The 288358-nt window shown below is 43.5% G+C and overlaps 4 protein-coding genes across 7 annotated transcripts in view; 2 read left to right on the forward strand and 2 right to left on the reverse strand.

Annotated features, from left to right (window-relative positions):
- LOC106606226 (medium-chain acyl-CoA ligase ACSF2, mitochondrial) overlaps positions 1–38061 on the reverse strand; it is a 94866-nt gene extending 56805 nt beyond the window's left edge. For 2 of the 4 annotated variants that reach the window (XR_006770123.1, XM_045719721.1), the window contains exons 1-7: positions 37833–38008; positions 36659–36836; positions 35002–35197; positions 32172–32300; positions 32021–32074; positions 31088–31206; positions 29159–29321 (exon numbers count right to left, since the gene is read on the reverse strand). Coding sequence is in view for 2 of the 4 variants with exons in the window: in XM_045719721.1 (XP_045575677.1) it covers positions 29159–29321; positions 31088–31206; positions 32021–32074; positions 32172–32300; positions 35002–35197; positions 36659–36822 (825 nt within the window). In the remaining 2 variants the exon portion in view is untranslated. Of the gene's footprint in view, positions 1–29158; positions 29322–31087; positions 31207–32020; positions 32075–32171; positions 32301–35001; positions 35198–36658; positions 36837–37832 lie in introns of all 4 variants that reach the window. The other 2 variants (XR_006770124.1, XM_045719720.1) reach the window with 2 other exon arrangements.
- Positions 38062–40138: 2077 nt separating this feature from the next.
- Positions 40139–57816, reverse strand: LOC106606306 (nuclear distribution protein nudE-like 1-B). The gene is made up of 9 exons (XM_014202463.2): positions 57677–57816; positions 53168–53264; positions 46952–47105; positions 45175–45323; positions 44747–44883; positions 44078–44251; positions 43680–43777; positions 43264–43430; positions 40139–43012 (listed from the first exon to the last, which is right to left on the reverse strand). Exons 2-9 carry the CDS (start codon positions 53251–53253, stop codon positions 42922–42924), a joined length of 1056 nt encoding a protein of 351 aa, XP_014057938.1. The 5' UTR covers positions 53254–53264; positions 57677–57816; the 3' UTR covers positions 40139–42921.
- An 810-nt stretch (positions 57817–58626) lies between these two features.
- Positions 58627–59940, forward strand: LOC123743381 (RING finger protein 222). The gene has a single exon (XM_045719722.1). It carries the CDS (start codon positions 58911–58913, stop codon positions 59604–59606), a length of 696 nt encoding a protein of 231 aa, XP_045575678.1. The 5' UTR covers positions 58627–58910; the 3' UTR covers positions 59607–59940.
- A 12748-nt stretch (positions 59941–72688) lies between these two features.
- On the forward strand, positions 72689–184635 carry LOC106606243 (rho GTPase-activating protein 44). The gene is given in 22 exon segments (XM_045719723.1): positions 72689–72974; positions 129231–129270; positions 129377–129499; positions 129688–129764; positions 130197–130308; positions 145349–145425; positions 145698–145815; positions 146719–146787; positions 147655–147736; positions 147905–148032; positions 148967–149078; positions 153291–153372; positions 153887–153967; positions 156608–156727; positions 157004–157095; positions 157531–157714; positions 163117–163134; positions 163680–163877; positions 173250–173395; positions 174742–174881; positions 174883–175171; positions 179214–184635. Coding segments are annotated over 22 exon segments (2532 nt in total). The 5' UTR covers positions 72689–72921; the 3' UTR covers positions 179405–184635.
- The last annotated feature ends 103723 nt before the right edge of the window (positions 184636–288358 follow it).

Genomic DNA, 288358 nt, shown 5'->3' on the forward strand with positions numbered 1-288358 from the left:
ACCAGTAGACATCAGACAGACACTAATACTGTTGTTCCCTACAGACCAGTAGACATCAGACAGACAGACTAATACTGTTGTTCCCTACAGACCAGTAGACATCAGACAGACAGACTAATACTGTTGTTCCCTACAGACCAGTAGACATCAGACAGACTAATACTGTTGTTCCCTACAGACCAGTAGACATCAGACAGACTAATACTGTTGTTCCCTACAGACCAGTAGACATCAGACAGACTAATACTGTTGTTCCCTACAGACCAGTAGACATCAGACAGACTAATACTGTTGTTCCCTACAGACCAGTAGACATCAGACAGACTAATACTGTTGTTCCCTACAGACCAGTAGACATCAGACACAGACTAATACTGTTGTTCCCTACAGACCAGTAGACATCAGACAGACATAATACTGTTGTTCCCTACAGACCAGTAGACATCAGACAGACGTAATACTGTTGTTCCCTACAGACCAGTAGACATCAGACGACAGACTAATACTGTTGTTCCCTACAGACCAGTAGACATCAGACAGACGCTAATACTGTTGTTCCCTACAGACCAGTAGACATCAGACAGACTAATACTGTTGTTCCCTACAGACCAGTAGACATCAGACAGACTAATACTGTTGTTCCCTACAGACCAGTAGACATCAGACAGACGTAATACTGTTGTTCCCTACAGACCAGTAGACATCAGACAGACAGACTAATACTGTTGTTCCCTACAGACCAGTAGACATCAGACAGACAGACTAATACTGTTGTTCCCTACAGACCAGTAGACATCAGACAGACAGACTAATACTGTTGTTCCCTACAGACCAGTAGACATCAGACAGACTAATACTGTTGTTCCCTACAGACCAGTAGACATCAGACAGACCTAATACTGTTGTTCCCTACAGACCAGTAGACATCAGACAGACCTAATACTGTTGTTCCCTACAGACCAGTAGACATCAGACAGACAGCTAATACTGTTGTTCCCTACAGACCAGTAGACATCAGACAGACAGACTAATACTGTTGTTCCCTACAGACCAGTAGACATCAGGACAGACTAATACTGTTGTTCCCTACAGACCAGTAGACATCAGACAGACAGACTAATACTGTTGTTCCCTACAGACCAGTAGACATCAGACACAGACTAATACTGTTGTTCCCTACAGACCAGTAGACATCAGACAGACTAATACTGTTGTTCCCTACAGACCAGTAGACATCAGACAGACTAATACTGTTGTTCCCTACAGACCAGTAGACATCAGACAGACTAATACTGTTGTTCCCTACAGACCAGTAGACATCAGACAGACGCTAATACTGTTGTTCCCTACAGACCAGTAGACATCAGACAGACCTAATACTGTTGTTCCCTACAGACCAGTAGACATCAGACAGACAGACTAATACTGTTGTTCCCTACAGACCAGTAGACATCAGACAGACTAATACTGTTGTTCCCTACAGACCAGTAGACATCAGACAGACTAATACTGTTGTTCCCTACAGACCAGTAGACATCAGACAGACTAATACTGTTGTTCCCTACAGACCAGTAGACATCAGACAGACTAATACTGTTGTTCCCTACAGACCAGTAGACATCAGACAGACGACTAATACTGTTGTTCCCTACAGACCAGTAGACATCAGACAGACCTAATACTGTTGTTCCCTACAGACCAGTAGACATCAGACGACAGACTAATACTGTTGTTCCCTACAGACCAGTAGACATCAGACAGACTAATACTGTTGTTCCCTACAGACCAGTAGACATCAGACAGACTAATACTGTTGTTCCCTACAGACCAGTAGACATCAGACAGACTAATACTGTTGTTCCCTACAGACCAGTAGACATCAGACAGACTAATACTGTTGTTCCCTACAGACCAGTAGACATCAGACAGACGACTAATACTGTTGTTCCCCTACAGACCAGTAGACATCAGACAGACGACTAATACTGTTGTTCCCTACAGACCAGTAGACATCAGACAGACCTAATACTGTTGTTCCCTACAGACCAGTAGACATCAGACAGACGTAATACTGTTGTTCCCTACAGACCAGTAGACATCAGACAGACTAATACTGTTGTTCCCTACAGACCAGTAGACATCAGACAGACTAATACTGTTGTTCCCTACAGACCAGTAGACATCAGACAGACAGTAATACTGTTGTTCCCTACAGACCAGTAGACATCAGACAGACATAATACTGTTGTTCCCTACAGACCAGTAGACATCAGACAGACAGACTAATACTGTTGTTCCCTACAGACCAGTAGACATCAGACAGACGACTAATACTGTTGTTCCCTACAGACCAGTAGACATCAGACAGACGATAATACTGTTGTTCCCTACAGACCAGTAGACATCAGAACAGACTAATACTGTTGTTCCCTACAGACCAGTAGACATCAGACAGACTAATACTGTTGTTCCCTACAGACCAGTAGACATCAGACAGACTAATACTGTTGTTCCCTACAGACCAGTAGACATCAGACAGACTAATACTGTTGTTCCCTACAGACCAGTAGACATCAGACAGACTAATACTGTTGTTCCCTACAGACCAGTAGACATCAGACAGACGTAATACTGTTGTTCCCTACAGACCAGTAGACATCAGACAGACTAATACTGTTGTTCCCTACAGACCAGTAGACATCAGACAGACGACTAATACTGTTGTTCCCTACAGACCAGTAGACATCAGACAGACGTAATACTGTTGTTCCCTACAGACCAGTAGACATCAGACAGACAGATAATACTGTTGTTCCCTACAGACCAGTAGACATCAGACAGACTAATACTGTTGTTCCCTACAGACCAGTAGACATCAGACAGACTAATACTGTTGTTCCCTACAGACCAGTAGACATCAGACAGACGACTAATACTGTTGTTCCCTACAGACCAGTAGACATCAGACAGACATAATACTGTTGTTCCCTACAGACCAGTAGACATCAGACAGACTAATACTGTTGTTCCCTACAGACCAGTAGACATCAGACAGACTAATACTGTTGTTCCCTACAGACCAGTAGACATCAGACAGACTAATACTGTTGTTCCCTACAGACCAGTAGACATCAGACAGACTAATACTGTTGTTCCCTACAGACCAGTAGACATCAGACAGACTAATACTGTTGTTCCCTACAGACCAGTAGACATCAGACAGACTAATACTGTTGTTCCCTACAGACCAGTAGACATCAGACAGACAGACTAATACTGTTGTTCCCTACAGACCAGTAGACATCACAGACAGACTAATACTGTTGTTCCCTACAGACCAGTAGACATCAGACAGACTAATACTGTTGTTCCCTACAGACCAGTAGACATCAGACAGACACTAATACTGTTGTTCCCCTACAGACCAGTAGACATCAGACGACAGACTAATACTGTTGTTCCCTACAGACCAGTAGACATCAGACAGACAGACTAATACTGTTGTTCCCTACAGACCAGTAGACATCAGACAGACAGACTAATACTGTTGTTCCCTACAGACCAGTAGACATCAGACAGACTAATACTGTTGTTCCCTACAGACCAGTAGACATCAGACAGACTAATACTGTTGTTCCCTACAGACCAGTAGACATCAGACAGACTAATACTGTTGTTCCCTACAGACCAGTAGACATCAGACAGACTAATACTGTTGTTCCCTACAGACCAGTAGACATCAGACAGACTAATACTGTTGTTCCCTACAGACCAGTAGACATCAGACAGACACTAATACTGTTGTTCCCTACAGACCAGTAGACATCAGACAGACAGACTAATACTGTTGTTCCCTACAGACCAGTAGACATCAGACAGACTAATACTGTTGTTCCCTACAGACCAGTAGACATCAGAACAGACTAATACTGTTGTTCCCTACAGACCAGTAGACATCAGACAGACTAATACTGTTGTTCCCTACAGACCAGTAGACATCAGACAGACTAATACTGTTGTTCCCTACAGACCAGTAGACATCAGACAGACTAATACTGTTGTTCCCTACAGACCAGTAGACATCAGACAGACTAATACTGTTGTTCCCTACAGACCAGTAGACATCAGACAGACTAATACTGTTGTTCCCTACAGACCAGTAGACATCAGACAGACTAATACTGTTGTTCCCTACAGACCAGTAGACATCAGACAGACTAATACTGTTGTTCCCTACAGACCAGTAGACATCAGACAGACAACTAATACTGTTGTTCCCTACAGACCAGTAGACATCAGACAGACAGACTAATACTGTTGTTCCCTACAGACCAGTAGACATCAGACAGACAACTAATACTGTTGTTCCCTACAGACCAGTAGACATCAGACAGACTAATACTGTTGTTCCCTACAGACCAGTAGACATCAGACAGACATAATACTGTTGTTCCCTACAGACCAGTAGACATCAGACAGACTAATACTGTTGTTCCCTACAGACCAGTAGACATCAGACAGACAGACTAATACTGTTGTTCCCTACAGACCAGTAGACATCAGACAGACAGACTAATACTGTTGTTCCCTACAGACCAGTAGACATCAGACAGACCTAATACTGTTGTTCCCTACAGACCAGTAGACATCAGACAGACGTAATACTGTTGTTCCCTACAGACCAGTAGACATCAGACAGACGATAATACTGTTGTTCCCTACAGACCAGTAGACATCAGACAGACTAATACTGTTGTTCCCTACAGACCAGTAGACATCAGACAGACAACTAATACTGTTGTTCCCTACAGACCAGTAGACATCAGACAGACAGACTAATACTGTTGTTCCCTACAGACCAGTAGACATCAGACAGACAACTAATACTGTTGTTCCCTACAGACCAGTAGACATCAGACAGACAACTAATACTGTTGTTCCCTACAGACCAGTAGACATCAGACAGACTAATACTGTTGTTCCCTACAGACCAGTAGACATCAGACAGACTAATACTGTTGTTCCCTACAGACCAGTAGACATCAGAACAGACTAATACTGTTGTTCCCTACAGACCAGTAGACATCAGACAGACTAATACTGTTGTTCCCTACAGACCAGTAGACATCAGACAGACTAATACTGTTGTTCCCTACAGACCAGTAGACATCAGACAGACTAATACTGTTGTTCCCTACAGACCAGTAGACATCAGACAGACTAATACTGTTGTTCCCTACAGACCAGTAGACATCAGACAGACTAATACTGTTGTTCCCTACAGACCAGTAGACATCAGAACAGACTAATACTGTTGTTCCCTACAGACCAGTAGACATCAGACAGACTAATACTGTTGTTCCCTACAGACCAGTAGACATCAGACAGACAACTAATACTGTTGTTCCCTACAGACCAGTAGACATCAGACAGACAGACTAATACTGTTGTTCCCTACAGACCAGTAGACATCAGACAGACACTAATACTGTTGTTCCCTACAGACCAGTAGACATCAGACAGACATAATACTGTTGTTCCCTACAGACCAGTAGACATCAGACAGACTAATACTGTTGTTCCCTACAGACCAGTAGACATCAGACAGACTAATACTGTTGTTCCCTACAGACCAGTAGACATCAGACAGACTAATACTGTTGTTCCCTACAGACCAGTAGACATCAGACAGACAACTAATACTGTTGTTCCCTACAGACCAGTAGACATCAGACAGACTAATACTGTTGTTCCCTACAGACCAGTAGACATCAGACAGACAGACTAATACTGTTGTTCCCTACAGACCAGTAGACATCAGACAGACTAATACTGTTGTTCCCTACAGACCAGTAGACATCAGACAGACTAATACTGTTGTTCCCTACAGACCAGTAGACATCAGACAGACTAATACTGTTGTTCCCTACAGACCAGTAGACATCAGACAGACTAATACTGTTGTTCCCTACAGACCAGTAGACATCAGACAGACTAATACTGTTGTTCCCTACAGACCAGTAGACATCAGACAGACAGACTAATACTGTTGTTCCCTACAGACCAGTAGACATCAGACAGACAGACTAATACTGTTGTTCCCTACAGACCAGTAGACATCAGACAGACTAATACTGTTGTTCCCTACAGACCAGTAGACATCAGACAGACTAATACTGTTGTTCCCCTACAGACCAGTAGACATCAGACAGACTAATACTGTTGTTCCCTACAGACCAGTAGACATCAGACAGACTAATACTGTTGTTCCCTACAGACCAGTAGACATCAGACAGACTAATACTGTTGTTCCCTACAGACCAGTAGACATCAGACAGACTAATACTGTTGTTCCCTACAGACCAGTAGACATCAGACAGACTAATACTGTTGTTCCCTACAGACCAGTAGACATCAGACAGACTAATACTGTTGTTCCCTACAGACCAGTAGACATCAGACAGACTAATACTGTTGTTCCCTACAGACCAGTAGACATCAGACAGACTAATACTGTTGTTCCCCTACAGACCAGTAGACATCAGACAGACTAATACTGTTGTTCCCTACAGACCAGTAGACATCAGACAGACTAATACTGTTGTTCCCTACAGACCAGTAGACATCAGACAGACTAATACTGTTGTTCCCTACAGACCAGTAGACATCAGACAGACTAATACTGTTGTTCCCCTACAGACCAGTAGACATCAGACAGACAGACTAATACTGTTGTTCCCTACAGACCAGTAGACATCAGACAGACTAATACTGTTGTTCCCTACAGACCAGTAGACATCAGAAGACAGACTAATACTGTTGTTCCCTACAGACCAGTAGACATCAGACAGACAGACTAATACTGTTGTTCCCTACAGACCAGTAGACATCAGACAGACTAATACTGTTGTTCCCTACAGACCAGTAGACATCAGACAGACTAATACTGTTGTTCCCTACAGACCAGTAGACATCAGACAGACAACTAATACTGTTGTTCCCTACAGACCAGTAGACATCAGACAGACAGACTAATACTGTTGTTCCCTACAGACCAGTAGACATCAGACAGACAGACTAATACTGTTGTTCCCTACAGACCAGTAGACATCAGACAGACAGACTAATACTGTTGTTCCCTACAGACCAGTAGACATCAGACAGACTAATACTGTTGTTCCCTACAGACCAGTAGACATCAGACAGACTAATACTGTTGTTCCCTACAGACCAGTAGACATCAGACAGACTAATACTGTTGTTCCCTACAGACCAGTAGACATCAGACAGACTAATACTGTTGTTCCCTACAGACCAGTAGACATCAGACAGACTAATACTGTTGTTCCCTACAGACCAGTAGACATCAGACAGACTAATACTGTTGTTCCCTACAGACCAGTAGACATCAGACAGACTAATACTGTTGTTCCCTACAGACCAGTAGACATCAGACAGACTAATACTGTTGTTCCCTACAGACCAGTAGACATCAGACAGACTAATACTGTTGTTCCCTACAGACCAGTAGACATCAGACAGACTAATACTGTTGTTCCCTACAGACCAGTAGACATCAGACAGACTAATACTGTTGTTCCCTACAGACCAGTAGACATCAGACAGACTAATACTGTTGTTCCCTACAGACCAGTAGACATCAGACAGACACTAATACTGTTGTTCCCTACAGACCAGTAGACATCAGACAGACAGACTAATACTGTTGTTCCCTACAGACCAGTAGACATCAGACAGACAGACTAATACTGTTGTTCCCTACAGACCAGTAGACATCAGACAGACAACTAATACTGTTGTTCCCTACAGACCAGTAGACATCAGACAGACTAATACTGTTGTTCCCTACAGACCAGTAGACATCAGACAGACTAATACTGTTGTTCCCTACAGACCAGTAGACATCAGACAGACAACTAATACTGTTGTTCCCCTACAGACCAGTAGACATCAGACAGACAACTAATACTGTTGTTCCCTACAGACCAGTAGACATCAGACAGACAGACTAATACTGTTGTTCCCTACAGACCAGTAGACATCAGACAGACAGACTAATACTGTTGTTCCCTACAGACCAGTAGACATCAGACAGACTAATACTGTTGTTCCCTACAGACCAGTAGACATCAGACAGACTAATACTGTTGTTCCCTACAGACCAGTAGACATCAGACAGACAACTAATACTGTTGTTCCCTACAGACCAGTAGACATCAGACAGACTAATACTGTTGTTCCCTACAGACCAGTAGACATCAGACAGACTAATACTGTTGTTCCCTACAGACCAGTAGACATCAGACGAAGACTAATACTGTTGTTCCCTACAGACCAGTAGACATCAGACAGACATAATACTGTTGTTCCCTACAGACCAGTAGACATCAGACAGACAACTAATACTGTTGTTCCCTACAGACCAGTAGACATCAGACAGACAACTAATACTGTTGTTCCCTACAGACCAGTAGACATCAGACAGACTAATACTGTTGTTCCCTACAGACCAGTAGACATCAGACAGACTAATACTGTTGTTCCCTACAGACCAGTAGACATCAGACAGACTAATACTGTTGTTCCCTACAGACCAGTAGACATCAGACAGACTAATACTGTTGTTCCCTACAGACCAGTAGACATCAGACAGACTAATACTGTTGTTCCCTACAGACCAGTAGACATCAGACAGACAGACTAATACTGTTGTTCCCCTACAGACCAGTAGACATCAGACAGACTAATACTGTTGTTCCCTACAGACCAGTAGACATCAGACAGACTAATACTGTTGTTCCCTACAGACCAGTAGACATCAGACAGACTAATACTGTTGTTCCCTACAGACCAGTAGACATCAGACAGACTAATACTGTTGTTCCCCTACAGACCAGTAGACATCAGACAGACTAATACTGTTGTTCCCTACAGACCAGTAGACATCAGACAGACTAATACTGTTGTTCCCTACAGACCAGTAGACATCAGACAGACTAATACTGTTGTTCCCTACAGACCAGTAGACATCAGACAGACAGACTAATACTGTTGTTCCCTACAGACCAGTAGACATCAGACAGACACTAATACTGTTGTTCCCTACAGACCAGTAGACATCAGACAGACAGACTAATACTGTTGTTCCCTACAGACCAGTAGACATCAGACAGACAGACTAATACTGTTGTTCCCTACAGACCAGTAGACATCAGACAGACTAATACTGTTGTTCCCTACAGACCAGTAGACATCAGACAGACTAATACTGTTGTTCCCTACAGACCAGTAGACATCAGACAGACTAATACTGTTGTTCCCTACAGACCAGTAGACATCAGACAGACTAATACTGTTGTTCCCTACAGACCAGTAGACATCAGACAGACTAATACTGTTGTTCCCTACAGACCAGTAGACATCAGACAGACTAATACTGTTGTTCCCTACAGACCAGTAGACATCAGACAGACTAATACTGTTGTTCCCTACAGACCAGTAGACATCAGACAGACTAATACTGTTGTTCCCTACAGACCAGTAGACATCAGACAGACTAATACTGTTGTTCCCTACAGACCAGTAGACATCAGACAGACTAATACTGTTGTTCCCTACAGACCAGTAGACATCAGACAGACTAATACTGTTGTTCCCTACAGACCAGTAGACATCAGACAGACAGACTAATACTGTTGTTCCCTACAGACCAGTAGACATCAGACAGACAGACTAATACTGTTGTTCCCTACAGACCAGTAGACATCAGACAGACTAATACTGTTGTTCCCTACAGACCAGTAGACATCAGACAGACTAATACTGTTGTTCCCTACAGACCAGTAGACATCAGACAGACTAATACTGTTGTTCCCTACAGACCAGTAGACATCAGACAGACAGACTAATACTGTTGTTCCCTACAGACCAGTAGACATCAGACAGACAGACTAATACTGTTGTTCCCTACAGACCAGTAGACATCAGACAGACTAATACTGTTGTTCCCTAGAGACCAGTAGACATCAGACAGACTAATACTGTTGTTCCCTAGAGACCAGTAGACATCAGACAGACTAATACTGTTGTTCCCTACAGACCAGTAGACATCAGACAGACTAATACTGTTGTTCCCTACAGACCAGTAGACATCAGACAGACTAATACTGTTGTTCCCTACAGACCAGTAGACATCAGACAGACTAATACTGTTGTTCCCTACAGACCAGCAGACATCAGACAGACTAATACTGTTGTTCCCTACAGACCAGTAGACATCAGACAAACTAATACTGTTGTTCCCTACAGACCAGTAGACATCAGACAGACTAATACTGTTGTTCCCTACAGACCAGTAGACATCAGACAGACTAATACTGTTGTTCCCTACAGACCAGTAGACATCAGACAGACTAATACTGTTGTTCCCTACAGACCAGTAGACATCAGACAGACTAATACTGTTGTTCCCTACAGACCAGTAGACATCAGACAGACTAATACTGTTGTTCCCTACAGACCAGTAGACATCAGACAGACAACTAATACTGTTGTTCCCTACAGACCAGTAGACATCAGACAGACAGACTAATACTGTTGTTCCCTACAGACCAGTAGACATCAGACAGACAGACTAATACTGTTGTTCCCTACAGACCAGTAGACATCAGACAGACTAATACTGTTGTTCCCTACAGACCAGTAGACATCAGACAGACTAATACTGTTGTTCCCTACAGACCAGTAGACATCAGACAGACTAATACTGTTGTTCCCTACAGACCAGTAGACATCAGACAGACTAATACTGTTGTTCCCTACAGACCAGTAGACATCAGACAGACTAATACTGTTGTTCCCTACAGACCAGTAGACATCAGACAGACTAATACTGTTGTTCCCTACAGACCAGTAGACATCAGACAGACAGACATAATACTGTTGTTCCCTACAGACCAGTAGACATCAGACAGACTAATACTGTTGTTCCCTACAGACCAGTAGACATCAGACAGACAGACTAATACTGTTGTTCCCTACAGACCAGTAGACATCAGACAGACAGACTAATACTGTTGTTCCCTACAGACCAGTAGACATCAGACAGACAGACTAATACTGTTGTTCCCTACAGACCAGTAGACATCAGACAGACAGACTAATACTGTTGTTCCCTACAGACCAGTAGACATCAGACAGACTAATACTGTTGTTCCCTACAGACCAGTAGACATCAGACAGACTAATACTGTTGTTCCCTACAGACCAGTAGACATCAGACAGACTAATACTGTTGTTCCCTACAGACCAGTAGACATCAGACAGACAGACTAATACTGTTGTTCCCTACAGACCAGTAGACATCAGACAGACAACTAATACTGTTGTTCCCTACAGACCAGTAGACATCAGACAGACTAATACTGTTGTTCCCTACAGACCAGTAGACATCAGACAGACTAATACTGTTGTTCCCTACAGACCAGTAGACATCAGACAGACTAATACTGTTGTTCCCTACAGACCAGTAGACATCAGACAGACTAATACTGTTGTTCCCTACAGACCAGTAGACATCAGACAGACTAATACTGTTGTTCCCTACAGACCAGTAGACATCAGACAGACTAATACTGTTGTTCCCTACAGACCAGTAGACATCAGACAGACTAATACTGTTGTTCCCTACAGACCAGTAGACATCAGACAGACTAATACTGTTGTTCCCTACAGACCAGTAGACATCAGACAAACTAATACTGTTGTTCCCTACAGACCAGTAGACATCAGACAGACTAATACTGTTGTTCCCTACAGACCAGTAGACATCAGACAGACTAATACTGTTGTTCCCTACAGACCAGTAGACATCAGACAGACTAATACTGTTGTTCCCTACAGACCAGTAGACATCAGACAGACTAATACTGTTGTTCCCTACAGACCAGTAGACATCAGACAGACTAATACTGTTGTTCCCTACAGACCAGTAGACATCAGACAGACTAATACTGTTGTTCCCTACAGACCAGTAGACATCAGACAGACTAATACTGTTGTTCCCTACAGACCAGTAGACATCAGACAGACAGACTAATACTGTTGTTCCCTACAGACCAGTAGACATCAGACAGACAGACTAATACTGTTGTTCCCTACAGACCAGTAGACATCAGACAGACAGACTAATACTGTTGTTCCCTACAGACCAGTAGACATCAGACAGACTAATACTGTTGTTCCCTACAGACCAGTAGACATCAGACAGACTAATACTGTTGTTCCCTACAGACCAGTAGACATCAGACAGACTAATACTGTTGTTCCCTACAGACCAGTAGACATCAGACAGACTAATACTGTTGTTCCCTACAGACCAGTAGACATCAGACAGACTAATACTGTTGTTCCCTACAGACCAGTAGACATCAGACAGACAGACTAATACTGTTGTTCCCTACAGACCAGTAGACATCAGACAGACAGACTAATACTGTTGTTCCCTACAGACCAGTAGACATCAGACAGACAGTAATACTGTTGTTCCCTACAGACCAGTAGACATCAGAACAGACTAATACTGTTGTTCCCTACAGACCAGTAGACATCAGACAGACTAATACTGTTGTTCCCTACAGACCAGTAGACATCAGACAGACTAATACTGTTGTTCCCTACAGACCAGTAGACATCAGACAGACTAATACTGTTGTTCCCTACAGACCAGTAGACATCAGACAGACAGACTAATACTGTTGTTCCCTACAGACCAGTAGACATCAGACAGACTAATACTGTTGTTCCCTACAGACCAGTAGACATCAGACAGACAACTAATACTGTTGTTCCCTACAGACCAGTAGACATCAGACAGACTAATACTGTTGTTCCCTACAGACCAGTAGACATCAGACAGACTAATACTGTTGTTCCCTACAGACCAGTAGACATCAGACAGACAGACTAATACTGTTGTTCCCTACAGACCAGTAGACATCAGACAGCGACTAATACTGTTGTTCCCTACAGACCAGTAGACATCAGACAGACAACTAATACTGTTGTTCCCTACAGACCAGTAGACATCAGACAGACAACTAATACTGTTGTTCCCTACAGACCAGTAGACATCAGACAGACCTAATACTGTTGTTCCCTACAGACCAGTAGACATCAGACAGACTAATACTGTTGTTCCCTACAGACCAGTAGACATCAGACAGACTAATACTGTTGTTCCCTACAGACCAGTAGACATCAGACAGACTAATACTGTTGTTCCCTACAGACCAGTAGACATCAGACAGACAACTAATACTGTTGTTTCCTACAGACCAGTAGACATCAGACAGACAACTAATACTGTTGTTCCCTACAGACCAGTAGACATCAGACAGACAACTAATACTGTTGTTCCCTACAGACCAGTAGACATCAGACAGACTAATACTGTTGTTCCCTACAGACCAGTAGACATCAGAACAGACTAATACTGTTGTTCCCTACAGACCAGTAGACATCAGACAGACTAATACTGTTGTTCCCTACAGACCAGTAGACATCAGACAGACACTAATACTGTTGTTCCCTACAGACCAGTAGACATCAGACAGACAACTAATACTGTTGTTCCCTACAGACCAGTAGACATCAGACAGACTAATACTGTTGTTCCCTACAGACCAGTAGACATCAGACAGACTAATACTGTTGTTCCCTACAGACCAGTAGACATCAGACAGACTAATACTGTTGTTCCCTACAGACCAGTAGACATCAGACAGACTAATACTGTTGTTCCCTACAGACCAGTAGACATCAGACAGACTAATACTGTTGTTCCCTACAGACCAGTAGACATCAGACAGACTAATACTGTTGTTCCCTACAGACCAGTAGACATCAGACAGACAACTAATACTGTTGTTCCCTACAGACCAGTAGACATCAGACAGACAACTAATACTGTTGTTCCCTACAGACCAGTAGACATCAGACAGACTAATACTGTTGTTCCCTACAGACCAGTAGACATCAGAACAGACTAATACTGTTGTTCCCTACAGACCAGTAGACATCAGACAGACGTAATACTGTTGTTCCCTACAGACCAGTAGACATCAGACAGACTAATACTGTTGTTCCCTACAGACCAGTAGACATCAGACAGACTAATACTGTTGTTCCCTACAGACCAGTAGACATCAGACAGACAGACTAATACTGTTGTTCCCTACAGACCAGTAGACATCAGACAGACTAATACTGTTGTTCCCTACAGACCAGTAGACATCAGACAGACAGACTAATACTGTTGTTCCCTACAGACCAGTAGACATCAGACAGACTAATACTGTTGTTCCCTACAGACCAGTAGACATCAGACAGACAACTAATACTGTTGTTCCCTACAGACCAGTAGACATCAGACAGACTAATACTGTTGTTCCCTACAGACCAGTAGACATCAGACAGACTAATACTGTTGTTCCCTACAGACCAGTAGACATCACAGACAGACTAATACTGTTGTTCCCTACAGACCAGTAGACATCAGACAGACAGACTAATACTGTTGTTCCCTACAGACCAGTAGACATCAGACAGACACTAATACTGTTGTTCCCTACAGACCAGTAGACATCAGACAGACTAATACTGTTGTTCCCTACAGACCAGTAGACATCAGACAGACTAATACTGTTGTTCCCTACAGACCAGTAGACATCAGACAGACTAATACTGTTGTTCCCTACAGACCAGTAGACATCAGACAGACTAATACTGTTGTTCCCTACAGACCAGTAGACATCAGACAGACTAATACTGTTGTTCCCTACAGACCAGTAGACATCAGACAGACAGACTAATACTGTTGTTCCCTACAGACCAGTAGACATCAGACAGACCTAATACTGTTGTTCCCTACAGACCAGTAGACATCAGACAGACACTAATACTGTTGTTCCCTACAGACCAGTAGACATCAGACAGACTAATACTGTTGTTCCCTACAGACCAGTAGACATCAGAACAGACTAATACTGTTGTTCCCTACAGACCAGTAGACATCAGACAGACTAATACTGTTGTTCCCTACAGACCAGTAGACATCAGACAGACAGACTAATACTGTTGTTCCCTACAGACCAGTAGACATCAGACAGACAGACTAATACTGTTGTTCCCTACAGACCAGTAGACATCAGACAGACTAATACTGTTGTTCCCTACAGACCAGTAGACATCAGACAGACTAATACTGTTGTTCCCTACAGACCAGTAGACATCAGACAGACTAATACTGTTGTTCCCTACAGACCAGTAGACATCAGACAGACAGCTAATACTGTTGTTCCCTACAGACCAGTAGACATCAGACAGACAGCTAATACTGTTGTTCCCTACAGACCAGTAGACATCAGACAGACGACTAATACTGTTGTTCCCTACAGACCAGTAGAAATCAGACAGACAGACTAATACTGTTGTTCCCTACAGACCAGTAGACATCAGACAGACAGACTAATACTGTTGTTCCCTACAGACCAGTAGACATCAGACAGACTAATACTGTTGTTCCCTACAGACCAGTAGACATCAGACAGACAGACTAATACTGTTGTTCCCTACAGACCAGTAGACATCAGGACAGACTAATACTGTTGTTCCCTACAGACCAGTAGACATCAGACAGACAGACTAATACTGTTGTTCCCTACAGACCAGTAGACATCAGACAGACAGACTAATACTGTTGTTCCCTACAGACCAGTAGACATCAGACAGACGACTAATACTGTTGTTCCCTACAGACCAGTAGACATCAGACAGACTAATACTGTTGTTCCCTACAGACCAGTAGACATCAGACAGACTAATACTGTTGTTCCCTACAGACCAGTAGACATCAGACAAGACTAATACTGTTGTTCCCTACAGACCAGTAGACATCAGACAGACTAATACTGTTGTTCCCTACAGACCAGTAGACATCAGACAGACTAATACTGTTGTTCCCTACAGACCAGTAGACATCAGACAGACAGACTAATACTGTTGTTCCCTACAGACCAGTAGACATCAGACAGACGAATACTGTTGTTCCCTACAGACCAGTAGACATCAGAGACAGACTAATACTGTTGTTCCCCTACAGACCAGTAGACATCAGACAGACTAATACTGTTGTTCCCTACAGACCAGTAGACATCAGACAGACAACTAATACTGTTGTTCCCTACAGACCAGTAGACATCAGACAGACACTAATACTGTTGTTCCCTACAGACCAGTAGACATCAGAACAGACTAATACTGTTGTTCCCTACAGACCAGTAGACATCAGACAGACTAATACTGTTGTTCCCTACAGACCAGTAGACATCAGACAGACTAATACTGTTGTTCCCTACAGACCAGTAGACATCAGACAGACTAATACTGTTGTTCCCTACAGACCAGTAGACATCAGACAGACTAATACTGTTGTTCCCTACAGACCAGTAGACATCAGACAGACTAATACTGTTGTTCCCTACAGACCAGTAGACATCAGACAGACTAATACTGTTGTTCCCTACAGACCAGTAGACATCAGACAGACTAATACTGTTGTTCCCTACAGACCAGTAGACATCAGAACAGACTAATACTGTTGTTCCCTACAGACCAGTAGACATCAGACAGACTAATACTGTTGTTCCCTACAGACCAGTAGACATCAGACAGACTAATACTGTTGTTCCCTACAGACCAGTAGACATCAGACAGACTAATACTGTTGTTCCCTACAGACCAGTAGACATCAGACAGACCTAATACTGTTGTTCCCTACAGACCAGTAGACATCAGACAGACAGACTAATACTGTTGTTCCCTACAGACCAGTAGACATCAGACAGACTAATACTGTTGTTCCCTACAGACCAGTAGACATCAGACAGACTAATACTGTTGTTCCCTACAGACCAGTAGACATCAGACAGACTAATACTGTTGTTCCCTACAGACCAGTAGACATCAGACAGACTAATACTGTTGTTCCCTACAGACCAGTAGACATCAGACAGACAACTAATACTGTTGTTCCCTACAGACCAGTAGACATCAGACAGACAGACTAATACTGTTGTTCCCTACAGACCAGTAGACATCAGACAGACTAATACTGTTGTTCCCTACAGACCAGTAGACATCAGACAGACTAATACTGTTGTTCCCTACAGACCAGTAGACATCAGACAGACTAATACTGTTGTTCCCTACAGACCAGTAGACATCAGACAGACTAATACTGTTGTTCCCTACAGACCAGTAGACATCAGAGACAGACTAATACTGTTGTTCCCTACAGACCAGTAGACATCAGACAGACTAATACTGTTGTTCCCTACAGACCAGTAGACATCAGACAGACTAATACTGTTGTTCCCTACAGACCAGTAGACATCAGACAGACAGATAATACTGTTGTTCCCTACAGACCAGTAGACATCAGCGACAGACTAATACTGTTGTTCCCTACAGACCAGTAGACATCAGACAGACAGACTAATACTGTTGTTCCCTACAGACCAGTAGACATCAGACAGACTAATACTGTTGTTCCCTACAGACCAGTAGACATCAGACAGACTAATACTGTTGTTCCCTACAGACCAGTAGACATCAGACAGACTAATACTGTTGTTCCCTACAGACCAGTAGACATCAGACAGACGTAATACTGTTGTTCCCTACAGACCAGTAGACATCAGACAGACAGACTAATACTGTTGTTCCCTACAGACCAGTAGACATCAGACAGACTAATACTGTTGTTCCCTACAGACCAGTAGACATCAGACAGACTAATACTGTTGTTCCCTACAGACCAGTAGACATCAGACAGACTAATACTGTTGTTCCCTACAGACCAGTAGACATCAGACAGACTAATACTGTTGTTCCCTACAGACCAGTAGACATCAGACAGACAGTAATACTGTTGTTCCCTACAGACCAGTAGACATCAGACAGACTAATACTGTTGTTCCCTACAGACCAGTAGACATCAGACAGACTAATACTGTTGTTCCCTACAGACCAGTAGACATCAGCAGACAGACTAATACTGTTGTTCCCTACAGACCAGTAGACATCAGACAGACAGACTAATACTGTTGTTCCCTACAGACCAGTAGACATCAGACAGACTAATACTGTTGTTCCCTACAGACCAGTAGACATCAGACAGACTAATACTGTTGTTCCCTACAGACCAGTAGACATCAGACAGACTAATACTGTTGTTCCCTACAGACCAGTAGACATCAGACAGACTAATACTGTTGTTCCCTACAGACCAGTAGACATCAGACAGACTAATACTGTTGTTCCCTACAGACCAGTAGACATCAGACAGACTAATACTGTTGTTCCCTACAGACCAGTAGACATCAGACAGACGTAATACTGTTGTTCCCTACAGACCAGTAGACATCAGACAGACTAATACTGTTGTTCCCTACAGACCAGTAGACATCAGACAGACTAATACTGTTGTTCCCTACAGACCAGTAGACATCAGACAGACAACTAATACTGTTGTTCCCTACAGACCAGTAGACATCAGACAGACACTAATACTGTTGTTCCCTACAGACCAGTAGACATCAGACAGACTAATACTGTTGTTCCCTACAGACCAGTAGACATCAGACAGACTAATACTGTTGTTCCCTACAGACCAGTAGACATCAGACAGACTAATACTGTTGTTCCCCTACAGACCAGTAGACATCAGACAGACTAATACTGTTGTTCCCTACAGACCAGTAGACATCAGACAGACTAATACTGTTGTTCCCTACAGACCAGTAGACATCAGACAGACAGTAATACTGTTGTTCCCTACAGACCAGTAGACATCAGACAGACTAATACTGTTGTTCCCTACAGACCAGTAGACATCAGACAGACGAATACTGTTGTTCCCTACAGACCAGTAGACATCAGAGACAGACTAATACTGTTGTTCCCTACAGACCAGTAGACATCAGACAGACTAATACTGTTGTTCCCTACAGACCAGTAGACATCAGACAGACTAATACTGTTGTTCCCTACAGACCAGTAGACATCAGACAGACTAATACTGTTGTTCCCTACAGACCAGTAGACATCAGACAGACAGACTAATACTGTTGTTCCCTACAGACCAGTAGACATCAGACAGACTAATACTGTTGTTCCCTACAGACCAGTAGACATCAGACAGACTAATACTGTTGTTCCCTATAGACCAGTAGACATCAGACAGACTAATACTGTTGTTCCCTACAAACCAGTAGACATCAGACAGACTAATACTGTTGTTCCCTATAGACCAGTAGACATCAGGCAGACAGACTAATACTGTTGTTCCCTACAGACCAGTAGACATCAGACAGACTAATACTGTTGTTCCCTACAGACCAGTAGACATCAGACAGACTAATACTGTTGTTCCCTACAGACCAGTAGACATCAGACAGACAGACTAATACTGTTGTTCCCTACAGACCAGTAGACATCGACAGACAGACTAATACTGTTGTTCCCTACAGACCAGTAGACATCAGACAGACTAATACTGTTGTTCCCTACAGACCAGTAGACATCAGACAGACTAATACTGTTGTTCCCTACAGACCAGTAGACATCAGACAGACTAATACTGTTGTTCCCTACAGACCAGTAGACATCAGACAGACTAATACTGTTGTTCCCTACAGACCAGTAGACATCAGACAGACAGCTAATACTGTTGTTCCCTACAGACCAGTAGACATCAGACAGACAACTAATACTGTTGTTCCCTACAGACCAGTAGACATCAGACAGACTAATACTGTTGTTCCCCTACAGACCAGTAGACATCAGACAGACTAATACTGTTGTTCCCTACAGACCAGTAGACATCAGACAGACTAATACTGTTGTTCCCTACAGACCAGTAGACATCAGACAGACTAATACTGTTGTTCCCTACAGACCAGTAGACATCAGACAGACAGACTAATACTGTTGTTCCCTACAGACCAGTAGACATCAGACAGACTAATACTGTTGTTCCCTACAGACCAGTAGACATCAGACAGACAACTAATACTGTTGTTCCCTACAGACCAGTAGACATCAGACAGACAACTAATACTGTTGTTCCCTACAGACCAGTAGACATCAGACAGACAACTAATACTGTTGTTCCCTAGAGACCAGTAGACATCAGACAGACTAATACTGTTGTTCCCTACAGACCAGTAGACATCAGACAGACTAATACTGTTGTTCCCTACAGACCAGTAGACATCAGACAGACTAATACTGTTGTTCCCCTACAGACCAGTAGACATCAGACAGACTAATACTGTTGTTCCCTACAGACCAGTAGACATCAGACAGACTAATACTGTTGTTCCCTACAGACCAGTAGACATCAGACAGACTAATACTGTTGTTCCCTACAGACCAGTAGACATCAGACAGACTAATACTGTTGTTCCCTACAGACCAGTAGACATCAGACAGACTAATACTGTTGTTCCCTACAGACCAGTAGACATCAGACAGACTAATACTGTTGTTCCCTACAGACCAGTAGACATCAGACAGACAACTAATACTGTTGTTCCCTACAGACCAGTAGACATCAGACAGACAGACTAATACTGTTGTTCCCTACAGACCAGTAGACATCAGACAGACTAATACTGTTGTTCCCTACAGACCAGTAGACATCAGACAGACCTAATACTGTTGTTCCCTACAGACCAGTAGACATCAGACAGACTAATACTGTTGTTCCCTACAGACCAGTAGACATCAGACAGACTAATACTGTTGTTCCCTACAGACCAGTAGACATCAGACAGACTAATACTGTTGTTCCCTACAGACCAGTAGACATCAGACAGACTAATACTGTTGTTCCCTACAGACCAGTAGACATCAGACAGACTAATACTGTTGTTCCCTACAGACCAGTAGACATCAGACAGACTAATACTGTTGTTCCCTACAGACCAGTAGACATCAGACAGACAGACTAATACTGTTGTTCCCTACAGACCAGTAGACATCAGACAGACTAATACTGTTGTTCCCTACAGACCAGTAGACATCAGACAGACTAATACTGTTGTTCCCTACAGACCAGTAGACATCAGACAGACTAATACTGTTGTTCCCTACAGACCAGTAGACATCAGACAGACAGACTAATACTGTTGTTCCCTACAGACCAGTAGACATCAGACAGACTAATACTGTTGTTCCCTACAGACCAGTAGACATCAGACAGACTAATACTGTTGTTCCCTATAGACCAGTAGACATCAGACAGACTAATACTGTTGTTCCCTACAAACCAGTAGACATCAGACAGACTAATACTGTTGTTCCCTATAGACCAGTAGACATCAGGCAGACAGACTAATACTGTTGTTCCCTACAGACCAGTAGACATCAGACAGACTAATACTGTTGTTCCCTACAGACCAGTAGACATCAGACAGACAGACTAATACTGTTGTTCCCTACAGACCAGTAGACATCAGACAGACAGACTAATACTGTTGTTCCCTACAGACCAGTAGACATCAGACAGACAGACTAATACTGTTGTTCCCTACAGACCAGTAGACATCAGACAGACTAATACTGTTGTTCCCTACAGACCAGTAGACATCAGACAGACTAATACTGTTGTTCCCTACAGACCAGTAGACATCAGACAGACTAATACTGTTGTTCCCTACAGACCAGTAGACATCAGACAGACTAATACTGTTGTTCCCTACAGACCAGTAGACATCAGACAGACTAATACTGTTGTTCCCTACAGACCAGTAGACATCAGACAGACTAATACTGTTGTTCCCTACAGACCAGTAGACATCAGACAGACTAATACTGTTGTTCCCTACAGACCAGTAGACATCAGACAGACTAATACTGTTGTTCCCCTACAGACCAGTAGACATCAGACAGACTAATACTGTTGTTCCCTACAGACCAGTAGACATCAGACAGACAACTAATACTGTTGTTCCCTACAGACCAGTAGACATCAGACAGACTAATACTGTTGTTCCCTACAGACCAGTAGACATCAGACAGACTAATACTGTTGTTCCCTACAGACCAGTAGACATCAGACAGACTAATACTGTTGTTCCCTACAGACCAGTAGACATCAGACAGACTAATACTGTTGTTCCCTACAGACCAGTAGACATCAGACAGACTAATACTGTTGTTCCCTACAGACCAGTAGACATCAGACAGACTAATACTGTTGTTCCCTACAGACCAGTAGACATCAGACAGACTAATACTGTTGTTCCCTACAGACCAGTAGACATCAGACAGACAGACTAATACTGTTGTTCCCTACAGACCAGTAGACATCAGACAGACAGACTAATACTGTTGTTCCCTACAGACCAGTAGACATCAGACAGACAACTAATACTGTTGTTCCCTACAGACCAGTAGACATCAGACAGACTAATACTGTTGTTCCCTACAGACCAGTAGACATCAGACAGACTAATACTGTTGTTCCCTACAGACCAGTAGACATCAGACAGACTAATACTGTTGTTCCCTACAGACCAGTAGACATCAGACAGACTAATACTGTTGTTCCCTACAGACCAGTAGACATCAGACAGACTAATACTGTTGTTCCCTACAGACCAGTAGACATCAGACAGACTAATACTGTTGTTCCCTACAGACCAGTAGACATCAGACAGACCTAATACTGTTGTTCCCTACAGACCAGTAGACATCAGACAGACAGCTAATACTGTTGTTCCCTACAGACCAGTAGACATCAGACAGACCTAATACTGTTGTTCCCTACAGACCAGTAGACATCAGACAGACTAATACTGTTGTTCCCTACAGACCAGTAGACATCAGACAGACTAATACTGTTGTTCCCTACAGACCAGTAGACATCAGACAGACTAATACTGTTGTTCCCTACAGACCAGTAGACATCGAAGACAGACTAATACTGTTGTTCCCTACAGACCAGTAGACATCAGACAGACTAATACTGTTGTTCCCTACAGACCAGTAGACATCAGACAGACCTAATACTGTTGTTCCCTACAGACCAGTAGACATCAGACAGACATAATACTGTTGTTCCCTACAGACCAGTAGACATCAGACAGACTAATACTGTTGTTCCCTACAGACCAGTAGACATCAGACAGACAGATAATACTGTTGTTCCCTACAGACCAGTAGACATCAGACAGACTAATACTGTTGTTCCCTACAGACCAGTAGACATCAGACAGACCTAATACTGTTGTTCCCTACAGACCAGTAGACATCAGACAGACAGACTAATACTGTTGTTCCCTACAGACCAGTAGACATCAGACAGACAGACTAATACTGTTGTTCCCTACAGACCAGTAGACATCAGACAGACACTAATACTGTTGTTCCCTACAGACCAGTAGACATCAGACAGACTAATACTGTTGTTCCCTACAGACCAGTAGACATCAGACAGACTAATACTGTTGTTCCCTACAGACCAGTAGACATCAGACAGACTAATACTGTTGTTCCCTACAGACCAGTAGACATCAGACAGACTAATACTGTTGTTCCCTACAGACCAGTAGACATCAGACAGACTAATACTGTTGTTCCCTACAGACCAGTAGACATCAGACAGACTAATACTGTTGTTCCCTACAGACCAGTAGACATCAGACAGACTAATACTGTTGTTCCCTACAGACCAGTAGACATCAGACAGACTAATACTGTTGTTCCCTACAGACCAGTAGACATCAGACAGACAGACTAATACTGTTGTTCCCTACAGACCAGTAGACATCAGACAGACTAATACTGTTGTTCCCTACAGACCAGTAGACATCAGACAGACTAATACTGTTGTTCCCTACAGACCAGTAGACATCAGACAGACTAATACTGTTGTTCCCTACAGACCAGTAGACATCAGACAGACTAATACTGTTGTTCCCTACAGACCAGTAGACATCAGACAGACCTAATACTGTTGTTCCCTACAGACCAGTAGACATCAGACAGACTAATACTGTTGTTCCCTACAGACCAGTAGACATCAGACAGACAACTAATACTGTTGTTCCCTACAGACCAGTAGACATCAGACAGACAGACTAATACTGTTGTTCCCTACAGACCAGTAGACATCAGACAGACTAATACTGTTGTTCCCTACAGACCAGTAGACATCAGACAGACTAATACTGTTGTTCCCTACAGACCAGTAGACATCAGACAGGACTAATACTGTTGTTCCCTACAGACCAGTAGACATCAGACAGACTAATACTGTTGTTCCCTACAGACCAGTAGACATCAGACAGACTAATACTGTTGTTCCCTACAGACCAGTAGACATCAGACAGACTAATACTGTTGTTCCCTACAGACCAGTAGACATCAGACAGACTAATACTGTTGTTCCCTACAGACCAGTAGACATCAGACAGACTAATACTGTTGTTCCCTACAGACCAGTAGACATCAGACAGACTAATACTGTTGTTCCCTACAGACCAGTAGACATCAGACAGACAGACTAATACTGTTGTTCCCTACAGACCAGTAGACATCAGACAGACAGACTAATACTGTTGTTCCCTACAGACCAGTAGACATCAGACAGACTAATACTGTTGTTCCCTACAGACCAGTAGACATCAGACAGACTAATACTGTTGTTCCCTACAGACCAGTAGACATCAGACAGACAGTAATACTGTTGTTCCCTACAGACCAGTAGACATCAGACAGACTAATACTGTTGTTCCCTACAGACCAGTAGACATCAGACAGACCTAATACTGTTGTTCCCTACAGACCAGTAGACATCAGACAGGACTAATACTGTTGTTCCCTACAGACCAGTAGACATCAGACAGACGCTAATACTGTTGTTCCCTACAGACCAGTAGACATCAGACAGACTAATACTGTTGTTCCCTACAGACCAGTAGACATCAGACAGACTAATACTGTTGTTCCCTACAGACCAGTAGACATCAGACAGACGACTAATACTGTTGTTCCCTACAGACCAGTAGACATCAGACAGACACTAATACTGTTGTTCCCTACAGACCAGTAGACATCAGACAGACCTAATACTGTTGTTCCCTACAGACCAGTAGACATCAGACAGACCTAATACTGTTGTTCCCTACAGACCAGTAGACATCAGACAGACTAATACTGTTGTTCCCTACAGACCAGTAGACATCAGACAGACGCTAATACTGTTGTTCCCTACAGACCAGTAGACATCAGACAGACAGACTAATACTGTTGTTCCCTACAGACCAGTAGACATCAGACAGACTAATACTGTTGTTCCCTACAGACCAGTAGACATCAGACAGACTAATACTGTTGTTCCCTACAGACCAGTAGACATCAGACAGACTAATACTGTTGTTCCCTACAGACCAGTAGACATCAGACAGACAGACTAATACTGTTGTTCCCTACAGACCAGTAGACATCAGACAGACACTAATACTGTTGTTCCCTACAGACCAGTAGACATCAGACAGACTAATACTGTTGTTCCCCTACAGACCAGTAGACATCAGACAGACTAATACTGTTGTTCCCTACAGACCAGTAGACATCAGACAGACAGACTAATACTGTTGTTCCCTACAGACCAGTAGACATCAGACAGACAGACTAATACTGTTGTTCCCTACAGACCAGTAGACATCAGACAGACAGACTAATACTGTTGTTCCCTACAGACCAGTAGACATCAGACAGACAGACTAATACTGTTGTTCCCTACAGACCAGTAGACATCAGACAGACTAATAATGTTGTTCCCTACAGACCAGTAGACATCAGACAGACTAATACTGTTGTTCCCTACAGACCAGTAGACATCAGACAGACAGACTAATACTGTTGTTCCCTACAGACCAGTAGACATCAGACAGACAGACTAATACTGTTGTTCCCTACAGACCAGTAGACATCAGACAGACTAATACTGTTGTTCCCTACAGACCAGTAGACATCAGACAGACGCTAATACTGTTGTTCCCTACAGACCAGTAGACATCAGACAGACTAATACTGTTGTTCCCTACAGACCAGTAGACATCAGACAGACTAATACTGTTGTTCCCTACAGACCAGTAGACATCAGACAGACTAATACTGTTGTTCCCTACAGACCAGTAGACATCAGACAGACTAATACTGTTGTTCCCTACAGACCAGTAGACATCAGACAGACTAATACTGTTGTTCCCTACAGACCAGTAGACATCAGGCAGACAGACTAATACTGTTGTTCCCTACAGACCAGTAGACATCAGGCAGACAGACTAATACTGTTGTTCCCTACAGACCAGTAGACATCAGACAGACTAATACTGTTGTTCCCTACAGACCAGTAGACATCAGACAGACTAATACTGTTGTTCCCTACAGACCAGTAGACATCAGACAGACTAATACTGTTGTTCCCTACAGACCAGTAGACATCAGACAGACTAATACTGTTGTTCCCTACAGACCAGTAGACATCAGACAGACTAATACTGTTGTTCCCTACAGACCAGTAGACATCAGACAGACTAATACTGTTGTTCCCTACAGACCAGTAGACATCAGACAGACAGACTAATACTGTTGTTCCCTACAGACCAGTAGACATCAGACAGACAGACTAATACTGTTGTTCCCTACAGACCTGTAGACATCAGACAGACAGACTAATACTGTTGTTCCCTACAGACCAGTAGACATCAGACAGACAGACTAATACTGTTGTTCCCTACAGACCAGTAGACATCAGACAGACTAATACTGTTGTTCCCTACAGACCAGTAGACATCAGACAGACTAATACTGTTGTTCCCTACAGACCAGTAGACATCAGACAGACTAATACTGTTGTTCCCTACAGACCAGTAGACATCAGACAGACAGACTAATACTGTTGTTCCCTACAGACCAGTAGACATCAGACAGACTAATACTGTTGTTCCCTACAGACCAGTAGACATCAGACAGACAGACTAATACTGTTGTTCCCTACAGACCAGTAGACATCAGACAGACAGACTAATACTGTTGTTCCCTACAGACCAGTAGATATCAGACAGACCTAATACTGTTGTTCCCTACAGACCAGTAGACATCAGACAGACTACTATACTGTTGTTCCCTACAGACCAGTAGACATCAGACAGACAGACTAATACTGTTGTTCCCTACAGACCAGTAGACATCAGACAGACAGACTAATACTGTTGTTCCCTACAGACCAGTAGACATCAGACAGACTAATACTGTTGTTCCCTACAGACCAGTAGACATCAGAGACAGACTAATACTGTTGTTCCCTACAGACCAGTAGACATCAGACAGACAGTAATACTGTTGTTCCCTAGAGACCAGTAGACATCAGACAGACCTAATACTGTTGTTCCCTACAGACCTGTAGACATCAGACAGACTAATACTGTTGTTCCCTACAGACCAGTAGACATCAGACAGACTAATACTGTTGTTCCCCTACAGACCAGTAGACATCAGACGACTAATACTGTTGTTCCCTACAGACCAGTAGACATCAGACAGACAGACTAATACTGTTGTTCCCTACAGACCAGTAGACATCAGACAGACAGACTAATACTGTTGTTCCCTACAGACCAGTAGACATCAGACAGACAGACTAATACTGTTGTTCCCTACAGACCAGTAGACATCAGACAGACAGATAATACTGTTGTTCCCTAGAGACCAGTAGACATCAGACAGACTAATACTGTTGTTCCCTACAGACCAGTAGACATCAGACAGACTAATACTGTTGTTCCCTACAGACCAGTAGACATCAGACAGACTAATACTGTTGTTCCCTACAGACCAGTAGACATCAGACAGACTAATACTGTTGTTCCCTACAGACCAGTAGACATCAGACAGACTAATACTGTTGTTCCCTACAGACCAGTAGACATCAGACAGACTAATACTGTTGTTCCCTACAGACCAGTAGACATCAGACAGACTAATACTGTTGTTCCCTACAGACCAGTAGACATCAGACAGACAGACTAATACTGTTGTTCCCTACAGACCAGTAGACATCAGACAGACTAATACTGTTGTTCCCTACAGACCAGTAGACATCAGACAGACTAATACTGTTGTTCCCTACAGACCAGTAGACATCAGACAGACTAATACTGTTGTTCCCTATAGACCAGTAGACATCAGACAGACTAATACTGTTGTTCCCTACAGACCAGTAGACATCAGACAGACAGACTAATACTGTTGTTCCCTACAGACCAGTAGACATCAGACAGACAGACTAATACTGTTGTTCCCTACAGACCAGTAGACATCAGACAGACAGACTAATACTGTTGTTCCCTACAGACCAGTAGACATCAGACAGACTAATACTGTTGTTCCCTACAGACCAGTAGACATCAGACAGACTAATACTGTTGTTCCCTACAGACCAGTAGACATCAGACAGACTAATACTGTTGTTCCCTACAGACCAGTAGACATCAGACAGACAGACTAATACTGTTGTTCCCTACAGACCAGTAGACATCAGACAGACTAATACTGTTGTTCCCTACAGACCAGTAGACATCAGACAGACAGACTAATACTGTTGTTCCCTACAGACCAGTAGACATCAGACAGACTAATACTGTTGTTCCCTACAGACCAGTAGACATCAGACAGACTAATACTGTTGTTCCCTACAGACCAGTAGACATCAGAGACAGACTAATACTGTTGTTCCCTAGAGACAAAAAGACATCAGTGAGACCAGGAAGAAACAATGAGTAGCTGTTGATGGTTTATCTGTGTAGGTCAGTCTGTGGTCTGTCTACGTAGGTGGTTCATCTGTGTAGGTCAGTCTGTGGTCTGTCTACGTAGAGCTACAGGGGTGCTGTACTGCAACCAACCACTCGGGGGGTATGTGTTTCTGTGTGTTGGGTTCCAAGACAAAAGACACAATTCCATTCCAAATGGACAGTATTCTTCTTCTTTTCAACAGGATACCCACGGATGTGAACTGTATGTTGATGGGGTCGTCGAAGGACAGTTTGGTCTGAAGGTCTTGCAGCTCCTGGTGGTTTTGTCTGCTTCCAGCCTGCATCACATCTTCTACATGTACAGTCCCTGTCTGTCTGCTGTCTGTCACAATCACCATACACAGGTCTGGTAGTCTGGCAGGAGGAACACAGGTTAACATTACAGTAACACAATGACTGTTACATTACATTAACATTATAGTAACACAATGACAGGTACATTACAGTAACACAATGACAGGTACATTACAGTAACACAATGTCCGTTATTACAGTAACATTACAGTAACACAATGACAGGTACATTACAGTAACACAATGACAGGTACATTACAGTAACACAATGTCCGTTATTACAGTAACATTACAGTAACACAATGACAGGTACATTACAGTAACACAATGACAGGTACATTACAGTAACACAATGACAGGTACATTACAGTAACAGCCTTCATTAGGTCCTCTACTGTCCCTGTCTGTCACCATCACCATACACAGATAATGAGGTTCCATTTACAGTTACAGGTAAATAGACATCCTCCAGTGGTAATATTTATTATTCAGTCAATCCAGCATAGTTCCTGTGTAGCCCTTTTACTGTGTTTGCTTGCTCACGGGAACATCGTTCGATTTTTCACCTTGTTGGCTCAGGTATTCAAACGTGACCTTTCAGTGACTGACCCAACACTAACTGCTAGTCTACCTGACCATACCAGTTACTGACCCACCACTCTAACCACTAGTCTACCTGACCATACCAGTTACTGACCCACCACTCTAACCACTAGTCTACCTGACCATACCAGTTACTGACCCACCACTCTAACCACTAGTCTACCTGACCATACCAGTTACTGACCCACCACTCTAACCACTAGTCTATCTGACCATACCAGTTACTGACCCACCACTCTAACCACTAGTCTACCTGACCATACCAGTTACTGACCCACCACTCTAACCACTAGTCTACCTGACCATACCAGTTACTGACCCACCACTCTAACCACTAGTCTATCTGACTATACCAGTTACTGACCCAACACTCTAACCACTAGTCTACCTGACCATACCAGTTACTGACCCACCACTCTAACCACTAGTCTATCTGACCATACCAGTTGCTGACCCAACACTCTAACCACTAGTCTACCTGACCATACCAGTTACTGACCCACCACTCTAACCACTAGTCTACCTGACCATACCAGTTACTGACCCACCACTCTAACCACTAGTCCATCTGACCATACCAGTTACTGACCCACCACTCTAACCACTAGTCTATCTGACCATACTAGTTACTGACCCAACACTCTAACCACTAGTCTCTGACCATACCAGTTACTGACCCACCACTCTAACCACTAGTCTATCTGACCAGACCAGTTACTGACCCACCACTCTAACCACTAGTCTATCTGACCATACCAGTTACTGACCCACCACTCTAACCACTAGTCTATCTGACCATACCAGTTACTGACCCAACACTCTAACCACTAGTCTCTGACCATACCAGTTACTGACCCACCACTCTAACCACTAGTCTATCTGACCAGACCAGTTACTGACCCACCACTCTAACCACTAGTCTATCTGACCATACCAGTTACTGACCCACCACTCTAACCACTAGTCTATCTGACCATACCAGTTACTGACCCACCACACTAACCACTAGTCTATCTGACCAGACCAGTTACTGACCCAACACTCTAAACACTAGTCTACCTGCTGCCATTATACAGTAACTATTTGTAGTAACTATCTGTAGACCTATGCTATATCTTAGTATATTACTGGTTTATCCTGCTAGTTACTGGTTTACTTCATGGTGCAGTAATACAATATGTCTGTTGATTCACTTATGGTCCAATAGTACAGAATTAACATACCTGGAGCTCCTAAAGACCCCTGACTCTGCTGTTTCCATCTCTGGGCAGATCTGTCTCAGCATGTCACAGAACCTCTGGGTCTTAAACTGGGTGGGACACACCACTGCTTTACACTGCACCTACAGAGACAGAGAGAATAGAACCTCTGGGTCTTAATAAACTGGGTGGGACACAACACAGCTTTACACTGCACCTACAGAGACAGAGAGAATAGAACCTCTGGGTCTTAATAAACTGGGTGGGACACACCGCTGCTTTACACTGCACCTACAGAGACAGAGAGAACAGAACATCTGGGTCTTAAACTGGGTGGGACACACCGCTGCTTTACACTGCACCTACAGAGACAGACAGAACAGAACATCTGGATCTTAAACTGGGTGGGACACACCGCTGCTTTACACTGCACCTACAGAGACAGACAGAACAGAACATCTGGGTCTTAAACTGGGAAGGACACAGACAGCACCAGGGTCAGGATCAGTTCAGCTTTTCATTCAGTCAAACCAGGAAGTGTAAAACAACATGGTACTGTCACAGCTGTCGTCGTCAGACGAAACAGAGAAATCATCGTCTGATAAAGTTGACCAATACGCAGCGGATTGCGTGCTCATCATGATATTTATTAAACTGTGAACACCAAAACAATAACCATGAACGACTCCAGACAGGCTAACAGGCTAGTTACAAAATAATAGCAGTGTTAACACAACCATGCACAAACCCAAGTGACAAACATACTCCTAAATATATGACTCCCAATCAGGAACAACAATAACCAGCTGTCCCTGATCGGGAGCCACACAGACCAACATAGAAACACAACACCCAGAACAAACATACACAGACATCTTCTGCCACGTCCTGACCAAAATACTACACAACTACACCCTCTGCTGGTCAGGACGTGACAGGTACTGGATAAGAACAAACCTTCCCCAGGGTGTACTCCAGCTCCTTCAGCTGATAGGCTGGGTTTATTGACACCTGTAGAGGTTAGAACAATACTTTAATATTAGGAACAATAGATCCTAACAGATAATACATATTCATTTTAGAATCTAATCTAATAGCTCATCTTCACCAGTATGATGCCAGCCTTGGCTGTGGCGAACTGAAACAAGATCCAGTGGTATGTGTTGGGCCCCCAGACTCCTAGTCTGTCCCCTCTCTTCAGACCCAGGGCCAGGAGACCTGCAGCGGCCTGGTCAACCTGGGGAGGAGGGAGACCATGACCCAGGTAATAATAGATAGGATGATATCCCTACATGCAAAGGCGTTCTGCAGTTTGTGTTTATGAGTATGTGTATAAATGTAATGGAATATATTATTACAAAGCTGTTTGTGTATCTGTTTCACCATGGATGACCTAGTTAGCAGGCCTCAGGGTGTTTCACCATGGATGACCTAGTTAGCAGGCCTCAGGGTGTTTCACCATGGATGACCTAGTTAGCAGGCCTCAGGGTGTTTCACCATGGATGACCTAGTTAGCAGGCCTCAGGGTGTTTCACCATGGATGACCTAGTTAACTGGCCTCAGGGTGTTTCACCATGGATGACCTAGTTAGCAGGCCTCAGGGTGTTTCACCATGGATGACCTAGTTAGCAGGCCTCAGGGTGTTTCACCATGGATGACCTAGTTAGCAGGCATCAGGGTGTTTCACCATGGATGACCTAGTTAGCAGACCTCAGGGTGTTTCACCATGGATGACCTAGTTAGCAGGCCTCAGGGTGTTTCACCATGGATGACCTAGTTAGCAGGCCTCAGGGTGTTTCACCATGGATGACCTAGTTAGCAGGCCTCAGGGTGTTTCACCATGGATGACCTAGTTAGCAGGACTCAGGGTGTTTCACCATGGATGACCTAGTTAGCAGACCTCAGGGTGTTTCACCATGGATGACCTAGTTAGCAGGCCTCAGGGTGTTTCACCATGGATGACCTAGTTAGCAGGCCTCGGGGTGTTTCACCATGGATGACCTAGTTAGCAGGCCTCAGGGTGTTTCACCATGGATGACCTAGTTAGCAGGCCTCGGGGTGTTTCACCATGGATGACCTAGTTAGCAGGACTCAGGGTGTTTCACCATGGATGACCTAGTTAGCAGGCCTCAGGGTGTTTCACCATGGATGACCTAGTTAACTGGCCTCAGGGTGTTTCACCATGGATGACCTAGTTAGCAGACCTCAGGGTGTTTCACCATGGATGACCTAGTTAGCAGACCTCAGGGCGTTTCACCATGGATGACCTAGTTAGCAGGCCTCAGGGTGTTTCACCATGGATGACCTAGTTAGCAGACCTCAGGTGTTTCACCATGGATGACCTAGTTAACTGGCCTCAGGGTGTTTCACCATGGATGACCTAGTTAGCAGGCCTCGGGGTGTTTCACCATGGATGACCTAGTTAGCACGCCTCGGGGTGTTTCACCATGGATGACCTAGTTAGCAGACCTCAGGGTGTTTCACCATGGATGACCTAGTTAGCAGACCTCGGGGTGTTTTACCATGGATGACCTAGTTAACTGGCCTCAGGGTGTTTCACCATGGATGACCTAGTTAGCAGGCCTCGGGGTGTTTCACCATGGATGACCTAGTTAGCAGGCCTCGGGGTGTTTCACCATGGATGACCTAGTTAGCAGACCTCAGGGTGTTTCACCATGGATGACCTAGTTAGCAGGCCTCGGGGTGTTTCACCATGGATGACCTAGTTAGCAGGCCTCAGGGTGTTTCACCATGGATGACCTAGTTAGCAGGCCTCGGGGTGTTTCACCATGGATGACCTAGTTAGCAGACCTCAGGGTGTTTCACCATGGATGACCTAGTTAGCAGACCTCGGGGTGTTTCACCATGGATGACCTAGTTAACTGGCCTCAGGGTGTTTCACCATGGATGACCTAGTTAGCAGGCCTCGGGGTGTTTCACCATGGATGACCTAGTTAGCAGGCCTCGGGGTGTTTCACCATGGATGACCTAGTTAGCAGACCTCAGGGTGTTTCACCATGGATGACCTAGTTAGCAGGCCTCGGGGTGTTTCACCATGGATGACCTAGTTAGCAGGCCTCAGGGTGTTTCACCATGGATGACCTAGTTAGCAGACCTCAGGGTGTTTCACCATGGATGACCTAGTTAGCAGGCCTCAGGGTGTTTCACCATGGATGTCCTAGTTGCCTCAGGGACAGATTTTCCCTATTTCCTCCATGTTACTAGCTGTCTGCTTTGATGTTTAACTAGTAGTAATCAATAGTTTCCCAACGATATACTGACTTTGATGTTTAACCAGTGGTAATCAATAGTTTCCCAACCATATACTGACTTTGATGTTTAACTAGTAGTAATCAATAGTTTCCCAACCATATACTGACTTTGATGTTTAACTAGTAGTAATCAATAGTTTCCCAACCATATACTGACTTTGATGTTTAACCAGTGGTAATCAATAGTTTCCCAACCATATACTGACGTTGATGTTTAACTAGTGGTAATCAATAGTTTCCCAACCATATACTGACTTTGATGTTTAACCAGTGGTAATCAATAGTTTCCCAACCATATACTGACTTTGATGTTTAACTAGTGGTAATCAATAGTTTCCCAACCATATACTGACTTTGATGTTTAACTAGGGGTAATCAATAGTTTCCCAACCATATACTGACTTTGATGTTTAACTAGTGGTAATCAATAGTTTCCCAACAATATACTGACTTTGATGTTTAACTAGGGGTAATCAATAGGGGTTTCCCAACCATATACTGACACATAATAGTTGTTATGTTACTATTTGGTAAACCACCAATCAAATGCACTGACAGATAGGACTGCTGTATGTGCTTTGAGTGGGAACAGAGTTAATGGCCTAACAGTAATGATCTCTAGATATGATTAAATAGATTAGAAGAGAGGGTGGATGAAAGACCTACGTCCTCCTGAAACTGGGAGAAGGTCTTACGGACTCCATCCTGCAGGAAGACCAGGGCCTCTCTGTGGGGCCAGCGGTCGGCTGCAGCCTGAAGACTCTGACCCACCGTCTGGCCCAGCAGGGACACTGAGGAGGCCCCATGGACGTAGCTGAAGCTCTGCCCTGGGACCATGGGGGGACTGTCCACATGGAGGGATCTGTTGAGGGAGAGACGTAAACAGTATACAGAGTAGACCTGGGTCAAATACATGTGGGAAATACTTGGAAGTTGTTTTTAGGTGCACTTGATAACACCTTGGAGTTTGGACTTAGGGGACTATTTAATTGGTTCCATTGTACCAGGCAAACTACAATAGACACAACCAAATCAATTCAGCTCATGTATTTGACATATGTACTGTAGTTGCCCAAAGTTTATCTCTCTCTGATACAGAGAGAGATAAACAGAGAGTAAACACAGAGAGATGGGTTGGTACAGAAAGAGATGGGTTGGTACAGAGAAGGAGTTAAAAGAGAGGGATAGGTTTGGTTCACAGACAATAGAGTTCACTGTGAGGGTGTTCTTTAATCCATGACAGTAGTCTCTTTTGAAACACAAGAAGGTTCTGGATGAAAACCCCCTTCATCTCAGACCCAACCTCCTGTAGTGTTCCCTGACTGTGGTTTCATAGTGGACCCCTCTCCACTGTTCTCTCCCCTCTCCACTGTTCTCTTAGGAGCCGTTGGGAAAACAGCACAGATACGGCCCACCTCACTCACTCACTATTCTCCCATCAGGTCACAGGACATGTGAAGTCTTCAGAGGGGAAACTGGACTTAATAGCTACGTGAAAAAAATAAGTTCACAGCCAAGACAACCACACTGAACCCCGTTCCTTACAGCCAAGACAACCACGCTGAACCCTGTTCCTTACAGCCAAGACAACCACGCTGAACCCTGTTCCTTACAGCCAAGACAACAACGCTGAACCCCGTTCCTTACAGCCAAGACAACCACGCTGAACCCCGTTCCGTACAGCCAAGACAACAACGCTGAACCCCGTTCCTTACAGCCAAGACAACCACTCTGAACCCCGTTCCTTACAGCCAAGACAACCACGCTGAACCCCGTTCCTTACAGCCAAGACAACCACGCTGAACCCCGTTCCTTACAGCCAAGACAACCACACTGAACCCCGTTCCTTACAGCCAAGACAACCACGCTGAACCCCGTTCCTTACAGCCAAGACAACCACGCTGAACCCCGTTCCTTACAGCCAAGAAAAAGCAGAATCTTGGCTGGACAATCCAAGTAAAAACATATTTTAAAAACATGTTTCTGAAAAGGATTGTTTCTGTAGTATTCAGTGTCTTGAGCATGGCTCAGCAGACATTGAAAGACATTACCCTCAGTCTGAATACTAGTCAAGACACATACAGGCCATCAGGTCCATACTCTACAGTTGACAGATCATAGTGATCAATGCAACAGTAATTGACTACATTGAAATGGGATTGACCCCAACTGGTGGTGTGCTCTATAGGTCTGAATGATGAAATGTCATCTACAATCTATGTCAAAGGTGGGCTTTAGAAAGGAAACAAAACTTGCAAAATGACAGACAGAGAAATAATCCAGCTAGTCTGTTTATGTATGACAATGTCAAGAGTTAACCTACCTACAGCACCAGATCCTGGTTGGGTTCCCAGGTGTCCATGTCTTCTGTAGTGAGGAGACCACCTGTAGAGGTTGTAACACAGCCCTTCTAGAGAACACACTGAGCTGTCTGAGGTGAGCTGCCCTGGACCTCAGTAGCGAGGAGCTGATCCACACCGCTGACATGGCCTCAGTCAGCTCTGAAAATAAGACCCAATTTATTATGTTCTGCATCCATTTAGACCCTTGTTAAAAAATGATGGCTTAACATCTTCCTAGAAGTCAGAAAAACATGAGAAGGGTCATGTACAAATGCAGATTTTTGGCATTTTATTCATATTTATAAATCTGATTTATTAAATTTTTCCATGTGGTTTCTATTAAAAGAGGCACTTTATTTAATAGTTTTTTTTAAATTCAATATTGGTGCACAATTCATATGTAAAATATCAAAGGAAAGCAAAAGGCACTCAATTCGTGGAATGACCCATCTAGAATCTAGAAAGTCGATGGCCAATGAAATGCATTGGGCTTGAAGCTAATATTGTTGCAGTACAAAAAGTATGAATAGTATCAAACCGGAACCTGCACATTCTTAAGTTGGATAACTTTTGTGCTTTCAGCATGCACATGACAAATACGTGTCAGATTTCCCGCAAGCACATTAATAAGAAGTATGTCGGGTTTCTAAAGCCGTTCTTGTTTGGGTAGGCTATAGCTAGGTCGTTACACAACTTCCATGCTGGTTTGAAAACTCTTGTTAGACTGCAGAACAGACAACAAACTAAAACTTTTCACTAGGCCCAATTAAGGTGTCACTGGGGAATAATCGTTAGATAATCAACATTTTGTGTTTGTTATTTTAGCCATCTGGCTGCAGGCCTGATTGTTGGCTCGACATCTTACTGTAACATGAGGAGTTATTACACAGTACTGGCACGGGCTTATATGATTACTCCATTAACGCTCTCAAAACGTTTCTGTTACATCAAATATCTGTTACGCTTCATCATCATGTCCCATCACGAACGATAAACAAAAAATGAAACAAAGGATTGATCATCTCTGACCGAGGCGAATTACAGGCCTCAAGAAATCAATCAATTTGGAATTCTAGATATTTTAATAATACCACTGTCTGCGCCTTATCATCTTTGCATGATAAACTATTGTAACTGTTCTGAACACATCCTTACAGTAAATGACAAAATGTGCTCTAAATTCAGAAAACTTTTCTCCGATCTTTTCAAGGCCCAGTGAGTTTCAGAAAACACGCGATAACGTAAAGTGTTGTGTATTCGCGCACAGAAATTCAGGAAGAAACTGAAGAACGGATGGCTGAACAATGTTTTCGGCTTGACCGCGTTTTGTAAGTGTCCGCTCACTTGCCCGCAGTGACTTTCCTGGTACAACCTGTTACGAAACACGACGTGCGCAACCTCTTGCGCATGTCCAACATAAAAGCCCAGCTGTCATGGCGGCGGGTAAATCTAAATGTCTTTATTTTCTGGCTAGGTAGCAAGCTATTTTCTTCTTTGGAATACGTTTTTGGAAGCTATTGTCCAAATCACTGTTATTAAGAGTTTTCTACAACTCTAACTTTTTAGTCTGATGCTATTTACTTAAATCGACTACGCTAAGTTATTTTGCAAGCTATTTTTAAGTTAACTCGATTCTTCTGTAAAGCCATAGCTAGCTGGCATAATCATTAGACAAGGAATCATTCACCTGCTAAGACCTAGCAACTGACATAAATCCCATGATTTATTGATCACCCAGTTATATCTGTAGTTTTTGCAGAAGCACGACTTTAGTAGAAAACAATTTGTTTAGCTTTTACATTGCCTGCATTCTGTGAATCTGAACTGCACTTTGATTAAAGTAAAGCCCCGTCTAAACCATTTACAATTGTCTGTCCAGTTAGACGGGGTACCGACGAGCGTCATTCAGCTTCACAATGCCCCGGGGTACGTAAAGTAGTGATTCTACGTCACGCTGTAACACATACATACACACACATACGCTCACTTTGTTTGACACTTTTGAATGAATTGTTTTTAATAAAATATATTTGTATTTCATTGTCACGTATTCATTATCTTTAACTAGCTAAATGTTTGTAGTTTGCATGTTTCAGCAGTGATTAACATGGTTAAATAGTCGTAAATCTCTGCTTGATTTGGCTTTCGGTATATTTGCCATTTTTATACATTCTATTTTTCCACGGAAGAAAGCAATAATTAATTAACACAATTACTATAAATAAATGGACACTAACTGTTATTAAATGGAAATTGCTCTCTGTAAATATAATTGGTGAGAAGTGCTCAGTCTGAAGCCATTCGGCTATGGGTTTCAGCTCCCTACCATAACAATGCAAGTCAGACCAACCTTTAAAGATTTTATTTACAACCTCTGGGGTATAACATGTTGGGAATAGTGGTATAGGAGAGGCTGCCATGAAATATAACCTCTAACCCCTAACTTGAGTGGAGTCTTCACCAATGCCAAGAGGGGCCTATCTTCGTGCCTGCCTCCACTGAGTGAGAACGGCTGCAATTTGTACCACTAGGCCCCCTGCACCACGTACTTCCCCGATACAGTAGTGGTCGGCAGTGAGGTGCACAGCTGCAGCTTTCTGTCCTTCATTACTGGGAAAGGCCTAGATTCCAGGTTGGAGAAGATCCTACATCCATCTCATTAGATCAGAACAGGATGGACGCAAAATATATATAGTTTTGCTGCATACCACACATTTTTCTACCCATATGATGTGGATCATTATCAGGTTAATTGATTTATAAGCTTCTGTAAAAACAATAACACCATGGTTGCAATAACACTTTAAACAAGTAGTTTGTAAATGTGTATGTTTTGGGTCAACACTGGTAAGTTAACCAACCTTATGTAAATTAGACTCTGTCCCCTAGGATTTTCTTCTGAATAATTTGTCAGGGCATAGCATTTTCCAATCAGCTTCAGGCAACTTTGACGTAAGGCTTGATCACACCTGTAGTGACTACTTCTATCCGTCACGCCCATTGTTGTTGATCACTTTTTCACTAGATCATGAATATGCATAGCCATCTCGCGACAACTCCAATAGTGTTTTTTCTCAAATTTGCCGGATGTCACATTTCCTAATTATTTCCGTACACTTAACCTAAGCATTACGCAACAAGTATTTGATAAAAATAAACCTCATGTAGCAAATAATCAATTCAAATGTATGTTTACCAAATTCGACACTCATTGACCTTTATACAAAATCTCCTCACTTAGTGAGCTAAAGAAAGGCAACAACGCCACCTGCTGGAGAAGACTGATCCCTCTCGCTTCCTCTGGTTATGCATCAATCTTTTAACTGCGTCTCTCCTCGGCTTGTAAAACCCCCCCAGTTATTTCACCAAAGACAGTACAAATTTCAACATGACAGCAAGAGGAGCCTACAGCAACCAGAGAGAGAGAGCGAGACTGCACGCAAACACAGAATGCCAATAGCCTGTTTTCAAGAACATTTTATTTGACAACTGTGACAAGAGTATTCTGGACATTTCCCTTTATATTTTTGGGTTACAGTTGTCCCACTGTGTTTAGCAGATCTGTACAGTGTGTGTGTGTTGGGTGTGTCCATCTGGAAAGAGACAGCATTGTGTGTTTGTAGCCAATAACAGTGGGAGGCTAACTCCTATAATACGGGTCTTTCTATCCTCTCAAACCAACAAGTCAGGAAAACATTACCTTTAGGTTCACTTTTTCATCAGACTTATAAGCTGCATCATGAGTGATGTACAACAAAGTTTCAGTACTTATTTTTCAATATCTTTATTTCATTTTATCGAACAGACTGGACAACCAATTGTACATCATGATATGTGATCTTGGACTGATGTACAATAGTAAAACTCAGGTTCTTCATTTTAAACATGCCATAAAGACATCTGAAATAAATAGAACTGTAATAATGCCAAACGTTGGTATGTACAAATGTGTTAGACAGAGTTACAATGCTTAGTTCCAAACCTGTATACATGGGGACATAGCAACAGGCTGACATAGAGCTCAGAGTGATGTGGTAAAGGTGGGTGACATCATAGACCATGGGAGTAAGCAAGCACTCCAAATGATAGTCCTGGAATAGGTGGAATAGTTTTAGGACCAGTTTCTCAGACACAGATTAAGCCTAGTGCTGGATTCTAAATCATTCTGAATGGAGAATCTCCATTGAAAGTGTTAAGTCCAAGACTAGGCTTAAAGATGCACTATGCAGAAATCGCACCGCCATTTCCTGGTTGCTAGAATTAGAATTTCAACTTGTGAGAAAACAAGCAAGTATAGTGTAGAGAATCATTGTAGCATCTAAACCGCTGTGAAATATATTTTCCATAACCAAAAACATTGTATTTTCAGCTGATTTGAAGCTGGTGTACAAAACAGAAAGTAAAAGACCCAAAAACAAAACTATAAAACAGGAAGCATAGACAAATAACAGATCTACCACCTTCTTAGACTTGCTTTCAATGAAAAGAACAGATCTATAACATTTCTATGTAAATTTGGTCAGGTCACCCAAAAAGCTATATATTGCAGCTTTAATCTGTGTCCAGGAAACTGGCCTTAAGGCTTTTCATTTAAGGCTGTGATAGGAGGGAGCACTATTAACCCCAGATGAAGATACAGGCAGAATGGGGGATGTAAAATAAATCATAAGTGAATATCAACGACAGAGACCAGGAAGAGGCATGTCATTCTGAGATGAGGTTCTCTATTACAAACGTTTCATCGACAGGACAGGAGCCAACGTGACAAAATGGTCACCAATAGCCTGATTAAAACTAGACTGAGCACTCCCCTCATGGTGAACACAGCATTCAGTCTGGTTTAACCAGGCTAGGATCTAGTCCAGAAAAAGGGATGAGCGTGACCCACTGTTAGATAGCTCTAGGGTGAGGTTTCCCCTAGGTACAGATCTAGGATCAGCTTCCCCTCCCCAATCCTAACCATTAGTGGGGTAAAGGGAAAAACTGACCCAGGGTCAGCATCTAAGGCAACTTCACCCTATACCTGTTAGATGGTTGGACTGCTGGGTTATTGTTGCTGGATATTCTGTTCTGCAGGTCAAAAGGAGTGCACTACATAGGGAATATGCCCCATGGTCAAAAGGAGTGCACTAGATAGTGAGGGTGCCATTAGGACAGTACAGTCTGTGGTGAAGCAGACCTAACTTCATTAATGAAGAGGACAGCAGCTGATGTTTCCAGGCTATTTAACATGGAGGTCCATCCCTCCCTACCAGACTACAGATGGTCCACCAGCTGACCGGTCTGTTCTGTCTGGTCAGCCCACATCCAGGACAATAGGGACTTGGGGGTGCATCTCAATAGTATAAAGTGGTTTCCTCATCTTCTCTCCTTTCCCTCCTCTGCACTGATGGGAAGGAAATTACAGGTGAAAGCTCATTTCTGGTAGAGATAGATCATCCACATTGCTTTTACCGGTCCTGTTGTTTTCTCATTCTCTCCAAGACTAACTGGACTATTGAGAGGAAGGAGAGGAGATGAGGCTATTAACTGGACTATTGAGATGCAGCCCAATAAGAGAACATGGTTCTGATCACAGGCTGAACACAATAAACATTAATTCAGTCATTCTTCTGAACATGGGGGTTAAGGGTCATCAACTCCATCTGACCCCATAACATACAAACAAACAAACAGGAAATATTGCATCTTAAAGCATACATACAGTAATGATGAAATCATCTAACTTTGCAAAAAGTCCCTTTTCATTTTTAAATACAACATTGTAAATATAAATTATTTGTAATTGTGCAATTCATCCAGAGAAGAAAATAAAAGGTTAAGAGGAAGGACGCTGCAGTCCATTGGGGACATTTGTTATATAGCTGTTATAGAGTGAAACTGATAAACTGATGGAGCTAAAATGGAGACACTCCAGAGCACAGAGGTCACCAGCACATCATCCACATGAGCAAAGCTCAGGCATGTGCCTGTATGTTAAATACACACAAACACACTCAGCATCCAACCCCACCCCACTCATAGGTGAGTGAGGCCTTTTCAATCATTCAGTCAAGTGTCTCTCCCACACACACACACACACACACACACACACACAGTAACGGTTCTTCAAGTGTTCTCTCCTCTCAGTGTTCTGCGGGGCATACAGGAGTTGTACAGAGATTTGACGGAGGATGTGAGGTTGGGGTGAAGGATGAGGGGTACCCTTGTTCTGCGGGGAGCTTGTACAGAGGTTGGGGCCATGCTAAACGGTGAGAGGCAGCATGCCAGGAGGGGAGACAGTCCGGGGCGACGCCAGGGCAGTCAGGGTGCTGGGGTCCAGTCCATTCACAGCCCTGTGGGGGACAACACCAGACAGAGACAAACCAAGAAGACAGAAGTTAGTTCATTGACAATATCAAATAGAAAGCTGTTTGGGTATTCTCAACATACTCTGGTTAGACCAACTCTGATTAAAAATGGGATGGAGTCCATTCAGCCTGTCACTTCTTCTACTGTCTCGGAGCGAGTCACACGAACACTGCAGACAGGAAGTCAAGCAGAGAGATGGACCAGTAGGAATACTCCTGAGAGAGACAGAACTCACGTTTTGTCGTAGTAGGTGGTGTGTAGTGAGTGGGAGAACTTGGTGGCGTTGCTGTTGATGAGGTTTCCGTTCCCAGTGATCATGTTGGTGGACGACGTGGAGTAGGTTTTCCTCACGGCCTGGTCCTTGGCAAAGTTCCTACATGCAGCTAGCTTGGACTCCAGCGCCTAAGGACAGACACACATGGCCTACATTAGACTAATCACAAGCTGTGGATTCTGTTGTAACCTTTAATTCAGGTCACAGACAACTTTCCAATATACTCTGCTGTCAAGAGAGGAGACGGAAGCCAAACTGTTGGGTTCACTCAAGAAGAGTGTTCATAATGTTTTGTCATCAACATTAGCTTCATAGAGGATGGATACATAGCAATGGCAATGGAAAACATTGCTACAAGAAACAAGTCTGATATTTACCCCCACTTTTCTAAGAAGGTCCCCAACAATATTAAGAGCAGAGATTCTTGCTGATGGGGTCAGAGGTGAGCCACCAGGCCCACAGCCATTTGTTAACACTGTAGAGAGAGAGAGGAGATAAAGAGGAGACAGTGTTTAGCACATGACAGATACCTAGAAACTGTTTAACATGGAGGTACAGCTCCAAAAGTGAAGGAACTAAATAAGACCTGGGTTCAAATAGTATTTATATACTTTCAAAACACTTTGAGCATTTAATTGGGACTGCCTGGAGGGACTTTTGAGACTCTTCCATGGATTCCATTGCACCTGGCAAACTCAATAAAGCACATGTAAAGTATTAGAGAGAAAACACTATTTCCACCCAGGTCTGTTAGAAGACACGGCTGTTGACCTACCTGATGATTTAGGGTTGATGAACGGGTGTTCCATACCCTTCCCTACAGGGGTGACGGGCAGGGACAGGGAGGCCTGGACAGCAGAGTCCATCTTGTCCATGTCCAGGGTAGGAGAGCTGGGGGCTGACATTCTGTCTGCAGTCCTTTCCCTCACCACCATCTCCTGTCTCAGGTCTGGGGGGGGGCAGATAGACAGACATGAGATAAGCACCAATACAGACATGATAACAGACATGACATTCTGTCTGCAGTTTTCTCCCTCACCACCATCTCCTGTCTCATGTCTGAGGCATCTGTCACACCAATACAGATTCTACCAAATGGATAGAGCAGTGTTTCACAACCCTCTCCTCAAGTACCAGCCAGACAACCATTTCATATACTCCAGTACTATCACTACATCTGATTACACTGGTCTACTATCATCAAGCCCATGATTAGTGGGGGGCAGGGAGCTTAGGGGGACAGGGAGCTTAGGGGGACAGGGAGCTTAGGGGGACAGGGAGCTTAGGGGTTATCCCCGTCCATACCGCTGGCTTCATCCTTCAGTCTCTGTACTGAGACCACTAGACTCCTTCTCATCCAGCTGACTTTAATACAGCCGTATTAGACATAACAGAAAGGGTAGGTCTGAGATAGAGGTAGGCTAGGTGTTTCATGTCTTCATACCTCTGGCTTCATCCTTCAGTCTCTGTACTGAGACCAGTAGAGACTCCTTCTCATCCAGCTCACTCTCCAGGAAGGCATTCCTCTCTATGGCCTGGTTCAGACGACCCTCAAAGTCCTCCAGAGATACGATGGTCGCCCTGAGGGAGGGAGGAGGAGAGGAGTTGGGGTGGACAACGGTTAGTAGCAGAGCAGGTGAAAAATGTACAGTATCTGTGTGGGTTGGATAACTGGGTTAACACCTTTACAAGTATTTCACTACACCCACAATGACATCTGCTAAATATGTGTATGTGACCAATACATGTGATACTGAGGCACAGCTACCAGCCAGCATCCACTTAGCCTACAACCTAGGCCTGAACTCAACTAAAACATTTGAATGGCTGCGTTAGTAACGTTAGTTTAGTTCTACTGTGGTATATAGTGACCTCTTGGCTCTCTCCAGGTCATCGTTGGCCTGCTCCAGTTCTCTGACGTATTTATGAAGCTGTTCCTTGATTCCTCTGGTCTGTCCCAGGTCATCCTCTAACATGGAGACCTGCTTATAGCTCTGAGCATACTGCTGCTCCAACTTCTCCTACAGGGGAGAGAGGAGGGAGAGAGAACAACGTTCAGACAACATGGAGAACGAATGAGTGTGTGGAGATGGTTGCATTGATGACTGAGGTGAGCGGTGGAAGGGAGTGTTGACATGCCAACTTTCTTAATGTTAACATTCTCAGTGTTCATAGACTCCAGAACTCCTTCGTTCTCTGGCGAGGGGTGAAGAATGGCTCATAGGTGTCAGAATCAAGTAAGCCTAAGGTCTGGGTCAACAGCAAGGATAGCCCCAGCTCTACGGCCCCAAGCTCTACGCCCTCACATGAATCATAGTCCTCCATGGCCCGATCATAGAACTCTAGCTTCTCTAGTCTACTGCACACTCACATGTTGCGGCCATATGTAGTCCAACAGACTGTCTAACACACATCAACATGGTTATCCCACGGACAGAAGGAAATGGTCATGAAAGACAGCACCTCATCATAAAGAAGCAGGTGTTATTTTATCTCAGTGCTCTACATCCTGGTTAGCATCATGTTCTATTATCCCATTGATCTACATCCTGGTTAGCATCATGTTCTATTATCCCAGAGCTCGACATCCTGGTTAGCATCATGTTCTATTATCCCATTGATCTACATCCTGGTTAGCATCATGTTCTATTATCCCAGTGCTCTACATCCTGGTTAGCATCATGTTCTATTATCCCAGTGCTCTACATCCTGGTTAGCATCATGTTCTATTATCCCAGTGCTCTACATCCTGGTTAGCTTCATGTTCTATTATCCCAGTGCTCTACATCCTGGTTAGCATCATGTTCTATTATCCCAGTGCTCTACATCCTGGTTAGCATCATGTTCTATTATCCCATTGATCTACATCCTGGTTAGCATCATGTTCTATTATTCCAGTGCTCTACATCCTGGTTAGCATCATGTTCTATTATCCCAGTGCTCTACATCCTGGTTAGCATCATGTTCTATTATCCCAGTGCTCTTCATCCTGGTTAGCATCATGTTCTATTATCCCAGTGCTCTTCATCCTGGTTAGCATCATGTTATATTATCCCAGTGCTCTACATCCTGGTTAGCATCATGTTCTATTATCCCAGTGCTCTACATCCTGGTTAGCATCATGTTCTATTATCCCAGTGCTCTACATCCTGGTTAGCATCATGTTCTATTATCCCAGTGATTGACATCCTAGTTAGCGTCATGTTCTATTATCTCAGTGATCTACATCCTGGTCAGTGATATACCTTGCCAGCACTAGTGATCTAACCAGTGATATGCTGGTCAGCCAGCCAACACATGCATCTCTCTCTCTGGCAGGCAGCAGGGGCATCCAGGAGTGTGGCTTTACTCTGAGATCCAGATGTAGTTGTTGAGCCCTGTTTCCAGTCCCTGGTGAATGGGTGATGTTAACTGATGTTCCGGAACTGTAATCCAGTGTTTGCCGGAACCGAATCCCCAGGAACAGCGTTTGCCGAAACCGAATCCCCAACCGTTTCACATATTTGTTCAATTCTAACACAAAGAGGTACAACATTTACCTTGAGGTTGTCCAGCTCACACTTCAGTGTTTGGTTCTAACCCCTCTGTCTGTGGGTGTGTGTGTGTGTGTATATATATGCATGCATGTGTCCGTTCCTGCGTATGTTACCTTGAGGTTGTCCAACTCGCTCTTCAGTCTTTGGTTCTCTGTGTGCAGGTCTCTGAGGCGGTGTTCAGCCTGTCCTAGCTGGGCCTCTAACTCCGCCTCCAGCTCTCTGCTCCCTTCCTGGAACTCCACCAGCTCCTCCTGGGCCTCATGGTAGCTGGAGGACACACGGGAGGGACTGTTATTTAATGATCAATTGTGGTACTAATGAGTGGTAGTCACATCCCCTGGACAGTCAGACCTAGACCTATCCTGTGGTCAGTGGAACATGTCTGAACACACCCGGTCTCTTCACTCATAATATCCTGTCTCCAGACCCCTTGACCCCTCACCCCTCTCAGAACACACTGAACAGCAGCAGGCATATAGGAGCCATCTGTATCCTCTAATGACAAACCCCTGCTGAGGTCTCAAAGCTCCATCAGACCCGAGGTACTGTCTCAAAGCTCCATCAGACCTGCTGAGGTACTGTCTCAAAGCTCCATCAGACCCGAGGTACTGTCTCAAAGCTCCATCAGACCCGAGGTACTGTCTCAAAGCTCCATCAGACCCGAGGTACTGTCTCAAAGCTCCATCAGACCCGAGGTACTGTCTCAAAGCTCCATCAGACCCGAGGTACTGTCTCAAAGCTCCATCAGACCCGAGGTACTGTCTCAAAGCTCCATCAGACCCGAGGTACTGTCTCAAAGCTCCATCAGACCCGAGGTACTGTCTCAAAGCTCCATCAGACCCGAGGTACTGTCTCAAAGCTCCATCAGACCCGAGGTACTGTCTCAAAGCTCCATCAGACCCGAGGTACTGTCTCAAAGCTCCATCAGACCCGAGGTACTGTCTCTGTCTCAAAGCTCTATCAGACCTCAGTCCAGTCTGTATTCAGTCTATATTCAGACTCACTGGACTGTGTCCAGACTTACTGACCCACACAGTATGTGCTAGATACAACCTAGTAATACAGTCCAGTAATATCTACAGATAGACCTAGCTGATTGTAGCATAGCACCTTCTCTTGTCCCATGTGGCTGTATATCAGTCTATCATCTGTCTGTCCATAGACGTAAAGCTACTAGAACTTAACGTCTGTCTGGTCATAGATGTAATGCAACTAGAATGGTTCTTCATGGCCCCTGACTCATCTGTCATGACAAAGGCCAATGCCATGCTAGAGCTGAATGAATGCAGACTTTCCATGCCCTTCATTCAGTCAGGTGGCTCCACTGAATTGAATTAGAAGGGTTGGTTCATGTGTGAGAACCTAAGGCATGGTATACTAACCTGGTAGCCAGATATGTTAGCCTGTACCAGGATCTGTTTGTGCTGTAAAATAATAACATGCCATTTAGCAGACAATTATGTTAAAGTGACTTACAGTCATGCGTTCATATATTTTACATATGGGTAGTCCCAGGAATCGAACCCACTACCCTGGCATTACAACTGAGATACAAAGGACCACTGTTTGGCATGACAAGGAGTTGAGATGATCGTACAAACAGATCTGGGACCAGGCTACAGATACATAGTTCCACTGACCAGGGATGACCCTTGGAACAGAAAAGGTCTGAGTGACACACACATTAACAGGGTTCGACAGCTCTGGGGTCAGTTTAACTGGCAGCCACTGCTCCATCCTTGGCCTTACTGGGTTTCCATGCTCATTCCACACACACGGTTACCGTACCAGAAGCACACATGGCCAGTTTGGCCGCAGAACAGCCCTGTTCAACTATGGCTCTGACTGGAATGACTTCGGTTACCTTCCCTCTGACAACATCACTGTTTTCAGACATTTTTACATTTACATTTTAGTCATTTAGCAGACACTCTTATCCAGAGCGACTTACAGTAGTGAATGCATACAATTCATACATTTTTTTCTCCGTACTGGTCCCCCGTGGGAATCGAACCCACAACCCTGGCGTTGCAAACACCATGCTCTACCTACTGAGCCACACGGGACCAATATACATCATAACATATCAGACAATACGACCAAAATACCACTGTGTACAAACAAGTATTTGTATTTATTATGGATCCCCATTAGTTCCTGTCAAGGCAGCAGGTACTCTTCCTGGGGTTTATTATGGATCCCCATTCATTCCTGCCAAGGCAGCAGGTACTCTTCCTGGGGTTTATTATGGATCCCCATTCATTCCTGCCAAGGCAGCAGGTACTCTTCCTGGGGTTTATTATGGATCCCCATTCATTCCTGCCAAGGCAGCAGGTACTCTTCCTGGGGTTTATTATGGATCCCCATTCATTCCTGCCAAGGCTGCAGGTACTCTTCCTGGGGTTTATTATGGATCCCCATTCATTCCTGCCAAGGCAGCAGGTACTCTTCCTGGGGTTTATTATGGATCCCCATTCATTCCTGCCAAGGCAGCAGGTACTCTTCCTGGGGTCCAGCAACATTATGGCGGTTATATACAATAGAAAACATCACATTACACACCAGATTTCGCAACACATTAAGTGTGTTCACTCAGGTCACTAGTCTACAATACAAAATCCATGTATACGTGTGTGTGCATAGTGCACATGTTTGTGTGTGTGTGTGTTAAATAGGCGTAAATTAGAATATCAAATTATTTGTGTGTGTGTAGCGCAGCCATCTGGGACCTCCTCATGAACACACACACTAGGCCTATACTCTAGAATGTGTTGTGTCAACACTGACAGGGTAAGGCTCTACAGAGCCTGGGAAAACAGAACCACTTGAACATGTGCAGGACTGTAGGACTACATCATTCTGAACTAGTAACAGTTAATACTGTAGACCTGTATCATTCTGAACTAGTATCATAGTTAATACTGTAGACCTGTATCATTCTGAACTAGTATCATAGTTAATACTGTAGACCTGTATCATTCTGAACTAGTATCATAGTTAATACTGTAGACCTGTATCATTCTGAACTAGTATCATAGTTAATACTGTAGACCTGTATCATTCTGAACTAGTATCACAGTTAATACTGTAGACCAGTATCATAGTTAATACTGTAGACCAGTATCATAGTTAATACTGTAGACCAGTATCATGTTGAACTAGTAACATAGTTAATACTGTAGACCTGTATCATTCTGAACTAGTAACATAGTTAATACTGTAGACCTGTATCATTATGAACTAGTATCATAGTTAATACTGTAGACCTGTATCATTCTGAACTAGTATCATAGTTAATACTGTAGACCTGTATCATAGTTAATACTGTAGACCTGTATCATTCTGAACTAGTATCATAATACTGTAGACCTGTATCATTCTGAACTAGTATCATAGTTAATACTGTAGACCTGTATCATGTTGAACTAGTAACATAGTTAATACTGTAGACCCGTATCATTCTGAACTAGTAACATAGTTAATACTGTAGACCTGTATCATTCTGAACTAGTAACATAGTTAATACTGTAGACCTGTATCATAGTTAATACTGTAGACCTGTATCATTCTGAACTAGTATCATAATACTGTAGACCTGTATCATTCTGAACTAGTATCATAGTTAATACTGTAGACCTGTATCATGCTGAACTAGTAACATAGTTAATACTGTAGACCTGTATCATTCTGAACTAGTATCATAGTTAATACTGTAGACCTGTATCATTCTGAACTAGTATCATAGTTAATACTGTAGACCTGTATCATAGTTAATACTGTAGACCTGTATCATTCTGAACTAGTATCATAGTTAATACTGTAGACCTGTATCATGCTGAACTAGTAACATAGTTAATACTGTAGACCTGTATCATTCTGAACTAGTAACATAGTTAATACTTTAGACCTGTAACATTCTGAACTAGTATCATAGTTAATACTGTAGACCTGTATCATAGTTAATACTGTAGACCTGTATCATTCTGAACTAGTATCATAGTTAATACTGTAGACCTGTATCATAGTTAATACTGTAGACCTGTATCATGTTGAACTAGTAACATAGTTAATACTGTAGACCTGTATCATTCTGAACTAGTATCATAGTTAATACTGTAGACCTGTATCATTCTGAACTAGTATCATAGTTAATACTGTAGACCTGTATCATTCTGAACTAGTATCATAGTTAATACTGTAGGACTAAATCATTCTGAACTAGTATCATAGTTAATACTGTAGACCTGTATCAATCTGAACTAGTATCATAGTTAATACTGTAGACCTGTATCATGTTGAACTAGTAACATAGTTAATACTGTAGACCTGTATTATTCTGAACTAGTAACATGCTGGATATAGGATATCTGTTCTAGAACACCCTGCTGGATATAGGCTATATCTGTTCTAGTACACCCTGCTGGATATAGGCTATATCTGTTCTAGAACACCCTGCTGGATATAGGCTATATCTGTTCTAGAACACCCTGCTGGATATAGGCTATATCTGTTCTAGAACACCCTGCTGGATATAGGCTATATCTGTTCTAGTACACCCTGCTGGATATAGACTATATCTGTTCTAGAACACCCTGCAGGATATAGGCTATATCTGTTCTAGAACACCCTGCTGGATATAGACTATATCTGTTCTAGAACACCCTGCTGGATATAGGCTATATCTGTTCTAGAACACCCTGCTGGATATAGGCTATATCTGTTCTAGAACACCCTGCTGGATATAGACTATATCTGTTCTAGAACACCCTGCTGGATATAGGCTATATCTGTTCTAGAACACCCTGCTGGATATAGGCTATATCTGTTCTAGAACACCCTGCTGGATATAGGCTATATCTGTTCTAGTACACCCTGCTGGATATAGGCTATATCTGTTCTAGAACACCCTGCTGGATATAGGCTATATCTGTTCTAGAACACCCGGCTGGATATAGACTATATCTGTTCTAGAACACCCTGCTGGATATAGACTATATCTGTTCTAGAACACCCTGCTGGATATAGGCTATATCTGTTCTAGAACACCCTGCTGGATATAGACTATATCTGTTCTAGAACACCCTGCTGGATATAGGCTATATCTGTTCTAGAACACCCTGCTGGATATAGGCTATATCTGTTCTAGAACACCCTGCTGGATATAGACTATATCTGTTCTAGAACACCCTGCTGGATATAGGCTATATCTGTTCTAGAACACCCTGCTGGATATAGGCTATATCTGTTCTAGAACACCCTGCTGGATATAGACTATATCTGTTCTAGAACACCCTGCTGGATATAGGCTATATCTGTTCTAGTACACCCTGCTGGATATAGACTATATCTGTTCTAGAACACCCTGCTGGATATAGACTATATCTGTTCTAGAACACCCTGCTGGATATAGGCTATATCTGTTCTAGAACACCCTGCTGGATATAGACTATATCTGTTCTAGAACACCCTGCTGGATATAGGCTATATCTGTTCTAGAACACCCTGCTGGATATAGGCTATATCTGTTCTAGAACACCCTGCTGGATATAGACTATATCTGTTCTAGAACACCCTGCTGGATATAGGCTATATCTGTTCTAGAACACCCTGCTGGATATAGGCTGTGTGTGTTCTAGTACACCCTGCTGGATATAGACTATATCTGTTCTAGAACACCCTGCTGGATATAGGATATCTGTAAAAGTGACACCAGAGTCATATTCAATAGAAACCAAACGGAAGAAAAGGGACTGAAACGGGGAGGTAGGCTACTACCTGAACCAGTACAATAAGAAATGCTCATTTTCCTTCCAAATGTTTTCCATTACAACACATTTTGCTACGGTGTGCACTAATGATGACTCCCCAGCACTAAGAACAACTAGACCTAAACTTACTCGGCCTAATTTAAGCCAATGAGTCCATTGCTTCCTGTGTCGATGGTAACTTTAACAAAGGCCTATAGAGGAACAGGCCATGTGCCAGATGATCACATGACTGTTACGACATAACCTTGTTATTCATCTTCCAGTGTTATGAGCAAACATAAAAGCATAAAAAGCATAAAAGCTTATGTAACAGAGTCGAGAACAAGCCATGTGGTTTTCTGGTCATGTATAATTATATTACTGAGAAGACGTCAAAGTGAAAGACTGTGCCTAGCTTGAGTTTCAATTTGGAACATGTATGTAGAGGAGAGTAGTTCAACAGATACAATGACAAACTGCTGAGTCTAATCTTCTGAAACTCAATGTTTGACCATGTATAAATCAATGAATGATTTTGTTAAATGAGCTATGAGTAGCCTAGATCAGTTGACATGAACATACCTGTTGTTATACTTGAGGGATAAGGCCTTCCAGTAGTCAATCTCCTGGTCCTTTGAAGTGAATGTTGGTATCATGTCTGTGTCCATGGTAGAACAACCTGAAGAGGAGAACATCATGATCACCTGAAGCTTGTTAAAGACAGACGTATCCTGAATGTAGGCCTAAACATTTGAATGGCAGAAAACCAAACAGGGTTTATTCTTACCCAAGAAAAGTAGCAGACTAATTCATTGCAAAAATATTAAAAAAGTACTTAATCTTATGCTCAGGCTGGCCTGTCAGGAGTCTGGCTGGCCTGTCAGGAGTCTGGCTGGCCTGTCAGGAGTCTGGCTGGCCTGTCAGGAGTCTGGCTGGCCTGTCAGGAGTCTGGCTGTCATCACAGTTATTCAAGACCCACTGACTTCAATTCAGCCTCCCTCCACCTCTCTTCTAACAACAAGGGCCTGACACACTGACCCAGCAGCAACACCTGGGTGACAACCAGCCATTTGGTAGGCCAACTCCTCAGTAAGGAGATGTAGGATTCCCCCAGTAGGACCCACAGAGCCCCTTCATACAGACCAGGGCCTCCTCATTAAAACTTCTAGCCCTGTTTGTTTGACATGGGCAACAGCGGACTGGACATGTTTTCAAAAAGCTTCATTCACTTCTATTCATGGCCATTTTGTGTGTTGAATGCCAATCATAAACACATGGAACAGAAGTAGTATGGAAACCCTGAGCAGCAGTGTTATGAATGAAGCTGTGGTTGGGCCAAAGCCACCTCAGAGGGAGGATGTGATTAAACGCCCACACGTCTGTTTGGTCCAGTGTGTGTGTGCTGTGTGAGGTTGAACAGCAGGGAGTCCCAAGCCCTCCCAGTAGCTCCAGGAATAGGCAAGGCTACTAGTGATCATCTCTGGTTAGAGGGATTTCCAGCATGCATGGGTCAGTCGCTTCAAACTGTCCCAACACAAGCACTCTAAAGTTACACTGTGCAGAAATCGCTCCTCCACTTCCTGGTTGCTAAAATTCTAATAGTTTGCCTAATTTCAGTTTGTGACAAAACAAGCAGTCATTGTGTAGAGAATCATTGTAGCATCTAAACCGCTGTGAAATATATTTTCTGTAAGCAAAAATATAGTATATTTGGCTGTTTGAAACTGGTGTACAAAACCGAAAGTAGAAGACGCAGAAACAAAAATTCAGAACGGGAAGCACAGAAATAGAACAGACCTACCGCTTCTTAGACTTGCTTTCAACGGGAATGACAGATCTATAACTCACATTTCTATGTGAATTTGGTCAGGTCGCCCAAAAAAGTGTTGTAGCTTTGTGACATGTTGTAGCTTTAACAGACGGATGAGTCAGCACAGCGGTCAGCCACCCCAACACCAACAGCAGGCCAGCATTCTAACAGACGGATGGGTCAGCAGCCTGGTCAGCCACCCCAACACCAGCACCATCCTCTATACTGCACTCTGCTTAACAGAATGTCAAATGGCTTTTAATTCAGTTAACAAGGGAGAGTCATCTGTCAGTTAGACAGGTCCCAGGGGTCATGGGGTCAAAGGGAGAATAGCTGTTCTCTCTCACATTACTCTAGGTGTATGTATGGTATGCAGAGCGTGCGTGTGTGTTATGCAGCTCAGGAAATTGTGTCGTCACACCACTACTACTACTGGGACTCGCTCAGGAAACTGTGTCGTCACACCACTACTACTACTGGGACTGGCTCAGGAAACTGTGTCGTCACACCACTACTACTACTGGGACTCGCTCAGGAAACTGTGTCGTCACACCACTACTACTACTGGGACTCGCTCAGGAAACTGTGTCGTCACACCACTACCACTGGGACTCGCTCAGGAAACTGTGTCGTCACACCACTACTACTACTTGGACTCGCTCAGGAAACTGTGTCGTCACACCACTACTACTACTGGGACTCGCTCAGGAAACTGTGTCGTCACACCACTACTACTGGGACTGGCTCAGGAAACTGTGGTTACACCACTACTACTGGGACTGGCTCAGGAAACTGTGTCGTCACACCACTACTACTGGGACTCGCTCAGGAAACTGTGTCGTCACACCACTACTACTGGGACTCATTCAGGAAACTGAGGGGGCCTGAGGAGAGTGTCAACAACACCAAGGTGGAGACTGAAGCATGGTGATGCAATAACTGGATTGTTTACTAAAGACTGGTTTTGATACTGTCAACATAGCATAGTCTAAGATACTAGCTGAACTAGGATTGGTTTTGATACTGTCAACATAGCATAGTGTAAGATACTAGCTGACCTAGGATTGGTTTTGATACTGTCAACATAGCATAGTCTAAGATACTAGCTGAACTAGGATTGGTTTTGATACTGTCAACATAGCATAGTCTAAGATACTAGCTGAACTAGGATTGGTTTTGATACTGTCAACATAGCATAGTCTAAGATACTAGCTGAACTAGGATTGGTTTTGATACTGTCAACATAGCATAGTCTAAGATACTAGCTGAACTAGGCTAATGATAGTATAGCTAACATGATGACCTTAGCTGAACTAGGCTAATGATAGATCATCATGTTAGTTATACAATCATTAGCATGGTTCATCAAAGATCATCGTGTTAGCTATACTTAGCTGAACTGGGCTAGTGATAGATCATCATGTTAGCTATACAATCATTAGCATGGTTCATCAAGGATCATCATGTTAGCTATACTTAGCTGAACTGGGCTAATGATAGATCATGTTAGCTATACTTAGCTGAACTGGGCTAATGATCGTATAGCCAACATGATGTAATGTTATTAGGCTACCACGTGAACAACACGTCCATTGAGGTGAAATCACAGTCAGAGCTATGAGAGAAGAAGGTTCGAAAACTTACGTCTCTCCATTCATCCCTTTATCACAGAGAAGCAAAAGACTTGAATGTGAGTCTCAATAACAGACTAGCTGTTGTTTCCTTGGTGATAAATAAGACCAATCTTTAGGTTACACTCAGCTGACAGTAGTGTGTTGTGTTCAATTACAAACAACAAACCAGGATATGAAAGACAACACCAGGTTCACTCACTGACAGTGATTTTCAGCACAGAAGACTCAGCTTCAGGAAAAAGTAGACAGATGTTTTTCTCTGTTTTTGTACCCATTCCAGTGCAGGCATGTTGGGTGGCATCTTGGTGTGCAGAACACATGGGCTCATTTCCCAAATGGCAACCTACTCACTATTAAGTGCACTACTTTAGACCAGAGCAGTGAGCCCTGGTCAAAAGAAGCACACTATATAGGGAATAGGGTACAATTTGGGTCACAGTATGTAGATTCTACTACCAAGCCAACAGCAGAGGAACCATCTGGTTATATTTACCCATGGCTTAGAGCAGGGCAGGCTAACTAGCCAACAGAGGAAGGTAGTGGAGTCTGTGGTTTTCCTGTCCACTCACCTTTTGGCTTCCTCTTTTCCTCTGATGCAGATGACATCTCTCTGTCTGGCTGTTTAATAAAGAGTGAGTGGGTGACGCACTACGCGGGCTCACACCAAATTCTCTGTGAGTTACGTTATTTCCAGGAAACTAAAATCCTCCCACTTCCACCAGAGGTCTGGGATAGGCTATTTGAGGGTGTAGGGTTCCGCTGTGTGTAGCAGTGTGTATAGGTAGGATGTGCAGCCGACCAGGCATACTCCCTGTTGTGACGTCCAGTCTCGGAGGAACGGTGGTGGTGAGACCCTGGAGAATGCCCTATTTGGTAGAGATCTTAGACCGTTTTTATACTAGCTAACTGCATGTGGCTACCGGCTAGCACCATTACATTGGCTTTCAGAGCAGCAGGTTAGACTCCAAGGAACAAAGCTGTAGCTACAGTTTAGGTGAAATTCTTACTGTATGTAGAATTAAGATATCCACCCCTATGATGATAAACAACATTTACATTCCCTGAATATTTGGTGGCAAGAAACATTCTAGGCTAAATGCCACATTATTACATTAGCTAAGATCAACTGTATTTAGTTTACAGTAGTCGGCTGACCATGTACGGTCAGTGAAGGACAAGGTGAGGCAGAATAAATAAGACGTGGTATCCACAGGCAACGAGACCGGTAATCACTCAGTCCTAACGTTAATCACCTCTAACTGGTTCCAGGGCTGAGACCGGCTAGTAACGTTAGTAGTAACCGGCTTTTTGCTTGTCATACGAAACCACCACCAGACAACATAAAATGTCAACACTTTCTGATACTGACTGTTTCCACACAGTAAAACATGTGTAACTAGTAAGCCAGAAAGGAAACAATTAGCTCGTCAATATCACAGTGTCGCCAAATCAAATACATAATTATTAGCTAGCAAGACTAGCATGGCACCAAACGGCAAGCTCAACAACCTATTTTCAGCTGTCACTGGTTTGGTGAGCCGCTGGCTGCTCGTCGTTCAAAGCTCGCTAAAGTCGAAAACACAGGTTAACCAGCTAGCTAGCTTTTGGTAAAGTACCCAACGTAAATATGTAAATCAATGTCCTTACCTGGGCATGTCCAATCCGTGTATCTGTCTCCAGATTCAGTTACAGTCGCCACATCTTCTGACCTGGACTGTCTTCATCGAAATGACTGTCTGTGTTTAGAAAACGCCAACGCGACTCTCGGAAGTAACGTAGCTTCCGAGGCGGTGGCACGTAATGAAATCATACGTACGTCAAATGTGACACGCCAGGGTTGGACCTCTAATTTGCCTCGTCCTGACCACAAGGTAGCGCTATTATGCTAAGAAATTAGTAATGCAGTGCAGTCAGATGATGTGTAGGCAGTAGCCTCCATAGAGCAGCATAAGGCCTTTCAAATCCTCATTCACAGGCAGCCTAGAAATGAATTTAATAGGCTAATAGTTGTAGCAATACTGCACTTCCCATAGTAGCCTGTTGCGAGTATTTCGTATTTGAGTGGATATAGCCAAAATGTTGTTGTATTCAGTGGGCCAGTATTTCTTCTATGTTTAGCTTATAGGCTATGCCTTTACAAAAAAGGGTTGTAGTTTTGAAGCTGCAGTAAACATGTATTTGGCTCTGGTATTTTGGACGCAGTAATTGCAGAATAACTGCAGTGAGTTATACTGCACTGTAACTAACTGCAGTTGCACTGGAAAAATTACTGCAGTAGAAGAACTGTGTTATTTTGTACACAGTATTTGCAGCATACTGCAATTATACTCACTCTAACGGCAGTTATACTGCAGACTGACTGCAATCTTTTTCGCAAGGGTGTGCACCAATATCAAATGAATTACAAAGCATTTCTATGAAGTCAACCTCAATAACACATAGCTTATCTGTTCTGTGGGTCAGACTTCATGGTTTGGAGAATGGTGGGACATGACTGTCACTGGAATTACATCTGCAGTGTTCTTTCTCAAACATTCCAAATCCTGTTTGGCTGATTTTGTCACTCAGGGGAAACTGAACGCACCAGAAGAGCAGCGAGTCACACAGGTGTAGCCTATGGGTATAGATGACAGCCATCCCTGAGAGGGAGACACTGCCCTGTATGGGAGGAGTGGCACGTGTTTTGGTTTCACTCAGCCAGTGCAACAGACCTTCAGGCAGGTAGGTTCGGGATCCTAGCCTGTTGAAATCAGCTTTATTCTCGCTGTTGGAACTATAGTCAAATCCCGAGGCACCAACAGTTGTTATTAGGATTATTGGTGATTCCATGGTGCACCACCGGTGTGGATAGCACTGCCAGGCAGCGCGTAAAGGCTCCAGGATGACACCATTCGACGGACATCAAGAGGAGGAACGGGACTCGCAGAGCCAGGAGGACTCTGAGTGTCCCGTGTGTTATGATAGTCTCTCCGGCACGGAGAGGACCCTGAGCTGCGGACACGTTTTCTGCCACGACTGTCTGGTAAAAACCTTAGTCAGTATCAACAGGGACGGCGTCATCAGAGACACCATCATCTGTCCCGTCTGCCGACACCTGACTTTCATCAAGAAACAACAGGAGGTTGGGGTTCCTCTCGCCCCAGGGAAAGAGGCCGAGGAAGGAGGCAGGCAGACCTTGAAGGTCCCTGTCCCTCCACCAGCACCTGGTAACCCACAGCATCACCATGAAACACGACGCGCGTCAGGGCATAGTAGCTCACCGTCTGATTCAAGTGGACTGAGCTGGATTGGGAGACACTTTAGGTGGATTTCAGAGAGATGCAGGAGTCGACGGATACTATCACTGATCAGTCCCGACCACAGAAAGTCTCAGATTTTCATCATCAGTGCCCAGGGCCGACCCATGGCTGATGAAGATGCGGTTAGCCTGGACACTATGCCTGTTGTTCCCCAACCCAACCGCAGGAGACGGCGAATCAGGATTTGCACAACGGCACGTTGCTTGGTCGTTCTGCTTGTGATATTCACATTGATGGCAATGGTAGCTGCCACACTTCCTTGGATTATATTGGCATAGCCCACAAAGCCAGAGCCATATGGCTCTAGCATATGCATGGTGCGTCATTACGCACTACTTGATAGATGACCCATTTCTTGTTATTGTATGGTCTAATTTTCTCTTCTTCACTCATGCTCTCATGAAGACAATTTATTGCACTTAATTAATTGAAACATGTCATTTTGTTCATTCTGTCAATATATATTGTAGTGCCATATAGTTTGAACTTGCACAGTGTGTTTCTTGTATGCCTGTTTGTCCTCAATGACCTGGAAAGGATCTAATTAAGTCACTGAATGAAACAGCGCTGGTTCAGTCACTCTGGTTTCTGCAATAAAGTGAGTTTATGGAATGACTTAGAGGAAAAGGCATTGTCTTATTTCCTAAATTTATACACTTTATGATGGTGATTTGATTAATAATGGTTGAAATATTGGTCCTAAGATCAAAAGAAAAGGAGGCCCCTGTGAACATGCCTCCATATTCACCCATTACCATAGGTCTATAACTACCCCTGCTCACCATATAACTGCCCCATATGTTGTTGGCAACAAGTCCTCAATATAGAATGGTGAGGGTTGCAATCCCAGCACCTCTCATGGAGACCATTGTTGTGCGTTTCTGGTTGTAAGTTGTTTTACCTGTTTAATGAGAACTTCAGTGACATTTAAAAGTACAGGCTACAGTTACTTTATTAGAAGGACTAGATAACCATCGCATCATGTGCCAAAGTATCTTTATGTCCTACTGGCACATGGTATATTCTGACAATGTGAACAGAGAAAGGGAGACAGAAACAGACACAGAGACACATGAGAGGCACCGAGACAGAATGAGACACCGAGACACAGAGAGAAAGTGCGCTCTCAAATGCCTTCAGTATCCTCAGCAAATAATTCATGTGAGTCCCTGGCAGGTTGAAGGAGCAAGACCGACTTGCAGGTAAAGATGAGCATGGGTCGGGGATTGATTGCTGTAAAGAGAGACTTGGGGCATGGGAACACTGAGGTGTTGTCTTACCACTGACACTACTTAGAGGCCCTGCTATACCAACACCAGGGAGAGTTAGCTCTGCTTTCTCTTTTGTGAAGGGAACAATGTGTACAGTTTATAATGGACAAGGAATGTACAGTATTGGAGGATCTGATACAGGGCCTACATAGTTGTGTAGGCTACATGGTGAACATAACAGGTGTTGCATAGTCATATAACCTGTATATATATATATATATATATATATATATATATATATATATATATATATATATATATATATATATATATATATGTGTGTGTGTGTGTGTGTTGTGTTTCTAGAGTTCTAGTGTGTATATTGGGTCACTAAGTGAATGTACGTGAGTACATGAGTTGTAGTTATTACTAGTTTACTACCACTGTATGAGAGCAACTTACCGTAAAGTGTTACATAGCAACTTAATGGAACATGTTACAGAGCAACTTAATGGAACATGTTACAGAGCAACTTAATGGAACATGTTACAGAGCAACTTAATGGAACATGTTACAGAGCAACTTAATGGAAAATGTTACAGAGCAACTTAATGGGTTGGGTTGGCGCCCCCCCTTGGGTTGTGCCATGGCGGAGATCGTTGTGGGCTATACTCGGCCTTGTCTTAGGACGGTAAGTTGGTGGTTGGAGACATCCCTCTAGTGGTGTGGGGGCTGTGCTTTGGCAAAGTGGGTGGGGTTATATCCTGCCTGTTTGGCCCTGTCCGGGGGTATCATCGGATGGGGCCACAGTGTCTTCTGATCCCTCCTGTCTCAGCCTCCAGTATTTATGCTGCAGTAGTTTATGTGTCGGGGGGCTAGGGTCAGTCTGTTACATCTGGAGTATTTCTCTTGTCTTATCCGGTGTCCTGTGTGTATTTAAATATGCTCTCTCTAATTCTCTCTTTCTCTCTTTCTGTCTTTCTCTTGGAGGACCTGAGCCCTAGGACCATGCCTCAGGACTACCTGGTATGATGACTCCTTGCTGTCCCCAGTCCACCTGGCCGTGCTGCTGCTCCAGTTTCAACTGTTCTGCCTGCGGCTATGGAACCCTGACCTGTTCACCGGACGTGCTTGTTGCACCCTCGACAACTACTATGATTATTATTATTTGACCATGCTGGTCATTTATGAACATTTTAACATTTTAACATTTTGACCATGTTCTGTTATAATATCCACCCTGCACAGCCAGAAGAGGACTGGCCACCCCTCATAGCCTGGTTCCTCTCTAGGTTTCTTCCTAGGTTTTTGGCCTTTCTAGGGAGTTTTTCCTAGGGAGTTTTTCCTAGCCACCGTGCTTCTTTCACATGCTTTGCTTGCTGTTTGGGGTTTTAGGCTGGGTTTCTGTACAGCACTTTGAGAATATCAGCTGATGTACGAAGGGCTATATAAAAATAAATTTGATTTGATTTGATTTAATGGAAAGTGTTACAGAGCAACTTAATGGAACATGTTACAGAGCAACTTAATGGAACATGTTACAGAGCAACTTAATGGAAAGTGTTACAGAGCAACTTAATGGAACATGTTACAGAGCAACTTACTGTAAAGTGTTACAGAGCAACTTACTGTAAAGTGTTACAGAGCAACTTACAGTAAAGTGTTACAGAGCAACTTAATGGAACATGTTACAGAGCAACTTAATGGAACATGTTACAGAGCAACTTAATGGAAAGTGTTACAGAGCAACTTAATGGAACATGTTACAGAGCAACTTACAGTAAAGTGTTACAGAGAAACTTACTGTAAAGTGTTACAGAGCAACTTACTGTAAAGGATTACAGAGCAACTTACAGTAAAGTGTTACAGAGAAACTTACTGTAAAGGATTACAGAGCAACTTAATGGAACATGTTACAGAGCAACTTACTGTAAAGTGTTACAGAGCAACTTACAGTAAAGTGTTACAGAGCAACTTACTGTAAAGTGTTACAGAGCAACTTACTGTAAAGGATTACAGAGCAACTTACAGTAAAGTGTTACAGAGAAACTTACTGTAAAGGATTACAGAGCAACTTAATGGAACATGTTACAGAGCAACTTACTGTAAAGTGTTACAGAGCAACTTACAGTAAAGTGTTACAGAGCAACTTACTGTAAAGTGTTACAGAGCAACTTAATGGAACATGTTACAGAGCAACTTACTGTAAAGTGTTACAGAGCAACTTACTGTAAAGTGTTACAGAGTAACTTACAGTGAAGTGATAACTAGTTTATTATGTAAGGAGCAAGGTTCCTGAAATGTGCTTTATCAATGTCTCCATCCTCCATGTGTACTCTCTTTCCTCTGCTTGTCTAGTTGTTCCTGTTTTACTGGTTGGTTAGCAACCAGTAAAGAAGTGGGTAGAGAAGTGTAATAATGAATTTCAGTTAATGACTCAGCATAATTGAGTAATAAAACCTACTCTTACTGTGGGAGTGGATGGTGACATTCTATTACAGAGACTTAATGTTCTTGTGTGAGAAATTCAATTATGTGGCATATCAAAATCAACTCTTAAAGTAAAGTTCTACCATAAATCCACAATGAATTAATGAGCATAAAACTATAAAACATATTTTTAAACATTTTGAACATGGAAAACAAGTTGTATTAAATATGCGTTGTTGGTGAGATCAACAGAATGATAACATCAGATAGGGATCTGCCGATTACCTTTGAATCACTACTCAAGGTCATTACCGAAGAACGATTTGGGGATTAAATACTGTAATAAACAATGCCTCTGCCTGGCACTTTTTATGTGGAGTCAAACGTTCCAGTGACGTATAAACTTTAGGAACAGCATGACACCGATACCACTGGTTATACTGGTGGAAAGTCTCTCTCAGATACCACTGGTTATACTGGTGGAAAGTCTCTCTCTGATACCACTGGTTATACTGGTGGAAAGTCTCTCTCTGATACCACTGGTTATACTGGTGGAAAGTCTCTCTCTGATACCACTGGTTATACTGGTGGAAAGTCTCTCTCAGATACCACTGGTTATACTGGTGGAAAGTCTCTCTCTGATACCACTGGTTATACTGGTGGAAAGTCTCTCTCAGATACCACTGGTTATACTGGTGGAAAGTCTCTCTCTGATACCACTGGTTATACTGGTGGAAAGTCTCTCTCAGATACCACTGGTTATACTGGTGGAAAGTCTCTCTCAGATACCACTGGTTATACTGGTGGAAAGTCTCTCTCAGATACCACTGGTTATACTGGTGGAAAGTCTCTCTCTGATACCACTGGTTATACTGGTGGAAAGTCTCTCTCAGATACCACTGGTTATACTGGTGGAAAGTCTCTCTCAGATACCACTGGTTATACTGGTGGAAAGTCTCTCTCAGATACCACTGGTTATACTGGTGGAAAGTCTCTCTCTGATACCACTGGTTATACTGGTGGAAAGTCTCTCTCTGATACCACTGGTTATACTGGTGGAAAGTCTCTCTCTGATACCACTGGTTATACTGGTGGAAAGTCTCTCTCTGATACCACTGGTTATACTGGTGGAAAGTCTCTCTCTGATACCACTGGTTATACTGGTGGAAAGTCTCTCTCAGATACCACTGGTTATACTGGTGGAAAGTCTCTCTCAGATACCACTGGTTATACTGGTGGAAAGTCTCTCTCAGATACCACTGGTTATACTGGTGGAAAGTCTCTCTCTGATACCACTGGTTATACTGGTGGAAAGTCTCTCTCAGATACCACTGGTTATACTAGTGGAAAGTCTCTCTCTCTGATACCACTGGTTATACTGGTGGAAAGTCTCTCTCTGATACCACTGGTTATACTGGTGGAAAGTCTCTCTCTGATACCACTGGTTATACTGGTGGAAAGTCTCTCTCTGATACCACTGGTTATACTGGTGGAAAGTCTCTCTCTGATACCACTGGTTATACTGGTGGAAAGTCTCTCTCTCTGATACCACTGGTTATACTGGTGGAAAGTCTCTCTCTGATACCACTGGTTATACTGGTGGAAAGTCTCTCTCAGATACCACTGGTTATACTGGTGGAAAGTCTCTCTCTGATACCACTGGTTGTACTGGTGGAAAGTCTCTCTCTGATACCACTGGTTATACTGGTGGAAAGTCTCTCTCTGATACCACTGGTTATACTGGTGGAAAGTCTCTCTCTGATACCACTGGTTATACTGGTGGAAAGTCTCTCTCTGATACCACTGGTTATACTGGTGGAAAGTCTCTCTCTGATACTACTGGTTATACTGGTGGAAAGGCTCTCTCTGATACCACTGGTTATACTGGTGGAAAGTCTCTCTCAGATACCACTGGTTATACTGGTGGAAATTATCTCTCTGATTCCACTGGTTAGACTGGTGGAAAGTCTCTCTCAGATACCACTGGTTATACTGGTGGAAAGTCTCTTTCTGATACCACTGGTTATACTGGTGGAAAGTCTCTCTCAGATACCACTTGTTATACTGGTAGAAAGTCTCTTTCTGACACCACTGGTTATACTGGTGGACAGTCTATACTGGTGGAAAGTCTCTCTCAGATACCACTGGTTATACTGGTGGAAAGTCTCTCTCTGATACCACTGGTTATACTGGTGGAAAGTCTCTCTCAGATACCACTGGTTATACTGGTGGAAAGTCTCTCTCTGATACCACTGGTTATACTGGTGGAAAGTCTCTCTCAGATACCACTGGTTATACTGGTGGAAAGTCTCTCTCTGATACCACTGGTTATACTGGTGGAAAGTCTCTCTCAGATACCACTGGCTATACTGGTGGAAAGTCTCTCTCTGATACCACTGGTTATACTGGTGGAAAGTCTCTCTCTGATACCACTGGTTATACTGGTGGAAAGTCTCTCTCTGATACCACTGGTTATACTGGTGGAAAGTCTCTCTCAGATACCACTGGTTATACTGGTGGAAAGTCTCTCTCAGATACCACTGGTTATACTGGTGGAAAGTCTCTCTCTGATACCACTGGCTATACTGGTGGAAAGTCTCTCTCAGATACCACTGGTTATACTGGTGGAAAGTCTCTCTCTGATACCACTGGTTATACTGGTGGAAAGTTTCTCTCAGTATTTACTCAGGCACCCCCTCTTGAGAAACTGGTTACCTGTAATCTCATTCACCAGCCGGCTCTTTATCTGGAGCCTGGGGACCAGGTTACCTGTAATCTCATTAAACCTTTATTTAACTAGGCAAGTCAGTTACGAACAAATTCTTATTTACAATGACGGCCTACCCTAGGCCAAACCCGGACAACGCTGGGCCAATTGTGCACCGCCCTATGGGACTCCCAATCACGCCCAGATATGACGCAGCCTGGAAAAGATCAGGGTCCTTTTCTAAATAGTCTCTCAGGGTGCTGATCTAGGATCAGTTTTGCTTTATACCATAACTAATAAGATTGCGTGGACAAGGAGGATCTGATCCTAGATCAGCACTCCTACTCTAAGTACGGTTCCTCGAAATCAGTTGTTAGGAAGAATAGGTGTACTGACACATAGAAACCACATGATGGTAATGTACTGACACATAGAAACCACATGATGGTAGTGTATTGACACATAGAAACCACATGATGGTAGTGTAATCTGACACATAGAAACCACATGATGGTAGTGTATTGACACATAGAAACCACATGATGGTAGTGTAATCTGAAACATAGAAACCACATGATGGTAGTGTAATCTGACACATAGAAACCACATGATGGTAGTGTATTGACACATAGAAACCACATGATGGTAGTGTAATCTGAAACATAGAAACCACATGATGGTAGTGTATTGACACATAGAAACCACATGATGGTAGTGTAATCTGATACATAGAAACCACATGATGGTAGTGTATTGACACATAGAAACCACATGATGGTAGTGTAATCTGACACATAGAAACCACATGATGGTAGTGTATTGACACATAGAAACCACATGATGGTAGTGTAATCTGATACATAGAAACCACATGATGGTAGTGTATTGACACATAGAAACCACATGTTGGTAGTGTACTGACACATAGAAACCACATGATGGTAGTCTATTGACACATTGAAACCGCATGATGGTAGTGTAATCTGATACATAGAAACCACATGATGGTAGTGTAATCTGATACATAGAAACCACATGATGGTAGTGTAATCTGATACATAGAAACCACATGATGGTAGTGTAATCTGATACATAGAAACCACATGATGGTAGTGTAATCTGAAACATAGAAACCACATGATGGTAGTGTATTGACACATAGAAACCACATGATGGTAGTGTAATCTGATACATAGAAACCACATGATGGTAGTGTAATCTGACACATAGAAACCACATGATGGTAGTGTAATCTGACACATAGAAACCACATGATGGTAGTGTAATCTGACACATAGAAACCACATGATGGTAGTGTACTGACACATAGAAACCACATGATGGTAGTGTACTGACACATAGAAACCACATGATGGTAGTGTAATCTGACACATAGAAACCACATGATGGTAGTGTACTGACACATAGAAACCACATAATGGTAGTGTAATCTGATACATAGAAACCACATGATGGTAGTGTAATCTGATACATAGAAACCACATGATGGTAGTGTACTGACACATAGAAACCACATGATGGTAGTGTAATCTGATACATAGAAACCACATGATGGTAGTGTAATCTGACACATAGAAACCACATGATGGTAGTGTAATCTGACACATAGAAACCACATGATGGTAGTGTAATCTGATACATAGAAACCACATGATGGTAGTGTACTGACACATAGAAACCACATGATGGTAGTGTAATCTGATACATAGAAACCACATGTTGGTAGTGTACTGATACATAGAAACCACATGATGGTAGTGTACTGACACATAGAAACCACATGATGGTAGTGTAATCTGACACATAGAAACCACATGTTGGTAGTGTACTGACACATAGAAACCACATGATGGTAGTGTATTGACACATAGAAACCACATGATGGTAGTGTAATCTGATACATAGAAACCACATGATGGTAGTGTAATCCGACACATAGAAACCACATGATGGTAGTGTAATCTGACACATAGAAACCACATGATGGTAGTGTAATCTGATACATAGAAACCACATGATGGTAGTGTAATCTGACACATAGAAACCACATGATGGTAGTGTAATCTGACACATAGAAACCACATGATGGTAGTGTAATCTGATACATAGAAACCACATGATGGTAGTGTAATCTGACACATAGAAACCACATGATGGTAGTGTAATCTGACACATAGAAACCACATGATGGTAGTGTATTGACACATAGAAACCACATGATGGTAGTGTATTGACACATAGAAACCACATGATGGTAGTGTAATCTGAAACATAGAAACCACATGATGGTAGTGTAATCTGACACATAGAAACCACATGATGGTAGTGTATTGACACATAGAAACCACATGATGGTAGTGTAATCTGAAACATAGAAACCACATGATGGTAGTGTATTGACACATAGAAACCACATGATGGTAGTGTAATCTGATACATAGAAACCACATGATGGTAGTGTATTGACACATAGAAACCACATGATGGTAGTGTAATCTGACACATAGAAACCACATGATGGTAGTGTAATCTGATACATAGAAACCACATGATGGTAGTGTAATCTGACACATAGAAACCACATGATGGTAGTGTATTGACACATAGAAACCACATGATGGTAGTGTAATCTGATACATAGAAACCACATGATGGTAGTGTATTGACACATAGAAACCACATGTTGGTAGTGTACTGACACATAGAAACCACATGATGGTAGTCTATTGACACATTGAAACCGCATGATGGTAGTGTAATCTGATACATAGAAACCACATGATGGTAGTGTAATCTGATACATAGAAACCACATGATGGTAGTGTAATCTGATACATAGAAACCACATGATGGTAGTCTATTGACACATTGAAACCGCATGATGGTAGTGTAATCTGATACATAGAAACCACATGATGGTAGTGTAATCTGATACATAGAAACCACATGATGGTAGTGTAATCTGATACATAGAAACCACATGATGGTAGTGTAATCTGATACATAGAAACCACATGATGGTAGTGTAATCTGACACATAGAAACCACATGATGGTAGTGTACTGACACATAGAAACCACATGATGGTAGTGTAATCTGACACATAGAAACCACATGATGGTAGTGTAATCTGACACATAGAAACCACATGATGGTAGTGTACTGACACATAGAAACCACATGATGGTAGTGTACTGACACATAGAAACCACATGATGGTAGTGTAATCTGACACATAGAAACCACATGATGGTAGTGTACTGACACATAGAAACCACATAATGGTAGTGTAATCTGATACATAGAAACCACATGATGGTAGTGTAATCTGACACATAGAAACCACATGATGGTAGTGTACTGACACATAGAAACCACATGATGGTAGTGTAATCTGATACATAGAAACCACATGATGGTAGTGTAATCTGACACATAGAAACCACATGATGGTAGTGTAATCTGACACATAGAAACCACATGATGGTAGTGTAATCTGATACATAGAAACCACATGATGGTAGTGTACTGACACATAGAAACCACATGATGGTAGTGTAATCTGATACATAGAAACCACATGTTGGTAGTGTACTGATACATAGAAACCACATGATGGTAGTGTACTGACACATAGAAACCACATGATGGTAGTGTAATCTGACACATAGAAACCACATGATGGTAGTGTACTGACACATAGAAACCACATGATGGTAGTGTATTGACACATAGAAACCACATGATGGTAGTGTAATCTGATACATAGAAACCACATGATGGTAGTGTAATCTGACACATAGAAACCACATGATGGTAGTGTAATCTGACACATAGAAACCACATGATGGTAGTGTAATCTGATACATAGAAACCACATGATGGTAGTGTAATCTGACACATAGAAACCACATGATGGTAGTGTAATCTGACACATAGAAACCACATGATGGTAGTGTAATCTGATACATAGAAACCACATGATGGTAGTGTAATCTGACACATAGAAACCACATGATGGTAGTGTATTGACACATAGAAACCACATGATGGTAGTGTATTGACACATAGAAACCACATGATGGTAGTGTAATCTGAAACATAGAAACCACATGATGGTAGTGTAATCTGACACATAGAAACCACATGATGGTAGTGTATTGACACATAGAAACCACATGATGGTAGTGTAATCTGAAACATAGAAACCACATGATGGTAGTGTATTGACACATAGAAACCACATGATGGTAGTGTAATCTGATACATAGAAACCACATGATGGTAGTGTATTGACACATAGAAACCACATGATGGTAGTGTAATCTGACACATAGAAACCACATGATGGTAGTGTATTGACACATAGAAACCACATGATGGTAGTGTAATCTGATACATAGAAACCACATGATGGTAGTGTATTGACACATAGAAACCACATGTTGGTAGTGTACTGACACATAGAAACCACATGATGGTAGTCTATTGACACATTGAAACCGCATGATGGTAGTGTAATCTGATACATAGAAACCACATGATGGTAGTGTAATCTGATACATAGAAACCACATGATGGTAGTGTAATCTGATACATAGAAACCACATGATGGTAGTGTACTGACACATAGAAACCACATGATGGTAGTGTACTGACACATAGAAACCACATGATGGTAGTGTAATCTGATACATAGAAACCACATGATGGTAGTCTATTGACACATTGAAACCGCATGATGGTAGTGTAATCTGACACATAGAAACCACATGATGGTAGTGTAATCTGACACATAGAAACCACATGATGGTAGTGTAATCTGACACATAGAAACCACATGATGGTAGTGTACTGACACATAGAAACCACATGATGGTAGTGTATTGACACATAGAAACCACATGATGGTAGTGTATTGACACATAGAAACCACATGATGGTAGTGTAATCTGATACATAGAAACCACATGATGGTAGTGTAATCTGATACATAGAAACCACATGATGGTAGTGTACTGACACATAGAAACCACATGATGGTAGTGTAATCTGATACATAGAAACCACATGATGGTAGTCTATTGACACATTGAAACCGCATGATGGTAGTGTAATCTGACACATAGAAACCACATGATGGTAGTGTAATCTGACACATAGAAACCACATGATGGTAGTGTAATCTGACACATAGAAACCACATGATGGTAGTGTAATCTGATACATAGAAACCACATGATGGTAGTGTACTGACACATAGAAACCACATGATGGTAGTGTAATCTGACACATAGAAACCACATGATGGTAGTGTACTGACACATAGAAACCACATAATGGTAGTGTAATCTGATACATAGAAACCACATGTTGGTAGTGTAATCTGATACATAGAAACCACATGATGGTAGTGTACTGACACATAGAAACCACATGATGGTAGTGTAATCTGATACATAGAAACCACATGATGGTAGTGTAATCTGACACATAGAAACCACATGATGGTAGTGTAATCTGACACATAGAAACCACATGATGGTAGTGTAATCTGATACATAGAAACCACATGATGGTGGTGTACTGACACATAGAAACCACATGATGGTAGTGTAATCTGATACATAGAAACCACATGTTGGTAGTGTACTGATACATAGAAACCACATGATGGTAGTGTACTGACACATAGAAACCACATGATGGTAGTGTAATCTGACACATAGAAACCACATGTTGGTAGTGTACTGACACATAGAAACCACATGATGGTAGTGTATTGACACATAGAAACCACATGATGGTAGTGTAATCTGATACATAGAAACCACATGATGGTAGTGTAATCTGACACATAGAAACCACATGATGGTAGTGTAATCTGACACATAGAAACCACATGATGGTAGTGTAATCTGATACATAGAAACCACATGATGGTAGTGTAATCTGACACATAGAAACCACATGATGGTAGTGTAATCTGACACATAGAAACCACATGATGGTAGTGTAATCTGATACATAGAATCCACATGATGGTAGTGTAATCTGACACATAGAAACCACATGATGGTAGTGTAATCTGATACATAGAAACCACATGATGGTAGTGTAATCTGACACATAGAAACCACATGTTGGTAGTGTACTGACACATAGAAACCACATGATGGTAGTGTACTGACACATAGAAACCACATGATGGTAGTGTAATCTGACACATAGAAACCACATGATGGTAGTGTACTGACACATAGAAACCACATGATGGTAGTGTAATCTGGATAACATCCTGATTCAGTTCTATTTCTACATTTTAAATGTAACCTTTATTAAACCTTTATTTAACCTTTATTTAAAGGGGCAAGTCAGTTAAGAAAAAATCTTATTTACAATGACGGCCTACACTAGCCAAACCCAGACGACGCTGGGCCAATTGTGTGCCGCACTATGGGACTCCCAATCACAGCTGGTAGTGATACAGCCTGGAATCAAACCAGGGTGTCTGTAGTAACATTTACATTACATTTTAGTCATTTAGCGACTTACAGTAGTGAATGCAAGCACTGAGATGGAGTGCCTAAGACCACTGTGCCACTCGGGAACCACTCTGAGTTTCTTGTCATGCATGGCAACAAGAATGTTACATTACAAGTTTGACACAAACAGCCATGTCAATAGGACACTTGTTGTCAGGCCTTTACTGTTACCTGTTGGCCATTGATTTTTGCCCCCCTTGATGTAGGCTAAACATTGGAAAAGTTGGCCCTATGACATTTATCATAACCTACCGACCCATGTCCTATCTACAACATAACTGTAAGCATGTCATTTATTGATAATTCAATTGGAAACACTATTAATTCCCTTGGTCATCCATAATAATTGATGCTGAGTGGGATGTGTTGGAACAGTTCACGATTTACTACACTACCCACAGTGCTTTGCCGCGTAGCGTGTCATGACACTGTCACTCTCTGCTGCCCATAGCGGCGAATTGATCCAGCATCTCTGCACTGGGTGTATAGGGCGAATGGATACGGGAAAATGCAGTGAAAATATGTAATTCAGCGCATTTTCAATGTTTTAACAATTGCGATGAGGGAAAGAAAGTATGAGAGGGTGGATTTTCTCTTGTGCCTCTGCGGAGTACGGGCCATTATTTTAAGAGAAATGCGGAGTCTTTTTCCCCATAGGTGTTAACGCAGAAAATACAAGATGAAGAAGCAATTCAATCGAATGCGACAGCTCGCCAACCAAACGGTGGGCAGGTAAGCAAAACGGGAAACCGGTTTACAGCCTCCTTTTCCATACCTTGTTATGCATGTGAGAGTGAGTGAGAGTTTGCAGGAAACGTAGCGTAGCCTGCAAATCTGCTTGAGCAGCGCTTGGTCCCATTCCAATGGGAAGGGAATAGGTAATGGGACCAAGCAGATAATATTCATAATCATATAGGGATTATTGTCATACAGATTCACTGCAACGAATTGATATAGCCAACAGGGATAATGCATAGGATGCATTTATTTCACATTGCTGGTGGTCTCCTTTTGCGTAATGGCCATTTGGAATACCGCAGAGCGTGTAGGCGCATTGCCCTTCTCCCAGCCCACTGGATATAATAATATTTATATCCTCAGTTCAGCAGCGTCACAATATATGGGGTCATTATTGGGCAGAGGAGGAAGGGGGGGGGGCATGTAAATTGGGGCTAAACGCTGTAATTTCATATCAGGGGTAAAATGATGCCTGTCACCCACCTTCTGAAGGCTAGATACTGCTGATGCGGACAGATGTCTCTGCGACACGAGGGGGAATGGGGATATTCGCAATGCTTTCAATACGCAGTTATCTGAGCTGTGGTTCCTGTCAGAAATGAGAAACATTGCAGGTGCAGCATCATGATCGTCTCCTATGCCCCCGGAAAGGTCGTTTAGCACTGCATCAGGTACCTTCAATCCTATGGATGTAGCCTGTGTCATATTCCTCCACAATCCACATAGTTTACCTAGCAACTACACTTGGCCCCACTCAATTAGCAAAGGCGTTCTAGAGTCACAGGAATGTGTTTATTATCACCTATGGTAAAGCTTTTTAATTTGGGAATTATTTATATTGATATGCCGTTCGGCCATCACTCATTTATTTATTTATTTTTACATTTTAGTCATTTAGCAGACGCTCTTATCCAGAGCGACTTACAGTAGTGAACGCATACATTTCATACATTTTTTTTCTTTCTCTGCTGGCCCCCCGTGGGAATCGAACCCATAACCCTGGCGTTGCAAACACCATGCTCTACCAACTGAGCTACAGGGAAGGCTGTTTATGTTCATATTCGGATTCATTCCTTTACACTTGTGTGTACAAGGTAGTTGTGGAATTGGTAGATTACTTGTTAGATATTACTGCATGGTTGGAACTAGAAGCACAAGCATTTTGCTACACTTGCATTAACACCTGCTAACCATGCGTATGTGACAAATACATTTGGTTTGATTTGAACAACATATGTCCTTATTACTCCCATGCTGGGATACCTGTAATCAAACCAAATCAAATGTCAGGTACATCATGTTGTTTATCCACCTGTAATATCAGGTACATCATGTTGTTTATCCACCTGTAATATCAGGTACATAATGTTGTTTATCCACCTGTAATATCAGGTACATCATGTTGTTTATCCACCTGTAATGTCAGGTACATCATGTTGTTTATCCACCTGTAATATCAGGTACATCATGTTGTTTATCCACCTGTAATATCAGGTACATCATGTTGTTTATCCACCTGTAATATCAGGTACATCATGTTGTTTATCCACCTGTAATATCAGGTACATCATGTTGTTTATCCACCTGTAATATCAGGTACATAATGTTGTTTATCCACCTGTAATATCAGGTACATCATGTTGTTTATCCACCTGTAATATCAGGTACATCATGTTGTTTATCCACCTGTAATATCAGGTACATCATGTTGTTTATCCACCTGTAATATCAGGTACATCATGTTGTTTATCCACCTGTAATATCAGGTACATCATGTTGTTTATCCACCTGTAATGTCAGGTACATCATGTTGTTTATCCACCTGTAATATCAGGTACATCATGTTGTTTATCCACCTGTAATATCAGGTACATCATGTTGTTTATCCACCTGTAATATCAGGTACATCATGTTGTTTATCCACCTGTAATATCAGGTACATCATGTTGTTTATCCACCTGTAATATCAGGTACATCATGTTGTTTATCCACCTGTAATATCAGGTACATCATGTTGTTTATCCACCTGTAATATCAGGTACATCATGTTGTTTATCCACCTGTAATATCAGGTACATCATGTTGTTTATCCACCTGTAATATCAGGTACATCATGTTGTTTATCCACCTGTAATATCAGGTACATCATGTTGTTTATCCACCTGTAATATCAGGTACATCATGTTGTTTATCCACCTGTAATATCAGGTACATAATGTTGTTTATCCACCTGTAATATCAGGTACATCATGTTGTTTATCCACCTGTAATATCAGGTACATCATGTTGTTTATCCACCTGTAATATCAGGTACATAATGTTGTTTATCCACCTGTAATATCAGGTACATCATGTTGTTTATCCACCTGTAATATCAGGTACATCATGTTGTTTATCCACCTGTAATATCAGGTACGTCATGTTGTTTATCCACCTGTAATGTCAGGTACATAATGTTGTTTATCCACCTGTAATATCAGGTACATCATGTTGTTTATCCACCTGTAATGTCAGGTACATCATGTTGTTTATCCACCTGTAATATCAGGTACATCATGTTGTTTATCCACCTGTAATATCAGGTACATCATGTTGTTTATCCACCTGTAATGTCAGGTACATCATGTTGTTTATCCACCTGTAATATCAGGTACATAATGTTGTTTATCCACCTGTAATATCAGGTACATCATGTTGTTTATCCACCTGTAATATCAGGTACATAATGTTGTTTATCCACCTGTAATATCAGGTACATCATGTTGTTTATCCACCTGTAATATCAGGTACATCATGTTGTTTATCCACCTGTAATATCAGGTACATAATGTTGTTTATCCACCTGTAATATCAGGTACATCATGTTGTTTATCCACCTGTAATATCAGGTACATCATGTTGTTTATCCACCTGTAATATCAGGTACATCATGTTGTTTATCCACCTGTAATATCAGGTACATCATGTTGTTTATCCACCTGTAATATCAGGTACATCATGTTGTTTATCCACCTGTAATATCAGGTACATCATGTTGTTTATCCACCTGTAATATCAGGTACATCATGTTGTTTATCCACCTGTAATATCAGGTACATAATGTTGTTTATCCACCTGTAATATCAGGTACATCATGTTGTTTATCCACCTGTAATATCAGGTACATCATGTTGTTTATCCACCTGTAATATCAGGTACATAATGTTGTTTATCCACCTGTAATATCAGGTACATCATGTTGTTTATCCACCTGTAATATCAGGTACATAATGTTGTTTATCCACCTGTAATATCAGGTACATCATGTTGTTTATCCACCTGTAATATCAGGTACATCATGTTGTTTATCCACCTGTAATATCAGGTACATCATGTTGTTTATCCACCTGTAATGTCAGGTACATCATGTTGTTTATCCACCTGTAATATCAGGTACATCATGTTGTTTATCCACCTGTAATGTCAGGTACATCATGTTGTTTATCCACCTGTAATATCAGGTACATAATGTTGTTTATCCACCTGTAATGTCAGGTACATCATGTTGTTTATCCACCTGTAATGTCAGGTACATAATGTTGTTTATCCACCTGTAATATCAGGTACATCATGTTGTTTATCCACCTGTAATATCAGGTACATAATGTTGTTTATCCACCTGTAATATCAGGTACATCATGTTGTTTATCCACCTGTAATATCAGGTACATCATGTTGTTTATCCACCTGTAATATCAGGTACATCATGTTGTTTATCCACCTGTAATGTCAGGTACATCATGTTGTTTATCCACCTGTAATATCAGGTACATAATGTTGTTTATCCACCTGTAATGTCAGGTACATAATGTTGTTTATCCACCTGTAATGTCAGGTACATCATGTTGTTTATTACATGGCCTATCCACCTGTAATTAAAACAACATTAGCATGATTCTCACGTCCCCCTCCTTATGCTGTTAGTTTATGTGGTGTGGCCTTCACCCCCCCCCCCCCCCCCCCCACAGACAGCCTAGTATTACAGGAATATGTTACATTTGACCTTTAACATCTCTGCTATGTGTTTATCACTCCTCCCATTGCCCTATCTCTCTCTCTTCCCTCTCTCACCTGTCTCCCGCTCTCTCGCATCTCTCTCTCTCCCTCTCTCTCTATCCTTCTCCCACTCTCTCTCTATATATCTCCCTCCCTCCCTCCCTCCCTCGCATTCTCACACTCTCTGTCTTTATTTCTCTCTCCCCCGCTCTCTCTCTCTCTCTCTCTCTCTCTCGCCCTGTTTTCTTCCCCTCCTCCTGGGAGAGCAGAGCAGAGCAGCTTGTCTTGCAGAAGGCATCGCATCAATCGGGCCAGAAGGCGCTCTTCCCTGCTCCTCCTCTCCTCCTCATCGCCTCCTCCTCCTCCTCTTCATCCTCCTCCCAGGTCCATGCTGGTCCTTACTGGGGGATTATAACACAGGGTAGTGGTCATCATATCACGTCCTATGCTGTTCAGCACGCCACTAAGGGGGTAGCCTACATTACCTTACAGACGCTGTTGTTATCACCCCCTGCTCGGTGACCAGCGTTAGTGCAGTATCTGAAAAGATGTCCATCACCTACATACTGCTGGGTCCTAGCTGACCTTGTCTCTTCAGTGTTCATCATTTAGTGTGTGTGTGTGTGTGTGTGTGTGTGTGTGTGTGTGTGTGTGTGTGTGTGTGTGTGTGTGTGTGTGTGTGTGTGTGTGTGTGTGTGTGTGTGTGTGTGTGTGTGTGTGTGTGTGTGTGTGTGTGTTTTAAATCTCCCTATCTGTGTGTAGGTGTGTGAGTGTGTAGGTGTGTGGGTGTGTTTGTGCATATTGGCATGTTTTGAATCTGCACATCTGTGTGTGTGTACTAGTCTAGTATTCTCTTCACAGTGTACTGCTGTTCAGAGGGAGGCTGGGCAGGGAGTGGTGGCAGCAACCCGCTGTGTCTCTCTCTGTTCTGTCCGCTGCACCACAGTCATAATGAGCTACAACATGTTTCCTAAACAGCCCAGTCGTCTGGTCATTAATAATACTACAGGACGAGGGCTGAATGTCAAACCCAACACTTGGCCCCTAAGCCCTTTATTGAGTGGCCACTTGCTGTTGTGTTCGATAGTGATCACTCCAGTCTAACAGTGTTTTGACCAAAATGAGCATTGAGACAATGTGCATACAATGTCCCAACTGTCACTTATCAATATTCCTAAATTCGCGAGCATTGTCTCCCATGACCTGTCTTGTAGCATGACTCACTTGCTATGAAGCACAGGTACTGGGGACCTGCAGCAGACACAGACACATACTCCCATTGACAGTGAAAACAAAATTACATCTCTCTAACGTGATTCCATCAGCTGGTGTTGGCTTGTTGTAGCATGCCTGCTGCTAGCTAGCTTCACTGTTAAACACAGGGATGTAATGTTAGCTAGCTCGCTAAGAATGTTGGGCACTGCACTGTTAAACATAGGGATCTAATGTTAGCTAGCTAGCTAAGAATGTTGGGCACTGCACTGTTAAACATAGGGATCTAATGTTAGCTAGCTAGCTAAGAATGTTGGGCACTGCACTGTTAAACATAGGGATCTAATGTTAGCTAGCTAGCTAAGGATGTTGGGCACTGCACTGATAAACAGCATGTAGCTTATCACTTATTTAGGATAGTTTGACAGCTTTCTGATGAAGTTGTAGACATGTTCCCAGCAGTCAGTCCGTGCTTCAGCATATTTCCAAAGCACCAATCGCTAAGTTGTAACGTTGGGGCAGCAGCAGCTAACTCAATACTGTTCTGATTCGGGGTAGAACAGGCAGTTGCTGCATCATTAAAACATGTTCATTGTGATAAAAACATTTTTACTACAGTAGCTAGCTAACTAGCTAACTTGTAAAATCACACGACTAAGACCTCGAAATTAAACTTCAAAATGAATTACAGATTCCTTGATATATCTTGATTTATTCCGACTTTTTTTGAGGGTGATGTAGTAGGGACTGTTGTTGCTAGGTAACATGATAAGATTCATCGGAAGAAGTTGCTGCCAAGGGCACTGAGTTGGCATAGGATGCCCAGTCAATAAAGAAGCTTCCGAAGGGCACAGTGGAGCCCTCAATGACTCGACAACTAGCCTTTGAGATTAACTCGATTGACTTGTGAACGCATATATCGAGTGATCAAGGGCTCGAAGTGCTCAAAGTGTTCAGTTTGAGATTCAGCCAAGGTCTATAGGCCAGGTGACAGAGGGAAGACTCTGGTACTGTCTACAGGACAAGGTCTATAGGCCAGGGGACAGAGGACAGACTCTGGTACTGTCTACAGGACAAGGTCTCTAGGCCAGGTGACAGAGGACAGACTCTGGTACTGTCTACAGGACAAGGTCTATAGGCCAGGTAACAGAGGACAGACTCTGGTACTGTCTACAGACAAGGTCTATAGGCCAGGTGATAGAGGGAAGACTCTGGTACTGTCTACAGGACAAGGTCTATAGGCCAGGTAACAGAGGACAGACTCTGGTACTGTCTACAGGACAAGGTCTATAGGCCAGGTAGCAGAGGACAGACTCTGGTACTGTCTACAGGACAAGGTCTATAGGCCAGGTAACAGAGGGCAGACTCTGGTACTGTCTACAGGACAAGGTCTATAGGCCAGGTAACAGAGGACAGACACTGGTACTGTCTACAGGACAAGGTCTATAGGCCAGGTAACAGAGGACAGACTCTGGTACTGTCTACAGGACAAGGTCTATAGGCCAGGTAACAGAGGACAGACTCTGGTACTGTCTACAGGACAAGGTCTATAGGCCAGGTGACAGAGGACAGACTCTGGTAGTGTCTACAGGACAAGGTCTATAGGCCAGGTGACAGAGGACAGACTCTGGTAGTGTCTACAGGACAAGGTCTATAGGCCAGAGGACAGAGCGGAGACTCTGACTGGCACTCCTGCCTGGGAGTTTAAGGTGTGGGACATAGGTGGGACATACATGAGGGACAGGGGTTTACATACAGGGATGGAACAGGGAGGGACAGGGATGGAATAGGGGTCAGAAAGGGATGGAACAGGGAGGAACAGGGTCAGACAGGGAAAGCACAGGGAGGGGACAGGGAAGGGACTGCCAGCGGTGAGGGTAGTGTCCTACCGATTTTTGGATCATCACTTGATCATCTTTGTTAGTGTCCTATTGAGTGGAGGTCTCTGGTAGTAGTGTCCTATTGAGTGGAGAGAGGGAGAGAGCAGAGGTCAAAGTGCTGTCACACTGTCACACGCCCTCTAGTCCTCTATTGACACTCCACGTTTCTCACACTATCGCCTAATGATTTCTTAGTGGGATTAGGAGACACACTCCTAAACTTAATTTAGACTAGGACCAGGTACTATAATAAGAATCATATGGGGGGTGCTTATATTTGTCCTGTTGGACCTCCCGAGTGGCGCAGCGGTGTAAGGCATTGCATCGCAGTGCTTGAGGTGTCACTACAGACCTGGGTTAGATCCCAGGCTGTGTCGCAGCGGACCTCAACCAGGAGACCCACGAGGCGGCGCACAATTGGCCCAGCGTTGTCCAGGTTAGGGGAGGGTTTGGCCGGCTGGGATGTCCTTGTCCCATTACGCTCTAGCGACTCCTTGTGGCAGGCCTGGCGCATGCATGCTGACTTCGGTCGCCAGTTGTACTGTGTTTCCTCCGACACATTGGTGTGGCTGGCTTCCGTGTTAAGCAGGCAGTGTGTCAAGAAGCAGTGCTGCTTGGCAAGGTCGTGTTTGGAGGACGCATGGCTCTTGACCTTCGCCTCTCCCGAGTCCGTACGGGAGTTGCAGTGATGGGACAAGACTGTAACTACCAATTGGATATTGTGGGTAAAAAGTAAAAATATATATGTGTCCTGTTACACACAAGTCTGAAATGGAAATGTGTTTTTTTGCATATAAGGAGAAGGGGAGGAGGAGGAGGAGGAGAGGGAGGAAGGTCCACCCTCAGTAGTGGGGGAGGGGGCTAGTCCATGTGTGCTGTGTCAGCATTTCTCTAGATCACTGGAGCAGGCCTGTCCTATGCTGACTGGCTGGCTTTCTGGCTGGCTGACTGGCTGACTGGGTGACTGGCTGCCTGGCTGGTTGGCTGGTTTGTTGGCTGACTGACTGGCTGGCTGACTGCCTGGTTGCTTTGCTGACTGGCTGGCTGACTGGATGACTGGCTTGCTGGCTGTCTGGCTGGCTGGTTGGTTGGCTGGTTTGTTGGCTGACTGACTGGCTGGCTGACTGCCTGGTTGCTTTGCTGACTGGCTGGCTGACTGGATGACTGGCTTGCTGGCTGTCTGGCTGGCTGGTTGGTTGGTTGGCTGACTGGCTGGTTGGCTGACTGGCTGGCTGACTGGCTGGTTGCTTTGCTGACTGGCTGGCTGACTGACTGACTGACTGACTGACTGACTAACTGCCTGACTGGCTGGTTGGTTGGTTGGCTGGTTGGCTGACTGACTGACTGACTGGTTGGTTGGCTGGTTGGCTGACTGACTGGTTGGTTGGCTGGTTGGCTGACTGACTGGTTGCTTTGCTGACTGGCTGGCTGACTTGCTGGTTGCTTGGTTGGCTGGTTGGCTGACTGACTGGTTGGTTGGCTGGTTGGCTGATTGACTGACTGACTGGCTGGTTGGCTGACTGGCTGGCTGACTGGCTGGTTGCTTTGCTGACTGGCTAACTGACTGGCTGGTTGGTGTGACACTTTGTTGGGGTCCCGAGTGGTGCAGTGTTCTAAGGCACTGCATTTCATTGCAAGAGGCGTCACTTCAGTCAATGGTTCGAATCCAGGCTGAATCACATCCGGCCATGATTGGGAGTCCCATAGGGCAGAGCACAATTGGCCCAGTGTCGTCAGGGTTTGGTTGGGGTAGGCCGTCATTGTAAATAAGAATTTGTTCTTAAATGACTCTCCTAGTTAAATAAAGGTTAAATAATATAAAAATAAACATGTGACCAGATGACTCACTGGCTGGACAAGGTATGCACTCTCTGCAGTAGGTCTCTATAGGAGGATGTGTATGGTCTCTATAGGGGGATGTGTATGTTCTGCCATGGTCTCTATAGGGGGATGTGTATGTTCTGTCATGGTCTCTATAGGAGGATGTGTATGTTCTGCCATGGTCTCTATAGGAGGATGTGTATGTTCTGCCATGGTCTCTATAGGAGGATGTGTATGTTCTGCCATGGTCTCTATAGGAGGATGTGTATGTTCTGCCATGGTCTCTATAGGGGGATGTGTATGTTCTACCATGGTCTCTATAGGGGGATGTGTATGTTCTGCCATGGTCTCTATAGGAGGATGTGTATGGTCTCTATAGCAGGATGTGTATGTTCTGCCATGGTCTCTATAGGAGGATGTGTATGTTCTGCCATGGTCTCTATAGGAGGATGTGTATGTTCTGCCATGGTCTCTATAGGAGGATGTGTATGTTCTGCCATGGTCTCTATAGGAGGATGTGTATGTTCTGCCATGGTGTCTATAGGAGGATGTGTATGTTCTGCCATGGTCTCTATAGGAGGATGTGTATGTTCTGCCATGGTGTCTATAGGAGGATGTGTATGTTCTGCCATGGTCTCTATAGGAGGATGTGTATGTTCTGCCATGGTCTCTATAGGAGGATGTGTATGTTCTGCCATGGTCTCTATAGGAGGATGTGTATGTTCTGCCATGGTCTCTATAGGAGAATGTGTATGGCCTTATAGGAGTATGTTCTGCCATGGTCTCTATAGGGGGATGTGTATGTTCTGCCATGGTCTCTATAGGGGGATGTGTATGTTCTGCCATGGTCTCTATAGGAGGATGTGTATGTTCTGCCATGGTCTCTATAGGGGGATGTGTATGTTCTGCCATGGTCTCTATAGGGGGATGTGTATGTTCTACCATGGTCTCTATAGGAGGATGTGTATGTTCTGCCATGGTCTCTATAGGAGGATGTGTATGTTCTGCCATGGTCTCTATAGGAGGATGTGTATGTTCTACCATGGTCTCTATAGGAGGATGTGTATGTTCTGCCATGGTCTCTATAGGAGGATGTGTATGTTCTGCCATGGTCTCTATAGGAGGATGTGTATGTTCTGCCATGGTCTCTATAGGGGGATGTGTATGTTCTGCCATGGTCTCTATAGGGGGATGTGTATGTTCTACCATGGTCTCTATAGGAGGATGTGTATGTTCTGCCATGGTCTCTATAGGAGGATGTGTATGGTCTCTATAGGAGGATGTGTATGTTCTGCCATGGTCTCTATAGGAGGATGTGTATGTTCTGCCATGGTCTGTATAGGGGGATGTGTATGTTCTGCCATGGTCTCTATAGGGGGATGTGTATGTTCTGCCATGGTCTCTATAGGAGGATGTGTATGGTCTCTATAGGAGGATGTGTATGTTCTGCCATGGTCTCTATAGGGGGATGTGTATGTTCTGCCATGGTCTCTATAGGAGGATGTGTATGTTCTGCCATGGTCTCTATAGGAGGATGTGTATGTTCTGCCATGGTCTCTATAGGAGGTTGTGTATGTTCTGCCATGGTCTCTATAGGAGGATTTGTATGGTCTCTATAGGAGGATGTGTATGTTCTGCCATGGTCTCTATAGGGGGATGTGTATGTTCTGCCATGGTCTCTATAAGGGGATGTGTATGTTCTGCCATGGTCTCTATAGGAGGATGTGTATGTTCTGCCATGGTCTCTATAGGGGGATGTGTATGTTCTGCCATGGTCTGTATAGGAGGATGTGTATGTTCTGCCATGGTCTCTATAGGAGGATGTGTATGTTCTGCCATGGTCTCTATAGGAGGATGTGTATGTTCTGCCATGGTGTCTATAGGAGGATGTGTATGTTCTGCCATGGTCTCTATAGGAGGATGTGTATGTTCTGCCATGGTCTCTATAGGGGGATGTGTATGTTCTGCCATGGTCTCTATAGGGGGATGTGTATGTTCTGCCATGGTCTCTATAGGGGGATGTGTATGTTCTGCCATGGTCTCTATAGGGGGATGTGTATGTTCTGCCATGGTCTCTATAGGAGGATGTGTATGTTCTGCCATGGTCTCTATAGGAGGATGTGTATGTTCTGCCATGGTCTCTATAGGGGGATGTGTATGTTCTGCCATGGTCTCTATAGGAGGATGTGTATGTTCTGCCATGGTCTCTATAGGAGGATGTGTATGTTCTGTCATGATCTCTATAGGGGATGTGTATGTTCTGCCATGGTCTCTATAGGGGGATGTGTATGTTCTGCCATGGTCTGTATAGGGGGATGTGTATGTTCTGCCATGGTCTCTATAGGAGGATGTGTATGTTCTGTCATGATCTCTATAGGAGGATGTGTATGTTCTGCCATGGTCTGTATAGGGGGATGTGTATGTTCTGCCATGGTCTCTATAGGAGGATGTGTATGTTCTGCCATGGTCTCTATAGGAGGATGTGTATGTTCTGCCATGGTCTCTATAGGAGGATGTGTATGTTCTGCCATGGTCTCTATAGGAGGATGTGTATGTTCTGCCATGGTCTCTATAGGAGCATGTGTATGTTCTGCCATGGTCTCTATAGGGGGATGTGTATGTTCTGCCATGGTCTCTATAGGGGGATGTGTATGTTCTGCCATGGTCTCTATAGGAGGATGTGTATGTTCTACCATGGTCTCTATAGGAGGATGTGTATGTTCTGTCATGATCTCTATAGGAGGATGTGTATGTTCTGCCATGGTCTGTATAGGGGGATGTGTATGTTCTGCCATGGTCTGTATAGGGGGATGTGTATGTTCTGCCATGGTCTCTATAGGGGGATGTGTATGTTCTGCCATGGTCTCTATAGGGGGATGTGTATGTTCTGCCATACATATTTGTAGAGAAGGAGAGGCAAGCAGTTCAGCTCAGTGAAATGGATTGTTTCCAGGCTACTGTAAGCTCAAACTGTTCTATAAGTATAGTGATGCTTCTACCACAGGAGGTTGGTGGCACCTTAATTGGGGAGGACGGGCTTGTGGTAATGGCTGGAGCGGCATGAGTGGAAAGGTATCAAATACATCAAACACATGGTTTGATGACATTCCATTTGTTCCGTTCCAGCCATTAGTATGAGCCGTCCTCCCCTCAGCAGCCTCCACTGGCTTCTACCTATATGTCTTGTTGGAATTAGTGGTCTTCTGTGGGAATATCTATCGGTTTGATCATGGCTTTAACCAGATAGTTCTATTGGTCTGTTGTCTTCACATACAGGTCCAGTTGTTTTTTCACTGCTGATCGTTGATCATTTACCATCTAAATGTTCTTTCTTGCTATTCATAACCTTGACTGATATACTGCAGGCTACAGATCTCATGGGAAAAATATTAATTTGTTCCATCTCACTCTCCATCCTTCAATCTTCTCAATTCCCCATCTCTCTGCTTGTCTTATCTGGGTCTAGGACAGTCTTTTAAAAGATACCATGATATAAACCCAAGCAGTATCCTTCATTCTGCCGTCTGTAGCTATAGTAGTAGTAGTAGTAGTAGTAGTAGTAGTAGTAGTAGTAGTAGTAGTAGTAGTAGTAGTAGTAGCGGTAGTATGGTATGTTGACATTAGCCTCTGTCTATAGATGATTGAGCTATTTATATTTCAGTTTCATGATCTACTCCTGTATATTACTGAACACCTCATGTCCTGGTAATATAGAGTGGTGGAGGAAACTGGCGTCGATGGCTATGCTGTTATCACAGGAATCTTGCTGCATGCTCATCAAGGGCACAATCCCACCTCTCGCTCTCTCTCTCTCTCTCTCTCTCTCTCTCTCTCTCTCTCCTCGCTCTCTCTCGCTGTCTCTCTCCTCTCTCTCTCCCCCTCTCCTCTCTCTCTCTCTCTCTCTCTCTCTCTCTCTCTCTCTCTCTCTCTCTCTCTCCCCCACACACATACACGCGCACACACACACGCACACTTCAATGCCGCACCAATCACTGACACTCTACTCCCAGATAATGGTGGTGATTGTGTGGTAATAGGTTTCCTTCCCAGTCCCTAACGGGACGGCTGCCTCTCAGCTCCTCTCTGCTCCAGTGCAATTATGAGTGAATAGAGATATTGCAGCTATTGCAGCCTCTCTCTCTCTCTCTCTCTCTCTCTCTCTCTCTCTCTCTATTGCTCTCCCTCATTCACATCTCTCCTTCTCTCCCTCCTTTCCTTTCTCTCTCTCTGTCTCTATCTCTCTCTGTCCTTCTCTCCTTCCTCACTCTCTCTCTCTCTCTCTCTCTCTCTCTCTCTCTCTCTCTCTCTCTCTCTCTCACACAATCTCTCTCTCTTTATACCTTCCCTCTTTCTCTTCTCCTACTCTCCCTTCTTCTCTCTCTCCACTCCTCTCCTCCCTCCCTTTTCGTTCTGACATACTCAGGGCGTAACCTCCTACAGCTGAGCTGGCACGCTGGCCTCTTCATGACGTCTCAGAGACCGCAGGCAGTAGTCCACAGGGAGAGAAATAGATTGACTGTGATAACAGAGTAGAGGAGAAGAGAGAGATCCAGACTGACTGGCATAACACCCCAGTGTGTGGGTGTGTGCCCATGTGTGCACTTTGAGTGAGTCCCACTGGGCAAAAACTCATTGAATCAATGTTGTTTCCTCATCATTTCAACAACAAAAATTCAATGTGATGACGTTGAATCAAAAAGTCATCAACATAAGGGGATTTCAATGACATGGTGAAATGTTTTGTTGATTTCACGTTGAATTCACATTCTTTGACAACTCAATCAAATGTAAATGAAAACTAGACATTGAGCTGACGTCTGTGCCCAGTGGGCTGTTAACTTTAGCTGCTGTTATGTTGCTGATAAAGATACCAATGACATTCTCACAACCAGCCACAGCACCATAGAGATCTACAGTATATCAATGTCTTTAATATCCAGTATGGCTGGTTTACTGTATCCAGTATGGCTGATGGTCTACTGTATCCAGTATCAATCAATCAATCAATCAATCAATCAATCAATCAATCAATCAATCAATCAATCAATCAATCAATCAAATGTATTTATAAAGCCCTTTTAACATCAGCCAATGTCACAAAGTGCAATACAGAAACCCAGCCTAAAACCGTAGACAGCAAGCAATGCAGATGTAGATGCACTGTGGCTAGGAAAAACTCCCTAGAAAGGCCGGAACCTAGGAAGAAACCCAGGCTCTGAGGGGTGGCCAGTTCTCTTCTGGCTATGCCGGGTAGAGATTATAACAGTATATGGCCAAGATGTTCAAACGTTCATAGATGACCAACAGGGTCAAATAATAATAATCACAGTGGTTGTAGGCACCTCAGGTCAGCACCTCAGGAGCAGGTCAGCACCTCAGGAGCAAATGTCAGTTGGCTTTTCATAGCCCAGCATTCAGTGTTCGAGACAGCAGGAGCGGTAGAGAGAGAGAGTGACAAAGACGTCAGGTCCGGGACATGGTACTGTAGCACGTCCGGTGAACAGGTCAGGGTTCCATAGCCGCAGGCAGAACAGTTGAAACTGGAGCAGCAGCATGACCAGGTGGACTGGGGACGACAAGGAGTCATCAGGCCAGGTAGTTCTGAGGCTTGGTCCCACGGCTCATGTCCCCTGGGAGGGGAGGGGGAGAGAGAATTAGAGGGAGCATACTTAAATTCACACAGGACACCGGATAAGAGAGGAAAATTACACCAGATATAACAGACAGGCCCTAGCCCCCCGACACATAAACTATTGCAGCATAGATACTGGAGGCTGAGACATGAGGGGTCGGGAGACACTGTGGCCCCATCCGACGATACCCCTGGACAGGGCCAACCAGGCAGGATATAACACCACCCACTTTGGCAAAGTACAGCCCCCACAACCACTAGAGAGATATGCTTAAACCACCAACTTACTACCCTGAGACAAGGCTGAGTATAGCCCACGAAGATCTCCTCCACCGCACAAGCCCGAGGGGGCGCCAACCCGGACAGGAAGATCACGTCAGTGACTCAACCCACTCAAGTGACGCACCCCTCCTAGGGACGGCATGGAAGAGCGCTAGTAAGCCAGTGACTCAGCCCCTGTAATAGATTCAGAGGCAGATAATCCCAGTGGAGAGAGGGGAACCGACCAGGCAGAAACAGCAAGGGTGGTTCGTCGCTCCAGTGCCTTCCCGTTCATCTTCACACCCCTGGGCCAGACTACACTCAATCATAGGACCTACTGAAGAGATGAGTCTTCAATAAAGACTTAAAAGGTCACGACTGAGTCTGCGTCTCTCACATGGATAGGCAGACCATTCCATAAAAATTGAGTTCTACAGGAGAAAGCCCTGCCTCCAGCTGTTTGCTTAGCAATTCTAGGGACAATAAGGAGGCCTGCGTCTTGTGACCCGTAGCATATGTGTAGGTATGCACGGCAGGACCATATCAGAGAGGTAGGAGGAAGCCCATGTAATGCTTTGTAGCTTAGCAATAAAACCTTGAAATCAGCCCTAGCCTTAACAGGAAGCCAGTGTAGAGAGGCTAGCACTGGAGTAATTTGATCAAATGTTTTGGTTCTAGTCAACTGTTTATTTTGGTGTTTTATCCGGGTAGCAGGAGAATAGAGCATTGCACTAGTCTAATCTAGAAGTGACAAAAGCATGGATTAGCTTTTCTGCATTATTCTTTTCAAAACGTTTTTGATTTTTGCAATGTTACGAAGATGGAAAAAAGCTGTCCTTGAAATAGTCTCGATATGTTAGTCAAAAGAGAGATCAGGATCCAGAGTAATACAAAGGTCCTTCACAGTTTTATTTGAGACGACTGTACAACCATCAAGATTAATGTCAGATCCAACAGAAGATCTCTTTGTTTCTTGGGACCTAGAACTAGCATCTCTGTTTTGTCCGAGTTTAAAAGTAAAACATTTCCCGCCATCCACTTCCTTATGCTTGAAACACAGGCTTCCAGGGAGGGCAATTTTGGGGCTTCTGTCACGACTTCCACCGAAGGTGGCTCCTCTCCCTGTTCGGGCGGCGCTCGGCGGTCGTCGTCACCGGTCTACTAGCTGCCACCGATCCCTTTTCCTTTTCGTTTGGTTTTGTCTGTCTTGTGTTTCACCTGTGTAGAGTTTAGGTTCATTAGTGGGGTATTTAATCTCGCCCTACCAGTGTGGTTTCGTGTCGGATTGTTTGTGTACCTGTCGTTGGTTTGGGTGCGTTTTATTTTGTTCGTTTAGACTGGTGTATTTTTCTGGACTGTGTTCCGGATCATTTAGTGGGCTGCTGTATTTGCTCCTGTGCCTGTGCTAAATATGGACTCTTGAATAAACGCCTTCTCTACATTATTTACTCTCCTGCGCCTGACTTCACACCCACCTCTCCTAGGGAGCTTTGACAGCTTCACCATGTTTCTTTGAAATGTACAGCTGTGTATTGTCCGCATAGCAGTGAAAGTTAACATTATGTTTCCGAATGACATCACCAAGAGGTAAAATATGTAGTTAAAACAATAGTGGTCTTAAAACGGATCCTTGAAGAACACCGAAACATCCACAGAGAGAAACTGATATCTTTCCTACAGATAAGATCTAAACCAGGCCAGAACTTGTCCGTGTAGACCAATTAGGGTTTCCAATCTCTCCAAAAGAATGTGGTGATCGATGGTGTCAAAAGTAGCACTAAGGTCTAGGAGCACGAGGACAGATGAGAGCCTTGGTCTGACGCCATTAAAAGGTAATTTACCACCTTCACGAGTGCATGGTCTGCTGTATTCAGTATGGCTGATAGTCTACTGTATCCAGTATGGCTGATGGTCTACTGTATCCGGTATGGCTGATGGTCTACTGTATCCGGTATGGCTGATGGTCTACTGTATCTGGTATGGCTGATGGTCTACTATATCCAGTATGGCAGATGATCTACTGTACCCGTTATGGCTGATGGTCTACTGTATCCGGTATGGCTTATGGTCTACTATATCCAGTATGGCTGATGGTCTACTGTATCCAGTATGGCTGATGGTCTACTATATCCAGTATGGCTGATGGTCTACTATATCCAGTATGGCTGATGGGTCTACTATATCCAGTACTATTGGTCTTTCTCATTACATTGTTCAGGCCAAATATCCCTTAGCAGTAATGATATGTTTATGATCACTTTCATTTGTCCCAGACACTGGAGGTTGGTGGCACCTTAACTGGGGAGGATGGGCTCGTGGTAATGGCTGGAGTGGAATCAGTGGAATAGCTTCAGATACATCAAACACATTTCCATGGGTTTGATGCCATTCCATTCCAAACCACAAATTTGAACTCTTAAGTATATAATGAATGTGTGTAAACATACCATAAAAATTACAATAATTTAAATTGGCAGAGTAAACATTCATATATATTTAAGAATTACTCATATTTGCAAATATCATATAAAAAATAATCTAGTACAGAGCAGAGCAGGGGCAGAGCAGAGCAGAGCAGAGCAGGGGCAGGGCAGAGCAGAGCAGAGCAGGGGCAGGGCAGGGCAGAGCAGAGCAGGGGCAGGGCAGGGGCAGGGCAGAGCAGGGGCAGGGCAGAGCAGAGCAGGGGCAGGGCAGGGCAGAGCAGGGCAGAGCAGAGCAGGGGCAGGGCAGAGCAGAGCAGGGGCAGGGCAGGGCAGAGCAGAGCAGGGGCAGGACAGAGCAGGGGCAGGGCAGAGCAGGGGCAGGGCAGAGCAGAGCAGGGGCAGGGCAGAGCAGAGCAGGGGCTGGGCAGAGCAGGGGCAGGGCAGAGCAGAGCAAGGGCAGAGCAGGGGCAGGGCAGAGCAGAGCAGAGCGAGCAGGGGCAGGGCAGGGCAGAGCAGAGCAGAGCAAGGGCAGAGCAGGGGCAGAGCAGGGGCAGGGCAGGGCAGAGCAGAGCAGAGCAGGGGCAGAGCAGAGCCGAGCAAGGGCAGAGCAGGGGCAGAGCAGGGGCAGGGCAGAGGCAGAGCAGGGTCAGGGCAGGAAAGAGCAGGGTCAGGGCAGGAGCAGAGCAGGAAAAAGCAGGGGCAGGGCAGAGCAGGAGCAGAGCAGGGGCAGGGCAGGTCAAGGCAAGGCAGAGCAGAGCAGGGGCAGAGCAGGGCAGGGCAGGACAGGGCAGAGCAGGGCAGAGCAGGGGCAGAGCAGAGTAGGGGCAGAGCTGAGGCAGGGGCAGAGCAGAGCAGGGTCAGGGCAGGAAAGAGCAGGGGCAGGGCAGGGGCAGGGCAGGAAAAAGCAGGGGCAGGGCAGAGCAGGAGCAGAGCAGAGCAGGGCAGGGCAGGGCAGGACAGGACAGGACAGGGCAGAGCAGGGGCAGAGCAGAGTAGGGGCAGAGCTGGGGCAGGGGCAGAGCAGGGCAGAGCAGAGCAGGGACAGAGCAGAGCAAGGGCAGGGGCAGATCAGGGCAGGGCAGGGGCCTGGATGGTTACAATGAGGCTTTGTGAATGAGTGCTCTCTCTTTTTGGACTGATCGAAAGAGGGATGATGTAATGGTGGACATTATGACTGGTTGGGGGACGGGCCAGGCTGGTTGGGGGCCGTCCCTCCCCATCGTTATCACTCTGATTTCTTCAACAGAGAAAGCCTCATTTGGAACCGCGACTCACTGCCAGTTTACTCTGAGTGAAGTACTGTCTCTATAAAACCAGTTTACTCTGAGTGAAGTACTGTATCTATAAAGCCAGTTTACTCTGAGTGAAGTACTGTATCTATAAAGCCAGTTTACTCTGAGTGAAGTACTGTCTCTATAAAGCCAGTTTACTCTGAGTGAAGTACTGTCTCTATAAAACCAGTTTACTCTGAGTGAAGTACTGTATCTATAAAGCCAGTTTACTCTGAGTGAAGCACTGTCTCTATAAAGCCAGTTTACTCTGAGTGAAGTACTGTTTCTATAAAGCCAGTTTACTCTGAGTGAAGTACTGTCTCTATAAAGCCAGTTTACTCTGAGTGAAGTACTGTATCTATAAAACCAGTTTACTCTGAGTGAAGCACTGTCTCTATAAAACCAGTTTACTCTGAGTGAAGTACTGTCTCTATAAAACCAGTTTACTCTGAGTGAAGTACTGTTTCTATAAAGCCAGTTTACTCTGTGTGATGTACTGTATCTATAAAGCCAGTTTACTCTGAGTGAAGTACTGTCTCTATAAAGCCAGTTTACTCTGAGTGAAGTACTGTAAAGCCAGTTTACTCTAAGGAGAGTACTGTACATGAAAGTTAAAGGGGAAATTATGGTATGATTATGAACGTAAAATGTGGATCTAGTGCGAGGCGACCATATCATGGGGACATTTCTCAACTGGGGACAAGTCTGTCCTTTCCTCCTCAGTGACCCAGAAACCGATAAGTGGTCGAGTGGTCAAGGACAGTGTCAGTTCGTTAGTTGGAAAATGGAGGAGTGTGCTCTCCTTCTCAGTGACCTACTTCAGTAGAGGATGAACAAGAGTATCCTCCTAGCGGCTAGCGTCCGCCACACCTCCTTTTAATCAGTTGTTTTCTCGAAGAAAAGCATGCACGCGTTTACAAACAATACACTACTTATCATTGTATCTGTAAAAAGTCTTGCACAACCAGCTAAATTAGTGTTTATCACTTTACACATTTATTTCGGGATTCCACCTGGTAAACGTAATTTTCCTGAAGATGCGCGAGTGGAGAAGGAAAGTAATTTCACGGTGAACGGTATTACCGGAAGTGCATTCTAGGGGCGTTATAAAAAATGAAATAAAATAAAATGTAGGTAACAGGGATCTTGACCCAGGAGGGTTTCGAATGTCTCTTGTCTGGGTACCAGTCTTTTTAGCTAACATTCCACTCCTTACCATTCCATGTCATTGCCAAAGAGACAGCATATTTTCCATGACAGCATGTGGAGCCTCCAAAATGTAAATAGAATTATAGCAGTCAAAAACAAACATTTAGCTGTTAGCTAGGCAAGTTGTTGTATTTTGAGGCTTAAAAACAAAGCAAAGAGGTTTTGTGGTTGGAAATGCAGTATATATTTAGTTTGAGAATTGAGAGGTGAGCTAGCAACTTTTGACAGAATGGTCTGGACAAACGGAAAACGGTTGCTTAGCAACCAGATACCAACGTGTTCTGTGGAGAGAAAAAAGTGAGAGAGTTCCAATATTTGGATAATCGTTGTGATTGGAGGATAGCTGTGAGGGTTATCGAATCAGGATCAACTCCTCTGTTCTCGTGCTCATTCATTCTATAATTATACTTATAGTTATACTCAACTTAAAGTTATAAGCAGTGACATAGCACACACATGTCACTGCTTATATAAATATTTTTTAAACGGTATTTAAAATCATACAGTCGGTATTTGGAAATACCCCGGTATACAGTAAACAGTATATCTCCCAAGCCTACTACTCTCCTTCTCTCCTCTTTTTCTCTTTTCCCCCCAGGATGAGGCAGCAAGGTCTCATTTGTTTAGACCACACATTCTCTTTCAATCTCATTCCCATGGACTTGCTGCTGTTATTTAAACTGGGTTTAACCGTTCAGTTGGTCGGTTACCAAGCATGGCGTCATAGTCACCTTGTCTGCTGCACATGATCTCAGCTCCACAGGAAGTGACCTCAGGGCCTTACGGAGCCTCCCTCCCTCTCTACCAACACACTCCCTCTCCACTTCCTACCATTGAGGAATGACAAACTCTCCAGTCTCCTCCACTACAGCACATGTACCTGGTTTGTTGACGTCTCGTTATCCACATCTCTCCTCACTGCTGTGTTCTTGTCATGTACAGTAAAGGCTTGTTTTTGCTGTTTCACTAAACGAAGAGGAAAATAGCACCGCTCAGATCTCTGACTGTCACTAGGATAAGGATGAAGACAGGAATATGTCTCTTGGTTGCCTACGGGGTAACACTGTTGTGTGTTTTTACACTTCATCATATTCGTACTAACATCCTGCTCATCTCCCTCTCTCTGCCCACGGGTTATTAATAAATAGATGTTTTTGTTGTCACATACACCAGGTAGGTGCAGTGCAGACAATGCATTAGATTAGGTCCTGGTGTTAGGCTCTGCTCACTGCCAGACCAGGCATCAATATAGCTAGGCAGTGAGCTTGATATGCTATACCAATCCCCCTGACAGAAACAAAAAGAGAGCCAGACAGGTGGAGGCTGGGGTGCTGGTGGGCTAGCAGAAAGCAGACGAAGCATATCAAGTAACGCATGTTACGGCAACATCATAGTAGCAAGAAACCCCACGTCATAGTTAGCACGCGGCAGCCAGCGGAGGATGAGTATGCAGAAATGGTCAACTTAAATAGACCACCATGCAGAATGAGGAATCTAATTGGTCAACTTAAATAGACCGCCAGGCAGAGTGATGAATCTAATTGGTCAACTTAAAAAGACAGGTTATTTATCATAGATATATGGTGACAGATGGACAGGTTGTTTATCATAGATAAATGATGACAGATGGACAGGTTGTTTATCATAGATATATGATGATAGATGGATAGGTTATTTATCATAGATATATGGTGACAGATGGACAGATTATTTATCATAGATATATGGTGACAGATTATTTATCATAGATATATGGTGACAGATGGACAGGTTGTTTATCATAGATAAATGATGACAGATGGATAGGTTATTTATCATAGATATATGGTGACAGATGGACAGATAATTTATCATAGATATATGGTGACAGATGGACAGATTATTTATCATAGATATATGGTGACAGATGGACAGATTATTTATCATAGATATATGGTGACAGATGGACAGGCTTTTTATCATAGATATATGGTGACAGATGGACAGATCATTTATCATAGATATATGATGACAGATAGACAGGCTATTTATCTTAGATATACTGTATATGGTGACAGATGGACAGGTTATTTATCATAGATATATGATGACAGATGGACAGGTTATTTATCATAGATATACAGTGAGGGAAAAAAGTATTTGATCCCCTGCTGATTTTGTATGTTTGCCCACTGACAAAGAAATGATCAGTCTATAATTTTAATGGTAGGTTTATTTGAACAGTGAGAGACAGAATAACAACAACAAAATCCAGAAAAACGCATGTCAAAAATGTTATAAAATGATTTGCATTTTAATGAGGGAAATAAGTATTAGACCCCTCTGCAAAACATGACTTAGTACAAAACCCCAATCACAGAGGTCAGACGTTTCTTGTAGTTGGCCACCAGGTTTGCACACATCTCAGGAGGGATTTTGTCCCACTCCTCTTTGCAGATCTTCTCCAAGTCATTAAGGTTTCGAGGCTGACGTTTGGCAACTCGAACCTTCAGCTCCCTCCACAGATTTTCTATGGGATTAAGGTCTGGAGACTGACTAGGCCACTCCAGGACCTTAATGTGCTTCTTCTTGAGCCACTCCTTTGTTGCCTTGGCCGTGTGTTTTGGGTCATTGTCATGCTGGAATACCCATCCACGACCCATTTTCAATGCCCTGGCTGAGGGAAAGAGGTTCTCACCCAAGATTTGATGGTACATGGCCCCGTCCATCGTCCCTTTGATGCGGTGAAGTTGTCCTGTCCCCTTAGCAGAAAAACACCCCAAAAGCATAATGTTTCCACCTCCATGTTTGACGGTGGGGATGGTGTTCTTGGGGTCATAGTCAGTATTCCTCCACCTCCAAACACGGCGAGTTGAGTTGATGCCAAAGAGCTCCATTTTGGTCTCATCTGACCACAACACTTTCACCCAGTTGTCCTCTGAATCATTCAGATGTTCATTGGCAAACTTCAGACGGGCATGTGTATGTGCTTTCTTGAGCAGGGGGACCTTGCGGGCGCTGCAGGATTTAAATCCTTCATGGCGTAGTGTGTTACCAATTCTTTTCTTGGTGACTATGTTCCCAGCTACCTTGAGATCATTGACAAGATCCTCCCATGTAGTTCTGGGCTGATTCCTCACCATTCTCATGATCACTGCAACTCCACGAGGTGAGATCTTGCATGGAGCCCCAGGCCGAGGGAGATTGATAGTTCTTTTGTGTTTCTTCCATTTGCGAATAATCTCACCAACTGTTGTCACCTTCTCACCAAGCTGCTTGGCGATGGTCTTGTAGCCCATTCCAGCCTTGTGTAGGTCTACAATCTTGTCCCTGACATCCTTGGAGAGCTCTTTGGTCTTGGCCATGGTAGAGAGTTTGGAATCTGATTGATTGCTTCTGTTGACAGGTGTCTTTTATACAGGTAAAAAGCGGAGATTAGGAGCCCTCCCTTTAAGAGTGTGCTCCTAATCTCAGCTCGTTACCTGTATAAAAGACACCTGGGAGCCAGAAATCTTTCTGATAGAGAGGGGGTCAAATACTTATTTCCCTCATTAAAATGCAAATCAATTTATAACATTTTTGACATGCGTTTTTCTGGATTATTTTGTTTGTTATTCTCTCTCAAACTGTTCAATTAAACCTACCATTAAAATTATAGACTGATCATTTCTTTGTCAGTAGGCAAACGTACAAAATCAGCAGGGGATCAAATACTTTTTTCCCTCACTGTATGGTGACAGATGGACACGTTATTTGTCATAAATATATGGTGCCAGATGGACAGATCATTTATCATAGATATACTGTATATGATGACAGATGGACAAGTTATTTATCATAGATATGATGACAGATGGACAGGTTATTTATCATAGATATATGGTGACAAATGGACAGATTATTTATCATAGATATATGGTGACAGATGGACAGGTTGTTTATCATAGATATATGATGATAGATGGATAGGTTATTTATTATAGATATATGGTGACAGATGGACAGGTTATTTATCATAGATATATGGTGACAAATGGACAGATTATTTATCATAGATATATGGTGACAGATGGACAGGTTGTTTATCATAGATATATGATGATAGATGGATAGGTTATTTATTATAGATATATGGTGACAGATGGACAGGTTATTTATCATAGATATATGGTGACAGATGGACAGGTTATTTATCGTAGATATATGGTGACAGATGGACAGGTTATTTATCGTAGATATATGGTGACAGATAATTTATCATAGATATATGGTGACAGATGTTGTCTTGAAAATATTCAGTCAATAATATTTCTCAAATACCAGAGCCTGTGAGTTCAAATAGACTTTTACAAAGTAACAAGAGCCGAGTTAGTTCATGAAACAACTGTCTTTCCAATCTCATCTTTTATACTAGTTTCAAGTGCACACACCTCCTATAGCTCATCCCCTTATGTTAATGATCACATCTTGTTGGCCTCGCGCCACTACTGTTTCCCACCCTGAGTTCCTTACTTGGGGTGTGCTTTCTCACACCCCATGCCTTGTGTAGGTAAAACACTTTGGAAATTGCTGGACAGTTTGGTGAAAGAATAGCAGGGCCCCTTCTAGTTCAATGTCTCCAGTACACTCAGTATTGTGAAGTTTTTCAGCACCCACCGAACCATAGTCATACATGCCTTCATTATATTGATTGTGACATTTCCTTTCCAGGCATGCATCTGGATTACAACATGTGTCTACTTCTTTTATATATGGGCCTTTCTCATACTATACACGTGTGATTATAGGTTCCTTTAAAGCGTTTAATGATTCTGTTCCATTACATCATTATTTCACAATATGCTACTAAAAATCACTATAATTGACAGGTTATTTATCATATATGATGACAAGTGCTCAATATGTTGAGGGACACTAGAACCTAAAAGGGTTCTTTGGCTGTCCCAATAGGAGAACCCTTTGAAGAACCCTTGTTGGTTCCAGGTAGAACCCTTTTGGTTCCAAGTAGAACCTTTTTGGGTTCTATGTAGAACCTTTTCCACAGAAGGCGCAACATGGACCCCAGAATGGTTATACCTGGAACTAAAAAGGGTTCTTCTATGGAAACAGCCGAAGAACTCTTTTGAAATCCTTTTTTCTACGAGTATATTGGATACTAAGGTCAGATCAGATAGTTTTTCCAACCCAAATGGCACTCTATCCCCTATAAAGTGCACTACTTTTTACCAGATTCCTAGGGGTCCTGGTCAAAAGTAGTGCACTACAAAGGGAATAGGGTGCCATTAGGACAGAGACAGGGTTTCATGTGGATTATCTAGCATGAATGAAGTTATTAGAGATAACTGACTGCTTGTCTTTGTGTTACTGACTGAGCCATGCTGCAGGCTCTCTCTCTGTCTCTGTCTCTGTCTCTCTCCCTCCCTCCCTCCCTCTGGATGATTGTGTGTGTGCTCGGTCTTCACACAGTTATTCTTCACAGTTTAACCAACCTGTGACCTAGTTAGCTGGACAACTACAGTAAGTGTGTTGCCATGGCAGAACTCTGGGGGAAATGGGGGATACTCAGAGGCATCTCTAGGATGAAAACAGCTGTGTGTGTTAGAGGTCGACAGATTAATCGGAATGGCCGATTAATTAGGGTCGATTTCAAGTTTTCATAGCAATCGGTAATCGGTATTTTTGCCCACCGATTTGCCGATTATTGTTATTTTTATTTTTTTAAACCTTTATTTAACTAGGCAAGTCAGTTAAAGAACACATTCTTATTTTCAATGACGGCCTAGGAACGGTGGGTTAACTGCCTTGTTCAGGGGCAGAATGACAGATTTGTACCTTGTCAGCTTGGGGATGCAACCTTACGTTAACTAGCCCAACGCTCTAACCACCTGCTTTACGTTGCCAAGGTAAGTTGCTAGCTAGCATTAAACTTATCTTAGAAAAAAACAATCAATCAATCATAAACACTAGTTAACTACACATGGTTGATGATATTACTAGTTTATCTAGCCTGTCCTGCTTTGCATATAATCGATGTGGTGCGCATTCGCGAAAAAGGACTGTCTTTGCTCCGAGGTGTACCTAACCATAAACATCAATGTCTTTCTTAAAATCAATACACAAGTATATATTTTTAAACCTGCATATTTAGTTAATATTGCCTGCTAACATGAATTTCTTTTAACTAGGGAAAATGTGTCACTTCTCTTGCAAACAGAGTCAGGGTATATGCAGCAGTTTGGGCCACCTGGCTTGCTGCGAACTGTGAAGACTATTTCTTCCTAATAAAGACAGCAGACTTCACCAAACGGGGATGATTTAACAAAAGCGCATTTGCGAAAAAAGCACAATCGTTGCACGACTGTACCTAACCATAAACATCAATGCCTTTCTTAAAATCAATACACAGAAGTATATATTTTTAAACGTGCATATTTAGCTAAAAGAAATCCAGGTTAGCAGGCAATATTAACCAGGTGAAATTGTGTCAGTTCTCTTGCGTTCGTTGCACGCAGAATCATGGTATACAGAATCTGGCTTGTTGCGAACTAATTTGCCAGAATTTTACAGAACTATGAAATAACATTGTAGGTTGTGCGATGTAACAGGAATATTTAGACTTATGGATGCCACCCGTTAGATAAAACACGGAACGGTTCCGTATGTCACTGAAAGAATAATGTTTTCGAGATGATAGTTTCCGGATTTGACCATATTAATGACCTAAGGTTTATTATATTATAGTTAAGTCTATGATTTGATATTTGATAGAGCAGTCTGACTGAGCGGTGGTAGGCAGCAGCAGGCTCGTAATAGTCAAAGGTATATGGTTTAGAGAGAAATAGTCGACGCCTCATAATTCCTGTAATAACTTGCGGATGAACTTGAAAGGGGTTCCTTCGTTATTTTACCGTTCATGTCTTCCATAGAGAATGTCTTGATCTACTTCAAATAAGGTCTGTGTTTTGTGCTTAAACCGCCTCGGTGTTTTGATACCCATGTAAATCTCACTAGGTAACGTTTGTCAACATATTTTCATAAATCCACTCTACAAATTTTTTTATCTTCGCTTATATTGATCAGAGTTATATCCTATGGATATCTACACAGTTATACAATTGGCAAGGTGGTGTAAGCCTAAACCAAACACAGACCTTATTTTAAGTTAATCTAAAAATATTCTATGGAATAAATGAAGGAACCGCTTTTCAGATTTTGCTAGAAGGTGTCATGGGAATTATGACTCGCACTTTGGTAGTCAATTCTTACCATGCCCATTATTAAAATAGGATTTCCTGCATATAGAAATTAAAGTTTTTGTTTTCAGCATTCATCACAGCTAACTTAAACTCTATTTTTATTATTCAAACAGTTGAGAGTATTTGTCTCCTAAGCAGGCTCTTCAGAATCGTTGTCACTTCAGAGCTGTGTGTGTGTGTGTGTATATATATATATATAAATAAAATCAAAATAGTAATCGGCTGATTAATTGGCGTCTGCTTTTTTTGGCCCTCCAATAATCGGTATCGGTATCGGCGTTGAAAAGACTATGGGTCGGTTGGTCTCACGCCAACACTTCAGGCCCCTCCCTGTCCCTCTCTGTTCATCCTCCAAGACAGTGTTCTGCTCTACTCCTCTCCCAACTCATGATTTAACATCCAATAGCAGCCAGTCTAGAGTTGTAGGTGGACCAGTGTTTCTCCTATCATTGTATTGTCTGGGTGGGCTCCCCAACCTTCCTGGCTTGTCACCCGCCTAAAGGACTTGGCTAGTGCAGTATTCTTCCATTCACAATTTAGGAGCAAGAACTGGATATTGCTCTGGTGACCTTTGCCTCCCGTCTGGAGAATCAATTCAAATTCAATTAAATTCAAGGGGCTTTATTGGCATGGGAAACATATGTTGACATTGCCAAAGCGAGTGAGGTAGATAATATACAAAAGTGAAATAAACAATAAAAATGAACAGTAAACATTTAACATACAGACGTTTCAAAAGAATAAAGACATTACAAATGTCATATTATGTATATATACAGTGTTGTAACGATGTACAAATGGTTAATCTACAAAAGGGAAAATAAATAAGCATAAATATGGGTTGTATTTACAATGGTGTTTGTTCTTCACTGGTTGACCTTTTCTTGTGGCAACAGGTCACAAATCTTGCTGCGGTGATGGCACACTGTGGTATTTCCCCCAGTAGATAAGGGAGTTTATCAAAATCGGGTTTGTTTTCAAATTCTTTGTGGATCTGTGTAATCTGAGGGAAATATGTGTCTCTAATATGGTCATACATTGGGCAGGAGGTTAGGAAGTGCAGCTCAGTTTCCACCTCATTTTGTGGGCAGTGTGCTCAAGAGACTGTCTTCTCTTGAGAGCCATGTCTGCCTACGACGGCCTTTCTCAATAGCAAGGCAATGCTCACTGAGTCTGTACATAGTCAAAGCTTTCCTTAAGTTTGGGTCAGTCATAGTGGTCAGGTATTCTGCCACTGTGTACTCTCTGTTTAGGGCCAAATAGCATTCTAGTTTGCTCAGTTTTTTAGTTAATTCTTTTCAATGTGTCAAGTAATTATCTTTTTGTTTTCTCATGATTTGGTTGGGTCTAATTGTGTTGCTGTCCTGGGGCTGTGTGGGGTGTGTTTGTGTTTGTGAACAGAGCTCCAGGACCAGCTTGCTTAGGGGACTCTTCTCCAGGTTCATCTCTTTGTAGGTGATGGCTTTGTTATGGAAGGTTTGGGAATCGCTTCCTTTTAGGTGGTTGAAGAATTTAACGGCTCTTTTCTGGATTTTGATAATTAGTGGGTATCGGCCTAATTCTGCTCTGCATGCATTATTTGGTGTTCTACGTTGTACACGGAGGATATTTTTGCAGAATTCTGCATGGAGAGTCTCAAATTGGTGTTTGTCCCATTTTGTGAATTCTTGGTTGGTGAGCAGACCCCAGACCTCACAACCATAAAGGGCAATGGGTTCTATAACTGATTCAAGTATTTTTAGCCAGATCCTAATTGGTATGTTGAATTTGATGTTCCTTTTGATGGCGTAGAAGGCCCTTCTTGCCTTGTCTCTCAGATCGTTCACAGCTTTGTGGAAGTTACCTGTGTTGCTGATGTTTAGGCCAAGGTATGTATAGTTTGTGTGCTCTAGGGCAACGGAGTCTAGATGGAATTTGTATTTGTGGTCCTGGCGACTGGACCTTTTTTGGAACACCATTATTTTGGTCTTACTGAGATTTACTGTCAGGGCCCAGGTCTGGCAGAATCTGTGCAGAATATCTAGGTGCTGCTGTAGGCCCTCCTTGGTTGGTGACAGAAGCACCAGATCATCAGCAAACAGTAGACATTTGACTTCAGATTCTAGTAGGGTGAGGCCAGGTGCTGCAGACTGTTCTAGTGCCCTCGCCAATTCATTGATATATGTTTTATTTTTATTTATTTTATTTTACATTTATTTCACCCTTATTTAACCAGGTAGGCAAGTTGAGAACAAGTTCTCATTTACAACTGCGACCTGGCCAAGATAAAGCAAAGCATTTCGACACATATAACAACACAGAGTTACACATGGAGTAAAACAAACATACAGTCAATAATACAGTAGAAAAATAAGACTATATACAATGTGAGCAAATGAGGTGAGATAAGGGAGGTAAAGGCAATAAATAGGCCATGGTGGCGAAGTAAATACAATATAGCAATTAAAACACTGGAATGGTAGATTTGACAGTAGATGAGTGTGCAAAGTAGAAATACTGGGGTGCAAAGGAGCAAAATAAATAAATAAATACAGTAGAGGAAGAGGTAGTTGTTTGGGATATTTATAGATGGGCTATGTACAGGTGCAGTGATCTGTGAGCTGCTCTGACAGCTGGGGCTTAAAGCTAGTGAGGGAGATAAGTGTTTCCAGTTTCAGAGATTTTTGTAGTTCGTTCCAGTCATTGGCAGCAGAGAACTGGAAGGAGAGGCGGCCAAAATATGTTATGTTGAATATGTTGAAGAGGGTGGGGCTTAAGCTGCATCCCTGTCTCACCCCACGGCCCTGTGGGAAGAAATGTGTGTGTTTTTTGCCTATTTTAACCACACACTTGTTGTTTGTGTACATGGATTTTATAATGTCTTATGTTTTACCCCCAACACCACTTTCCATCAATTTGAATAGCAGACCCTCATGCCAAATTGAGTTGAAGGCTTTTTTGAAATCAACAAAGCATGAGATGCCTTTGTTTTGGTTTGTTTGTCAATTAGGGTGTGCAGGGTGAATACATGGTCTGTTGTACGGTAATTTGGTAAAAAGCCAATTTGACATTTGCTCAGTACATTGTTTTCACTGTTAATGATAATGTAGAGGATTTTCCCAAGGTTGCTGTTGACGCATATCCCACGGTAGTTATTGGGGTTGAATTTGTCTCCACTTTTGTGGATTGGGGTGATCAGTCCTTGGTTCCAAATATTGGGGAAGATGCCAGAGCTAAGGATGATGTTAAAGAGTTTTAGTATAGCCAATTGGAATTTGTCGTCTGTATATTTGATAATTTCATTGAGAATACCATCAACACCACATGCCTTTTTGGGTTAGAGGGTTTTTATTTTGTCCTGTAGCTCATTCAAGGTAATTGGAGAATCCAGTGGGTTCTGGTAGTCTTTAATAGTTGATTCTAATTTTTGTATTTGATCATGTATATGTTTTTGTTCATCTAGAATAATCTAGAACAATGAAAGACTGGGGTGGACTAGTGGGGACAAGGCAAGACTGCCATCTCTGGACCTCAGCAAGTCCAGTACAGAGTCATATGAATGGTCTCCTGGTGGCTTGTGTGTGTGTGTGTGTGTGTGTGTGTGTGTGTGTGTGTGTGTGTGTGTGTGTGTGTGTGTGTGTGTGTGTGTGTGTGTGTGTGTGTGTGTGTGTGTGTGTGTGTGTGTGTGTGCGTGCGTGCGTGACATCTGGCCAGACAGTTGGCTGTGCACCAACCAAGCCAATATGTTCACCACCACTGTGGATGATATTTTATTCACCTTTGATTATGTTCTTATTCATTATTCAAGAGTCCTAACCACGTATGCACTATGCTGGAGGGCCGGGACCCAGGCTGCCCCACATTAACATATCTGTAGATATTAAACCATCTATTATAACTGATAGTATTATTACCATATGGAATATTCAGTCTGTTTGGCTTAATAGTCTGTGAGTTGACTGCCTGTATGGAACATCAATGAGTTGGTTTGTCTGGTTTCATGTTGTGAGATCACAAGTCCTGTAATGATGGACTGATCTTTCTATACGCTCTTATGGAACATCAATGAGTTGGCGAAATATAAATTTTCTGAAATGTTGGTAAATGTATGTGAATTAAAAACACATCTTGTAAAGAGATCGAGCTATACTTGGGCTAGTGAAAAGACACACATGATTTTGTATGACATATATTGCAAGGTAATTTTATTTTAGAGAGAGAAATAATCATGTTTTGTGGCAAAATGCTATATATCCATCCACCTCAAAACGCTATATATCATCCACCTCAAAACGCTATATATCCATCCACCTCAAAACGCTATATATCCATCCACCTCAAAACGCTATATATCCATCCACCTCAAAACGCTATATATCCATCCACCTCAAAACGCTATATATCCATCCACCTCAAAACGCTATATATCCATCCACCTCAAAGAACAGAACTCCAATAGAAAAAGTATCCCTGTTGGCTTTTAAACAGTCTACATGTAATAAAGTATCTGTGCATAAATAAATATTAAAATAGTCCATTTGTTTCAACTATATTGTGCAAATATCACATAGACGATTAATTGTATCCAGAGAACAATGAACAGTGTATAATTGTGTTTCTTTTAATTGTATGGGGTTTTCACAGGTTTTTTCGTTAGGATAAATCAAGGGGAGATTTTTGAGTTGGATTATATACACTCCAGGGAAGGATTTAAGGACTAATAAGGACATTGAAAGTCTTAAAGAATGAATTTTCCAGCCAAGGATGGGTTGATTCTTATAGTCGTAGTGACACAGCCCTCTGTTTGCAGCCTCTGTATTTGTTAGCAGCCATATTATTCTTCCCTTTACCTGGGTGGCGCTGGATCTTGGCTCTCTCCTTTTAAGGAGCTTGTTCAGAAAGTTTCCTCTTTGGGCCAATAGCAACAGATATCACAGGCTCCAAATTAACTGTTGAAGGGATCCATAATCCAAAGATCCAAGACACTCAAGCGCTCACATGTGGACAGCAAGAGCTCAAAGCTAACGTAACGCTAGGTAGCCAGCATGGGGACATCAAGAGCTCAAAGCTAACGTAACACTAGGTAGCCAGCATGCAGACATCAAGAGCTCAAAGCTAACGTAACACTAGGTAGCCAGCATGCAGACAGCAAGAGCTCAAAGCTAACGTAACGCTAGGTAGCCGGCATGCGGACAGCAAGAGCTCAAAGCTAACGTAACACTAGGTAGCCAGCATGCGGACAGCAAGAGCTCAAAACTAACGTAACACTAGGTAGCCAGCATGCGGACAGCAAGAGCTCAAAACTAACGTAACGCTAGGTAGCCAGCATGCGGACAGCAAGAGCTCAAAAGCTAACGTAACACTAGGTAGCCAGCATGCGGACAGCAAGAGCTCAAAGCTAATGCAACACTAGGTAGCCAGCATGCAGACAGCAAGAGCTCAAAACTAACGTAACACTAGGTAGCCAGCATGCGGACAGCAAGAGCTCAAAACTAACGTAACGCTAGGTAGCCGGCATGCGGACAGCAAGAGCTCAAAGCTAATGCAACACTAGGTAGCCGGCATGCGGACAGCAAGAGCTCAAAGCTAACGTAACACTAGGTAGCCAGCATGCGGACAGCAAGAGCTCAAAACTAACGTAACACTAGGTAGCCAGCATGCAGACAGCAAGAGCTCAAAACTAACGTAACAGCTAGGTAGCCAGCATGCAGACAGCAAGAGCTCAAAGCTAACGTAACACTAGGTAGCCAGCATGCGGACAGCTGAGAGTGACAGCTGTCTATCTCCACATCTGGCTGACTAAGCCATGGGTTAGAATAAATTAATAAGATAAATGTGGCAAAAATATTTTATGGCTGAACTTACGACTGAACAGACAAATATAATGGAAACAATTCGCTAAATGACTCACTTTCGAACCAGCGGCAAAAACCATATGGAACGTTCCATCCATTTGGACAGTGGATATAGCCATTTAGAGAGTTGGGACAACTTTTAGATTTTTTTTCCCCCCAGAATTCTAGACGTTAAGTTAGACAGTATTGTTTAAATATTGCCTATGTGATATTAATAGGGAGTTAACATGGCTGTCATAGAATGTTGTAGAGTCATGTAAATGAAGAGTTAACATGGCTGTATAGAATGTTGTAGTGTCATGTAAATGAAGATCTAACATGGCTGTCATAGAATGTTGTAGTGTCATGTAAATGAAGAGTTAACATGGCTGTATAGAATGTTTTAGTGTCATGTAAATGAAGATCTAACATGGCTGTATAGAATGTTGTAGTGTCATGTAAATGAAGAGTTAACATGGCTGTATAGAATGTTGTAGAGTCATGTAAATGAAGATCTAACATGGCTGTATAGAATGTTGTAGAGTCATGTAAATGAAGCTCTAACATGGCTGTATAGAATGTTGTAGTGTCATGTAAATGAAGAGTTAACATGAATGTCATAGAATGTTGTAGAGTCATGTAAATGAAGAGTTAACATGAATGTCATAGAATGTTGTAGTGTCATGTAAATGAAGAGTTAACATGGCTGTATAGAATGTTGTAGTGTCATGTAAATGAAGAGTTAACATGGCTGTATAGAATGTTGTAGTGTCATGTAAATGAAGAGCTAACATGGCTGTATAGAATGTTGTAGTGTCATGTAAATGAAGAGCTAACATGGCTGTATAGAATGTTGTAGTGTCATGTAAATGAAGATCTAACATGGCTGTATAGAATGTTGTAGTGTCATGTAAATGAAGAGTTAACATGGCTGTATAGAATGTTGTAGTGTCATGTAAATGAAGAGATAACATGGCTGTATAGAATGTTGTAGTGTCATGTAAATGAAGAGTTAACATGGCTGTATAGAATGTTGTAGTGTCATGTAAATGAAGAGTTAACATGGCTGTATAGAATGTTGTAGTGTCATGTAAATGAAGAGTTAACATGGCTGTATAGAATGTTGTAGAGTCATGTAAATGAAGAGTTAACATGGCTGTATAGAATGTTGTAGTGTCATGTAAATGAAGAGTTAACATGGCTGTATAGAATGTTGTAGTGTCATGTAAATGAAGAGTTAACATGGCTGTATAGAATGTTGTAGTGTCATGTAAATGAAGAGTTAACATGGCTGTATAGAATGTTGTAGTGTCATGTAAATGAAGATCTAACAACGGCTGTATAGAATGTTGTAGTGTCATGTAAATGAAGATCTAACATGGCTGTATAGAATGTTGTAGTGTCATGTAAATGAAGAGTTAACATGGCTGTATAGAATGTTGTAGTGTCATGTAAATGAAGAGCTAACATGGCTGTATAGAATGTTGTAGTGTCATGTAAATGAAGAGTTAACATGGCTGTCATAGAATGTTGTAGTGTCATGTAAATGAAGATCTAACATGGCTGTATAGAATGTTTTAGTGTCATGTAAATGAAGATCTAACATGGCTGTATAGAATGTTGTAGTGTCATGTAAATGAAGAGCTAACATGGCTGTATAGAATGTTGTAGTGTCATGTAAATGAAGAGTTAACATGGCTGTATAGAATGTTGTAGTGTCATGTAAATGAAGATCTAACATGGCTGTATAGAATGTTGTAGTGTCATGTAAATGAAGAGTTAACATGGCTGTATAGAATGTTGTAGTGTCATGTAAATGAAGATCTAACATGGCTGTCATAGAATGTTGTAGTGTCATGTAAATGAAGAGTTAACATGGCTGTATAGAATGTTTTAGTGTCATGTAAATGAAGATCTAACATGGCTGTATAGAATGTTGTAGTGTCATGTAAATGAAGATCTAACATGGCTGTCATAGAATGTTGTAGTGTCATGTAAATGAAGAGTTAACATGGCTGTATAGAATGTTGTAGTGTCATGTAAATTAAGAGTTAACATGGCTGTATAGAATGTTGTAGTGTCATGTAAATTAAGAGTTAACATGGCTGTATAGAATGTTGTAGTGTCATGTAAATGAAGATCTAACATGGCTGTATAGAATGTTGTAGTGTCATGTAAATGAAGAGCTAACATGGCTGTCATAGAATGTTGTAGTGTCATGTAAATACATGATAATGCAGAAACCTCAATGTCCCAACTCTCTGAATAGTGCGTTTTGGTATGAAACAAGTATATCAGATATAGCGTTTTGTAAAAAACACATCTAAAGTAAAGGTTTTAAAAGCATGATAACAGCCACAATTCATACACACTGTTACTCATGAGCATTCATTTCAGATGAAAAAATGCTCATGTGAAAGTTTTGGGTTTATCACGTTTTGGAAACAAACCATTCACTCCTTTCAAGCCTTCACTTCACCAATCAGTTGTGACTGTGTATCTGTTTTAATGTTACCAACCAGCTGAGAGTATCAGTTATAATGTAACCAACCAGCTGAGAGTATCAGTTATAATGTAACCAACCAGCTGAGAGTATCAGTTATAATGTAACCAACCAGCTGAGAGTATCAGTTATAATGTAACCAACCAGCCGAGAGTATCAGTTATAATGTAACCAACCAGCTGAGAGTATCAGTTATAATGTAACCAACCAGCTGAGAGGCTGCAGGCTGAGGGGGAGTTGGTGTTGAAGTCCTGGGATATATCTCTCTCTCTCTGTAAATATTGTCTTTATTAATTAATTTAGACATTTAATCTGTTTGCGTAGCACTGAATGATACATGACTGTTGCCCTTCTAGTCTGTTGTGAATTAAAATAAAAGAGGGTAAATCCACTGGCAGCCAGTTGCTGAAATGACAGTTTATATCCTACATTAGACACATCAGGTATTCAACCCTTTAATGACAGTGTCACGTCCTGACCAGTAAAAGGGGTTATTTGTCATTGTAGTTTGGTCAGGGCGTATATCTAGTTTTCTATTTCTATGTTGGGTTTTTGGCAATGACCTCCAATTAGAGGCAGCTGGTTGTCGTTGTCTCTAATTGGAGGCCATATTTAGTTGTGTTTGTTTCACTTGTGTTTTGGGAGAAACTCCCCAAATACAGGTATGCCAAGCTTGTAGCGTCATACCCAAGAAGACTTGAGGCTGTAATCGCAGCCAAAGGTGCTTCAACAAAGTACTGAGTAAAGGGTCTGAATACTTATGTAAATGTGATATTAAAAAAAAAATGGATACATTTACAACATTTCTAAAAACTTGTTTCTGCTTTGTCATTATGGGGTATTGTGATGTCATTATGGGGTATTGTGATGTCGTTATGGGGTATTTTGTTTGGAGATTGATGAGGGGAAAAAACTATTTAATCCATTTTAGAATAAGGCTGTAATGTAACAAAATGTAGAAAAAGTCAAGGGGTCTGAATACTTTAAGAATGCACTGTATGTAATTTCATAGATGTATTTCCATAGATAGAGGATGTGTAATCTATATTGAGTCATCAGTCGGCCCAGGTAGAGCAGTGAACAGATGGTACAGTAGAGATTAGACCTGGACACACACACACACACACACACACACACACACACACACACACACACACACACACACACACACACACACACACACACACACACACACACACACACACACACACACACACACACACAGCATGGTATAGTAGCAGTAAGACCTGCATAGACCTGCATGGTTTCATCATGTGCCCTCTCCTCTCCTCTCCCTCAGCACAGCTCAGCCCTTAGGACTGCCAACATTAACCCTACTAGGTTGTGTCCTTAATTGCAAGCTGATTAACATGATGATCCATAGTCCTATACGTCCAAGCAGTTCCATCACTTCCTGCTTTCCAGGCATGTTGTTTCATCGCTGGTCCATGATAAGCTGATTAAGTGTACCAAAATTGATATCCTGAGAGGAAATGTGTCTGTGGTAAACAAAGCACTTCAAAGAGCAGCATGGACATCTGACTGTCCCAGAACAGATCTGGGCTGATAGGCTGTCTTCCCTTTGATCCCAGCTGGAAGGAGCCTGAGTGGCTGTGTTCACTGGAAGTGCTAAGCTAGCTGTTCATGGTGCTGCTGTCCCCTGTGTTGATATACTCTCCATTCTAGGAATGGAATGTTACTGTAGCTCTCACACTGGATTTTGTCTCCTGCTTGCCGTGTTCAATTAATAAACCCAGCTCCTCCACATAGCCCAGAGGGGAAGTACTAACACCTGCTGTATACACAAACCCTCCCTCCTCTAGACTGTAACATGCTGCTGTTAATACAGACCCTCCCTCCTCTAGACTGTAACATGCTGCTGTTAACACAAACCCTCCCTCCTCTAGACTGTAACATGCTGCTGTTAACACAGACCCTCCCTCATCTAGACTGTAACATGCTGCTGTTAACACAAACCCTCCCTCCTCTAGACTGTACATGCTGCTGTTCAGACCCTCCCTCATCTAGACTGTAACATGCTGCTGTTAATACAGACCCTCCCTCCTCTAGACTGTAACATGCTGCTGTTAACACAGACCCTCCCTCATCTAGACTGTAACATGCTGCTGTTAACACAGACCCTCCCTCCTCTAGACTGTAACATATGCTGCTGTTAACACAGACCCTCCCTCCTCTAGACTGTAACATGCTGCTGTTAATACAGACCCTCCCTCCTCTAGACTGTAACATGCTGCTGTTAACACAGACCCTCCCTCCTCTAGACTGTAACATGCTGCTGTTAACACAGACCCTCCCTCCTCTAGACTGTAACATGCTGCTGTTATTACAGACCCTCCCTCCTCTAGACTGTAACATGCTGCTGTTAACACAGACCCTCCCTCCTCTAGACTGTAACATGCTGCTGTTAACACAGACCCTCCTCCTCTGGATGCTGCTGTCATCTTGTGATTTCTTGTCTCATCTGAGACCTTGATACAGTCCAACGAGACTGACGGCCTGTCCATCTTTGTTGCCCGATGACAAACAGCTCTACTGGCTTATCAGAAACGGGAGGGCGATGAGGAGCTGTTACACTGGCCTATCAGAGACAGGAGGGCGATGACGAACAGCTCCAGTGGCCTATCAGAGACAGAGGAGTGATGACAAGCTCCTACACTCTTATAAAAAAGGGTTCCAAAAGGGTTCTTCTGCTGTCCCCGTAGGATAACCCTTTCTGCTTCCGGGTAGAACTACTTTGGGTTCCATGTAGAACCCTCTGTGGAAAGTGTTCTACTTGGAACCAAAAGGGTTCTAACTGGAACCAAAAAGGGTTCTTCAAAGGGTTCTCCTATGGGAACACCTGAAGAACTGTTTTGAGGTCTAGATAGCATCTTTTTTTCTGAAAGTGTAGCTGTTCAGTCGACCTGCAAGTATCATACTGAGGCACTGAGGCACTGAGGTACTGAGGTACTGAGGTACTGGGGCACTGAGGTACTGGGGCACTGAGGTACTGGGGCACTGAGGTACTGAGGTACTGAGGCACTGAGGTACTGGGGCACTGAGGTACTGGGGCACTGAGGTACTGGGGCACTGAGGTACTGAGGCTGAGCATGTAATATCATCATAAACTGGCCTGCAGAGGCTGGCACTTTGTGTTCATACTGTACAGTATATTAGTTGTAGTCACTTTGTGTTCATACAGTACAGTACAGTATATTAGTTGTTGTCACTTTGTGTTGATACAGTACAGTACAGTATATTAGTTGTAGTCACTATTTGTTCATACAGTACAGTATATTAGTTGTTGTCACTTTGTGTTCATTCAGTACAGTACAGTATATTAGTTGTTGTCACTTTGTGGTCATACAGTTCAGTATATTAGTTGTAGTCACTATGTGTTCATACAGTTCAGTACAGTATATTAGTTGTAGTCAATCAAATCAATCAAATGTATTTCTAAAGCCCTTCTTACATCAGCTGATGTCACAAAGTGCTGTACAGAAATCTAGCCTAAAACCCCAAACAGCAAGCAATGCAGGTGTAGAAGCACGGTGGCTAGGAAAAACTCCATAGTAAGGCCGGAATCTAGGAAGAAACCTAGAGAGAAACCAGGCTATGAGGGGTGGCCAGTCCTCTTCTGGCTGTGCCGGGTGGAGATTATAACAGAACATGGCCAAGATGTTCAAATGTTCATAGATGACCAGCAGGGTCAGATAATAATAATCACAGTGGTTGTAGAGGTGGCAACAGGTCAGCACCTCAGGAGTAAATGTCAGTTGGCTTTTCATAGCCGATCATTGAGAGTATCTCTACCGCTCCTGCTGTCTCTAGAGAGTTGAAAACAGCAGGTCTGGGACACGGTAGCATGTCCGGTGAACAGGTCAGGTTTCCATAGCCGCAGGCAGAACAGTTGAAACTGGAGCAGTAGCACGTCCAGGTGGACTGGGGACAGCAAGGAATCATCAGGCCAGGTAGTCCTGAGGCATGGTCCTAGGGCTCAGGTCCTCCGAAAGAGAGAGAGAGAGAGAGAGAGAGAAAGAGAGAGAGAGAATTAGAGAGAGCATACTTAAATTCACACAGGACACCGGATAAGACAAGAGAAATACTCCAAATATAACAGACTGACCCTAGCCCCCCGACACATAAACTATTGCAGCATAAATACTGGAGGTTGAGACAGGAGGGGTTGGGAGACACTGTGGCACCGTCTGACGATACCCCTGGACAGGGCCAAACAGGCAGGATATAACCCCACCCACTTTGCCAAAGCACAGCCCCCACACCACTAGAGGGATACCTTCAACCACCAACTTACTGTCCTGAGACAAGGCCGAGTATAGCCCATGAAGATCTCCCCCACGGCATAAACCCGAGGGGGGCGCCAACCCGAGCAGGAAGATCACGTCAGTGACTCAACCCACTCAAGTGACGCACCCCTCCTAGGGACGGCATGTAATAGGGTTTGAGGCTGAGAATCCTAGTGGAGAGAGGGGAACCGGCTAGGCAGAGACAGCAAGGGTGGTTCGTTGCTCCAGTGCCTTTCCGTTCACCTTCGCACTCCTGGACCACACTACACTCAATCATAGGACCTACTGAAGAGATGAGTCTTCAATAAAGACTTAAAGGTCGAGACCGAGTCTGCGTCTCTCACATGGATAGTCAGACCATTCCATAAAAATGTAGCTCTATTTGAGAAATCCCTGTCTCCAGCTGTTTGCTCAGAAATTTTATGGACAGTAAGGAGGCCTGCGTCTTGTGACCATAGCGTACGTGTATGTATGTTCGGCAGGACCAATTCGGAAAGATAGGTAGGAGCAAGCCCATGTAATGCTTTGTAGGTTAGCAGTAAAACCTTGAAATCAGCCATAGCCTTAACAAGAAGCCAGTGTAGAGAGGCTAGCACTGGAGTAATATGATACAATGTTTTGGTTCTAGTCAAGATTCTAGCAGCCATGTTTAGCACTAATTTAAGTTAATTTAGTGCTTTATCTGGGTAGCCGGAAAGTAGAGCATTGCAGTAGTCTAACTTAGAAGTGACAAAAGCATGGATTAGCTTTTCTGCATCCTTTTTAGACAGAAAGTTTCAGATTTTTGCAATGTTATGAAGATGGAAAAAAGCTGTCCTTGAAACAGTCTTGATATGTTATTCAAAAGAGAGATCAGGGTCCAGAGTAACGCTGATGTAACGGTTGTCGTCAGGAATGGAGGACCAAAACGCAGCAGGAATGTGGATGCTCATCTTGTATTTATTTTCAACCAAGAGAACACCAAAATAACAAACAAAGAACTCACGAACAACAAAACAGTCTTGTCATGCTCACACATGCAAAACAAGAAACAATCTCCCACAAACACTACACCAAACAATTACCCATATATAGGACTCTCAATCAGAGGCAACGAGAAACACCTGCCTCCAATTGAGAGTCCAGCACCCAAACCTAAACATAGAAAACCTAAACTAGACAGAATGCAGAAATACAACCTAGAACATACTAACCTAGAACATACACCCAAAACCCAGGAACACATAAATCAAACACCCCTCTACAACACACACAAAACCCCCACCATACAAAACAAACATCCCTCTGCCACGTCCTGACCAAAATACTAAACAACTACTCCCTCTGCTGGTCAGGACGTGACAGCTGAGGTCCTTCACAGTTTTATTTGAGATGACTCTACAACCATCAAGATTAATTGTCAGATTCAACAGAAGATCTCTTTTTTCTTGGGACCTAGAACAAGCATCTTTGTTTTGTCCGAGTTTAAGAGTAGAACGTTTGCAGCCATCCACTTCCTTATGTCTGAGACACAGGCTTCTAGCGAGGGCAATTTTGGGGCTTCACCATGTTTCATCGAAATGTACAGCAGCGTGTCATCCGCATAGCAGTGAAAGTTAACGTTATGTTTCTCGGATGACATCACCAAGAGGTAAAATGTATAGTTAAAACAATAGTGGTCCTAAAACGGAGCCTTGAGGAACACCGAAATTTACAGTTGATTTGTCAGAGGACAAACCATCTACAGAGACAAACTGATATCTTTCCGACAGATAAGATCTAAACCAGGCCAGAACTTGTCCGTGTAGACCAATTTGGGTTTCCAATCTCTCCAAAAGAATGTGGTGATCGATGGTGTCACAGGATCCAACGAAAGTGGCGCCCCTCCTCGGTCGGGCGGCGCTCGGCGGTCGTCGTCGCCGGCCTATTAGCTGCCACCGATCGTTGTTTCTGTGTCTTTTGGTTTTGTCTGTCTGTCCTGCACCTGTTTTGTGTCTGTCATTAGTGGGGGCTTATTTAGTGTGTGTTTTCAGTTGGGGTTTTGTGCGGGATTGTTTCTTGTCCACTCAGGACGGTGGGACGTGATTTGTACATTTTCACTGACAGTTTTGTCAGAAGATTTACCGGGCTGCGCCCCTTGCTTTTTGTGCCGTGTGATAATATTTTTCGTGTTTTATGGGAATGTGTTTTTCCCAGGCAGACTGTATGTAGCGCCCTGTGCCTTACGGCCTTTTGTGTGTGTCGATTTATTAAAAGACACTCACCTCCAGCACCTCTGTCTCCTGCATCTGATTCCGCCTCTACACTAGTCCAAGTCAGTCGTGACAGATGGTATCAAAAGCAACACTAAGGTCTAGGAGCACGAGGACAGATGCAGAGCCTTGGTCTGACGCCATTAAAAGGTTATTTACCACCTTCACAAGTGCAGTCTCTGTGTTATGATGGGGTCTAAAACCAGACTGAAGCATTTCATATACATTGTTTGTCTTCAGGAAGGCAGTGAGTTGCTGCGCAACAGCTTTTTCTAACATTTTTGAGAGGAATGGGAGATTCGATATAGGCCGATAGTTTTTTATATTTTCTGGGTCAAGGTTTGGCTTTTTCAAGAGAGGCTTTATTACTGCCACTTTTAGTGAGTTTTGTACACATCCGGTGGATAGAGAGCTGTTTATTATGTTCAACATAGGAGGGCCAAGCACAGGAAGCAGCTCTTTCAGTAGTTTAGTTGGAATAGGGTCCAGTATGCAGCTTGAAGGTTTAGAGGCCATGATTATTTTCATCAATGTGTCAAGAGATATAGTACTAAAACACTTGAGTGTCTCCCTTGATCCTAGGTCCTGGCAGTGTTGTGCAGACTCAGGACAACTGAGCTTTGGAGGAATACGCAGATTTAAAGAGGAGTCCGTAATTTGTTTTCTAATGACCCTTTTCATCAAAGAAGTTCATGAATTTATCATTGTTGAAGTGAAAGCCATCCTCTCTTGGGCGTTGCTGCTTTTTCGTTAGATTTGCAACAGTATCAAAAATACATTTTGGATTGTTCTTATTTTACTCAATTAAGTTGGAAAAATAGGATGATCGAGCAGTAGTGAGGACTTCGATACTGCACGGTACTGTCTTTCCAAGCTAGTTGGAAGACTTCCAGTTTGGTGTAGCGCCATTTCTGTTCCAATTTTCTGGAAGCTTGCTTCAGAGCTCAGGTATTTTATGTATACCAGTGAGCTAGTTTCTTATGACAAATATTTTTGGTTTTTAGGGGTGTGACTGCATCTATGGTATTGCGCAAGGTTAAATTGAGTTCCTCAGTTAGTTGGTTAACTGATGTTTGTACTCTGACGTCCTTTGGAGAGGTGGGGGGAGTCTGGAAGGGCATCTAGGAATCTTTGGGTTGTCCGAGAATTTATAGCACGGCTTTTGATGGTTGGGGTCTGAGCAGATTATTTGTTGCGATTGCAAACGTAATAAAATGGTGGTCTGATAGTCCAGGGTTATGAGGAAAAACATTAAGATCCAGAACATTTATTCCACGGGACAAAACTAGGTCCAGAGTATGACTGTGGCAGTGAGTAGGTCCAGAGACATGTTGGACAAAACCCACTGAGTCGATGATGGCTCCGAAGGCCTTTTGGAGTGGGTCTGTGGACTTTTCCATGTGAATATTAAAGTCACCAAAAATGTGAATATTATCTGCCATGACTACAAGGTCCGACAGGAATTCAGGGAACTCAGTGAGGAACGCTGCATATAGCCCAGGAGGCCTGTAAACAGTAGCTATAAAAAGTGATTGAGTAGGCTGCATAGATTTCATGACTAGAAGCTCAAAAGACGAAAACGCAGTCGTTTTTTTTTTTTTGTAAATTGAAATTTGCTATCGTAAATGTTAGCAACACCTCCGCCTTTGCCGGATGCACGGGGGATATGGTCACTAGTGTAACCAGGGGGTGAGGCCTCATTTAACACAGTAAATTCATCAGGCTTAAGCCATGTTTCAGTCAGGCCAATCACATCAAGATTATGATCAGTGATTAGTGCATTGACTATAACTGCCTTTGAAGTGAGGGATCTAAAATTAAGTAGGCCTATTTTCAGATGTGAGGTATCACAATCTCTTTCAATAATGGCAGGAATGGTGGAGGTCTTTATTCCAGTGAGATTGCTAAGGCGAACACCGCCATGTTTAGTTTTGCCCAACCTAGATCGAGGCACAGACACGGTCTCAATGGGGATAGCGGAGCTAACTACACTGACTGTGCTAGTGGCAGACTCACTAAGCTGCCAGGCTGGCGAACAGCCTGCTGCCTGGCCTGCACCCTATCTCATTGTGGATCTAGGGGAGTTAGAGCTCTGTCTATGTTCGTAGATAAGATGAGAGCACCCCTCCAGCTATGATGGAGTCCGTCACTCCTCAGCAGGCCAGGCTTGGTCCGGTTTGTGGGTGAGTCCCAGAAAGAGGGCCAATTATCTACAAATTCTATCTTTTGGGAGGGGTAGAAAACAGTTTTCAAACAGCGATTGAGTTGTGAGACTCTGCTGTAGAGCTCATCACTCCCCCTAACTGGGAGAGGGCCAGAGACAATTACTCGATGCCGACACATCTTTCTAGCTGATTGACACGCTGAAGCTATGTTGCGCTTGGTGACCTCTGACTGTTTCATCCTAACATCATTGGTGCCGACGTGGATAACAATATCCCTATACTCTCTACACTCGCCAGTTTTAGCTTTAGCCAGCACCATCTTCAGATTAGCCTTAACGTCGGTAGCCCTGCCCCCTGGTAAACAGTGTATGATTGCTGGATGATTCGTTTTAAGTCTAATACTGCGGGTAATGGAGTCACCAATGACTAGGGTTTTCAATTTGTCAGAGCTAATGGTGAGAGGCTTCGGCGTCTCAGACCCCGTAACGGGAGGAGCAGAGACCAGAGAAGGCTCGGCCTCTGACTCGCTGCTTAATGGGGAGAACCGGTTGAAAGTTTCTGTCGGCTGAATGAGCGACACCAGTTGAGCATTCCTACAGAATTTCCCTCCAGAAGCCATGAGAAAATTGTCTGGCTGCGGGGACCATGCGAGGTATTTATACTACTATCTGTACTTACTGGTGGCACAGATGCTGTTTCATCCTTTCCTACACTGAAATTACCCTTGCCTAATGATTGCGTCTGAAGCTGGGCTTGCAGCACAGCTATCCTTGCCATAAGGCAATCGTTCTCCTGTATATTATGAGTACAGCGACTGTACTGTACTAATTGCAGTATATTAGTTGTGTTGATACAGTACAGTACAGTGTATTAGTTGTGTTGATACAGTAGAGTACAGCATGTTAGTTGTGTTGATACAGTACAGTATATTAGTTGTGTTAATACAGTACAGTATATTAGTTGTGTTGATACAGTACAGTACAGTATATTAGTTGTGTTGATACAGTACAGTACAGTATATTAGTTGTGTTGATACAGTACAGTACAGTATATTAGTTGTGTTGATACAGTATAGTACAGTATATTAGTTGTGTTGATACAGTACAGTACAGTATATTAGTTGTGTTGATACAGTATAGCAGTATATTAGTTGTGTTGATACAGTACATTGTATTAGTTGTGTTGATACAGTACAGTACAGTATATTAGTTGTGTTGATACAGTACAGTACAGTATATTAGTTGTGTTGATACAGTACAGTACAGCATATTAGTTGTGTTGATACAGTACAGTATATTAGTTGTGTTGATACAGTACAGTACAGTATATTAGTTGTGTTGATACAGTACAGTATATTAGTTGTGTTGATACAGTACAGTACAGTGTATTAATTGTGTTGATACAGTACAGCATATTAGTTGTGTTGATACAGTACAGTGTATTAGTTGTGTTGATACAGTATAGTACAGTATATTAGTTGTGTTGATACAGTACAGTACATTGTATTAGTTGTGTTGATACAGTACAGTACAGTGTATTAGTTGTGTTGATACAGTACAGTACAGTGTATTAGTTGTGTTGATACAGTACAGTACAGTGTATTAGTTGTGTTGATACAGTACAGTACATTGTATTAGTTGTGTTGATACAGTACATTGTATTAGTTGTGTTGATACAGTACAGTACTGTATATTAGTTGTGTTGATAAAGTACAGTACAGTATATTAGTTGTGTTGATACAGTATAGTACAGTATATTAGTTGTGTTGATACAGTACAGTATATTAGTTGTGTTGATACAGTACAGTACAGTATATTAGTTGTGTTGATACAGTACAGTACAGCATATTAGTTGTGTTGATACAGTACAGTATATTAGTTGTGTTGATACAGTACAGTACAGTGTATTAATTGTGTTGATACAGTACAGCATATTAGTTGTGTTGATACAGTACAGTGTATTAGTTGTGTTGATACAGTACAGTACAGTGTATTAATTGTGTTGATACAGTGCAGCATATTAGTTGTGTTGATACAGTACAGTGTATTAGTTGTGTTGATACAGTACATTGTATTAGTTGTGTTGATACAGTACAGTATATTAGTTGTGTTGATACAGTGCAGTACAGTATATTAGTTGTGTTGATACAGTACAGTATATTAGTTGTGTTGATACAGTACAGTACAGTGTATTAATTGTGTTGATACAGTACAGCATATTAGTTGTGTTGATACAGTACAGTATATTAGTTGTGTTGATACAGTACAGTACAGTGTATTAGTTGTGTTGATACAGTACAGCATATTAGTTGTGTTGATACAGTACAGTACAGTGTATTAGTTGTGTTGATACAGTACAGTACATTGTATTAGTTGTGTTGATACAGTACAGTGTATTAGTTGTGTTGATACAGTACATTGTATTAGTTGTGTTGATACAGTACAGTACAATGTATTAGTTGTGTTGATACAGTACAGTACAGTATATTAGTTGTGTTGATACAGTACAGTACAGTGTATTAATTGTGTTGATACAGTACAGCATATTAGTTGTGTTGATACAGTACAGTGTATTAGTTGTGTTGATACAGTACAGTACAGTGTATTAGTTGTGTTGATACAGTACATTGTATTAGTTGTGTTGATACAGTACAGTACAGTGTATTAGTTGTGTTGATACAGTACATTGTATTAGTTGTGTTGATACAGTACAGTACATTGTATTAGTTGTGTTGATACAGTACAGTGTATTAGTTGTGTTGATACAGTACATTGTATTAGTTGTGTTGATACAGTACAGTACAGTGTATTAGTTGTGTTGATACAGTACATTGTATTAGTTGTGTTGATACAGTACATTGTATTAGTTGTGTTGATACAGTACAGTACAGTGTATTAGTTGGGTTGATACAGTACATTGTATTAGTTGTGTTGATACAGTACATTGTATTAGTTGTGTTGATACAGTACAGTACAGTGTATTATTTGGGTTGATACAGTACAGTGTATTAGTTGTGTTGATACAGTACAGTACAGTGTATTAGTTGGGTTGATACAGTACAGTGTATTAGTTGTGTTGATACAGTACATTGTATTAGTTGTGTTGATACAGTACAGTACAGTGTATTATTTGGGTTGATACAGTACATTGTATTAGTTGTGTTGATACAGTACAGTACAGTGTATTAGTTGGGTTGATACAGTACAGTGTATTAGTTGTGTTGATACAGTACATTGTATTAGTTGTGTTGATACAGTACAGTACAGTGTATTAGTTGTGTTGATACAGTACATTGTATTAGTTATGTTGATACAGTACAGTACAGTGTATTAGTTGGGTTGATACAGTACAGTACACTGTATTAGTTATGTTGATACAGTACAGTACAGTGTATTAGTTGGGTTGATACAGTACAGTGTATTAGTTGTGTTGATACAGTACAGTATATTAGTTGTGTTGAATATGAATAGGGATACTGAACATACATTATGAGGCTGTGTTCATGTCATCTTCATGTAGGAAGATACCAGTGGAAGTAGAAGTGTCTTTATTTGATTTAGGAAATGATCTGCAATCTGAGTCTCTACAATCACACATCCAGCATTGTACACCATAATCAATCTTACCCTCCCACCCTCTCTCTCTCTCTCTCTCTCTCTGTCTCTCAGCACAGCTCCAGCTAACAGAGTAGTTTTCCAACAGGCTGGTTCTGATTAGAGTTATTGGTATATTCTGGAATGACCCAGTTCCCATGCCTCTCTGCTCTCTGTGTTCTGTGTTCTGTGCTCTGTGTTCTGTGTTCTGTGTCCAAAAAGGGTTTTACCTGGAACATAAAAGGCTTCTTCTATGTTGACAGCCGAAGAACTATTTTGGAACCCTTTCTTCTAAGAGTGTAGTGTTCAGTGTCAGTGTTCTCCTCTTGACCCTGGAACTGTAGGACTAATCAGTGTTCTCCTCTTGACCCTGGAACTGTAGGACTAATCAGTGTTCTCCTCTTGACCCTGGAACTGTAGGACTAATCATTGTTCTCCTCTTGACCCTGGAACTGTAGGACTAATCAGTGTTCTCCTCTTGACCCTGGAACTGTAGGACTAATCAGTGTTCTCCTCTTGACCCTGGAACTGTAGGACTAATCAGTGTTCTCCTCTTGACCCTGGAACTGTAGGACTAATCAGTGTTCTCCTCTTGACCCTGGAACTGTAGGACTAATCAGTGTTCTCCTCTTGACCCTGGAACTGTAGGACTAATCAGTGTTCTCCTCTTGACCCTGGAACTGTAGGACTAATCAGTGTTCTCCTCTTGACCCTGGAACTGTAGGACTAATCAGTGTTCTTCTCTTGACCCTGGAACTGTAGGACTAATCAGTGTTCTTGTCACATCTGCTCCCGCACTTCCCTTCCCCTGGCGCTTGAGGGCGCCAGATTACCCAGCATCACACATTCCTGCCATCATCACTCACACCTGCCCTCCCTCATCACTCGCATCAGTGTTATTGGACTCACCTGGACTCACTTATCACATGTTCATTTCCTTGCTATGTTCCCTGCTGCTGCATTGATTCTTGTCTTAGTTTCTGTTTGCTGACGCTGTGCCTGTCTCGTTATATGTCCGTCATTTATTAAATGTTACTCCCCGTAGCTGCTTTGTCATTCCACGTGACAGTTCTCCTCTTGACCCTGGAACTGTAGGACTAATCAGTAGCTTCATTATACTTTTATTTTATTTAACTAGGCAAGTCAGTTAAGAACAAATTCTTATTTTCAATGACAGCCTTGTTCAGGGGAAGAACGACAGATTTGTACCTTGTCAGCTCTGGGATTTGAACTTGCAACCTTTCGGTTACTAGTCCAACGCTCTAACCACTAGGCTACCCTGCCACCCATTAAAGGTCCATCGTCTGCTTCTCCACTACATATGCAATATGCATGACCAACACTCTGTCAGCATTAAATGGATGTTTATAAGGGGTTTGTTCCCTGTCAGTGTTCTACATGCAGAGTGCCTTCAGAACAAAACTGTAGGAGGAGACAGCTTGTTAGATGCAGGACTGTTCCTGGTATAAGAAGGTGCAAAGTGCAACGTCCCTGTAGTCAAGCATAGTGGTGTGGTGATATGATAGTATCTATGGTCACAGTAGGGTAAAGGTCAGATAAACATGAATTATCTTCTGATTCATAAGAAATACAGTACAGCTGTTTTAAAGACAGTAAATACCACAGTGTTCCTTTTGTGTCAAACCCACACAGGGTTTGATGGGGCTATGGGCCGACCAGGGGTTCTGTATCGGGTGTCAAACCCACACAGGGTTTGATGGGGCTATGGGCCGACCAGGGGTTCTGTATCGGGAATCAAACCAACACAGGGTTTGATGGGGCTATGGGCCGACCAGGGGTTCTGTATCGGGTATCAAACCAACACAGGGTTTGATGGGGCTATGGGCCGACCAGGGGTTCTGTATCGGGTATCAAACCAACACAGGGTTTGATGGGGCTATGGGCCGACCAGGGGTTCTGTATCGGGTATCAAACCAACACAGGGTTTGATGGGGCTTTGGGCCGACCAGGGGTTCTGTATCGGGTATCAAACCAACACAGGGTTTGATGGGGCTATGGGCCGACCAGGGGTTCTGTATCGGGTATCAAACCAACACAGGGTTTGATGGGGCTATGGGCCGACCAGGGGTTCTGTATCGGGTATCAAACCAACACAGGGTTTGATGGGGCTTTGGGCCGACCAGGGGTTCTGTATCGGGTATCAAACCAACACAGGGTTTGATGGGGCTATGGGCCGACCAGGGGTTCTGTATCGGGTATCAAACCAACACAGGGTTTGATGGGGCTATGGGCCGACCAGGGGTTCTGTATCGGGTATCAAACCAACACAGGGTTTGATGGGGCTTTGGGCCGGCCAGGGCTTCTAGTTGGTAACATATTTGGCCTTTTGTTGTCCATGTATTTTTGACTTATTGTTGAATACTAAAACAGAAACAGTATTATAATCTTACTCTAAACTCATTCTCTGTTTTACCGACAAGATAAAGTCTCATTTTGTTCTTAAATAACTGAGACATAATGGCTATGATGCTGATTGGCCTGTAGCTGGCACAGGGGTCTGGCTGGGACACAATACAAGGAAGTGGCTGTGCAGACTGAGACAGAGACAGGGATAGGGAGGAGTAGTAGTGTAGTAGTGCAGAAAGAAGGAGAAGGAGAGAGAGGGAGGGAGAGACAGAGAGAGAGAGAGAAAGAGAGAGAGGGAGGGGGAAGTACTGTAGTGTGGAGAGAGAGAGAGACATTGTAAATACAACCCATATATATGTTTATTTATTTTCCCTTTTGTTCTTAACTATTTGCACATAATTATGACATTTGAAATGTCTTTATTCTTTTGTAACTTTTGTGAGTGTAATGTTTTTATTGTTTATTTCACTTTTGTTTATTATCTATTTCAGTTGCTTTGGAAATGTTAACATATGTTACTGTCTCAGTGGTGGGACACAAGGCTTGACTGGGAAGCCAACCTACACTCAGTATACAGTAGTCTGGTCCACCCATCACAGAATGTGATGGGTTGAACATAAGTCTATGTTCTACAGGGCATTCTAGTAATTATAATTCTATGTTCTACAGGGCATTCTAGTCATCTGTGTTCTACAGGGCATTCTATTCATTCTAATTGTATGTTCTACAGGGCATTCTAGTAATTCTAATTCTATGTTCTACAGGGCATTCTAGTCATCCTAATTCTATGTTCTACAGGGCATTCTAGTCATCCTAATTGTATGTTCTACAGGGCATTCTAGTCATTCTAATTCTATAGTCTACTACAGGCCTAGATTATTGGCCGTGTCCACTGGTCAGACGGGCCGGCCGCCGTGGTGCTTCCTGCTGTGTCAGACAGCAGCCCATACACACAGAAAGTACCCTTGTCCCCCTTAGCTCTGATTGGACAGTTTGGTCTGGCTGCCTGAGGCAGATTGTGGTGTGTGTGAACTCCTTATAGAACGGAATGGAGAGAGAGTTTTCATTCATCCTGTTCCCCGAGCTTTGTTAAGAACACACAGCCTGTGTTCCAAATGGAACCCTGTTCCCTATATAGTGCACTGCTTTTGACCAGGACCCAGAGATTCCCTATATAGTGCACTACATTTGACCAGGACCCAGAGATTCCCTACATAGTGCACTACTTTAGACCAGCACCTGTCCATGGGCAGTACGGCTCATACAAGGCTACTTAGAAAGGGACTAGGGTTCCGTTTATGATGCAGACATAGTGAAGCATCATGGACCAGCACACATTGTGCCCTCAATACTTCTGGAACAGATGACTCTATTTATCATAGCATTCATAGGCCTAAATTAAGGTTTTGTTGTATTATGTATTATGTCATTGTGAACATGATGAACAAGCCGTTTCTTCAGTAAATGTGCTCTCAGTGTAGAGCCCCTCTCATCCGACATGCATCTGTGAAAAAAACTTCATGGAGTTCCAAACCGAACATCCTCAGAGATCAGTCCTACTTCATGGTCATCATGTTTCATAGCAACCTAGTGGTGGGTGCTGTTCTAAGCTGATGGGCCATTCAGTGTTCTGGCTCACTGCTTTCATCTGACTGATGCACTAGCCTTCAGTCATGGGGTCTATCTCAATACTCTAGAAGTGGCTTCCTCTTCTCATCTCCTTTCCCCAATCTACTCTGATGAGCTCAACGTGGACTGAATCGTATTTTAGTAGGCTGTGTAATAGGCAGCCATCATTCATATTGCTTTGACACATCCTGTGTTTTCAGATCAGTAGAACCCTCAGTGGAAAAGGTTCTACCTGGATCCAAAAGGGTTATAACTGGATCCAAAAGGGTTATAACTGGATCCAAAAGGGTTCTAATTGGATCCAAAAGGGTTCTAACTGGATCCAAAAGAGGTATAACTGGATCCAAAAGGGTTCTAACTGGAACCAAAAGGGTTCTAACTGGAACCAAAAAGGGTTCTAACTGGAACCACAAGGTTATAACTGGATCCAAAAGGGTTATAACTGGAACCAAAAGGGTTCTAACTGGAACCAAAAAGGGTTCTTCAAAGTGTAGATGGAAAGTTGATGAAGGATGGAAGCCACATAAGACTATTGAGATGAAGCCCTGGCCCAGGCTCTCATCCAACCTTCACACAGCAGAACAGAGAGCAGAGGTCTAATCAGCAGGGGTCTAATCAGCAGGGGTCTAATCAGCAGGGTGTATAATCAGCGGGGTCCTAATCAGCAGGGGTCTAATCAGCAGTGGTCTAATCAGCAGTGGTCTAATCAGCAGGGTTCTAATCAGCAGGGTTAAAATCAGCAGGGGTCTAATCAGCAGGGTTCTAATCAGCAGGGTTAAAATCAGCAGTGTTCTAATCAGCAGGGTTAAAATCAGCAGGGTTCTAATCAGCAGGGGTCTAATCAGCAGGGTTAAAATCAGCAGTGTTCTAATCAGCAAGGGTTAAAATCAGCAGGGTTCTAATCAGCAAGGGTCTAATCAGCAGGGTTAAAATCAGCAGTGTTCTAATCAGCAGGGTTAAAATCAGCAGTGTTCTAATCAGCAGGGTTAAAATCAGCAGGGTTCTAATCAGCAGGGTTCTAATCAGCAGGGTTAAAATCAGCAGTGTTCTAATCAGCAGGGTTAAAATCAGCAGGGATGTAATCAGCAGGGGTCTAATCAGCAGAGGTCTAACCAGCAGGGATCTAATCAGCAGGGTTCTAATCAGCAGGGTTCTAATCAGCAGGGTTCTAATCAGCAGGGGTCTAATCAGCAGGGTTAAAATCAGCAGGGTTCTAATCAGCAGGGTTAAAATCAGCAGGGTTCTAATCACCATGGGTCTAATCAACAGGGATCTAATCAGCAGGGTTCTAATCAGCAGGGTCCTAATCAGCAGGAGTCTAATCAGCAGGGTTCTAATCAGCAGGGTTCCAATCAGCATGGTTCTAATCAGCAGGGGTCTAATCAGCAGGGTTCTAATCAACAGGGTTCTAATCATCAGGGTTCTAATCAGCAGGGTTAAAATCAGCAGGGTGTCTAATCAGCAGGGTTCTAATCAGCAGGGCTCTAATCAACAGGGTGTCTAGTCAGCAGTGGTCTAATTAGCAGGGGTCTAATCAGCAGGGTTCTAATCAGCAGGGGTCTAATCAGCAGGGTTAAAATCAGCAGGGTTTTAATCAGCAGGGTTAAAATCAGCAGGGTTCTAATCACCATGGGTCTAATCAACAGGGATCTAATCAGCAGGGTTCTAATCACCATGGGTCTAATCAACAGGGATCTAATCAGCAGGGTCCTAATCAGCAGGAGTCTAATCAGCAGGGTTCTAATCAGCAGGGTTCCAATCAGCATGGTTCTAATCAGCAGGGGTCTAATCAGCAGGGTTCTAATCAACAGGGTTCTAATCAGCAGGGGTCTAATAATCAGCAGGGTTCTAATCATCAGGGTTCTAATCAGCAGGGTTAAAATCAGCAGGATGTCTAATCAGCAGGGTTCTAATCAGCAGGGCTCTAATCAACAGGGTGTCTAGTCAGCAGTGGTCTAATTAGCAGGGGTCTAATCAGCAGGGTTCTAATCAGCAGGGGTCTAATCAACAGGGTTCTAATCAACAGGGTGTCTAGTCAGCAGTGGTCTAATCAGAAGTGGTCTAATCAGAAGTGGTCTAATCAGCAGGGTTCTAATTATCAGGGTTCTAATCAGCAGGGTTCTAATCAACAGGGATCTAATCAGCAGGGTTCTAATCAGCAGGGGTCTAATCTACAGGGGTCTAATCTAAAGGGTTCTAATCGGCAGGGTTCTAATCGGCAGTGGTCTAATCAGCAGGGTTCTAATCAGCAGGGTTCTAATCAGCAGGGATCTAATCAGCAGTGGTCTAATCAGCAGGGTTCTAATCAGCAGGGTTCTAATCAGCAGGGATCTAATCAGCAGTGGTGTAATCAGCAGTGGTCTAATCAGCAGGGATCTAATCAGCAGGGTTCTAATCAGCAGGGATCTAATCAGCAGTGGTCTAATCAGCAGTGGTCTAATCAGCAGGGATCTAATCAGCAGGGATCTAATCAGCAGGGTTCTAATCAGCAGGGATCTAATCAGCAGTGGTCTAATCAGCAGGGTTCTAATCAGCAGGGATATAAACAGCAGGGTTATAATCAGCAGTGATCTGGTTATTGACATCAGTAGACTGAATTCACTGCTCTGTTCGACCGTCCTGTTTGTTTCTCTGCTGCCATTGGACTTGAAGCATCTGCTGTTTGCAGCTTGTCAAATTAATTCATTATTTTGTTTATTTATTAACTTGAAGCATGAGGCAGAGCCATTGCCTGAGGGGATGTTCATGGGCACAGTCGTCCCGTCCCGTCCCCCCCCCCCATCCTCCCCACACACACACCATCCAAACACTTGCCTTCTGAGATTAGAGACCTAGATTGTGTTCAGTAGGGCGCACTATAACTACATTTATTAACTACATTTATTAAGTGTGTGGTTCAAATCTTCTTTGACAACTTCAGGTAGTATCTCCCCGTTTCAAAATGTTTCAACACAGGACACGACGCTGATTGCTCAAATATGGAAACCTTTGTTCTCTATCCTGCTCAGCCTCGTCAATAATACCCTTTCAGTTTGATACTGATACACACAGAGAAATAAATCATTCAAAACAGCTGGCCTTGCTTCCATTTAACTGGATAGAACTGCTCAGTTTTTCATTAGAGTTGGCAGTGATCACTCTTACCACTCCAATACTCTGAGACACATGAGCCCCAGAGAGCTATAGAGCTCTTATAGACATATATATCTCCCCATATAGCTCTTATAGACATATATATCTCCCCATATAGCTCTTATAGACATATATATCTCCCCATATAGCTCTTATAGACATATATATCTCCCCATATAGCTCTTATAGACATATATATCTCCCCATATAGCCCTTATAGACATATATATCTCCCCATATAGCTCAATTTTGAATTGAGGTTGTAACACAACAAAATGTGGAGTAAGTCAAGGAGTATGAATACTTTCTGAAGGCCCTGCAACTTGATTAAAATAACTACATAAAGTACTTAAGGAGATTCCCCAGAGGCTTGTTGAGTGTGTTCTTGTTAAATCATTCAAACCCTCTCCAACCTAACCCAATCCTGACTGGTATGTTTTCTCCTTCTACCCTCTCCACCCTAACCCAATCCTGACTGGTATGTTTTCTCCTTCTACCCTCTCCACCCTAACCCAATCCTGACTGGTATGTTTTCTCCTTCTACCCTCTCCACCCTAACCCAATGCTGACTGGTATGTTTTCTCCTTCTACCCTCTCCACCCTAACCCAATCCTGACTGGTATGTTTTCTCCTTCTACCCTCTCCACCCTAACCCAATGCTGACTGGTATGTTTTCTCCTTCTACCCTCTCCACCCTAACCCAATCCTGACTGGTATGTTTTCTCCTTCTACCCTCTCCACCCTAACCCAATCCTGACTGGTATGTTTTCTCCTTCTACCCTCTCCACCCTAACCCAATGCTGACTGGTATGTTTTCTCCTTCTACCCTCTCCACCCTAACCCAATCCTGACTGGTATGTTTTCTCCTTCTACCCTCTCCACCCTAACCCAATCCTGACTGGTATGTTTTCTCCTTCTACCCTCTCCACCCTAACCCAATGCTGACTGGTATGTTTTCTCCTTCTACCCTCTCCACCCTAACCCAATCCTGACTGGTATGTTTTCTCCTTCTACCCTCTCCACCCTAACCCAATCCTGACTGGTATGTTTTCTCCTTCTACCCTCTCCACCCTAACCCAATCCTGACTGGTATGTTTTCTCCTTCTACCCTCTCCACCCTAACCCAATCCTGACTGGTATGTTTTCTCCTTCTACCCTTTCCACCCTAACCCAATCCTGACTGGTATGTTTTCTCCTTCTACCCTCTCCACCCTAACCCAATCCTGACTGGTATGTTTTCTCCTTCTACCCTCTCTACCCTAACCCAATCCTGACTGGTATGTTTTCTCCTTCTACCCTCTCCACCCTAACCCAATCCTGACTGGTATGTTTTCTCCTTCTACCCTCTCCACCCTAACCCAATCCTGACTGGTATGTTTTCTCCTTCTACCCTCTCCACCCTAACCCAATCCTGACTGGTATGTTTTCTCCTTCTACCCTCTCCACCCTAACCCAATCCTGACTGGTATGTTTTCTCCTTCTACCCTCTCCACCCTAACCCAATCCTGACTGGTATGTTTACTCTTTCTAGGGCAGAAAAAACTGAAGTGTTAAGCGATGATCTTCTGCAGGTAAATAAGTGTGTGTGTGGGTGTGTGTGTGTGTGTGAGCCTGTGTGTGTGATTTCTGGCCTACCTGTTAGCGTGGTGTCTGATACGTGTTGCTGTGCTGGTCTAGGTGGAGAAGCGGTTGGACCTGGTCAAACAGGTGACCCACAGCACTCACAAGAAGCTGACCGCCTGCCTGCAGGGCCAACAAGGGGCTGAAGAGAGAGAGAAGAAATCAGTCAAGTCTCCCTCGGTAAGCACCTATCAGATTCTTGTTTATTCAATGTGTCATTGAGTTTCTATCTGTCCTATTCAAATAAACCAGGAATAAATACCAGTCCATAATATCCCCATTCACAGTGACAGAGGAACATGTTCTGCTACCTTGTGAGGTGATATGATATGAAATACAGTATGTTAATACTTTCTGTCTTGTGTCAGAAAAAGCTACCACTAACCATCCTGGCACAATGTATGGTAGAAGGAGCTGCTGTGCTGGGGGACGACTCTCTACTAGGGTGAGTCCATGTATATGCACTCTCACTCTCTCACTCACTCACTCACTCACTCACTCACTCACTCACTCACTCACTCACTCACTCACTCACTCACTCACTCACTCACTCACTCACTCACTCACTCACTCACTCACTCACGCACACACCTTTTTTTATGTTGATTCTGCCATAATTCCACCTTGTCCTCTTTGACTTTTTTCTCTAGCCGATGCATTCTGATTAGCTGAAGCCGGGTCCTAGCTGACGTTGTGATTGGCTATGGCTGCGTCCTATCTGATATTGTGATTGCTTGTGGCCGGGTCCTAGCTGACGTTGTGATTGACTGGGACCTAGCTGACATTGTGATTGGCTGTGGCAGGGACCTAGCTGACGTTGTGTCTGGCTGTGGATGGGACCCATCTGATGTTTTGATTGGCTCTGTTCCCCTAACAGGAAGATGCTGAACCTGTGTGGGGAGACAGAGGAGAAGCTGGCCCAGGAACTGATTCAGTTTGAGTTCCAGATAGAGAAAGATGTGGTGGAGCCTCTCTATGAGCTGGCTGAGGTGAGTCCTACTGTCTCTATGATGAGGTGAGTCCTACTGTCTCTATGATGAGGTGAGTCCTACTATCTCTATGATGAGGTGAGTCCTACTGTCACTATGATGAGGTGAGTCCTACTGTCACTATGATGAGGTGAGTCCTACTGTCTCTATGATGAGGTGAGTCCTACTGTCTCTATGATGAGGTGAGTCCTACTGTCACTATAATGAGGTGAGTCCTACTGTCACTATGATGAGGTGAGTCCTACTGTCACTATGATGAGGTGAGTCCTACTGTCTCTATGATGAGGTGAGTCCTACTGTCTCTATGATGAGGTGAGTCCTACTGTCACTATGATGAGGTGAGTCCTACTGTCTCTATGATGAGGTGAGTCCTACTCTCCCTATGATGAGGTGAGTCCTACTGTCACTATGATGAGGTGAGTCCTACTGTCCCTATGATGAGGTGAGTCCTACTGTCACTATGATGAGGTGAGTCCTACTGTCTCTATGATGAGGTGAGTCCTACTGTCTCTATGATGAGGTGAGTCCTACTGTCACTATGATGAGTTGAGTCCTACTGTCCCTATGATGAGGTGAGTCCTACTGTCCCTATGATGAGGTGAGTCCTACTTTCACTATGATGAGGTGAGTCCTACTTTCACTATGATGAGGTGAGTCCTACTTTCACCATGATTAGGTGAGTCCTACTTTCATGAGTCCTACTGTCACTATGATGAGTTGAGTTCTACTTTCACTATGATGAGGTGAGTCCTACTGTCCCTATGATGAGTTGAGTCCTACTGCCCCTATGATGAGTTGAGTCCTACTGTCACTATGATGAGGTGAGTCCCACTGTCCCTATGATGAGGTGAGTCCTACTGTCCCTATGATGAGGTGAGTCCTACTGTCCCTATGATGAGTTGAGTCCTACTGTCCCTATGATGAGGTGAGTCCTACTTTCACTATGATGAGGTGAGTCCTACTGTCCCTATGATGAGTTGAGTCCTACTGTCCCTATGATGAGTTGAGTCCTACTGTCCCTATGATGAGGTGAGTCCTACTGTCCCTATGATGAGTTGAGTCCTACTTTCACTATGATGAGGTGAGTCCTACTTTCACTATGATGAGGTGAGTCCTACTTTCATGAGTCCTACTGTCACTATGATGAGTTGAGTCCTACTTTCACTATGATGAGGTGAGTCCTACTGTCCCTATGATGAGTTGAGTCCTACTGTCCCTATGATGAGGTGAGTCCTACTTTCACTATGATGAGGTGAGTCCTACTGTCCCTATGATGAGTTGAGTCCTACTGTCACTATGATGAGTTGAGTCCTACTGTCCCTATGATGAGGTGAGTCCTACTGTCCCTATGATGAGTTGAGTCCTACTTTCACTATGATGAGGTGAGTCCTACTTTCATGAGTCCTACTGTCCCTATGATGAGTTGATATCTACTGTCCCTATGATGAGTTGAGTCCTACTGTCTCTATGATGAGGTGAGTCCTACTGTCCCTATGATGAGGTGAGTCCTACTTTCATGAGTCCTACTGTCCCTATGATGAGTTGAGTCCTACTGTCCCTATGATGAGTTGAGTCCTACTGTCCCTATGATGAGGTGAGTCCTACTGTCCCTATGATGAGGTGAGTCCTACTGTCCCTATGATGAGGTGAGTCCTACTGTCACTATGATGAGGTGAGTCCTACTGTCCCTATGATGAGGTGAGTCCTACTGTCCCTATGATGAGGTGAGTCCTACTGTCACTATGATGAGGTGAGTCCTACTTTCACTATGATGAGGTGAGTCCTACTTTCACTATGATGAGGTGAGTCCTACTTTCACTATGATGAGGTGAGTCCTACTTTCATGAGTCCTACTGTCACTATGATGAGTTGAGTCCTACTTTCACTATGATGAGGTGAGTCCTACTTTCACCATGATGAGGTGAGTCCTACTTTCATGAGTCCTACTGTCACTATGATGAGTTGAGTCCTACTTTCACTATGATGAGGTGAGTCCTACTGTCCCTATGATGAGTTGAGTCCTACTGCCCCTATGATGAGTTGAGTCCTACTGTCACTATGATGAGGTGAGTCCTACTGTCCCTATGATGAGTCGAGTTCTACTGTCCCTATGATGAGGTGAGTCCTACTGTCCCTATGACGAGGTGAGTCCTACTGTCACTATGATGAGTTGAGTCCTACTTTCACTAGGATGAGGTGAGTCCTACTTTCACTATGATGAGGTGAGTCCTACTTTCACTATGATGAGGTGAGTCCTACTGTCCCTATGATGAGTTGAGTCCTACTGTCCCTATGATGAGGTGAGTCCTACTGTCACTATGATGAGGTGAGTCCTACTGTCACTATGATGAGGTGAGTCCTACTGCCCCTATGATGAGGTGAGTCCTACTGCCCCTATGATGAGTTGAGTCCTACTGTCACTATGATGAGGTGAGTCCTACTGTCCCTATGATGAGGTGAGTCCTACTGTCCCTATGATGAGGTGAGTCCTACTGTCCCTATGATGAGTTGAGTCCTACTGTCCCTATGATGAGGTGAGTCCTACTTTCACTATGATGAGGTGAGTCCTACTGTCCCTATGATGAGTTGAGTCCTACTGTCCCTATGATGAGTTGAGTCCTACAGTCCCTATGATGAGTTGAGTCCTACTGTCACTATGATGAATGAGTCCTACTGTCCCTATGATGAGTTGAGTCCTACTGTCCCTATGATGAGTTGAGTCCTACTGTCCCTATGATGAGGTGAGTCCTACTTTCACTATGATGAGGTGAGTCCTACTGTCCCTATGGTGAGTTGAGTCCTACTGTCCCTATGGTGAGTTGAGTCCTACTGTCCCTATGATGAGGTGAGTCCTACTGTCCCTATGATGAGTTGAGTCCTACTTTCACTATGATGAGGTGAGTCCTACTTTCACTATGATGAGGTGAGTCCTACTTTCATGAGTCCTACTGTCACTATGATGAGTTGAGTCCTACTTTCACTATGATGAGGTGAGTCCTACTGTCCCTATGATGAGTTGAGTCCTACTGTCCCTATGATGAGGTGAGTCCTACTTTCACTATGATGAGGTGAGTCCTACTGTCCCTATGATGAGTTGAGTCCTACTGTCCCTATGATGAGTTGAGTCCTACTGTCCCTATGATGAGGTGAGTCCTACTGTCCCTATGATGAGTTGAGTCCTACTTTCACTATGATGAGGTGAGTCCTACTTTCATGAGTCCTACTGTCCCTATGATGAGTTGATATCTACTGTCCCTATGATGAGTTGAGTCCTACTGTCTCTATGATGAGGTGAGTCCTACTGTCCCTATGATGAGGTGAGTCCTACTGTCCCTATGACGAGGTGAGTCCTACTGTCCCTATGATGAGGTGAGTCCTACTTTCACTATGATGAGGTGAGTCCTACTGTCCCTATGATGAGTTGAGTCCTACTGTCCCTATGATGAGTTGAGTCCTACTGTCCCTATGATGAGGTGAGTCCTACTGTCCCTATGATGAGTTGAGTCCTACTTTCACTATGATGAGGTAAGTCCTACTTTCATGAGTCCTACTGTCCCTATGATGAGTTGATATCTACTGTCCCTATGATGAGTTGAGTCCTACTGTCTCTATGATGAGGTGAGTCCTACTGTCCCTATGATGAGGTGAGTCCTACTGTCCCTATGATGAGGTGAGTCCTACTGTCCCTATGATGAGGTGAGTCCTACTTTCACTATGATGAGGTGAGTCCTACTTTCACTATGATGAGGTGAGTCCTACTTTCATGAGTCCTACTGTCACTATGATGAGTTGAGTCCTACTTTCACTATGATGAGGTGAGTCCTACTTTCACCATGATGAGGTGAGTCCTACTTTCATGAGTCCTACTGTCACTATGATGAGTTGAGTCCTACTTTCACTATGATGAGGTGAGTCCTACTGTCCCTATGATGAGTTGAGTCCTACTGCCCCTATGATGAGTTGAGTCCTACTGTCACTATGATGAGGTGAGTCCTACTGTCCCTATGATGAGTCGAGTTCTACTGTCCCTATGATGAGGTGAGTCCTACTGTCCCTATGACGAGGTGAGTCCTACTGTCACTATGATGAGTTGAGTCCTACTTTCACTAGGATGAGGTGAGTCCTACTTTCACTATGATGAGGTGAGTCCTACTTTCACTATGATGAGGTGAGTCCTACTGTCCCTATGATGAGTTGAGTCCTACTGTCCCTATGATGAGGTGAGTCCTACTGTCACTATGATGAGGTGAGTCCTACTGTCACTATGATGAGGTGAGTCCTACTGCCCCTATGATGAGGTGAGTCCTACTGCCCCTATGATGAGTTGAGTCCTACTGTCACTATGATGAGGTGAGTCCTACTGTCCCTATGATGAGGTGAGTCCTACTGTCCCTATGATGAGGTGAGTCCTACTGTCCCTATGATGAGTTGAGTCCTACTGTCCCTATGATGAGGTGAGTCCTACTTTCACTATGATGAGGTGAGTCCTACTGTCCCTATGATGAGTTGAGTCCTACTGTCCCTATGATGAGTTGAGTCCTACAGTCCCTATGATGAGTTGAGTCCTACTGTCACTATGATGAGGTGAGTCCTACTGTCCCTATGATGAGTTGAGTCCTACTGTCCCTATGATGAGTTGAGTCCTACTGTCCCTATGATGAGGTGAGTCCTACTTTCACTATGATGAGGTGAGTCCTACTGTCCCTATGGTGAGTTGAGTCCTACTGTCCCTATGGTGAGTTGAGTCCTACTGTCCCTATGATGAGGTGAGTCCTACTGTCCCTATGATGAGTTGAGTCCTACTTTCACTATGATGAGGTGAGTCCTACTTTCACTATGATGAGGTGAGTCCTACTTTCATGAGTCCTACTGTCACTATGATGAGTTGAGTCCTACTTTCACTATGATGAGGTGAGTCCTACTGTCCCTATGATGAGTTGAGTCCTACTGTCCCTATGATGAGGTGAGTCCTACTTTCACTATGATGAGGTGAGTCCTACTGTCCCTATGATGAGTTGAGTCCTACTGTCCCTATGATGAGTTGAGTCCTACTGTCCCTATGATGAGGTGAGTCCTACTGTCCCTATGATGAGTTGAGTCCTACTTTCACTATGATGAGGTAAGTCCTACTTTCATGAGTCCTACTGTCCCTATGATGAGTTGATATCTACTGTCCCTATGATGAGTTGAGTCCTACTGTCTCTATGATGAGGTGAGTCCTACTTTCATGAGTCCTACTGTCCCTATGATGAGTTGAGTCCTACTGTCCCTATGATGAGTTGAGTCCTACTGTCCCTATGATGAGGTGAGTCCTACTGTCCCTATGATGAGGTGAGTCCTACTGTCCCTATGATGAGTTGAGTCCTACTGTCACTATGATGAGGTGAGTCCTACTGTCCCTATGATGAGGTGAGTCCTACTGTCCCTATGATGAGGTGAGTCCTACTGTCCCTATGACGAGGTGAGTCCCACTGTCCCTATGATGAGGTGAGTCCTACTTTCACTATGATGAGGTGAGTCCTACTTTCACCATGATGAGGTGAGTCCTACTTTCATGAGTCCTACTGTCACTATGATGAGTTGAGTCCTACTTTCACTATGATGAGGTGAGTCCTACTGTCCCTATGATTAGTTGAGTCCTACTGCCCCTATGATGAGTTGAGTCCTACTGTCCCTATGATGAGGTGAGTCCTACTGTCCCTATGATGAGGTGAGTCCTACTGTCACTATGATGAGTTGAGTCCTACTTTCACTATGATGAGGTGAGTCCTACTTTCACCATGATGAGGTGAGTCCTACTTTCATGAGTCCTACTGTCACTATGATGAGTTGAGTCCTACTTTCACTATGATGAGGTGAGTCCTACTGTCCCTATGATTAGTTGAGTCCTACTGCCCCTATGATGAGTTGAGTCCTACTGTCACTATGATGAGGTGAGTCCTACTGTCCCTATGATGAGGTGAGTTCTACTGTCCCTATGATGAGGTGAGTCCTACTGTCCCTATGATGAGGTGAGTCCTACTGTCACTATGATGAGTTGAGTCCTACTTTCACTAGGATGAGGTGAGTCCTACTTTCACTATGATGAGGTGAGTCCTACTTTCACTATGATGAGGTGAGTCCTACTGTCCCTATGATGAGTTGAGTCCTACTGTCCCTATGATGAGGTGAGTCCTACTTTCACTATGATGAGGTGAGTCCTACTGTCCCTATGATGAGTTTAGTCCTACTGTCCCTATGATGAGTTGAGTCCTACAGTCCCTATGATGAGTTGAGTCCTACTGTCACTATGATGAGGTGAGTCCTACTGTCCCTATGATGAGGTGAGTCCTACTGTCCCTATGATGAGTTGAGTCCTACTGTCTCTATGATGAGGTGAGTCCTACTGTCCCTATGATGAGGTGAGTCCTACTTTCATGAGTCCTACTGTCCCTATGATGAGTTGAGTCCTACTGTCCCTATGATGAGTTGAGTCCTACTGTCCCTATGATGAGGTGAGTCCTACTGTCCCTATGATGAGGTGAGTCCTACTGTCACTATGATTAGGTGAGTCCTACTGTCCCTATGATGAGGTGAGTCCTACTGTCCCTATGATGAGGTGAGTCCTACTGTCCCTATGATGAGGTGAGTCCTACTGTCCCTATGATGAGGTGAGTCCTACTTTCACTATGATGAGGTGAGTCCTACTTTCACTATGATGAGGTGAGTCCTACTTTCATGAGTCCTACTGTCACTATGATGAGTTGAGTCCTACTTTCACTATGATGAGGTGAGTCCTACTGTCCCTATGATTAGTTGAGTCCTACTGCCCCTATGATGAGTTGAGTCCTACTGTCACTATGATGAGGTGAGTCCTACTGTCCCTATGATGAGGTGAGTCCTACTATCCCTATGATGAGGTGAGTCCTACTGTCACTATGATGAGTTGAGTCCTACTTTCACTAGGATGAGGTGAGTCCTACTTTCACTATGATGAGGTGAGTCCTACTTTCACTATGATGAGGTGAGTCCTACTGTCCCTATGATGAGTTGAGTCCTACTGTCCCTATGATGAGGTGAGTCCTACTGTCCCTATGATGAGGTGAGTCCTACTGTCCCTATGACGAGGTGAGTCCCACTGTCCCTATGATGAGGTGAGTCCTACTTTCACTATGATGAGGTGAGTCCTACTTTCACCATGATGAGGTGAGTCCTACTTTCATGAGTCCTACTGTCACTATGATGAGTTGAGTCCTACTTTCACTATGATGAGGTGAGTCCTACTGTCCCTATGATTAGTTGAGTCCTACTGCCCCTATGATGAGTTGAGTCCTACTGTCACTATGATGAGGTGAGTCCTACTGTCCCTATGATGAGGTGAGTTCTACTGTCCCTATGATGAGGTGAGTCCTACTGTCCCTATGATGAGGTGAGTCCTACTGTCACTATGATGAGTTGAGTCCTACTTTCACTAGGATGAGGTGAGTCCTACTTTCACTATGATGAGGTGAGTCCTACTTTCACTATGATGAGGTGAGTCCTACTGTCCCTATGATGAGTTGAGTCCTACTGTCCCTATGATGAGGTGAGTCCTACTTTCACTATGATGAGGTGAGTCCTACTGTCCCTATGATGAGTTGAGTCCTACTGTCCCTATGATGAGTTGAGTCCTACAGTCCCTATGATGAGTTGAGTCCTACTGTCACTATGATGAGGTGAGTCCTACTGTCCCTATGATGAGTTGAGTCCTACTGTCCCTATGATGAGTTGAGTCCTACTGTCTCTATGATGAGGTGAGTCCTACTGTCCCTATGATGAGGTGAGTCCTACTTTCATGAGTCCTACTGTCCCTATGATGAGTTGAGTCCTACTGTCCCTATGATGAGTTGAGTCCTACTGTCCCTATGATGAGGTGAGTCCTACTGTCCCTATGATGAGGTGAGTCCTACTGTCCCTATGATGAGGTGAGTCCTACTGTCACTATGATGAGGTGAGTCCTACTGTCCCTATGATGAGGTGAGTCCTACTGTCCCTATGATGAGGTGAGTCCTACTGTCCCTATGATGAGGTGAGTCCTACTGTCCCTATGATGAGGTGAGTCCTACTTTCACTATGATGAGGTGAGTCCTACTTTCACTATGATGAGGTGAGTCCTACTTTCATGAGTCCTACTGTCACTATGATGAGTTGAGTCCTACTTTCACTATGATGAGGTGAGTCCTACTGTCCCTATGATTAGTTGAGTCCTACTGCCCCTATGATGAGTTGAGTCCTACTGTCACTATGATGAGGTGAGTCCTACTGTCCCTATGATGAGGTGAGTTCTACTGTCCCTATGATTAGTTGAGTCCTACTATCCCTATGATGAGGTGAGTCCTACTGTCACTATGATGAGTTGAGTCCTACTTTCACTAGGATGAGGTGAGTCCTACTTTCACTATGATGAGGTGAGTCCTACTTTCACTATGATGAGGTGAGTCCTACTGTCCCTATGATGAGTTGAGTCCTACTGTCCCTATGATGAGGTTAGTCCTACTGTCCCTATGATGAGGTGAGTCCTACTGTCCCTATGACGAGGTGAGTCCCACTGTCCCTATGATGAGGTGAGTCCTACTTTCACTATGATGAGGTGAGTCCTACTTTCACCATGATGAGGTGAGTCCTACTTTCATGAGTCCTACTGTCACTATGATGAGGTGAGTCCTACTGTCACTATGATGAGTTGAGTCCTACTTTCACTAGGATGAGGTGAGTCCTACTTTCACTATGATGAGGTGAGTCCTACTTTCACTATGATGAGGTGAGTCCTACTGTCACTATGATGAGGTGAGTCCTACTGTCCCTATGATGAGTTGAGTCCTACTGTCCCTATGATGAGGTGAGTCCTACTTTCACTATGATGAGGTGAGTCCTACTGTCCCTATGATGAGTTGAGTCCTACTGTCCCTATGATGAGTTGAGTCCTACAGTCCCTATGATGAGTTGAGTCCTACTGTCACTATGATGAGGTGAGTCCTACTGTCCCTATGATGAGGTGAGTCCTACTGTCCCTATGATGAGTTGAGTCCTACTGTCTCTATGATCAGGTGAGTCCTACTGTCCCTATGATGAGGTGAGTCCTACTTTCATGAGTCCTACTGTCCCTATGATGAGGTGAGTCCTACTTTCACTATGATGAGGTGAGTCCTACTTTCACTATGATGAGGTGAGTCCTACTTTCATGAGTCCTACTGTCACTATGATGAGTTGAGTCCTACTTTCACTATGATGAGGTGAGTCCTACTGTCCCTATGATTAGTTGAGTCCTACTGCCCCTATGATGAGTTGAGTCCTACTGTCACTATGATGAGGTGAGTCCTACTGTCCCTATGATGAGGTGAGTCCTACTGTCCCTATGATGAGTTGAGTCCTACTGTCTCTATGATGAGGTGAGTCCTACTGTCCCTATGATGAGGTGAGTCCTACTTTCATGAGTCCTACTGTCCCTATGATGAGTTGAGTCCTACTGTCCCTATGATGAGTTGAGTCCTACTGTCCCTATGATGAGGTGAGTCCTACTGTCCCTATGATGAGGTGAGTCCTACTGTCCCTATGATGAGGTGAGTCCTACTGTCACTATGATTAGGTGAGTCCTACTGTCCCTATGATGAGGTGAGTCCTACTGTCCCTATGATGAGGTGAGTCCTACTGTCCCTATGATGAGGTGAGTCCTACTGTCCCTATGATGAGGTGAGTCCTACTTTCACTATGATGAGGTGAGTCCTACTTTCACTATGATGAGGTGAGTCCTACTTTCATGAGTCCTACTGTCACTATGATGAGTTGAGTCCTACTTTCACTATGATGAGGTGAGTCCTACTGTCCCTATGATTAGTTGAGTCCTACTGCCCCTATGATGAGTTGAGTCCTACTGTCACTATGATGAGGTGAGTCCTACTGTCCCTATGATGAGGTGAGTTCTACTGTCCCTATGATTAGTTGAGTCCTACTATCCCTATGATGAGGTGAGTCCTACTGTCACTATGATGAGTTGAGTCCTACTTTCACTAGGATGAGGTGAGTCCTACTTTCACTATGATGAGGTGAGTCCTACTTTCACTATGATGAGGTGAGTCCTACTGTCCCTATGATGAGTTGAGTCCTACTGTCCCTATGATGAGGTTAGTCCTACTGTCCCTATGATGAGGTGAGTCCTACTGTCCCTATGACGAGGTGAGTCCCACTGTCCCTATGATGAGGTGAGTCCTACTTTCACTATGATGAGGTGAGTCCTACTTTCACCATGATGAGGTGAGTCCTACTTTCATGAGTCCTACTGTCACTATGATGAGGTGAGTCCTACTGTCACTATGATGAGTTGAGTCCTACTTTCACTAGGATGAGGTGAGTCCTACTTTCACTATGATGAGGTGAGTCCTACTTTCACTATGATGAGGTGAGTCCTACTGTCACTATGATGAGGTGAGTCCTACTGTCCCTATGATGAGTTGAGTCCTACTGTCCCTATGATGAGGTGAGTCCTACTTTCACTATGATGAGGTGAGTCCTACTGTCCCTATGATGAGTTGAGTCCTACTGTCCCTATGATGAGTTGAGTCCTACAGTCCCTATGATGAGTTGAGTCCTACTGTCACTATGATGAGGTGAGTCCTACTGTCCCTATGATGAGGTGAGTCCTACTGTCCCTATGATGAGTTGAGTCCTACTGTCTCTATGATCAGGTGAGTCCTACTGTCCCTATGATGAGGTGAGTCCTACTTTCATGAGTCCTACTGTCCCTATGATGAGGTGAGTCCTACTTTCACTATGATGAGGTGAGTCCTACTTTCACTATGATGAGGTGAGTCCTACTTTCATGAGTCCTACTGTCACTATGATGAGTTGAGTCCTACTTTCACTATGATGAGGTGAGTCCTACTGTCCCTATGATTAGTTGAGTCCTACTGCCCCTATGATGAGTTGAGTCCTACTGTCACTATGATGAGGTGAGTCCTACTGTCCCTATGATGAGGTGAGTCCTACTATCCCTATGATGAGGTGAGTCCTACTGTCACTATGATGAGTTGAGTCCTACTTTCACTAGGATGAGGTGAGTCCTACTTTCACTATGATGAGGTGAGTCCTACTTTCACTATGATGAGGTGAGTCCTACTGTCCCTATGATGAGTTGAGTCCTACTGTCCCTATGATGAGGTGAGTCCTACTGTCCCTATGATGAGGTGAGTCCTACTGTCCCTATGACGAGGTGAGTCCCACTGTCCCTATGATGAGGTGAGTCCTACTTTCACTATGATGAGGTGAGTCCTACTTTCACCATGATGAGGTGAGTCCTACTTTCATGAGTCCTACTGTCACTATGATGAGTTGAGTCCTACTTTCACTATGATGAGGTGAGTCCTACTGTCCCTATGATTAGTTGAGTCCTACTGCCCCTATGATGAGTTGAGTCCTACTGTCACTATGATGAGGTGAGTCCTACTGTCCCTATGATGAGGTGAGTTCTACTGTCCCTATGATGAGGTGAGTCCTACTGTCCCTATGATGAGGTGAGTCCTACTGTCACTATGATGAGTTGAGTCCTACTTTCACTAGGATGAGGTGAGTCCTACTTTCACTATGATGAGGTGAGTCCTACTTTCACTATGATGAGGTGAGTCCTACTGTCCCTATGATGAGTTGAGTCCTACTGTCCCTATGATGAGGTGAGTCCTACTTTCACTATGATGAGGTGAGTCCTACTGTCCCTATGATGAGTTGAGTCCTACTGTCCCTATGATGAGTTGAGTCCTACAGTCCCTATGATGAGTTGAGTCCTACTGTCACTATGATGAGGTGAGTCCTACTGTCCCTATGATGAGGTGAGTCCTACTGTCCCTATGATGAGTTGAGTCCTACTGTCCCTATGATGAGGTGAGTCCTACTGTCCCTATGATGAGGTGAGTCCTACTTTCATGAGTCCTACTGTCCCTATGATGAGTTGAGTCCTACTGTCCCTATGATGAGTTGAGTCCTACTGTCCCTATGATGAGGTGAGTCCTACTGTCCCTATGATGAGGTGAGTCCTACTGTCCCTATGATGAGGTGAGTCCTACTGTCACTATGATTAGGTGAGTCCTACTGTCCCTATGATGAGGTGAGTCCTACTGTCCCTATGATGAGGTGAGTCCTACTGTCCCTATGATGAGGTGAGTCCTACTGTCCCTATGATGAGGTGAGTCCTACTTTCACTATGATGAGGTGAGTCCTACTTTCACTATGATGAGGTGAGTCCTACTTTCATGAGTCCTACTGTCACTATGATGAGTTGAGTCCTACTTTCACTATGATGAGGTGAGTCCTACTGTCCCTATGATTAGTTGAGTCCTACTGCCCCTATGATGAGTTGAGTCCTACTGTCACTATGATGAGGTGAGTCCTACTGTCCCTATGATGAGGTGAGTTCTACTGTCCCTATGATGAGGTGAGTCCTACTATCCCTATGATGAGGTGAGTCCTACTGTCACTATGATGAGTTGAGTCCTACTTTCACTAGGATGAGGTGAGTCCTACTTTCACTATGATGAGGTGAGTCCTACTTTCACTATGATGAGGTGAGTCCTACTGTCCCTATGATGAGTTGAGTCCTACTGTCCCTATGATGAGGTTAGTCCTACTGTCCCTATGATGAGGTGAGTCCTACTGTCCCTATGACGAGGTGAGTCCCACTGTCCCTATGATGAGGTGAGTCCTACTTTCACTATGATGAGGTGAGTCCTACTTTCACCATGATGAGGTGAGTCCTACTTTCATGAGTCCTACTGTCACTATGATGAGGTGAGTCCTACTGTCACTATGATGAGTTGAGTCCTACTTTCACTAGGATGAGGTGAGTCCTACTTTCACTATGATGAGGTGAGTCCTACTTTCACTATGATGAGGTGAGTCCTACTGTCACTATGATGAGGTGAGTCCTACTGTCCCTATGATGAGTTGAGTCCTACTGTCCCTATGATGAGGTGAGTCCTACTTTCACTATGATGAGGTGAGTCCTACTGTCCCTATGATGAGTTGAGTCCTACTGTCCCTATGATGAGTTGAGTCCTACAGTCCCTATGATGAGTTGAGTCCTACTGTCACTATGATGAGGTGAGTCCTACTGTCCCTATGATGAGGTGAGTCCTACTGTCCCTATGATGAGTTGAGTCCTACTGTCTCTATGATCAGGTGAGTCCTACTGTCCCTATGATGAGGTGAGTCCTACTTTCATGAGTCCTACTGTCCCTATGATGAGTTGAGTCCTACTGTCCCTATGATGAGTTGAGTCCTACTGTCCCTATGATGAGGTGAGTCCTACTGTCCCTATGATGAGGTGAGTCCTACTGTCCCTATGATGAGGTGAGTCCTACTGTCACTATGATTAGGTGAGTCCTACTGTCCCTATGATGAGGTGAGTCCTACTGTCCCTATGATGAGGTGAGTCCTACTGTCCCTATGATGAGGTGAGTCCTACTGTCCCTATGATGAGGTGAGTCCTACTTTCACTATGATGAGGTGAGTCCTACTTTCACTATGATGAGGTGAGTCCTACTTTCATGAGTCCTACTGTCACTATGATGAGTTGAGTCCTACTTTCACTATGATGAGGTGAGTCCTACTGTCCCTATGATTAGTTGAGTCCTACTGCCCCTATGATGAGTTGAGTCCTACTGTCACTATGATGAGGTGAGTCCTACTGTCCCTATGATGAGGTGAGTTCTACTGTCCCTATGATGAGGTGAGTCCTACTATCCCTATGATGAGGTGAGTCCTACTGTCACTATGATGAGTTGAGTCCTACTTTCACTAGGATGAGGTGAGTCCTACTTTCACTATGATGAGGTGAGTCCTACTTTCACTATGATGAGGTGAGTCCTACTGTCCCTATGATGAGTTGAGTCCTACTGTCCCTATGATGAGGTGAGTCCTACTGTCCCTATGATGAGTTGAGTCCTACTGTCCCTATGATGAGTTGAGTCCTACTGTCCCTATGATGAGTTGAGTCCTACAGTCCCTATGATGAGTTGAGTCCTACTGTCACTATGATGAGGTGAGTCCTACTGTCCCTATGATGAGGTGAGTCCTACTGTCCCTATGATGTGAGTCCTACTGTCCCTATGATGAGTTGAGTCCTACTGTCACTATGATGAGGTGAGTCCTAATTTCACTATGATGAGGTGAGTCCTACTTTCACTATGATGAGGTGAGTCCTACTTTCATGAGTCCTACTGTCACTATGATGAGTTGAGTCCTACTTTCACTATGATGAGGTGAGTCCTACTGTCCCTATGATGAGGTGAGTCCAGCTTTCACTATGATGAGGTGAGTCCTACTGTCCCTATGATGAGTTGAGTCCTACTGTCCCTATGATGAGTTGAGTCCTACTGTCCCTATGATGAGGTGAGTCCTACTGTCCCTATGATGAGTTGAGTCCTACTTTCACTATGATGAGGTGAGTCCTACTTTCATGAGTCCTACTGTCCCTATGATGAGTTGAGGTCTACTGTCCCTATGATGAGTTGAGTCCTACTGTCTCTATGATGAGGTGAGTCCTACTGTCCCTATGATGAGGTGAGTCCTACTTTCATGAGTCCTACTGTCCCTATGATGAGTTGAGTCCTACTGTCCCTATGATGAGTTCAGTCCTACTGTCCCTATGATGAGGTGAGTCCTACTGTCCCTATGATGAGGTGAGTCCTACTGTCCTTATGATGAGGTGAGTCCTACTTTCATGAGTCCTACTGTCCCTATGATGAGTTGAGTCCTACTGTCCCTATGATGAGGTGAGGTCTACTGTCCCTAGCCATACATTACTTGAAGTTATAATTGTTATAATTGCTGTCCAGAGGCTGCCCACAACATTCACCATTTCTATCTCTGACTGAACATGATCGTTAAGACACAATGTCAGCATGTTCATTATTGTCTATTAACTTCAGGGTGGTGGATTATTCCTCCCATCTCCACTGACAGATAACTAGTAGATAACTGAATGTAGTGGAGATACATTATAGAGGAGGTTTGATGTGTTCCTGTCTCTTCCCAGGTGGACATTCCCAACATCCAGAAACAGAGGAAACATTTAGCCAAGCTGGTCCTGGACATGGACTCAGCTCGCACACGGTGAGGGATGGACTGCATGTTAACATACCTTCTACCCTCTTCACTGGCCTTCACGTCTTAAGACATGCTCATGTTTACAATAATGCTTAGACGAGCATGTTCCTTCCCTCCGTTGTTGTGTCTCAAATTGCATCCTAATCCCTATATAGAGCGCTACTGGTCAGAAGTAGTGCACTATATAGCCTGGAATAGGATGCCATTTGGGATGCTGTCTGTGTGTTGTCGTTCCATCCTTCCTCCTAACTCTTCTTCTGTCTCCTCCTTTCCTGTAGGTTTCACCAGTCGTCCAAGTCCTCCAGTCACCCTAGCAACCTGCAGGCGGGCGGGGCCAAGGGGGAGGCCCTCAGAGAGGAGATGGAAGAGGCAGCCAATCGGATGGAGATCTGCAGGGTGAGTCACAGGGTTCTAGAAGTTCAGGCTCCTCCTCCTTCACCTACTGTATTCCACTGTCTCCCCCCACACCATGAAACTACATTAACCACTACAAGGTCACAGACTGTATTAACCACTACAAGGTTACAGACTGTATTAACCACTACAAGGTTACAGACTGTATTAACCACTACAAGGTTACAGGCTGTATTAACCACAACAAGGTTACAGACTGTATTAACCACTACAAGGTTACAGACTGTATTAACCACTACAATGTTACAGGCTGTATTAACCATTACAAGGTTACAGGTTACATTAACCACTACAAGGTTACTGACTGTATTAACCACTACAAGGTTACTGACTGTATTAACCACTACAAGGTTACAGGCTGTATTAACCACTACAAGGTTACAGGCTGTATTAACCACTACAAGGTTACTGACTGTATTAACCACTACAAGGTTACTGACTGTATTAACCACTACAAGGTTACAGACTGTATTAACCACTACAAGGTTACAGGCTGTATTAACCACTACAAGGTTACAGGCTGTATTAACCACTACAAGGTTACTGACTGTATTAACCACTACAAGGTTACAGACTGTATTAACCACTACAAGGTTACAGACTGTATTAACCACTACAAGGTTACAGGCTGTATTAACCACTACAAGGTTACAGGCTGTATTAACCACTACAAGGTTACAGACTGTATTAACCACTACAAGGTTACTGACTGTATTAACCACTACAAGGTTACAGGCTGTATTAACCACTACAAGGTTACAGGCTGTATTAACCACTACAAGGTTACAGACTGTATTAACCACTACAAGGTTACTGACTGTATTAACCACTACAAGGTTACTGACTGTATTTAGGTTTATGGTAATTTCTTATTTTCTTTTCCAGGATCAACTATCAGCGGATATGTATAATTTTGTGGCCAAAGAAATAGACTATGCAAACTACTTTCAGACGGTTAGTACATTGTCTGTATCAATGCATTTACCCTTCAGATGACCTTGACTCCTTTTACAGTCATATAGCTGAGCTGGTGTTTAAACCTCACTTTTTTACCCTTCTGTCCCTCTGTGTCTCTCTGTCCTTCTGTCACTCTCTGTCCCTCTGTGTCTCCCTCTGTGTCCTACTGTCTCCCTCTGTGTCCCTCTGTCACCCTCTGTTTCCCTGTGTGTCTCTCTGTCTCCCTCTCTGTCTCTGTCCCCCTCTCTGTCTCTGTGTCACTGTGCCCCTCTCTGTCTCTGTGTCACTGTCCCCCTCTCTGTCTCTGTCCCCCTCTCTGTCTCTGTGTCACTGTGCCCCTCTCTGTCTCTGTGTCACTGTCCCCCTCTCTGTCTCTGTGTCTCTGTCCCCCTCTCTGTCTCTGTGTCACTGTGCCCCTCTCTGTCTCTGTGTCACTGTCCCCCTCTCTGTCCCTGTGTCTCTGTGCCCCTCTCTGTCCCTGTGTCTCTGTGCCCCTCTCTGTCTCTGTGTCTCTGTGCCCCTCTCTGTCTCTGTGTCTCTGTGCCCCTCTCTGTCTCTGTGTCTCTGTCCCCCTCTCTGTCTCTGTGTCACTGTCCCCCTCTCTGTGTCTGTGTCTCTGTGCCCCTCTCTGTCCCTGTGTCTCTGTGCCCCTCTCTGTCTCTGTGTCTCTGTGCCCCTCTCTGTCTCTGTTTCTGTCCCCGTCTGTCCCTGTGTCTCTGTCCCCCTGTCTGTCCCTGTGTCTCTGTCCCCCTGTCTGTCCCTGTGTCTCTGTCCCCCTCTCCGTCTCTGTGTCTCTGTCCCCCTCTCTGTCTCTGTGTCTCTGTGCCCTTCTCTGTCCCTGTGTCTCTGTGTGTCTCCCTGTAGCTCATAGAGATCCAGGCAGAATATCACAGGAAGTCTCTAGAGATCCTCCAGAGTGTCCTGCCCACCATTAAAGCTCACCAGGGTGAGTTAGTGTGTGTGTGTGTGTGTGTGTGTGTGTGTGTGTGTGTGTGTGTGTGTGTGTGTGTGTGTGAGAGAGAGAGAGCTTGTCCATGCCTGCACATGTGTATGTGCACATGCCTGTCTGCTCCTCGTGTGTCTAACTGTTGTATAATGTGTTGTACCGCCACAGAGGCGTGGGTGGAGAAGCCTTCGTATGGCAAGGCCCTGGAGGAACACCTGACCATCAGCAGCAGAGAGATCGCCTTCCCCATCGAGGCCTGTGTCACAATGCTGCTGGAGTGTGGCATGCAGGAGGAGGTATAGACAAAGATGAAGCCTGCTTTACACTAAGTTTCCCAGACCCAGATGAAGCCTACTTAACAGTACTAAGTTTCCCAGACCCAGATGAAGCCTACTTAACAGTACTAAGTTTCCCAGACCCAGATGAAGCCTACTTAACAGTAGTAAGTTTCCCAGACCCAGATGAAGCCTACTTAACAGTACTAAGTTTCCCAGACCCAGATGAAGCCTACTTAACAGTACTAAGTTTCCCAGACCCAGATGAAGCCTACTTAACAGTACTAAGTTTCCCAGACCCAGATGAAGCCTACTTAACAGTACTAAGTTCCCCAGACCCAGATGAAGCCTACTTAACAGTACTAAGTTTCCCAGACCCAGATGAAGCCTAATTAACACTACTAAACATTCTGATTACAGAGTAGCGTTAATATAGGATTTAGCCGTTAGAGAGTGTTTATTGTAGACAAAGTTACAGTATGTACTAGATTTATATTTCACTATTTATCTCTATGATGACCCTGCTCTGATTCCCTGAATTTCTGACTCCCTGTCTTCCCTGACTCCCTGTCTTCCCGACTCCCTGTCTTCCCGTCTTCCCGACTCCCTGTCTTCCTGACTCCCTGTCTTCCTGACTCCCTGTCTTCCTGACTCCCTGTCCTCCTGTCTTCCTGACTCCCTGTCCTCCTGTCTTCCTGACTCCCTGTTTTCCTGTCTTCCTGACTCCCTGACTCCCTGTCTTCCTGTCTTCTTGACTCCCTGTCCTCCTGTCTTCCTGACTCCCTGTCCTCCTGTCTTCCTGACTCCCTGTCTTCCTGACTCCCTGTCTTCCTGTCTTCCTGACTCCCTGTCTTCCTGACTCCCTGTCTTCCTGTCTTCCTGACTTCCTGTCTTCCTGACTCCCTATCTTCCTGTCTTCCTGACTTCCTGTCTTCCTGACTCCCTGTGTGTGTAGGGTCTGTTCAGAGTGGCTCCCTCGGCCTCCAAGCTGAAGAAGCTGAAGGCCTCCCTGGACTGTGGTGTTATGGACGTACAGGAGTATTCAGCTGACCCCCACGCCATCGCAGGTTACCTTACACACCCAGACACAGTATATGGAAACACTCAAATACACTCCCATGCATTTAACCCTTGTATTTGTAAATAAGTATTTCAAAATACCCTCAAATATAATTTTATAGACTATTTCGTTTTTCCAAATAACCATAAAAATATATATTTTTAAATTTTAGTAAATATTAAAATAAGTATTTTAAATACTACACTGAACAAAAATATAAATGCATCATTTAAAGTTTTGGTCCTATGTTTCATGAGCTGAAATAAAAGATCCCAGAAATATTCCATACGCACAAAAAGCTTATTTCTCTCAAATGCTGTGCTCAAATTTGTTTACATCCCTGTTAGTGAGCATTTCTCCTTTGCAAGATAATCCATCCACCTGACAGGTGTGGCATATCAAGAAGCTGATTAAACGGCATGATCATTACACAGGTGCACCTTGTGTTGGAAACAATAAAAGGCCACTCTAAAATGTGCAGTTTTGTCACACAACACAATGCCACAGATGTCTCAAATTTCGAGTGAGTGTGCAATTGGCATGCTAACTGCAGGAATGTCCACCAGAGCGGTTGCCAGAGAATTGAATGTTCATTTCTCTATCATAAGCTGCCTCCAACAGCGTTTTAGAGAATTTGCCAATACGGCCTCACAACTGCAGACCACGTGTACGGCGTTGTGTGGGCGAGCAGTTTGCTGATGTCAACGTTGTGAACAGAGTGCCCCATGGTGGTGGTGAGGCTATAGTATGGGCAGGCATAAGCTACGGACAACGAACACAATGGCATTTTATCCATTGCAATTTGAATGCACAGAGATACCGTGACGAGATCCTGAGGCCCATTGTCGTGCCATTCATCTGCCACCACCTCATGTTTCAGCATAATAATGCACAGCCCCATGTCACAAGGATCTGTACACAATTCTAAAAATGTCCCAGTTCTTCCATGGTCTACATACTCACCAGACATGTCACCCACTGAGCATGTTTGTGATGCTCTGGATCGCCGTGTATGACAGCGTGTTCCAGTTCCCACCAATATCCAGCAACTTTGCACAGCCATTCAAGTAGAGTGGGACAACATTCCACAGGCCACAATCAACAGCCTGATCAACTCTATGTGAAGGTGTGTTGCGCTGCATGAGGCAAATGGTCACACCAGATACTGACTGGTTTTCTGATCCACACCCCTACCTTTTTTATAAGGTATCTGTGACCAACAGATGCATGTCTGTATTCCCAGTAATGTGACATCCATAGATTAGGGCTTAATGAATTTATTTAAATTGACCGATTTACTTATATTAACTGCAACTCAGTAAAATCTTAGAAATGATTGCAGGTTACGTTTATATTTTTGTTGAGTATAGATACTCAAATACACAGGTATTTGAACCCAGGTCTGACATGCATATGCACACACCATCGCAGATTAATTTACACCCCCACACGCCTCTTACCTCGCTCTCTCTGGCTCAGGCTCTGGTCTCCATAACAACGAGCCTTTAGCTAGATCCATTGTCTATATATAACCATTAGATATAACTCTGCTTTCAGGAGATTCATGCCTACAGAAATACATACATCAATGTTAGGTCAACACAATCAAGGCTTCTTGTGTTTGTGGAAGACTGTTGTCTTTCACATCTTGTTGCCTATTTCCTTCACACCTTGTTGCCTATTTCCTTGTTGCTGTAAGGGCTGTCGTGAGAGAGAGTAGACCAAGGTGCAGCGGAGTTAGTGTTCATCATTGAATATTTAATAGCAGAAAGAACACTATACAAAACAAAATGAGAAAACTGACAGCCGAACAGTCCTGTCAGGTGCAAACACTAACAGAAACAATTACCCACAAAACCCAAAGGAAAAACATGCTCCTTATGTGTCACTCCCAATCAGCAACAACACTCTACAGCTGTGCCTGATTGGAAGCCACACGGCCAAAATCAATGAAACAAACCAACATAGAAAAATGCACATAGAACGCCCACCCAATGTAACACCCTGGCCTAACCAAAATAAAGAACAAAAACCCCTCTCTATGGCCAGGGCGTTACAGTTGCCTATTTCCTAACATCCTCCTCCTCCACTAGTGAGCTGGGCTGCGTCCCAAATGACATCATATTCCCTATTTAGTGCACTACTGTTGACCAGGACCCATATGGTTCTGGTCAAAAGTAGTGCACTATATAGGGAATAGGGGCCCTGGTCAAAAGTAGTGCACTACATAGGGAATAGGGGCCCTGGTCAAAAGTAGTGCACTACATAGGGAATAGGGGTCGGTCATCATGAACTGCTTTGAGAGGCTGGTCATGGCCCACATCAAGGCCAGCATGCCAGGCACACTGGACCCAGTCTAGTTTGAATACCTCTCCAACAGAACCAAGGAAGATGCCATTTCCATCACTATTAACACATCTGGACAAGAGGAACACCTACATGAGAATGCTGTTCATTGACTACAGTTCAGCATTCAACACTATTGTTCCCTCCAAGCTTGACACCAAGCTCAGAGCGTCCTCAGTTCTCTTCTGTACTTCCTGTTCACCCACGACCGTGTGGCTTTGCAAGACACCAACTCCATCATCAAGTTTGCTGACGACACAACGGTTGTAGGCCTGATAACCAACAACGATGAGTCAGCCAATAGGGAGGAGCTGAGTGAACTGACATTATGGTACCAGGACAACACCCTCCACATCAGCAAAACAAATGAGTTGATTGTTGACTAGAGGAGTAGAGGAGGGAACATGCTCCGCTCCACATCGACAGGACTGCAGTGGAGAGGGTCAGCAGTTTAAGTTCCTCTGCGTCCACATCACAGAGGACTTGACATGGACCAACAACACCACCCCTCTTGTCTTAACTTCCTGAGGCGGCTGAAGAAATCTGTCTTGCCACCCCGGGTCCTCTCCAAATACTACTGCTGAACCATGGAGAGTGTCCTGACCGGCTGCATCACGGCCTGGTACGGGAACGGCTCTGTCCACAACCACAAGGCCCAGTACATCACTGGGACCGTGCTCCCACCCATCCAGGACATCTACTAGAAACTGCTCTGATTCTCAGCACTTTAGCACACACACACACACACACACACACACACACACACACACACACACACACACACACACACACACACACACACACACACACACACACAACACACACCCCCCCCCACACACACACATACATACACACGACATATAACTATACACACACACACACACACACTATACACACACACACACACACACACACACACACACACACACACACACACACACCATCCACAGACATATATACACACACACCCACACAGACATACACACAGACATACACACACACACACTCACACACACATAAATACACACAGACATATATACACATACACACACACACACATACACACACACACAGAAATACACACCCACACGCACAAACACACACATACACATACTGGACTATAATATTGGACTATAAATTGTGCCTTCCTGTATTATACTGATGCTAAAATGTTTCTTCTATTCTACTGAGCCATTTACTTTATGTTGGTATTCTTATCATGTATTATTTCTTATTGCTGTTGCATTGTCGAGTAAGGATTTCATTGGACGGTGTATACCATGTGTATCCCGTACTTACGACTAATAAAACTTGAAAGGTGAAACTTGATTTGGCCCTGGAGTTTAGTTCAGCTGTGGGGCTAGAGGAAGACATCCCTTAACATCTCCCAAGTGATCTGCTTGTGTTTTCCCTAGACGTTCTCTATCCTAAAGGCTTCCTTGTAATGTTGCTATCCACTTCCTTGAGTAATCGGAGGAAGGCAGTGTTGTGTGTGTGTGTATTCTCATTAGTATTCTGAACAGAGAAAACCACACCTCCACTAGGCCTAATGAGATTCTCTCTCTCTTTCTCTCTTCCTTGCTTTCTCTCTCTCTCTCTCTCTCTCTCTCTCTCTCTCTCTCTCTCTCTCTCTCCATCCCTCTTCCTCCCTTTCTCTCTCCATCTCTCTTTCTCCATCCCGCTGTCCCCCTCTCTCTCTCTCTTCTCATCTCTCTCCCTCCCTCCCTCCCTCCCTCCCTCCCTCCCTCCCTCCCTCCCTCCCTCCCTCCCTCCCTCCCTCCCTCCCTCCCTCCCCTCCCTCCATCCCGTTCTCTCTCTCTCTCTGCCTCTCTCTCTCTCCCTCCCTCCGTCTCTCCATCCCTCTCTTCCTCAGGGGCTCTGAAATCATACCTCCGTGAGCTTCCAGAGCCACTGATGACCAGTGAACTTTACGAGGACTGGATTCAGGCGTCAAAGTGAGTAGAGATTCCCTTCATAACCCCAGCATCTCTACTGCAGATAACAGATCTCTTCATAACCACAGCATCTCTATTGCAGATAACAGATCCCTTCATAACTTCAGCATCTCTAATACAGATAACAGATCCCTTCATAACCTCAGCATCTCTACTGCAGATAACAGATCCCTTTTAGTCATGTTGAAGACCTGGACATGACTTTCCTAATTCTATAGAGAGAGCTCCACAAAGAAGGGAACAAACTGTACCATAATGACAGAACAGACAGTGACCATTATCACAATAATAGACAGTGTTAACACAGTGTTTGTCAACCTCCGGCCCGTGGTTCGGCACTGGTCCCTGGGTTGATGCTTACCGGTCCCTCAGATGGTTAGCTGACACCAATTAGCCTCTCAATGACCATACACTGCAGCCTGCTGGTCTCCCTGGTAGGAAACAATACTGAGAAAAACACTGCCTTGACTACAACACACCCTGAGCCCTGTTCACTGTTCTCTTCCCCATCCAGTATTCAGGATATGGACAAGAGACTACAAGCTCTGCTGGCGGCGTGTGAAAAACTACCAACTGACAACTTCAACAATTTCAGGTCAGTACCCATCTCTCCCTCCCTCTCTACAGTCTACATAGACCTACTGATAGTAGGCATGGACCCTCCAGTGAGGATCTGTTTTATATGTTTGGGTTGTTGCCAGGCTGAAGTTTCCTCTAGATTCAGATCTAGGATCAGCTTCCCCTCCCCCACTCTGAACCTTAACCATTAGTGGGGGAATTGCAAAACTGACCCAAGGTCGGCGTCTAGGGTCAACTTCAACCTAGTAATGTTGTTTATGAGATGAATCAGTGGTCTCTAGTTTAGATTGTGTTTTATCTGGGTGTTAAAGTTCTGAGTCTGTGACACTATGTTTACACAGGCAGACCAATTCGGATCTTAAAAACGAATTGGTCTTTTGACCAATCAGATCACCTCTGAAAAAGATCTGATGTAAAAAAGATCTGATGTGATTGGTCAAAAGAACAATTAGTGGAGATCAGAATGGAGCAGCCTGTGTAGATTCAGCCTGTGACTTGGACCTCCTATCAGGGCTAGAGTCCCTTTGACTTGAACCTCCTATCAGGGCTGGAGTCCCTGTGACTTGGACCTCCTATCAGGGCTAGAGTCCTCACTTGGACCTCCTATCAGGGCTAGAGTCCCTGTGACTTGGACCTCCTATCAGGGCTAGAGTCCCTGTGACTTGGACCTCCTATCAGGGCTAGAGTCCCTGTGACTTGGACCTCCTATCAGGGCTAGAGTCCCTGTGACTTGAACCTCCTATCAGGGCTAGAGTCCCTGTGACTTGAACCTCCTATCAGGGCTAGAGTCCCTGTGACTTGGCCTCTTATCAGGGCTAGAGTCCCTGTGAATTGGACCTCCTATCAGGGCTAGAGTCCCTGTGACTTGAACCTCCTATCAGGGCTAGAGTCCCTGTGACTTGAACCTCCTATCAGGGCTAGAGTCCCTGTGACTTGGACCTCCTATCAGGGCTAGAGTCCCTGTCACTTGGACCTCCTATCAGGGCTAGAGTCCCTGTCACTTGGACCTCCTATCAGGGCTAGAGTCCCTGTGACTTGGACCTCCTATCAGGGCTAGAGTCCCTGTGACTTGGACCTCCTATCAGGGCTAGAGTCCTGGTGACTTGGACCTCCTATCAGGGCTGGAGTTCCTGTGACTTGGACCTCCTATCAGGGCTGGGGTCCCTGTGACTTGAACCTCCTATCAGGGCTGGAGTTCCTGTGACTTGGACCTCCTATCAGGGCTGGAGTACCTGTGACTTGAACCTCCTATCAGGGCTAGAGTCCCTGTGACTTGAACCTCCTATCAGGGCTGGAGTACCTGTGACAGTGTTCACTAAAATATTGATAACCAATAGAGAACATCAGGGAATGTGTGTGTGTGTGTGTGTGTGTGTGTGTGTGTTGTGGTGTGTGTGTGTGTGTGTGTGTGTGTGTGTGTGTGTGTGTGATTTCACTGTATAGTTTGAAAGCTGAACAAATAGGCCATAATGTAAAGTCACGCTGATTTGAACATATCAAGGAGTCTTCCTTCTGGGGAGTTTTCCCTTGCCACTGCTGCTGATTGGTCTTTAGGGTTCCAGGTCTAGTTACTGTGATGCTGCTTGGTATTTAGGGTTACAGGTCTAGTTACTGTGATGCTGCTTGGTATTTAGGGTTCCAGGTCTGGTTACTGTGATGCTGCTTGGTCTTTAGAGTTCCAGGTCTAGTTACTGTGATGCTGCTTGGTCTTTAGGGTTCCAGGTCTAGTTACTGTGATGCTGCTTGGTGTTTAGTGTTCCAGGTCTGGTTACTGTGATGCTGCTTGGTATTTAGGGTTCCAGGTCTGGTTACTGTGATGCTGCTTGGTCTTTAGGGTTCCAGGTCTAGTTACTGTGATGCTGCTTGGTCTTTAGGGTTCCAGGTCTAGTTACTGTGATGCTGCTTGGTGTTTAGTGTTCCAGGTCTGGTTACTGTGATGCTGCTTGGTCTTTAGGGTTCCAGGTCTGGTTACTGTGATGCTGCTTGGTCTTTAGGGTTCCAGGTCTGGTTACTGTGATGCTGCTTGGTCTTTAGGGTTCCAGGTCTGGTTACTGTGATGCTGCTTGGTCTTTAGGGTTCCAGGTCTGGTTACTGTGATGCTGCTTGGTCTTTAGAGTTCCAGGTCTGGTTACTGTGATGCTGCTTGGTCTTTAGGGTTCCAGGTCTAGTTACTGTGATGCTGCTTGGTCTTTTGAGTTCCAGGTCTGGTTACTGTGATGCTGCTTGGTCTTTAGGGTTCCAGGTCTGGTTACTGTGATGCTGCTTGGTCTTTAGGGTTCCAGGTCTGGTTACTGTGATGCTGCTTGGAATTTAGGGTTCCAGGTCTGGTTACTGTGATGCTGCTTGGTCTTTAGGGTTCCAGGTCTAGTTACTGTGATGCTGCTTGGTCTTTAGGGTTCCAGGTCTGGTTACTGTGATGCTGCTTGGTCTTTAGGGTTCCAGGTCTGGTTACTGTGATGCTGTCTTGGAATTTAGGGTTACAGGTCTAGTTACTGTGATGCTGCTTGGTATTTAGGGTTCCAGGTCTGGTTACTGTGATGCTGCTTGGAATTTAGAGTTACAGGTCTGGTTACTGTAAAGCATGTGGTGATTAACTGATTGAGTCATTGATTGATAGACTGATTGATTGAGTGTATATTTCTCCTCTTCCTATCAGATACTTAATCAAGTTCCTAGCCAAGCTAGGAGATTATCAGGACTCCAACAAGATGACTCCTGGTAACATGGCCATAGTTCTGGGTCCCAACCTGCTCTGGACTCACTCCAACGAGAGTGGGTACGTGTCCTGTCCTCCCTTCTCTCTCTCTCTCTCTCTCTCTCCGTCTCTCTCCGTCTCTCTCTCCTCAAAATACGCTGCCTTATCAGTCAGCGTTTTAGTGGTCTTTTGACTGTCTGCGGAGGGAATCTTGAAGTACTTTTGATGCATGTGGTTCACTTTACCCGGTAACCTATCGAATAGTCCCAAAAGTGCAAACTCCCAAGTTAAATCAAGTTCACCTCACATTGTTTCAGTGATTTGTTTCCTGTCTGACTGAGTGCTTGTTGTTTCCAGGAACATGACAGAGATGATGACCACAGTGTCTCTTCAGATAGTGGGGATCATAGAACCCATCATACAGCACTCTGACTGGTTCTTCCCTGGAGGTGAGACACACATACACACACACACACACACACACACACACACACACACACACACACACACACACACACACACACACACACACACACACACACACACACACACACACACACACACACACACACACACACGCACACACACACACACCTTTAAACACACACACACACACTCACATACACGCACATACACACACACATACATACCTGCAAACACACACACACACACTCACACACACGCACGCAGGCACACACACACAAACACACACACACACACACACACACACACACACACACACACACACACACACACACACACACACACACACACACACACACACACATGCATGCTCAAACACACACATACACACACATACCTGCAGTCACACACTGTCTTTAGGATCCTGAACTAATTGGTTCCTCTGTCTTCCTCTCCTATAGATATTGAGTTTAATCTGACTGGCTGCTACGGCAGTCCTGTCCACACCAACCACAACTCAAACTACAGCTCCATGCCTTCTCCAGACATGGACCAATCAGAACGCAAGCTGCCGCATGACCATGGTAGACGCCCACTCAGCGTTGCCACTGACAACATGATGCTGGAATTCTACAAGAAGGATGGGTAGGCTGCTGCTGAGTGCAAGCTGCTCTATCCATCCTCCCTCGTTCTCTCACTCTCTCTGTTTCTCTCTTTACTCTGTCTATCTGTTTCTTCACTCTCTCTCTCTCTGTTTCTCTCTTCACTCTCTCTCTGTTTCTCTCTTCACTCTCTCTGTTTCTCTCTGTTTCTCCACTCACTCTCTCTCTGTTTCTCTCTTCACTCTCTCTGTTTCTCTCTGTTTCTTCACTCTCTCTCTCTCTGTTTCTCTCTTCACTCTCTCTGTTTCTCTCTGTTTCTTCACTCTCTCTCTCTCTGTTTCTCTCTTCACTCTCTCTCTGTTTCTCTCCTCTCTCTGTCTCTCTTCTCTGTCTCCCTCTCTCTGTTTCTCTCTCTTCTCTCTTCCTCTCTCTCTCTTCCTCTCTCTCTCTCTTCCTTTCTCTCTCTTTCTCGCTCTCTCTTTCTCTCCCTCTCTCTCTTCCTCTCTCTGTCTTCCTCTCTCTCTTCCTCTCTCTCTCTCGCTCTCTCTTTTCCTTTCTCTCTTCCTCTCTCTGTTCTCATGCAGCATCTAAACCCACATGATGTCACCCACACCTTCTCTTCTCTCTGTTGGTTTTTTAAAGTCTTGAGCCAGAACCTCGAGGAACAGATTGCTAGTTTGTTAAAGACACACGACTCAGGCAGAGTATTTACATAATGAACTAGATCTTTAAAGGTTTAACGAAGCATCTTTGAAAAAACGAAATTCATTCTATGAAGGTCTTATGAAGGGTTTATGAAGGCTTCTTAAAGCCTTTAAAGGGAGACTTCTCCAGCACCAAACCAGCGTCTACATACAGTATGTGAAAACACAGCGTCTCTATGATCTGTGGTTAAAAAGACTAGAAGACAGGCCCGTTAAAAAGGCTTTGTGACATCACAGGGTAGGTTGAAAGTAAAAACCTGTGATTTTCAAAACCGGTATTTAGTTTCGAGCCCAATGGAGGGGATTTTCTTGCTCCAAACATCACTGAGAATCTCATAGTGTTGGAAAATCACTTTTTGTAATGTTTAAACTTTAGATGATGTCATCAGGTAGAACTTTTTAACGTAATATTTTAGTTTCAACAAAACGCGCCGTTTTCACAAAGTGGTGGAATATCCCTTTAAGTGGTTGTTCATCTACAGTAGAAGTCTCAGTAGAACACAGAAGGAGGGTAGATATCTGCCCTGTCAATCATCCTCTCATCCAATCAGCTGTCAGCTTTATCAGCCCTCATCTAGAGAGGAGGGATACCTTAGGAATGCAAACACACCTTATTTAAAATAGTCCACACACACCTTGTTTAAATAGTCCCGGCCTGGTGAGTGGCGCCGTCTCTATGGCAACACGGCAGCAGTGATAGAGGTTGCTTCTAGTTGCTTCTTCGCATTCTCCTGAGATCTACACACACACACACACACACACACGCGCACACTCACACCATGCACGCACACACAAACACAAACTCACACCACACACGCATACGCTTACACCTAGTCTATCTTTCTCAGTCTGGAACGTCACCTGCCCTCCCTGACTCACCAAGTGGAAAATCACTGGCAGACAGGCGAAAATCCTCCCTCACAGAAATAGTCTCGGAGAACCAGACATTGGAGCAACGTTGGAGCAACGTTGGAGCAACGGCACAAGGTCTGGGCAGAATGTTAGATTCTCTCTGACATTTAGAAAGGGGAAAACAGACAGACGACTCTCCCGACGAATCACAAGTTTGGGTAGGCGGAGCTTAACATTTGGGCGGGAGTTGTGCTGATGTTTAGCTAGGGCAACAAGCGGATGCAGCAGTGACATCACCGCCGACCCGCTTCCCATTTACAATTCAACATCTCTGTCCCAACTGACGGCCAAACTTCTACAGACGTGTAAACCCGTAACGCTGGAACGTTGAGGGAGGCAACCCATCTGTCCATAGAGACTGTCACAATGAAACTGTCCAGAGAGACTGTCACAGGGAGACCGTCCAGAGAGACTGTCACAGGGAGACCGTCCAGAGAGACTGTCACAGGGAGACCGTCCAGAGAGACTGTCACAGGGAGAGTGTCCAGAGAGACTGTCACAGGGAGACCGTCCAGAGAGACTGTCACAGGGAGACCGTCCAGAGAGACTGTCACAGGGAGACCGTCCAGAGAGACTGTCACAGGGAAACTGTCCAGAGAGACTGTCACAATGAAACTGTCCAGAGAGACTGTCACAGGGAGACCGTCCAGAGAGACTGTCACAGGGAAACTGTCCAGAGAGACTGTCACAGGGAGACCGTCCAGAGAGACTGTCATAGGGAGACCGTCCAGAGAGACTGTCACAGGGAAACTGTCCAGAGAGACTGTCACAGAGAGACTGTCCAGAGAGACTGTCACAGAGAGACTGTCCAGAGAGACTGTCACTGGGAGACCGTCCAGAGAGACTGTCACAGGGAGACCGTCCAGAGAGACTGTCACAGAGACAGAGGAGACAGACAGATTTACTCTTTCCAATTGATATATCATTTTCTCACCACACACTTCAACCCCAAACAGTTCTCCGTGTGAGACGCTGGTAGAAAATATAGTTATTATCCATTCAGGATAATGACCAGTTTTGTAACTGCGGCGGTTATCAAAGGCAGGCTATTGTTTCTGTGTTGGACTGAGGAGAGTTGTGACGATGCGTTTGTCTTTGCGTGTGAGTCCACTCCAGAGAACTCAGCTTGGCTTAATTACTGTATTAACAAACGAGGCACTAATTTCCTCTTGGTAGGACAGTGCAGGCTAGTCATTTGGTCTGCCATGTCCCAATACCTCTGAACCCCTCTATTCCCTGTCACTGTGTATCTCATCCCCCGAATACAGACAACACTGTAGCCCTGTATCCCACTAGCCTTCCACACTAGCCACTTCCAATGGTCCCCTCTGTAGCCCACTAGCCTTCCACACTAGCCACTTCCAATGGTCCCCTCTGTACCCACTAGCCTTCCACACTAGCCACTTCCAATGGTCCCCTCTGTAGCCCACTAGCCTTACACACTAGCCACTTCCAATGGTCCCCTCTGTAGCCCACTAGCCTTCCACACTAGCCACTTCCAATGGTCCCCTCTGTAGACCACTAGCCTTCCACACTAGCCACTTCCAGTGGTCCCCTCTGTAGCCCACTAGCCTTCCACACTAGCCACTTCCAATGGTCCCCTCTGTAGCTCACTGGCCTTCCACACTAGCCCCTTCTACAGGTCCCCTCTGTAGGCCCCTAGACTTCTACACTAGGCCCTTCTACACTCAGCACATTCCAATCTCCACACTAGTCACTGGCATAGCCCTCTATGTATCTCTCTAACCCTCTATGTTGTTCCCTAACCCTCTATGTAGCTTCATAACCCTCTATGTAGCTCCTTAACCCTCTATGTAGCTCCCTAGCCCTCTATGTAGCTCCCTAGCCCTCTATGTACCTCTATAACCCTCTATGTAGCTCGCTAACCGTCTACGGTCGTGGCCAAAAGTTTTGAAAATGACACAAATATTAATTTCCACAAAGTTTGCTGCTTCAGGGTTTTTAGATATTTTTGTCAGATGTTACTATGAAATACTGAAGTATAATTACAAGCATTTCATAAGTGTCAAAGGCTTTTATTGACAATTACATGAAGTTGATGCAAAGAGTCAATATTTCCAGTGTTGACCCTTCTTTTTCAAGACCTCTGCAATCCGCCCTGGCATTCTGTCAATTAACTTCTGGGCCACATACTGACTGATGGCAGCCCATTCTTGCATAATCAATGCTTGGAGTTTGTCAGAATTTGTTTTTTTTTGTTTGTCCACCCACCTCTTGAGGATTGACCACAAGCTTTCAATGGGATTAAGGTCTGGGGAGTTTCCTGGCCATGGACCCAAAATATCGATGTTTTGTTCCCCGAGCCACTTAGTTATCACCTTTGCCTTATGGCAAGGTGCTCCATCATGCTGGAAAAGGCATTGTTCGTCACCAAACTGTTCCTGGATGGTTGGGAGAAGTTGCTCTCGGAGGATGTGTTGGTACCATTCTTTATTCATGGCTGTGTTCTTAGGCAAAATTGTGAGTGAGCCCACTCCCTTAGCTGAGAAGCAACCCCACACATGAATGGTCTCAGGATGCTTTACTGTTGGCATGACACAGGACTGATGGTAGCACTCACCTTGTCTTCTCCGGACAAGCTTTTTCCCGGATGCCCCAAACAATCGGAAAGGGGATATATCAGAGAAAATTACTTTACCCCAGTCCTCAGCAGTCCAATCCGTGTACCTTTTGCAGAATATCAGTCTGTCCCTGATGTTTTTCCTGGAGAGAAGTGGCTTCTTTGCTGCCCTTCTTGACACCAGGCCATCCTCCAAAAGTCTTTGCCTCACTGTGCGTGCAGACGCACTCACACCCGCCTGCTGCCATTACTGAGCAAGCTCTGTACTGGTGGTGCCCCGATCCTGCAGCTGAATCAACTTTAGGAGACGGTCCTGGCGCTTGCTGGACTTTCTTGGGCGCCCTGAAGCCTTCTTCACAACAATTGAACCGCTCTCCTTGAAGCTCTTGATGATCCGATAAATGGTTGATTTAGGTGCAATCTTACTGGCAGCAATATCTTTGCCTGCGAAGCCCTTTTTGTGCAAAGCAATGATGACGGCACGTGTTTTCTTGCAGGTAACCATGGTTGACAGAGAGGAAGAACAATGATTCCAAGCACCACCCTCCTTTTGAAGCTTCCAGTCTGTTAATTCGAACTCAATCAACATGACAGAGTGATCTCCAGCCTTGTCCTCGTCAACACTCACACCTGTGTTAACGAGAGAATCACTGACATGATGTCAGCTGGTCCTTTTGTGGCAGGGCTGAAATGCAGTGGACATGTTTTTGGGGGATTCAGTTCATTTGCATGGCAAAGAGGGACTTTGCAATTAATTGCAATTCATCTGATCACCCTTCATAACATTCTGTAGTATATGCAAATTGCCATCATACAAACTGAGGCAGCAGACTTTGTGAAAATGTATATTTGTGTCATTCTCAAAACGTTTGGCCACGACTGTATGTATCTCCCTAACCCTCTATGTAGCTCCCTAACCCCTATGTAGCTCCCTAACCCTCTATGTAGCTCCCTAGCCATCTATGTAGCTCCCTAACCCTTTATGTAACTCCCTAACCCTCTATGCAGCTCCATAACCCTCTATTTAGCTCCCTAGCCCTCTATGTAGCTCCCTAGCCCTCTATGTAGCTCCCTAGCCCTCTATGTAGCTTAGCTCCCTAACCCTCTATGTAGCTCCCTAACCCTCTATGTAGCTCCCTAACCCTCTATCTAGCTCCATAGCCCTCTAAACTAGCCTCTGTGTATGAATAGAAAATGAACAGAATGTGTCTCTTACGTGCCTCTCATTTCTTTGCCCCGTCAAAGCAGCATAAGGAAAATACAAAGGTACTGTATGGGTCCTCCTCTAGTCCTGACCTCCTCCTCCTCTAGTCCTGACCTCCTCCTCCTCTAGTCCTGACCTCCTCCCCCTCTAGTCCTGACCTCCTCCTCCTCTAGTCCCCTGACCTCCTCCTCTAGTCCTGACCTCCTCCTCTAGTCCTGACCTCCTCCTCCTGTAGTCCTGACCTCCTCCTCCTCCAGTCCTGTTCTCCTCCTCCAGTCCTGACCTCCTCCTCCAGTCCTGACCTCCTCCTCCAGTCCTGACCTCCTCCTCCTCTAGTCCTGACCTCCTCCTCCTCTAGTCCTGACCTCCTCCTCCTCTAGTCCTGACCTCCTCCTCCTCCAGTCCTGACCTCCTCCTCCTCTAGTCCTGACCTCCTCCTCCTCTAGTCCTGACCTCCTCCTCCTCTAGTCCTGACCTCCTCCTCCTCTAGTCCTGACCTCCTCTAGTCGACCTCCTCCTGTCAACTCTCTATTTCTCTACAGTTTGTTTTGTTTTTTAATCGTCTTGTCTGACCGTCTCTTGTTTTATGTGTCTCTGTCCCTCCCAGTATGGGTGTCCGGGTGATGGACACATCCTGGGTGTCCCGTAAGGGTTCGTCCACCCTGGCCCGTAAGGCCTCGTCCACCCCTCCCAGTGTCCAGGGTCCTGGCTCCCCTGCTGACCACTCCCTCATCCTGGAGCAGCCTGGAGAGCTGGCCCAGTCCCCCTCACCCCCACCTCAACCTGGGGAAAGGGACCGGATCGGGTAAGTCCCCACCACCACCACCACCATGGAGGATTCCTCCTCTCCACCTTCCTCCCGTCTTCATCATCATCATCATCTTCACCAGCTCTCCATGACTTGTCTTGAAGTATTTGAGCCGTTGTTGTTGTTGTTGTGTTGTTGTTGTTATACGTCTCACAGACTTGTTAATCTCGTCTCATCTCTGACATGATTTGGGGTTCTTTCCTGTTTGTCTGTTTCTCCTCGTCTGTCCCTCCACTTCACCGTTGTCATTTAGTCTGTCAGGTTTATAAAGAGGGGCTAGCTAAAGTTCCTTCAGTTTTGAGAGAGTACACTATGGTTTATAGCCCACCTTAAGTTTTCATACACACTTTATTTGAAGTACATACGTTTACGTTTTCCTTATTTAAATGTGACATATCATTTCACTCCACAAGTCTCAGACAGCATGTAATTATTCAACCTGATCCCTGCGATGTGGTGTGGCTTGAGTTGACCTCTGTTGCCATGGCTACTTGGTTTTCTGCTGACACACACTGAGTGACTTTGACCGTTTTGATTTCTACTCTCATCTTAAACCGCACCAGTTATTAATACAATCCATCACAGTTCATATCACATTAAAGTGGCAATCTGGGATTGATTCATCTATTTTGTTATTGTTTGAATTAATAATGGCTGCATCCATGTGAAATGTTGCTCCTGTGTTGCAGAAAGGCTGTTTATAAGATGTGCTTGGTTCTGGCTTGTGACTGGTTTATTCTCCTTCCTGCTCTGTTGCTCTTTCAGCCAATGGAGATGAAAGGGTTTTGTGTCTGTCTCACACTGCCCTGGGCTGGCGGAGGGAACTTTATAACATTATATGTTGAATTTGTGTCTGAGTGGGCCCATATTAGAGTCATTCAGCATCTCAGAGTAGGAGTGATGGTCTAGGATCAGTTTAGCCTTTAAGCTCGTAATGATTATTATTACCTGGACAGGGTGACCTGATCCTAGATCAGCACTCCTACTCTGAGACGCTTTCTGAATATGTGCCGTGGTCAAACATAAAGGCCAATCTCAGGCTACTACATACTGTAGAGGTCAAAGCCAATTGGGTTATCCTCCCTTCTAGTTCGTTAGAGACTGTTTCACCATAGCCTCTTGCAGTGTGAAGACACGTTGATCACAGAGGGAGTTTTACAGGCTCCACAGCAGCCCTCTTTTCTTTCCTTTGGGAATCCCTTTTTCTTTTGCTTTGTTGTTCTTTCTGCTTGTTGTTTCTCTTCACAAAGCTGACTGCAGTCTGTGTGCTTGGCTTAGTTCACTCCCCACCGTACGTTTGTCTTCTCCGCACCAGAAAACAAACACTGATTTTTAATTTTAATCTGGATTAGACACTAACTAACTACCTACCAACCTAACTAACACCTCAGTAATCACAACAAGAACCATCTCGCACCGCCGCCATCAACACTGCTACCACCACCACCACCTCCACCACCACTGCTACCACCACCACCACCTCCACCACCACTGCTACCCCCACCACCTCCACCAACACTGCTACCACCACCACCACCACCTCCACCACCACTGCTACCACCACCACCACCACCACCTCCACCACCACTGCTACCACCACCACCACCTCCACCACCACTGCTACCCCCACCACCTCCACCAACACTGCTACCACCACCACCACCACCTCCACCACCACTGCTACCACCACCACCACCACCACCTCCACCAACACTGCTACCATCACTGCTACCACCACCACCTCCACCAACACTGCTACCACCACCACCACCTCCACCACCACTGCTACCATCACTGCTACCACCACTACCTCCACCAACACTGCTACCACCTCCACCAACACTGCTACCACCACCACCTCCACCACCACTGCTACCACCACCACCACCTCCACCAACACTGCTACCACCACCACCTCCACCAACACTGCTACCACCACCACCACCACCTCCACCACCACTGCTACCACCACTACCACCTCCACCAACACTGCTACCACCACCACCACCACCTCCACCACCACTGCTACCACCACTACCTCCACCAACACTGCTACCACCTCCACCAACACTGCTACCACCACCACCACCTCCACCACCACTGCTACCTCCACCACCACTGCTACCACCACCACCACCACCTCCACCACCACTGCTACCATCACTGCTACCACCACCTCCACCACCACTGCTACCATCACTGCTACCACCACTACCTCCACCAACACTGCTACCACCACCACCAACACTGCTACCACCACTACCTCCACCAACACTGCTACCACCACCACCAACACTGCTACCACCTCCACCAACACTGCTACCACCTCCACCTCCACCAACACTGCTACCACCACCACCTCCACTGCTACCACCACCACCACCTCCACCAACACTGCTACCACCACCGCCGCTGCCGTGTCTCCCTCCCTCTGTTCAGCTACAGGTCTTTCTTCTTTGTTCTGTTCTTTATATACCTACAGCTCAGACGACGTGTCGCCCAATCGGCCGGACTCCTCTCATGTCTACCCTCCCCCCGGGCCAGGGGAGGAGCGGCCGCCCCCTCCCTACCCCACCTCCACCCTACCCCACCCCGCCCCCCACCACTTCTACCCCCACCCCAAGGTCCTACCCTGTCCTCGCCCCGTGGCCCCAGGGCCAGAGTCCCAGCCCCCCGGCTCCCCTCCTCTCCCGCTGCGCTGGTCTGGCTTCACCCCCCCTCTCCCGCCTCCCACCTCCTCCTCTTCCTCCTCCTCTTCCTCGCTTGACATCAACTCGAACCCCAAACCCAGCTGCCTGCATTTCCCCTCCAAACATGCCCTCCCGCACGGCCACCCGCTGCCAGGTGACATGTCGCTGCCGCCTCATGCTCCCCTGCCCCCCGATATGGCTAAGGCCTCGCCCCTCTACATGAAAACCCCCCTGGTACTGGCCCGTCATGACCTGTCCCTGGGCATGAGCATGGGCAACCCCCCTAGCCTGCTGTCCTCCGCCGCCCCGCTGTGGGCTACATGTCCCTGTGCCAGAGAGAGAGGACTCCCCAGGCTGACTAGGTAAATACAATGCCTGCCTGCCTGCTCGTCTGCCCTGCAGCTGTCCTGCCTACCTGCTGCCTGCCCTGACACTGAGACAGACATACAGACAGGCAAACAGATGCAGGAGGGTATGGAGACACCACCCACTACACCACAGAGAGAGAGAGAGAGAGAGAGAGCAGAGAGAGAGCAGAGAGAGAGAGAGCAGAGAGAGAGCAGAGAGAGCGAGAGCGTGGGCTTACCAGCTCTTCTTCCAGGTGGCCACATGTCCTGTCCATGTCCTTTATCTTGCTGGCTCATATTTTTGCTGATCCCCAATCCCATATCTCAGAATCTGTAACATTCACGTTGCCAGGGGATGCCTCTCCAGGGAGTTGCCTAGCAACTGAGGATATTACTGCCTTTTGCACAGAACAGAAAATAAATAAATGCATGAATAACACTGCATATGGTTATCTACAAGCATATTAATGTATTACTAATGTAGTTTAAATCGTAGTGAAGGTTTTTCTGGTCAACTGATGCACAACTTTTGGATATTCCAAACTCATAATTGTTTACTATATCAAGTCAATCAGAAGACCAGGAAGTCAATCAGAAAATCAGGAAGTCAATCAGAAAATCAGGAAGTCATTCAGAAGACTAGGAAGTCAATCAGAAGACCATGAAGTCAATCAGAAGACCATGAAGTCAATCAGAAGACCAGGACATCAATCAGAAGACCAGGAAATCAATCAGAAGATCAGGAAATCAATCAGAAAACCAGGAAATCAACCAGAAGATCAAGAAATCAATCAGAGGATCAGGAAGTCAATAAGAAGATCTGGAAGTCAATCAGAAGATGAGGACTTTTCTGGGGAATAGAATATCCAAGTCTTGTGCTCAAGTGATGTCCCTTGTGATCCATAGTCACCATCCAATGACCTGGGAGTGGGAAGTTCAGGCTCATCAATCCACAGTCACCATCCAATGACATGGGAGTGGGAAGTTCAGGCTCAGAAATCCACAGTCACCATCCAATGACCTGGGAGTGGGAAGTTCAGGCTCAGAAATCCACAGTCACCATCCAATGACCTGGGAGTGGGAAGTTCAGGCTCATCAATCCACAGTCACCATCCAATGACATGGGAGTGGGAAGTTCAGGCTCAGCAATCCACAGTCACCATCCAATGACATGGGAGTGGGAAGTTCAGGCTCAGCAATCCACAGTCACCATCCAATGATGTGTATATAGTCTAGTGAGTGTGTATATAGTCTAGTGAGTGTGTATATAGTCTAGTGAGTGTGTATATAGTCTAGTGAGTGTGTATATAGTCTAGTGAGTGTATATAGTCTAGTGAGTGTGTATATAGTCCAGTGAGTGTGTGTATAGTCTATTGAGTGGTATATATAGTCTAGTGAGTGTGTATATAGTCTAGTGAGTGTATATAGTCTAGTGAGTGTGTATATAGTCTAGTGAGTGTGTGTATAGTCTATTGAGTGGTATATATAGTCTAGTGAGTGTGTATATAGTCTAGTGAGTGTGTATATAGTCTAGTGAGTGTGTGTATAGTCTATTGAGTGGTATATATAGTCTAGTGAGTGTGTATATAGTCTAGTGAGTGTGTATATAGTCTAGTGAGTGTATATAGTCTAGTGAGTGTGTATATAGTCCAGTGAGTGTGTGTATAGTCTATTGAGTGGTATATATAGTCTAGTGAGTGTGTATATAGTCTAGTGAGTGTATATAGTCTAGTGAGTGTGTATATAGTCTAGTGAGTGTGTGTATAGTCTATTGAGTGGTATATATAGTCTAGTGAGTGTGTATATAGTCTAGTGAGTGTGTGTATAGTCTATTGAGTGGTATATATAGTCTATTGAGTGGTATATATAGTCTAGTGAGTGTGTATATAGTCCAGTGAGTGTGTGTATAGTCTATTGAGTGGTATATATAGTCTAGTGAGTGTGTATATAGTCTAGTGAGTGTATATATAGTCTAGTGAGTGTGTATATAGTTTAGTGAGTGTGTATATATAGTCTAGCGAGGGTATATAGTGTAGTGAGTGTGTATATAGTGTAGTGAGTGTGTATATAGTCTAGTGAGTGTGTATATAGTCCAGTGAGTGTGTATATAGTCTAGAAAGTGTGTATATATAGTCTAGCGAGTGTATATAGTCTAGTGAGTGTGTATATAGTCTAGAGAGTGTGTATATATAGTCTAACGAGTGTATATAGTCTAGTGAGTGTATATATAGTCTAGCGAGTGTATATAGTCTAGTGAGTGTATATATATATATAGTCTAGTGAGTGTATATATATAGTCTAGTGAGTGTATATATATATATATATATATAGTCTAGTGAGTGTGTATATAGTTTAGTGAGTGTGTATATATAGTCTAGCGAGTGTATATAGTCTAGCGAGTGTTCAGGCTCAGAAATCCACAGTCACCATCCAATGACATGGGAGTGGGAAGTTCAGGCTCAGAAATCCACAGTCACCATCCAATGACATGGGAGTGGGAAGTTCAGGCTCAGCAATCACAGTCCTCCAATGATGGGAGTGTGAAGTTCAGGCTCAGCAATCCACAGTCACCATCCAATGACATGGGAGTGGGAAGTTCAGGCTCATCAATCCACAGTCACCATCCAATGATGTGTATATAGTCTAGTGAGTGTGTATATAGTCTAGTGAGTGTGTATATAGTCTAGTGAGTGTGTATATAGTCTAGTGAGTGTATATATAGTCTAGTGAGTGTGTATATAGTCTAGTGAGTGTATATAGTCTAGTGAGTGTGTATATAGTCTAGTGAGTGTGTGTATAGTCTATTGAGTGGTATATATAGTCTAGTGAGTGTGTATATAGTCTAGTGAGTGTGTGTATAGTCTATTGAGTGGTATATATAGTCTAGTGAGTGTGTATATAGTCTAGTGAGTGTGTATATAGTCTAGTGAGTGTATATAGTCTAGTGAGTGTGTATATAGTCCAGTGAGTGTGTGTATAGTCTATTGAGTGGTATATATAGTCTAGTGAGTGTGTATATAGTCTAGTGAGTGTATATAGTCTAGTGAGTGTGTATATAGTCTAGTGAGTGTGTGTATAGTCTATTGAGTGGTATATATAGTCTAGTGAGTGTGTATATAGTCTAGTGAGTGTGTGTATAGTCTATTGAGTGGTATATATAGTCTAGTGAGTGTGTATATAGTCTAGTGAGTGTGTATATAGTCTAGTGAGTGTATATAGTCTAGTGAGTGTGTATATAGTCCAGTGAGTGTGTGTATAGTCTATTGAGTGGTATATATAGTCTAGTGAGTGTGTATATAGTCTAGTGAGTGTATATAGTCTAGTGAGTGTGTATATAGTCTAGTGAGTGTGTGTATAGTCTATTGAGTGGTATATATAGTCTAGTGAGTGTGTATATAGTCTAGTGAGTGTGTGTATAGTCTATTGAGTGCTATATATAGTCTATTGAGTGGTATATATAGTCTAGTGAGTGTGTATATAGTCTAGAGAGTGTGTATATATAGTCTAACGAGTGTATATAGTCTAGTGAGTGTATATATAGTCTAGCGAGTGTATATAGTCTAGCGAGTGTATATAGTCTAGCGAGTGTATATAGTCTAGCGAGTGTATATAGTCTAGTGAGTGTGTATATAGTCTAGTGAGTGTATATATATTGTCTAGTGAGTGTGTATATAGTCTAGCGAGTGTGTATATATAGTCTAGCGAGTGTATATAGTCTAGCGAGTGTGTATATAGTCTAGAGAGTGTGTATATATAGTCTAACGAGTGTATATAGTCTAGTGAGTGTATATATAGTCTAGCGAGTGTATATAGTCTAGCGAGTGTATATAGTCTAGCGAGTGTATATAGTCTAGCGAGTGTATATAGTCTAGCGAGTGTATATAGTCTAGTGAGTGTGTATATAGTCTAGTGAGTGTATATATATTGTCTAGTGAGTGTATATATAGTCTAGTGAGTGTGTATATAGTCTAGTGAGTGTATATAGTCTAGTGAGTGTGTGTATATAGTCTAATGAGTGTGTATATAGTCCAGTGAGTGTGTGTATAGTCTATTGAGTGTGTATAAAATCTAGTGAGTGTGTATATAGTCTAGTGAGTGTGTATATAGTCTAGTGAGTGTATATATATAGTCTAGTGAGTGTGTGTGTATATATATATATATATATATATATATATATATATATATATATAGTCTAGTGCGTGTGTATATAGTCTAGTGAGTGTATTTATATAGTCTAGTGAGTGTGGTTCAGGTCAGTGCAAGATAGTTTGGGTAATTGACTATTTAGCAGTGTCCAGTGTCCTGTGTCCAGTGTTCCAGTAGAGTCAATACCACTAGACGTAGTAGGGCAGCAGGAGTCATACCACTTCTGTCTATGTCACAGTCTCAAATGGCACCCTATTCCGTACATAGTAGCACTACTTTGGACAAGGGGCCATAGAGCTCTGGTCAAAAGTAGTGCACTACTTTGGATAAGAGGCCATAGAGATCTGGTCAAAAGTAGTGCACTATGTAGTGAATAGGGTGCCACTTGGGACGCCGCCTACGTCAACATTTCAGAAGCAGCCTGCTTGGTGATGTTCCCTTCCGCTCTCTGTGACTCCTCATTCACACAAACCCCTATACTGTTCACACTGGTAGACTCTAGTGTCCCCTATACTTTTCACACTGGTAGACTCTAGTGTCCCCTATACTGTTCACACTGGTAGACTCTAGTGTCCCCTATACTGTTCACACTGGTAGACTCCTAGTGTCCCCTATACTGTTCACACTGGTAGACTCTAGTGTCCCCTATACTGTTCACACTGGTAGACTCTAGTGTCCCCTATACTGTTCACACTGGTAGACTCTAGTGTCCCCTATACTGTTCACACTGGTAGACTCTAGTGTCCCCTATACTGTTCACACTGGTAGACTCTAGTGTCCCCTATACTGTTCACACTGGTAGAGTCTAGTGTCCCCTATACTGTTCACACTGGTAGACTCTAGTGTCCCCTATACTGTTCACACTGGTAGACTCTAGTGTCCCCTATACTGTTCACACTGGTAGACTCTAGTGTCCCCTATACTGTTCACACGGGTAGACTCTAGTGTCCCCTATACTGTTCACACTGGTAGACTCTAGTGTCCCCTATACTGTTCACACTGGTAGACTCTAGTGTCCCCTATACTGTTCACACGGGTAGACTCTAGTGTCCCCTATACTGTTCACACTGGTAGACTCTAGTGTCCCCTATACTTTTCACACTGGTAGACTCTAGTGTCCCCTATACTGTTCACACTGGTAGACTCTAGTGTCCCCTATACTGTTCACACTGGTAGACTCTAGTGTCCCCTATACTGTTCACACTGGTAGACTCTAGTGTCCCCTATACTGTTCACACTGGTAGACTCTAGTGTCCCCTATACTGTTCACACTGGTAGACTCTAGTGTCCCCTATACTGTTCACACTGGTAGACTCTAGTGTCCCCTATACTGTTCACACTGGTAGACTCTAGTGTCCCCTATACTGTTCACACTGGTAGAGTCTAGTGTCCCCTATACTGTTCACACTGGTAGACTCTAGTGTCCCCTATACTGTTCACACGGGTAGACTCTAGTGTCCCCTATACTGTTCACACGGGTAGACTCTAGTGTCCCCTATACTGTTCACACTGGTAGACTCTAGTGTCCCCTATACTGTTCACACTGGTAGACTCTAGTGTCCCCTATACTGTTCACACTGGTAGACTCTAGTGTCCCCTATACCCTCTGAAGTACACACTCTCTAGTGACCCCTATATAGGTGTTGAAGGATTGATATGATGGGAGCTAGCCATAATTTTTATTATTACCAGTCAGTAACTACAGCAACACAACAGACGCAGATACTATGTAGTAGGTTACAGCAACACAACAGACGCAGATACTATGTAGTAGGTTACAGCAACACAACAGACCCAGATACTATGTAGTAGGTTACAGCAACACAACAGACGCAGATACTATGTAGTAGGTTACAGCAACACAACAGACCCAGATACTATGTAGTAGGTTACAGCAACACAACAGACCCAGATACTATGTAGTAGGTTACAGCAACACAACAGACCCAGATACTATGTAGTAGGTTGGAGACCACTGACATTAAGGTTATATGATGATGATGATTATGATGATGACAATTAAGAAGGGCTCCCTTGTAAAAGAGACCTTATTCTCAGTGGACCCTGTTAAAATAATGGTCAAATAAATGAAGGACGTTTTCTGTAGCGATGATGTTGCGATGTAGTTTGACATCTATCTATAAGTGAACAGTGACAACAGCCTAACATCCTCTCTCCTTCACCAGTACACTGAGGAGTAAGGAGAGCTCTCCAGTGATTGGTCACAAGGGGGTGCAGGTGGCAGGTCCGACGGTGCCCCCTGGTGCTGGCCAGCAGAGCTGCAGCCAGTCGCCCCATTCCACAGAACACAGCCCACACACCATGCGCAAAGGTCAGCGGTTCAACGTCACAGTCGGATCAATATCTTTGGATTCTTGTTGTTTTACCTATACAGCAAACGTATGACTTTGAGCGGGTTTTGGAAGGATTCATAGTAAGCTTGTTGCTGGATTAAGTCCTGAACACGGTCCATAGAGATTCTCCATTCAACATGATCCTTCATGTATTATACATGTCTTATCTAATTTGTTGGTTATCAAAATGTTTATGTTAATTTGTTTTACTGTATAAAACTGGGGTTGGAACCAAAATGATTTTCCAATCGATTTTTGTTCTGAACAGAACCCTTTATTTATTTTTGTTCCGTTCCATTGTTCTGACCAGCAAAATAAAGTTCTGAACTGGTTCGAACCAGACAAAAGTACAGGTTTATATCGTTCCTTTCTGTTCCTTTAGACATTTAGCTCAACATTAAATTACTTCACCAATCAGTGCGGATAGAGAAGCTTGCTGTGGAGCAGGTAAGCAATTTAATCTGAAGAGGAAAATGGTTTAGAGCAAATTGTATTTTGCCGTAACAGCATGGTTTAATCATAATGAAAGACAGATACACACACTGTGCCAGTCACAGTGGAGGGCACAAGATGCAACTGAAATGTTGAGGGTGAGGAGAGCGAGAGATGATGGAGGAAGCTTGCTTTGAAGCGCTGGCCATCTTGTTATGACATGCATTATCTGAATTAGGCTCAAAGAATTATGCCTACAGAGGAGAGGCTTCTATGGAGGAACGTAGCAAGCTAGCTAACAAGCTTGTGTGTGCAGAGCAACACTAGAATTAAGAACACGTCTTACCTTTTTATGGTTAATAAATCCAATGTGAAACACGATAACAATAGTATCCTTAACCAGCATTGAAAAGTCAATCCATTCTTCTCCAATTAAACATCTCTCCCTAATTGCTGAATCATACTTGTAACATTGTCAGTAGGCTACAGTACCTGCTTCAGAGGGGAGGGGCAAGTAACCTACACACACCCACTGGAAAAGATTTCCAGCTGGCAGGCAGACGCTGGAATACGTTTCTGAGTGACAGAGTGAGGGCTTTGCATAGGCGCTTTGTTGCGATTTTTGTGGGACTGGAAAAAAATGCCCGGAACATAAAATAACTTTATTAACCGGTTCCCATGTTGTTAAAATAACTGTTCTGTTCCGGAACAGTATAGATCACTTTTGTTTTTGGTTCGGGTTCTGTTCCTCAAATAATGTCTTTATTTTCCGGTTTTCGGTTCTGTTCCCTGAACCGGTTTCAACCCCTGGTATAAAGGTAGGCTTATTTTTAGATGTTAATTTACTTTAGATATTCATGTTCATGTTAACTCTCTTCTTTTCTGTCTCCAGGCTCTAAGAAGCTGGCCCCTATCCCTCCAAAGGTTCCAGCTGGGTACGGCCAGTCGGGTGGTTCTGGTGGGATTTCGGACCAGTCCACAGGTCAGCCATCGCCGGTCAGCCTGTCCCCCACCCCTCCCAGCACCCCCTCCCCCCTATGGACTGGCCGGTCCCCCACAGGCCCCTGGAGGACTAGGGGCCTCCTCCCCCGGTCAGACCCCTCTCTGTGGCTCCCTAGGGTCCCTGGGGTCCCTGTCCTCCCCCCCTTCTCTGACCGGCACGCTGGGCAAATCTCGGCCCACCCCTAAGCCCCGGCAGAGGCCCAGCCTACCCCCTCCTCAGCCGCCCAACGTCCCTCAGCCGGGGGCCACCCCTGTTGGCCCTGGGCCCCTGGAGCAGGGCATCCTGGACGGACTGTCCCCCGGGGAGAGCATGTCCACAGGTAAACAACATGATGATCACGTAACCACGGCAACGACACCACCACTACCACCGCCCCAACCACCACAGGTGGTGTCAGGGACGATGCAGCCGCGTCCCGCTCTCAGACTGGCTGTGGCACTGTCCAATGGAGACGGTGGACAAGTGTAGCTAGTAGGACTAGGAAAATCAGCATCCTATCATTACTGACTCACCAGTTCTATAAAATAATGTATTATTGAATAACGGTGGCCTTTATTTAGACAGACAGACGCAGTCGTCCGAGAAGAACAATATGTTGTAAATATTAAGATTTTGTTGCACATTGTAGAGAGAAAACAACACTATGTATCCATTGCTTGTGTTATGTGCTGATGTTTCTAAGTATTGTGAGGAAACATCAGGGAAGCATAGCGATGTCCTGCTTGTATGGAAGTTTCCATTAGATTCATCATGTGCTTCCTCTCTGTTTATCCCTCATACAGTACGACAGAGCTAGGTAGGTCCCAGGCTTACACGCATAGAAATAGAATGACTAGAAGAGACAAACCCCCTCATACCACGGCAATTTGACAGTGTATTCACCGTCATTTGGTCGCATCGTGCATTGTTATCAACGTCTCAGCCATTGTGGTGCCTGAAAGTCGAGTGATGCTAAGTCATTCTGAATGGAGGCTAATGACTGTTTAGTCTAAATTACACTATAGATTACACTATAGTGGCCTGGAAATACGACGATATTGCCAAAGTCAGCAAATAATTAGTAGGAAACAAGTTTGCCATCATTAGGATGCCATCAAATTCACTTTAGAGAGATTAGCTATCAAAGTTAGTCAGAAATGTCTAGCAATGCTAACGTTAGCTAGCAAAAACCCAGGACTGTCCCTCAATCTCAGCTAGCTAGGTAAAGTTATACTGCATCTAAGGTCAATCTGGCTTCATCACAGTGATAAGAAAAGGTTTTCCTACTAATAGCTTGTCTCCTTTTGAAATGTCATTGGGTTTCCAAGCCCAGTATAATGCACTTTCGGCTAGATCTTTATCAGTGCCCATTGACAATGCATTGACCTTCAGTCGGGCACCAGGACTCAAGAGAATCTTCATAACGATGTTGTGACACAACATGCAATCCATGAATATAGTCGACATTGTTCCACTCATCATGGAATGTTGACTTGAAAGGGGAATATCTATTCTAGTCATTCTAATTCTATGCTTACTCTCTCAGGACAAACATGGCTCATTCTAGGCTGGTCCCAGACCTGTTTGTGCTCTTTCCAATCCCATTGCACATTGGCAAGCAATTCCACAAGGAGTTGGCAAGAGAGCATTAACAGACTGGCAACCAGGCTTATTGAAGAAGTGGTTACTCAGATAGGCCTACTTCTTGTCTGATGTCATAATTATGATCTGAGGTGTTCCATAGAAATCTAATTCTAATATTCTATGAGGTTCTCTGTTCTACCTGTCAGTATCAATACCAGTCATTCTCTGTGTCCCTGTGTTCTATTCATGATTCTCTTGTTCCCCTGCTCTGCTCTACCTGCTACTATGTTGTGTACCAGCCGTGTGAGGCCAGGGGAGTCAGTGTGGTGTGGGCTAAGTGTGAGGGGGACGTTTAGGGTAAGCCAGATTTGACCACGCCCGCCAGTAACGTTACTGTACTACGCTCCATCTCTCACCGCTCCGCCCGCCTCGCCCCACCTGACCTGGTGCTGTGGCTGCCTCTGGGTTCTCCTGCAGCCTGCTTCAAACATGCATACAGCTAAACAGCTAGCTATCAGCCAGCCATGCTAATGCTAGCTAGCTGCCCCATTCTGTTTGTGTCACAGTATCAGCCATGCTAACACTAGCTATCTGCCCAATTCTGTTGGTGTTACAGTATCAGCCATGCTAACAGTAGCTAGCTGCCCCATTCAGTGGGTTTACAATATCAGCCATGCTAACGCTAGCTAGCTGCCCCATTCTGTTGATGTTAGCCATGCTAACTCTAGCTAGCTGGCCCATTCTGTTGGTGTACAGTATCAGCTATGCTAACGCTAGCTAGCTGCCCCTTTCTGTTGGTGTTACAGTATCAGTCATGCTGCCCCATTCAGTGGGTTTACAATATCAGCCATGCTAACGCTAGCTAGCTGCCCCATTCTGTTGATGTTAGCCATGCTAACTCTAGCTAGCTGCCCCATTCTGTTGGTGTACAGTATCAGCTATGCTAACGCTAGCTAGCTGCCCCTTTCTGTTGGTGTTACATTATCAGTCATGCTGCCCCATTCAGTGGGTTTACAATATCAGCCATGCTAACACTAGCTAGCTGCTCCATTCTGTTGATGTTAGCCATGCTAACACTAGCTAGCTGCCCCATTCTGTTGGTGTTACAGTATCAGCCATGCTAACGCTAGCTAGCTGTCCCATTCTGTTGGTGTTACTTTAATCGGCATGCTGTTGTTCAGACTGTACATACTATATGCATGGCTTATGGACTCCCTAGAGCGCATCACGTACTGCAGGGCTCACCATTGCAGACGCTGTTGCTTCCTCCGAAGGTCCATCTTTAACGCTTCGCCCCTTTTCACCATCCCCATTCCAACAAACATCGCCCCTGCTGCAGGACAGGCGTGTGGGCTCACAGGTAACCCCCAGGTGACCCACATCCCAGACCCATTGCTTCAGGACAAACCGATCTGTTTTACTGCCCTCCCTCTGACAGCATCACCTCCTGCTCAGTGCTCCGTCTGTTTCACTGCTTTCCCTCTGACAGCATCGCCTCCTGCTCCATCTCATTCTGACACAGTGGAAGATGGTCATCATTCTCTGGTTATTATTGCTGTCCAGCAGCTGCAGCAATACCTCAGCAAATTACCAAACAAGTAGACTAAATCCCTCCCTCATAATATTGTGTATATCCCAAATGGCCCCCTATTCCCTATATAGGGCTCTGGTCAAAAGTAGTGCACTACATAGGGAATAAGGTGCAATTTAGGACACATTCATAGAGATGATTCCCGTTGTTCATTCAAGCTTCGATGTCTTAGTGCCCAATCCACTTACATCTTGTTGCCTCTGTGGTCAATACAGCAATCTGGTCGTTGTTGTAAACGTTTTTCTTTTAAGTTTTGTGTCATTGTGAAATAATTTGGAAAACGTGTTATTTTATTTCACTGAACAAAATTGAATTAACTTTTCGTTATTATTTTGGACAGCAGCACAAAGGACCTGCGCACTGTTATAGACCTAGCTTCTCCAGATGTCTCTGGTGTTATTAGTACTAGCCCAGTAACACAGTATGACTACCTCCCTGTTATAGACCTAGCTGCTCCAGATGTCTCTGGTGTTATTACTACTAGCCCAGTAACACAGTATGACTACCTCCCTGTTATAGACCTAGCTTCTCCAGATGTCTCTGGTGTTATTAGTACTAGCCCAGTAACACAGTATGACTACCTCCCTGTTATAGACCTAGCTTCTCCAGATGTCTCTGGTGTTATTACTACTAGCCCAGTAACACAGTATGACTACCTCCCTGTTATAGACCTAGCTTCTCCAGATGTCTCTGGTGTTATTAGTACTAGCCCAGTAACACAGTATGACTACCTCCCTGTTATAGACCTAGCTTCTCCAGATGTCTCTGGTGTTATTAGTACTAGCCCAGTAACACAGTATGACTACCTCCCTGTTATAGACCTAGCTTCTCCAGATGTCTCTGGTGTTATTACTACTAGCCCAGTAACACAGTATGACTACCTCCCTGTTATAGACCTAGCTTCTCCAGATGTCTCTGGTGTTATTAGTACTAGCCCAGTAACACAGTATGACTACCTCCCTGTGTAGAATGTGTCAGAGACCAACATAGCATACTTACCTGCTGCTGCTTTCTTCAAACAACAACAACAGAATGCAGTTTTTTATAACTCAAAAAACTAAATTTCCTTTCTGCTTTATTCCTTTTTTACACACCATCATCACCATACGCCCTCCTCCTCTTCATGCTTCTCTTCACCACCACCACACCATAATAATCACATCCCACCTCTGTCGCCATGCCAACCCACTAACCATGCCATCATTAGATTACTTCAATTATGAAATCCCCTCCATCAATGTGAACCTGGACAGCCTCATCGACGAGTTCAGCGGTGCTGCCCCCTGCAGGCGCTACGGAGCGGTGACACACTCTCCTCCCCCGGGGAGAGACGATAACCCCGACCACGACCCCTACGCCGTCCCTGAGGACGACGAACCCCAGGACACCACCTTATGACATCATTACCCTGAGACAGCCCTATGATGTGATATCATCAGAGCTCGCCCGAGGCTGGCACCGTGGCGCTCCTACATCCAGCTAGCTGTACATACTGTTAGACTGTAATGCTCGCTCGCTCACACCGCACTGCCACGACGCTCCCAGACAAAACAAACAAACAAGGCATCTTCTTATACACCACAATGCTCACCTGACCTTTGACCTGAAACTCCCGGTCTGAACCATGACCTCTGACCTGGAACTCCAGGACTGAACCCTGACCTCTGACCTGGAACTCCAGGTCTGAACCATGACCTCTGACCTGGAACTCCAGGTCTGAACCATGACCTCTGACCTGGAACTCCAGGACTGAACCCTGACCTCTAACCTGGAACTCCAGGACTGAACCCTGACCTCTGACCTGGAACTCCAGGTCTGAACCCTGACCTCTGACCTGGAACTCCAGGACTGAACCATGACCTCTGACCTGGAACTCCAGGACTGAACCATGACCTCGAACTCCAGGTCTGAAACCTGACCTCTGACCTGGAACTCCAGGACTGAATCCCCCCCACATTGTGCTATACCTGCAGGCTTCAAGCAAAACTCATTTCTTAGAAATATTACGCAAATAGTAATGTAAACTCAATGTGAGGAAACAATAACACACCACATGCCATATAGAGAAGGACCAGTTGCCTTTGGAAGGAAGAAGACATATGGATTATATGGAGGAGTATTAATGCCATGTTCAGTATTATATTCTAGTTTTGCTTTGTGGATACTACAGTTTTTTTCCTCTCTTTGAAAAAGTGCTCAGTATTTTTTGTGACTTTTTAAGTAATTTTTTTTGCCTTATATGAAAAGCCTGCACTCAAATTGCAATACATGCATCGCATACTCACAAATAGTTGGGCCTGACCCTAAAGGAAGGAAACTCGTAACCTGACTGGTTGGGTAGATGTGTGGGTGACTGGTTGGGTAGATGTGTGGGTAAAGTGGGTCTGACTGGTTGGGTAGATGTGTGGGTAAAGTGGGTCTGACTGTGGGTAAAGTAGGTCTGACTGGTTGGGTAGATGTGTGGGTAAAGTGGGTCTGACTGGTTGGGTAGATGTGTGGGTAAAGTGGGTCTTGAGGGTCATTGTGTGTAGTGTACTGTATTCCTAACAGGGTAATATGATGAGAGAGTTATTAGTCCTAGTTTCCTGCACACTATAGAGATGATGATGAACTATTGAATAATGCAGTATGAATGCAGTATGAAGTGCAGTATGAAGTGCAGTATGAATGCAGTATGAATGCAGTGTGAATGCAGTATGAAGTGCAGTATGAATGCAGTATGAAGTGCATAACTAACCCTATTCTGGGGAGGGTTTGGGTCCATTCCATTTCAATTCAGTCAATTTAGGAAGTAAACTGTTTACTTTCTGAATGACTGAATTGAAATGGAATGGACCCCATCCCTGATGTCTGTGTCACTCCTGGCCCCAGTCCCTATTCTTCCCACGTCTCCCCCATGTACACATATCTGAATTGATACACAGTTAGGAGACATCTGTAGGTTTGCTTTGCAAGTAGCAATAATTTATTTGTACAGGGTTAAAGTTGAATTCATGCACATATTTTCACCAGCACAGTATTATAATGTCTTTGGAATGGAACTCAGTGCATTGTTGCTGTTCTCAGAAGGGGTGTTAAACTATCAAACTGTATCGTTAGACAATAATGATGCACATGAAATATGTTTTCGAGTTGGGTCCCTAATACTAACTAGCCATTTGATTTATGTCCCCAAAATGAAGGCCCCTTATTGCTTAAAACCTTTCTGGATCCAATAGCAGAGCTGTGCTCACAGAGACTGAGGAGTGACATTATACCTTTCAGACTGGGGAGTGACATCATACCTTTCAGACTGGGGAGTGACATCATACCTTTCAGACTGAGGAGTGACATCATACCTTTCTATCATGACACAAGGCGAGACCCAGATGTAGACACAGGAGGAAGAGGGTTGGAGGCGTACAATGTTTATTAATCCAAAAGGAGTAGGCAAGAGAATGGTCGTGGACAGGCAAAAGGTCAAAACCAGATCAGAGTCCAGGAGGTACAGAGTGGCAGACAGGCTCGTGGTCAAGGCAGGCAGAATTGTCAGGCAGGCGGGTACATAGTCCAGAATCAGGCAAGGGTCAAAACCGGGAGGACTAGAAAAAGGAGAAAAGCATAAACCAGGAGAACGGGGAAAACGCTGGTTTACTTGAAAAAAACATACAACACCAACTGGCACAGAGAGACAGGACACACAGGGATAAATACACTGTGGAAAATCAGCGACACCTGGAGGGGGTGGAGACAATCACAAGGACAGGTGAAACAGATCAGGGTGTGACACTTTCAGACTGGGGAGTGACATCATACCTTTCAGACTTGGGAGAGACATCTTACCTTTCAGACTGGGGAGTGACATCATACCTTTCAGACTGGGGACTGACATTAGAGGAGGACTGACATCATACCTTTCAGACTAGGGAGTGACATCATACCTTTCAGACTGGGAGAGACATCATACCTTTCAGACTGGGGAGTGACATCATACCTTTCAGACTGGGGAGTGACATCACACCTTTCAGACTGGGGAGTGACATCACACCTTTCAGACTGGGGAGTGACATCACACCTTTCAGACTGGGGAGAGAAATGTTACCTTTTTCACACTTCTGAGCTGAGCAGAACCAAGCTGTTTTGTTCTGGCCTGGTTACTCCTCCACTAAAGCTGCTGGGTCTATGCTGGAAAGAACCTTTTAAAAGGAAAGTATCCAAGCCAGCACAGTACTGTTTGGGTTTGCAAGATAGTGTGAAATAGGTATTAGAGCTTGATACAGAGGGGTCAGTCTCAGAGGACCTATTAGGTTCCTCCTCAAAACTGCTCATAAAACAACCAATCAGATCCAAAAGTTACAAAGACTGCTTCAGGTTCTAACGATGTTTCTCTCTTAACTCCAGGCTCTGTATTCCAGGCTCTGTATTTCAGGATCTGTATTTCAGGATCTGTATTTCAGGCTCTGTAGTCTAGGATCTGTATTTCAGGCTACCTGGTCCAGGCTCTGTATTTCAGGCTCTGTATTTCGGACTCTGTAGTCCGGACTCTGTAGTCCGGACTCTGTAGTTCCGACTCTGTAGTTCCGACTCTGTAGTTCCGACTCTGTAGTTCCGACTCTGTAGTTCCGACTCTGTAGTTCCGACTCTGTAGTTCCGACTCTGTAGTTCCGACTCTGTAATCCAGGCTCTGGAGTTCAGGCTATGTCGTTCCGGCTATGTCGTTCAGGCTCTGTATTTCAGGCTTTGTATTTCAGGATTTGTAGTCCAGGCTCTGTAGTCCAGGCTCTGTAGTTCAAGCTCTGTTGTCCAGGCTCTGTATTTCAGGCTCTGTATTTCAGGCTCTGTGATCTTTGACCCTATAGTGTAAATACAAAGAACTGTACATTAATATGTGTATAAACCTAAGAGGTAAAGCTTAATGTAAAGGCAAATCTTCATTATACATATATATTAATATATGTGATGATATATTTATAATGTGTAGAGAAATTATATGATAAATAATGTGATGTTTATTTTTGTCCCCGGCACACGATTATTACCAGATTCACACACAACAACACAACAGACGATTATTACCAGATTCACACACAACAACACAACAGACGATTATTACCAGATTCACACACAACAACACAACAGATGATTATTACCAGATTCACACAACAACACAACAGACGATTATTACCAGATTCACACACAACAACACAACAGACGTGATGCTGCAGAAACATGAGTGAAGAAAGATATTACTGTCTGGGAGGGCCCCTGAGTAAAACACCAAGAAATGCTCGGTCAAAAAATCCATCTTTATGAAGTCAGTCATTCAGTTATATACTTAACCTGTTTACTCAAAACAAACACGATATGAACAGAAAAATACCCTGCATTTGTACACTATACTCATATAGAGGAAGAAGTAGCGGTTTACTGATTTGGTTTTTGGAAGATATGTTGCCAAGGATAGTCCAGATAATATGAGGAATCAATCAGAGATGGTGACGGATAGGTGGGTTGTTCCACCAATTTGGTGCCTTTTGAGAAGTGTAACTTGGTCAAAGGGAACTTTTGATCTGACCTAATTTTCACATTCTGTCATGAAAAACACATTTTCCCATCTCAAGAGGTTAAATAAAAAACATTACTATAGTAAGTGCCTATTCCGTGCCAAGTAAAGTAACAGGGTTGACGATTTCTTCTTAGATCAGCCATAAATCCCCCTGTGACAGGGCGGAATTGAAGTTTGTTGTGTGCAACAGGGAGGGAGGGGCAATTGAATGTAAGTTAAACAATTTTAAATTGTTAAAACATTTCAAATCTGTGGGTAACAGGGTGTTCTGCTGGACCGGCTCAGTTTCCCAACACAGAACACCAGATGATGACCAGAAAGGGGTACAACCTGCTTTTACTCAATGATTTGACTATTAGATGTTCAATGTTTCTTTCCCCCCCGAAAAATATTTAAAAATGAACAGTTTCACCAATATTAAAACGAGAGTTCAGTTCACGTAACAGGCTTGACTTTAAAAATTAGGGACATATGTAAATAAATCACATAACAATACTTTTCAGAAATTACCTTGTCAAAGAAACAAATTAAACTAAGGCTTTACAATGATGTTGAAACTTTGAGAAATTTGGGGATTAAACTGGTTAAAATCTTTCTAAAGGTGACACAGGGTTGATGGAGGGACATGTCCAAATAGTGATTTTATTTAATGATCAATGTGGTCTATATTAAAGGGCACTTCATTTAATATGAGAGGCTTTTAAAATTCAATATTGGTGCACAATTTCTCTACTTCATTTAACCAAGGGGCCAAAAGGCACTCTTTCCGTGGAACAGCCCAGTTGTATTTGACAAAGTGCACGCCTAACATTGGAAATTCAACATTCAGCCTGTTATCTTAGATTCCTCTGGGTCTTTTAAACGACCACCATGACTGCTTGGAGAAAACAGTCACAGACAGCTGCTATGACATTCACACGACATACATTTCCTCAATCAAAGTGCAATTATGTTGTTTACTTTAAAAACAACCTCAGAGTCAAAAACAGTGGCCAGACTGTGGCCAGTGGCTACACTCTACCCTACAGTATAGACCCCACCCTACCCTACAGTATAGACCCCACTCTACCCTACAGTATAGACCCCACCCTACCCTACAGTATAGACCCCACTCTACCCTACAGTATAGACCCCACCCTACAGTATAGACACCACCCTACCCTACAGTATAGACCCCACCCTACCCTACAGTATAGACCCCACCCTACCCTACAGTATAGACCCCACTCTACCCTACAGTATAGACCCCACTCTACCCTACAGTATAGACCCCACCCTACAGTATAGACACCACCCTACCCTACAGTATAGACCCCACCCTACCCTACAGTATAGACACCACCCTACCCTACAGTATAGACCCCACTCTACCCTACAGTATAGACCCCACCCTACCCTACAGTATAGACCCCACTCTACCCTACAGTATAGACCCCACCCTACCCTACAGCATAGACCCCACGATAACCCTACAGTATAGACCCCACCCTACCCTACAGTATAGACACCACCCTACCCTACAGTATAGACACCACCCTACCCTACAGTATAGACCCCACTCTACCCTACAGTATAGACACCACCCTACCCTACAGTATAGACACCACCCTACCCTACAGTATAGACACCACCCTACCCTACAGTATAGACCCCACCCTACCCTACAGTATAGACACCACCCTACCCTACAGTATAGACCCCACTCTACCCTACAGTATAGACACCACCCTACCCTACAGTATAGACCCCACCCTACCCTACAGTATAGACACCACCCTACCCTACAGTATAGACCCCACCCTACCCTACAGTATAGACACCACCCTACCCTACAGTATAGACCCCACTCTACCCTACAGTATAGACACCACCCTACCCTATAGTATAGACCCCATCTACCCTACAGTATAGACACCACCCTACCCTACAGTATAGACCCCACTCTACCCTACAGTATAGACACCACCCTACCCTACAGTATAGACCCCACTCTACCCTACAGTATAGACCCCACCCTACCCTACAGTATAGACACCACCCTACCCTACAGTAAAGACCCCACCCTACCCTACAGTATAGACCCCACTCTACCCTACAGTAAAGACCCCACTCTACCCTACAGTATAGACCCCACCCTACCCTACAGAAAAGACCCCACCCCACCCTACAGTAAAGACCCCACCCTACCCTACAGTGTAAACCACAAACTACCCTGCAGTGTAAACCACAAACTACCCTACAGTATAGACCCCAACCTACCCTACAGTATAGACCCACCCTACCCTACAGTATAGACCCCACCCTACCCTACAGTATAGACCCCAACCTACCCTACAGTAAAGACTCTACCCTACCCTACAGCATACACCCCAACCTACCCTACAGTATAGACCCCACTCTATCCAACATTAAAGACCCCACCCCACCCTACAGTATAGACCCCACTCTACCCTACAGTATAGACCTACCCTACCCTACAGTATAGACCCCACCCTACCCAACAGTAAAGACCCCACCCTACCGTAAAGACCCCAACCTACCCTACAGTATAGACCCACCCTACCCTACAGTATAGACCCCACCCTACCCTACAGTATAGACCCCACCCTACCCTACAGTAAAGACCCCACCCTACCCTACAGTAAAGACCCACCCTATTCAACAGTAAAGACCCAATCTTACCCCCAGCCTATCCTACAGTATAGACCACACCCTATCCTACAGTAAAGACCCCAACCTACCCTACAGTATAGACCCACCCTACCCTACAGTATAGACCCCACTCTACCCTACAGTAAAGACCCCAACCTACCCTACAGTATAGGCCCCAACCTACCCTACAGTATAGACCCCAACCTACCCTACAGTATAGGCCCCAACCTACCTTATAGTAAAGACCCCACCCTACCCTACAGCATAGACCCCAACCTACCCTACAGTAAAGACCCCACCCTACCCTACAGTATAGACCCCAACATACCCTACAGTATAGACCCACCCTACTCTACAATATAGACCCCACTCTACCCTACAGTATTGACCCCACTCTACCCTACAGTATAGACCCTACAGTATAGACCCACCCTACCCTACAGTATAGACCCTACCCTACCCTACAGTATAGACCCCACTCTACCCTACAGTAAAGACCCCAACCTACCCTACAGTATTCACCCTACCCTACCCTACAGTATAGACACCACCCTACAGTAAAGACCCCACCCTACCCTACAGTATAGACCCACCCTACCCTACAGTATACACCCCACCCTACAGTATAGACCCCACCCCACCCTACAGTATAGACCCCAACCTACCCTACAGTATAGACCCACTCTACCCTACAGTATAGACCCCACCCTACCCTACAGTATAGACCCCACCCTACCCTACAGCATAGACCCCACTCTACCCTACAGTATAGACCCACCCTATTCAACAGTAAAGACCCAAACTTACCCCCACCCTACCCTACAGTATAGACCCCACCCTACCCTACAGTAAAGACCCTACCCTACCCTACAGTATAGACCCCACCCTACCCTACAGTAAAGACCATACCCTACCCTACAGTAAAGACCCCACCCTACCCTACAGTAAAGACCCCACTCTATCCAACATTAAAGACCCCACCCCACCCTACAGTATAGACCCCACTCTACCCTACAGTATAGACCCCACCCTACCCTACAGTATACACCCCACCCTACAGTATAGACCCCACCCCACCCTACAGTATAGACCCCAACCTACCCTACAGTATAGACCCACTCTACCCTACAGTATAGACCCCACCCTACCCTACAGTATAGACCCCACCCTACCCTACAGCATAGACCCCACTCTACCCTACAGTATAGACCCACCCTATTCAATAGTAAAGACCCAAACTTACCCCCACCCTACCCTACAGTATAGACCCCACCCTACCCTACAGTAAAGACCCTACTCTACCCTACAGTATAGACCCCACCCTACCCTACAGTAAAGACCATACCCTACCCTACAGTAAAGACCCTACCCTACCCTACAGTAAAGACCCCACTCTATCCAACATTAAAGACCCACCCTACCCTACAGTATAGACCCAACCTACCCTACAGTATAGACCCCAACCTACCTTATAGTAAAGACCCCACCCTACCCTACAGCATAGACCCCAACCTACCTTACAGTAAAGACCCCACCCTACCCTACAGTATAGACGCCACTCTACCCTACAGTAAAGACCCCACTCTACCCTACAGTATACACCCTACCCTACAGTATAGACCCCACCCTACCCTACAGTAAAGACCCCACCCTACCCTACAGTATAGACCCCAACCTACCCTACAGTATCGATCCCACTCTTGGGCTGGGCGATATGGCAAATAAATTATCACAATATTTTTTCATTCGATAACGATAATTATCACGATATTAATCAATTAATGTTTAAAAGGAGCATATCTGCTTCAAACTCAAGAATCCCTGAACAAACCGCGGTTAGAGCGTTGGGCCAGTAACCGAAAGGTTGCTAGATCGAATCCCTGAGCTGACAAGGTAAAAATCTGTCGTTCTACCCCTGAACAAGGCAGTTAACCCACTGTTCCCCGATAGGCTGTAATTGTAAATTAGAAGTTGTTCTAAACTGACTTGCCTAGTTAAATAAAGGTTACATAATTTTTTTATTATGGGAGCTACACATAAAATTATTCTTGAAGGAAAATTGTTCCATGTTTGCGGCCAGGGAGCACGTACCTGGGGTCAATTAAATTGATAAGCCGCTTGAAACTTTCCTTTTCTACTATGCTAATTGGGAGCATGTCCTTATAGCAATGCAATGCATAATAGCATTTGTGATGTCTTTGTCTTTTCAATGTTTGCTTGTAGGGCATAAACGCTGTGTTGACTGCTTCCGGCAAACATCCCTAGATGGTGCTTGAGGGGCGTTTATCAATACCGTGGCGCAAACTCAAACTTCCTGCATGTTCCAAAGAGTGATTTTGCTTCAGATGTTGAAAAAGGTTTGTCGTATTACCAGACTTCGTAACCACCGGTCTACGGCACAATTTGCACCGAACATTGCTCTGCTCTTTGTTGGATTTCAAAAAGCCAAACCACTTCCAAATTACTGAAACAGTTGAACCCTTTTTATCAATAATTTATTCGTTGGAAGCTGCTCCTTCTCCATGGCTATCACTGCCACTGTTTTTGCCTACATCACTAATTTTTTGTGGTTAATAGTGGCTACTCCATCACTCAAGGTGCTAAGTGGTTTTTAGTGGGCGTATTCCTCTCCACGTGCATATTGTCACTTCTCCGCACGTTCCTGCTGCGTCACAGAGGTGAAATGGACTGCTGTACCTAATTATTCTATATCGACACGATCCAAAATGAATCTAAAACGTTTTTATATTGCTATTGAGGGAAGTAATTACTTTGATGATTATTGATGTTGATTTATCGCCCAGCCCTACCCCACCCTACCCTACAGTATAGACCCCACCCTACAGTATAGACCCCACCCTACCCTACAGTATAGACCCCACCCTACAGTATAGACCCCACCCTACCCTACAGTATAGACCCCACCCTACCCTACAGTATAGACCCCACCCTACAGTATAGACCCCACTCTACCCTACAGTATAGACCCCACCCTACCCTACAGTATAGACCCCACTCTACCCTACAGTATAGACCCCACTCTACCCTACAGTATAGACCCCACTCTACCCTACAGTAAAGACCCCACTCTACCCTACAGTATAGACCCCACCCTACAGTATAGACCCCAATCTACCCTACAGTATAGACCCCACCCTACAGTATAGACCCCACTCTATCCTACAGTATAGACCCCACCCTACCCTACAGTATAGACCCCACTCTACCCTACAGTAAAGAGCCACCCTACCCTACAGTATAGACCCTCACCCTACCCTACAGTATAGACCCCACCCTACCCTACAGTAAAGAGCCACCCTACCCTGCAGTAAAGACACAATCTACCCTACAGTAAAGACCCACCCTATTCTACAGTAAAGACCCATACTTACCCCCAGCCTACCCTACAGTATAGACCCCACCCTACCCTACAGTAAAGACCCCACCCTACCCTACAGTATAGACCCCAACCTACCCTACAGTAAAGACCCCACCCTACCCTACAGTATAGACCCCACCCTACCCTACAGTATAGACCCCACCCTACCCTACAGTAAAGACCCCACCCTACCCTACAGTAAAGACCCCACCCTACCCTACAGTAAAGACCCCACCCTACCCTACGGTATAGACCCCACCCCACCCTACAGTACAGATGTTTATGTATATCCTGGTGATAAACACTGAGTTATATTGATAGTGGTGGTTATTTATACAGTATGACAATTTGCAAGTGCCCTCACATCGGTTATTTATGTTTTGAATTTATAAGCGGATAATTTAATTGTATGTGTTCTGAAGGGTTTACTGTCTGTGTTGGCTTCATATATTTTCTGGGAGGATGCAGGGGCATGTCAGTTCATCCAGTCTGTTTTAACTTCCAACCCCATACCTCATGTCAGTTCACCCAGTCTGTTTTAACTACCAACCCCATACCTCATGTCAGTTCACACAGTCTGTTTTAACTACCAACCCCATACCTCATGTCAGTTCACACAGTCTGTTTTAACTACCAACCCCATACCTCATGTCAGTTCACCCAGTCTGTTTTAACTACCAACCCCAAACCTCATGTCAGTTCATCCAGTCTGTTTTAACTTCCAACCCCAAACCTCATGTCAGTTCACCCAGTCTGTTTTAACTACCAACCTCAAACCTCATGTCAGTTCATCCAGTCTGTTTTAACTACCAACCCCAAACCTCATGTCAGTTCATCCAGTCTGTATTAACTTCCAACCCCAAACCTCATGTCAGTTCATCCAGTCTGTTTTAACTACCAACCCCAAACCTCATGTCAGTTCATCCAGTCTGTTTTAACTTCCAACCCCAAACCTCATGTCAGTTCACCCAGTCTGTTTTAACTACCAACCTCAAACCTCATGTCAGTTCATCCAGTCTGTTTTAACTACCAACCCCAAACCTCATGTCAGTTCATCCAGTCTGTATTAACTTCCAACCCCAAACCTCGTGTCAGTTCATCCAGTCTGTTTTAACTACCAACCCCAAACCTCATGTCAGTTCATCCAGTCTGTTTTAACTACCAACCCCAAACCTCATGTCAGTTCATCCAGTCTGTTTTAACTTCCAACCCCAAACCTCATGTCAGTTCATCCAGTCTGTTTTAACTACCAACCCCAAACCTCATGTCAGTTCATCCAGTCTGTTTTAACTACCAACCCCAAACCTCATGTCAGTTCATCCAGTCTGTTTTAACTACCAACCCCAAACCTCATGTCAGTTCATCCAGTCTGTTTTAACTTCCAACCCCAAACCTCATGTCAGTTCACCCAGTCTGTTTTAACTACCAACCCCAAACCTCATGTCAGTTCATCCAGTCTGTTTTAACTACCAACCCCAAACCTCATGTCAGTTCATCCAGTCTGTTTTAACTACCAACCCCAAACCTCATGTCAGTTCATCCAGTCTGTTTTAACTTCCAACCCCAAACCTCATGTCAGTTCATCCAGTCTGTTTTAACTTCCAACCCCAAACCTCATGTCAGTTCATCCAGTCTGTTTTAACTACCAACCCCAAACCTCATGTCAGTTCATCCAGTCTGTTTTAACTACCAACCCCAAACCTCATGTCAGTTCATCCAGTCTGTTTTAACTACCAACCCCAAACCTCATGTCAGTTCATCCAGTCTGTTTTAACTACCAACCCCAAACCTCATGTCAGTTCATCCAGTCTGTTTTAACTACCAACCCCAAACCTCATGTCAGTTCACCCAGTCTGTTTTAACTACCAACCCCAAACCTCATTTCAGTTCACCCAGTCTGTTTTAACTACCAACCCCAAACCTCATTTCAGTTCATCCAGTCTGTTTTAACTACCAACCCCAAACCTCATGTCAGTTCATCCAGTCTGTTTTAACCTCTCTCGGGTAGCATCCCACCTGGCCAACATCCAGTGAAATTGCACAGCGCCAAATTCAAAAACAGAAATACCCATAATAAACATTCATAAAATATACAAGTGTTTTACATCGGCTTAAAGATGAACTTCTTGTTAATCTAGCCGCTGTGTCAGATTTCAAAAAAGCTTTACGGCGAAAGCATACCGTGCGATTATCTGAGAACAGCGCCCAGCAGACAAATCATTACAAACAGTTACCAGCCAAGTACAGGAGTTACACAAGTCAGAAATAGCGATAAAATTAATCGCTTACCTTTAATGATCTTCATATGGTTGCACTCAGAAGACTCCCATTTACTCAATAAATGTTTGTTTTGTTCAATAAAGTCCCTCTTTATATCCAAAAACCTCTGTTTTGTTGGCGCGTTTTGTTCAGTAATCCACAGGCTCAGAAGCGGTCACAATAGGCAGACGAAAAATCCGAAAAGTACCGGTAAAGTTTGTCAAAACATGTCAAACGATGTTTATAATCAAACCTCAGTATGTCTTTTGTCTAAATAATCAATAATATTTCAACCGGACAAAAGCGTCTTCAATAGAAAGGAAAAACAACGAACGTCGTGCTCGCGGGAACGCGCAAAACCAGCTCTGTATACTTCCGTGGTCCTCTGACTAAAATTACTTTTTACTCATTGTTTTTCAAAATACAAGCCTGAAAACATGTCTAAAGACTGTTGACATCTAGTAGAAGCCATAGGAACTGCGATCTGGGCCCTAACCCAATAGATACTGTATATGCATTCAATGGAAAACAAGCCACATCAAAAAAATTCCACTTCCTGGATGGTTTGTCCTCGGGGTTTTGCCTGCCAAATCAGTTCTCTTATACTCATAGACATTATTTTAACAGTTATGGAAACTTTAGAGTGTTTTCTATCCAAACCTACCAATCATATAAATATCCTAGCTTCTGGGCCTGAGTAGCAGGCAGTTTACTTTGGGCACGCTTTTCATCTGGAATTGAAAACCTACCCCAGAGAGGTTAAACACCAACCCAAACCTCATGTCAGTTCATCCAGTCTGTATTTACTACCAACCCCAAACCTCATGTCAGTTCATCCAGTCTGTTTTAACTACCAACCCCAAATCTTGTCAGTTCATCTAGTCTGTTTTTCTGTTACAGATCAACTTGTTTACATTTAGTTTTTGAGAATTATTCTGATTTATGGAAAGAGGGGAAAATGTGACAATGTCATGGATTTAGGTATTCTTTTGACAATCTCTGACGTGTCAATCACTGTCTTTTTAGGGATATAGTTATGATCTACTATTTTAGGGCCACCTACAAGATGCAATGTGATATTATAGATGGAATGTGGAAATTGATTGATGTGCTTTGATTGGTCAAGATGAGTTCATGATGACGAGGGCGTCATGGGTTGAAAGAGGAATGGCTGTTGCCCTGGAGATGGAGGAGAGTGAAGTTGCCATTAGACGCTGACCCTAGGTCAGTTTAACATTTCCCCCACTTATGGTTAATACTAGGAATGGGGGAATCCTAGGGGAATCTTCACCTTCATGGGAGCTGGTGCCCATTGGATGTACTGCCTCCTCCCTTCTTCTGCTTTTCACAACTAGTGTAGAAACAAACCTGCTGTCCCTCCTGCTCGGCAAGACCACCGCCACGCCCCGCCTCCACAACGCTAAGCCCCGCCTACCCCTATTCCTCTGCTTAGCATATAAAGTGGAACACAGTCAGTGTGTACTGTGAAGCCTACCGCAATCCTTATCAGAATGTCAAGAATAAAAATATATATATATTAAACTCTACATTTTTAATAACCCCATCTGGTCCGTGTGGTTCTATGTGACTGTGTGTGTGTGTGTGTGTGTGTGTGCGTGCGTGCGTGTGTGTGCCCGTGTGTGTGTGTGTGTGTCTCTGTGTGTGTGTGTGTGTGTGTGTGTGTGTGTGTGTGTGTGTGTGTGTGTGTGTGTGTGTGTGTGTGTGTCTGTGGTCTGTGTTTGTGTGTGTGAATGTGTGTGTGTCTGTGTGTGTGCGTGTCTGTCTGTCTGTCTGTCTGTCTGTGTGTGTCTGTGTGTGTGTGTGTGTGTCTGTTTGTGTGTGTGTGTGTGTGTTGTATACCGTGCATACTGTTGTATGTTGATTCTCCAGTAGAGGACAGCCTTGCTTCAGATACCACTAAACATCCTGCGATCTCCACTTCCTATTAAACATGTGTTGTCTCTGAGCTTCCCAGTCATTTAGCTATTGGTCAGTATATTCCCCGTAGCTGTCTCTCTATCAGAACCTCAGTCAGGTTCTGACATCATCAGGTTCAACCCAGATCCATCTTCTTCTTTTCTACATGTTAATGTCAGAGAGAGAACAGGTATTTTCTACATGTTAATGTCAGAGAGAGAACAGGTATTTTCTACATGTTAATGTCAGAGAGAGAACAGGTATTTTATACATGTTAATGTCAGAGAGAAACAGGTATTTTCTACATGTTAATATCAGAGAGAGAACAGGTATTTTCTACATGTTAATGTCAGAGAGAGAACAGGTATTTTCTACATGTTAATATCAGAGAGAGAACATGTATTTTCTACATGTTAATGTCAGAGAGAGAACAGGTATTTTATACATGTTAATGTCAGAGAGAGAACAGGTATTTTCTACATGTTAATGTCAGAGAGAGAACAGGTATTTTATACATGTTAATGTCAGAGAGAGAACAGGTATTTTATACATGTTAATGTCAGAGAGAGAACAGGTATTTTCTACATGTTAATGTCAGAGAGAGAACAGGTATTTTATACATGTTAATGTCAGAGAGAGAACAGGCATTTTCTACATGTTAATGTCAGAGAGAGAACAGGCATTTTCTACATGTTAATATCAGAGAGAGAACAGGTATTTTCTACATGTTAATGTCAGAGAGAGAACAGGAAGTCTATCTAGCCTCCTCCCAGTCTGTTGGTGGTCCTATGACACAAGCATAGGAGGCATTAGTATCCGTTAGTCTCATAGTCTAATGGGTGTCTGTAGTTATTCTTAACCTTGGTGTTGACTGTCTGTATCCAGCCCTCAATCCTTCATCTATTGCTTTTCCTGAACACGAGGCATTAAAGTACTGAGGAGGCAGCTGTAGTGGTGCTGCTCTTGTCATGGATGGCAGTAGCTTTCCTTAACCTTGTTGTTGACTGTCTGTATCCAGCCCTCCTGCCTCCAGTCAGGTCAACGTGTCCCCAGGTCCCAGGCCTCTACATTACCAGGTCCATTAAGACCTAATGGGCCAACAGGTGGTCTGGGGCAGAGGCAGGGCAGCACACCACTAGCTGATAGCCAGACCTGGGTTCAAATACTTCCTCTATGCCTGATGGAGGAAGCCGGCTGCATTGGACCCTATAGAAAAGTCCCAACTTTTGTAAATCCCTCCAGGCTAGCAAAGGTAAACGCAGCAAACGATATATGTATATGAAATGTTTTGAATAGTATTTGAACCCAGGTTTGCTCCTAGCTGCTAGGTTAGCTGTCCTCAGGGTTCAGAGGCCTCAGTGGGTAAGTGATACTGAGAAATGGCTTCTCTCTGGGCCTGTATCACTGAGGATTCATCAATCTTACAAGGGGTAGGGGTTGTCAGTGTGTGTGTGTGTGTGTGTGTGTGTGTGTGTGTGTGTGTGTGTGTGTGTGTGTGTGTGTGTGTAAGGTGGGGGATCCTTGAGCCTTGATCTCAACCCCCCTGACCCTTGACCTCGTTCTCTCATTTGTTTTCGTTAGTCCCCCCCACTAGACGACCGGCCCCAGTGACCCCCCTAACACCCCTCGCCTACTTATCCTTTTAGTGCAAGCATTTCTGAAAGCAACCAACCTCGGCCCCAACCTCAGCTCCAACCTCCGTCCCAACCTCAGCCCCAACCTCAGCCCCAACCTCAGCCCCAACCTCAACCTCAGCCCCAACCTCAACCTCAGCCCCAGCCAACCCACTCCCCTTTTAGTGCAAGCCTTTCTGAAAGTATCTCTGAAGGACCTGTTCCTAACTCAAAAACATTTTAGCCCAAGCATTTCTGAAACAATCTCTGAGGTATTTCTCAACTCTCTCTCCACCCTCTCCCTTCCTCCTCCCCTCTTCTCCCCTCTTCTAGAACCTGCAGCAGCACTGAAGCAGTGAAGAGTCTCTGGACACTTCTAAATCAGCCTGGATGAATCCTCACATCTGCAGTCTTCTCTCTCTTAATCCCTCCACAATGAAAGGTATGCCTGCTCACAGAGAAGCAGGAAGGCCACATCAGTTCAAGTGTATCTAGCTGGCTAGCACGTGAAATATATACCAGGAGGATAGTGCATCAGAGTTGAATACTTAACTTCTTCTTCGCTGAGTTCACTCAAGGTGAAGTCTGTTTGTGCTGTGTGTGTTTTTATAACAAAGGTGTGGTGTCATGTGTGTGTGTAACTGGTCAGATCCCAGCAACCCCACCATTTAGATGTAACAGCAGCTGTTATGCTGTGTGCTTTATGAAAACAACAACAACATTGTAGGATGACATTGTCCTGCATTCGTCTGGTGTCCTGCTGTTTGATGTCCCACAGTAGTGACAGTGGTGTTAACTCCTTCCTCTCTCTCCCTATTGGTCCTCCTACAGAGTAGTGACAGTGGTGTTACCTCCTTCCTCTCTCTCCCTATTGGTCCTCCTACAGAGTAGTGACAGTGGTGTTACCTCCTTCCTCTCTCTCCCTATTGGTCCTCCTACAGAGTAGTGACAGTGGTGTTACCTCCTTCCTCTCTCTCCCTATTGGTCCTCCTACAGAGTAGTGACAGTGGTGTTTCCTCCTTCCTCTCTCTCCCTATTGGTCCTCCTACAGAGTAGTGACAGTGGTGTTTCCTCCTTCCTCTCTCTCCCTATTGGTCCTCCTACAGAGTAGTGACAGTGGTGTTTCCTCCTTCCTCTCTCTCCCTATTGGTCCTCCTACAGAGTAGTGACAGTGGTGTTTACCTCCTTCCTCTCTCTCCCTATTGGTCCTCCTACAGAGTAGTGACAGTGGTGTTACCTCCTTCCTCTCTCTCCCTATTGGTCCTCCTACAGAGTAGTGACAGTGGTGTTACCTCCTTCCTCTCTCTCCCTATTGGTCCTCCTACAGAGTAGTGACATGTGTTACCTCCTTCCTCTCTCTCCCTATTGGTCCTCCTACAGAGTAGTGACAGTGGTGTTTCCTCCTTCCTCTCTCTCCCTATTGGTCCTCCTACAGAGTAGTGACAGTGGTGTTTCCTCCTTCCTCTCTCTCCCTATTGGTCCTCCTACAGAGTAGTGACAGTGGTGTTTCCTCCTTCCTCTCTCTCCCTATTGGTCCTCCTACAGAGTAGTGACAGTGGTGTTACCTCCTTCCTCTCTCCCCTATTGGTCCTCCTACAGAGTAGTGACAGTGGTGTTACCACCTTCCTCTCTCTCCCTATTGGTCCTCCTACAGAGTAGTGACGTACCTCCTTCATCTCTCAGGCCAGCTGTGGAGTAATTGTCTCATTGCAGACCTGCAGGGAGGCTAATAAAGACATTTCACCCAGGGCTGTGACCTGTGAAGCCTAATGACCTCTAATGACCTTTAATGACACTGATATGAGGTGGTGAACTTTGACAGTGACCAGCTTGGACATACAACAACATAATTCAAAGGGTAATTTACCTACAGAGACTTTGGATGGTTGTTGTGGCTCTCAGACCATGGTTAGTCATAGACCACTATATAACTTTATCTGATCATGGTTAGACATAGACCACTATATAAACTTTATCTGATCATGGTTAGACATAGACCACTATATAACTTTATCTGATCATGGTTAGACATAGACCACTATATAACTTTATCTGACCATGGTTAGACATAGACCACTATATAACTTTATCTGACCATGGTTAGACATAGACCACTATATAACTTTATCTGACCATGGTTAGTCATAGACCACTATATAACTTTATCTGACCATGGTTAGTCATAGACCACTATATAACTTTATCTGACCATGGTTAGACATAGACCAATATATAACTTTATCTGACCATGGTTAGACATAGACCACTATATAACTTTATCTGACCATGGTTAGACATAGACCAATATATAACTTTATCTGACCATGGTTAGACATAGACCACTATATAACTTTATCTGACCATGGTTAGACATAGACCACTATATAACTTTATCTGACCATGGTTAGTCATAGACCACTATATAACTTTATCTGACCATGGTTAGACATAGACCACTATATAACTTTATCTGACCATGGTTAGACATTGACCACTATATAACTTTATCTGATCATGGTTAGACATAGACCACTATATAACTTTATCTGACCATGGTTAGACATAGACCACTATATAACTTTATCTGACCATGGTTAGACATAGACCACTATAGATCTTTATCATACATGTGTTCATGATCTTTGTTTTGTTTGTTAATTGGTTAATTTGACCTTTTACTAAACAGAGCCATGGTGTCGAGAGAATCAACCTTAGTACAGAACCAAGCAGGGCAGAGAATCATGGTCCTAGAGCAGGATGCAAGGCCAGGTGACATGCCATGACCCTGGTTCATGACCCCTGCGTTTGTGTTAGAAATAATCATGGTCAACAGAGGGTTAAGGTTAGCGGAAGGTCCGTCACTACAGAGAGAAGTTAGTATATAGAGAATCATGGTAACAACAGAGGGTTAATGTTAATGTTAGGGGAAGGTCCGTCACTGCAGAGGGAAGTTAGTATATAGAGAATCATGGTAACAACAGAGAGTTAATGTTAATGTTAGGGGTAGGTTCAGTCCCTCCAGAGTGTTGAGACGGTCGGGACAAGCCCTTTGGTCTGTCATTAAGAAACAGCAACATCTTCATTATGGTCCTGAGTGCAGGGCAGGCGTCAGACAGTAAAGAGCTTTTTCTGTTTCAGCATAAATACATTCTACAGGTTGCTGTATAGGGCTATCTGAACAATCCAACAATGTTCAAATCAAATTGTATTTGTCACATGTGCCGAATACAACAGGACCTTACAGTGACATGCTTACTACGAGCCCTTAACCAACAATGCAGTTAAGAAAAGTAATAATACACATAAATAATAATATGTGTCCAATGGTGTTACATGTATGTGCTCCAACACTCAGACATAGACCATGACACTGATGTGGCCTGTGAAAACATCTCCTCGACATCTACCTTAAGAGAGCCACTATAGATGCTCATAACAGCTAACTAGTTCATGGTCAAATACAGTCCATAACCATCAAACTGGGTGTGGAGAGGATTACTGGCTTTAAGTCCTTTTGAGTAGGTAAAGAGGAAGCGTTACTGGCTTTAAGTCCTTTTAAATAGGTAAAGAGGAAGCGTTACTGGCTTTAAGTCATTTTAAATAGGTAAAGAGGATGCGTTACTGGCTTTACGTCCTTTTAAGTAGGTAAAGAGGAAGCGTTACTGGCTTTAAGTCCTTTTAAGTAGGTAAAGAGGAAGCGTTACTGGCTTTACGTCCTTTTAAGTAGGTAAAGAGGAAGCGTTACTGGCTTTACGTCCTTTTAAGTAGGTAAAGAGGAAGCGTTACTGGCTTTACGTCCTTTTAAGTAGGTAAAGAGGAAGCGTTACTGGCTTTAAGTCCTTTTAAGTAGGTAAAGAGGAAGCGTTACTGGCTTTAAGTCCTTTTAAGTAGGTAAAGAGGAAGCGTTACTGGCTTTAAGTCCTTTTAAGTAGGTAAAGAGGAAGCGTTACTGACTTTAAGTCCTTTAAGGCAGGTCTTTAAGGCAGGTCAAGGCGTGTCTTTAAGGCAGGTCTGAAAGCCGTCTTCCACTCGTCTCCCTCCCGGATATGCACCAGGTTGTACGCGCTCCTGAGATCTAGTTTGGTGAAGAAGTGCTCATAGTGCATTGACTCAATCGCTGTGGATTTGAGCTGTAGCAAGTAACTATACCTCACAGTGATCTGGTTAAGACCCCGATAGTCAATACATGGGTGCAGACCTCTATCCTTCTTCTTCACAAAAAAGAAAGTTGAGGAGGCGGGTGAAGTGGATGGCCAAATGTACCTTTGACGCATGGATTCGGAGATATGTCTCCATTGCCTCCGTCTCCGCCTGTGAGAGGGGATACACGTGACTCCTGGTAAGTGCAGCGTCTACCAGGAGATTTATCGCGCAATCGCCCCATCGATGGGGTGGTAATTGAGATGCCTTCTTTTTGGAGAAGGCGAAAGCCAAATCGGCATAGTCGGGGGGAATGCGCACGGGGGAGACCTGGTCTGGACTCTCCACCATAGTAGCACCAACGGAAACCCCTACACACCTACCTGAGCACTCTCGCGACCACCGCGTGAGAGCCCTCTGTGGCCAAGAAAAAGTGGGGTTATGACTCGTTAACCAAGGTAGACCCAGCACCACGGGATACGCAGGAGTGTCCATAAGGAAAAGACTAGTTTTTCCTTGTGACCTCCCTGTGTCACCATACTCAAAGGAGCTGTGGCCTCCTTTATCAACCCTGACCCTAATGGTCGACTATCTAAGGAGTGAACGGGGAAAGGCACATCCACGGGTACAATGGGGATCCCTAAACTACGAGCAAGAGCTTGATCAATGAAATTCCCAGCTGCGCCTGAATCTACTAGCGCCTTATGCTGGGAACGCGGGGAAAAATCAGGAAAAGTAACAGACACAAATATATGCGCAACAGAGGGCTCTGGATGAGAATGGTGCCTACTCACCTGGGGTGGCGCCAGGCGCCTGCCTGTTACCTCGATTCCCAGAGGAACCTACCCGGCACCGACCAGCAGTGTGACCTCTGCGGCCACCCATGGTGCACGAGCGGGAACCCCCTCCAGTCTCCCTGTGCACCCTCCCTCCTAATTCCATGGGAAGAGGAGAGGGGGTGCAGGGGGATGGAACCACCAGACCCCGATCTGGACGTCCGCGAGCAGCCAGCAGGTTGTCCAGCTGGATGGACAGATCCACCAGCTGGTCGAAGGTGAGGGTGGTGTCTCTGCAGGCCAGCTCCCGACGGACGTCCTCACGCAGACTCCAGCGGTAATGGTCGATCAGGGCCCTGTGATTCTATCCCGTACCGGCTGCCAGGGTCCTGAACGCCAGGGCGAAATCCTGGACGCTCCTCGTCTCCTGCCTCAGGTGGTAGAGGCGCTCACCCGCCGCTCTGCCCTCGGGTGGGTGGTCGAAAACTGCCCGAAAACAGCGGGTGAACTCCTCATAATGGTCCAACGCCGCATCTCCTTCTCCGCACACAGCGCTGGCCCATTCCAGGGCTCTCCCGGTGAGGCACGAGACGAGGGCGAAACTCTTCTCACGGTCAGTTGGAACTGGGTGGACCATGGCCAGATAAAGTTCTAATTGGAGCAGGAAACCCCGGCAGTTGGCAGCACTCCTGTCGTAACCCTGAGGCAAGGTTAGACTGATGCCACCGGGTTCGGGTTGGCACGGGGAACTTTGGATAGACCCCGATTGGGCTGGTGGAGGCGCTGGATGAATTCCATGTCTCTCCCAGCGGTCCAGATTCTGGACAACGCGATCCATGGCGGCGCATAGATGGTGTAGCTTCTCCGCATTCTCCTGGATGCGCTGGATGAATTCCCTGTCTCTCCCAGCGGTCCAGATTCTGGACAACGCGATCCATGGCGGCGCATAGATGGTGTAGCTTCTCCGCATTCTCCTGGATGCGCTCCTCCACCTTTCTGTCTGGGGTATCTTCTCCTGCTGACTTCAATATGCTGGTCGGTGATTCTGTCATATTCGTGTATGTAGGTGGCAGGGAAGTCAGGCGCAGGAGAAACCAAGTTGGTTAATATGGTTGGTTAATTTTAAAACTCCAAAACCAAAGTACAAAATAAATGTGTAAAGTATACCCGTCGCACACCGATACACAAACCCACGTAACATAACATCACAAACAATCACCGACAAGGACATGAGGGGAAACAGAGGGTTAAATACACAACATGATTGGATTGGAAACAGGTGTGTAGGAAGACAAGACAAAACCAATGGAAAATGAAAAACTGATCAATGATGGTGTCATGCAACTCTATCATGCAGGAGGGGTGAAGTCAGGCGCAGGAGACTCAGGTACGTGGAAAAAACACGTTTAATGAACACAGTCAAAAAGTACCATAAATATAAGGCAGGGGAACAAAACCCAGCAACAGGCAATAACCCAAAACCGGGTCGGGACGCAGCCCAGCAAAACCCGCAAGCCTATACACCAAACGGCAGAGGAAAACTCAAATCCCCAACCTACAAAAAAATGGCACAAATAATCACGCACAATCCCAAACCAAAACAGACTGACTAAATACCCCCACTAATGACCTAACACAAAACAGGTGCTAACATAAAACAGACATCACCAAATGAAAATGAAAAGGAGATCGGTGGCAGCTAGTAGGCCGGCGACGACGACCGCCGAGCGCCACCCGAATGGGGAGAGGCGCCACCTTCTGTAGACATTGTGACAGATGGCTAGAAGACCGGTGACGTCGACCGCCAAGCACCACCCGAGCAAGGAGGGGCATCGACTTCAGTAGAAGTCGTGACAGGTCCGGTATTCTGTCAGGGGTACGTACTGGCAGCAGAGAAGTCAGACGCAGGAGAGCAAAAACTGTGTTTCCAACAACGCAGTTTAATAATGAAAACCCACCGGAAACCAGAAAAATCTATATATGGGCACAAAACCCGATGCACACCAGACATAACATGCACAAGCACTACAATAAACAATACCGGACAAGGACATGGGGGGGAACAGAGGGTTAAATACACACCATGTAATTGATGGAATTGAAACCAGGTGTGTGGGAAAACAAGACAAAACAAATGGAAAATGAAAGGTGGATCGGCGATGGCTAGAAGACCGGTGACGTCGACCGCCGAACATCGCCCGAACAAGGAGAGGGACCGACTTCGGAGGAAGTCATGGCAGCAGGTCTTTAAGACAGGTCATTTAGGCAGGTCTTTAAGGCAGATTTTAAGGCAGGTCTTTAAGGTAGGTCTTTAAGGCAGGTCTTTAAGGCAGTTATTTAATAAGGCAGGTCTTTAAGGTAGGTCTTTAATAAGGCAGGTCTTTAAGGCAGGTCTTTAAGGCAGGTCTTTAAGGCAGGTCTTTAAGGCAGTTATTTAATAAGGCAGGTCTTTTAGGTAGGTCTTTACGGCAGGTTTTTAAGACAGTTATTTAATAAGGCAGGTCTTTTAGGTAGGTCTTTAAGGCAGGTTTTTAAGGCAAGTATTTAATAAGGCAGGTCTTTTAGGTAGGCCCTGAGCTATAGAAGTGTACGGCGTCCAGACTAATGTTGTTGTGTCTTTGAAGGGCTAGCTGAGACCATAATGATCCCTACAGCGCCAGTACTTACAGACCTAATGAAAACGTTGACCTGACATCTGAAGCAGGCACAGGATGTATCCCAAATGGCACCCTATTCCCTATTTAGTGCACTACTTTTGACCAGGACCCATAGGGCTCTGGTCTAAAGTAGTGCACTACGTAGGGAATAGGGTGCCATTTGGGACGCAGGCAGAGTGAGGCATATTATAGGTCTAAGCTAAACTAGAGGGGTTGTTTCAACAGGGATCCAGTGGCAGCAAGTGATGGTTATCACAACGCCTGACTACACCGTCCAGACACTAAATGCAGGGCAGGAAGATGGACTTGACTTGATACTAACTCTTTGAGTTGAGAGGAGTAGCTAACTACTTTTATCCTAGACTAGTCCTTCCATGGCACATCTTTTACCTGAAACAGTAACTTTTCTCAAAGTCATCAGATTGGGATGGCTGAGGAGACCCCCCCCCCAATCATCCCCTCCTACACACACACACACACACACACACACACAAACACAAAAACACACACACACAGAGACACACACACAACCACCCACCCACCCACCCATCCACCCATCCACCCACACAAAAACACACAAACACAACAGAAACACACTCTTACAGCAAAGAAAGGACTTTCCAGCCAGCGATCCCATTTGATTGGTGTTGATTCTGATGATAGACACAAGGACATTAGCTGTGCAGGACAACAGTATGTGGATGGCTGTAGATTCATGATTAGTCTGTAGGAATGGAAATAACTGTGAATTAGCAGGGAGCTAATGCGGCCATTACAATAAGAGCATGCTAGCTAACTCGCTCTTACAGCAATATCATACAAAAGCACATCCCAGGATGCCCCCCAATATCTAACAGGTAACATACAGTACATACATCAGGACATGTACCTAGTGAACTCGTACACATTGTAAATATGACAATACAGTATTTCAGAACGTGACCTACAGCTTGCATGTCAATATCAGACTGGGATGAATTGACTTTAGCTATCTCCCCCTATCTGCAAATGTAACCAATGGCGTAACACCTTATTGATTTTTTAAATTCCACCAACCAATTGTAATACATAAACATCGAATACATATTTCTGCAGTGGCAAGTGGAAACACAACTAACCGTGTAACACACACACACTGTCTGTCTGTCTGTCTGTCTGTCTGTCTGTCTGTCTGTCTGTCTGTCTGTCTGTCTGTCTGTCTGTCTGTCTGTCTGTCTGTCTGTCTGTCTGTCTGTCTGTCTGTCTGTCTGTCTGTCTCTCTCTCTTTCTCTCTCTCTCTCTCTGTCATTCTCTCTCTGTCTCTCTCTCTGTCAGATTAAATGGTGGTTGAAGAGAACAAGCTGAGATACTGCCTTTACACTGAGAGGTGGTTGTATAACATGTTCAGTGGGTATTTAACTGGAATACTGGAAGAAAGCACGGTTCACTGCTAAGAGGGGAATTATAATGTTACGTGACTATATTCTTCCGAGGGGCCACGGAGGCCTTGAGATAGCCTTGGTATCCCTGTACTCTGAAAAACTGAATTTACAACAAGGCAGTGTGGTTGAGTAACAAGCCAACTCCTCATCGCGCCAAGATCCACAAACACACACACACACACACACACACACACACACACACACACACACACACACACACACACACACACACACACACACACACACACACACACACACACACACACACACACACACACACACACACACACACACAGTGCTGAAAGTGAGATTTACCATCCAGGATATCACAGTAGATTGCATCCTGACCATGGGAAACATGGTATGTAGAAAGAACAGGAGAAATCATATGGAGGGAGAGCTCCTACTGTATTGTAAGGCACATTCTCCTTTACCTATGGGACTGAATGGTTCCCCTAACTTTAGTTCCACCCTCTAATGCATCAAGACCCTGACTCCATGTGTGGTTTGGCGACATTGAACAAGCTAAAGGTATATGAATCATAATGTGTGGACAGTACTTGGAATCCCTGGGTAAAGAACAAATATTAGAGTGTGTATTTGTTGTCGCAACCCATGGTAACTATGCATAGCCTGCTGTCACAACCCATGGTAACTATGCATAGCCTGCTGTCACAACCCATGGTAACTATGCATAGCCTGCTGTCACAACCCATGGTAACTATGCATAGCCTGCTGTCACAACCCATGGTAACTATGCATAGCCTGTTGACACAACCCATGGTAACTATGCATAGCCTGTTGTCACAACCCATGGTAACTATGCATAGCCTGTTGTCACAACCCATGGTAACTATGCATAGCCTGTTGTCACAACCCATGGTAACTATGCATAGCCTGTTGTCACAACCCATGGTAACTATACATAGCCTGCTGTCACAAATCAAATCACATTTTATTGGTCACATACACATGGTTACAGATGTTAATGCGAGTGTAGTGAAATGCTTGTGCTTCTAGTTCTGACAGTGCAGTAATATCTAACAAGTAATATCTAACAATTCCACAACAAATACCTAATACACACAAATCTAAGTAAAAGAATGGATTAAGAATATATAAATATAAATATATGGATGAACAATAACAGAGCGGCATAGTCTAAGATGCAGTAGATGGTATAAAATACAGTATATACATGTGAGATGAGTAATGCCTTTTGGATGGTAATGGGGTGAACAGGCAGTGGCTCGGGGGGTTGTTGTCCTTGATGATCTTTTTGGCCTTCCTGTGACATCGTGTACTGTAGGTGTCCTGGAGGGCAGGTAGTTTGCCTCCGGTGATGCGTTGTGCAGACCACACCACCCTCTGGAGAGCCCTGCGGTTGTGGGCGGTGCAGTTGCCGTACCAGGCGGTGATACAGCCTGACAGGATGCTCTAAATTGTGCATCTGTAAAACTTTGTGAGGATTTTAGGTGACAACCCAAATTTCTTCAGCCTCCTGAGGTTGAAGAGGCGCTGTTGCGCCTTCTTCACCACACTATTTGTGTGGGTGGACCATTTCAGTTTGTCCGTGATGTGTACATCGATGTGAAAAACCCATGGTAACTATGCATAGCCTGCTGTCACAACCCATAGTAACTTTGTCAAGGGTTGACGGTACTGTGTGGTGTGGTCTGACTGGTGTGTTGGTCTAGGGTTGATGTTAGACAGTGCTGGTTGTCTTCACAAAGGCTTTGTCTGTATCTGGTAATTAACCTCTCTTCCTGTTGACATTGATGGTGGAGAATGCAGGCCTCAGCTCTGACAGAATCTAGTGTGTGACCTAACCTTACTTCCTTCCCTATGCCCTGGCTGGAACCCCATTAGGTTGTGTCTGCAGTCTGTCATTTACACAGAGCCTCTCTCTCTCTCATCTTCCTCAGTCTGGCCTGCCTCCATTCATCCATCCATCCCTCTCTCTCGCTCTCTCTCTCTCTAGGCCTCTCTCTCTTTCTCTCTCTCTCTCTAGCTCTCTCTCTCTCTCTCTAGCTCTCTCTCTCTCTCTAGCTCTCTCTCTAGCTCGCTCTCTCTCTTTCCATTCAATTTCAATTTAAGGGGCTTTATTGGCATGGGAACATGCAATGTTTACATTGCCAAAGCAAGTGAAATAGAAAATAAACAAAAGTGAAATAGATAATAAACAAATGTGAAATAAACAATAAAAAAAATGAACAGTAAACATTACACTCACAAAAGTTCCAAAATAATAAAGACATTTCAAATGTCATATTATGTCTATATACAGTGTTGTAACGATGTGCAAATAGTTAAAGTACAAAAGGGAAAATAAATAAACATAAATATGGGTTGTATTTACAATGGTGTTTGTTCTTCACTGCTTACCCTTTTCTTCTGGCAACAGGTCACAAATCTTGCTGCTGTGATGGCACACTGTGGTATTTCACCCTCTCTCTCTCTCGCTCTCTCTCACTCTCAGACAGATGCATCACCTCACCCAGTAATGACCAACATGTCCTCTCTCGTTGAAACCTGAAACCAGGAGTCTGTTCAAGGGGTGCGACGTTACAGAACTATTCATATAGATCATCATCCTCCTCTGTCTGGTGCTCAGGGCCTCAACTAACCTCACCTAGTGACCAAGTGTAGCTCAGCTTAGTTCAGCAGGCTGGCCCCTCCACCTCAACTAACCTCACCTAGTGACCAAGTGTAGCTCAGCTTAGTTCAGCAGGCTGGCCCCTCCACCTCAACTAACCTCACCTAGTGACCAAGTGTAGCTCAGCTTATTTCAGCAGGCTGGGCCCTCCACCTCAACTAACCTCACCTAGTGACCAAGTGTAGCTCAGCTTAGTTCAGCAGGCTGGGCCCTCCACCTCAACTAACCTCACCTAGTGACCAAGTGTAGCTCAGCTTAGTTCAGCAGGCTGGGCCCTCCACTTGGCTGCAACCTGATACCTGGGGTCTGTTCAGAGGGGGGCCAGCGTTATGTTCCAGAACGTTCAAGAAGAACAGTATTGTGTAGCACATAAATTATTGTCTGTCATGTGAAAACATCTCTTTGTTAGGCCTGCTTGTGTTCTATTAAACATGTTATAACCAATCAGCATCCAGGATTAGACCCACCCGTTGAATAATAAAAAGAATCAACCAAACGTTCTAATTTCATTAGCCTCATGTCTCATAGCAGTTGTTCTTGTGCCTTGAAAGTGACATGGACAAGGTGATGTTATAACCACAGTCTTTAGTTGCTGGGCTGAGGCATCTCCTGCAGGTTGTCCCTTCCTGTATGTTCCCAGAGCTCGAAGTGCAGTGGTGCTGGAGACGACATGTCCCTCTGTCTCCCTCCCCAGGACATTACCTTGCCACAAGGGGATGAGGAGACTGGAGGGGCCTGGGGCAGCCAGGCAGACCACACAGCCTTGTCAACTCAGCCCAGATCAAAGCAGTGCAGCCCAGGCCTGTCAGGAGAGGAGTCTGGTGGAGGTAGAGGTGAGTCTGCTGGCAGAGGTTGAAGGAGAGGAGAAGAGACAAGGAAAGGAGATGGAGAGAGAGAGCCATCCTAGACTATTGTAGAGGATGATCAGTATGAGCCCTGGAGAGCATGTCAATATTCTAAAGTGGCTTCCTCTCCTTGTCTCCTTTCCTTCATGTGTGCATATTTGCATCCTGTGTTATCAGGTCATCGTGGATGAAGGAGAGGACAGTAGAAGAGGTGTGACATAAATAGATATACACAGAACATCAGTTTGATAATATAAAGTTTCAAATTCTTCAGATTTCTGCATAGCTAGTTGTTATCGTAGATCTGTCTAATGTAGACCGGCCAGCGAGACAAAAGAGGTATGAGATGTAAAACATCTCAGGAATGTCTCAAATAAAAGCACAAAGGACCACAAAAAATGTGGACTGTATAATGTATCTGACTGAAATAAAAGCACAAAGGACCACACAATGTGGACTGTATAATGTATCTTTGAGGACCTCCGCCCAGACTGAGACTTTGGCTCTGCGTCCCAAATGGAACCCTTCTCCCTATATAGGGCATTACTATGGACCAGGGTCTCTGGGTGTCCAGGGTAGCATTACGATGGATCAGGGTTCCTGGGTGTCTTATCTAGGCCTCAGCCCTTAGTGGTCCTATGACCTCTGACCTGTAAACACTTCAGACAAGCATGGTATCACTCTCTAACAATACATACCTGGAACCACTTCTGACGTGGTATCACTCTCTAACAATACATACCTAGAACCACTTCTGACATGGTATCGCTCTCTCCAACAATACATACCTAGAACCACTTCTGACATGGTATCACTCTCTCCAACAATACATACCTAGAACCACTTCTGACATGGTATCGCTCTCTCCAACAATACATACCTAGAACCACTTCTGACATGGTATCACTCTCCAACAATACATACCTAGAACAACTTCTGACATGGTATCACTCTCTCCAACAATACATACATAGAACAACTTCTGACATGGTATCACTCTCTCCAACAATACATACCTAGAACCACTTCTGACATGGTATCACTCTCCAACAATACATACCTAGAACCACTTCTGACATGGTATCACTCTCCAACAATACATACCTAGAACCACTTCTGACATGGTATCACTCACTCCAACAATACATACCTAGAACCACTTCTGACATGGTATCACTCTCTCCAACAATACATACCTAGAACCACTTCTGACATGGTATCACTCTCCAACAATACATACCTAGAACCACTTCTGACATGGTATCACTCTCTCCAACAATACATACCTAGAACCACTTCTGACATGGTATCACTCTCCAACAATACATACCGAGAACAGCTTCTGACGTGGTATCACTCTCCAACAATACATACCTAGAACCACTTCTGACATGGTATCAGTCTCCAACAATACATACCTAGAACAGCTTCTGACGTGGTATCACTCTCCAACAATACATACCTAGAACCACTTCTGACATGGTATCAGTCTCCAACAATACATACCTAGAACCACTTCTGACATGGTATCACTCTCTCCAACAATACATACATAGCAACCACTTCTGATGTGGTATCACTCTCTCCAACAATACATACCTGGAACCACTTCTGACATAGTATCACTCTCTCCAACAATACATAGCTAGAACCACTTCTGACATGGTATCACTCTCTCCAATAATACATACCAAGAACCACTTCTGACATGGTATCACTCTCCAACAATACATACATAGCAACCACTTCTGACATGGTATCACTCTCTCCAACAATACATACATAGCAACCACTTCTGACATGGTATCACTCTCTCCAACAATACATACCTAGAACCACTTCTGACATGGTATCGCTCTCTCCAACAATACATACCTAGAACCACTTCTGACATGTATCACTCTCTCCAACAATACATACCTGGAACCACTTCTGACGTGGTATCACTCTCCAACAATACATACCTAGAACCACTTCTGACATGGTATCGCTCTTCCAACAATACATACCTAGAACCACTTCTGACATGGTATCACTCTCTCCAACAATACATACCTAGAACCACTTCTGACATGGTATCACTCTCTCCAACAATACATACCTAGAACCACTTCTGACATGGTATCACTCTCCAACAATACATACCTAGAACCACTTCTGACATGGTATCACTCTCCAACAATACATACCTAGAACCACTTCTGACATGGTATCACTCTCCAACAATACATACCTAGAACCACTTCTGACATGGTATCACTCTCTCCAACAATACATACCTAGAACCACTTCTGACATGGTATCACTCTCTCCAACAATACATACCTAGAACCACTTCTGACATGGTATCACTCTCTCCAACAATACATACCTAGAACCACTTCTGACATGGTATCACTCTCTCCAACAATACATACCTAGAACCACTTCTGACATGGTATCACTCTCTCCAACAATACATACCTAGAACCACTTCTGACATGGTATCACTCTCCAACAATACATACCTAGAACCACTTCTGACATGGTATCACTCTCTCCAACAATACATACCTAGAACCACTTCTGACATGGTATCACTCTCCAACAATACATACCTAGAACCACTTCTGACATGGTATCACTCTCTCCAACAATACATACCTAGAACCACTTCTGACATGGTATCACTCTCCCAACAATACATACCTAGAACCACTTCTGACATGGTATCACTCTCCAACAATACATACCTAGAACCACTTCTGACATGGTATCACTCTCCAACAATACATACCTAGAACCACTTCTGACATGGTATCACTCTCTCCAACAATACATACCTAGAACCACTTCTGACATGGTATCACTCTCCAACAATACATACCTAGAACCACTTCTGACATGGTATCACTCTCCAACAATACATACCTAGAACCACTTCTGACATGGTATCACTCTCTCCAACAATACATACCTAGAACCACTTCTGACATGGTATCACTCTCTCCAACAATACATACCTAGAACCACTTCTGACATGGTATCACTCTCTCCAACAATACATACCTAGAACCACTTCTGACATGGTATCACTCTCTCCAACAATACATACCTAGAACCACTTCTGACATGGTATCACTCTCTCCAACAATACATACCTAGAACCACTTCTGACATGGTATCACTCTCCCAACAATACATACCTAGAACCACTTCTGACATGGTATCACTCTCCAACAATACATACCTAGAACCACTTCTGACATGGTATCACTCTTCCAACAATACATACCTAGAACCACTTCTGACATGGTATCACTCTCTCCAACAATACATACCTAGAACCACTTCTGACATGGTATCACTCTCCAACAATACATACCTAGAACCACTTCTGACATGGTATCACTCTCCCAACAATACATACCTAGAACCACTTCTGACATGGTATCACTCTTCCAACAATACATACCTAGAACCACTTCTGACATGGTATCACTCTTCCAACAATACATACCTAGAACCACTTCTGACATGGTATCACTCTCTCCAACAATACATACCTAGAACCACTTCTGACATGGTATCACTCTCTCCAACAATACATACCTAGAACCACTTCTGACATGGTATCACTCTCTCCAACAATACATACCTAGAACCACTTCTGACATGGTATCACTCTCTCCAACAATACATACCTAGAACCACTTCTGACATGGTATCACTCTCTCCAACAATACATACCTAGAACCACTTCTGACATGGTATCACTCTCTCCAACAATACATACCTAGAACCACTTCTGACATGGTATCACTCTCCAACAATACATACCTAGAACCACTTCTGACATGGTATCACTCTCCAACAATACATACCTAGAACCACTTCTGACATGGTATCACTCTCTCCAACAATACATACCTAGAACCACTTCTGACATGGTATCACTCTCTCCAACAATACATACCTAGAACCACTTCTGACATGGTATCACTCTCTCCAACAATACATACCTAGAACCACTTCTGACATGGTATCACTCTCCAACAATACATACCTAGAACCACTTCTGACATGGTATCACTCTCTCCAACAATACATACCTAGAACCACTTCTGACATGGTATCACTCTCTCCAACAATACATACCTAGAACCACTTCTGACATGGTATCACTCTCTCCAACAATACATACCTAGAACCACTTCTGACATGGTATCACTCTCTCCAACAATACATACCTAGAACCACTTCTGACATGGTATCACTCTCCAACAATACATACCTAGAACCACTTCTGACATGGTATCACTCTCTCCAACAATACATACCTAGAACCACTTCTGACATGGTATCACTCTCCAACAATACATACCTAGAACCACTTCTGACATGGTATCACTCTCCCAACAATACATACCTAGAACCACTTCTGACATGGTATCACTCTCTCCAACAATACATACCTAGAACCACTTCTGACATGGTATCACTCTCTCCAACAATACATACCTAGAACCACTTCTGACATGGTATCAGTCTCCAACAATACATACCTAGAACCACTTCTGACATGGTATCACTCTCTCCAACAATACATACCTAGAACCACTTCTGATGTGGTATCACTCTCTCCAACAATACATACCTAGAACCACTTCTGACATGGTATCACTCTCTCCAACAATACATACCTAGAACCACTTCTGACATGGTATCACTCTCTCCAACAATACATACCTAGAACCACTTCTGACATGGTATCACTCTCTCCAACAATACATACCTAGAACCACTTCTGACATGGTATCACTCTCTCCAACAATACATACCTAGAACCACTTCTGACATGGTATCACTCTCTCCAACAATACATACCTAGAACCACTTCTGACATGGTATCACTCTCCAACAATACATACCTAGAACCACTTCTGACATGGTATCACTCTCTCCAACAATACATACCTAGAACCACTTCTGACATGGTATCACTCTCCAACAATACATACCTAGAACCACTTCTGACATGGTATCACTCTCTCCAGAATACATACCTAGAACCACTTCTGACATGGTATCACTCTCTCCAACAATACATACCTAGAACCACTTCTGACATGGTATCACTCTCCAACAATACATACCTAGAACCACTTCTGACATGGTATCAGTCTCCAACAATACATACCTAGAACCACTTCTGACATGGTATCACTCTCTCCAACAATACATACCTAGAACCACTTCTGACATGGTATCACTCTCCAACAATACATACCTAGAACCACTTCTGACATGGTATCACTCTCTCCAACAATACATACCTAGAACCACTTCTGACATGGTATCACTCTCTCCAACAATACATACCTAGAACCACTTCTGACATGGTATCACTCTCTCCAACAATACATACCTAGAACCACTTCTGACATGGTATCACTCTCTCCAACAATACATACCTAGAACCACTTCTGACATGGTATCACTCTCTCCAACAATACATACCTAGAACCACTTCTGACATGGTATCACTCTCTCCAACAATACATACCTAGAACCACTTCTGACATGGTATCACTCTCTCCAACAATACATACCTAGAACCACTTCTGACATGGTATCACTCTCCAACAATACATACCTAGAACCACTTCTGACATGGTATCACTCTCCAACAATACATACCTAGAACCACTTCTGACATGGTATCACTCTCTCCAACAATACATACCTAGAACCACTTCTGACATGGTATCACTCTCTCAACAATACATACCTAGAACCACTTCTGACATGGTATCACTCTCCAACAATACATACCTAGAACCACTTCTGACATGGTATCACTCTCTCCAACAATACATACCTAGAACCACTTCTGACATGGTATCACTCTCTCCAACAATACATACCTAGAACCACTTCTGACATGGTATCACTCTCCAACAATACATACCTAGAACCACTTCTGACATGGTATCACTCTCCCAACAATACATACCTAGAACCACTTCTGACATGGTATCACTCTCCCAACAATACATACCTAGAACCACTTCTGACATGGTATCACTCTCCAACAATACATACCTAGAACCACTTCTGACATGGTATCACTCTCCCAACAATACATACCTAGAACCACTTCTGACATGGTATCACTCTCTCCAACAATACATACCTAGAACCACTTCTGACATGGTATCACTCTCCCAACAATACATACCTAGAACCACTTCTGACATGGTATCACTCTTCCAACAATACATACCTAGAACCACTTCTGACATGGTATCACTCTCCAACAATACATACCTAGAACCACTTCTGACATGGTATCACTCTCCCAACAATACATACCTAGAACCACTTCTGACATGGTATCACTCTCTCCAACAATACATACCTAGAACCACTTCTGACATGGTATCACTCTCCAACAATACATACCTAGAACCACTTCTGACATGGTATCACTCTCCAACAATACATACCTAGAACCACTTCTGACATGGTATCACTCTCTCCAACAATACATACCTAGAACCACTTCTGACATGGTATCACTCTCTCCAGAATACATACCTAGAACCACTTCTGACATGGTATCACTCTCTCCAACAATACATACCTAGAACCACTTCTGACATGGTATCACTCTCTCCAACAATACATACCTAGAACCACTTCTGACATGGTATCACTCTCCCAACAATACATACCTAGAACCACTTCTGACATGGTATCACTCTCTCCAACAATACATACCTAGAACCACTTCTGACATGGTATCACTCTCTCCAACAATACATACCTAGAACCACTTCTGACATGGTATCACTCTCTCCAACAATACATACCTAGAACCACTTCTGACATGGTATCACTCTCTCCAACAATACATACCTAGAACCACTTCTGACATGGTATCACTCTCTCCAACAATACATACCTAGAACCACTTCTGACATGGTATCACTCTCTCCAACAATACATACCTAGAACCACTTCTGACATGGTATCACTCTCTCCAACAATACATACCTAGAACCACTTCTGACATGGTATCACTCTCCAACAATACATACCTAGAACCACTTCTGACATGGTATCACTCTCTCCAACAATACATACCTAGAACCACTTCTGACATGGTATCACTCTCCAACAATACATACCTAGAACCACTTCTGACATGGTATCACTCTCCAACAATACATACCTAGAACCACTTCTGACATGGTATCACTCTCTCCAACAATACATACCTAGAACCACTTCTGACATGGTATCACTCTCTCCAACAATACATACCTAGAACCACTTCTGACATGGTATCACTCTCCAACAATACATACCTAGAACCACTTCTGACATGGTATCACTCTCTCCAACAATACATACCTAGAACCACTTCTGACATGGTATCACTCTCCAACAATACATACCTAGAACCACTTCTGACATGGTATCACTCTCTCCAACAATACATACCTAGAACCACTTCTGACATGGTATCACTCTCTCCAACAATACATACCTAGAACCACTTCTGACATGGTATCACTCTCCAACAATACATACCTAGAACCACTTCTGACATGGTATCACTCTCCCAACAATACATACCTAGAACCACTTCTGACATGGTATCACTCTCTCCAACAATACATACCTAGAACCACTTCTGACATGGTATCACTCTCTCCAACAATACATACCTAGAACCACTTCTGACATGGTATCACTCTCTCCAACAATACATACCTAGAACCACTTCTGACATGGTATCACTCTCCCAACAATACATACCTAGAACCACTTCTGACATGGTATCACTCTCTCAACAATACATACCTAGAACCACTTCTGACATGGTATCACTCTCCAACAATACATACCTAGAACCACTTCTGACATGGTATCACTCTCCAACAATACATACCTAGAACCACTTCTGACATGGTATCACTCTCCCAACAATACATACCTAGAACCACTTCTGACATGGTATCACTCTCTCCAACAATACATACCTAGAACCACTTCTGACATGGTATCACTCTCTCCAACAATACATACCTAGAACCACTTCTGACATGGTATCACTCTCCCAACAATACATACCTAGAACCACTTCTGACATGGTATCACTCTCTCCAACAATACATACCTAGAACCACTTCTGACATGGTATCACTCTCTCCAACAATACATACCTAGAACCACTTCTGACATGGTATCACTCTCTCCAACAATACATACCTAGAACCACTTCTGACATGGTATCACTCTCTCCAACAATACATACCTAGAACCACTTCTGACATGGTATCACTCTCCAACAATACATACCTAGAACCACTTCTGACATGGTATCACTCTCCCAACAATACATACCTAGAACCACTTCTGACATGGTATCACTCTCTCCAACAATACATACCTAGAACCACTTCTGACATGGTATCACTCTCCAACAATACATACCTAGAACCACTTCTGACATGGTATCACTCTCCAACAATACATACCTAGAACCACTTCTGACATGGTATCACTCTCTCCAACAATACATACCTAGAACCACTTCTGACATGGTATCACTCTCTCCAACAATACATACCTAGAACCACTTCTGACATGGTATCACTCTCTCCAACAATACATACATAGCAACCACTTCTGATGTGGTATCACTCTCTCCAACAATACATACCTGGAACCACTTCTGACATAGTATCACTCTCTCCAACAATACATAGCTAGAACCACTTCTGACATGGTATCACTCTCTCCAACAATACATACCTAGAACCACTTCTGACATGGTATCACTCTCAACAATACATACTACCATCTGACATGGTATCACTCTCCAACAATACATACCTAGAACCACTTCTGACATGGTATCACTCTCTCAACAATACATACCTAGAACCACTTCTGACATGGTATCACTCTCTCCAACAATACATACCTAGAACCACTTCTGACATGGTATCACTCTCCCAACAATACATACCTAGAACCACTTCTGACATGGTATCACTCTCTCCAACAATACATACCTAGAACCACTTCTGACATGGTATCACTCTCCAACAATACATACCTAGAACCACTTCTGACATGGTATCACTCTCTCCAACAATACATACCTAGAACCACTTCTGACATGGTATCACTCTCCAACAATACATACCTAGAACCACTTCTGACATGGTATCACTCTCCAACAATACATACCTAGAACCACTTCTGACATGGTATCACTCTCCAACAATACATACCTAGAACCACTTCTGACATGGTATCACTCTCTCCAACAATACATACCTAGAACCACTTCTGACATGGTATCACTCTCTCCAACAATACATACCTAGAACCACTTCTGACATGGTATCACTCTCCAACAATACATACCTAGAACCACTTCTGACATGGTATCACTCTCCAACAATACATACCTAGAACCACTTCTGACATGGTATCACTCTCTCCAACAATACATACCTAGAACCACTTCTGACATGGTATCACTCTCTCCAACAATACATACCTAGAACCACTTCTGACATGGTATCACTCTCTCCAACAATACATACCTAGAACCACTTCTGACATGGTATCACTCTCCCAACAATACATACCTAGAACCACTTCTGACATGGTATCACTCTCTCAACAATACATACCTAGAACCACTTCTGACATGGTATCACTCTCCAACAATACATACCTAGAACCACTTCTGACATGGTATCACTCTCTCCAACAATACATACCTAGAACCACTTCTGACATGGTATCACTCTCTCCAACAATACATACCTAGAACCACTTCTGACATGGTATCACTCTCTCCAACAATACATACCTAGAACCACTTCTGACATGGTATCACTCTCTCCAACAATACATACCTAGAACCACTTCTGACATGGTATCACTCTCTCCAACAATACATACCTAGAACCACTTCTGACATGGTATCACTCTCTCCAACAATACATACCTAGAACCACTTCTGACATGGTATCACTCTCTCCAACAATACATACCTAGAACCACTTCTGACATGGTATCACTCTCCAACAATACATACCTAGAACCACTTCTGACATGGTATCACTCTCCAACAATACATACCTAGAACCACTTCTGACATGGTATCACTCCTCCAACAATACATACCTAGAACCACTTCTGACATGGTATCACTCTCCAACAATACATACCTAGAACCACTTCTGACATGGTATCACTCTCTCCAACAATACATACCTAGAACCACTTCTGACATGGTATCACTCTCCCAACAATACATACCTAGAACCACTTCTGACATGGTATCACTCTCTCCAACAATACATACCTAGAACCACTTCTGACATGGTATCACTCTCTCCAACAATACATACCTAGAACCACTTCTGACATGGTATCACTCTCTCCAACAATACATACCTAGAACCACTTCTGACATGGTATCACTCTCTCAACAATACATACCTAGAACCACTTCTGACATGGTATCACTCTCTCCAACAATACATACCTAGAACCACTTCTGACATGGTATCACTCTCTCCAACAATACATACCTAGAACCACTTCTGACATGGTATCACTCTCTCCAACAATACATACCTAGAACCACTTCTGACATGGTATCACTCTCTCCAACAATACATACCTAGAACCACTTCTGACATGGTATCACTCTCTCCAACAATACATACCTAGAACCACTTCTGACATGGTATCACTCTCTCCAACAATACATACCTAGAACCACTTCTGACATGGTATCACTCTCTCCAACAATACATACCTAGAACCACTTCTGACATGGTATCACTCTCTCCAACAATACATACCTAGAACCACTTCTGACATGGTATCACTCTCTCCAACAATACATACCTAGAACCACTTCTGACATGGTATCACTCTCTCCAACAATACATACCTAGAACCACTTCTGACATGGTATCACTCTCTCCAACAATACATACCTAGAACCACTTCTGACATGGTATCACTCTCTCCAACAATACATACCTAGAACCACTTCTGACATGGTATCGCTCTCTCCAACAATACATACCTAGAACCACTTCTGACATGGTATCACTCTCCAACAATACATACCTAGAACCACTTCTGACATGGTATCACTCTCCAACAATACATACCTAGAACCACTTCTGACATGGTATCACTCTCTCCAACAATACATACCTAGAACAGCTTCTGACGTGGTATCACTCTCCAACAATACATACCTAGAACCACTTCTGACATGGTATCAGTCTCCAACAATACATACCTAGAACCACTTCTGACATGGTATCACTCTCTCCAACAATACATACCTAGAACCACTTCTGACATGGTATCACTCTCTCCAACAATACATACCTAGAACCACTTCTGACATGGTATCACTCTCTCCAACAATACATACCTAGAACCACTTCTGACATGGTATCACTCTCCAACAATACATACCTAGAACCACTTCTGACATGGTATCACTCTCTCCAACAATACATACCTAGAACCACTTCTGACATGGTATCACTCTCTCCAACAATACATACCTAGAACCACTTCTGACATGGTATCACTCTCCAACAATACATACATAGAACCACTTCTGACATGGTATCACTCTCCCAACAATACATACCTAGAACCACTTCTGACATGGTATCACTCTCTCCAACAATACATACCTAGAACCACTTCTGACATGGTATCACTCTCTCCAACAATACATACCTAGAACCACTTCTGACATGGTATCACTCTCTCCAACAATACATACCTAGAACCACTTCTGACATGGTATCACTCTCTCCAACAATACATACCTAGAACCACTTCTGACATGGTATCACTCTCTCCAACAATACATACCTAGAACCACTTCTGACATGGTATCACTCTCTCCAACAATACATACCTAGAACCACTTCTGACATGGTATCACTCTCCAACAATACATACCTAGAACCACTTCTGACATGGTATCACTCTCTCCAACAATACATACCTAGAACCACTTCTGACATGGTATCACTCTCTCCAACAATACATACCTAGAACCACTTCTGACATGGTATCACTCTCTCCAACAATACATACCTAGAACCACTTCTGACATGGTATCACTCTCTCAACAATACATACCTAGAACCACTTCTGACATGGTATCACTCTCTCCAACAATACATACCTAGAACCACTTCTGACATGGTATCACTCTCTCCAACAATACATACCTAGAACCACTTCTGACATGGTATCACTCTCTCCAACAATACATACCTAGAACCACTTCTGACATGGTATCACTCTCTCCAACAATACATACCTAGAACCACTTCTGACATGGTATCACTCTCCAACAATACATACCTAGAACCACTTCTGACATGGTATCACTCTCTCCAACAATACATACCTAGAACCACTTCTGACATGGTATCACTCTCTCCAACAATACATACCTAGAACCACTTCTGACATGGTATCACTCTCCAACAATACATACCTAGAACCACTTCTGACATGGTATCACTCTCCAACAATACATACCTAGAACCACTTCTGACATGGTATCACTCTCCAACAATACATACCTAGAACCACTTCTGACATGGTATCACTCTCCAACAATACATACCTAGAACCACTTCTGACATGGTATCACTCTCTAACAATACATACCTGGAACCACTTCTGACATGGTATCACTCTCTCCAGAATACATACCTAGAACCACTTCTGACATGGTATCACTCTCTCCAATAATACATACCTAGAACCACTTCTGACATGGTATCACTCTCCAATACAATTTCCAACAATACATACCTAGAACCACTTCTGACATGGTATCACTCTCTCCAACAATACATACCTAGAACCACTTCTGACATGGTATCACTCTCTCCAACAATACATACCTAGAACCACTTCTGACATGGTATCACTCTCTCCAACAATACATACCTAGAACCACTTCTGACATGGTATCACTCTCCCAACAATACATACCTAGAACCACTTCTGACATGGTATCACTCTCTCCAACAATACATACCTAGAACCACTTCTGACATGGTATCACTCTCTCCAACAATACATACCTAGAACCACTTCTGACATGGTATCACTCTCTCCAACAATACATACCTAGAACCACTTCTGACATGGTATCACTCTCCAACAATACATACCTAGAACCACTTCTGACATGGTATCACTCTCTCCAACAATACATACCTAGAACCACTTCTGACATGGTATCACTCTCTCCAACAATACATACCTAGAACCACTTCTGACATGGTATCACTCTCCCAACAATACATACCTAGAACCACTTCTGACATGGTATCACTCTCTCCAACAATACATACCTAGAACCACTTCTGACATGGTATCACTCTCTCCAACAATACATACCTAGAACCACTTCTGACATGGTATCACTCTCTCCAACAATACATACCTAGAACCACTTCTGACATGGTATCACTCTCCCAACAATACATACCTAGAACCACTTCTGACATGGTATCACTCTCTCCAACAATACATACCTAGAACCACTTCTGACATGGTATCACTCTCCCAACAATACATACCTAGAACCACTTCTGACATGGTATCACTCTCTCCAACAATACATACCTAGAACCACTTCTGACATGGTATCACTCTCTCCAACAATACATACCTAGAACCACTTCTGACATGGTATCACTCTCCAACAATACATACCTAGAACCACTTCTGACATGGTATCACTCTCCAACAATACATACCTAGAACCACTTCTGACATGGTATCACTCTCTCCAACAATACATACCTAGAACCACTTCTGACATGGTATCACTCTCCAACAATACATACCTAGAACCACTTCTGACATGGTATCACTCTCTCCAACAATACATACCTAGAACCACTTCTGACATGGTATCACTCTCTCCAACAATACATACCTAGAACCACTTCTGACATGGTATCACTCTCTCCAACAATACATACCTAGAACCACTTCTGACATGGTATCACTCTCTCCAACAATACATACCTAGAACCACTTCTGACATGGTATCACTCTCTCCAACAATACATACCTAGAACCACTTCTGACATGGTATCACTCTCTCCAACAATACATACCTAGAACCACTTCTGACATGGTATCACTCTCTCCAACAATACATACCTAGAACCACTTCTGACATGGTATCACTCTCTCCAACAATACATACCTAGAACCACTTCTGACATGGTATCACTCTCTCCAACAATACATACCTAGAACCACTTCTGACATGGTATCACTCTCCAACAATACATACCTAGAACCACTTCTGACATGGTATCACTCTCCAACAATACATACCTAGAACCACTTCTGACATGGTATCACTCTCCAACAATACATACCTAGAACCACTTCTGACATGGTATCACTCTCTCCAACAATACATACCTAGAACCACTTCTGACATGGTATCACTCTCTCCAACAATACATACCTAGAACCACTTCTGACATGGTATCACTCTCCAACAATACATACCTAGAACCACTTCTGACATGGTATCACTCTCCAACAATACATACCTAGAACCACTTCTGACATGGTATCACTCTCTCCAACAATACATACCTAGAACCACTTCTGACATGGTATCACTCTCCAACAATACATACCTAGAACCACTTCTGACATGGTATCACTCTCCAACAATACATACCTAGAACCACTTCTGACATGGTATCACTCTCTCCAACAATACATACCTAGAACCACTTCTGACATGGTATCACTCTCTCCAACAATACATACCTAGAACCACTTCTGACATGGTATCACTCTCTCCAACAATACATACCTAGAACCACTTCTGACATGGTATCACTCTCCAACAATACATACCTAGAACCACTTCTGACATGGTATCACTCTCTCCAACAATACATACCTAGAACCACTTCTGACATGGTATCACTCTCTCCAACAATACATACCTAGAACCACTTCTGACATGGTATCACTCTCCAACAATACATACCTAGAACCACTTCTGACATGGTATCACTCTCCAACAATACATACCTAGAACCACTTCTGACATGGTATCACTCTCCAACAATACATACCTAGAACCACTTCTGACATGGTATCACTCTCTCCAACAATACATACCTAGAACCACTTCTGACATGGTATCACTCTCTCCAACAATACATACCTAGAACCACTTCTGACATGGTATCACTCTCCAACAATACATACCTAGAACCACTTCTGACATGGTATCACTCTCTCCAACAATACATACCTAGAACCACTTCTGACATGGTATCACTCTCTCCAACAATACATACCTAGAACCACTTCTGACATGGTATCACTCTCCAACAATACATACCTAGAACCACTTCTGACATGGTATCACTCTTCAACAATACATACCTAGAACCACTTCTGACATGGTATCACTCTCTCCAACAATACATACCTAGAACCACTTCTGACATGGTATCACTCTCCAACAATACATACCTAGAACCACTTCTGACATGGTATCACTTCTCCAACAATGCATACCTAGAACCACTTCTGACATGGTATCACTCTCCAACAATACATACCTAGAACCACTTCTGACATGTATCACTCTCTCCAACAATACATACCTAGAACCACTTCTGACATGGTATCGCTCTCTCCAACAATACATACCTAGAACCACTTCTGACATGTATCACTCTCTCCAACAATACATACCTAGAACCACTTCTGACATGGTATCACTCTCTCCAACAATACATACCTAGAACCACTTCTGACATGGTATCACTCTCTCCAGAATACATACCTAGAACCACTTCTGACATGGTATCACTCTCTCCAACAATACATACCTAGAACCACTTCTGACATGGTATCACTCTCTCCAACAATACATACCTAGAACCACTTCTGACATGGTATCACTCTCCAACAATACATACCTAGAACCACTTCTGACATGGTATCACTCTCCAACAATACATACCTAGAACCACTTCTGACATGGTATCACTCTCCAACAATACATACCTAGAACCACTTCTGACATGGTATCACTCTCCCAACAATACATACCTAGAACCACTTCTGACATGGTATCACTCTCCCAACAATACATACCTAGAACCACTTCTGACATGGTATCACTCTCTCCAACAATACATACCTAGAACCACTTCTGACATGGTATCACTCTCTCCAACAATACATACCTAGAACCACTTCTGACATGGTATCACTCTCCAACAATACATACCTAGAACCACTTCTGACATGGTATCACTCTCCAACAATACATACCTAGAACCACTTCTGACATGGTATCACTCTCTCAACAATACATACCTAGAACCACTTCTGACATGGTATCACTCTCCAACAATACATACCTAGAACCACTTCTGACATGGTATCACTCTCTCCAACAATACATACCTAGAACCACTTCTGACATGGTATCACTCTCTCCAACAATACATACCTAGAACCACTTCTGACATGGTATCACTCTCTCCAACAATACATACCTAGAACCACTTCTGACATGGTATCACTCTCCCAACAATACATACCTAGAACCACTTCTGACATGGTATCACTCTCTCCAACAATACATACCTAGAACCACTTCTGACATGGTATCACTCTCTCCAACAATACATACCTAGAACCACTTCTGACATGGTATCACTCTCCAACAATACATACCTAGAACCACTTCTGACATGGTATCACTCTCCCAACAATACATACCTAGAACCACTTCTGACATGGTATCACTCTCCAACAATACATACCTAGAACCACTTCTGACATGGTATCACTCTCTCCAACAATACATACCTAGAACCACTTCTGACATGGTATCACTCTCTCCAACAATACATACCTAGAACCACTTCTGACATGGTATCACTCTCTCCAACAATACATACCTAGAACCACTTCTGACATGGTATCACTCTCTCCAACAATACATACCTAGAACCACTTCTGACATGGTATCACTCTCTCCAACAATACATACCTAGAACCACTTCTGACATGGTATCACTCTCCAACAATACATACCTAGAACCACTTCTGACATGGTATCACTCTCTCCAACAATACATACCTAGAACCACTTCTGACATGGTATCACTCTCCAACAATACATACCTAGAACCACTTCTGACATGGTATCACTCTCCCAACAATACATACCTAGAACCACTTCTGACATGGTATCACTCTCTCCAACAATACATACCTAGAACCACTTCTGACATGGTATCACTCTCTCCAACAATACATACCTAGAACCACTTCTGACATGGTATCACTCTCCCAACAATACATACCTAGAACCACTTCTGACATGGTATCACTCTCCCAACAATACATACCTAGAACCACTTCTGACATGGTATCACTCTCTCCAACAATACATACCTAGAACCACTTCTGACATGGTATCACTCTCTCCAACAATACATACCTAGAACCACTTCTGACATGGTATCACTCTCCAACAATACATACCTAGAACCACTTCTGACATGGTATCACTCTCCAACAATACATACCTAGAACCACTTCTGACATGGTATCACTCTCCCAACAATACATACCTAGAACCACTTCTGACATGGTATCACTCTCTCCAACAATACATACCTAGAACCACTTCTGACATGGTATCACTCTCCAACAATACATACCTAGAACCACTTCTGACATGGTATCACTCTCTCCAACAATACATACCTAGAACCACTTCTGACATGGTATCACTCTCTCCAACAATACATACCTAGAACCACTTCTGACATGGTATCACTCTCTCCAACAATACATACCTAGAACCACTTCTGACATGGTATCACTCTCTCCAACAATACATACCTAGAACCACTTCTGACATGGTATCACTCTCTCCAACAATACATACCTAGAACCACTTCTGACATGGTATCGCTCTCTCCAACAATACATACCTAGAACCACTTCTGACATGGTATCACTCTCCCAACAATACATACCTAGAACCACTTCTGACATGGTATCACTCTCCCAACAATACATACCTAGAACCACTTCTGACATGGTATCGCTCTCTCCAACAATACATACCTAGAACCACTTCTGACATGGTATCACTCTCTCCAACAATACATACCTAGAACCACTTCTGACATGGTATCACTCTCCAACAATACATACCTAGAACCACTTCTGACATGGTATCACTCTCTCCAACAATACATACCTAGAACCACTTCTGACATGGTATCACTCTCTCCAACAATACATACCTAGAACCACTTCTGACATGGTATCACTCTCTCCAACAATACATACCTAGAACCACTTCTGACATGGTATCACTCTCCAACAATACATACCTAGAACCACTTCTGACATGGTATCACTCTCTCCAACAATACATACCTAGAACCACTTCTGACATGGTATCACTCTCTCCAACAATACATACCTAGAACCACTTCTGACATGGTATCACTCTCTCCAACAATACATACCTAGAACCACTTCTGACATGGTATCACTCTCCAACAATACATACCTAGAACCACTTCTGACATGGTATCACTCTCCCAACAATACATACCTAGAACCACTTCTGACATGGTATCACTCTCTCCAACAATACATACCTAGAACCACTTCTGACATGGTATCACTCTCTCCAACAATACATACCTAGAACCACTTCTGACATGGTATCACTCTCCCAACAATACATACCTAGAACCACTTCTGACATGGTATCACTCTCTCCAACAATACATACCTAGAACCACTTCTGACATGGTATCACTCTCCCAACAATACATACCTAGAACCACTTCTGACATGGTATCACTCTCTCAACAATACATACCTAGAACCACTTCTGACATGGTATCACTCTCTCCAACAATACATACCTAGAACCACTTCTGACATGGTATCACTCTCTCCAACAATACATACCTAGAACCACTTCTGACATGGTATCACTCTCCCAACAATACATACCTAGAACCACTTCTGACATGGTATCACTCTCTCCAACAATACATACCTAGAACCACTTCTGACATGGTATCACTCTCTCCAACAATACATACCTAGAACCACTTCTGACATGGTATCACTCTCCCAACAATACATACCTAGAACCACTTCTGACATGGTATCACTCTCTCCAACAATACATACCTAGAACCACTTCTGACATGGTATCACTCTCTCAACAATACATACCTAGAACCACTTCTGACATGGTATCACTCTCCCAACAATACATACCTAGAACCACTTCTGACATGGTATCACTCTCTCCAACAATACATACCTAGAACCACTTCTGACATGGTATCACTCTCTCCAACAATACATACCTAGAACCACTTCTGACATGGTATCACTCTCTCCAACAATACATACCTAGAACCACTTCTGACATGGTATCACTCTCTCCAACAATACATACCTAGAACCACTTCTGACATGGTATCACTCTCCAACAATACATACCTAGAACCACTTCTGACATGGTATCACTCTCTCCAACAATACATACCTAGAACCACTTCTGACATGGTATCACTCTCTCCAACAATACATACCTAGAACCACTTCTGACATGGTATCACTCTCTCCAACAATACATACCTAGAACCACTTCTGACATGGTATCACTCTCCAACAATACATACCTAGAACCACTTCTGACATGGTATCACTCTCTCCAACAATACATACCTAGAACCACTTCTGACATGGTATCACTCTCTCCAACAATACATACCTAGAACCACTTCTGACATGGTATCACTCTCCAACAATACATACCTAGAACCACTTCTGACATGGTATCACTCTCTCCAACAATACATACCTAGAACCACTTCTGACATGGTATCACTCTCCAACAATACATACCTAGAACCACTTCTGACATGGTATCACTCTCTCCAACAATACATACCTAGAACCACTTCTGACATGGTATCACTCTCTCCAACAATACATACCTAGAACCACTTCTGACATGGTATCACTCTCCAACAATACATACCTAGAACCACTTCTGACATGGTATCACTCTCTCCAACAATACATACCTAGAACCACTTCTGACATGGTATCACTCTCTCCAACAATACATACCTAGAACCACTTCTGACATGGTATCACTCTCCAACAATACATACCTAGAACCACTTCTGACATGGTATCACTCTCTCCAACAATACATACCTAGAACCACTTCTGACATGGTATCACTCTCTCCAGAATACATACCTAGAACCACTTCTGACATGGTATCACTCTCTCCAACAATACATACCTAGAACCACTTCTGACATGGTATCACTCTCCAACAATACATACCTAGAACCACTTCTGACATGGTATCACTCTCTCCAACAATACATACCTAGAACCACTTCTGACATGGTATCACTCTCTCCAACAATACATACCTAGAACCACTTCTGACATGGTATCACTCTCTCCAACAATACATACCTAGAACCACTTCTGACATGGTATCACTCTCCAACAATACATACCTAGAACCACTTCTGACATGGTATCACTCTCTCCAACAATACATACCTAGAACCACTGCTGACATGGTATCACTCTCTCCAACAATACATACCTAGAACCACTTCTGACATGGTATCACTCTCTCCAACAATACATACCTAGAACCACTTCTGACATGGTATCACTCTCCAACAATACATACCTAGAACCACTTCTGACATGGTATCACTCTCCAACAATACATACCTAGAACCACTTCTGACATGGTATCACTCTCTCCAACAATACATACCTAGAACCACTTCTGACATGGTATCACTCTCTCCAACAATACATACCTAGAACCACTTCTGACATGGTATCACTCTCCAACAATACATACCTAGAACCACTTCTGACATGGTATCACTCTCTCCAACAATACATACCTAGAACCACTTCTGACATGGTATCACTCTCTCCAACAATACATACCTAGAACCACTTCTGACATGGTATCACTCTCCAACAATACATACCTAGAACCACTTCTGACATGGTATCACTCTCTCCAACAATACATACCTAGAACCACTTCTGACATGGTATCACTCTCTCCAACAATACATACCTAGAACCACTTCTGACATGGTATCACTCTCTCCAACAATACATACCTAGAACCACTTCTGACATGGTATCGCTCTCTCCAACAATACATACCTAGAACCACTTCTGACATGGTATCACTCTCTCCAACAATACATACCTAGAACCACTTCTGACATGGTATCACTCTCCAACAATACATACCTAGAACCACTTCTGACATGGTATCACTCTCTCCAACAATACATACCTAGAACCACTTCTGACATGGTATCACTCTCTCCAACAATACATACCTAGAACTACTTCTGACATGGTATCACTCTCCAACAATACATACTTCTGACGTGGTATCACTCTCCAACAATACATACCTAGAACCACTTCTGACATGGTATCACTCTCCAACAATACATACCTAGAACCACTTCTGACATGGTATCACTCTCTCCAACAATACATACCTAGAACCACTTCTGACATGGTATCACTCTCTCCAACAATACATACCTAGAACCACTTCTGACATGGTATCACTCTCTCCAACAATACATACCTAGAACCACTTCTGACATGGTATCACTCTCTCCAACAATACATACCTAGAACCACTTCTGACATGGTATCACTCTCTCCAACAATACATACCTAGAACCACTTCTGACATGGTATCACTCTCCAACAATACATACCTAGAACCACTTCTGACATGGTATCACTCTCTCCAACAATACATACCTAGAACCACTTCTGACATGGTATCACTCTCTCCAACAATACATACCTAGAACCACTTCTGACATGGTATCACTCTCTCCAACAATACATACCTAGAACCACTTCTGACATGGTATCACTCTCTCCAACAATACATACCTAGAACCACTTCTGACATGGTATCACTCTCCAACAATACATACCTAGAACCACTTCTGACATGGTATCACTCTCCAACAATACATACCTAGAACCACTTCTGACATGGTATCGCTCTCTCCAACAATACATACCTAGAACCACTTCTGACATGTATCACTCTCTCCAACAATACATACCTAGAACCACTTCTGACATGGTATCACTCTCCAACAATACATACCTAGAACCACTTCTGACATGGTATCAGCTCTCCAACAATACATACCTAGAACCACTTCTGACATGGTATCACTCTCTCCAACAATACATACCTAGAACCACTTCTGACATGGTATCGCTCTCTCCAACAATACATACCTAGAACCACTTCTGACATGGTATCACTCTCTCCAACAATACATACCTAGCAACCACTTCTGACATGGTATCACTCTCCAACAATACATACCTAGAACCACTTCTGACATGGTATCACTCTCTCCAACAATACATACCTAGAACCACTTCTGACATGGTATCACTCTCTCCAACAATACATACCTAGAACCACTTCTGACATGGTATCACTCTCCAACAATACATACCTAAACACTTCTGACATGGTATCACTCTCCAACAATACATACCTATAACCACTTCTGACATGGTATCACTCTCCAACAATACATACCTAGAACCACTTCTGACATGGTATCACTCTCTCCAACAATACATACCTAGAACCACTTCTGACATGGTATCACTCTCTCCAACAATACATACCTAGAACCACTTCTGACATGGTATCACTCTCCAACAATACATACCTAGAACCACTTCTGACATGGTATCACTCTCTCCAACAATACATACCTAGAACCACTTCTGACATGGTATCACTCCTCCAACAATACATACCTAGAACCACTTCTGACATGGTATCACTCTCCAACAATACATACCTAGAACCACTTCTGACATGGTATCACTCTCTCCAACAATACATACCTAGAACCACTTCTGACATGGTATCACTCTCCAACAATACATACCTAGAACCACTTCTGACATGGTATCACTCTCTCCAACAATACATACCTAGAACCACTTCTGACATGGTATCACTCTCTCCAACAATACATACCTAGAACCACTTCTGACATGGTATCACTCTCTCCAACAATACATACCTAGAACCACTTCTGACATGGTATCACTCTCTCCAGAATACATACCTAGAACCACTTCTGACATGGTATCACTCTCTCCAACAATACATACCTAGAACCACTTCTGACATGGTATCACTCTCTCCAACAATACATACCTAGAACCACTTCTGACATGGTATCACTCTCTCCAACAATACATACCTAGAACCACTTCTGACATGGTATCACTCTCCAACAATACATACCTAGAACCACTTCTGACATGGTATCACTCTCCAACAATACATACCTAGAACCACTTCTGACATGGTATCACTCTCCAACAATACATACCTAGAACCACTTCTGACATGGTATCACTCTCTCCAACAATACATACCTAGAACCACTTCTGACATGGTATCACTCTCTCCAACAATACATACCTAGAACCACTTCTGACATGGTATCACTCTCCAACAATACATACCTAGAACCACTTCTGACATGGTATCACTCTCTCCAACAATACATACCTAGAACCACTTCTGACATGGTATCACTCTCTCCAACAATACATACCTAGAACCACTTCTGACATGGTATCACTCTCTCCAACAATACATACCTAGAACCACTTCTGACATGGTATCACTCTCTCCAACAATACATACCTAGAACCACTTCTGACATGGTATCACTCTCTCCAACAATACATACCTAGAACCTCACTTCTGACATGGTATCACTCTCCAACAATACATACCTAGAACCACTTCTGACATGGTATCACTCTCCAACAATACATACCTAGAACCACTTCTGACATGGTATCACTCTCTCCAACAATACATACCTAGAACCACTTCTGACATGGTATCACTCTCTCAACAATACATACCTAGAACCACTTCTGACATGGTATCACTCTCCAACAATACATACCTAGAACCACTTCTGACATGGTATCACTCTCTCCAACAATACATACCTAGAACCACTTCTGACATGGTATCACTCTCTCCAACAATACATACCTAGAACCACTTCTGACATGGTATCACTCTCTCCAACAATACATACCTAGAACCACTTCTGACATGGTATCACTCTCTCAACAATACATACCTAGAACCACTTCTGACATGGTATCACTCTCTCAACAATACATACCTAGAACCACTTCTGACATGGTATCACTCTCTCCAACAATACATACCTAGAACCACTTCTGACATGGTATCACTCTCTCCAACAATACATACCTAGAACCACTTCTGACATGGTATCACTCTCTCCAACAATACATACCTAGAACCACTTCTGACATGGTATCACTCTCTCCAACAATACATACCTAGAACCACTTCTGACATGGTATCACTCTCTCCAACAATACATACCTAGAACCACTTCTGACATGGTATCACTCTCCAACAATACATACCTAGAACCACTTCTGACATGGTATCACTCTCTCCAACAATACATACCTAGAACCACTTCTGACATGGTATCACTCTCCAACAATACATACCTAGAACCACTTCTGACATGGTATCACTCTCCAACAATACATACCTAGAACCACTTCTGACATGGTATCACTCTCCAACAATACATACCTAGAACCACTTCTGACATGGTATCACTCTCTCCAACAATACATACCTAGAACCACTTCTGACATGGTATCACTCTCTCCAACAATACATACCTAGAACCACTTCTGACATGGTATCACTCTCTCCAACAATACATACCTAGAACCACTTCTGACATGGTATCACTCTCCAACAATACATACCTAGAACCACTTCTGACATGGTATCACTCTCTCCAACAATACATACCTAGAACCACTTCTGACATGGTATCACTCTCCCAACAATACATACCTAGAACCACTTCTGACATGGTATCACTCTCTCCAACAATACATACCTAGAACCACTTCTGACATGGTATCACTCTTCCAACAATACATACCTAGAACCACTTCTGACATGGTATCACTCTCTCCAACAATACATACCTAGAACCACTTCTGACATGGTATCACTCTCTCCAACAATACATACCTAGAACCACTTCTGACATGGTATCACTCTCTCCAACAATACATACCTAGAACCACTTCTGACATGGTATCACTCTCCAACAATACATACCTAGAACCACTTCTGACATGGTATCACTCTCTCCAACAATACATACCTAGAACCACTTCTGACATGGTATCACTCTCTCCAACAATACATACCTAGAACCACTTCTGACATGGTATCACTCTCTCCAACAATACATACCTAGAACCACTTCTGACATGGTATCACTCTCCAACAATACATACCTAGAACCACTTCTGACATGGTATCACTCTCTCCAACAATACATACCTAGAACCACTTCTGACATGGTATCACTCTCTCCAACAATACATACCTAGAACCACTTCTGACATGGTATCACTCTCTCCAACAATACATACCTAGAACCACTTCTGACATGGTATCACTCTCTCCAACAATACATACCTAGAACCACTTCTGACATGGTATCACTCTCTCCAACAATACATACCTAGAACCACTTCTGACATGGTATCACTCTCTCCAACAATACATACCTAGAACCACTTCTGACATGGTATCACTCTCTCCAACAATACATACCTAGAACCACTTCTGACATGGTATCACTCTCTCCAACAATACATACCTAGAACCACTTCTGACATGGTATCACTCTCTCAACAATACATACCTAGAACCACTTCTGACATGGTATCACTCTCTCCAACAATACATACCTAGAACCACTTCTGACATGGTATCACTCTCTCCAACAATACATACCTAGAACCACTTCTGACATGGTATCACTCTCCAACAATACATACCTAGAACCACTTCTGACATGGTATCACTCTCTCCAACAATACATACCTAGAACCACTTCTGACATGGTATCACTCTCTCCAACAATACATACCTAGAACCACTTCTGACATGGTATCACTCTCTAACAATACATACCTGGAACCACTTCTGACATGGTATCACTCTCTCAACAATACATACCTAGAACCACTTCTGACATGGTATCACTCTCTCCAATAATACATACCTAGAACCACTTCTGACATGGTATCACTCTCTCAACAATACATACCTAGAACCACTTCTGACATGGTATCACTCTCTCCAACAATACATACCTAGAACCACTTCTGACATGGTATCACTCTCTCCAACAATACATACCTAGAACCACTTCTGACATGGTATCACTCTCTCCAACAATACATACCTAGAACCACTTCTGACATGGTATCACTCTCCAACAATACATACCTAGAACCACTTCTGACATGGTATCACTCTCCAACAATACATACCTAGAACCACTTCTGACATGGTATCACTCTCCAACAATACATACCTAGAACCACTTCTGACATGGTATCACTCTCTCCAACAATACATACCTAGAACCACTTCTGACATGGTATCACTCTCTCCAACAATACATACCTAGAACCACTTCTGACATGGTATCACTCTCTCCAACAATACATACCTAGAACCACTTCTGACATGGTATCACTCTCTCCAACAATACATACCTAGAACCACTTCTGACATGGTATCACTCTCTCCAACAATACATACCTAGAACCACTTCTGACATGGTATCACTCTCTCCAACAATACATACCTAGAACCACTTCTGACATGGTATCACTCTCTCCAACAATACATACCTAGAACCACTTCTGACATGGTATCACTCTCCAACAATACATACCTAGAACCACTTCTGACATGGTATCACTCTCCAACAATACATACCTAGAACCACTTCTGACATGGTATCACTCTCTCCAACAATACATACCTAGAACCACTTCTGACATGGTATCACTCTCTCCAACAATACATACCTAGAACCACTTCTGACATGGTATCACTCTCCCAACAATACATACCTAGAACCACTTCTGACATGGTATCACTCTCCAACAATACATACCTAGAACCACTTCTGACATGGTATCACTCTCTCCAACAATACATACCTAGAACCACTTCTGACATGGTATCGCTCTCTCCAACAATACATACCTAGAACCACTTCTGACATGGTATCACTCTCTCCAACAATACATACCTAGAACCACTTCTGACATGGTATCACTCTCTCCAACAATACATACCTAGAACCACTTCTGACATGGTATCACTCTCTCCAACAATACATACCTAGAACCACTTCTGACATGGTATCACTCTCCAACAATACATACCTAGAACCACTTCTGACATGGTATCACTCTCTCCAACAATACATACCTAGAACCACTTCTGACATGGTATCACTCTCTCCAACAATACATACCTAGAACCACTTCTGACATGGTATCACTCTCCAACAATACATACCTAGAACCACTTCTGACATGGTATCACTCTCTCCAACAATACATACCTAGAACCACTTCTGACATGGTATCACTCTCTCCAACAATACATACCTAGAACCACTTCTGACATGGTATCACTCTCTCCAACAATACATACCTAGAACCACTTCTGACATGGTATCACTCTCTCCAACAATACATACCTAGAACCACTTCTGACATGGTATCACTCTCTCCAACAATACATACCTAGAACCACTTCTGACATGGTATCACTCTCCAACAATACATACCTAGAACCACTTCTGACATGGTATCGCTCTCTCCAACAATACATACCTAGAACCACTTCTGACATGGTATCACTCTCTCCAACAATACATACCTAGAACCACTTCTGACATGGTATCACTCTCCAACAATACATACCTAGAACCACTTCTGACATGGTATCGCTCTCTCCAACAATACATACCTAGAACCACTTCTGACATGGTATCGCTCTCTCCAACAATACATACCTAGAACCACTTCTGACATGGTATCACTCTCTCCAACAATACATACCTAGAACCACTTCTGACATGGTATCACTCTCCAACAATACATACCTAGAACCACTTCTGACATGGTATCACTCTCTCCAACAATACATACCTAGAACCACTTCTGACATGGTATCGCTCTCTCCAACAATACATACCTAGAACTACTTCTGACATGGTATCACTCTCCAACAATACATACTTCTGACGTGGTATCACTCTCCAACAATACATACCTAGAACCACTTCTGACATGGTATCAGTCTCCAACAATACATACCTAGAACCACTTCTGACATGGTATCACTCTCTCCAACAATACATACATAGCAACCACTTCTGATGTGGTATCACTCTCTCCAACAATACATACCTGGAACCACTTCTGACATAGTATCACTCTCTCCAACAATACATACCTAGAACCACTTCTGACATGGTATCACTCTCTCCAACAATACATACCTAGAACCACTTCTGACATGGTATCACTCTCCAACAATACATACCTAGAACCACTTCTGACATGGTATCACTCTCCAACAATACATACCTAGAACCACTTCTGACATGGTATCACTCTCTCCAACAATACATACCTAGAACCACTTCTGACATGGTATCACTCTCTCCAACAATACATACCTAGAACCACTTCTGACATGGTATCACTCTCCAACAATACATACCTAGAACCACTTCTGACATGGTATCACTCTCTCCAACAATACATACCTAGAACCACTTCTGACATGGTATCACTCTCCCAACAATACATACCTAGAACCACTTCTGACATGGTATCACTCTCCAACAATACATACCTAGAACCACTTCTGACATGGTATCACTCTCTCCAACAATACATACCTAGAACCACTTCTGACATGGTATCACTCTCTCCAACAATACATACCTAGAACCACTTCTGACATGGTATCACTCTCTCCAACAATACATACCTAGAACCACTTCTGACATGGTATCACTCTCCAACAATACATACCTAGAACCACTTCTGACATGGTATCACTCTCTCCAACAATACATACCTAGAACCACTTCTGACATGGTATCACTCTCTCCAACAATACATACCTAGAACCACTTCTGACATGGTATCACTCTCCCAACAATACATACCTAGAACCACTTCTGACATGGTATCACTCTCCAACAATACATACCTAGAACCACTTCTGACATGGTATCACTCTCCAACAATACATACCTAGAACCACTTCTGACATGGTATCACTCTCTCCAACAATACATACCTAGAACCACTTCTGACATGGTATCACTCTCCAACAATACATACCTAGAACCACTTCTGACATGGTATCACTCTCTCCAACAATACATACCTAGAACCACTTCTGACATGGTATCACTCTCTCCAACAATACATACCTAGAACCACTTCTGACATGGTATCACTCTCCAACAATACATACCTAGAACCACTTCTGACATGGTATCACTCTCTCCAACAATACATACCTAGAACCACTTCTGACATGGTATCACTCTCTCAACAATACATACCTAGAACCACTTCTGACATGGTATCGCTCTCTCCAACAATACATACCTAGAACCACTTCTGACGTGGTATCGCTCTCTCCAACAATACATACCTAGAACCACTTCTGACATGGTATCACTCTCTCCAACAATACATACCTAGAACCACTTCTGACATGGTATCGCTCTCTCCAACAATACATACCTAGAACCACTTCTGACATGGTATCACTCTTCCAACAATACATACCTAGAACCACTTCTGACATGGTATCACTCTCCAACAATACATACCTAGAACCACTTCTGACATGGTATCACTCTCTCCAACAATACATACCTAGAACCACTTCTGACATGGTATCACTCTCTCCAACAATACATACCTAGAACCACTTCTGACATGGTATCACTCTCCAACAATACATACCTAGAACCACTTCTGACATGGTATCACTCTCCAACAATACATACCTAGAACCACTTCTGACATGGTATCAGTCTCCAACAATACATACCTAGAACCACTTCTGACATGGTATCACTCTCTCCAACAATACATACATAGCAACCACTTCTGATGTGGTATCACTCTCTCCAACAATACATACCTGGAACCACTTCTGACATGGTATCACTCTCTCAACAATACATACCTAGAACCACTTCTGACATGGTATCACTCTCTCCAACAATACATACCTAGAACCACTTCTGACATGGTATCACTCTCTCCAACAATACATACCTAGAACCACTTCTGACATGGTATCACTCTCTCCAACAATACATACCTAGAACCACTTCTGACATGGTATCACTCTCTCCAACAATACATACCTAGAACCACTTCTGACATGGTATCACTCTCCCCAACAATACATACCTAGAACCACTTCTGACATGGTATCACTCTCTCCAACAATACATACCTAGAACCACTTCTGACATGGTATCACTCTCCAACAATACATACCTAGAACCACTTCTGACATGGTATCACTCTCTCCAACAATACATACCTAGAACCACTTCTGACATGGTATCACTCTCTCAACAATACATACCTAGAACCACTTCTGACATGGTATCACTCTCTCCAACAATACATACCTAGAACCACTTCTGACATGGTATCACTCTCTCCAACAATACATACCTAGAACCACTTCTGACATGGTATCACTCTCCAACAATACATACCTAGAACCACTTCTGACATGGTATCACTCTCTCCAACAATACATACCTAGAACCACTTCTGACATGGTATCACTCTCTCCAACAATACATACCTAGAACCACTTCTGACATGGTATCACTCTCTCCAACAATACATACCTAGAACCACTTCTGACATGGTATCACTCTCTCCAACAATACATACCTAGAACCACTTCTGACATGGTATCACTCTCTCCAACAATACATACCTAGAACCACTTCTGACATGGTATCACTCTCTCCAACAATACATACCTAGAACCACTTCTGACATGGTATCACTCTCTCCAACAATACATACCTAGAACCACTTCTGACATGGTATCACTCTCTCCAACAATACATACCTAGAACCACTTCTGACATGGTATCACTCTCTCCAACAATACATACCTAGAACCACTTCTGACATGGTATCACTCTCCAACAATACATACCTAGAACCACTTCTGACATGGTATCACTCTCTCCAACAATACATACCTAGAACCACTTCTGACATGGTATCACTCTCTCCAACAATACATACCTAGAACCACTTCTGACATGGTATCACTCTCTCCAACAATACATACCTAGAACCACTTCTGACATGGTATCACTCTCCAACAATACATACCTAGAACCACTTCTGACATGGTATCACTCTCTCCAACAATACATACCTAGAACCACTTCTGACATGGTATCACTCTCCAACAATACATACCTAGAACCACTTCTGACATGGTATCACTCTCTCCAACAATACATACCTAGAACCACTTCTGACATGGTATCACTCTCTCAACAATACATACCTAGAACCACTTCTGACATGGTATCACTCTCTCCAACAATACATACCTAGAACCACTTCTGACATGGTATCACTCTCTCCAACAATACATACCTAGAACCACTTCTGACATGGTATCACTCTCTCCAACAATACATACCTAGAACCACTTCTGACATGGTATCACTCTCCAACAATACATACCTAGAACCACTTCTGACATGGTATCACTCTCTCCAACAATACATACCTAGAACCACTTCTGACATGGTATCACTCTCTCCAACAATACATACCTAGAACCACTTCTGACATGGTATCACTCTCTCCAACAATACATACCTAGAACCACTTCTGACATGGTATCACTCTCTCAACAATACATACCTAGAACCACTTCTGACATGGTATCACTCTCTCCAACAATACATACCTAGAACCACTTCTGACATGGTATCGCTCTCTCCAACAATACATACCTAGAACCACTTCTGACATGGTATCACTCTCTCCAACAATACATACCTAGAACCACTTCTGACATGGTATCACTCTCTCAACAATACATACCTAGAACCACTTCTGACATGGTATCACTCTCTCCAACAATACATACCTAGAACCACTTCTGACATGGTATCACTCTCTCCAACAATACATACCTAGAACCACTTCTGACATGGTATCACTCTCTCCAACAATACATACCTAGAACCACTTCTGACATGGTATCACTCTCTCCAACAATACATACCTAGAACCACTTCTGACATGGTATCACTCTCTCCAACAATACATACCTAGAACCACTTCTGACATGGTATCACTCTCTCCAACAATACATACCTAGAACCACTTCTGACATGGTATCACTCTCTCCAACAATACATACCTAGAACCACTTCTGACATGGTATCACTCTCTCCAACAATACATACCTAGAACCACTTCTGACATGGTATCACTCTCTCCAGAATACATACCTAGAACCACTTCTGACATGGTATCACTCTCTCCAACAATACATACCTAGAACCACTTCTGACATGGTATCACTCTCCAACAATACATACCTAGAACCACTTCTGACATGGTATCACTCTCCAACAATACATACCTAGAACCACTTCTGACATGGTATCACTCTCTCCAGAATACATACCTAGAACCACTTCTGACATGGTATCACTCTCTCCAACAATACATACCTAGAACCACTTCTGACATGGTATCACTCTCTCCAACAATACATACCTAGAACCACTTCTGACATGGTATCACTCTCCAACAATACATACCTAGAACCACTTCTGACATGGTATCACTCTCTCCAACAATACATACCTAGAACCACTTCTGACATGGTATCACTCTCCAACAATACATACCTAGAACCACTTCTGACATGGTATCGCTCTCTCCAACAATACATACCTAGAACCACTTCTGACATGGTATCACTCTCTCCAACAATACATACCTAGAACCACTTCTGACATGGTATCACTCTCTCCAACAATACATACCTAGAACCACTTCTGACATGGTATCACTCTCTCCAACAATACATACCTAGAACCACTTCTGACATGGTATCACTCTCTCCAACAATACATACCTAGAACCACTTCTGACATGGTATCACTCTCTCCAACAATACATACCTAGAACCACTTCTGACATGGTATCACTCTCCAACAATACATACCTAGAACCACTTCTGACATGGTATCACTCTCCAACAATACATACCTAGAACCACTTCTGACATGGTATCACTCTCCAACAATACATACCTAGAACCACTTCTGACATGGTATCACTCTCTCCAACAATACATACCTAGAACCACTTCTGACATGGTATCACTCTCCAACAATACATACCTAGAACCACTTCTGACATGGTATCACTCTCTCCAACAATACATACCTAGAACCACTTCTGACATGGTATCACTCTCTCCAACAATACATACCTAGAACCACTTCTGACATGGTATCACTCTCCAACAATACATACCTAGAACCACTTCTGACATGGTATCACTCTCCAACAATACATACCTAGAACCACTTCTGACATGGTATCACTCTCTCCAACAATACATACCTAGAACCACTTCTGACATGGTATCACTCTCTCCAACAATACATACCTAGAACCACTTCTGACATGGTATCACTCTCTCCAACAATACATACCTAGAACCACTTCTGACATGGTATCACTCTCTCCAACAATACATACCTAGAACCACTTCTGACATGGTATCACTCTCTCCAACAATACATACCTAGAACCACTTCTGACATGGTATCACTCTCTCCAACAATACATACCTAGAACCACTTCTGACATGGTATCACTCTCCAACAATACATACCTAGAACCACTTCTGACATGGTATCACTCTCTCCAACAATACATACCTAGAACCACTTCTGACATGGTATCACTCTCTCCAACAATACATACCTAGAACCACTTCTGACATGGTATCACTCTCTCCAACAATACATACCTAGAACCACTTCTGACATGGTATCACTCTCTCCAACAATACATACCTAGAACCACTTCTGACATGGTATCACTCTCTCCAACAATACATACCTAGAACCACTTCTGACATGGTATCACTCTCTCCAACAATACATACCTAGAACCACTTCTGACATGGTATCACTCTCTCCAACAATACATACCTAGAACCACTTCTGACATGGTATCACTCTCTCCAACAATACATACCTAGAACCACTTCTGACATGGTATCGCTCTCTCAACAATACATACCTAGAACCACTTCTGACATGGTATCACTCTCTCCAACAATACATACCTAGAACCACTTCTGACATGGTATCACTCTCTCCAACAATACATACCTAGAACCACTTCTGACATGGTATCACTCTCTCCAACAATACATACCTAGAACCACTTCTGACATGGTATCACTCTCCCAACAATACATACCTAGAACCACTTCTGACATGGTATCACTCTCTCCAACAATACATACCTAGAACCACTTCTGACATGGTATCACTCTCCCAACAATACATACCTAGAACCACTTCTGACATGGTATCACTCTCCAACAATGCATACCTAGAACCACTTCTGACATGGTATCACTCTCCAACAATACATACCTAGAACCACTTCTGACATGGTATCACTCTCTCCAACAATACATACCTAGAACCACTTCTGACATGTTATCGCTCTCTCCAACAATACATACCTAGAACCACTTCTGACATGGTATCGCTCTCTCCAACCATACATACCTAGAACCACTTCTGACATGGTATCACTCTCCAACAATACATACCTAGAACCACTTCTGACATGGTATCAGTCTCCAACAATACATACCTAGAACCACTTCTGACATGGTATCGCTCTCTCCAACAATACATACCTAGAACCACTTCTGACGTGGTATCACTCTCCAACAATACATACCTAGAACCACTTCTGACATGGTATCACTCTCCAACAATACATACCTAGAACCACTTCTGACATGGTATCGCTCTCTCCAACAATACATACCTAGAACCACTTCTGACATGGTATCACTCTCTCCAACAATACATACCTAGAACCACTTCTGACATGGTATCACTCTCTCCAACAATACATACCTAGCAACCACTTCTGACATGGTATCACTCTCCAACAATACATACCTAGAACCACTTCTGACATGGTATCACTCTCTCCAACAATACATACCTAGAACCACTGCTGACATGGTATCACTCTCTCCAACAATACATACCTAGAACTACTTCTGACATGGTATCACTCTCCAACAATACATTCTTCTGACATGGTATCACTCTCCAACAATACATACCTAGAACCACTTCTGACATGGTATCACTCTCCAACAATACATACCTAGAACCACTTCTGACATGGTATCACTCTCTCCAACAATACATACCTAGAACCACTTCTGACATGGTATCACTCTCTCCAACAATACATACCTAGAACCACTTCTGACATGGTATCACTCTCCAACAATACATACCTAGAACCACTTCTGACATGGTATCACTCTCTCCAACAATACATACCTAGAACCACTTCTGACATGGTATCACTCTCTCCAACAATACATACCTAGAACCACTTCTGACATGGTATCAGTCTCCAACAATACATACCTAGAACCACTTCTGACATGGTATCGCTCTCTCCAACAATACATACCTAGAACCACTTCTGACATGGTATCACTCTCCAACAATACATACCTAGAACCACTTCTGACATGGTATCAGTCTCCAACAATACATACCTAGAACCACTTCTGACATGGTATCACTCTCTCCAACAATACATACATAGCAACCACTTCTGATGTGGTATCACTCTCTCCAACAATACATACCTGGAACCACTTCTGACATGGTATCAGTCTCTCCAACAATACATACCTAGAACCACTTCTGACATGGTATCGCTCTCTCCAACAATACATACCTAGAACCACTTCTGACATGGTATCGCTCTCTCCAACAATACATACCTAGAACCACTTCTGACATGTATCACTCTCTCCAACAATACATACCTGGAACCACTTCTGACGTGGTATCACTCTCCAACAATACATACCTAGAACCACTTCTGACATGGTATCACTCTCTCCAACAATACATACCTAGAACCACTTCTGACATGGTATCACTCTCTCCAACAATACATACCTAGAACCACTTCTGACATGGTATCACTCTCCCAACAATACATACCTAGAACCACTTCTGACATGGTATCACTCTCCAACAATACATACCTAGAACCACTTCTGACATGGTATCACTCTCTCCAACAATACATACCTAGAACCACTTCTGACATGGTATCACTCTCTCCAACAATACATACCTAGAACCACTTCTGACATGGTATCACTCTCTCCAACAATACATACCTAGAACCACTTCTGACATGGTATCACTCTCCCAACAATACATACCTAGAACCACTTCTGACATGGTATCACTCTCTCCAACAATACATACCTAGAACCACTTCTGACATGGTATCACTCTCCAACAATACATACCTAGAACCACTTCTGACATGGTATCACTCTCTCCAGAATACATACCTAGAACCACTTCTGACATGGTATCACTCTCTCCAATAATACATACCTGGAACCACTTCTGACATGGTATCACTCTCTCAACAATACATACCTAGAACCACTTCTGACATGGTATCACTCTCCCAACAATACATACCTAGAACCACTTCTGACATGGTATCACTCTCTCCAACAATACATACCTAGAACCACTTCTGACATGGTATCACTCTCTCCAACAATACATACCTAGAACCACTTCTGACATGGTATCACTCTCTCCAACAATACATACCTAGAACCACTTCTGACATGGTATCACTCTCCAACAATACATACCTAGAACCACTTCTGACATGGTATCACTCTCTCCAACAATACATACCTAGAACCACTTCTGACATGGTATCACTCTCTCCAACAATACATACCTAGAACCACTTCTGACATGGTATCACTCTCCCAACAATACATACCTAGAACCACTTCTGACATGGTATCACTCTCCCAACAATACATACCTAGAACCACTTCTGACATGGTATCACTCTCTCCAACAATACATACCTAGAACCACTTCTGACATGGTATCACTCTCTCCAACAATACATACCTAGAACCACTTCTGACATGGTATCACTCTCCAACAATACATACCTAGAACCACTTCTGACATGGTATCACTCTCTCCAACAATACATACCTAGAACCACTTCTGACATGGTATCACTCTCTCCAACAATACATACCTAGAACCACTTCTGACATGGTATCACTCTCCAACAATACATACCTAGAACCCTTCTGACATGGTATCACTCTCCCAACAATACATACCTAGAACCACTTCTGACATGGTATCACTCTCTCCAACAATACATACCTAGAACCACTTCTGACATGGTATCACTCTCTCCAACAATACATACCTAGAACCACTTCTGACATGGTATCACTCTCTCCAACAATACATACCTAGAACCACTTCTGACATGGTATCACTCTCTCCAACAATACATACCTAGAACCACTTCTGACATGGTATCACTCTCTCCAACAATACATACCTAGAACCACTTCTGACATGGTATCACTCTCCAACAATACATACCTAGAACCACTTCTGACATGGTATCACTCTCTCCAACAATACATACCTAGAACCACTTCTGACATGGTATCACTCTCCAACAATACATACCTAGAACCACTTCTGACATGGTATCACTCTCCAACAATACATACCTAGAACCACTTCTGACATGGTATCACTCTCCAACAATACATACCTAGAACCACTTCTGACATGGTATCACTCTCTCCAACAATACATACCTAGAACCACTTCTGACATGTTATCGCTCTCTCCAACAATACATACCTAGAACCACTTCTGACATGGTATCGCTCTCTCCAACAATACATACCTAGAACCACTTCTGACATGGTATCACTCTCCAACAATACATACCTAGAACCACTTCTGACATGGTATCACTCTCCAACAATACATACCTAGAACCACTTCTGACATGGTATCGCTCTCTCCAACAATACATACCTAGAACCGCTTCTGACATGGTATCACTCTCCAACAATACATACCTAGAACCACTTCTGACATGGTATCACTCTCCAACAATACATACCTAGAACCACTTCTGACATGGTATCGCTCTCTCCAACAATACATACCTAGAACCACTTCTGACATGGTATCGCTCTCTCCAACAATACATACCTAGAACCACTTCTGACATGGTATCACTCTCTCCAACAATACATACCTAGAACCACTTCTGACATGGTATCACTCTCCAACAATACATACCTAGAACCACTTCTGACATGGTATCACTCTCTCCAACAATACATACCTAGAACCACTTCTGACATGGTATCACTCTCTCCAACAATACATACCTAGAACCACTTCTGACATGGTATCACTCTCCAACAATACATACTTTCTGACATGGTATCACTCTCCAACAATACATACCTAGAACCACTTCTGACATGGTATCACTCTCCAACAATACATACCTAGAACCACTTCTGACATGGTATCACTCTCTCCAACAATACATACCTAGAACCACTTCTGACATGGTATCACTCTCTCCAACAATACATACCTAGAACCACTTCTGACATGGTATCACTCTCCAACAATACATACCTAGAACCACTTCTGACATGGTATCACTCTCTCCAACAATACATACCTAGAACCACTTCTGACATGGTATCACTCTCTCCAACAATACATACCTAGAACCACTTCTGACATGGTATCAGCTCTCCAACAATACATACCTAGAACCACTTCTGACATGGTATCACTCTCTCCAACCATACATACCTAGAACCACTTCTGACATGGTATCACTCTCCAACAATACATACCTAGAACCACTTCTGACATGGTATCACTCTCCAACAATACATACCTAGAACCACTTCTGACATGGTATCGCTCTCTCCAACCATACATACCTAGAACCACTTCTGACATGGTATCACTCTCCAACAATACATACCTAGAACCACTTCTGACATGGTATCAGTCTCCAACAATACATACCTAGAACCACTTCTGACATGGTATCGCTCTCTCCAACAATACATACCTAGAACCACTTCTGACATGGTATCGCTCTCTCCAACAATACATACCTAGAACCACTTCTGACATGGTATCACTCTCTCCAACAATACATACCTAGCAACCACTTCTGACGTGGTATCCCTCTCCAACAATACATACCTAGAACCACTTCTGACATGGTGTCACTCTCTCCAACAATACATACCTAGAACCACTTCTGACATGGTATCACTCTCTCCAACAATACATACCTAGAACCACTTCTGACATGGTATCACTCTCCAACAATACATACTTTCTGACATGGTATCACTCTCCAACAATACATACCTAGAACCACTTCTGACATGGTATCACTCTCCAACAATACATACCTAGAACCACTTCTGACATGGTATCACTCTCTCCAACAATACATACCTAGAACCACTTCTGACATGGTATCACTCTCTCCAACAATACATACCTAGAACCACTTCTGACATGGTATCACTCTCTCCAACAATACATACCTAGAACCACTTCTGACATGGTATCACTCTCTCCAACAATACATACCTAGAACCACTTCTGACATGGTATCACTCTCCAACAATACATACCTAGAACCACTTCTGACATGGTATCACTCTCCAACAATACATACCTAGAACCACTTCTGACATGGTATCACTCTCTCCAACAATACATACCTAGAACCACTTCTGACATGGTATCACTCTCTCCAACAATACATACCTAGAACCACTTCTGACATGGTATCACTCTCTCCAACAATACATACCTAGAACCACTTCTGACATGGTATCACTCTCTCCAACAATACATACCTAGAACCACTTCTGACATGGTATCACTCTCTCCAACAATACATACCTAGAACCACTTCTGACATGGTATCACTCTCTCCAACAATACATACCTAGAACCACTTCTGACATGGTATCACTCTCCAACAATACATACCTAGAACCACTTCTGACATGGTATCACTCTCTCCAACAATACATACCTAGAACCACTTCTGACATGGTATCACTCTCCCAACAATACATACCTAGAACCACTTCTGACATGGTATCACTCTCTCCAACAATACATACCTAGAACCACTTCTGACATGGTATCGCTCTCTCCAACAATACATACCTAGAACCACTTCTGACATGGTATCACTCTCTCCAACAATACATACCTAGAACCACTTCTGACATGGTATCACTCTCTCCAACAATACATACCTAGAACCACTTCTGACATGGTATCACTCTCTCCAACAATACATACCTAGAACCACTTCTGACATGGTATCACTCTCCCCAACAATACATACCTAGAACCACTTCTGACATGGTATCACTCTCTCCAACAATACATACCTAGAACCACTTCTGACATGGTATCACTCTCCAACAATACATACCTAGAACCACTTCTGACATGGTATCACTCTCTCCAACAATACATACCTAGAACCACTTCTGACATGGTATCACTCTCCCAACAATACATACCTAGAACCACTTCTGACATGGTATCACTCTCCAACAATACATACCTAGAACCACTTCTGACATGGTATCACTCTCTCCAACAATACATACCTAGAACCACTTCTGACATGGTATCACTCTCCAACAATACATACCTAGAACCACTTCTGACATGGTATCACTCTCCAACAATACATACCTAGAACCACTTCTGACATGGTATCACTCTCTCCAACAATACATACCTAGAACCACTTCTGACATGGTATCACTCTCTCCAACAATACATACCTAGAACCACTTCTGACATGGTATCACTCTCTCCAACAATACATACCTAGAACCACTTCTGACATGGTATCACTCTCTCCAACAATACATACCTAGAACCACTTCTGACATGGTATCACTCTCTCCAACAATACATACCTAGAACCACTGCTGACATGGTATCACTCTCTCCAACAATACATACCTAGAACTACTTCTGACATGGTATCACTCTCCAACAATACATACCTAGAACCACTTCTGACATGGTATCACTCTCTCCAACAATACATACCTAGAACCACTTCTGACATGGTATCACTCTCTCCAACAATACATACCTAGAACCACTTCTGACATGGTATCACTCTCCAACAATACATACCTAGAACCACTTCTGACATGGTATCACTCTCTCCAACAATACATACCTAGAACCACTTCTGACATGGTATCACTCTCTCCAACAATACATACCTAGAACCACTTCTGACATGGTATCACTCTCTCCAACAATACATACCTAGAACCACTTCTGACATGGTATCACTCTCCAACAATACATACCTAGAACCACTTCTGACATGGTATCACTCTCCAACAATACATACCTAGAACCACTTCTGACATGGTATCACTCTCTCCAACAATACATACCTAGAACCACTTCTGACATGGTATCGCTCTCTCCAACAATACATACCTAGAACCACTTCTGACATGGTATCACTCTCTCCAACAATACATACCTAGAACCACTTCTGACATGGTATCACTCTCTCCAACAATACATACCTAGAACCACTTCTGACATGGTATCACTCTCTCCAACAATACATACCTAGAACCACTTCTGACATGGTATCACTCTCCCAACAATACATACCTAGAACCACTTCTGACATGGTATCACTCTCCCAACAATACATACCTAGAACCACTTCTGACATGGTATCACTCTCTCCAACAATACATACCTAGAACCACTTCTGACATGGTATCACTCTCCAACAATACATACCTAGAACCACTTCTGACATGGTATCACTCTCTCCAACAATACATACCTAGAACCACTTCTGACATGGTATCACTCTCTCCAACAATACATACCTAGAACCACTTCTGACATGGTATCACTCTCTCCAACAATACATACCTAGAACCACTTCTGACATGGTATCACTCTCTCCAACAATACATACCTAGAACCACTTCTGACATGGTATCACTCTCCAACAATACATACCTAGAACCACTTCTGACATGGTATCACTCTCCAACAATACATACCTAGAACCACTTCTGACATGGTATCACTCTCTCCAACAATACATACCTAGAACCACTTCTGACATGGTATCACTCTCTCAACAATACATACCTAGAACCACTTCTGACATGGTATCACTCTCTCCAACAATACATACCTAGAACCACTTCTGACATGGTATCACTCTCTCCAACAATACATACCTAGAACCACTTCTGACATGGTATCACTCTCTCCAACAATACATACCTAGAACCACTTCTGACATGGTATCACTCTCTCCAACAATACATACCTAGAACCACTTCTGACATGGTATCACTCTCTCCAACAATACATACCTAGAACCACTTCTGACATGGTATCACTCTCTCCAACAATACATACCTAGAACCACTTCTGACATGGTATCACTCTCTCCAACAATACATACCTAGAACCACTTCTGACATGGTATCACTCTCTCCAACAATACATACCTAGAACCACTTCTGACATGGTATCACTCTCTCAACAATACATACCTAGAACCACTTCTGACATGGTATCACTCTCTCCAACAATACATACCTAGAACCACTTCTGACATGTTATCGCTCTCTCCAACAATACATACCTAGAACCACTTCTGACATGGTATCGCTCTCTCCAACAATACATACCTAGAACCACTTCTGACATGGTATCACTCTCCAACAATACATACCTAGAACCACTTCTGACATGGTATCAGTCTCCAACAATACATACCTAGAACCACTTCTGACATGGTATCACTCTCTCCAACCATACATACCTAGAACAGCTTCTGACGTGGTATCACTCTCCAACAATACATACCTAGAACCACTTCTGACATGGTATCAGTCTCCAACAATACATACCTAGAACCACTTCTGACATGGTATCGCTCTCTCCAACAATACATACCTAGAACCACTTCTGACATGGTATCGCTCTCTCCAACAATACATACCTAGAACCACTTCTGACATGGTATCACTCTCTCCAACAATACATACCTAGAACCACTTCTGACGTGGTATCACTCTCCAACAATACATACCTAGAACCACTTCTGACATGGTATCACTCTCTCCAACAATACATACCTAGAACCACTTCTGACATGGTATCACTCTCTCCAACAATACATACCTAGAACTACTTCTGACATGGTATCACTCTCCAACAATACATACTTCTGACATGGTATCACTCTCCAACAATACATACCTAGAACCACTTCTGACATGGTATCACTCTCCCAACAATACATACCTAGAACCACTTCTGACATGGTATCACTCTCTCCAACAATACATACCTAGAACCACTTCTGACATGGTATCACTCTCTCCAACAATACATACCTAGAACCACTTCTGACATGGTATCACTCTCCAACAATACATACCTAGAACCACTTCTGACATGGTATCACTCTCTCCAACAATACATACCTAGAACCACTTCTGACATGGTATCACTCTCTCCAACAATACATACCTAGAACCACTTCTGACATGGTATCACTCTCCAACAATACATACCTAGAACCACTTCTGACATGGTATCACTCTCTCCAACAATACATACCTAGAACCACTTCTGACATGGTATCACTCTCCAACAATACATACCTAGAACCACTTCTGACATGGTATCACTCTCTCCAACAATACATACCTAGAACCACTTCTGACATGGTATCGCTCTCTCCAACAATACATACCTAGAACCACTTCTGACGTGGTATCACTCTCCAACAATACATACCTAGAACCACTTCTGACATGGTATCACTCTCCAACAATACATACCTAGAACCACTTCTGACATGGTATCACTCTCTCCAACAATACATACCTAGAACCACTTCTGACATGGTATCGCTCTCTCCAACAATACATACCTAGAACCACTTCTGACATGGTATCACTCTCTCCAACAATACATACCTAGAACCACTTCTGACATGGTATCACTCTCCAACAATACATACCTAGAACCACTTCTGACATGGTATCACTCTCCAACAATACATACCTAGAACCACTTCTGACATGGTATCACTCTCTCCAACAATACATACCTAGAACTACTGACATGGTATCACTTCAACAATACATACTTCTGACATGGTATCACTCTCCCAACAATACATACCTAGAACCACTTCTGACATGGTATCACTCTCTCCAACAATACATACCTAGAACCACTTCTGACATGGTATCACTCTCTCCAACAATACATACCTAGAACCACTTCTGACATGGTATCACTCTCCAACAATACATACCTAGAACCACTTCTGACATGGTATCACTCTCTCCAACAATACATACCTAGAACCACTTCTGACATGGTATCACTCTCTCCAACAATACATACCTAGAACCACTTCTGACATGGTATCACTCTCCAACAATACATACCTAGAACCACTTCTGACATGGTATCACTCTCCCAACAATACATACCTAGAACCACTTCTGACATGGTATCACTCTCTCAACAATACATACCTAGAACCACTTCTGACATGGTATCACTCTCTCCAACAATACATACCTAGAACCACTTCTGACATGGTATCACTCTCTCCAACAATACATACCTAGAACCACTTCTGACATGGTATCACTCTCTCCAACAATACATACCTAGAACCACTTCTGACATGGTATCACTCTCTCCAACAATACATACCTAGAACCACTTCTGACATGGTATCACTCTCCAACAATACATACCTAGAACCACTTCTGACATGGTATCACTCTCCAACAATACATACCTAGAACCACTTCTGACATGGTATCACTCTCTCCAACAATACATACCTAGAACCACTTCTGACATGGTATCACTCTCCAACAATACATACCTAGAACCACTTCTGACATGGTATCACTCTCCAACAATACATACCTAGAACCACTTCTGACATGGTATCGCTCTCTCCAACAATACATACCTAGAACCACTTCTGACATGGTATCACTCTCCAACAATACATACCTAGAACCACTTCTGACATGGTATCACTCTCTCCAACAATACATACCTAGAACCACTTCTGACATGGTATCACTCTCTCCAACAATACATACCTAGAACCACTTCTGACATGGTATCACTCTCTCCAACAATACATACCTAGAACCACTTCTGACATGGTATCACTCTCTCCAACAATACATACCTAGAACCACTTCTGACATGGTATCACTCTCTCCAACAATACATACCTAGAACCACTTCTGACATGGTATCACTCTCCAACAATACATACCTAGAACCACTTCTGACATGGTATCACTCTCTCCAACAATACATACCTAGAACCACTTCTGACATGGTATCACTCTCCAACAATACATACCTAGAACCACTTCTGACATGGTATCACTCTCCAACAATACATACCTAGAACCACTTCTGACATGGTATCGCTCTCTCCAACAATACATACCTAGAACCACTTCTGACATGGTATCACTCTCTCCAACAATACATACCTAGAACCACTTCTGACATGGTATCAGTCTCCAACAATACATACCTAGAACCACTTCTGACATGGTATCACTCTCTCCAACAATACATACCTAGAACCACTTCTGACATGGTATCGCTCTCTCCAACAATACATACCTAGAACCACTTCTGACATGGTATCACTCTCTCCAACAATACATACCTAGAACCACTTCTGACATGGTATCACTCTCTCCAACAATACATACCTAGAACCACTTCTGACATGGTATCACTCCTCCAACAATACATACCTAGAACCACTTCTGACATGGTATCACTCTCTCCAACAATACATACCTAGAACCACTTCTGACATGGTATCACTCTCCAACAATACATACCTAGAACCACTTCTGACATGGTATCACTCTCCAACAATACATACCTAGAACCACTTCTGACATGGTATCACTCTCTCCAACAATACATACCTAGAACCACTTCTGACATGGTATCACTCTCTCCAACAATACATACCTAGAACCACTTCTGACATGGTATCACTCTCTCCAACAATACATACCTAGAACCACTTCTGACATGGTATCACTCTCTCAACAATACATACCTAGAACCACTTCTGACATGGTATCACTCTCCAACAATACATACCTAGAACCACTTCTGACATGGTATCACTCTCCAACAATACATACCTAGAACCACTTCTGACATGGTATCACTCTCCCAACAATACATACCTAGAACCACTTCTGACATGGTATCACTCTCCAACAATACATACCTAGAACCACTTCTGACATGGTATCACTCTCTCCAACAATACATACCTAGAACCACTTCTGACATGGTATCACTCTCTCCAACAATACATACCTAGAACCACTTCTGACATGGTATCACTCTCTCCAACAATACATACCTAGAACCACTTCTGACATGGTATCACTCTCTCAACAATACATACCTAGAACCACTTCTGACATGGTATCACTCTCCCAACAATACATACCTAGAACCACTTCTGACATGGTATCGCTCTCCAACAATACATACCTAGAACCACTTCTGACATGGTATCACTCTCTCCAACAATACATACCTAGAACCACTTCTGACATGGTATCACTCTCTCCAACAATACATACCTAGAACCACTTCTGACATGGTATCACTCTCTCAACAATACATACCTAGAACCACTTCTGACATGGTATCACTCTCTCCAACAATACATACCTAGAACCACTTCTGACATGGTATCACTCTCTCCAACAATACATACCTAGAACCACTTCTGACATGGTATCACTCTCTCCAACAATACATACCTAGAACCACTTCTGACATGGTATCACTCTCTCCAACAATACATACCTAGAACCACTTCTGACATGGTATCACTCTCTCCAACAATACATACCTAGAACCACTTCTGACATGGTATCACTCTCCCAACAATACATACCTAGAACCACTTCTGACATGGTATCACTCTCCAACAATACATACCTAGAACCACTTCTGACATGGTATCACTCTCCAACAATACATACCTAGAACCACTTCTGACATGGTATCACTCTCTCCAACAATACATACCTAGAACCACTTCTGACATGGTATCACTCTCTCCAACAATACATACCTAGAACCACTTCTGACATGGTATCGCTCTCTCCAACAATACATACCTAGAACCACTTCTGACATGGTATCACTCTCCAACAATACATACCTAGAACCACTTCTGACATGGTATCAGTCTCCAACAATACATACCTAGAACCACTTCTGACATGGTATCGCTCTCTCCAACCATACATACCTAGAACCACTTCTGACATGGTATCACTCTCCAACAATACATACCTAGAACCACTTCTGACATGGTATCAGTCTCCAACAATACATACCTAGAACCACTTCTGACATGGTATCGCTCTCTCCAACAATACATACCTAGAACCACTTCTGACATGGTATCACTCTCTCCAACAATACATACCTAGAACCACTTCTGACATGGTATCACTCTCTCCAACAATACATACCTAGAACCACTTCTGACATGGTATCACTCTCTCCAACAATACATACCTAGAACCACTTCTGACATGGTATCACTCTCTCCAACAATACATACCTAGAACCACTTCTGACATGGTATCACTCTCTCCAACAATACATACCTAGAACCACTTCTGACATGGTATCACTCTCCCAACAATACATACCTAGAACCACTTCTGACATGGTATCACTCTCTCCAACAATACATACCTAGAACCACTTCTGACATGGTATCACTCTCTCCAACAATACATACCTAGAACCACTTCTGACATGGTATCACTCTCCCAACAATACATACCTAGAACCACTTCTGACATGGTATCACTCTCCAACAATACATACCTAGAACCACTTCTGACATGGTATCACTCTCCAACAATACATACCTAGAACCACTTCTGACATGGTATCACTCTCTCCAACAATACATACCTAGAACCACTTCTGACATGGTATCACTCTCTCCAACAATACATACCTAGAACCACTTCTGACATGGTATCACTCTCCAACAATACATACCTAGAACCACTTCTGACATGGTATCACTCTCTCCAACAATACATACCTAGAACCACTTCTGACATGGTATCACTCTCTCCAACAATACATACCTAGAACCACTTCTGACATGGTATCACTCTCTCCAACAATACATACCTAGAACCACTTCTGACATGGTATCACTCTCTCCAACAATACATACCTAGAACCACTTCTGACATGGTATCACTCTCCCAACAATACATACCTAGAACCACTTCTGACATGGTATCACTCTCTCCAACAATACATACCTAGAACCACTTCTGACATGGTATCACTCTCTCCAACAATACATACCTAGAACCACTTCTGACATGGTATCACTCTCTCCAACAATACATACCTAGAACCACTTCTGACATGGTATCACTCTCCAACAATACATACCTAGAACCACTTCTGACATGGTATCACTCTCCAACAATACATACCTAGAACCACTTCTGACATGGTATCGCTCTCTCCAACAATACATACCTAGAACCACTTCTGACATGGTATCACTCTCTCCAACAATACATACCTAGAACCACTTCTGACATGGTATCACTCTCCAACAATACATACCTAGAACCACTTCTGACATGGTATCACTCTCTCCAACAATACATACCTAGAACCACTTCTGACATGGTATCGCTCTCTCCAACAATACATACCTAGAACCACTTCTGACATGGTATCACTCTCTCCAACAATACATACCTAGAACCACTTCTGACATGGTATCACTCTCTCCAACAATACATACCTAGAACCACTTCTGACATGGTATCACTCTCTCCAACAATACATACCTAGAACCACTTCTGACATGGTATCACTCTCTCCAACAATACATACCTAGAACCACTTCTGACATGGTATCACTCTCCAACAATACATACCTAGAACCACTTCTGACATGGTATCACTCTCTCCAACAATACATACCTAGAACCACTTCTGACATGGTATCACTCTCTCCAACAATACATACCTAGAACCACTTCTGACATGGTATCACTCTCCAACAATACATACCTAGAACCACTTCTGACATGGTATCACTCTCTCCAACAATACATACCTAGAACCACTTCTGACATGGTATCACTCTCCCAACAATACATACCTAGAACCACTTCTGATGTGGTATCACTCTCTCCAACAATACATACCTAGAACCACTTCTGACATGGTATCACTCTCTCCAACAATACATACCTAGAACCACTTCTGACATGGTATCACTCTCCAACAATACATACCTAGAACCACTTCTGACATGGTATCGCTCTCTCCAACAATACATACCTAGAACCACTTCTGACATGGTATCACTCTCTCCAACAATACATACCTAGAACCACTTCTGACATGGTATCACTCTCTCCAACAATACATACCTAGAACCACTTCTGACATGGTATCACTCTCCCAACAATACATACCTAGAACCACTTCTGACATGGTATCACTCTCTCCAACAATACATACCTAGAACCACTTCTGACATGGTATCACTCTCTCCAACAATACATACCTAGAACCACTTCTGACATGGTATCACTCTCTCCAACAATACATACCTAGAACCACTTCTGACATGGTATCACTCTCTCCAACAATACATACCTAGAACCACTTCTGACATGGTATCACTCTCCAACAATACATACCTAGAACCACTTCTGACATGGTATCACTCTCTCAACAATACATACCTAGAACCACTTCTGACATGGTATCACTCTCCCAACAATACATACCTAGAACCACTTCTGACATGGTATCACTCTCCAACAATACATACCTAGAACCACTTCTGACATGGTATCACTCTCTCCAACAATACATACCTAGAACCACTTCTGACATGGTATCACTCTCTCCAACAATACATACCTAGAACCACTTCTGACATGGTATCACTCTCTCCAACAATACATACCTAGAACCACTTCTGACATGGTATCACTCTCCAACAATACATACCTAGAACCACTTCTGACATGGTATCACTCTCTCCAACAATACATACCTAGAACCACTTCTGACATGGTATCACTCTCTCCAACAATACATACCTAGAACCACTTCTGACATGGTATCACTCTCTCCAACAATACATACCTAGAACCACTTCTGACATGGTATCACTCTCCCCAACAATACATACCTAGAACCACTTCTGACATGGTATCACTCTCTCCAACAATACATACCTAGAACCACTTCTGACATGGTATCACTCTCCCAACAATACATACCTAGAACCACTTCTGACATGGTATCACTCTCTCCAACAATACATACCTAGAACCACTTCTGACATGGTATCACTCTCCAACAATACATACCTAGAACCACTTCTGACATGGTATCACTCTCTCCAACAATACATACCTAGAACCACTTCTGACATGGTATCACTCTCTCCAACAATACATACCTAGAACCACTTCTGACATGGTATCACTCTCCAACAATACATACCTAGAACCACTTCTGACATGGTATCACTCTCTCCAACAATACATACCTAGAACCACTTCTGACATGGTATCACTCTCTCAACAATACATACCTAGAACCACTTCTGACATGGTATCACTCTCTCCAACAATACATACCTAGAACCACTTCTGACATGGTATCACTCTCCCAACAATACATACCTAGAACCACTTCTGACATGGTATCACTCTCTCCAACAATACATACCTAGAACCACTTCTGACATGGTATCACTCTCTCCAACAATACATACCTAGAACCACTTCTGACATGGTATCACTCTCTCCAACAATACATACCTAGAACCACTTCTGACATGGTATCACTCTCTCAACAATACATACCTAGAACCACTTCTGACATGGTATCACTCTCCCAACAATACATACCTAGAACCACTTCTGACATGGTATCACTCTCTCCAACAATACATACCTAGAACCACTTCTGACATGGTATCACTCTCTCCAACAATACATACCTAGAACCACTTCTGACATGGTATCACTCTCTCCAACAATACATACCTAGAACCACTTCTGACATGGTATCACTCTCTCCAACAATACATACCTAGAACCACTTCTGACATGGTATCACTCTCTCCAACAATACATACCTAGAACCACTTCTGACATGGTATCACTCTCTCCAACAATACATACCTAGAACCACTTCTGACATGGTATCACTCTCCAACAATACATACCTAGAACCACTTCTGACATGGTATCACTCTCCAACAATACATACCTAGAACCACTTCTGACATGGTATCACTCTCCAACAATACATACCTAGAACCACTTCTGACATGGTATCGCTCTCTCCAACAATACATACCTAGAACCACTTCTGACATGGTATCACTCTCCAACAATACATACCTAGAACCACTTCTGACATGGTATCAGTCTCCAACAATACATACCTAGAACCACTTCTGACATGGTATCGCTCTCTCCAACAATACATACCTAGAACCACTTCTGACATGGTATCGCTCTCTCCAACAATACATACCTAGAACCACTTCTGACATGGTATCACTCTCTCCAACAATACATACCTAGAACCACTTCTGACGTGGTATCACTCTCTCAACAATACATACCTAGAACCACTTCTGACATGGTATCACTCTCTCCAACAATACATACCTAGAACCACTTCTGACATGGTATCACTCTCTCCAACAATACATACCTAGAACCACTTCTGACATGGTATCACTCTCCAACAATACATACCTAGAACCACTTCTGACATGGTATCACTCTCCAACAATACATACCTAGAACCACTTCTGACATGGTATCACTCTCTCCAACAATACATACCTAGAACCACTTCTGACATGGTATCACTCTCTCCAACAATACATACCTAGAACCACTTCTGACATGGTATCACTCTCTCCAACAATACATACCTAGAACCACTTCTGACATGGTATCACTCTCTCCAACAATACATACCTAGAACCACTTCTGACATGGTATCACTCTCTCCAACAATACATACCTAGAACCACTTCTGACATGGTATCACTCTCTCCAACAATACATACCTAGAACCACTTCTGACATGGTATCACTCTCCAACAATACATACCTAGAACCACTTCTGACATGGTATCACTCTCTCCAACAATACATACCTAGAACCACTTCTGACATGGTATCACTCTCTCCAACAATACATACCTAGAACCACTTCTGACATGGTATCACTCTCTCCAACAATACATACCTAGAACCACTTCTGACATGGTATCACTCTCTCCAACAATACATACCTAGAACCACTTCTGACATGGTATCACTCTCTCCAACAATACATACCTAGAACCACTTCTGACATGGTATCACTCTCTCCAACAATACATACCTAGAACCACTTCTGACATGGTATCACTCTCTCCAACAATACATACCTAGAACCACTTCTGACATGGTATCACTCTCTCCAACAATACATACCTAGAACCACTTCTGACATGGTATCACTCTCTCCAACAATACATACCTAGAACCACTTCTGACATGGTATCACTCTCCAACAATACATACCTAGAACCACTTCTGACATGGTATCACTCTCCAACAATACATACCTAGAACCACTTCTGACATGGTATCACTCTCTCCAACAATACATACCTAGAACCACTTCTGACATGGTATCACTCTCTCCAACAATACATACCTAGAACCACTTCTGACATGGTATCACTCTCTCCAACAATACATACCTAGAACCACTTCTGACATGGTATCACTCTCTCCAACAATACATACCTAGAACCACTTCTGACATGGTATCACTCTCCAACAATACATACCTAGAACCACTTCTGACATGGTATCACTCTCTCCAACAATACATACCTAGAACCACTTCTGACATGGTATCACTCTCTCCAGAATACATACCTAGAACCACTTCTGACATGGTATCACTCTCTCCAACAATACATACCTAGAACCACTTCTGACATGGTATCACTCTCTCCAACAATACATACCTAGAACCACTTCTGACATGGTATCACTCTCTCCAACAATACATACCTAGAACCACTTCTGACATGGTATCACTCTCTCCAACAATACATACCTAGAACCACTTCTGACATGGTATCACTCTCTCCAACAATACATACCTAGAACCACTTCTGACATGGTATCACTCTCTCCAACAATACATACCTAGAACCACTTCTGACATGGTATCACTCTCTCCAACAATACATACCTAGAACCACTTCTGACATGGTATCACTCTCCCAACAATACATACCTAGAACCACTTCTGACATGGTATCACTCTCTCCAACAATACATACCTAGAACCACTTCTGACATGGTATCACTCTCTCCAACAATACATACCTAGAACCACTTCTGACATGGTATCACTCTCCAACAATACATACCTAGAACCACTTCTGACATGGTATCACTCTCTCCAACAATACATACCTAGAACCACTTCTGACATGGTATCACTCTCTCCAACAATACATACCTAGAACCACTTCTGACATGGTATCACTCTCTCCAACAATACATACCTAGAACCACTTCTGACATGGTATCGCTCTCTCCAACAATACATACCTAGAACCACTTCTGACATGGTATCACTCTCTCAACAATACATACCTAGAACCACTTCTGACATGGTATCAGTCTCCAACAATACATACCTAGAACCACTTCTGACATGGTATCGCTCTCTCCAACAATACATACCTAGAACAGCTTCTGACGTGGTATCACTCTCCAACAATACATACCTAGAACCACTTCTGACATGGTATCAGTCTCCAACAATACATACCTAGAACCACTTCTGACATGGTATCACTCTCTCCAACAATACATACCTAGAACCACTTCTGACATGGTATCGCTCTCTCCAACAATACATACCTAGAACCACTTCTGACATGGTATCACTCTCCAACAATACATACCTAGAACCACTTCTGACATGGTATCACTCTCCAACAATACATACCTAGAACCACTTCTGACATGGTATCACTCTCTCCAACAATACATACCTAGAACCACTTCTGACATGGTATCACTCTCTCCAACAATACATACCTAGAACCACTTCTGACATGGTATCACTCTCCAACAATACATACTTCTGACATGGTATCACTCTCCAACAATACATACCTAGAACCACTTCTGACATGGTATCACTCTCCAACAATACATACCTAGAACCACTTCTGACATGGTATCACTCTCTCCAACAATACATACCTAGAACCACTTCTGACATGGTATCACTCTCTCCAACAATACATACCTAGAACCACTTCTGACATGGTATCACTCTCCAACAATACATACCTAGAACCACTTCTGACATGGTATCACTCTCTCCAACAATACATACCTAGAACCACTTCTGACATGGTATCACTCTCTCCAACAATACATACCTAGAACCACTTCTGACATGGTATCACTCTCCCAACAATACATACCTAGAACCACTTCTGACATGGTATCACTCTCCCAACAATACATACCTAGAACCACTTCTGACATGGTATCACTCTCTCCAACAATACATACCTAGAACCACTTCTGACATGGTATCACTCTCTCCAACAATACATACCTAGAACCACTTCTGACATGGTATCACTCTCTCCAACAATACATACCTAGAACCACTTCTGACATGGTATCACTCTCTCCAACAATACATACCTAGAACCACTTCTGACATGGTATCACTCTCTCAACAATACATACCTAGAACCACTTCTGACATGGTATCACTCTCTCCAACAATACATACCTAGAACCACTTCTGACATGGTATCACTCTCTCCAACAATACATACCTAGAACCACTTCTGACATGGTATCACTCTCTCCAACAATACATACCTAGAACCACTTCTGACATGGTATCACTCTCTCAACAATACATACCTAGAACCACTTCTGACATGGTATCACTCTCCCAACAATACATACCTAGAACCACTTCTGACATGGTATCACTCTCTCCAACAATACATACCTAGAACCACTTCTGACATGGTATCACTCTCTCCAACAATACATACCTAGAACCACTTCTGACATGGTATCACTCTCTCCAACAATACATACCTAGAACCACTTCTGACATGGTATCACTCTCTCCAACAATACATACCTAGAACCACTTCTGACATGGTATCACTCTCCAACAATACATACCTAGAACCACTTCTGACATGGTATCACTCTCCAACAATACATACCTAGAACCACTTCTGACATGGTATCACTCTCTCCAACAATACATACCTAGAACCACTTCTGACATGGTATCACTCTCTCCAACAATACATACCTAGAACCACTTCTGACATGGTATCACTCTCCAACAATACATACCTAGAACCACTTCTGACATGGTATCACTCTCTCCAACAATACATACCTAGAACCACTTCTGACATGGTATCACTCTCTCCAACAATACATACCTAGAACCACTTCTGACATGGTATCACTCTCTCCAACAATACATACCTAGAACCACTTCTGACATGGTATCACTCTCCAACAATACATACTGAACCCTTCTGACATGGTTCACTCTCCAACAATACATACCTAGAACCACTTCTGACATGGTATCACTCTCCAACAATACATACCTAGAACCACTTCTGACATGGTATCACTCTCTCCAACAATACATACCTAGAACCACTTCTGACATGGTATCACTCTCTCCAACAATACATACCTAGAACCACTTCTGACATGGTATCACTCTCCAACAATACATACCTAGAACCACTTCTGACATGGTATCACTCTCTCCAACAATACATACCTAGAACCACTTCTGACATGGTATCACTCTCTCCAACAATACATACCTAGAACCACTTCTGACATGGTATCACTCTCTCCAACAATACATACCTAGAACCACTTCTGACATGGTATCGCTCTCTCCAACCATACATACCTAGAACCACTTCTGACATGGTATCACTCTCCAACAATACATACCTAGAACAGCTTCTGACATGGTATCACTCTCCAACAATACATACCTAGAACCACTTCTGACATGGTATCACTCTCTCCAACAATACATACCTAGAACCGCTTCTGACATGGTATCACTCTCCAACAATACATACCTAGAACCACTTCTGACATGGTATCAGTCTCCAACAATACATACCTAGAACCACTTCTGACATGGTATCGCTCTCTCCAACAATACATACCTAGAACCACTTCTGACATGGTATCGCTCTCTCCAACAATACATACCTAGAACCACTTCTGACATGGTATCACTCTCTCCAACAATACATACCTAGAACCACTTCTGACGTGGTATCACTCTCCAACAATACATACCTAGAACCACTTCTGACATGGTATCACTCTCTCCAACAATACATACCTAGAACCACTGCTGACATGGTATCACTCTCTCCAACAATACATACCTAGAACCACTTCTGACATGGTATCACTCTCCAACAATACATACTGCCACTCTGACATGGTATCACTCTCCAACAATACATACCTAGAACCACTTCTGACATGGTATCACTCTCCAACAATACATACCTAGAACCACTTCTGACATGGTATCACTCTCTCCAACAATACATACCTAGAACCACTTCTGACATGGTATCACTCTCTCCAACAATACATACCTAGAACCACTTCTGACATGGTATCACTCTCCAACAATACATACCTAGAACCACTTCTGACATGGTATCACTCTCTCCAACAATACATACCTAGAACCACTTCTGACATGGTATCACTCTCCAACAATACATACCTAGAACCACTTCTGACATGGTATCACTCTCCAACAATACATACCTAGAACCACTTCTGACATGGTATCACTCTCCAACAATACATACCTAGAACCACTTCTGACATGGTATCACTCTCTCCAACAATACATACCTAGAACCACTTCTGACATGGTATCACTCTCTCCAACAATACATACCTAGAACCACTTCTGACATGGTATCACTCTCTCCAGAATACATACCTAGAACCACTTCTGACATGGTATCACTCTCTCCAATAATACATACCTAGAACCACTTCTGACATGGTATCACTCTCTCCAACAATACATACCTAGAACCACTTCTGACATGGTATCACTCTCTCCAACAATACATACCTAGAACCACTTCTGACATGGTATCACTCTCTCCAACAATACATACCTAGAACCACTTCTGACATGGTATCACTCTCTCCAACAATACATACCTAGAACCACTTCTGACATGGTATCACTCTCTCCAACAATACATACCTAGAACCACTTCTGACATGGTATCACTCTCTCCAACAATACATACCTAGAACCACTTCTGACATGGTATCACTCTCTCCAACAATACATACCTAGAACCACTTCTGACATGGTATCACTCTCTCCAACAATACATACCTAGAACCACTTCTGACATGGTATCACTCTCCCAACAATACATACCTGGAACCACTTCTGACATGGTATCACTCTCTCCAGAATACATACCTAGAACCACTTCTGACATGGTATCACTCTCTCCAACAATACATACCTAGAACCACTTCTGACATGGTATCACTCTCCAACAATACATACCTAGAACCACTTCTGACATGGTATCACTCTCCAACAATACATACCTAGAACCACTTCTGACATGGTATCACTCTCCAACAATACATACCTAGAACCACTTCTGACATGGTATCACTCTCTCCAACAATACATACCTAGAACCACTTCTGACATGGTATCACTCTCCAACAATACATACCTAGAACCACTTCTGACATGGTATCACTCTCCAACAATACATACCTAGAACCACTTCTGACATGGTATCGCTCTCTCCAACAATACATACCTAGAACCACTTCTGACATGGTATCACTCTCCAACAATACATACCTAGAACCACTTCTGACATGGTATCACTCTCCAACAATACATACCTAGAACCACTTCTGACATGGTATCGCTCTCTCCAACAATACATACCTAGAACCACTTCTGACATGGTATCGCTCTCTCCAACAATACATACCTAGAACCACTTCTGACATGGTATCACTCTCTCCAACAATACATACCTAGAACCACTTCTGACGTGGTATCACTCTCCCAACAATACATACCTAGAACCACTTCTGACATGGTATCACTCTCTCCAACAATACATACCTAGAACCACTTCTGACATGGTATCACTCTCTCCAACAATACATACCTAGAACCACTTCTGACATGGTATCACTCTCCAACAATACATACTTAAACCACCTGACATGGTATCACTCTCCAACAATACATACCTAGAACCACTTCTGACATGGTATCACTCTCCAACAATACATACCTAGAACCACTTCTGACATGGTATCACTCTCTCCAACAATACATACCTAGAACCACTTCTGACATGGTATCACTCTCTCCAACAATACATACCTAGAACCACTTCTGACATGGTATCACTCTCCCAACAATACATACCTAGAACCACTTCTGACATGGTATCACTCTCTCCAACAATACATACCTAGAACCACTTCTGACATGGTATCACTCTCCAACAATACATACCTAGAACCACTTCTGACATGGTATCACTCTCTCCAACAATACATACCTAGAACCACTTCTGACATGGTATCACTCTCTCCAACAATACATACCTAGAACCACTTCTGACATGGTATCACTCTCTCCAACAATACATACCTAGAACCACTTCTGACATGGTATCACTCTCTCCAACAATACATACCTAGAACCACTTCTGACATGGTATCACTCTCTCCAACAATACATACCTAGAACCACTTCTGACATGGTATCACTCTCTCCAGAATACATACCTAGAACCACTTCTGACATGGTATCACTCTCTCCAACAATACATACCTAGAACCACTTCTGACATGGTATCACTCTCCAACAATACATACCTAGAACCACTTCTGACATGGTATCACTCTCCAACAATACATACCTAGAACCACTTCTGACATGGTATCACTCTCTCCAACAATACATACCTAGAACCACTTCTGACATGGTATCACTCTCTCCAACAATACATACCTAGAACCACTTCTGACATGGTATCACTCTCTCCAACAATACATACCTAGAACCACTTCTGACATGGTATCACTCTCTCCACCAATACATACCTAGAACCACTTCTGACATGGTATCACTCTCTCCAACAATACATACCTAGAACCACTTCTGACATGGTATCACTCTCTCCAACAATACATACCTAGAACCACTTCTGACATGGTATCACTCTCCCAACAATACATACCTAGAACCACTTCTGACATGGTATCACTCTCTCCAACAATACATACCTAGAACCACTTCTGACATGGTATCACTCTCTCCAACAATACATACCTAGAACCACTTCTGACATGGTATCACTCTCTCCAACAATACATACCTAGAACCACTTCTGACATGGTATCACTCTCCAACAATACATACCTAGAACCACTTCTGACATGGTATCACTCTCTCCAACAATACATACCTAGAACCACTTCTGACATGGTATCACTCTCTCCAACAATACATACCTAGAACCACTTCTGACATGGTATCACTCTCCCAACAATACATACCTAGAACCACTTCTGACATGGTATCACTCTCTCCAACAATACATACCTAGAACCACTTCTGACATGGTATCACTCTCCAACAATACATACCTAGAACCACTTCTGACATGGTATCACTCTCTCCAACAATACATACCTAGAACCACTTCTGACATGGTATCACTCTCTCCAACAATACATACCTAGAACCACTTCTGACATGGTATCACTCTCTCCAACAATACATACCTAGAACCACTTCTGACATGGTATCACTCTCCAACAATACATACCTAGAACCACTTCTGACATGGTATCGCTCTCTCCAACCATACATACCTAGAACCACTTCTGACATGGTATCACTCTCCAACAATACATACCTAGAACCACTTCTGACATGGTATCACTCTCCAACAATACATACCTAGAACCACTTCTGACATGGTATCGCTCTCTCCAACCATACATACCTAGAACCACTTCTGACATGGTATCACTCTTCCAACAATACATACCTAGAACCACTTCTGACATGGTATCAGTCTCCAACAATACATACCTAGAACCACTTCTGACATGGTATCGCTCTCTCCAACAATACATACCTAGAACCACTTCTGACATGGTATCACTCTCTCCAACAATACATACCTAGAACCACTTCTGACATGGTATCACTCTCTCCAACAATACATACCTAGAACCACTTCTGACATGGTATCACTCTCCAACAATACATACCTAGAACCACTTCTGACATGGTATCACTCTCTCCAACAATACATACCTAGAACCACTTCTGACATGGTATCACTCTCTCCAACAATACATACCTAGAACTACTTCTGACATGGTATCACTCTCCAACAATACATACTTCTGACGTGGTATCACTCTCCAACAATACATACCTAGAACCACTTCTGACATGGTATCACTCTCCAACAATACATACCTAGAACCACTTCTGACATGGTATCACTCTCTCCAACAATACATACCTAGAACCACTTCTGACATGGTATCACTCTCTCCAACAATACATACCTAGAACCACTTCTGACATGGTATCACTCTCCAACAATACATACCTAGAACCACTTCTGACATGGTATCACTCTCTCCAACAATACATACCTAGAACCACTTCTGACATGGTATCACTCTCCCACCAATACATACCTAGAACCACTTCTGACATGGTATCACTCTCCAACAATACATACCTAGAACCACTTCTGACATGGTATCACTCTCCAACAATACATACCTAGAACCACTTCTGACATGGTATCACTCTCTCCAACAATACATACCTAGAACCACTTCTGACATGGTATCACTCTCTCCAACAATACATACCTAGAACCACTTCTGACATGGTATCACTCTCTCCAACAATACATACCTAGAACCACTTCTGACATGGTATCACTCTCCCAACAATACATACCTAGAACCACTTCTGACATGGTATCACTCTCTCCAACAATACATACCTAGAACCACTTCTGACATGGTATCACTCTCTCCAACAATACATACCTAGAACCACTTCTGACATGGTATCGCTCTCTCCAACAATACATACCTAGAACCACTTCTGACATGGTATCACTCTCTCCAACAATACATACCTAGAACCACTTCTGACATGGTATCACTCTCTCCAACAATACATACCTAGAACCACTTCTGACATGGTATCACTCTCCAACAATACATACCTAGAACCACTTCTGACATGGTATCACTCTCTCCAACAATACATACCTAGAACCACTTCTGACATGGTATCACTCTCTCCAACAATACATACCTAGAACCACTTCTGACATGGTATCACTCTCCCAACAATACATACCTAAACCACTTCTGACATGGTATCACTCTCCAACAATACATACCTAGAACCACTTCTGACATGGTATCACTCTCCAACAATACATACCTAGAACCACTTCTGACATGGTATCACTCTCTCCAACAATACATACCTAGAACCACTTCTGACATGGTATCACTCTCTCCAACAATACATACCTAGAACCACTTCTGACATGGTATCACTCTCCCAACAATACATACCTAGAACCACTTCTGACATGGTATCACTCTCCAACAATACATACCTAGAACCACTTCTGACATGGTATCACTCTCTCCAACAATACATACCTAGAACCACTTCTGACATGGTATCACTCTCTCAAGAATACATACCTAGAACCACTTCTGACATGGTATCACTCTCTCCAACAATACATACCTAGAACCACTTCTGACATGGTATCACTCTCCAACAATACATACCTAGAACCACTTCTGACATGGTATCACTCTCCAACAATACATACCTAGAACCACTTCTGACATGGTATCACTCTCTCCAACAATACATACCTAGAACCACTTCTGACATGGTATCACTCTCTCCAACAATACATACCTAGAACCACTTCTGACATGGTATCACTCTCTCCAACAATACATACCTAGAACCACTTCTGACATGGTATCACTCTCTCCAACAATACATACCTAGAACCACTTCTGACATGGTATCACTCTCTCCAACAATACATACCTAGAACCACTTCTGACATGGTATCACTCTCCAACAATACATACCTAGAACCACTTCTGACATGGTATCACTCTCTCCAACAATACATACCTAGAACCACTTCTGACATGGTATCACTCTCTCCAACAATACATACCTAGAACCACTTCTGACATGGTATCACTCTCTCCAACAATACATACCTAGAACCACTTCTGACATGGTATCACTCTCTCCAACAATACATACCTAGAACCACTTCTGACATGGTATCACTCTCTCCAACAATACATACCTAGAACCACTTCTGACATGGTATCACTCTCTCCAACAATACATACCTAGAACCACTTCTGACATGGTATCACTCTCCAACAATACATACCTAGAACCACTTCTGACATGGTATCACTCTCCAACAATACATACCTAGAACCACTTCTGACATGGTATCACTCTCTCCAACAATACATACCTAGAACCACTTCTGACATGGTATCACTCTCTCCAACAATACATACCTAGAACCACTTCTGACATGGTATCGCTCTCTCCAACAATACATACCTAGAACCACTTCTGACATGGTATCACTCTCTCCAACAATACATACCTAGAACCACTTCTGACATGGTATCACTCTCCAACAATACATACCTAGAACCACTTCTGACATGGTATCACTCTCTCCAACAATACATACCTAGAACCACTTCTGACATGGTATCACTCTCTCCAACAATACATACCTAGAACCACTTCTGACATGGTATCACTCTCCAACAATACATACCTAGAACCACTTCTGACATGGTATCACTCTCTCCAACAATACATACCTAGAACCACTTCTGACATGGTATCACTCTCCCAACAATACATACCTAGAACCACTTCTGACATGGTATCACTCTCTCCAACAATACATACCTAGAACCACTTCTGACATGGTATCACTCTCTCCAACAATACATACCTAGAACCACTTCTGACATGGTATCACTCTCCAACAATACATACCTAGAACCACTTCTGACATGGTATCACTCTCCCAACAATACATACCTAGAACCACTTCTGACATGGTATCACTCTCTCCAACAATACATACCTAGAACCACTTCTGACATGGTATCACTCTCCAACAATACATACCTAGAACCACTTCTGACATGGTATCACTCTCCAACAATACATACCTAGAACCACTTCTGACATGGTATCGCTCTCTCCAACAATACATACCTAGAACCGCTTCTGACGTGGTATCACTCTCTCCAACAATACATACCTAGAACCACTTCTGACATGGTATCACTCTCCAACAATACATACCTAGAACCACTTCTGACATGGTATCACTCTCTCCAACAATACATACCTAGAACCACTTCTGACATGGTATCACTCTCTCCAACAATACATACCTAGAACCACTTCTGACATGGTATCACTCTCTCCAACAATACATACCTAGAACCACTTCTGACATGGTATCACTCTCTCCAACAATACATACCTAGAACCACTTCTGACATGGTATCACTCTCCAACAATACATACCTAGACCACTTCTGACATGGTATCACTCTCCCAACAATACATACCTAGAACCACTTCTGACATGGTATCACTCTCTCCAACAATACATACCTAGAACCACTTCTGACATGGTATCACTCTCTCCAACAATACATACCTAGAACCACTTCTGACATGGTATCACTCTCTCCAACAATACATACCTAGAACCACTTCTGACATGGTATCACTCTCTCCAACAATACATACCTAGAACCACTTCTGACATGGTATCACTCTCTCCAACAATACATACCTAGAACCACTTCTGACATGGTATCACTCTCTCCAACAATACATACCTAGAACCACTTCTGACATGGTATCACTCTCCAACAATACATACCTAGAACCACTTCTGACATGGTATCACTCTCCCAACAATACATACCTAGAACCACTTCTGACATGGTATCACTCTCCAACAATACATACCTAGAACCACTTCTGACATGGTATCACTCTCTCCAACAATACATACCTAGAACCACTTCTGACATGTTATCGCTCTCTCCAACAATACATACCTAGAACCACTTCTGACATGGTATCACTCTCTCCAACAATACATACCTAGAACCACTTCTGACATGGTATCACTCTCCAACAATACATACCTAGAACCACTTCTGACATGGTATCACTCTCCAACAATACATACCTAGAACCACTTCTGACATGGTATCGCTCTCTCCAACAATACATACCTAGAACCACTTCTGACATGGTATCACTCTCCAACAATACATACCTAGAACCACTTCTGACATGGTATCACTCTCCAACAATACATACCTAGAACCACTTCTGACATGGTATCGCTCTCTCCAACAATACATACCTAGAACCACTTCTGACATGGTATCGCTCTCTCCAACAATACATACCTAGAACCACTTCTGACATGGTATCACTCTCTCCAACAATACATACCTAGCAACCACTTCTGACGTGGTATCACTCTCCAACAATACATACCTAGAACCACTTCTGACATGGTATCACTCTCTCCAACAATACATACCTAGAACCACTTCTGACATGGTATCACTCTCTCCAACAATACATACCTAGAACCACTTCTGACATGGTATCACTCTCCAACAATACATACTTCTGACATGGTATCACTCTCCAACAATACATACCTAGAACCACTTCTGACATGGTATCACTCTCCAACAATACATACCTAGAACCACTTCTGACATGGTATCACTCTCTCCAACAATACATACCTAGAACCACTTCTGACATGGTATCACTCTCTCCAACAATACATACCTAGAACCACTTCTGACATGGTATCACTATCCAACAATACATACCTAGAACCACTTCTGACATGGTATCACTCTCTCCAACAATACATACCTAGAACCACTTCTGACATGGTATCACTCTCCAACAATACATACCTAGAACCACTTCTGACATGGTATCACTCTCCAACAATACATACCTAGAACCACTTCTGACATGGTATCACTCTCCCAACAATACATACCTAGAACCACTTCTGACATGGTATCACTCTCTCCAACAATACATACCTAGAACCACTTCTGACATGGTATCACTCTCTCCAACAATACATACCTAGAACCACTTCTGACATGGTATCACTCTCTCCAACAATACATACCTAGAACCACTTCTGACATGGTATCACTCTCTCCAACAATACATACCTAGAACCACTTCTGACATGGTATCACTCTCTCCAACAATACATACCTAGAACCACTTCTGACATGGTATCACTCTCTCCAACAATACATACCTAGAACCACTTCTGACATGGTATCACTCTCTCCAACAATACATACCTAGAACCACTTCTGACATGGTATCACTCTCTCCAACAATACATACCTAGAACCACTTCTGACATGGTATCACTCTCTCAACAATGCATACCTAGAACCACTTCTGACATGGTATCACTCTCCAACAATACATACCTAGAACCACTTCTGACATGGTATCACTCTCTCCAACAATACATACCTAGAACCACTTCTGACATGTTATCGCTCTCTCCAACAATACATACCTAGAACCACTTCTGACATGGTATCACTCTCTCCAACAATACATACCTAGAACCACTTCTGACATGGTATCACTCTCCAACAATACATACCTAGAACCACTTCTGACATGGTATCAGTCTCCAACAATACATACCTAGAACCACTTCTGACATGGTATCGCTCTCTCCAACAATACATACCTAGAACAGCTTCTGACGTGGTATCACTCTCCAACAATACATACCTAGAACCACTTCTGACATGGTATCAGTCTCCAACAATACATACCTAGAACCACTTCTGACATGGTATCGCTCTCTCCAACAATACATACCTAGAACCACTTCTGACATGGTATCGCTCTCTCCAACAATACATACCTAGAACCACTTCTGACATGGTATCACTCTCTCCAACAATACATACCTAGAACCACTTCTGACGTGGTATCACTCTCCCAACAATACATACCTAGAACCACTTCTGACATGGTATCACTCTCTCCAACAATACATACCTAGAACCACTTCTGACATGGTATCACTCTCTCCAACAATACATACCTAGAACCACTTCTGACATGGTATCACTCTCTCCAACAATACATACCTAGAACCACTTCTGACATGGTATCACTCTCTCCAACAATACATACCTAGAACCACTTCTGACGTGGTATCACTCTCCAACAATACATACCTAGAACCACTTCTGACATGGTATCACTCTCTCCAACAATACATACCTAGAACCACTTCTGACATGGTATCACTCTCTCCAACAATACATACCTAGAACCACTTCTGACATGGTATCACTCTCCAACAATACATACCTAACCCTTCTGACATGGTATCACTCTCCAACAATACATACCTAGAACCACTTCTGACATGGTATCACTCTCCAACAATACATACCTAGAACCACTTCTGACATGGTATCACTCTCTCCAACAATACATACCTAGAACCACTTCTGACATGGTATCACTCTCTCCAACAATACATACCTAGAACCACTTCTGACATGGTATCACTCTCCAACAATACATACCTAGAACCACTTCTGACATGGTATCACTCTCTCCAACAATACATACCTAGAACCACTTCTGACATGGTATCACTCTCTCCAACAATACATACCTAGAACCACTTCTGACATGGTATCACTCTCTCCAGAATACATACCTAGAACCACTTCTGACATGGTATCACTCTCTCCAACAATACATACCTAGAACCACTTCTGACATGGTATCACTCTCCAACAATACATACCTAGAACCACTTCTGACATGGTATCACTCTCCAACAATACATACCTAGAACCACTTCTGACATGGTATCACTCTCTCCAACAATACATACCTAGAACCACTTCTGACATGGTATCACTCTCTCCAACAATACATACCTAGAACCACTTCTGACATGGTATCGCTCTCTCCAACAATACATACCTAGAACCACTTCTGACATGGTATCGCTCTCTCCAACCATACATACCTAGAACCACTTCTGACATGGTATCACTCTCCAACAATACATACCTAGAACCACTTCTGACATGGTATCAGTCTCCAACAATACATACCTAGAACCACTTCTGACATGGTATCGCTCTCTCCAACCATACATACCTAGAACAGCTTCTGACGTGGTATCACTCTCCAACAATACATACCTAGAACCACTTCTGACATGGTATCAGTCTCCAACAATACATACCTAGAACCACTTCTGACATGGTATCGCTCTCTCCAACAATACATACCTAGAACCACTTCTGACGTGGTATCGCTCTCTCCAACAATACATACCTAGAACCACTTCTGACATGGTATCACTCTCTCCAACAATACATACCTAGCAACCACTTCTGACGTGGTATCACTCTCCAACAATACATACCTAGAACCACTTCTGACATGGTGTCACTCTCTCCAACAATACATACCTAGAACCACTTCTGACATGGTATCACTCTCTCCAACAATACATACCTAGAACCACTTCTGACATGGTATCACTCTCTCCAACAATACATACCTACCTTCTGACATGGTATCACTCTCCAACAATACATACCTAGAACCACTTCTGACGTGGTATCCCTCTCCAACAATACATACCTAGAACCACTTCTGACATGGTGTCACTCTCTCCAACAATACATACCTAGAACCACTGCTGACATGGTATCACTCTCTCCAACAATACATACCTAGAACTACTTCTGACATGGTATCACTCTCCAACAATACATACTTCTGACATGGTATCACTCTCCAACAATACATACCTAGAACCACTTCTGACATGTTATCACTCTCCAACAATACATACCTAGAACCACTTCTGACATGGTATCACTCTCTCCAACAATACATACCTAGAACCACTTCTGACATGGTATCACTCTCCAACAATACATACCTAGAACCACTTCTGACATGGTATCACTCTCCAACAATACATACCTAGAACCACTTCTGACATGGTATCACTCTCTCCAACAATACATACCTAGAACCACTTCTGACATGGTATCACTCTCTCCAACAATACATACCTAAAACCACTTCTGACATGGTATCACTCTCTCCAACTTGAACAGCTTGATAATTGTTAATTGATAATTGTTAGCTAGCCAGCCATCGAGGTTAGCTAGCCAGCTATTTCCGTCCCCCGCGACGCCATTTTTCCTAACCTAGCCAACTAGCCAACTATTACCGACGAGCAGCATTGTTGAAACTAAATACACTACAAGGAACGTCTTGATTAGTGTTATGTTAGCTAGCTAGCTACAAAGTTGCTTTGTATCATGACAAGGTGTAGTACTGAAACTACCGAGGTTACCTAGCCAGCTACACGTTCAAAGTCAACAACGCAGCCACTGCTAGCTAGCCTACTCCACCAGCCAGCAGTACTGTATCATTTTAGTCAATAACATTTTTGCAACGTAAGCTTAACTTCCTGAACATTCGAGACGTGTAGTCCACTTGTCACTCCAATCTCATTTGCATTAGCGTAGCCTCTTCTGTAGCTTGTCTACTATGTGTCTGCCTATCCCTGTTCTCTCTCCTCTGCACAGGCCATACAAACGCTCCACACCGCGTGGCCGCTGCCACTCTAACCTGCTGGTCCCAGCGCGCACGACCCACGTGGAGTTCCAGGTCTCCGGCAGCCTCTGGAACTGCCGGTCTGCGGCCAACAAGGCTGAGTTCATCTCAGCCTATGCTACCCTCCAGTCCCTAGACTTCCTGGCGCTGACGGAAACATGGATCACCACAGATAACACTGCTACTCCTACTGCTCTCTCCTCGTCTGACTACGTGTTCTCGCATACCCCTAGAGTTTCGAGCCAGCGGGGTGGTGGCACTGGAATCCTCATCTCTCCCAAGTGGACATACTCTCTTTCTCCCCTGACCCATCTGTCTATCTCCTCATTTGAATTCCATGCTGTCACAGTTACCAGCCCTTTCAAGCTTAACATCCTTATCATTTATCGCCCTCCAGGTTCCCTTGGAGAGTTCATCAATGAGCTTGACGCCTTGATAAGTTCCTTTCCTGAGGATGGCTCACCTCTCACAGTTCTGGGTGACTTTAACCTCCCCACGTCTACCTTCGACTCATTCCTCTCTGCCTCCTTCTTTCCACTCCTCTCCTCTTTCGACCTCACCCTCTCACCTTCCCCCCCTACTCACAAGGCAGGCAATACGCTTGACCTCATCTTTACTAGATGCTGTTCTTCCACTAATCTCATTGCAACTCCCCTCCAAGTCTCCGACCACTACCTTGTATCCTTTTCCCTCTCGCTCTCATCCAACACTTCTCACTCTCCCCCTACTCGGATGGTATTGCGCCGTCCCAACCTTCGCTCTCTCTCTCCCGCTACTCTCTCCTCTTCCATCCTATCATCTCTTCCCTCTGCTCAAACCTTCTCCAACCTATCTCCTGATTCTGCCTCCTCAACCCTCCTCTCCTCCCTCTCTGCATCCTTTGACTTCCTCTGTCCCCTATCCTCCAGGGCGGCTCGGTCCTCCCCTCCTGCTCCGTGGCTCGACGACTCACTGCGAGCTCACAGAACAGGGCTCCGGGCAGCCGAGCGGAAATGGAGGAAAACTCGCCTCCCTGCGGACCTGGCATCCTTTCACTCCCTCCTCTCTACATTTTCCTCTTCTGTCTCTGCTGCTAAAGCCACTTTCTACCACTCTAAACTCCAAGCATCTGCCTCTAACCCTAGGAAGCTCTTTGCTACCTTCTCCTCCCTCCTGAATCCTCCTCCCCTCCCCCCCTCCTCCCTCTCTGCGGATGACTTCGTCAACCATTTTGAAAAGAAGGTTGACGACATCCGATCCTCGTTGCTAAGTCAAACGACACTGCTGGTCCTGCTCACACTGCCCTACCCTGTGCTTTGACCTCTTTCTCCCCTCTCTCTCCAGATGAAATCTCGCGTCTTGTGACGGCCGGCCGCCCAACAACCTGCCCACTTGACCCTATCCCCTCCTCTCTTCTCCAGACCATTTCCGGAGACCTTCTCCCCTACCTCACCTCGCTCATCAACGCATCCTTGACCGCTGGCTACGTCCCTTCCGTCTTCAAGAGAGCGAGAGTTGCACCCCTTCTGAAAAAAACCTACACTCGATCCCTCCGATGTCAACAACTACAGACCAGTATCCCTTCTTTCCTTTCTCTCCAAAACTCTTGAACGCGCCGTCCTTGGCCAGCTCTCTTGCTATCTCTCTCAGAATGACCTTCTTGATCCTAATCAGTCAGGTTTCAAGACTGGGCATTCAACTGAGACTGCTCTTCTCTGTGTCACGGAGGCTCTCCGCACTGCTAAAGCTAACTCTCTCTCCTCTGCTCTCATCCTTCTAGACCTATCTGCTGCCTTTGATACGGTGAACCATCAGATCCTCCTCTCCACCCTCTCCGAGCTGGGCATCTCCGGCACCGCGCACGCTTGGATTGCGTCCTACCTGACAGGTCGCTCCTACCAGGTGGCGTGGCGAGAATCTGTCTCCGCACCACGTGCTCTCACCACTGGTGTCCCCCAGGGCTCTGTTCTTGGCCCACTCCTATTCTCGCTATACACCAAGTCACTTGGCTCTGTCATATCCTCACATGGCCTCTCATATCATTGCTATGCAGATGACACACAATTAATCTTCTCCTTTCCCCCCTTCTGACAACCAGGTGGCGAATCGCATCTCTGCATGTCTGGCAGACATATCAGTGTGGATGACGGATCACCACCTCAAGCTGAACCTCGGCAAGACGGAGCTGCTCTTCCTCCCGGGGAAGGACTGCCCGTTCCATGATCTCGCCATCACGGTTGACAACTCCCTTGTGTCCTCCTCCCAGAGTGCTAAGAGCCTTGGCGTGACCCTGGACAACACCCTGTCGTTCTCCACCAACATCAAGGCGGTGACCCGATCCTGTAGGTTCATGCTCTACAACATTCGCAGAGTACGACCCTGCCTCACACAGGAAGCGGCGCAGGTCCTAATCCAGGCACTTGTCATCTCACGTCTGGATTATTGCAACTCGCTGTTGGCTGGGCTCCCTGCCTGTGCCATTAAACCCCTACAACTCATCCAGAACGCCGCAGCCCGTCTGGTGTTCAACCTTCCCAAGTTCTCTCACGTCACCCCGCTCCTCCGCTCTCTCCACTGGCTTCCAGTCGAAGCTCGCATCCGCTACAAGACCATGGTGCTTGCCTACGGAGCTGTGAGGGGAACGGCACCTCCATACCTTCAGGCTCTGATCAGGCCCTACACCCAAACAAGGGCACTCCGTTCATCCACCTCTGGCCTGCTCGCCTCCCTACCTCTGAGGAAGCACAGTTCCCGCTCAGCCCAGTCAAAACTGTTCGCTGCTCTGGCACCCCAATGGTGGAACAAGCTCCCTCACGACGCCAGGACAGCGGAGTCAATCACCACCTTCCGGAGACACCTGAAACCCCACCTCTTCAAGGAATACCTGGGATAGGATAAAGTAATCCTTCTAACCCCCCCTTAAAAGATTTAGATGCACTATTGTAAAGTGGTTGTTCCACTGGATATTATAGGTGAATGCACCAATTTGCTAAATGACTAAAATGTAAAAAATGTAAAATGTAAACAATACATACCTAAAACCACTTCTGACATGGTATCACTCTCTCCAACAATACATACCTAGAACCACTTCTGACATGGTATCACTCTCTCCAACAATACATACCTAGAACCACTTCTGACATGGTATCACTCTCCAACAATACATACCTAGAACCACTTCTGACATGGTATCACTCTCTCCAACAATACATACCTAGAACCACTTCTGACATGGTATCACTCTCTCCAACAATACATACCTAGAACCACTTCTGACATGGTATCACTCTCCAACAATACATACCTAGAACCACTTCTGACGTGGTATCACTCTCTCCAACAATACATACCTAGAACCACTTCTGACATGGTATCACTCTCCAACAATACATACCTAGAACCACTTCTGACATGGTATCACTCTCCAACAATACATACCTAGAACCACTTCTGACATGGTATCACTCTCTCCAACAATACATACCTAGAACCACTTCTGACATGTTATCGCTCTCTCCAACAATACATACCTAGAACCACTTCTGACATGGTATCGCTCTCTCCAACCATACATACCTAGAACCACTTCTGACATGGTATCACTCTCCAACAATACATACCTAGAACCACTTCTGACATGGTATCAGTCTCCAACAATACATACCTAGAACCACTTCTGACATGGTATCGCTCTCTCCAACCATACATACCTAGAACAGCTTCTGACGTGGTATCACTCTCCAACAATACATACCTAGAACCACTTCTGACATGGTATCACTCTCCAACAATACATACCTAGAACCACTTCTGACATGGTATCGCTCTCTCCAACAATACATACCTAGAACCACTTCTGACGTGGTATCGCTCTCTCCAACAATACGAACCTAGAACCACTTCTGACATGGTATCACTCACTTCAACAATACATACCTAGCAACCACTTCTGACGTGGTATCACTCTCCAACAATACATAGCTAGAACCACTTCTGACATGGTATCACTCTCTCCAACAATACATACCTAGAACCACTGCTGACATGGTATCACTCTCTCCAACAATACATACCTAGAACTACTTCTGACATAGTATCACTCTCCAACAATACATTCTTCTGACATGGTATCACTCTCCAACAATACATACCTAGAACCACTTCTGACATGGTATCACTCTCCAACAATACATACCTAGAACCACTTCTGACATGGTATCACTCTCTCCAACAATACATACCTAGAACCACTTCTGACATGGTATCACTCTCTCCAACAATACATACCTAGAACCACTTCTGACATGGTATCACTCTCCAACAATACATACCTAGAACCACTTCTGACATGGTATCACTCTCTCCACCAATACATACCTAGAAACACTTCTGACATGGTATCACTCTCTCCAACAATACATACCTAGAACCACTTCTGACATGGTATCAGTCTCCAACAATACATACCTAGAACCACTTCTGACATGGTATCGCTCTCTCCAACCATACATACCTAGAACCACTTCTGACATGGTATCACTCTCCAACAATACATACCTAGAACCACTTCTGACATGGTATCAGTCTCCAACAATACATACCTAGAACCACTTCTGACATGGTATCGTTCTCTCCAACCATACATACCTAGAACAGCTTCTGACGTGGTATCACTCTCCAACAATACATACCTAGAACCACTTCTGACATGGTATCAGTCTCCAACAATACATACATAGAACCACTTCTGACATGGTATCGCTCTCTCCAACAATACATACCTAGAACCACTTCTGACATGGTATCGCTCTCTCCAACAATACATACCTAGAACCACTTCTGACATGGTATCACTCTCTCCAACAATACATACCTAGCAACCACTTCTGACGTGGTATCCCTCTCCAACAATACATACCTAGAACCACTTCTGACATGGTGTCACTCTCTCCAACAATACATACCTAGAACCACTGCTGACATGGTATCACTCTCTCCAACAATACATACCTAGAACTACTTCTGACATGGTATCACTCTCCAACAATACATACTTCTGACATGGTATCCCTATCCAACAATACATACCTAGAACCACTTCTGACATGGTATCACTCTCCAACAATACATAACTAGAACCACTTCTGACATGGTATCACTCTCTCCAACAATACATACCTAGAACCACTTCTGACATGGTATCACTCTCTCCAACAATACATATCTAGAACCACTTCTGACATGGTATCACTATCCAACAATACATACCTAGAACCACTTCTGACATGGTATCACTCTCTCCAACAATACATACCTAGAACCACTTCTGACATGGTATCACTCTCCAACAATACATACCTAGAACCACTTCTGACATGGTATCACTCTCCAACAATACATACCTAGAACCACTTCTGACATGGTATCACTCTCCAACAATACATACCTAGAACCACTTCTGACATGGTATCACTCTCTCCAACAATACATACCTAGAACCACTTCTGACATGGTATCACTCTCTCCAACAATACATACCTAAAACCACTTCTGACATGGTATCACTCTCTCCAACAATACATACCTAAAACCACTTCTGACATGGTATCACTCTCTCCAACAATACATACCTAGAACCACTGCTGACATGGTATCACTCTCTCCAACAATACATACCTAGAACCACTTCTGACATGGTATCAGTCTCCAACAATACATACCTAGAACCACTTCTGACATGGTATCGCTCTCTCCAACAATACATACCTAGAACAACTTCTGACATGGTATCGCTCTCTCCAACAATACATACCTAGAACCACTTCTGACATGGTATCACTCTCTCCAACAATACATACCTAGCAACCACTTCTGACGTGGTATCCCTCTCCAACAATACATACCTAGAACCACTTCTGACATGGTGTCACTCTCTCCAACAATACATACCTAGAACCACTGCTGACATGGTATCACTCTCTCCAACAATACATACCTAGAACTACTTCTGACATGGTATCACTCTCCAACAATACATACTTCTGACATGGTATCACTCTCCAACAATACATACCTAGAACCACTTCTGACATGGTATCACTCTCCAACAATACATACCTAGAACCACTTCTGACATGGTATCACTCTCTCCAACAATACATACCTAGAACCACTTCTGACATGGTATCACTCTCTCCAACAATACATATCTAGAACCACTTCTGACATGGTATCACTATCCAACAATACATACCTAGAACCACTTCTGACATGGTATCACTCTCCAACAATACATACCTAGAACCACTTCTGACATGGTATCGCTCTCTCCAACCATACATACCTAGAACCACTTCTGACATGGTATCACTCTCCAACAATACATACCTAGAACCACTTCTGACATGGTATCAGTCTCCAACAATACATACCTAGAACCACTTCTGACATGGTATCGTTCTCTCCAACCATACATACCTAGCCTCTGGAACTGCCGGTCTGCGGCCAACAAGGCTGAGTTCATCTCATCCTATGCTACCCTCCAGTCCCTAGACTTCCTGGCGCTGACGGAAACATGGATCACCACAGATAACACTGCTACTCCTACTGCTCTCTCCTCGTCTGACTACGTGTTCTCGCATACCCCTAGAGCATCGAGCCAGCGGGGTGGTGGCACTGGAATCCTCATCTCTCCCAAGTGGACATACTCTCTTTCTCCCCTGACCCATCTGTCTATCTCCTCATTTGAATTCCATGCTGTCACAGTTACCAGCCCTTTCAAGCTTAACATCCTTATCATTTATCGCCCTCCAGGTTCCCTTGGAGAGTTCATCAATGAGCTTGACGCCTTGATAAGTTCCTTTCCTGAGGATGGCTCACCTCTCACAGTTCTGGGTGACTTTAACCTCCCCACGTCTACCTTCGACTCATTCCTCTCTGCCTCCTTCTTTCCACTCCTCTCCTCTTTCGACCTCACCCTCTCACCTTCCCCCCCTACTCACAAGGCAGGCAATACGCTTGACCTCATCTTTACTAGATGCTGTTCTTCCACTAATCTCATTGCAACTCCCCTCCAAGTCTCCGACCACTACCTTGTATCCTTTTCCCTCTCGCTCTCATCCAACACTTCTCACTCTCCCCCTACTCGGATGGTATTGCGCCGTCCCAACCTTCGCTCTCTCTCTCCCGCTACTCTCTCCTCTTCCATCCTATCATCTCTTCCCTCTGCTCAAACCTTCTCCAACCTATCTCCTGATTCTGCCTCCTCAACCCTCCTCTCCTCCCTCTCTGCATCCTTTGACTTCCTCTGTCCCCTATCCTCCAGGGCGGCTCGGTCCTCCCCTCCTGCTCCGTGGCTCGACGACTCACTGCGAGCTCACAGAACAGGGCTCCGGGCAGCCGGAGCCACTCTCCAACAATACATTCTTCTGACATGGTATCACTCTCCAACAATACATACCTAGAACCACTTCTGACATGGTATCACTCTCCAACAATACATACCTAGAACCACTTCTGACATGGTATCACTCTCTCCAACAATACATACCTAGAACCACTTCTGACATGGTATCACTCTCTCCAACAATACATACCTAGAACCACTTCTGACATGGTATCACTCTCCAACAATACATACCTAGAACCACTTCTGACATGGTATCACTCTCTCCAACAATACATACCTAGAAACACTTCTGACATGGTATCACTCTCTCCAACAATACATACCTAGAACCACTTCTGACATGGTATCACTCTCCAACAATACATACCTAGAACCACTTCTGACATGGTATCGCTCTCTCCAACCATACATACCTAGAACCACTTCTGACATGGTATCACTCTCCAACAATACATACCTAGAACCACTTCTGACATGGTATCAGTCTCCAACAATACATACCTAGAACCACTTCTGACATGGTATCGCTCTCTCCAACCATACATACCTAGAACAGCTTCTGACGTGGTATCACTCTCCAACAATACATACCTAGAACCACTTCTGACATGGTATCACTCTCCAACAATACATACATAGAACCACTTCTGACATGGTATCGCTCTCTCCAACAATACATACCTAGAACCACTTCTGACATGGTATCGCTCTCTCCAACAATACATACCTAGAACCACTTCTGACATGGTATCACTCTCTCCAACAATACATACCTAGCAACCACTTCTGACGTGGTATCCCTCTCCAACAATACATACCTAGAACCACTTCTGACATGGTATCACTCTCTCCAACAATACATACCTAGAACCACTGCTGACATGGTATCACTCTCTCCAACAATACATACCTAGAACCACTTCTGACATGGTATCACTCTCCAACAATACATACTTCTGACATGGTATCCCTATCCAACAATACATACCTAGAACCACTTCTGACATGGTATCACTCTCCAACAATACATACCTAGAACCACTTCTGACATGGTATCACTCTCTCCAACAATACATACCTAGAACCACTTCTGACATGGTATCACTCTCTCCAACAATACATACCTAGAACCACTTCTGACATGGTATCACTATCCAACAATACATACCTAGAACCACTTCTGACATGGTATCACTCTCTCCAACAATACATACCTAGAACCACTTCTGACATGGTATCACTCTCCAACAATACATACCTAGAACCACTTCTGACATGGTATCACTCTCCAACAATACATACCTAGAACCACTTCTGACATGGTATCACTCTCCAACAATACATACCTAGAACCACTTCTGACATGGTATCACTCTCTCCAACAATACATACCTAGAACCACTTCTGACATGGTATCACTCTCTCCAACAATACATACCTAGAACCACTTCTGACATGGTATCACTCTCTCCAACAATACATACCTAGAACCACTTCTGACATGGTATCACTCTCTCCAACAATACATACCTAGAACCACTTCTGACATGGTATCACTCTCTCCAACAATACATACCTAGAACCACTTCTGACATGGTATCACTCTCCAACAATACATACCTAGAACCACTTCTGACATGGTATCGCTCTCTCCAACAATACATACCTAGAACAACTTCTGACATGGTATCGCTCTCTCCAACAATACATACCTAGAACCACTTCTGACATGGTATCACTCTCTCCAACAATACATACCTAGCAACCACTTCTGACGTGGTATCCCTCTCCAACAATACATACCTAGAACCACTTCTGACATGGTGTCACTCTCTCCAACAATACATACCTAGAACCACTGCTGACATGGTATCACTCTCTCCAACAATACATACCTAGAACTACTTCTGACATGGTATCACTCTCCAACAATACATACTTCTGACATGGTATCACTCTCCAACAATACATACCTAGAACCACTTCTGACATGGTATCACTCTCCAACAATACATACCTAGAACCACTTCTGACATGGTATCAGTCTCCAACAATACATACCTAGAACCACTTCTGACATGGTATCGCTCTCTCCAACAATACATACCTAGAACCACTTCTGACGTGGTATCGCTCTCTCCAACAATACATACCTAGAACCACTTCTGACATGGTATCACTCTCTCCAACAATACATACCTAGCAACCACTTCTGACGTGGTATCACTCTCCAACAATACATACCTAGAACCACTTCTGACATGGTATCACTCTCTCCAACAATACATACCTAGAACCACTGCTGACATGGTATCACTCTCTCCAACAATACATACCTAGAACCACTTCTGACATGGTATCACTCTCCAACAATACATCTCCCTTCTGACATGGTATCACTCTCCAACAATACATACCTAGAACCACTTCTGACATGGTATCACTCTCCAACAATACATACCTAGAACCACTTCTGACATGGTATCACTCTCTCCAACAATACATACCTAGAACCACTTCTGACATGGTATCACTCTCTCCAACAATACATACCTAGAACCACTTCTGACATGGTATCACTCTCCAACAATACATACCTAGAACCACTTCTGACATGGTATCACTCTCTCCAACAATACATACCTAGAAACACTTCTGACATGGTATCACTCTCTCCAACAATACATACCTAGAACCACTTCTGACATGGTATCACTCTCCAACAATACATACCTAGAACCACTTCTGACATGGTATCACTCTCTCCAACAATACATACCTAGAACCACTTCTGACATGGTATCACTCTCCAACAATACATACCTAGAACCACTTCTGACATGGTATCACTCTCCAACAATACATACCTAGAACCACTTCTGACATGGTATCGCTCTCTCCAACCATACATACCTAGAACCACTTCTGACATGGTATCACTCTCCAACAATACATACCTAGAACCACTTCTGACATGGTATCACTCTCCAACAATACATACCTAGAACCACTTCTGACATGGTATCAGTCTCCAACAATACATACCTAGAACCACTTCTGACATGGTATCGCTCTCTCCAACCATACATACCTAGAACAGCTTCTGACATGGTATCACTCTCCAACAATACATACCTAGAACCACTTCTGACATGGTATCACTCTCCAACAATACATACCTAGAACCACTTCTGACATGGTATCGCTCTCTCCAACAATACATACCTAGAACCACTTCTGACATGGTATCGCTCTCTCCAACAATACATACCTAGAACCACTTCTGACATGGTATCACTCTCTCCAACAATACATACCTAGCAACCACTTCTGACGTGGTATCACTCTCCAACAATACATACCTAGAACCACTTCTGACATGGTATCACTCTCTCCAACAATACATACCTAGAACCACTGCTGACATGGTATCACTC

The sequence above is a fragment of the Salmo salar genome, chromosome ssa06 (genome assembly GCF_905237065.1).
Source record: "Salmo salar chromosome ssa06, Ssal_v3.1, whole genome shotgun sequence".
In the NCBI taxonomy this organism is placed as follows: domain Eukaryota; kingdom Metazoa; phylum Chordata; class Actinopteri; order Salmoniformes; family Salmonidae; genus Salmo; species Salmo salar.

What these genes read in the sequence shown, in the direction of transcription:
- LOC106606306 (XM_014202463.2), bottom strand. Translation starts at nt 53,253, where the DNA reads ATGGACACAGACATGATACCAACATTCACTTCAAAGGACCAGGAGATT. An exon ending in ACTGAAGGATGAAGCCAGAG is followed by an intron (nt 44,252 to 44,746) that starts GTATGAAGACAT and finishes GCCCCCCCCCAG; the next exon opens with ACCTGAGACAGGAGATGGTG. An exon ending in ACCACCTACTACGACAAAAC is followed by an intron (nt 43,013 to 43,263) that starts GTGAGTTCTGTC and finishes TGTCCCCCACAG; the next exon opens with GGCTGTGAATGGACTGGACC.
- LOC123743381 (XM_045719722.1), top strand. Translation starts at nt 58,911, where the DNA reads ATGACACCATTCGACGGACATCAAGAGGAGGAACGGGACTCGCAGAGC.